Genomic DNA, 284,533 nt, shown 5'->3' with positions numbered 1-284,533 from the left:
ATAATTGATCCCGCTTCATCTCAACGCATTCCTCATCAACGACTCCGCCATCCCTTCTTGGCCATAAACATTCGTGGTTCTCCACTTTGACGGCTCTGTACCACTCGGAAACTTGTAGGCCTCGAATGCCGGCATTATGATTGAAGAGCGTGAGAAATAGAGGAGGGAGAAAATACAGAAGAGGAGAGGGTTAAGAGACGCCGATGACAAAAGATTCACGCCAGCGTCAGTGAAGAAGACGCCGAAAAGTGGTGGGCTAATACGTGGGTTCATGTTCTTTTAATTTATTTTTACTTTTTAAATAACATCGGGAGGGGCAAAATGGAGAGTTCAATGGTAAAAATATTGAAGTTGGGTTTGAAGATAAGAACGAGGATTCTGGAAATCCTCAAATCGTGTCCGTTCATCATGCATCGTGAGATCAGAAATTATTTTAAATATTTTTATTTAAAATTAAATATGGATAGTATCTGACGAAAACTGGTTGCACAATATACGATGAACGAACACGATTTGAAGATTCCAAAGATCCTCCTGATGAAGATAAGATAGTTAGGTTTAAATAAAATTTACAGTTTCTGAGTTCAAAAATTTGACCTCAAATATAGTACCAAAAGGGTTCGTAAATACGTCATCCTATATTATCCCGTTTCAGTGTTGTCTTAAAAGAAAATTTCAGATCGTATTTGTATTCCCGAGAAGATTAACATACCACCGCGTCACCGCGGGGCCTACTTATCATCGTTCGCGCCATCTAATCTGCACAGAGGCTCTTTCACTTACCAAAACCAACCGTTCCAACCGTTGACGTCAATCACCGCCGTTCATTTCAGATGCATCCGAGTGTTGAATAATTACACTATTTGCTTGCCGGGGACGTCGTTCCTAATTATTCACCTAATCGAATTTATTAACTGTTTCTTAAATACTAAGATGTTTATATTTTAAAAATATGTTATGAAGATATGTGGAGGAGGAAGAAAAAAAAAAAATTTAACTTGTGAAAAATTATATTAATGTTTATATTTTATTTTGTGCTGAAAAATTAAATTGTCTTGTCATCTTCTTTTTGTTTAATTTAAGCCCTTTCTGCAACTTCATCAGCTCTCCTCTTCGCTTTTTTCTATAACTATTCCTCATCTCTCTCTTTCTCTAGAAATTCATCGATCAAAATCTGAAATTCGTCACAGAAATTTGAAATTTGCAAGCTACAGAAATGTCGAGGGTGACGGAATTTCCGGTGACAGCTCGCGGTCGCTTGGCCGTGCTCTCAGCCCACCTGGCAGCTGCGACCATCGAGCCCTATGAGCTCGGACCCGCTCTCGAGCCCCACTGCGCGTCCGCTCACGTCCCACCGCCCGGGAACCTCCGGGGACCTTTGACCATCGTGGACGAGAGGACCGGTAAGAGGTATCAGGTCCAGGTCTCTGAGGAAGGAACCGTCAAAGCCACTGATCTCAAGAAGGTAGAATCTTTTTAACTTATCACTCAATTTGCTAATCTGGGTTTGGTTTATTTTTCCATTTTCTTATCTGGGTATTGGATTTAAAAAAAAAAAAAAAATTTGCTGTTTGATGGTGCATTTTATGTTTGGTTGGGAAAATTGCAAATAAATAGAATGAAAGTGGAAATTTTTATGATGGGGATTCTTGTGTTTGAAATATGATTAAATTAGTGGAAGAAAATTTGGTTCTTGTGAAATATGCAGATCACAACAGGCAAAAATGACAAGGGGCTGAAGGTGTATGATCCAGGCTATCTTAATACCGCCCCTGTTCGATCCTCGATTTGTTATATCGATGGCGACGAGGGGATTCTTAGATATAGAGGCTACCCAATAGAGGAATTGGCTGAGAGTAGTACCTTTTTGGAAGTGGCCTATCTCTTGAGTAAGTACTCTCTCTTAGAAATAGTAACGCAAGGAATGGTTTGTTTTTCTTAATTATATGTATTTTAAATGAAATTTTCTTGTTCGAAAGGAAGAAATACTATTACATTGATAACTATGTGAAGAATTTATATAACTTAAAATGTTTGAGGGCATAATTAATTACTATAGAAATAAGCTGGTTCCCGAAATGTACCCCTGAATTATCAAGAATTATTCAAGATTAGCTGTAGTCTCTCCATGCGTTTCTTGCTGTGAAGTGTCTTTGTGTATCTTTAATTTCAGTTTCCCATTTTGAACTACGTTGCTTTGTCATTAACCCTTTTCTCCTCCAGTGTATGGGAATTTGCCTTCTGAAAGTCAATATGCGGATTGGGAATTTGCCGTTTCTCAGCATTCAGCTGTACCACAGGGAATTTTGGTAAATTTTCTATTTGTTATTCTTATAGAAATCCTTTGACTATCCCTTGGATCAAAATATTGGAATTTTACATGTGATTAACTACATACCATCTTTTTCTTCATATAGTAGGGAATCTAGGGATTTTTTATGTATCTTTTAAATAACCGTGTGCCAAATACATACTCTCTGGTCCTCTGGACTCATGGAGGTTCTTTTGCCCTGCAGAAATGCATGAGTATTTGTTTTGTTGTTACTTTGAGCATTTACACGATGGTGTCTTTTGTATTGTAGGACATTATACAGGCAATACCTCATGATGCACATCCAATGGGCGTACTTGTCAGTGCCATGAGTGCGCTTTCTGTTTTCCATCCTGATGCTAATCCTGCTCTCCGTGTAAGTTTATTCTTGTTGGCTCTTTAAACGACATGAATTTTGTCAGAATCTTATTTACTAAGGGGGTCCATTGTTCGAGTCATTATTTGATTGTATCATATCTGATCATATTTTATGTTAACATAGGGGCAAGAAATTTACAAATCGAAACAAGTGAGAGACAAGCAAATAGCACGCATCCTTGGGAAGGTATGTTTCATCTTGTTCTTTACTTGGGACTTGTGGCCTTAGAAAATGTGGTGTGAATGTTATCTATACTGGCATTCTTTAGGTTGTCCAACTAATGTTGCTCTGTACAAAGCATTTGCGTTGCCTTCCCTCCTCTTTCAAATTTCGATCGATACACTCCAAACATACAGCCTCAGTAACCCAGGCCACAAGGACCCCTTTTTCAGAATTTGGTAGGCCTATAAAATTAATTGGGGAACTAACCCAATCCCCAAAAGAACCAACAGAGGCTTTAACCCCCACCTATACCTCCTCAGTCTATAGCTGTTGTCTTGCTTCTACATCTCTTTATCACTTATTTGGAACCTTCTGGTTAAGGTTATATTAAATTGTTATTTCATTTTCAGGCACCAACCATTGCAGCTGCAGCTTATTTGAGATTGGCTGGAAGACCTGCAGTTCTCCCTGCTAACAACCTTTCGTATTCGGAGAACTTCTTATACATGCTAGATTCCTTGTATGTTATACTTTTACTCTTTGTGTGCATTTTACCTCATAACATTCCAAATCATCTTTGGCAATCTTTTTGCCATCACCACTGTTGTTGCTTTTACTGTGCACTTAGGTCTTCTTTTGTTTTAATATGTAGAGTGATAGTCATTGTGGAAAATATGATATTTGGTCACCCTCTAATCTGATTAAGGATTTCTCCGTGCTAATCTACAGAGGCAATAGATCTTACAAACCCAATCCTCGACTGGCTCGAGTGCTAGATGTTCTCTTCATATTGCATGCAGAACATGAGATGAATTGCTCCACAGCTGCTGCCCGGCATCTGGCATCAAGGTAGGCACATCTTGTAACCTGATTGAAATGATCCATGGCATTTTATAACGTGTCTGGCTCTTTATGTACAGCGGTGTTGATGTTTACACTGCTCTTGCTGGAGCTACTGGAGCTCTCTATGGCCCTCTTCATGGTGGAGCAAATGAGGTATTGCAATAGTTCAAGTTCACATTTTTATGTTCATTTTTCATGCATTTTTTCATGCAAACGACTCGAAGATCACTTTCAATTTGAAATGAGATTTTTATTCATTAATATTCTCGTGTTTAATTTTGTAAATAAAGTTTCTTTTTTGTTGTTGCCTGGATTATTGCAGGCTGTGCTTAAGATGCTAAATGAGATTGGCACTGTTGAGAACATTCCAAATTTCATAGAGGGTGTGAAGAACAGGTATTTAATTTCTTATATCTTAGTAGTTCACAGTCTGGTGAACATGATTCATATTAAAACAGTTATTTATCAAACTGTTTTTTTCCGGTTCTCGCTTCAGGAAGCGAAAGATGTCAGGTTTTGGGCATCGCGTGTACAAAAACTACGATCCTAGAGCAAAGGTCATAAGGAAACTGGCAGAGGAAGTATTTTCCATTGTTGGAAGGGATCCTCTGATTGAGGTGCATTTCTAATCTGCCTATTAAATGCTCCCCCTCTTCACCCAAAAAAAAAAAAAAGAAACACCCAAATATTAGGAAGGCGCGGGAGAGTAAAGCTTAATGAATAAACACAAAAATTAGGAAAGTGCAATTCTTAAGTTTGAGTGCATCTACCCTATGACATTTGCAGGTAGCTGTTGCTTTGGAGAAGGCTGCACTTTCTGACGAGTATTTTGTCAAGAGAAAGCTCTATCCAAATGTTGATTTCTACTCCGGATTAATTTATAGGTACTTCTCATTACTTTTCATTTGATGTAAGACTGATTTTTACTTTGCCAATCTTGCAACTGTGAAGATGTATTAACTTTGTATTAATCAGGGCAATGGGATTTCCAACTGAGTTCTTCCCGGTTTTGTTCGCGATCCCTCGAATGGCTGGGTGGTTGGCACACTGGCGAGAATCCCTTGATGATCCTGATACTAAGATCATGAGACCCCAACAGGTTAGTTCCTTGCTCATACCGTTTGCTTGTTTATGTGGAATTTGTGGTGTTTCTATTGGATTGAGTAAGACACAATTCCACATCTTTTGTGGTCTAGAAAATTAAAATGGTGATGTGCGTTTGGTCGTTGGTCACCCCGTTTCTTATTTTTGCTAATCTTTGTGATTAATCAGGTGTATACTGGAAACTGGCTGCGCCACTATATCCCACCGAGAGAGCGCATAGTAACAAGTGATGCAGACAAGCTCTCTCAGGTTTCTGTATCAAATGCCTCTAGGCGTCGGCTGGCTGGATCTGGAGTTTAGTCACTCGTTCAGAATTGTTTGCAACATCACTGAAAATGAAAATAAATTAAGATACTATAGGGAGAAAGAAGTATCTGTTCTGTTCGTCTTTCTTGTGCCTTCAGTAAAAGCAGAAGAGTTGCGGGGCTTTTAGGTTTCGCGTTATTTAGCGAAAATAAGAACAATAAGAACACTTTTGTTGTCGTCGAAATGTATTCTGAAATTTCCAGTCAGTCATCTGGTTTAATTTTATGTACGATCTCAGCTCAGTATTGTCTTATGTCTTGTGACAAGTATTTTTACAATTTTGCGTTTCTGTTCGTTCTTTTTCGGCTCAGCAAATGCAACGGGAAAATGTAACATGCACGTTTGGTTTCCTTACAAATTTCAGTTCTACTTCAACTCCGTGCATTGCATTCGAATTAGGCCGGGATACCAATTGTTGTGTAACTAATTAAAGTTTACCAACTACTAAATGTAATCGAGCACCACTCTATCACAAAATGCGTCGATGTTAATGAACTGCTTTTATGTTGTAGATTGTTACTTTTTGATGTTACATAATGTTGATTTTTTTTCGTTGGTTGAAAAAGCATAAGATTTTCGACGAGGGTGTCGTGGCACAAAAATTATCAACCCGCAACGAGAAACTACTCCCAACCAAATTTCGCTACTAAAACAATGCGTGGTGGTTGATCTTATTCTTTAACTTTTCTTTAAATCTACGGACCAAACACCCGTAACACTCGATTTTGCAGAGCATTAAATCCAAACGCTTCTATTTACAAGGATACTTCCTAATCAAAGCGGGAGACCGACTTCTAGAGGGCTATCACTTTTGGCAAAACCCGGTTAAAGTGGAAGCGGACTCCATTATTAACCCGAATACAATTGGATCCGGATATTAATATCAGAGAAGAGAAGCTTCGCACGCAGACACACACAGAGACGTACGTCGCACAGCCAAAAATCCATCAGCCGCTCGCTCCGTACACCTCTCTTTCTTCCACTCACCGGCGGCGAATTTCCGGTCCGGCGGCATTAGCTGAAGTCAATCACACCAGGTCCAATTTCTGATCTTTATGCTTGCAATTTTCCTCCTGTTCTCTATTGTTCCTTGTTACTTTTACTCCGATTTGGATCTACGGTGCTTAATTGTTTGATTGTGTTTGTTTGCTGAGACAAATTTGAAAAATTAAATGCAGAACCCAAATTCAAGTCTTGGATTTTGGAATTTTTGTATTGCAAGATCAGAAATTTGAATGTGATCTCAATTTGTAGCATCTGGGTACACATAGAATCAGGGGATTGTGATCAAATCATGAAGAAAGTTTGAGTTGATTGGGATTGATTGATCATAGGTTGATGGCTTTATAGTTTCTAATTCACTCTAGCCCTTCTCTTCTCTCTGATTTTTTTCTGTGATTCCCTCACTAGACACTCTGCTCGGCAAGCTACTGCCACGCATAATGAGCTCGTTGTAGTTTCAGTTAAGTGTTGAATGCTTTGGTTTTCAAGCCGTTTAGACTGATTTGTCTCCGTGTAGCCCTCGTTTGGTCGCTCTTTTGAGTTTCGAGTTACATTTTGGTGGATCTATTTCTCTGGAATGTTACTCTAGGTTTTGTTTCCTTCTTGATCTGTTAAGTTTCTTCCAGAATTAGGGGTAATGCTGTAGAAATTTGAGTGATAAGAATCTTATCATATGATACTAGCTTTCCATTCCCAGCAAGCTTTAGTTTACTGCCGTTGTATAGAGGAGGCGTTAGAAATTTGAGTGATAAGAATCTTATCATATGATACTAGCTTTCCATTCCCAGCAAGCTTTAGTTTACTGCCGTTGTATAGAGGAGGCGTTATGCCATTTTGCAATTTCGATAAATTCTTTTCTTAGAGGAGATTAAAGTTTTTCCAAGGTTTTTTTGTAAATGTATTGGAGGACGATGGGACATTGAGGTGTAGAAGTAATGCGAAGACAGTTTAAGGCAAAACCTATCAAAACAAGTCTTGGTCAATACCTTTCAGGTGTGAGGAACCCTTTGAAAGAAGAAGATGCAAGTCATTTTAACGGTTACTAGGGAAGACAAGTTGTATATTTTCCTAGTAGAGTGTGAAAGGCTTTTCGTTTTTTATATGTTTTGCTTCATCTTTTAGCAATATTAAGTTCTTCAAAATAGATTTGACGTCCAGAGATTTGTTTGTGTTGCTGTAGTTAATTCTGCCCTTATAAGCTAAGAAAGTTTGATGATAATATTCTTGTTGTGTATCCTTACGTGTTGATTTGCAAAGCTGAACTTTTTGTTTTTAAATACTAAACCCTGATTATGTATTTTCATTCTTGGTTTAGATCTTTGAAAACATGTCGGGCCAAAGCCAACGCTTGAATGTGGTTCCTACCGTTACAATGCTTGGAGTTATGAAAGCTCGCCTTGTCGGTGCGACAAGAGGTCACGCTCTCCTCAAGAAGAAGAGCGATGCTTTAACAGTGCAGTTCCGTCAGATTCTTAAAAATATTGTCGCAACCAAAGAATCCATGGGAGATGTGATGAAGAACTCCTCCTTTGCCCTTACTGAAGCCAAGTATGTTGCTGGCGAGAACATCAAGCACATTGTTCTTGAGAATGTCCACAATGCCTCTATTAAAGTTCGATCAAGGCAAGAGAATGTTGCTGGTGTAAAGCTCCCAAAGTTCGAATACTTTACTGAAGGTGAGACCAAGAACGACCTCACTGGATTGGCAAGAGGCGGACAACAGGTCCAACTCTGTCGTGCTGCTTATGTGAAAGCAATTGAGGTTCTCGTGGAGCTTGCTTCACTTCAGACATCATTTTTAACCCTTGATGAAGCAATCAAGACCACAAATCGTCGTGTCAATGCCCTAGAGAATGTTGTGAAGCCTAGGTTGGAGAACACGATAAGCTATATCAAGGGGGAGTTGGATGAGCTCGAAAGAGAGGATTTCTTCAGGTTAAAGAAGATACAGGGTTATAAGAAGAGGGAAATCGAGAGACAGATGGCAGCTGCCAGGAATTTTGCCAACGAGCAGGTTGCGGAAAAGTTATCGCTGAAGAAGGGCATTTCCCTAACTTCAGCTCAGAACTTGTTGTCTGCGGAAAAGGATGACGACATCATTTTCTGATTCGGATGCTAGTTTTATGTGCTTTAGGATGTGTGATTCTGGTCGTGCTGCTCCGTTCTGCAGCGGAATTCTATTAATATTTAGTCCGACGGTCTTATATTCTGAATAAAAGCTCCATTTTCTTCATGTATGTTTCTATTTATTGTGAATTATTTGTAACATAAATTACATCAGTTCAAGGTTTTGAAATATTTGTTGATTAGAAGATCTCTGGTTTATTCTAATTAGTACTGTTGTTATTTAATCCCTGCATCATAATTATTAAGGTTCGTTTTCTTTTATTTTTCCTGGTACAAGTCACACAATGGGCCAATCATAACTAGATATCGAACTCAACACAGGTAATATACATCATCTACATCCATGAGTCGAACATTAGACTTCTCGCATGCGGAGTAGTAGTTAGTATTAATTCATGTAGTTGGAAATGAACTGCTAATGTTGAAAAGCTTCAGAAAGGGGTGGCGACTAATCCGACCCAACCAAATTCAGACTTTGGGATAAATGTCCCCTCAACTTATGACCTTTTAAGTACTTGTTTGGTACTGATGTGCTTTTATAAAAAGTGAGCATAAAAAAAACCTGAGCTCAAAAAAGTATTTGGTAAACACTTAAAAATAGCTTATTTTCACAGTTTTGGGTAAAAAAAAAAAAACTGAAAACATGAAGCAGCAAAAATGAGTTTATTCTCACAGCACAGCAGAAACAATTTTTTTTCAAAGCACGGTAATATCAAATCAGCCCATTTGCTCCAACTGCCAAAATTCAAAATACTCGGGGTCAAAACCAAATTAAAAGTCCAGGAGAAAATCAAAATAAGGTACCAAAATAGAGTAATCCCCCCCATTCAAGGGGCATTGCTAAAAAAATTCTTTAGACAACTGAAATGGAAAAAATAAAAAAATAAAAAACGAGCAGCTTAATCTCCATCTTAAACCAGCGGTGGTGTTTGAGCTGCTACTGATATGAGAGTTGGAGATGAAAAGAATAGAAGTAAAATACACATCTTCAAGGGAAAACGAAGGCGCAATAACATTATCGGGTATCACCGATGTGAAATATTACTACAATGGATGATGATCGAAAGAAAATCGAAGAAATGAAAAACAAAAATGATTCTTATTGATTGATACAGTTGAAACGACGACAACTGAAACGCCCAAGGCTAAGGAGATTGAACCCACCATGGTTTCATAGAAGCCGTGTCATGCTTCAGGGGACAATGAGTTGCAGGACTCAACCGAGCATTCCATCTGACACCCTTGTCCTCACAGGGCAATATTCAGAACGGGAGGCGCTTTGGGGGCCTGATTTGTTTAGAACTTGAAGCTGAAGCATTCCCAGAACACGCAGCTGGCCTCTTCATGGGAGGAGCACTGTATATACGAGGTAGATGTGATCAGGGCGGGAATTGAGTCTATACATGGTTATGTAACTACAGGAAGAGAACATACAATTTATCCAAATGTTTACCTGTAACTCTTCTGAAGTGCATTTCTCTTCATAGCTGCAAGATTTTTCACCTCATTACTGCTCAAAAGAAAGGGAGGGGTAGAAAGATGTTAATATCTCGAAAGTCTATCTCAACAAGACTAATCAAGAACCCAACATTTTTGAACAAAGGCTCCGAGATGAGTATCAAACCACTTAATGATTCGCTTAATACGATATAAGAAAATTGGAACAACAAAGTAAAAGGAAAACTTGAGGGGATAATGTCACTTCACAAGCCAAAGGTGCATCCGACATGCCATACCAGGCATCATTCTAAAATACACCATTACCTTTTCAGAAAATCTAGTTTCGCTTTCTTCATCAAGTTGCTCTTTCCAGTAACATTGTAGCCAGGCCCATTGCCTACAAAGTTATCAGAAATACAACGGTTAGTTGTGCATCCTATTTAATAATGTAGAACAGAAAAATTTACCCCAGCTTCTTTTATTGCTTGATGGTGGAACCTTTGTGCAAATTTGAACTTGCCGACTTTGTCTTCCTACAAAATTTGGATGGTCAGTAAGGTTAATCACGTTGAAATGAGTATGCTGTTCCTCAGTTTGCTAGAACACGCTAAGGAGGTAAACTTACGAGCATTTGCCTCTTGATATCGACTCTTCAACTTGTCACCTATTAAATTTTCAGCCATATCAACTTCCTTCAATTTTGCCTGCATGTAATCACCCACAATTAATTGTTTATCCTTTCTGCCTTACAAGAAACAAACATAAACCAGATCCAGAAATACTGCATCAAATACCAAAAATTACGCTATACATTAAACTAATGGGATTTGACTACGGAAACTAAAAGAAAACAAATTTGGTCAGACAGCATGAGGAGAGTAGGAAACGCACCTCATACAATTGACTCCATCTGAACGCGACTTTCTTTTGCTTCATCCTTTCAATCACCTCATTCACCCTTGTAGTACCAAACTCCTTTTCGTAGAATTTCTTCCACAACTTATCAGTAATTGGAGTCAAATCTCTACCCTACAAGAATTAATTAAAAAACATTTCACAACTTGTACTAAAGGATCACAAAAAAATTCAAATAAGAACAATGTGGATCAACTTACTTTGGTACTCTTCTCTACATGCATCAACTGGTCCACCGTACAATGTGGTAGAATTCTCTTGAGCAGATGAGAATCGGTTTCACCAACATCTCCAAGGCGCCTCAAATTGTCTATTGCCGTGTTAATGCACAGATCAACCAAAGATGGTGCTACTGCTTGCCCTTCATCACTTGAATAATCCTCATCCATGTTGCCCAGTCACTTTCTAACCCGGTAGTCTCCCTAAGATCAATACATTAAGCAAAAAATCAAATTTATGTCATCGTAAATACTTGAAGTAGTTAGTATTCTGCATTGAACAAATAGAACTCAACTAAACTGAACTTCCAGGATTTCAAGCAACCCGAAAAGGGTGTTGCTCGAAATCCTGGAAATTATAAGTTAAACCCATTTTTTCTTATGGCCGATTCTATCATTTACCATCATCAAATATACAAATTCAATACAAAAGATTAGAACTTTATCATCATTATCCCGGATGATCAACGTTTAACTCATACAACTTTGACCACTAATTGGATTCAGCTGAATCCATTAATCCCTCTCAGGTTTCTCAACAATCCATAAAAAAAATAAAAAAATAAAAAATATCCGATGAATTACAGAAACAAAACAGAATCAGTCCAAGATCAAACCTTTAGCTACTAATTTAATTCAAATTGGAAAATAAAGTAAAAAAAAATAAACCAACTAACTCAAATTCATCAACGATTTGGCAATAAAAAAAAAAAAAATGATCAACGAAAATCCATAGCTCAATCCGAACATACCCAATATTTCCAAAACAAAAGAAGAAAATGAGAAATAAATTGGTTTGAGAGGGACTCACCGAGTGATCGGAGACGGAAGGAGGTCGTTTGACGGAGGCGAATTACAGGATTAATTTTAATTGAATAAAAACATATTTATTAAATTAAATTTATTTTTGTGTGTGCTAATATGCACCGGGCTTGCGTTTCTGCGTTCGTTATATGCAGGAAGAGATCCGCTTTTCCTTTTGGTGATCCTTTGTAATAAAGCGTAACTTATGCTAACGTGCGCGGCGCGTGCCAAGTTTAGCTGGCGGGACTCCACAATTTTGTCCTGGAGGTTGGAACTCACCAAATCCTCATTTTATTACGTAATAATTGTTTATTAAATGATACTACAGTCTAGTTGCATTCTTCGTTTACTTATAAATAGACGGCCTCAAACTGAACTCACTGGTCATTACCAACCGAAGGCTTATCAAAGAGCTCGTTTTAGCCCTCTAGTCCTTCAAAAAATTAATATTTTAATGAATAGTGCATGACCATATTCCTTACTATCTCCAATCGAAGGTCAAAGGGTTATAGTATAAAATATAAAGAATTAAAATAAAATAAGGTAAAATAGTATGAAATAATGAAAAATAGGTGAGAAATGGTGTAGGAAAAATTACAAATTAAAAAAAAAAAGTCCAAAAAACAGCTGATGGACATAAAAACAAAAAGTGAGCTGGGGCCATAAAAAAAAAAAAAATAAATAAAAAAAAACTAAGCCCTAAATCCTAAAGTGGGCAGGGCAATGGCAAAAAAAAAATAAAAAAGAAAATAAAAAAAAGAAATTGGGCTAGCCAACAGATTGGCTGAAAGTGATCAGCCGATTAGCCCTTTGACTCTTTCAGATTCCCTGAGGCCTACGAGCTCTCTGGCCTAATCCTCGGTTAAATACAGTTTTTGGACCTTTTTTTAACCCTCTGACACTCTGGATCCTTCAGTTCGAGATGGCCTTAGATGATGAATTCAATAGCTAATTACAGCCGGACCATGGCGCTATTTGGCAGAAATCGCCCCGCCCCTTATCTTCGTTGTACTAAATAAAACTGAAAGTACTTGTTGTAGGAGAATCACGTGGTTGACTGACCCTAGAACATTTGAGGTTAGGGAAAGTATTCGAGAATAACGGGATATTTATCAAGTTAATTCGATGAAATATACGTGTTAATCCAATCAGCCAGCCCCCATGTTGGCCTTGCAAAAGTTGCAACCTTGTTACAAGTCAGGCTCTGATCAATTCTAAATAATCGATTACATGTTTCAAAACCAACTTTCAGTTGAGCAGATCGACATCAATCCGGGGATTAGCTATGATGTGACCTCATCTGCTATCAATGGAGGAACAAAATTGCAATTCTGCAAAGTCTGCTCAAATATATGACCCACCTTAAGCAACTTTCCCTGCAAAATCGACACCGGAAAAATCCTGTATCAGCAATCAGATACCCAACTCTAAAATTCCGTATTTTTCATTAATTCGGTAACTCTCCATTCAGTGTACAGTGTCCAGTACTAATTCCTGACAGAAATCAACATGTCACAATGTAGTAGGTGGGTAGAAAGGCAATACCTCGTCAAATGCTGCACCGATCATTTGAAGACCAACAGGAAGGCCTGCAGACCCCCCTTCAACAAATCCACATGGCAAAACCAGTGCAGGTAGACCTGCCAAGTTAACATTGACCTGCATACAGAATCAAGCAGAACAGGTTAGAGGTCATTTAGTCATCTTATGAGTGGAAACTACATGACAGACGATAAAAGTTTTGAAGGAGGACAAGCACTAGTGCAACGGAGAGCTAAAGAAACAAGAACCAACAGCTTGTGCCACCAAATGCCCCCAAAATGAGATTTCAAACCACTTTAAACTTCTCACTACAACCTCTAGAAACAAGGGTGACCACATTTCACCATCTACTCTTTTTAAAGACAACAAAATTGAGAGCACAAAATGGAAATGTAGGACAGGTTGAAGTGCATGTGGCAAAAATGCGTGGATTAACTAAAGAAATAAAGGCCTTATCCTCCGCCACACCCTAATAATACAACAACATTTTTTCTTTTCTGAAACAATATCTGAACAATTTTCCCGCAGATTACAACATGGTACGTGGGCAAGTATCATTACAATGATGAATGCATATCCAACATCATTACTCAATTATCATAGAACTCCTAGTACACACATAACACACACCCCATGCATATGCATATAATGAGCAGAAATTAAGAATTTTGGGCACTCAGAGAAAGTGATAAAGTTCTTACAGTCATTATGTCACCTGCATACATTGCTAACGGATCATTTTTCTTTTCACCTGAAAAAATACAAGTAAATGGGTGACTTACTGAAAAACCATAGAACATATGATAAGTATGCATCTGTGGAAACCGGCATACCAATCTTATAAGCAGCAGATGGAGCCGCAGGTGAAATTAGGATGTCATGTTCATCTAGTGCTGCCTTGAAGCTTTTTTGAATTATAGTCCTCACCTAAAACACTAACAGAATCATTAAGGCCATCTTGAACACCCTAAATTCATAGGATTAAGCATCTCAGAACATAACATAGTGAAGTAACCAAAATATAGATAATAGTGTTGGATTTTCCCACCTCCATGATGAGTTGTCCTAAGTCTAGTTGGAATTATGTTCTTAGAGAATTAAATTGCTTTCACAATTTAAGTTGTTTTCCCAATTGCAGTGGTTTGCCCAATTGGAGTGGTTTTCCCGTTAGAATTCTCAATCGGAGAAGGATCCATAACTACATTCCAATTAGGATTAGTATTTCTTACTGAAGAATTATGTCTATATAAAGGGGCTATTGCACTAGTTTTGAAATGGAGCAAAACAATAAGTTGTATACTACTCAAGGAGTTAGAGTGAAAGAATATTGTAAGGTAAAATTATGTGCGAGAGAAAAGAAAAGAGACAAGATTGTATTTCTTGTTCTTGTTCTTAAGGTTTTTCGTCAAGTCCTAATCCAAGAGGCTTGGCAAGATTATTCGTTGTACTAATTATTGATATTGTGAAAGTTTGTTGTTGCTACCCCGTGGACTTAGGCACATAGCCGAACCATGTAAATTCTTGGTGTTATTTATCTTGATTATTTTGTTTTCGGTTTCCGAGTTTTGTTCGTTGTTCCCATTCTTAAACGCGATATTCACAACATATAGGATAAACTCCTGCCACCAAAAGTCCACCTTTTAAATTAACACCAACATCATGGTACCTGCTGGGCACGCTTATAATATGCATCATAATAACCAGCTGAAAGGGCATACGTTCCCGTTAGAATTCTCCTTTTGACCTGCAAGAAAAAGGAAAAGCATTAAATGAAGTTACCAACTATTATAAGTCTGTAAAACAAAAATAAAAAACTAGACCAAGAGTACTGCAGTTCCAACTAATAGAAACTTCATAAAAGTTGTAAGTTTCAACCAGCCACCTATACATAGTGTACCTCAGAACCAAAACCCTTGGCTCGGGAATCTTTATATTGTGAGTTCAACTCATCAGCAGGAACTTGGTTTCCATACCTGGATATGGATGAAAAACAAATAATAACGAATGTGAGCATATTCGTCATTCTGATATACCATCTGGAGAGAGTTTTAAGAATACATTTAATAACTTCTTATCTTTATTCATAGTGGATCTAAACAAGCTTCACCCCACTCATTTCTCTTCTCCCATTTAAATATACAAATGAAAAAACTTACTTATATATCAGAAAAAACTTCTGGGTTAATTACCTGACACCATCATAACGTGATAAGTTTGAAGACGACTCAGATGAAGCAAGAATGTAATAGGCTGGCAACCCAAGTGAAAAAGATGGTAATGAGACCTGCAAGTTAATGTTTCAAGAATATATGAATCAAGACCTAAGACGGGGTACACATGACATAATGAGGGAAGGAACAGATACGAGCAATTAAAGGAAAAAATATTGATAGAAGGTAGACCTCGGTTACGGAGCATCCTAATTCTTCAAGATGCAAAGCGGCATTACGAACTGCAGAAGTTACTCCAGTATCAACACCATCATCCAGAGTTTCCCGGATCAGACCAATCCTCAATCCTTTAAGAGGTTTGGAATCTAGCGAACTTATGGAAACAAATTCAGCTTCAAGGTTGGGAACCTCCTGAAAGGAGAAATTTAAATGCATGTGTCTAGCAAACAATATGTGATACTAGTCGTTTTAGTCTTCACATAAAAAGACCAAAAGTTTTCAGAGTTCGCATTCAGGATACACTATGACAAGATTAGATGACTTATAAGATCAAGATGTAGAAAATTTTCTTACACGCTTGCTGCTAGTTGCATCAAGTCTATCATGCCCAGAAATTGCATGGAGAAGAATCCCAGCATCAACCACAGACATACCAAAGCAGCCGATGACATCAAGTGACGATGCATACGCCATAAGTCCAAATCTTGAGACACGCCCATATGTAGGCTTCAATCCAACAACACCACAAAACGAAGCTGGCTGCCTCACACTTCCACCAGTATCACTCCCCAATGACACCATACACTGCCTAGCAGACACAGCTGCTGCCGAGCCTCCCGATGACCCTCCTGGCACCCGAGACACGTCCCACGGGTTTGCAGTCACCTAATGAATGAACAGATGCACCGCCTGAGTAAACCAACCCCAGTTACGCGTGCGAAACATAAAAAAACGAATTTCGACAACCTCACTCCCTTTGACTCTTACAAATACCAACAACCAAGTTGCTTCACTATCCACAATCAAAAGGTAACTCACATTCTAAAAATTCCATGAAACACTAGAATTAACTTCCTTAATATCCAACTAAAATTTCACTCCCATCAAAAGTTACAAACTTTTTATGAATTCCCACAAAATTTAATGACAATAATGAAAAATGCACAGAATCCACGAAGTAGATTGATCAAAAGGAACCCAGAGAGAAAAACCTGAAACGCTGAGCCTTCAGTGGTGCTACCCATGCCAAACTCATCCAAATTGGTTTTCCCCACCACAATCCCACCCAGCTCTTTTATCTTCCTGACGGCAGTGGCATCATACGGCGGCGTATAGCCCTCCAAAACACGAGACCCAGCCGTGGAGGGCATCTCAGCCGTGCAGATATTGTCCTTGACGGCGACAAGGACCCCAGCCAAGGGCCCCAACTCCTCATTCCTCTGAATCTTCTCGTCAAGCTCGCGTGCTTGGGCGAGAACGGAGTCGGAGACGTGGAGGAAGGAGCGGAGGTGGGGCTCGGTGAGGCGGAGGCGGGCGAGGAAGGAGTCGGCGAGCTGGGTGGCGGTGAGGTGGCGGGAGAGGAGGGAGTGGCGGGTGGAGAGGATTTGGGAGTGGGGGAGTGGGTTTGGGGATTGGGGTTGGTCTGTGATGGTGGAGTGGATGACGGGCTGTGAGGATAAGGAAGATAAGGGTTTAAGGGAGGTGTAGCGGAGGAGGAGGGTGGGGTTTGTGCGGAAGTGGGAGAGCGAGCGCGGTGGTTGGAGTGTTGATAGCATCGTTTTATGGAATGGATTTTCTCTGCAACTGTGATTTGTGAGATGAATGGCTGAAATAGTGGAGTTATGAACTTATGAGATGATCAACTGTTTATCTGTTACTTTTGTTTGAAATGTTTACCCAAATAAGAGAGTAAAAAACCCGTTGAATTGTTACCACTTTTGGAAATCTGGTATATTGTGAAGAATTTTGCCTGGCCAAAAATGTTGGGTAGGTGGCGGCAGCGGCGATAATGGTGGGGAACGGTGGTGGAGGAGGGGAGGTGAGGAAGTGGAGGCAGCAATGGTGGTGGTGAAGTGGCATAGGCGGTCATGGTGGAGAAGCTAGTGGTAAGAAAGTGGCGGCAGCAATGGCGGTGATGGTTGGGTACAACGTTGGTGGGGACGAGTACAATTTTAGGGTATCATAAGATCATACATAGCCTGATAATGACCATACATTTGTAGGGTCGGATTTGGCAGAATAGCCAATTACAACCCAAACGCGAATATCAAGAAACAAAACATGAATCGTCTCACGAGCCGGTATATACTGAGATGGAGACATGCACTAAAGAACTTCAACTTCAATAACTCTTTTGATTCGATTGCAATTCAAATCTTCAACATAAACAACGCACTTTTTTCTTGATGGCATCAAATGGAAAGAACTATTCTTTTATCACCATTCACCACCGAGTACACGAGAAAATTGGTGCGGCGAGGGGGCGGGGGTAAACACATTACATGAAGCGATACACAAGGTATACAAAACTAAAACCACCATGATTTGCAGTTTATTTTGTCCTAGGATTGTACAGAAATATTACCAATTGCTGTCACATGAAATATACAAACAACATTTCCAATTACACAGACTCTTTCTGCCTATGGTGATTGGTGACAGATTACAAATACTCCGATAAATCTGCTTGGTTCTCCATATCCCACACAACAACTTTTCCATCCAATCCTGTAATGTCAAGGTCTTAGAGCTTGAGGTTGTAGATTACGGCAGGAAATAGGAAATCTTACAACAAGTGATTGAAAATGAAATTTAACATTGACTTGCTAACCTGATGTGCTAAAGCGCGTTACTTTAGAACTCCCTGGTTCTCCAAGCGGCACAATACAACTAGAGTTGCCAGCAAAGTTTGTCATGAACTTAACTCCAACCATATATAAAACATATAAAAACAGGCCCAAATTTGCTCTCAGTTATGTGTTATTTAAATTGGAATTGGGGCTATTAGCCAAGGAATGACGAAAGAGAAGCAACAGTGACGTACTTAATGCAGTTCTCATGGACGCCTCCTCGTGATCTTGAATGTTCATTTGTATCATTGTTCAATCCATGTTTTTGTTGGCCGTATAGCTTTCCAAATGCTTCAGAAAACTGTAGGGGCAAAAAAAAATTAAGTAAGAAAACTCCATTCCAGCTGACATGAAGCAACTCTTTAACGCAAGATCCATTGCCATCCCATTCGGCACGTTTACCACCATAGAATGATAGCACTGGCAGGTTCATAAACACATACATATACAGCACGTAGAAAACCAGGTACTTACCTGTGAACCATATTTTGGACCTGAAGATGTTGTCTTTCTTTCCCCAAGAAATTTGATAAAATGCCTGCAGAGAAAAGAACAAAGCTATTATTTCGCATTCCCTTTTCAAAGGATAAAGCCATCAGGAAATGGAATTTACCATATTCCATGTAAATCTGCCGCAAAAACCATTGGATTGCAATCAAATCCCACACCTATAAGTAATCTTTCAGAAAGAAATAACACCTGAAAAGATAGTAATAAGTTAGTTGATTATATGTAGAGTAGATATTCAGAGTCTCAAAAAGTTAACAAGAGTGGATGCTGACCCACATCACGGAGAGGCAAATCACGGAATGCAACATTCTGAGCCAAAGGAGAAGGTCCAACATCATCAACGAAGTAAATCATAGAATTATGGCCTGCATAATGCCACAACCCGGAAACCAATTAGTGGAGAATGATACTGCCAACCTGGCAATTTGAAATACTGCCCATCAGCTATAAACATATGCTATGCCAAAAACTTCTTATCTTTGTAAAGAACATGCGGAAGGGAAATTTGTCTGACCTACATATGCTAAGGTACTGCCACTCGGTGACCACCTCACGCCAAATGACCAGGAAAATGAGAGATCAAGCTGAAGAATTTGCTGTTTCACCAGAAAGAAAACCAAGTAAGGTTTGCTTCCACCCGAAAGGGAAAAACAATATGAAAATAGTGTGAATGGATACCACTCGGTAACCTCTGCAAACCAGAGTCTGATTATGGGTACTTAAAAAATTTACCACAAGGTATGAATTAGAACACTATTACAATGTTTATAATGGGAAATGAAGCTGAAGGAAAGCGAAAAACAGAAATATATTTTTTTATAGGTCAGTGGCTACTTTTTTTATTCTATATTTAGAACATTACTTCGTTTCTACATTTACCATTATGAACAACTATATAAAAGGAAAAACAAATCAAGTATGGGAAGATATTTTTTTTATATATTTATATAGTCGAATATAAATGGACACATTCAAGAAACTCAATTTCTATATGGGAAGATATTGCACCTCTCCAAATTTTGAATCAGCAAATGGGCCTGTTCTTGATTCCCTGGGCAATTTTCATGAGCAATTATGATTATAATATAGGACAACTAACATAAGAATTAAATTAAATACAAATGACAGTTCTAAAATTACACGTAACATACTTTGCGTCGACGACCTTAATAAAAGTGGAAAATATACGGCATTTTCCATCTGTAGATGCTGTTGCAAGAAGAACCTGTAACAAATGAGCACAATGTGAACACTTAATCACGGTAAATGGATAATTACTCAGCATCAAAACCAACCGTTGACAATGAAACGGTTGCCAACAGTAAAGCAGAAAGCAGGTGTAAAGGCAAAGTTTACTCACATAAAGGAAAAGTGAGCAAGATAAATTGATTAAGCAGATAATCAAATTAAATACATCAATATGAGAAAACCATAATTAAAGTAGTTGAATTCTCAAAATACAGTTGAGTTTTTCAAACCTAACTCCTAGCTTAGGAGAAGACATTCAACTTCAGCAAATATCCAAGAATAAATAAACTAACATCCTCAAAACAACTCATTGACAATTATGAAACTGTGAACTCCCTCCTTTTTGGGTGGAGGAGGGCAACCCCAGGTGCACACAGATGCCCCAAACTCCAATGCACCGGGAAGTGGGAACCAGTATTTTAGAAAATAATAAATTTCATGGAGAACATGGTGGCCGGGTCAAACCCAAAGCATATGCATGAAATTGCTTTGAAAGCGAATAAAAATCAGATACAAAATGTGATACTGGAAAAATACGCACATTATTGGGATGCCAAGCAACACTTGTCACAGAAGAGTCATGCCTTTTTCTGATAAGTTTGCTGACCCACCTGGAAAACAAAAATGTAAATATCAACCATTAACCAGAAAAACAGCAATTTGTATTACAAGGTAAATCTACTCATTAAAATGTACTCAACAGATTGAGTCAAGCACTACAGTTTGAACAAAACCCAACAGAGAACTGCAAGTAACAGGCTAATTACCAGTTATTTTCTTGCTCATAGTAGCATATACAAACAGTTTTTGCCCCACTTCCAACAGCAAATTTATTTTCTGGTTCAGAGAAAGGCATACACATTAGATTTGCTTAACAATTTAAGTTTTAACACTGAAGGATATTCTACTTTTACATTAGCAATCAGGAAAAGAAGCACTTCATACCTCTTGGACTCCACTTAACACAAAGTGCAGCACGATTTAGCCGAAGGATAACAAGGGTTGGTACCCACTCCGACCCTTCTAGATTCCAGACATAGCTAGAGAGATTTGATAGTCCAGGAAACAGAATTAATCCGTCAATATGTGACACAAAACTAAAAAATATATCAAACCACAAAGGTACTCACGAATTCCGATCATGAGATGCAGTAACTATTTTGTTTGACCTAGCGCTCCAGTCTATCCCAGATACAATTTGGTCATGCTGGGACATGATGAAAAACAATAAAAAGTTTTATTATTTGCATGCATTCTCTTTGTTAGAAAGCTAAGCATGAATAAGCAATAATAAAATGAATCAACCACCAGTGCATCAACTGCATGACTGCAAAATTAATGAAGGGAAATATATCAATCAATGAAAAGTGGTAGTTAGTAGACCATAAATCCTTCCAACAAAGCTAAGAAAGCAAACATCAACAAAAAAGTTAAAAATACGAAAAAGGTCAGCAATTACCAAATAGGCACAATGCTTCCACTAAGGACCCAAATAACTTCCTCTATGCCAAGAACCATGTCCTTACAAACATAACCTTGGATGAACAAAACAGACCACACATCCGAATTGAAAGAACAATTTTAAAGAGAAATGGAAAGGGAATCCATGTATCAATTCCCACAAATGTATACCTTTTTTTCGTTTCCCCCAATGCTTTTCTACCTTTTAATTCCTTTGAATAACACTAGAAAACTCAGGGACCCAAAAGTTGCAAGTTCTACTTTCTCAGGAAGTTATCTTTCCTCAAATTCACATCATAGTTTCAGTGAAACATAATAGTACAATTTGATTTAGACTTTTAAGTTTGCAATCTCATGAGTCTGAACAAGTACCTTCTGAAGAACATGCAGCTTCTCCCACTTGCCTTGCAACAGTGCATAGATGTGAACTTCATTGTTGTTCGGACAAAATGCCAGCACTGCAAGAAAATCGGAATTATCAAATTACAACACTGCAAATACAGAAATACATTGATCACAGCTAAAACCTATGCTCACAACCATCATAGTCTGAAGCACCATCAATATTTCCCCTTTTTCACAGCCCAGAAACTAGACAATAATACCCATTGGGTCATTGATTACCAAAGTTCTTTAAAACATACCTTTTCAGAAGCAAGATATATGTACATGTACGTGTATATATACATATATAGCATAAGAAGAAAAGATAGAAGCTTCACAGCACAATAAGCAACCCCAATCCTCTGTTTGTCCAAGTGCAAATAGTAAAATGGAACCAAAATATTCAGCCCAAAATCTTCACATTAGCTCAAGAACTATATTGTTTCCAAGCTCTAAGCTTTCCAGTTTCCCAGCACGGACCCACAAACATAAAAGCATTAAAATACATAATTGCAGAAAGAAAAAAAAAAACAATTTGAAGAAACTAAATGCTTGTTTTCCTATTGTCTACCCCATATTTTCCGAGCAACCAAACAGAATAAGAAGGATAAGAAAGAGTGGGAAAAATTACTGGAGCGATCACGGCTCCAAGCATGGCAAGTAATGCATCTAGCGAACTTGTGAACTTCCACCGCCGCCATTTCTTTGATTCTACCTCAGTGGCAGAGAGAAAAAATCGAAGCTTTTTCTCCAAACTCCAAATCCGCAGCTGAAAATTCAATCTGGGTTCCAATCAATTTTTATCCAAGATTTGTGAATCGTACGGAAACAAAGAGGAATGTGATTGTTTGAGTGTGAACTTGGATAGAGATCTGAAAGCTTTGGAATCAGATCCAGGGCTTTATTCCTCTCTTCTTTCTCGCTCTTGTTGGAATTGGCGATGGGGATTACAGGCACGTGCTCGGCACGTGTTTGATAAACATAAATTGAGTTAAAACTCTCACGTAAATAGAAAAGCAATTTTCTCACCCTTGTTTTCGTTTATTGATTTTGCTTTAATTTATGGAATCCTAAGGTTAGAGAAAATAGTTTCAGAGAAGAAAATGAGAGTTTGAAAATTATTTAGAGACATATTTAGTATTTAGATTCAATATGTCATTCATTGTGTTTTTTCAGTTTATCACGTGATGATGAATTATTAAACTAAAATACTGGCATATTAAAGTCCCAAATATAAATAAGGTGTTTTTCGTAGTGTCACCAAAAAATTAATAAATGAATAAAAGAATGGACCATGATTGCTTTGCTTATAATGAAAGATGTGTGAATCAAGTGATGATGGAATTGATAAACTATAATATTTTCTTGGTGTAACATATTATGATGTTTACACAGCTAATAATTTAATTTGATATAAAGCAATTGATGTTTATTTGTATTTAAAATTTACGTTAACAATTTAAAAACATAACAGATATCACGTTAAAAAAAAAAAAACATCAATTTGTGTTGAATGCATGTAGCAAAATACTTCCATCAGCCATGTGTATGTGAACTGAATGGTAAGTACTTCAGAGTTAAATGTGAAATCACTAGTAAAAATAGATATGTGGCCTTATCTATTCTATATATATATATATATATATATATATATATATATATATATATATCTACTAATTAATTTTACTCATTCTTTATTAGGGTTGGGCATGGGCCGGGCCGGGCCCATATTTGGAGGAACTAAACCCTACCCGTTTTAAAATATAATGGGTCGGGACGGGCCGGGTAAAAAGTTTCAGAGTTTTAGAACCGAACCTAACCCGACTCGTTTCAAACGGGTCGGTTTAGGGCAAGTCCACGGTTCCTATTACATTTTTTTTCCGTCAACACAGAAGAGGACGACGTCGTTCAAGTCGTCTTCCTCAGTTGTTGAACCTGTTTCCTCCGCGACAACCCAGATGCAGCTCAAACCGTTAAAGCCGTCTTCCTTAGTCGTTTGGGAGAGAGGAAAAGATGACAAATCAGAACCATAAAAAAAAACCCAACCAACACAAAATCAAAACCATAAAAATAAAAAAAAACCTATAAAAGAAGATCAAGGAGAAAGGAAAAGATGAGTCAGGGAGAGGAAGAGTGGCCTGCTCCATAAGAAACCCATATGCGCAACGCCGACGGACTAGTCATCGGCCATGGAAGCCTATCCCAATCCTGGATCGTGGCGATGAGGTAGTTGATCGAGTTAAGAATGCGCGGAATCGGCCGAGTTGGACCATATTGGGTGGGGAACGGCCGAGATCTAACAGTCCAGGGACTTAAGCAAGAGCTCAAGGCCAGCGCAATCATGGTGGTCATGAGGCGGTGATGGTCTGGGTAACTGCTATCGAGAACTTGACTCAAGCTCAACTGCTCAATTGTGAATGAATGGAAAATGGGAGATTGATGAAAGTCTCTAAGATCAAGGGATAAAAATGTTGGCAAGTTGGATTTAATTAAATCATATAAAAATGCTCTGAGACCTTGTGAAGTTATATTGGTTCCAGAGACCTTCTTGAGGGCCTTCCAAATCTGGTCCAATTTGGTGGGCGACCTTGTAAGTCGAGGCCCATGGCGTGGCTTTAATCTAATCCATTATCCAATGCTACAAATGGGTCAGGCTAGGGGCCCTTTCCTCCTTATTTTTGGACCCGCCCTTCCCCGCTAATTTCTTAGACCCGCCCCCGCCCCACCCCGTTTTGTGTTTTCAATTTTTGGACCCGTCCCGTACCTGCCTCGACTCTCGGGTCCAGGACCTGTTTGCCCACCCATGTTCCCTATCACTTTCTTCCTCTCTCCTTCTATTTCAAAGACAAAAATAAAAAATTTTCTCATACACTTCGTGTGTGCCCGTATGCTAGTATATTATATATTATTAAAAGGGCTTGTCAACATTTTGCCCCTTTTTTCTAATTTTTCCCTCACTTTTGAATACACAAATTTGACACGAGGAGGGCAAAATAGTAAGTTTGTACCTTTTGACAAAATGACAATTATATCCCCATTTTTCCTATTTTGCCCTCACTTTTGATACACAATATTTACATAAGAATGACAAAATGGTAATGTCGAAGATCAAAATATTTACATAAGATAAAAATATGCACTTATTAAGAGAAATTGTCCCACCATCATTTTTTCATACAGGCAAGTGAAATCATGATGTTTTTTGGATAGTTTGAATGAACTGAAGCGATCGAACTTGAGGAGAATGTGGGCGGTTGTTCACACACACACAAAGTGTGTACTCTCTACTAGGATTATTTAAATGGAGTCAATGATCCAACTTTCAAGAGATTTGCTCCCTCTTTTGCTTCAATGCATGAACTAGAGGTATCAGTTTTCGAGCTGTTGGTTGACATGCACTGAGCACAACTTGGATATATTGCCTACAGTGATTTTCGATGGCCCTGAACATGGAATTGACGATTGAAAACCCAGGATCCGATAGCCAGTCTTGAACCTTCGAGCATGCTCACTACTTGGGTCATTGTAGGCCTAAGAATGGGCAATGCATTGGTGCACAAGAGAGCAACACTTAGCATTACCATTTTCTCTTCCGATGAGTATTCTGAATCCAAGATTGGATTAACCAACTAGAACACATTCACTTTCTCTTGCAGGCAGGCACATAGGCCTAAAGAGAAGCACGAAATTAAGACAGTAAGCGTCACTCACGGTGCCAATTAATAGCTTGGCTTTTCGCAAGACATTCATTCACATATCGCTCTTGTATATTGTTCAGTAACTATTCTTCGTTTATATTTATATAGGTTAAAATTTGATATGTTCGGACTAAAAATATGTCAAGATATATTCATTGTAACGACATTTCAATGATAGAATGAATATGATTTTGGCCCAAGCTAAAACACGCATGTAACTTTATTTTATATCTAATGTCGTGCACGAATCTAAGGTCTATGACTATGTGCCCGCTTTAAACCTACATTTAATCCTTTATACTGTTGTCAACTAATCCCTTTAATGTTCGATTTAACTCTATGTTAGAACATTTTTGTGAATGCTATTCTGATCTAAGTGGTCTTATTCTATGTCTTGTGCTCATCTAGATAGTTCATTCACCCAAATGATCAAGTCTAGGTCTTGTCTAACATACATGATTAAATGGATTCTCGTGACATTTCTTGTTCAATAATGCATTGTCATTGACTTTTATTGAAGTTTTTCTTTACCTGACAATGTAACATTAGACTGAGATGCCACGTGACGGTGTATCCGTTTTATATAAGAAATCCTAATCAATTAACCTGATCATTGCAACAATTACCAAAGATTTAAAAACATATTAGTGTTACAATTAACATCGAACCACTTTTATTATATATGAAAATGCAAAGTAATTAATCAATATTTATTTTAATTTCGAATGAGCTCAGTGTACAGCAGCTGGTTCCATGTGTCAGGAACTCCAGGGAGGCACCAATGGCTACAGTCCATGCCAAGGTGTGCTCCATTGCCATATATAGATGGGTGACCGTCTTTCCTTAGCTGTGATAGCCCTGTCACGTTAAGCAAAGCCACTGGCTTCGACATGTCACTAAGCACTTTTTCCACAATCACTTCTGCTAGGTGTTTGCTTCTTGGGTATGCTACTACTAGTGGCTTTCTTTCTGCTGTGCAGTTCCTCCCCTCTGGGTACTCCCAATGACTTGCACTAATGTTAATCACAAAATTAATACCATTCATTTTAATTAGGAACAAGTTGATTAACACAAGTACACAAGGTATCAAATTTTCATACAAGTATATTCGCCAAACGATGTATTTATATAAGTTAACATTTTACTTGTTAAAAATATTAATTAAGATTAAGAGCGAACCTAGATTTGAGAAAATGATAGGTTGTCACAATGTTTGATGTACAATGAATAATGTAACACTGGTGTGTGGAGCATTACTCTGTATATCAACCCGTCAATTATTTTTAATTTTGAAGGGGACTTTAATTTTAATATATCGTAAACAAAAGAGAATTGATATGCTTTTGATAGGAGGGAAGGTTTCCACCTTGTATAACTCAAAACTTAAACAGTTTTAAACTTACTTCCAATGACTCGGTGAAATACTCTGGAAGAAGACTTTGGTTTTCTTAGTATCAACATTTTTGTCCACCCAACGAGCCCAAGTTTTCAAAGCTTTCTCATAAGCAACAAGACGATTCATATCTCGATGTAAAGTCTTTCCATCTTGAATAAAATCCCACCTGCATGCCATGCAAACAAAGATTACACAACCATATGCTTTTATGCATACTCTAGCCCTAATATCCCTCGCTTATATACTGTAAATAAAGTGCTCTACCGCTAAAGTTATACGTCATCGATTCAAAAATATAACGCAAGATATCATGAATGCATGAATTTAAACCACCAAAACTGTGATTGTATCTTACGGTTGTTTCCTTCTAGCGTGGAGCCACCAATGCCAAGTGTTGAAGATCAAAACATCATATTCTTTCCATAATTTCCCATCCTTAGGGTCGATAGAGTCGAGTTTCAAAACCCTACCATATCTATGTTGATCAATGCGAACCAGAAATGCGTTGCGTGCTAGCATCAAAGAAACATTGTGATTCTGCAAAATCATATATAATTAATCAATTATTTAATTTAGCTACGAATTACTCCAAATTAAATGACTAAATTAAAGATTATTACCTTCGATGTGAACGTAGAGCTTCCGCCTATCCTCTTGATGGTATAACCGGACTGAGGTCAAGTTGCATGAATCATGCACGTGAGCGATCGCCATTGGTTCAAACTTAACGAGTCTCCAACGAACATGATGCGTTTATCTCTAAATCTCTCCAAGAAATCTTCACCATCAAACCTAATCCAATTCAAAACTAATTTAATCATATGCATTTAGATATAGTTGATGAAAAGAAATCAAATGTAACGAGCACTTAACCCTACACCGAGAATCATAATTCGAAACTTTCTTTCTCCTTTATCTTACGTACGTTGGTAAATTACATGAATAGGGTTGCCATCGATATTTGAGATAGAGTTCGTCGGCTCGACCATTTTTCTGGCAATCGAAAGCATGATCTAAGAAGGGGCAAAGACTAGAATCGTAAAGAGGGTAAGAATTAGGGTCATAAACCCATCCTCCTTGGTAAATATCACACTTCTTCAACCAGTAAATGATTTGCTTCCCGCATACAATTTGGTTTTCTAAAATTGTTGGTAGTACTAGAAGTGCAATGGCAATGCCAAATGCACCCATATGGAATTCAAGAATTGCTTTAAAAAAAAATTAAATAAATTTTAGAATTAATGGAGGATTGGGAGAACCAGAAGACCGATTGAATTATTTGGATTTTTTTTAGGCAGTGTGATGTGGATTTAAATAGATAAATAAGAAATAATGGTAAAGAAAAAGATTGGTGGGTTTATTAATTTAAAGATGTAGTTGATGGGAGAGTTTCTGTGTTTTAAATTATGGAAAATAATTGAAAATTAAATAATTTAATTTTAATTTGAGTTTTCTTAATGAATGATTGGACTCGAAATCAATGGAGGTTTTGGGACCAAAACGTGTAGAGAGTGGTGGGGGGAGTTATAAAACTGTCACTGCCTTCCACAATTTTCTTAAGAGATATATTTAAGCTTAATTAATGAGGGTTAATAAATTGATGAAGCCATAACAAAGAGCGTCAAGTCATGGATTCATGGCTAATGTGATAGCTGGCTCGACGTGGTTTGCATGTTGTGCATTAGTATCTGTGTTATCCTTTCTCTGGCTGAATTTTGATTTTGGGAAAAGATTTGAAGAGAGGTGTCTGACCGCGTCATTTGTAAGAAACTTTTCACGAAAATATATGGCTACATATTTTAGTATTGACCCGATCTCGCACTGATTCTATTTAGAGTAAGAGTTGCTCTAGTCGGTCAATCAGATCATACCAGAAATTTGAGATTAGATATTCAAAGTTCTTTATGTGTGTGACCTACTCAAATTTCTTTCAGAAATTTTTTTCTTTATGGCACATTTTCTAAAAGATCCCAGTCCTGGATCGTGGTGATGAGGTAGTTGATTGAGTTAAGAATGCGCGAAATCGGCCGACTCGGACCATATTAGGTGGTCAACAGCCAAGATCTGATGGTCCAGGGACTTCAGCAAGAGCTCGAGGGCAACGCATTCGTGGTGGTCATGAGGCGGTAATGGTTTGGATAATTGATGTCGAGAACTCGACTCAAGCTCAGCTGCTCGTAGGAGATTGATGGAAGTCTCTGAGATGAAGGGATAAAAATGTTGGAGAATTGGATTTAATTAAATCATATAAAAATGCTCTGAGACCTTGTAAAGTTATATTGGTTCCCGAGACCTACTTGAGGGCCTCCCAAATCTTGTCCAATTAGGTGGGTGACCTTGTAAGTCGAGGTCCACGGCATGGCTTTAATCCAATCCATTATCCCATGCTACAAGCGGGCTGGGCCAGGGGCTCGTTCCTCCTTATTTTTGGACCCATCCCGCCCCGCTAATTTCGTAGACAAGCCCTGCCCCACCCCGTTTTGTGTTTTGAATTTTTGGACCCGCCCCGACCCATAGGTCCAAGACTTGTTTGCCCACCCCTATTCTCTATCACTCTCTTCCTCTCTCCTTCTATTTCAAAGACAAAAATAAAAAAATTTCTCATACACTTTGTGTGTGCCCATATGCTAGTATATTATATATTATTAAGAGGGCTTGTCAACTTTTTGCCCCCTTTTTTTCCTAAATTTGCCCTCACTTTTGAATACACAATGTTGACACGAGGGGAGAAAAATAGTAATTTTGTACCTTTTGACAAAATGACAATTATATCCCCATTTTTCCTATTTTGCCCTCACTTTTGATACACAATATTACATAAGAAAGGCAAAATGGTAATTTTGTATCAAAATATTTACATAACGTAAAAAAATGCACTTATTAAGAGAAATTGTCCCACCATCATTTTTCATACATGTAAGTGAAATCATGACGTTTTTTTTGGATAGTTTGAATGAACTGAAGCGGTTGAGCTTGGGGTGAATATGGGAGGAAGTGGGCGGTTGTTCACACACACAAAGTGTGTGCTCTCTGCTAGGATTATTTAAATGAAGTCAATGATCCAACTCTCAAGACATTTGCTATCTCTCTCCTGCTTCAATGCGTGAACTAAAGGTATCAATTTTCAAGCCGTTGGTTGACATGCTCTGAGCCTAACTTGGATATATTGCCTGAAGTGATTTCCAATGGCCCTAAACTTGGAATTGACGGCTGAAACCCGGGATTTGAAAGCCGGTCTTGAACCTTCGAGCATGCTCACTACTTTGGTCATTGTAGGCCTAAGAGTGGAAGATGCATTGGTGCACAAAAGAGCAACGTTTAGCATCACCATTGTCTCTTCCGAAGAGTATTCTGAACCCAAGACTGGATTAACCAATTACAATACACTCCCTCTCTCTTGCAGCACATAGGCCTAAAGAGAAGCACGAAATTGAGACAGTAAGCGTTACTCACGATGCCAATTAATAGCTTGGCTTTTCACAAGACATTCATTCACATATCGCTCTTGTATATTGTTTGGTAACTATTCTTCGTTTATATTTACATAGGTTAAAGTTTGATATGTTTGGACTAAAAATATGTCAAGATATATTCGTTGTAACGCCATTTCAATGATAGAATGAATATGATTTTGGCCCAAGCTAAAACACGCATGTAACTTTATTTTATAGCTAATGTCGTGCACGAATCTAAGGTCTATGACTATGTGCCCGCTTTAAACCTACGTTTAATCCTTTTTACTGTTGTCAACTAATCTCTTTAATGTTCGATTTAACTCTATGTTAGAACATTTTTGTGAATGCTATTCTGATCTAAGTGGTCTTATTCTATGTCTTGTGCTCATCTAGATAGTTCATTCACCCAAATGATCAAGTCTAGGTCTTGTCTAACTTACATGATTAAACGGATTCTCGTGACATTTCTTGTTCAATAATGCATTGTCATTGACTTTTATTGAAGTTTTTCTTCACCTGACAATGTAACATCAGACTGAGACGTCATGTGACGGTGGATACATTTTATATAAGAAATCCTAATCAATTAACTTGATCATTGCAACAATTACCAAGGATTTAAAAACACATTAATATTACAATTAGCATCAAACCACTTTTATTATATATGAAAATACAAAGTAATTAATCAATATTTATTTTAATTTCGAATGAGCTCAGTGTACAACAGCTGGTTCCATGTGTCAGGAACTCCAGGGAGGCACCAATGGGTGCAGTCCATGCCAAGGTGTGCTCCATTGCCATATATAGATGGGTGACCGTCTTTCCTCAGCTGTGATAGCCCTGTCACGTTAAGCAAAACCACTGGCTTCGACATGTCACTAAGCACTTTTTCCAAAATCACTTCTGCTGGGTGTTTGCTTCTTGGGTATGCTACTACTAGTGGCTTTCTTTCTGCTGTGCAGTTCCTCCCCTCTGGGTATCCCCACTGACTTGCACTAATGTTAATCACAAAATTAATACCATTCATTTTAATTAGGAACAAATTGATTAACACAAGTACACAAGGTATCAAATTTTCATACAAGTATATTCGCCAAACGATGTATTTATATAAGTTAACATTTTACTTGTTAAAAATATTAATTAAGATTAAGAGCGAACCTAGATTTGAGAAAATGATAGGTTGTCACAATGTTTGATGTACAATGAATAATGTAACACTGGTGTGTGGAGCATTACTCTGTATATCAACCCGTCAATTATTTTTAATTTTGAAGGGGACTTTAATTTTAATATATCGTAAACAAAAGAGACTTGATATGCTTTTGATAGGAGGGAAGGTTTCCACCTTGTATAACTCAAAACATAAACAGTTTTAAACTTACTTCCAATGACTCGGTGAAATACTCTGGAAGAAGACTTTGGTTTCCTTAGTATCAACATTTTTGTCCACCCAACGAGCCCAAGTTTTCAAAGCTTTCTCATAAGCAACAAGACGATTCATATCTCGATGTAAAGTCTTTCCATCTTGAATAAAATCCCACCTGCATGCCATGCAAACAAAGATTACACAACCATATGCTTTTATGCATACTCTAGCCCTAATATTCCTCGCTTATATACTGTAAATAAAGTGCTCTACCGCTAAAGTTGTACGTCATCGATTCAAAAATATAACGCAAGATATCATGAATGCATGAATTTAAACCACCAAAACTGTGATTGTATCTTACGGTTGTTTCCTGCTAGCGTGGAGCCACCAATGCCAAGTGTCGAAGATCAAAACATCATATTCTTTCCATAATTTCCCATCCGCAGGGTCGATAGAGTCGAGTTTCAAAACCCTACCATATCTCTGTTGATCAATGCGAACCAGAAATGCGTTGCGTGATAGCATCAAAGAAACATTGTGACTCTGCAAAATCATATGTAATTAAGCAATTATTTAATTTAGCTACGAATTACTCCAAATTAAATGACTAAATTAAAGATTATTACCTTCGATGTGAACGTAGAGCTTCCGCCTATCCTCTTGATGGTATAACCGGACTGAGGTGAAGTTGCATGAATCATGCACGTGAGCGATCGCCATTGGTTCAGACTTAACGAGTCTCCAACGAACAGGATGCGTTTATCTCTAAATCTCTCCAAGAAATCTTCACCATCAAACCTAATCCAATTCAAAACTAATTTAATCATATGCATATAGATATAGTTGATGAAAAGAAATCAAATGTAACGAGCACTTAACCCTACACTGAGAATCATAATTCGAAACTTTCTTTCTCCTTTATCTTACGTACGTTGGTAAATTACATGAATAGGGTTGCCATCGATATTTGAGATAGAGTTCGTCGGCTCGACCATTTTTCTGGCAATCGAAAGCATGATCTAAGAAGGGGCAAAGACTAGAATCGTAAAGAGGGTAAGAATTAGGGTCATAAACCCATCCTCCTTGGTAAATATCACACTTCTTCAACCTGTAAATGATTTGCTTCCCGCATACAATTTGGTTTTCTAAAATTATTGGTAGCACTAGAAGTGCAATGGCAATGCCAAATGTACCCATATGGAATTCAAGAATTGCTTTAAAAAAATTAAATAAATTGAAGAATTAATGGAGGATTGGGAGAACCAGAAGACCGATTGAATTATTTGGATTTTTTTAGGCAGTGTGATATGGATTTAAATAGATAAATAAGAAATAATGGTAAAGAAAAAGATTGGTGGGTTTAGTAATTTAAAGATGTAGTTGATGGGAGAGTTTCTGTGTTTTAAATTATGGAAAATAATTGAAAATTAAATAATTTAATTTAATTTGAGTTTTCTTAATGACTGATTGGACTCGAAATCAATGGAGGTTTTGGGACCAAAATTTTGAAACGTGTAGAGAGTGGTGGGGGGAGTTATAAAACTGTCACTGCCTTCCACAATTTTCTTAAGAGATATACTTAAGCTTAACTAATGGAGGGTTAATAAATTGATGAAGCCATAACAAAGAGCGTCAAGTCATGGATTCATGGCTAATGTGATAGCTGGCTCGACGTGGTTTGCATGTTGTGCATTAGTATCTGTGTTATCCTTTCTCTGGCTGAATTTTGATTTTGGGAAAAGGTTTGAAGAGAGGTGTCTGACCGCGTCATTTGTAAGAAACTTTTCACGAAAATATATGGCTACATATTTTAGTATTGACCCGATCTCGCACTGATTCTATTTAAAGTAAGAGTTGCTCTAGTCGGTCAATCAGATCATACCAGAAATTTAAAATTAGATATTCAAAGTTCTTTATGTGTGTGACCTACTCAAATTTCTTTCAGAAATTTTTTTCTTTATGGCACTTTTTTTAAAAGATCCCAGTCCTGGATCGTGGTGATGAGGTTGTTGATCGAGTTAAGAATGCGTGAAATCGGCCGAGCCGAACCATATTAGGTGGTCAACGGCCAAGATCTGATGGTCCCGGGACTTCAGTAAGAGCTCGAGGGCAACGCAGTCGTGGTGTTCATGAGGCGGTGATGGTTTGGATAATTGATGTCGAGAACTCGACTCAAGCTCAACTGCTCAAGTGTGAATGAATGAAAAATAGGAGATTGATGAAAGTCTCTGAGATGAAGGAATAAAAATGTTGGAGAATTGGATTTAATTAAATCATATAAAAATGCTCTGAGACCTTGTAAAGTTATATTGGTTCCAGAGACCTACTTGAGGGCCTCCCAAATATTGTCCAATTTGGTGGGTGACCTTGTAAGTCGAGGTCCACGGCATGGCTTTAATCCAATCCATTATCCCATGCTACAAGCGGGCCGGGCCAAGGTCCCGTTCCTCCTTATTTTTGGACCCGTCCTGCCCCGCTAATTTCATAGACCCACCCTGCCCCACCCCGTTTTGTGTTTCGAATTTTTGGACCCGCCCCCACCCATAGGTCCAAGACCTGTTTGCCCACCCCTATTCTCTATCACTCTCTTCCTCTCTCCTTCTATTTCAAAGACAAAAATAAAAAAATTTCTCATACACTTTGTGTGTGCTCATATGCTAGTATATTATATATTATTAAGATAGCTTGTCAACTTTTTGCCCCCCTTTTTTTTTTTTCTAATTTTGCCCTCACTTTTGAATACACAATGTTGACACGAGGAGAGAAAAATAGTAATTTTGTACCTTTTGACAAAATGACAATCATATCCCCATTTTTCTTATTTTGCCCTCACTTTTGATACACAATATTACATAAGAAGGGCAAAATGGTAATTTTGTATCAAAATATTTACATAAGATAAAAATATGCACTTATTAAGAGAAATTGTCCCACCATCATTTTTTCATACAGGTAAGTGAAATCATGATGTTTTTTTGGATAGTTTAAATGAACTGAAGCGGTTGAGCTTGGGGTGAATATGGGAGGAAGTGGGCGGTTGTTCACACACACAAAGTGTGTGCTCTCTGCTAGGATTATTTAAATGAAGTCAATGATCCAACTCTCAAGACATTTGCTCTCTCTCTTCTGCTTCAATGCGTGAGCTAGAGGTATCAGTTTTCAAGCCGTTGGTTGACATGCTCTGAGCCCAACTTGGATATATTGCCTGAAGTGATTTCCAATGGCCCTAAACTTGAAATTGACGGCTGAAACCCGTGATCTAAAAGTCGATCTTGAACCTTTGAGCATGCTCACTACTTTGGTCATTGTAGGCCTAAGAGTGGAAGATGCATTGGTGCACAAAAGAGCAACGTTTAGCATCACCATTGTCTCTTCCGATGAGTATTCTGAACCCAAGACTGGATTAACCAACTACAATACACTCCCTCTCTCTTGCAGCACATAGGCCTGAAGAGAAGCACGAAATTAAGACAGTAAGCGTTACTCACGATGCCAATTAATAGCTTGGCTTTTCACAAGACATTCATTCACATATCGCTCTTGTATATTGTTTGGTAACTATTCTTCGTTTATATTTATATAGGTTAAAGTTTGATATGTTTGGACTAAAAATATGTCAAGATATATTCGTTGTAACGCCATTTCAATGATAGAATGAATATGATTTTGGCCCAAGCTAAAACACCCATGTAACTTTATTTTATAGCTAATGTCGTGCACGAATCTAAGGTCTATGACTATGTGCCTGCTTTAAACCTACGTTTAATCCTTTTTACTGTTGTCAACTAATCTCTTTAATGTTCGATTTAACTCTATGTTAGAACATTTTTGTGAATGCTATTCTGATCTAAGTGGTCTTATTCTATGTCCTATGCTTATCTAGATAGTTCATTCACCCAAATGATCAAGTCTAGGTCTTGTTTAACTTACATGATTAAACGGATTCTCGTGACATTTCTTGTTCAATAATGCATTGTCATTGACTTTTATTGAAGTTTTTCTTCACCTGACAATGTAACATTAGACTGAGACGCCACGTGACGGTGGATCCGTTTTATATAAGAAATCCTAATCAACTAACTTGATCATTGCAACAATTACCAAAGATTTAAAAACATATTAGGGTTACAATTAGCATAAAACCCTTTTTATTATATATGAAAATACAAAGTAATTAATCAATATTTATTTTAATTTCGAATGAGTTCAGTGTACAGCAGCTGGTTCCATGTGTCAGGAACTCCAGGGAGGCACCAATGGCTGCAGTCCATGCCAAGGTGTGCTCCATTGCCATATATAGATGGGTGACCGTCTTTCCTCAGCTGTGATAGCCCTGTCACGTTAAGCAAAACCACTGGTTTCGACATGTCACTAAGCACTTTTTCCACAATCACTTCTGCTGGGTGTTTGCTTCTTGCGTATGCTACTACTAGTGGCTTTCTTTCTGCTGTGCAGTTCCTCCCCTCTGGGTACCCCCCATGACTTGCGCTAATGTCAATCACAAAATTAATACCATTCATTTTAATTAGGAACAAGTCGATTAACACAAGTACACAAGGTATCAAATTTTCATACCAGTATATTCGCCAAACGATGTATTTATATATGTTAACATTTTACTTGTAAACTTGTATAACTCAAAACCTAACAGTTTTAAACTTACTTCCAATGACTCGGTGAAATACCCTGGAAGAAGACTTTGGTTTTCTTAGTATCAACATTTTTGTCCACCCAACGAGCCCAAGTTTTCAAGGCTTTCTCATAAGCAACAAGATGATTCATATCTCGATGTAAAGTCTTTCCATCTTGAATAAAATCCCACCTGCATGCCATGCAAACAAAGAATACACAACCATATGCTTTTATGCATACTCTAGCCCTGATATTCCTCGCTTATATACTGTAAATAAAGTGCTCTACCGCTAAAGTTATACGTCATCGATTCAAAAATATAACGCAAGATATCATGAATGCATGAATTTAAACCACCAAAGTGTGATTGTATCTTACGGTTGTTTCCTTCTAGCGTGGAGCCACCAATGCCAAGTGTTGAAGATCAAAACATCATATTCTTTCCATGATTTCCCATCCTTAAGGTCGATAGAGTGGAGTTTCAAAACCCTACCATATCTCTGTTGATCAATGCGCCCAGAAATGCGTTGCGTGCTAGCATCAAAGAAACATTGTGATTGTGCAAAATCATATATAATTAATCAATTATTCAATTTAGCTACTAATTACTCCAAATTAAATGACTAAATTAAAGGTTATTACCTTCGATGTGAACGTAGAGCTTCCGCCTATCCTCTTGATGGTATAATCGGACTGAGGTGAAGTTGCATGAATCATGCACGTGAGCGATTGCCATTGGTTCAAACTTAACGAGTCTCCAACGAACATGATGCGTTTATCTCTAAATCTCTCCAAGAAATCTTCACCATCAAACCTAATCCAATTCAAAACTAATTTAATCATATGCATATAGATATAGTTGATGAAAAAAAAATCAAATGTAACGAGCACTTAACCCTACACCGAGAATCATAATTCGAAACTTTCTTTCTCCTTTATCTTACGTACATTGGTAAATTACATGAATAGGGTTGCCATCGATATTTGAGATAGAGTTCATCGGCTCGGCCATTTTTCTGGCAATCGAAGGCATGATCTAAGAAGTGGCAAAGACTTGAATCGTAAAGAGGGTAAGAATTAGGGTAATAAACCCATCTTCCTTGGTAAATATCACACTTCTTAAACCTGTAAATGATTTGCTTCCCGCATACAATTTGGTTTTCTAAAATTATTAGTAACACTAGAAGTGCAATGGCAATGCCAAATGCACCCATATGGAATTCAAGAATTGCTTTAAAAAAAATTAAATAAATTGAAGAATTAATGGAGGATTGGGAGAGCCAGAAGACCGATTGAATTTTTTGGATTTTTTTAAGGCAGTGTGATGTGGATTTAAATAGATAAATAAGAAATAATGGTAAAGAAAAAGATTGGTGGGTTTATTAATTTAAAGATGTAGTTGATGGGAGAGTTTCTGTGTTTTAAATTATGGAAAATAATTGAAAATTAAATAATTTAATTTTAATTTGAGTTTTCTTAATGAATGATTGGACTCGAAATCAATGGAGGTTTTGGGACCAAAATTTTGAAACGTGTAGAGAGTGGTGGGGGGAGTTATAAAACTGTCACTGCCTTCCACAATTTTCTTAAGAGATATATTTAAGCTTAATTAATGGAGGGTTAATAAATTGATGAAGCCATAACAAAGAGCGTCAAGTCATGGATTCATGGCTAATGTGATAGCTGGCTTGACGTGGCTTGCATGTTATGCATTAGTATGTGTTATCCTTTTTTCTGGCTCAATTTTGATTTTGGGAAAAGATTTGGAGAGAGGTGTCCGACCGCGTCATTTGTAAGAAATTTTTCACGAAAATATGTGGCTACATATTTTAGTATTGATCCGATCTCGCATTGATTCTATCTAAAGTAAGAGTTGCTCTAGTCAGTCAATTGGATCATACCAGAAATTTGAGATTAGATATTCAAAGTTCTTTGTGTGTGTGACCTACTCAATTTTCTTTCAGAAATTCTTTTCTTTGTGGCGCATTTTTTAAAAGATCAAGTTTTTTTTAACCAAAAAAAAGAAAAAGAAAAGTTGTCATCAAGAAGGAAATTTGAACTTAGGTGAGAGAAAAATAAACTGCTTTAATTAACTTAATTACGCCCATAGTTTAGTTTTCAAACTCTCAACTCTATTAATTATACTCATGAGTTTAAAGTTTTCTTTATAAGGGATGATTCGACTCTTGCTAATGAGCAGCACGCTAGTCTTCTTGCATCTAAATTCAAATTATTTTTTTCATAAATTTGAGTAATTTAAAATATTTATTTGTCAATAACGAAATATCTTTGAAAGAAGATAAATTTGACAGAAACTAATTCGGAGAGGACACAAAAGAGAAAATTAAACAGAGATGGATGGAAAACCTAACATCAAGGAAACTTTTGACAAAGTCAAACGAGTCATTTTGTCCAAAGATAAAGTGCAAAGCAAATGTTACAGCTGAATCCTCATGCTTCTGAAAAGAATCAAACTGCTCTTTTATACAAAGCTGAACAAGTTTCCATACTTTTGATGCTCTGGGAGATCATATGGATTTTCCATTGCACGATCAACAACAACAAAGCCTTATCCCGTTAAGTAGTTTGAGGATTCGTGGAACAGTAGCTTCCTGTATATCTCGTAGCTCCTTTTCGCACATACAATCGCAGACACTACGTAGATCGTTACATGCTAGGCCACCACTCCAACGGTTAGTTTAATTACCATCTGCAACGAATCAACAGATAATTGAGAACAGATACGTTAATCGAATATCCAGTCAATAATGTAATTGATGTGTTATTGAATCGAAACTAGGAAAAGCAGATACGGTTATAGAAAAAGCGCTCAGCATGTCTTTTTAACAGTGTACTTTCACATATACCGGCTGATATCGCTTGTGTGCGCTACGTATTCAGTAAAGTAAAAAATACGATAAAAAAGGCAAGGCTTGATATGACCACAATCGAAACTCGATGGGTCATGTGCAGGTTGTGTTAATTTCGACCAAATGTGGCTTCAATTGTGTGCCAGAAATTAGGAGCATGGCACAAATTAAACCAAAGAAGATCCGTATGTTTGTTTAGGCCAGTGTATGCCCCTTCATATGAAGATGACTTGCCACGCGTAAGAACACTCGAAAAAAATGTAATAACTAAATAAGTTTCTTGTGACTCACCATCTGAAGGATCGACGTGTACAAAAAAACTGGCGGCAACTATGAGATAGCACAGAATAAGCATCAAGCCTTTAAAGTAGTTTGACGTCCCTTCCTACAAAGATAAAGGCAATGAATCTCATATCGAGCAAAGTTGAAAGTAAAACAGGAAAAGGCAACTAAGAAACACGGTCATATTGTACAATTGAAAAGAAACAAAATAAAAGGAATGAAAGTAAGAAAGCACAATTCATCTTGAATTATGTAATAGGAAGACTCGACGGGGACCAAATAAGTTAATAGTTAAGATTAGAGATACTCTTAATGGTTCGAAGTAAGACAAACGAGGGAAAGATCACAAACCTGCAACATAAATGCCACGACTAACACTGTAATAAAAAGTGTGGCAGTCTCAAACAGTTGAAAATTCAAGTCCATTGGCTGTCCCATGATCCACCCAACAACTACGCAGAAGGGTATCTACAATTGTCAAGAACACAAAAATTATTAGCCTATTTTCCATTCTGAAATGTAATCAACTCAAGAGAAACTATAACAAGCAAGTCCAACAGAGGTTTGCAATGGTTCATAGACATTGTATCACATGCCAAAGTTCTGCAGCGAGTACTCATTAGCTAGCTGTTCAAGTCCTTACCACAAACATGGATATTTGTGTAGATGATCCAATTGCAACTCCAAGTGTGATATCCTAAAGAAAAGTTAATTCCGTCAATAACATAAAACGGAGTCTGTAAATTGACATTCAGAAATCTTCAATTCAAAGGCACTCACAAGCTTGTCCTTCATGGCAAACATGATAGCACTTGCATGCTCTGCAGCATTTCCTACAATTGGTAGTAGTATAACACTGATAAATGCCACAGGCATGTTGAATGAGTCAGACGCTCCCTGGAGAAACAGTAAACACATTAACTTATCAAATAGTTACACAAAACCGAGACCAATTACCAGTAAAACAAGAATGAAAAATGTGCTTCACAATCAGACACAGAAAACAGAAGTGCAAAAGATCAGCACAATATCAGCTCAGAAACTATGCACCCGGAGCACAGTGGGCTAGTATATGAAGCAAGTGTTACCTGGATAGCATCCACAAGGTATCCAGACAAAACGGACACCCAGACAGTTAAAACAGCCAGCCAGCCAATTGCTTCCCAATGAGTTATCTCAGGAGCCTCTTCCTCATCAGATTCATCTTCACCCCCGACTCCTTCCTGAAACAATTTCCAAAGAGAAATTAAACAACTAAATGGAGTAGGGTCAGATAATGTTCCCAAGAGCCATTCCATGTATTAGCTTTATATTTTCAATAGAAAGCTGAAGGAACTAGTAAACACTCTTCTTATGGAAAAAAAAAATCATACCAAAATTAACAAGATAATTCCCTTAAATATGAATTGTTTTAACATAAAAAAACTGAAGCTCATTCAAGATTTAAAAAATGCAAAGAATTCATCATTTTTGATAAACTTAAACTTCAGCAGCTAACACAGAAATGGACAATGTTCAAAATAGAAAAACAATGACATTCTAGATCTTTTGAAAAATTAAGCAAAATTGACTGACCTCCTCAATGGGATTATAAAGATTACGATGACTTCTAAGTTGAAAGAAAAGGTAGCTCGCATATGCCACTAGCATTACACAGCTGCTAAATCTTGAAAGAGATAACTCTGACTTCCCAAAGTGGATCTCTGAGCGCGTAAAATGAAGCACAGCCGGAAACATTAACCCCATGACAGCCATCAACAGCAATCCTGAATTCACGAGGGCTGCAGACTGTTGCAAAAGTAACCACATTTGGATGTAAATGTCATGACTGACACCAAGATGAACGAATGTCAAGGAGACCACAAAGCAGAAAATTTCAGGGTTCAAAAACAAGATTTGAAGATGTATGATTCTACCTTGTTGAAAACCTGAATTTTTTGGTAATGAATGATTCCACCAGTGAAGAAGGCACATCCGAGCACTAAGAGCATGTTGGACAAGATTGATCCTAACAAAGATTGCTGAACAACCCTTATCATTCCGTTCTTTAATGCATATATTGATATAATCATTTCCGTGGCATTTCCAAATGTGGCATTTAATAGACCCCCAACTGCAATCCAACAACAAGCTCACTTGAGACATAACCAAAAACAGATGCACAAAGGTACAAGATTTTTTGAATCAGTAAGTAGGTTACCAACATTCTTAATATGAAAACAAGAGGAAATACCTATCCATTTTCATAACCAACAAAAAAAAAAGTGCATCAAGTGAAACTAAAAAGAACGGGTAATCCGACACTGGGAATCTGTGATAAATTTTAAAGATTATCTGAATCACTATTTATAACAACTAAAACATCTTTCAGGATATCCAGTAAACACTCTAGTAAGCAAACATTGTAATTACCAAAACTTCTTTAGACTAATTGACATGATCAAAGTACCGTACAAAAACAGTTTACTTTGTACAAGCCATTCAACTGGACACATGACCATAGAGGCTAACTAGTAAACAGGTACGAAGGTAAGAGAAGCAACTGATGCTGTTAGGGGATTTAAATCCCATAATGTTAAGTCGAGATCTAAACACCTTGAGAAATGCATGTTCAAGTTCCAATAACCAGCAAAAGATAGCTTGCATAGTTTACCAGGAACCAACCCTGTTAGTTCCTATACAGTCTAAGTCTAATCAATGAGATACACAATTATTCTAGGGAAGAAGTTAATCTATTGAGGATAACTAAAACAATCATAAATACTTATTGATCATGACCATCGATCAAACAATATTATGTCTATATGTATGGCCCCAGTTGACAGCCTAGCAACATTTTGTGTCAACAGAACAGTACTTTACTGCAGAAGCAGAGCCAGGAATCTAAACTACGATGGTGGTAACCTTAGAAAATTTGGTTCTTTCATCAAAAATATATATAAAGACAAAAATTCTTCGAAATCCGAAACCAGTTAGCAGTATGAATATCACTACAAATATTAATGAAAATGATACAAAAATTCAGGCTACCATCAGTTGGCAGGGTAAAAATTATACCTGTTGGTCCAGTGTAGAAAGCAAGTTGCCTGCACCACAACAATGGCAAACTCAAGAATTAGCCTTAGACAAAATTAAGACAACTTACTGCTATACAAAACTTGACAGGCTAGCACTTACTCAGTGGCATATCCTAGACGCTCTGCTAAAGGTATGATGCCCACTAAGCTGAAGAAGAATACCCATCCCTAACGTATACAAAGTAACTGTCAATGGATTAGGGGTGAAGTCAATTTAAATTATTGAAAGGATGTGCAAAAAAAAGCAACCATGTTGGAACAGCTTGCCACATAATATAAGGCTACATCACAAGGTTCTAATGTCAAGTTCCAACAGAAAATAAAGACATGGAAACCGCTAAATTTTGATTAGTTGCTGGTAGCTAAGACTATTTCTCTTCTGCACTTCCCTGCTTACTAAACTCTGCTACATTCTTCTCCTAACTAAAGGAAGGGATCACTAAAAATGAAATAAGGATATATACATACATGCTTTCCAGTAATATAATGTAGCAAAATCGCCAACGGACCAAAGGGTAGCAACATATTGATCTTTGCTTTAAATAAGACTATATAAATACTCCTTGGAACTCTTATCCACATATGTCTTGAAAACCATGAGTTTGCCAAATCTGCTCGTGACCGCAAATGAATCATCTCAAAGTCCAAGGCCTCTACTTTGCTGGTGGCTGCTGATGAGTTAAAAGGTATTTCTTCATCAGATTCAAGGTCTGTCTTCCCATTTATAGAAACCATCTGCAAGTACAAATTATCAACCAATTAAGTAGGGGGCAGAACACGGAATCACGATTACACCAAAGCAGGGCACTTTACTCACACACAAAAAAAGCTAAATTTACCCATTTTGTTAAGAAACATGGAGGACAACAACGCACACCAAGCAGTAAATGTATGGTGACCCCATTAGAGAACACTCCCAAAACCAAAAGGAAGAAACTTCATTGGTTTTCCCTAAAACTGCTGATTGTATTTTCATTTTTTTTCCACCTTTCATCTTTTCAGAGCTATGGCCTGCAATCTGAAAGAAAAATTAATGACTGCATTCAAACAGCCCAGTTTTTCCACCAAAGACTGCTTAAATGACTGCTTTCAAACAACCACTTCAATCACATACCAATTAAAGCTCAGTAAAACCAATTAGGCGGTGTTTGGAAGTTGAAACAAATGAAGAATCAGCACAGATGGCATGGAGTGCAAGACATCTACTTACAGATCAGCCACAACATCAAGTGGCACCAACCCACTTGAAAAGAAATCGTTTTTACAAACAAATACAGCAAAACAAACAGAACAGATCAATTAAAAACAACTAAAATTATAGATTCTGAGAGAAACAACTGTATTACCTCAAACCCAGAAGCCAAAATGGATTGATTTGATCAAATGGATCAACGTCTCCTCCCTCTTTGCCTCTTTCAGAGAGAGAGAGAGTTGGGTTTGTGTCGAAAGTGGAGCCCAGCACTTCGGGTCTGTGTTGAATGTTAGAAAAGAAAGAAGAGAGATTCAGTCAAGAGTGGAGGAGGAGATGGAGTTGAATGCCAGCACCCGGCAAATGATTTTAAGACAAACGGGAATTATTATTATTATACACTTAAAAGGAAAGTTCTGCGAAGTAGGGAGTCCTCATTGATTTAATTCAAGTTTGATTTCTTAATTGTTTATCCATTTTAAAATAATTTATTTCTTAATCTGACACATCCTAGAACCAAAATATTATGCGTAACATGTTGGTCCAACGTGGAATTGTGGATAACATATAAAGAATACTGGGTTAATAAATTTCGTGATTTTTAACATTTAGTATATGAAATTTTTTTCATCCAAAAGTCATATCTCAAGTCTTAATTTTGGAACAGTTCATACATCCGTTAAGTTTTCCATTAAAAATTCTATTAACTGATGATAACGTAACGTTCATGTAGACAATAACTGAACATCACGTGTCAATATGGGCCCAATTCAATATTAAAAAAATTTAAAAAAAAAATGCAAAAAAAAAGTGGGCCCATGTTGACATGTGACGCTCAATTATTGGCGACGTAGATGTCACGTCATCAGTTAACAGAATTTCTAACGAAAAACTTAACGGATGTATGAAACTGTCTCAAAATTAAGACTTGAGGTATGACTTTGCGATGAAAAAAACTTCATGTACCAAATATTGAAAACCACAAAATTTCGAAGTAATAAACAGAGATTAATCCAAAAATATTATATTTTCTTGTTTTTTCTCCCTTGAAAAATCTACTCTCAAATTTAAAAAAAAAAAAATGATTTTTACATTCTTTTTCATCAAGGAGTATGCTGAAATATAAAAGCATCTCGAATCACGATCTCTATTTTTTTCGTTAAGGCTAGAAAGCTATGAGCTCCACTAAATATTCCTACTCCAATCTCACTTTTTGATTCATTGAGTTATAATAAATATGATTTACTTTACAAATTATTAAAAAAAAGTAGTAATTAATGTAATGAGCTCCTTTGTCACTCCTTTGGTTTAGGAGCTCACAGCAGTTTGGGCTATTCTAACATGATAAGGAGTGTGATTCGAGATGAAAATTTTAAAATTTTTTAAAATTTTAATTAAGAAGTTTATTTCAGAAGCCTATTAAAAATGATTGTTTGACAATATAAGTCTAGCAACGTGATCTAGATTTATCCTTACATTTTAAGGTGGTGTTTTTTATGATGATCAAGTAGTGGCATTATTTGCCTTTTGTGATTGTATAAAAAGTGCAAATAATCTTTGTTCTTAAGTAAAACATATAAGTAAGGAACCTGCATTACAAGTGATTAAGATCATTTATTTATATTTTTGAAATGCAACGTTCGACTCCCTATGTCACATCCCAACCCTCAACTCCAGTGATATTGTCCGCTTTGGCATTCCCTGCCCGCAGACAGAGCTACCGCACGGTTTTGTTCCTGCGGACCGGTACTCAGCCGTAGCCAGCGCCTGCTCTCCCCTCAGGGAGTCCGCAAAAGGCCTCACTGAAACTTAAGGTTGGCAATGGATATATAAGGCCCAAAGACCAAGCCCTCACGGGCGATGTGGGATATTACAATCCACCCCCCCTTAGGGAGCCCGACGTCCTCGTCGGCACACCACGACCGTGAGTCTGGCTCTGATACCAAATTGTCACATCCCAACCCTCAACTCCAGTGATATTGTCCGCTTTGGCATTCCCTGCCCGCAGACAGAGCTACCGCACGGTTTTGTTCCTGCGGACCGGTACTCAGCCGTAGCCAGCGCCTGCTCTCCCCTCAGGGAGTCCGCAAAAGGCCTCACTGAAACTTAAGGTTGGCAATGGATATATAAGGCCCAAAGACCAAGCCCTCACGGGCGATGTGGGATATTACACCCTATGCCCTGCTATCGTTGTTTCACGGGAAAAAACATATAATGTCGCTCTATAAACTAAACAACTCATAGAATCCCTCGCATTACTCGATTTGTAGAAAGTTTTTGGGATTGGTACTGAGAATAGATCAAGCTTTTAAACTAATATTTTTTTTTTTCCCCATTTTCTTGGTTAATGGGTGACAATTTTGTGTAGTGTTTCTACATCTTTGATAGTGAGATTAGGCTTTTGTTTTTAAATGATCTTTTAGCTAAAGTGGTCTTTAAGATTGGCATTACTCCTCACTTTGATCCTTAAGATTTGAAATCGATAGAAGCAGTCATTGAGTTTGTTCAACATCAATTATTTTAGTCTTTCTGTACAAACTTTTGTTAAATAAAGACTAAAATGACAAAAATTGAGAGTTATTTTGTCGTTTTATCATTATTTAATAATGATTTTTTTATGGAATGATCAAAATGATTGATAGTGGACAAACCCAAAGTCTACGATTTCAAATCTCAGAAAATAAAGTGATAAGTTATGTTAATCTCAAGAACCATTTTGGTTAAAAAAATATTTTTAAATTAGAGCTATTTTTTGGAATTGACTATGTTGTTTTAGTGAAAAGTTATCATGTCACGGTTCCAATCCATCCTACTTTATTAGGCCCCTTCATAAGCTTTATCTCTTATAACATTTTCCACTGTGACGAAGTTTATACATGACAAAGAAAAATTATTATTTTTATTATTTTCATGATCATATTTTGTGTGCTATTATAAATTGTGTCATGTTTACTTACTTAAAAATAAAGAAAATCGTGAATAAAAAAAGGGTCTAATTGGATAGATGGTCTTCATGGTGATAAGATTATCGGAAGATAGCCTTCGTGGTAAAAAAAATTAGAATTTAAACCCTTATGGATCATTGCAATGGCAACTTTGCCTCTGGATCATTGCAAATTTGAACTAAAGGAGAAGCAATTCTTGGAGACGTTTGTGAAAAGTGCAACTGGATCTTCCTCCTTTACCATCGCTGACTCCCCCAACAAAATCAAAACCCAGCTAGACGAGGAAACGCAGAGAGACAAGGAAGAAGAACACGTTAAAAGTACATTTTTACCCCACATTTAACGGACAATTAACGGAAAAATCACTTGTAGACTAAATTTGCTAACGAACTACACCACAAATGTTTAAATCCTAATTTTTTTTTACCACAAGGACTATCTTCCGATAACCTTATCACCACCAGAACTATCTATCCGATTAGGCCTAAAAAAAGTCATGAATAAAAATGAGATCGACTACTCCTCTCTTAATCCTAATCAATCTAATTTTTTCAAATACCGACGGATTGTAACTTTGTAGCCCCATATTTTACAAAGACAAAAAGAAAGACAAAAGGAAAGACAAAAAGAAGCGGGTACTGCTCAATCGCTCAATCGCTCAATCACCTCTCCACGTTTTTTCATGTATAGAAAATACGTTTCGTCATAATCTTAAGATGGTACAAAACATAAAAGTAAATATTAAGAAAGCTTATTTACATCATACATTAGCGTTTTTTGAAACTTAACTTTGGTCCCACTTTGTTTTATGTAATTTAAAATGTGTTTCGAAGGATGCTAATGTATGGTGTAAATAAGACAGAATTTGTAATTTATGTATAAATATAAGTTACATAATTTATTTTATTGTGAATTCACAATTCATCATGTCCATTCCTGTTCTCACACATTTAACATAGCAAACAAAGGACTGGACTCAAGTTTATATTAATTGTTCACAACCTATTACATTCGTCAAGAGTTATGTTAACAGCCATGTCATTGCTAAATATACAAATCCAATTAAACATTATTTTATACTTTGCCAATGTTTAAAAATTTCAAATTTTGAATAAAAAAATAACCAAGCAAAAACTACTGTCACCATCATCGCCAGCTCTTCGCCAATACGAAAACCTCAGTCATCAATTTTGTTTAATTTGATATCAATTATAAAATCAAATTTGTAATATATGATTTTTACTACCTTCATAATCTACCGCCAATGGCTCAACTCCATAACAACCCGTAGCGACATCAATGTTTGTCAACGCATGTGAATTTCATCTCTATTAGATAGATGATACAAATAATGGTAAAAATAAGTAATAAGAGTAGCAAATTTTATTTCTTTGCAGAACCAAACCATTTTGATTGGTGGTGGAAGTGTCAATGTCGATTGGTTTTACGTTGCTTTTAGTGTTGCTTTGTTTTCAGTTTATGTCTTTCGTTTGTGATGCTTTTAGTCCACTTAAATTCTTTTTTATGTATTGTCCCGTATATGAAGAAGCTTGCTCGTCGTTTTGCTTTCGAAATAGCGCAGCACAAGACTAGTAGCCAAACAAACTATCAGAATGTGATCAAGCATCCATATGAAATTCCAAGCTCCTATCAAACCCATGGATCTGAGCCTTATTAGATCATGAGATCACATTATGATAGTTTGTTTGGGGGGAGGACATTAGAATTCGGTCATGTGATGTTAGTGAAAGAAATTTGAATTAGATCATGTGATGAGATGTCAATATGTAGTTTGTGCTAAAGTTTGTTGGGTTTGTCGTTCTGAAATTTAACAGTTGGTTTGGCTACGAGGATATTTTTTATTAGATCATGTGATGCCTATCTATAGTTTCCCGAAGCAGCCTAAAGATTCAAGCAAAGAGTATGTAGCTCAAGTGGTTAAGAGTATTTATCTTTGTACTCGATGTTTTAGGTTTGATTTCCTTTGTCTTAATATTGCTTGGATATGGTTACTTAATACTACGATCTAATGAAATTTCCCTTCGCTTGAAGTGAGAGGTCTTAGTTTTAATTTTCGCTAAAGGAAAATTCGAACCAAATTAACATGATTAGCCAATCGTGAGGTTTAGCCCACTCTTCTACCTTGTTTAGACCAAACGCAATGGTTTAGCTTTGTACCCTCAAAGCATCTCCAAGCATTAGGCTAAAACAAAGATTGGGGAGAAAATTTAGTTTAGGCTAGATTTCGGTCAAAAAAATGAGCCAAGGATAGGTGAGTGGCCTAGCACGTGACCCACGCACAACAGTTGGACGCGCGCCACGTTAATCGGCCACTTGTGACAAGCCCAACGACTCTTTTATTTGATCCTACGTCTGTAAAGATTGGGGTATTAGTTGATCCAATAGTCCAAATTCATTTTTTAAATCAAATTTATAGTTACATTAAATTGAAAGTCTAAGATTGAATATGAGCAAATCAAACGGTAAAAAAAAAGATCTAATAGTTCAAAATTAAATTCAATGGCTAAAACAATTAAAAAATTATTTAAAATTAAAATTCACCGAAAAACTCTATAAGTACCTATGTATTTCTTCAAACATCCGCACAAATATCAATTTCCTCGTGCAATTTTTCCATTTTTTCTTTCTACCCACTTCCAAAACTATTTCTTCATGCGTTTCATGTGTAGAAAGGATTTTCCATGTTGTTACATGACCTTCATATTCCATGTTTTTCCATGACTTTCATGGGGTAGTTTCAGTCATTTTTCGTTATTTTATGGAATTTAAATACTTTTACGTTAAGACGTTGATAAAAAATTAGGATTTTCCATGTTGTTACATGGCTTTCATATTCCATGTTTTCCCATGACTTTCATGGGGTAGTTTCAGTCATTTTTCATTATTTTATGAAATTTAAATACTTTTAGGTTAAGAAGTTCATAAAAAATTAGGATATTCTACATAAATTATATTTTAAAAAATAATTGTGCTAAAATCATTCATTAACAATCACGATATGTGTTCTTTTGCAGATAAAAAGGTTTAACCACCCCACCTCTTACAGCGGTGCGCAAATTTGGTTACACATCTCTTGTATTTGAAGTAATTCATTCACATGGGTTGTGTTTTCATTAAAAGCTTGAAGCTTTCTTTATGGATGGTAAGTGAACGGGAGAAGAGAGAGGCGACGATGACCAAGAGAAAGGTAAGGGGTTGAGGCATCTGAATGCGTTAAAATATAAATAATTCACAACTATTCGATTTTTTAGTGAACAACCAAGGCCAATTGATCTCTAGGATCCTCATAGAAAGGATCAAGAGAGGATCTTGGTACGTTGAAGTGGAGGTGGTACTAAAAGTGGGAGAGGCAGGGTTGAATTGGATAGGTTTGGTGGGGCTATGAGCTATCTATGTATGGGAATCCAAAAGTGAATACATAGGTTAGGAATATGTGTCGGGGGCATGACAATTGGAAAAGCAACCAAGTGGGAAGAGGGGATGTTGGCATGTCCACATTTGGTTACAGTTTTTCCAATGTTTTGGTACGTACCTTTATTGTCTACAAGTAAATATTGATATGATTATGTCAGTTTTGTTAAAGGGAAAATTGTACAAATACTATGTATATAAATCATTAGGATTGTGCGTAGATACCATTTATATACTTCGAATTTTACCAAAATACCACTCACACTCGTATTTTAGTGTGAATGTATCACCACCTCCATTATCATTCTTACAAAATGTAGTCAAAACATATCATCTGAAATCCATTTGAGGGGCACGTAAGGATCTCTAGATGACTTAGAGTAAGAATTCAATTCATTAAATGTCATGGACCTATCTTTTGCCTCCTCAAAGGCAAATCGTTCTCAACGAAATTCTGTTTTTGAAATATCCATTTTGTTAACTAGACTCTGGATTTGGAATGGTTGTCTTTTAGTAATAGTAGGGTTTGAAAACAATCATATGTTAGAATATGAGCATGAGTATGAATCCGTAGATTAAGTTATTTGATTCAAGTTTGGATAGGAAGTCTTATTGAGAATGGATTTGTAATCCATGTTATGCTGAAACACTATGTTGGTTGTCTATAAGGATTCTAATAGGGGAATCCTTATGGGATTTGGCGAGGATTATGTTGTGTATATATAGCGGCCTCTGCTCTCATAGTTTATACGCTCTATCATTGAACTAAGACCTATTATTAGTTAGAGCAAACTGATTACTGGAGAGAGGAGAAGGTGCACTTGGACGTGGCTGCTTCTTCGAGTTCATCTGCAGATATGATCTTCTCCGTACATTAGTTTAATGAACATTAGTTTGTGTTTTGATCACAGTAATTCATATTACTTGTTCTTGGTTTGTGTTTCTTCTAACATCATAAACATTCAACCCTTCAATTTAACCCAATTAATGGGCAAGGGTGGAGAAACATGTTGCAACTAGAATATGTTCATAGTTTGATTCCTACTAGTCATTTTGAGTAAAGGGAGCACTTATCTTTTGTGCCTCTTATTGGTAGTCGAGTATGCAAACCCTTGTTCCTCACAGCTTACTCTTAAGATCGACTGGGTAAACTTAGTCTTTCTATTCTTATTCAGAACCCACCTCAGATTAATCAACAAATGAGCATTGGTGGAGGCAGGTTCGGAATAATCCATTCAACCTTTTTCTTTTCTTTTTCTGAATTTTCCTCTTTCCTTGGAACTCCCTCTTGAAACATTTCTAGAGACTCAAGTCTTATTTCCTCGTCTTCTGGTTGCATTTCTCCTTTGAGCGGCATTTCCTCTTCTTCCTTCGTTTCGGAGGAACTTCCTCTCTAGGTTCTTTCTTGTAGCCTTATCCTTTTTTTGAATTCTTCTTCCGGATCACCTTTTGAAAAGCTGGAACGTAGGGGTCATGATGATCCAGTGGGAGGGATCTTCCTCACAAAGCCAAAGAGTAACTCTTATTTATCTCTTTGTTTTTCATTCCAAATTGAAACGGCATTGACATATAATAAATCAATAGGTTTATATTTAACTGGGAAAATGATTTTGATTGAATGATTATTCATCTATTGTATTTTCAAAAGTTCTATAAAAAAACGACGGTTTGACTCGATGTTGTTTAACGAGTTAGAATACAAAGTGTGGGCTAACTAAATCAATGGACAATCATGGTCCTTTTGAAAATAACAAAATAAAACAAAACAAATTTGATACTCAATTCTCATATTTTTTTTAAAAAAAAAAAAAAAAAAAACCCGAAAAAAGCTTTATGAGATGAATAAACCGTCATTGTAATTTCTCGTACCAATCACGGCCCCCCCACTGGCCGCCCGGCCGCCCCCATATGCAGAGAGTATTTGTGGATGTACTCGTCCTCTTAAACCCCACTTTTTCTTTCTTTCTTTTTTTTTTTTCCAACGAAACCAACTAGGATAAGGTGAATTAAAGGATCCATCATTTTCCTAGTATTCTATGATTGTAACCGTTCATCATATATCATGCAGTCAGTTTTTGATAAATATTATTTATATTAATTTTAAATTTTAAAATAATTTCTAAAATAAGATATAAGATACATGATGAACTGTCCTGATCACAAAATACCTAATATTCCCAGAAAAAGAATGCGATGAGAATCTTTAACCCAAAATAATATGCACAGTCTCACTCATAATAGTCATGTGGGTTCCACTTTTATCCATTGTATAAAGGTTTTTACCGACGCAAGACTGCAAAAGAGAGCCTACACACACAGAAAAATTGTACGGAAACACGAGAGAGAGAGAGAGAGATGATGGGGTTGCAACTTTAGGCTTTTGCCTTTTTCCATTTGGATTGGATATTGCGTGCCGCACCGCCGTAAAAACCCAAGATTCGTTCTTACACAAAATTGATACGTTATCAAAATCATCCAAACGGAAAAGCGATCCTCTCATGATTCCTTCTACCTAATCTTTCTCATCAAACAATTCAAATCTTTAAAATTTAATTTAACGGCCAAAGTTATTATAAATTTAGAGTGAAACTCTGTTTGTAGCCGTTGGATCAAATTTTAAAAACCCGAATTATTTGATGAGGTGGATTAGGTGAAAGGGATCCGAAGCGGATCCCTTTCCACGAAAAGGTATCAGAATTGTAACCCAATTAGGAAAATAAGCACTTTTTGAGGAAAATTGGACCATCAAAGGCTTGACTTACACTTAAATAAAAATCACCAAAACTATACCCAAAATGTGAATTCAGTATTATCCCAAACAGAAAATGTTACGCATGCAAAAATTATCAAAATGCTGCACAAGCAAATGAGTAACCTAATCAAACAGCACCAAATAAAAAAAAATCGAATTATGGAAACGTAAAAGTACGAAGAATTGCAAGTGTTGGATTGCCCCGTTATGACCTCACAAACCAGTGTCCTCCATTATTAACATGTCCTTCCATACAAAGACAAGCACCTAATTCATAAATCCAAAGCTTTTCTTGTTTTAAACCTACCACCTAATCTTTTGCTCAACTAGCTGGTAAAGGGCTCATCAATTATCAATTCAAGTGTAATACTCCATAACAGTTCAGGAGAATGCAAACAACTCAAACTTACATGCCACCAGGTGGCGTTACTCCAAATCTATCACGCGTCGCCATGAATTTAACTTTTATAGATGGCATCACGTGACTGATTTGTGGCACCACCTTGGTGTCCTTGTTGCATGAAAGTTCTTCTCCATGCTCACACACACGCACACACCCATTCATACTACCAAAATCAAAGGCACTGAGGAAAAGATAAAGCAGCCCTACGAAAATACAGTTCCAGACAGAAAGAGAAAAAGGGGAAAAGAAAAGGTAAAAACTGCAGCTTCCCATTTCCATGTAATCTCTCCTCTATGAGACTCTGATGATAGACAGAGAGAGATTTGTGTTCATGGATATTATCTAGGCAAAATCTAATCCAACCCTAAAAGATTCACAATTTTTCTCTACCAAAAAACAAAGAAATGATTTTTCCCAGGAATACCCAACAAAAGGATTTAACCAAAAATGGGAAAAATCTTGCAGAAGCCAAAATCCAATGCCCAATGAGATATAATCACACCAATCAATCACATAATAGCTAAAAGGAGTCTAATCACTCAGAACTTGGAGTTCCCGGATGCCAAATTTTGCCATTTCTGGTAACCAAACTACTCACATTACAATCCATGACAGATTTGATTGGCAGAGTTGAGGTGATAGATTTTGATTTAGATTGCTTAAACAAAACTAGGAAGTAAAATTTGAAAACAAAGGCAACCCATTTCCCCAATGTCTCCCAATCCAGCAGAAAAAAGACACAAAATCATCATATGGTCATTATCATTATCATGGAAAAAGAAAGAAACCAACAGCAGAGAGTAATTGGGCAGCGAAAACAAAGGAAGAAGAAAGTAGAAAGTACACTATTTGAGCTAAGATGAAAGAGGCCTCGGTGGCGGCAGCAGATGGCGAAGATTCTGATGAGGCTGCCGGGCCTGACCGCCACCATTGCCGGAGATAAACGGGTGCTGCAACAAGTGCGCCGCCGACAGTCTCTTCGAAGGCTCTTTCTGCAGGCAGCAAGAAATGAAATGCCTGAACTCACTTGAAGCAGTGGCCGGAGCTTCAGGCGGATCAGACATACAAATAGCCCACATTAAGGTCGCCCAATCACCTTGCCGCCCCACCGAGAACGGAAACCGGCCCATGTAAAATTCCAATATGCTGACCCCAAGGCTCCATATATCGCCGGCGTAGCCGTCGTACTGGCCGTGATTGAGATCGGTGTTGATCCTCTCCGGACTCATGTAAGCGATGGTCCCGACTGAGGAATTGCAGGGGTCCATGGTCTGAGCCAGAACTCGACTCACTCCGAAATCGGCGATCTTGACCTGGTTCCTCGCGTTGATCAGAAGATTCGAGGGTTTGATATCGCGATGCACGATCTTCCGCCGGTGGAGGTAGGCGAGGCCGCTGAGGATTTGCCTGGCCAAATCGGAAAGGACCTTCTCGTTCCCGATGTGCTTGCCCTCCAGCGACCCGCCGTCCATGTACTCGAGCAGGACCTGGATCTCGCCGTTGTGGTCGAACATGTCGTGGCACTTGACGACGTTGGGGTTATCGACGTCACGCAGGATTTCGATCTCGCGGCAGATCTGGCGGAGGGTTTCGATCTCGTGGTTGCCGTAAATCACCTTGAGCGCGTAAAGACGGCCCGTGGGGCGGTGGATGACCTTGTAGACGGTGCCTCCAGCTCCGCTCCCGATGCGGTTGGAGCGCTCGAGCTCGGAGAAGTTGATGAGCTGCTGGGCCGCGCTGTGGGCCGAGGAGGACTGGGCCGAGCTGGGGCCGGGCGGAGGGAGAGGGAGCGGCACAGCAAGCGATGTGTCCCGCTGAGGGAGGGGTAGGGTTAGGTCGTGACGACGTCGTCTCTGGTTGGTTACTTGTCTCGGTGGTGCTGCTTCTGCTGCTGGGTTCGTTCCGGGCGGCGGTTGAATCGGCCTCATGATCGGATGACGACAGCGACGACTCGTTTGAAACGACGCCGTTGCCGGTTAGGAGTTGAAATCGCGATTTCTTTTTGGGGGGTGGGGGGGGGGGGGTGGTCCGAGGAATTGGAGGGAGGGAGGGAGTGAGGGAGGGAGAGGCGATTGGTTTAATGAGGAGGACGATGATGATGAAGGTCGTGAGGATCACGAGTCATCGTTTGTTTCGTTGATTGGTTGAGTGATTGATTGATTGATGTCGTTTTTTATTTTATTTTATTTTTTTTCTATTTATTAATTTTATTTTATTTTTTGTTCCGAGAATAAAAAAGGAGGAAACTGCGAGAAAATGTAAAAGAAGTCACAATCCGGAGCTTTCTTTTCTCTTTGGTTTTATTTATTTTTATATAAAAAATTATTTACAAATAAAGTTAAAACCATATATAACTTAAAAAACAAAGAGGCTATGCAATGGAGAGATTTTTTTTTTTGAAACTACATAGTGGAGGAAATTTTTTCAAGTATTTCTCTAATTATGTAATGATATGTAGTATATGTTTCCGATTTTTGAAATTTAGCGAACAAATTTATAAGTTTGAATTCTCAATACAATGGAACAAGAACAAGATCCTTTGTTTCAACAACAAATTTAGGGTAATGCAAGGGAGATCAAAATTTTAAATTCAATTTACAAACTAAATGATGTGTCACCAATAAGACATAATCACATTAGTAATAATCTAATCATTAACAACCACAACATTTAATTTGCAAATTTAATTAAAAAAATTTAATTTTCATAGCATTGCCCACAAATTTTAATGTGTTCATCATTCACTTTTTCTTTTGTCAAAAATGTGTTCAGTATTCTTGATATGCTAAAAAATGTTTTTAGAGAAAGGTAGCATTCAAAAGAGAGAATCGAGAATAATGTTCCTCTTGATTTGTAAATAAGAGATTTTAGGTTAGATTCTCGTCAAAAGTGAATTTAAACCACGTTATTGTTAGCTCATTGTAAAGTTAAGCCTAACCCTCTTCCTTTAACGCACACAACATCGATTGTTCAAAAAAAAAAAAAAAAGAATCGAGAATTTAAAGGCCACGCGCTGATGGAGAGAGTGGCGTCAAGGACCAATCAGATATTCGAGGCGTCTGTGGTGGTGGGACCGGCCAGCATTTTTGGGTTTAGTATTTATTTTTAAATTAGAAAATATTTAAAAGTAAAATGTATATTTTAGCGCTTAAACGGTCCGCGCGTGATTTTCCCGGCATCGGTTATCTCATGGAAAATTAAGACAAACGATTTAGGCAGCTATAATCGCCTGCGGTGAGGCCCATTGATATTTGCCTTTATAGTTGTGTACAATAGTACCTATTATACCCTTCGGCCCTGGAAGCGTACAACATTTACCAGCGAGTATAGGAGGGGGGAAAAAATTAAAATACAATTAAAAGGTATATTCTAATCTTTGGATTACCAGCCGGCGGTCAAGTAAGGTTAATTGGTTTCGAGCTAGGAAGAAAGGGTTGGTTGTTTGGGTGGGTTGGGCCCCACATCGTTGGCGATAATAATTCAATAACCAACTTTTATGTTATTTAGTTTACAAAATTTAGTCTGCTTAGCATTACTCATTAAGAATTATTCTTAATCATTAATCAATTATTTTTTTCGTTCTACTATTTCACATTGGGCTTGTATATTTGGAAGAAAAAAAAGCCCAGCCCAAATACGAGCTTGTCCTGATCCAACTAAACCCAATTTCATACCTCACAATGAAAATTCTCTCCTGTACATTTTTTATAATCACTGAACGATTGAGAGTTAACTAAATGAGCGTTAAATCTAAATTGATGTGCAGGTGAGCAGCTCTAATTAATTAAGCAAGGAGAGCGTCGACCGTATTGACCTAAAACAAAAGTCAAGCTTTGCTTGTGCTCTCTTACTTCATTCCTCCACATGGCTTCCAAAAATCAAAGCTCAAAAGTCGCGTGTCCCCTCACAAAACTGAGATGTGGGCATTGTTCTACATGACACATCTAATATTTCTAGAAAGAAATTGAAATAAATTTTTTGCCCTCACATTAAGTCTACGCAAACACGCAAAAACTTTATTGTGCCTCGAAGCGTGTTTGACAAAATACCTAATTAATAAAAATCTCAGAATATAAAATACTTCGAATCACAACAAAGAAATCTACAAATATGCTGTTAACGAAAAAGATGTATGCATGGTTTGGAAAAATAGAGACAAAGACAGCCATTTGACAATTGTATTTGCAAGTTTGTGTCCGGATGTGACAAAAGCAGTGGACATTTTATTGGTTTGTTAGATTTTTCTTTGCTTTCTCCAACTTTAAACCCTTCTTTTCGCCTTTGAGTTCCAGCAAGTCAGCCTTGTTCCCCCCTGCCTACCATTATTTTTGGGGTGTTTCCTGGCAATTTGATGAGAGAGATTTTTTTTTTATTTTTTTATTTTTTTTTACTGACAACAAGGCTCAATATGCCTGTTTGGTGAGTTAGATGAGATTAGATTAGCATAGATTCATTAGACTTTGTAAAACATGACTTGCACCTAATGTATAAGGAAAACACATTCTATTATGGATTCATAACGTATTATGTCCAGCTCATAGTTTGACACAACAAACAATGGACTCTACTCAAGTTCATTTTAATTAATCACAAACTAGCACAACCAGCCCACCAAATATGCCAAATATCGTAATACAAGTGGTTGGATATTTGAAAGAAAAAAAAATTCAATCAATTGTATTATAACACTTGTGGTACTAGGTCGTTTTTCAGGAACCTAAAAATTTTCTCAGTTGTTGGGTGCTTTCGTTCCATCGAAATATCAAAGATTCTGCATTTCCTAGCATCTTCTTGTTCCTAATGCTTATAAAAGTTCAAGCAAGCCAAGCTAGAAAACAGCCCTCCAGCCTCCAGCACGATTGCAAATAATTGTGTGTCGTTCACATGGTTGCGGCGATTATCCTAATCTTTTTTTATTAGAAGCTAATCCTAGTCGTAATCCGAAGTTAAGTCCAATCTGTATTATATTAATGGATAAAGGAGATATCCATATAGCAATTGATAATATATGCAGTCAACGAAAAGAAAAATTATTAGATGTGGAGGTCGCAATGTCACTTGATGTTTTTAATTCAAGTGTTACGTTATAAGTGAATGATATCGATGATATATTATCAAACTAAAAATATTAAATCATATTTTTCAACCATATTGTAACTTGTAGTTTAGTAACATAAAGTGTGACAATCATACTAAAAGATTACACCTCATAATAAATATGTACTAAAATATAAGTAAATTGATAACACGGCATTGTCACGTCACGCCAAAGAAATTTTTGGAACGAAAAGATGGAAAGTAGAATGCATGGCTTGGATTGATACATATGTTTCTGTGTGTGGATCTGAATTAAATGCAATGGTATTTATTGGGTTGGTCTATTTGTAGAAGCTGAGATTTTGACATTTTTGTGCTAATCAATTCCAGCATTAAATTCCTCAACAAATGAACCAGTCCGATACCCTCAAGACAGGATGAGGTTCCCATCCGGATCGAAATGATAGGGATCCTAGGAATTATAACTGTTTATCATATATTGTACGGTTAGTAATTATTTAAATTTTATTACTTAAAATTAAACACAAATAGTACCTAATAAAAATTGATCATACTAAGATATGAGGATCCCTAAAATCCCCACCATATGCATCTGGATGGGATTCTCATCCTTCAAGACAAGACAAAAAAGTCAAATAAAAGCTAAATTTTTCTTTTTAAAAAATAAAGTATATTACGAGTAATACTAGAGAGATCAATTTTTTTTTAAATTAAATTTACAAATCAAATAATATGGTTGTAGATGTTTAAATTATTAATTAAGTGTTAATTAACGTTTTTGTTTCTTATAGATGACACATGAATTTGGTTCAAAAATTGGTCTTCTTAGTATTATCCTTAACAAAATAACCAAAGTCTACACATTAAGTTGACCAACTATGTATAATTAAAAATGAGTTTCGAGTTTTTTTCTTCAACCTACGGTTTTCTAGGTCCAAACATTTCTTTTTCATCTTAATGTAGTTTCGTGTATGAATATTGCTTGTATTAAAAAATTGATATATTCTCTGTTCGTTCGGCTAAAATAACTTACAAAATTGATAGAAATAACATTTGAATAAGATTTTGGAATCAAATTAAGTAGTAGATTTTTTAGGTTTGCAACACCAAACCTTAAGCATCTCCTAGAAAAGCTGTAACACCACTAAAGCTCTATTTTAAGGAGCCTAATCTAAGAAACTCTTCAAGAAGAGAATATATAATAGCAAAGTGAACAGTTATTCTTTAAATTTATAAAATCATTGTTCATTTGCTATGCAGAGATGACATGAAAGTTGATCGTACTGTCACAAGTTCACGCGCAATTTTCTTCGCTAAAGAATTTTGCGGAGCATTACGTGGTGAAGTATGAAGTGGAGGAAATGGATGGTGACGTGCAAGACATGAGCGATGATTTTGTTAGTAAGCTCCATGAAAAATGTGAAATTAATGAGTGAAACGAATTTAATGATGTTTGAGAGCATAGAACTTGGAATAATTTAGCGAAGTTTTTTTCGAACTATTTTTGTACTTTGTTAAGGATTAAAGTAAAAGTATATGTGACCTGACATTCTCTATGTAATGGCTTCATACGTACGATGCAGTTACAGAAGTGGATCCCTTGAGGATCTCGTGTTTCATTAGAAACCTGATTATTGATGCAGGGCATGAAATAAGATCATCGGAAGATTCAATACATTTGGCTTTTGAAATTTAGCCGATATAAATGGAATACAAGGGTTCTGAAGTAATGAATTTTATGTAATAATTCAATCTTTATTTAATGTAATAAATATATGTTAGTGGGGTAGATTAAGTGGGGTTAATATTAATGGGTTCATTAACGTATCAGTAATTATTAAGAGGGGGTTTAAGCACCTATAAATACTTGTATTTGTAAAGAATAAGAGAGAAGTTGTTTGAATTATAATATTGATATTTGAGTTGTAAACCCGTTTTTTATGTGCCTTTTTCTTGTTTAAGAGTTTGCATCTTTATTCTTTCTAGCGTCTACTTTGTAGGCTGGTACTAGAACCAAAGTTCTTAGGGTTTTCAGGCCTCTTCTTGCACTAAGAGATAGTGGACCCTATCTATCAATCATATCTGTCATTTTATTTCGTTTATATCCACTGCGCCCTGCATCAATTATGCATTACATGGTGCGAAGAGATAGATGGAACAGACATTTCAAGTTGTCGATAGGCTGTTGAGTTTTTATCAAGCGTTTCAAGTTTGAAACTTTTCGTTTCTTAAATCATTATAATAATTAACCGCCTTGAGTGGTGGTAAGTCCAGACACCACATCCGGAAAAGAAGGGAATTCAACTTTAGATGGCATGATATTCTATGAGAATGCTTTGTCCAAAAAAAAAAAAGATATTCTATGAGAATGCGGAAAGGCAAGTTATGTTTGTTAGCTATGACAACGGAAAGCTGTCCATGTTTTCCATGAGAATACTGTCGTAGCCGACATCAGCGGCATAATGAGGGCGCACTTCCAAGTGAAATGCCAGGTCCAAACAAAGGAAGTTGTTTTAAAAAAAACAAAAAACAAAAAAAAACAAAAGTTGTTGTTCGAGTTCTTTGTTTTGGAATTTTAGTTGTGTGTAACTTGAGAGAAGTGAGAGATTTTTCAGTATGATTGTGACACAAGACGATACATCACATGTTTATATATAAATAGTGTGATACGTGTGTTAAAAAGTTAATAACTTAAAAATTAAAATTTTTCACCACTTACATAAAAACATGTGATGTACCATTCGTGTTTCCATCACAACTAAAAATTTCTCGAGAGAAGTGGCGTTCTCCCATTTTTCTAAGAGCCTCGTGAAACAATAGTTTTATCATAAAATTAATTAATTATATGAGGAGTAGCTCAAAACTATATAAGTCAATAGCAAAGCTAGTCCTATTGGATAAATATCAACAATCAATAATAAATTTATATGTATGCTAATAAATCATAAATGCGAATGAATAATTTAACAGAGTATGGACAAAACGAAATAATATTAAACAGACAAACTGAAGATCAAGACTTGTGTACCGCAATTTGAAACAGAAATTTCGTCTCTACTCTATGCCTGTAGTTCTACAGATGTTTGCTTCACTAGGATTCAACGATCTAAATCAACATTCAGCACCGAAAAACTAGACCTCTGACGTATTTCTTTGTGATTCTCTAAGTAAGAAGATTTGGGATTGTAGAAGATGAATTTGATTTTTCTGTGTTCTAAATGCCATGCAGATGGATGTGTATATATAGGTTTATGACTATTTGCAACAGGTATAAGAATGAGATGCGTCTGCTAGGAGACATCTTCTCAGAGTGGTGCTTTGCTCTCTGGCGTTCTTTCATCACTTCAAACTTAATTTGAAAAGATGAGTCGATTAATATAAAAATAATTAATTCAATCCGAAATTAGTTAAAAATAAATAATTAAAAATTTAATTATTAGAGCCCGAGTCCCAAGGCCCAATGCCCATCTTTTGATAATTAATTATATATTAATTATCAATTAAATAGCACACCTCAAAACCTACGGTTTGAGCCCAATGTTACTCTCCAAGGTCTAATACTTCGATCACTTTCTAATATAGACAAAGCCTTATAAAGTGAGAGAATCTTTTGGTGGTGACAAATGTGGGACAATGAAGAATGAAGATTTCTACTCAAAATTTCCAACAAGTCCCTCATTGATGTGGGACAAACTGTTTTTCACATTTCAACTCTCAACATGCCCCTACACATGTGGCCGATTTTCAAGCCTACACGTAGACAAGTAGACAACAAGTGGTGACACGTGAGTACGTGTGGCTCTTGAACTTTCAAACGAGGGACAATCTACTCTGATACCATGATGAAATTGGGTTTCATCATAAAATCAATTGGCTATATGGGGAGTAACCCAAGACCATATAAGTCACTAGCACTACAAGAAAACATGGCTTAGGTGGCGACATACAATTCGTCACATTTGATTATATTTGACGAAATTCTAGCGTCACTTATACAAGGTCACCAATAGTCCATGTGACGAATTTTATTTTCCACATTTTTACAGTATATGTGACACAACGTTCGTCACTTAACAACAATATGTGTGACGAATTATATGTCACTTAATAACAATATGTGTGACGAATTATACATCACAAAATACAAAATTTTGTGACCTATTTTTTAGTCTCTTATCAGGTTTATAAGTGATGATTTTGTAATCACCCAATATGAAACTAGATTACACTAAGTGACGCTGAACAGGTCACATATTCCTTTGATATGTGACACAACTTACATCACATATGTTTAAATCAAATATCTTTTTAGAAATAATAACGACGAACTAATTGTTTTTCTTGTTTCGTGATTTAGAATTGCAGTTTATAACAAATATAAGGTAATACTTCACATTTTCATTAATCAACAATTAAAACACATAAGTCGAATGCATTCACTAAATGTACATCCCAAAAATTAAAGTCACGGTGACCTATCTCAAATGATAAGTCTAAAACAACTTGAGGTGCCTAACAAAAGACAGCTTGAGATGCCTAACAAATGACATCTTGAGGTACCAACAAAACAGAAGTCTAAGCTAGAATAATCAAGAGTAGTAACACCTATATATAGACATATTGGGTACTAACAAATGACAAGTCCAAGGCACATTTAGGTGCTAACAAAAGAGGTGTACTATGTGCATACTTGAAACTAACCACAAAAGACACAATATGGACATGATTCCTCTTCCAAATCATGTTCTTCCAGCTCAGGATAAGTATTTTCACCCTCTGAAATATCACCATCAGGTTCTGTAGAGTTGTTGGTCTTCTGCCAACTTGCAGCAAAAAAATGCCTTGATTTTTGTGAACAGATTTTCATCATCATTACGAAATCCAATCGAGCTCTCAATTATTCATTCTTTTGTTGCAATTTGAGGAAACCATCTGACAAAAGCTTGATTTGAGATCTCATATCAGTTAACTCGGAACTTGATGCCATAGAAGAAATGCAACTAGAGGTATCCGTATGAGTAAAAACGCCTACACCATTAACAAATTTTCCTTCCTCCCAAGGTTTTCAGCCATGATTCCAAACTCATCATCCAATGGCACATGTATGAAATCTGATGGTGTACCTTCAAGTGCTTCTTGGATCAGCCTCTCCTTCATTTCATCCTTCATTTTCTTCATGTTATCTTTTCATAATTAAATAGAAACAATACAACTTGACCTCTTGTATGCAGTGTTCTAAAAATCGGCCTAGGCGGCGCTTAGGAGCTGGGTGGTGACCAACTGCCGGGATTAATGCAAATCAAGAGCAAAATCGAGATAGGGATTAGGCAGGCGCCGAGGCGGTTTAGGAATTTCAATTTTTTCTGTGTTCAAACTTGAGAAAGGATGAAAGCAGATTAGTTGTGTTCTAGTTTTTTTGGACTTCTTGAGTTTCTGGTTCGTGTTTTTGCGAAGAGGAAGAAGATGAGAGAAAATTAGCTTCTCTCTCTTCCTTCCACACCCACGTGATCATTTTCAAACTATTTAATTTTTTTTTTCTTCCATTCATTCAAGTTTGGACAGGTAGCGTCTTGACTTTTTTGAAAGAAAAAAGGTTGTCAGTCCATCCATAACATCAAGTGCTATTAATTTTTTTCTCATTAAAAAAACATAGCTTGTCAGGCTGTTAGTTTATAGCATCAAGTGCTATTGATTTTTTGGACTTGTTAGATACGCATTTTATTATTCTTTTACTATTTTATTCAGGGATTTCAGACAATTATAATTTTTTGTAAGTATCAGTATACACTTATTTATAAGATATACAAGAAATTTACCTAAATTCGCCTAGACCGCCTAGGCACCTGCCTAGCTGCCTAGGCGCTAGACGCCAGCCCGCCGTCCAATTAGCGCCTAGCGTTTTTTAGAACCTTGCTTGTATGTTATCTTTATCTGATGCAGAAGCAAATCACCATGCAAAACATGCATGTAAACATGATTTGTAGTTTCTATTTGACTATGGATTACTAGGCACATACAATGTTTTTCTCAACAAGAATAGAAGCAAAGTTAGCATAAGATATATTGGTGGGACAAACAAGTAGTATCGTGTCAATTTTGGATATTCACTTCAACTGTGTTTCTTAAGTTGTATCATGTCAATTGTAAAATTTTAATCTTTAGTGCATTTGAAATGACAAAAAATGAGTGACCCATGAATGACTTACATATTTGTCTCGAGCAACATCATTGATCCAATGACCATTCTTGTCTTTGTGAAAAGCACCCCAATTATCAATCACTGATAATGAATCTCCTTTCTGCTTAATAATGAAAATACTAACGTGAGAGTGCATAATGACAACTCCTTCCTTGTGGTGATACTTTTGTTTCATCCTATTATTAGCATTTGCTTTGAAAGCTCCTACAGTACACAAGTGGTACATGACAAGCAAAAGAAGAGTTAGTATTGTAAAGGTGTACAATTTGGGAAGCTCCTAACTCCAAGACTTGTACATATTCATATATTTGAGTTGTACATATTTGTTCAAATGCAATAGAATACCACTATCTAACATATTCTCCAATCAATTAGAATCTAATTTTTGTAAACACTATATCCAATTATTTTTGCTCTCGTTCTCTTGTAGCCGTTCTCAAATTTCACCAACCTGAAATGTAGAACTAAAAGCAATGAATAGCCTAGTAAATGTAAACAAGCTCTGCATTCGATTATGCCTAATACCAATAAAATACATGTAAAAGCTTGTGAAGAAGCAGAGCTTATTAATCAATATAATACAAGTACAAGCTCTTCATATATATATATATATATATATATATATATGTACATATATATTAAAAAAAGCTTATCAATGAAGAAGCATAGCTTATTAATCAATATAATACATGTACAAGCTCTTCATATATATATATATATATATATGTACATATATATTAAATAAGCTTATCAATGAAGAAGCAGAGCTTATTCATCACAAGCTCTGCATTCAATTATTCATCACAAGTTTATATATATTAATACCAATCACAAGCTTATGTATATTAATACCAACAAATGCATGTAAAAGTTAATATATGCTTATATATTAACTTTTAATAATAAAAAATGCACTGCTCTATGCCTATTTCATTTATTACAAAATCAACTTGTGATAAAAAAAATTGTTCTTCAACTATATAAGAAAAAGTTGGCATCTAACTTGGACATATATTAGAAAAGGATGTATAGAATGCGTACCAAAAAGTGGGTGGTAGCGTAAACATTATCGCATAGTCAATCCCAGTGACTCTTAGGTCTCCCATTCCACATCCGATCATTTGGGAGATTAGCTCTTCCTCTTGTAGGTGTTCCACATCTACCACAAATAATACCTATTATCAAGCATAAATATATAAAAGTGAGTGCTTGAAATTATTATGAATAAACTAAACTAAAATCAAACTCACAAGCAGCTTATTCCGCAGTGTCATCTTCTGAAGGTGGGACCTTCATCCATTTCTTGTAGCAAACTGGTGAGTGAGCCCAAACAATATTCCTTATCTCAGTAGTGAAAAAACCTGATACTACTAGATCACTTGGAACTTGAAGTTTGAAATAAAAAATGACTGGCATATTCTTCCCATTATTTGCCTCCAAAATATCATGGAGGCGTTTCCCACATGACTTTCCACGTGTCATCTTTTTGGCATTAAAGTTAAAATTTGTCTCTAAAAATTAAAAGAGAACATATGTGTTTGATTAATTTTATAACTTATTTAAAACAGCATTAAAAGATTAACTCCTAAAAAAAACGTTGAAATAATTGTAAGTAGCTTTTCTCAAATACCAAAGTTTATGTCTGCTAGCTCTTCTGGTGAAGAAGCAGATGGTGGTGGTGAAGGTGGTAGTGGCGGAGGTGGCGGAGGAGGTGGTGGTGCTGGAGGCGGAGGTGGCGCATTCCTCATCCATTTCACCCTCTTTCCTCATTGAGTAGGAGTTGTCATCTAATAAATTAAAAAAAAAAAAAAAAGTAACAGACTATCATAAATAATTATCATTATAACCATATAACTAATAAACATTAATTTATTATAAATAATATGACTATTAATAAAAATATAAACAAATATACTATTGGAGAATATAAATATTGATTTATAATGTACAGATCTTATTGTAATACCTTGAAAATTTTACAAAATTATTTGGATATTCATGTTATTGTTAGGTGGAGGAAATCAGAAATAGATCGATTTATGGTTATGAAATTCGAATGGGGAAAATGTGAAATCCTGCTTTCGGATTAAAAATTAATTATGTCGTATAATTTTTCGTTAAGTGGGGAATGACGAAAAATGCCCTATTTGGTTAGCGTAATTATACAAAGATGTATTTTATCCTCATATATTTTATAGTAATTCTTGATATATTTGAATAGAGGACAACCCTACGAGCATGTAGGTGCAAACGGATCTTAATTCGAGTTAGAACAAAGAAGTTACGAGCCTTAGAAGTAGTGAGTCCTTTTAGACACGTGGACTTACTATTAGTAGTAATTCTCTATAATTAGACAGCCAAAATTAGGAAGTTTCCAGAAAGAGGAAAACTGACCCAAAAGCCCCATAAACCCCAACCTAATTCGCAACCTAGTTGACTCCCGCAACATCCTATTTTCTGACGCCAATTCCGGCCAACTCCGATGGAGTTTTTCGACGCCACCACCACCACCACCTTAAAGCTCTCACTCCCTTCTACAAAATCCAACCAAGAACCACCTTGATTAGCGTGGCGGTGTGAGGCCATAAAAACCGATGAAAACCAATGGTGCTCCAGCCATCCTTTTCATTTTTCCAGTGAATCGGCAAAGCAATGGCCGATGCCACCACTTGAGTTTTGTAGCCCATCATCCCAGGAGTAAATCCCGGCCAGCTTTGATCCCGTTGGACTACCGTGGGAGACGAATCGACACCGGGACGCTTTAGGCACCAACCAGTTTTATCAGCAGAATTGACCTTCTTCCATCCATTTTTGGACTTTGTGGCAGGTATAAAACTTGTTCCTCCTATTGAGCTTTATCTTCCTGTAAATTTTGGTAGAATTTGGAGTTAGACGAAAACGTGGGTTTCCAGTCGCAAGAAACCACCACGCGGCAGCGCGTGTGGCGGCGCATAGGGGAGAATCTGTTTGCATGGATTTTGGTCAGTGGGACATCCTTGATGTCTTGAGCCCATACCCAAAGTCCGTTTGTTGAAATTTGATGCAATGATTCGAATATTCAAAATTTTGGATAATTGTACCGTCGTACGATTTTTTCGTAATTGACGACCATTCAATAGTTGATCGTCACCAAACTTGTTGACCGCCACTCAAATGTTGTGATTGGCGGAGATTCAACCATTGGATCGAAATGAAATTTTAGTATGTTGTTCTAAAAGCGTAATGTGAACTACAAATGGCTTGATCCTTTAGTAAGGTACGTTAATGAGAAGGTTAGACGTAGCCATAATAAAATACTTGAGATTAATCTTTTAGTGAAATTTGCTAAGAAAATGAATAGTAATTAGCTTCCGGATTAGAAATTTCGGGTCGTTACACTTACCATAATCATTAATCTATATCACAAGTTGCAACCTCTTCCTCCTCATTCTCTTCCTCATCTTCCTCATTCTAATTCAATATTAACTTCATCATCGTCGTTCGAGATTGGTCTCATGAAAATTTCATTTTCATCTACATAATCATCATCGTCTTCATCATTATCATGGTCCTCACTATCTTCATCTTTCTCAGGGACATCCCAAACATGCCTATGTTGAATCTTCTGCACAACTTTCCAATGATGGCCCAACTTTAAGTCATCAATGTAAAATACTTGATGTGCTTGTCTAGCTAGCACATATGGTTCACTATCGTACCACCGATTATTTACATTGACTGATGTAAGATGATAATCCCGAATAATTTTTTTCCTCTGGTAACTGTATTGTACCAATGACATTTGAAAATAATCACCTTCTAACCTCTTATAAATTGTACTTTAATAACTTTAATTAATCTGCCATAGAAGTTACACGATTCACCATTATGCGACCCTGGCATCATTACCCCACTGTTCTATGTTGTACGATTTTGATCAACTTGTGCGACCAAATAGTGAATGCCATTCACATTACAACTTGTGTATTGGACAATACGTCGATCCATACCTTAGGCTAATGAAAGAATTTCTTCACTCACTAATCTAGTTTCTTGATAATACAATGACATGGACCGTTGCCTAAACCAGAGTACATTTGGTCAAATTCTTTCTATATGATAGAATCTGCTGGATCTCTCATTATGTTTGGATCATTAACTCTTTTATCCTTGTGCCACCTCATGTCTTCACTCGTATGTCTCGACATGAACAACCTTTGTAGCTTGGGTTTAAGTGGAAAATATCGTCACACTTTTCTTGGAACCTTTTTTTTTTTTTTTTGCTCATAATGACTATCTTTATACTTTGGCACATTACAAACTGGACATCTATCTTTCTTTTCATATTCTCACACCCCAATCCAAGACTTTTCAATATCTTCTTGTACTCACGGAATGATTCGGGAACACTGTTTGGTTTAGGACACATCTTCTTCATCATTGCTAGCATCTTATCAATGGCCTTGTTTGTCATGTGATTATCAACTTTGTTGTGAATTAACTCCACAACATAAGACAAAACTGTATATTGATTTCATCCAAGGTATAGTTCCTTTTGAGTTTCACGAAGCAACATATTATAAGTTTCAACATCTACCCTAAGAGCATTGGTCATATCTCCGCCCCCACATGGTATCTTATAATTCTGGTTCACATGGTGACAAGCATCGTCAATGAATGATTGGACCCCTTCTCTATATTCGGAACTTAGGGGATTCTGACAATGAATCCATTATCTATCCATGACGTCAGATCACTTCAATACTAGTATTGGGCGCAAACTTTGATATATTCTAATAGGTTGCCATAACAAATTTTTAAAAATTTGTTAAGATAGGCATATAATATAGTAAAGATGAATGTCAATAAAACAAAGAAAGCAAAAATAGGCATACAATATAGCAAAAATGAATTTCATATAACTGAAAATTCAAGATCAGCAAGATGCTAAAACAAAGAATGCAGGCCATTAAGCATTCGCACCCATCTAACTACAATTTTTTTTTAAAGCATGCCATTTACGTATTCACACCCACATTGTAAACCCTAATTTAGAAATGTATATATCAAAATCATCCTAAAATTTAATTAAACAACAAATAGAAAAATCTTCTACCACAATAACACGAGTGGGATTTCTACTGCTGAGTTTCTCTGTATCTTGAAAACTCAATACAAAAAATAAGAAAAATTTCAAATTTTCACAGTTAAGACAAATTTACAAGAGAGAGATAAAGAAAAGTGCAGTAATTTCAAGAGACAGAGAGAGATTTGAGTACCTTTTGAGAAGAAATTGGGAGAAAAGATAGTTGAGAAACTAGGTCTTCTTAAATTAAAGAGAGTAGAGTATGAGAGCAAACAACTGAGGTTTGAGGAAGATAAAAGAGTGATGCAGTCATGGCCACCAATAATCCGTCGTCGGCAAAGTGGGGTGGGAGTAGAACAGATGAGTTCTAATAGGGGCTTTTCATTTTAATTGTTTTTATGTTTTTTTTTTTTTTAAATTTTTTTCCCTATGCCTTCAGGAAAACAAATGGTGATGAATTGACTTTTCTCACATACCTAGGTGGCTTAATCTTAGCTTCTGTGAAGAACCCAATCTTTTCGTCACCGAGTGAAAATAATTGGGTAGCAAAATTTGGCGCCTAAAATATTGTGAGGAAGTTAGGATTGCTATGTGGCGAACAACATTTCAAAAATGTTTCGTATCCCACACTAGTATGTGTGTAACGCTTTTTTTAAATTCCTCACTTATTATACTAAATTGTGATGAATTTATAAGCGTAATATAAAATGTTGTCACCAATTCTATGTTTTTTTTTTTGTAGCGTAGCAAGCCTGATATAGAACAAATGGTTCCTCACATTTCAATTCCCAACAGAGCCCATTCTTCCACTGATGCCGTTGCACCCCAAGAGATGGCGCCCAACCTCCTCGGTATATATTTCTTTATTTTTCATTTATTTTTGGTGATGTAATTTGTTAATTCGTTAGTTGTAAGTGGGCTCGTTTTAGTTGGTGGGCCAGGAAATTGGCCTATTATCTCCCTTAGCCCATTTCCCTTTTGTTCTTTCAGGTTTTACATATGGAAAACAAGATGACGCTTGATGGGAATGCAAATGCAGGGAGTGTATCGTAGCGATCAACATGAGGATTTCATGTACGAGGATCAAGATGCGCATGGCTTCCCCGTGATGAGAATATGTAAGGGCTCGCGGGTGGCAATATCGAAATTATACACACCGGACTGCTGATTGACCTAAAGGAAGAAACGACGAGAGTGGTTTCTAAAATTGTTTGATGGTCTAGGTAAAGCTAGATTTCCGAAAAGCTCATGATATGCTGCTCGAAAAAAACTTGCCAAGCATCGTTTCTTGATGATAACATACAAGCGGTTAAAGTACACCTTCAAGATCGGAAGAGCAATGGAAACAGGCGACGGGGATCCCCAAGACCAGCAAGAAACACAGCAGTACCTCGCGGATTCGGAAAGAAGAAAATAATACGCAAGTTGGTTGCGAGTTTGTGATGACCAATGTCTAGCCATACACTGAGAATGCAGAAAGGCGAGTTGCTTTTGTTAGCTATGACATTGAGGAAAAAGCTCTCGCTGTTTTCTGTCAAAATAATGAGCTTATGCCTTGCCAATTGTCAATGAATACGAGAAAACTTACCAATTATCATCTCAGACAGAGAGGGTAAAAGATGCATGAATGCTCTCTCAAATTCGGTAGGTTGGCTTTACATTTTTTCAGCCAAAATCTCCATCTGACGCAAAAGACTAGAGACATTTACAACAATTGGAGGTCAGAATCTTCGCGCTTTTGCTGCTTTTTCGATGGCTATCAAAGGAATTCATTCCTTCTGATAAGCTCCTAGAAATGCTGACCAATCATGAACATTTAGCACACCCTTTCTAGACTGTATAGCTCACTTCTAATCTTGTAAGTTTGTTCTAAACAATGACAAGTGCTTGTGTTCATAAGATCATTCTGCATAACTCTGCAAGAGTCCCGAGCAGATTTGGAATCCATTCTTTGTCATGTGCCAACATAAGGTCCACGGTTAGGGACAAGAGGGGCGGACGAGTATCTCCATTGTCTACAAGCTAAACATCTATCTGGCTTGACTCTGTTGTCCGGGATACAAAATTTGCAAGACCAAATTTTAAACTTCACATCCTCTTTTAACGTCCCGCAGGCTGAACAGCTCAATGTCAATGGCTGCAATAACTTCAACGCATTAGAACGCAGGTTGATGACCGCATATACTCTACAACATACAAGCGAGCACACACAAAGACAGAGAGAGAGAGAGTTTCATATTCAATTTTTTTACAAAAACTATGCATAGAATAACATTACCTTTTAGCCAAAATGGTCCTTAAGATTTTCATAACACATAACTTTGATTCTTAAGATTTAAAATCATTAGAAGTTATCCTTGAGATTGTTCACGATCCATAATTTTGGTCATTCCATTAAAAAACTCCGTTAAGTGGTCCCTGAGCATTTTAACGAAATAACGAAAATAATGGATGGTGGACAATCTCAAGAACTAAAGTTATGTGTTATGCAAATTTCAAATACCAAAATTATGTGTTTTGCAAATCTCAGGAACAAAGTTATGTGTTATACCATCAACTTAACGGAGTTTTTTAACGGAATGATCAAAATAATGGATCAGTGAACAATCTCAGGGACCACTTCTATTGATTTTAAATCTCATGGACCAAGTTATGTGTTATGCAAATCTCAGAGATCATTTTAGCTAAAAAGCCTTACCTTATTTAATAAAGCGCACATACTGCAGTTCAGTGCTTGATCATCAATTTCTTCCCGACCTGGCTTCGGTTTAACAGAAGTCTGGGTAGAGATTCCATCAGTAAATGTGAATGGTTCTGCCCTTTGAGAAGTTCCAACATTCCCCTGTACTTCAATGTCACCCTCCCAAGACTTGGACCCACACCATGAATCATCATGCAATCTCCATTCTGCAAACGTAGCAACAGCTTGTACTGGGCTCAAAGCCTCCTTAATGTTGCTATCCCCACCTAAACGCTTAGGCCCTGTTGGTAACAAATCTCCAAGCCGTCCTCAGATTTCCCAGCAGCCAGGGCAGTCTTGTGAATAGATGACAGAGGGGCTTGACGGGAGAAACCACCCAAACGTCTACAAGTTAGACACCAACATAAAAACCTTTAATAGTAGTAGGATTTGACGAAAACCTTTTGTCCAGGGATAAATCTGCAGCAAATTGCTTGAGCCTTCTAGGGCTTATATTATACAACAAACACACACATTGATATACAAATGCACTGCAGGTATGTAGGTCCCGTGAATGTATATGTGCATTAGTAGTTGTTGGAGAACAATTTAGAAACAAAAAATAACAGAAATACAGAAGTTGAAATACTTATACTTTATTATTCAAAGGCACTTGCAATACATAATGAAATTACACAATAAATACAAAAATTAAAATGATACTAACTTGAATGAATCAAAGGTAGATGCTAGTGCAAAAGTTTGTGCTTGTGGTTCTACAACGTCTACTTGCCCAGGATACAACAACCTAATTCTACAACCCGCACTAGATTATAAAATTCTAGCAAATTGCTTTGTGTGTTTACTCTCTTGAATGTTTGTACGGAAGATGAGGAAAGGAAAAAAATGATATTCGATGGAACTGAGGACTCTAGTTATATAGGCTGTTTCATACCTCTTCAAATACCTTTTGGATGTATCTGAAGCTATACAACTCTTTGGAAAGAGTTGTGTCTATTAATCAAAACGTTTTTAATTAATTTAATTAACAACTTAATTCGAAATTAAAAGTAATTGATGAGATTAATTTTAATTCCTTAGCCCCAAGGCCCAAGGTCCTTGTCTTGATTAATTAATATTAATTTATATTAATATTATGGTATAATCATCAAGCCTAATTCACATAATTAGTGACCCAAACCTCAATCCTCATTCCAAATAGTCCAATACCTAATCACTAATAAAAAGGACTTGACCTATATAAAGGCCTTTGACAAATTGTCTTTTCCCGATGTGGGTCAATGGGAGCTCAAAACTCCATCAGTAGTAGGGGTGGAAAAAATTCCCGAAAATCCCGAACCGAACCGAAAAAATCCCGATCCCAAACCAAAAATTTCCCAAACCAAAATTCCCGAAATTTTCGGGATGCTATCCCAAACCAATCCCAAAATTTCGGTATGGGATTCGGGATTGGCTTCTTGATATTTCGGGAATCCCATACCAAACCAAAAATATATATAATATTAATTATTATTTTATATATATATATATATTTATACATATATATATTATTCTTTTATAATTGATGCTAGTAGTTTCTATTTCATACTCGGCAACCTGGAATGCCCTACACTTTGCATATTTTTCATATTCTGTTTGATATTCATGTGGATTTTATTATTGCTGCTACTAGGGCTGATAATTTCAGAATGCTTGATTCTTTTGTCTTTCAACAGATTGCAAAAAGGGTTTAATTAATTTGAATTTTGACTATGATAAAAATAGTCAAGCATGCCAGTGTTCAATTAAATGGTAGTGTGAATGAAATGAAATTCCTAGTTCATGAATGTGTTCTTGAATTATATATTTGAAGAACAATTCATAATTTCATATTTCAATTTGGGATTCCCGATTTGTCCCAAAATCCTGAAAATATTTCGGGATTCCCGAAATTTGGGATTCTCGAAAATTTGGTTTGGGATTGGTCTTCAAATTCCCGTCCCGAAAATTTTCGGTTTGGGATTCGAGATACTAGTTTCGGTATGGTATCCCATACCGAACCACCCCTAATCAGTAGTATGACCATTTAACAAGGCTTCATAGGACATTCCGAAAAGTGAGTGCTTTTGAGTTGCAATAATTTGCTCTAGAACTTAGGTGGTTCACTTTAGATCAATGCAATTAGTAAAGTATTATAGACAATAATGTGCTATACGAAGTGCTGCTAGTCACAATAGTGATTCAGAAAAAAGGCACATATTATAGACAAAAATGCGTAGTTTTGTTAACACCACATCTAATCCTTAAGATTAAGATGAATTCTCTTATACAAGTAAAAACCTTAATAAGAAAATTCTATATGTGTATGACATCGCAAACTATAGAATTCCCATCAGTTAGGACGACCTTCAAATAAAATAAGAACCAATTTCAGTCAGATGTAAGCTTTGAATTCATGTATAAACCATACTCCAGACCAGTGGCCAAGCTAAATAGGGGCAAGGAGTGGCGACCGCCCCTCCCCTTGCCAGAAATGAAGCCTAGGAGTAAGTATCCGCCCTTCCTCTCATCGAAAATGAACCCCTGTTTTCTGCTGCTGTTGCGCAGGCGCTTCACGCAGTAGTTCAGTTTTCTAAAAACCCCAAGTCAAACGACGTCGTGTTGGACGTAGAAAAAAAAAAACCCCCTTAAGTAGAACAGTGTCGTTTGTATTCATTGAAAAACATAAATAAATAAGACTGACATATGGGGACCACTCGTCCAAATTAACCTTATTGGAGCCTCCATGAACTAACTCGAGAAGATAAGTCAACCTTTAAGCCACTGCCCAGATTCCCTCTTCACGCCTTCGCCGTTCCCCTCCAAGTTCCAACCTTCAAGCCAAGCCACTGCCCAGCTTCAAAGGCTTTCATAGCTTACTTGAATTCCTCTCCAAAACTTAACAACAACAATATATAAGCTTATAGCTTACCTGAATTCCTCCAAGCTGGCTCTTTCATCTTGATTGAACCTCCAAATGACATGATTGAAGTCAAGAACACTTGAAACGTGAGATTAAAGTCTAGTTTGTATAAAATCCTGAATTAAAAAAATAAAATTCCAAACCTAATTGCATGTCCAAATCCTTTACCTAAACTTGTTTGGCTCGACTCACTAAATCCATAGGCGAAAACCTTTTTTTCAAATCGATGAGCAAAAAGAAAGTTACGAATTTTCAATGATTTTTTATAGGGAAAACAGAGGGAAGCTAAGCTTTCCGAAGAAACCGAGATTGATAAGAATATGAAGAACCAGATAGCATTCTGGTTTAAAATTAAACCCACATGCCTGACTAAACTTGTATCTTTTGGGACTTTGTAATGTGGTGAAACTAGATTTCACCTCATAAGAAATTATGAAGATGCATATTACTTTTTCATCATTAAAAAAAATACTGATATTTTTGGTGAATTTCGAGAGTTGTGAAAACTATAAGTTAGTGTACAAGCTTTTTACATTGGTTTTGGTGTTACCGGTTGCAACTGCTTCAGTGGAAAGAGCATTTTCTACTATAACGGTTGTGAAAACACCATTGCATAACAAAATAGGAGATCAATGGTTGAAGGATAGCATAGTTGTTAAATTGAGAGATATATTTTTGCTTTTATTGATAATGAGTCTATTATGCGACGTTTTCACAATATGAAATGTTGCCAATAACAATTGTAATTTGTTTATATTGATAAATTATTATCGACATTAATATTGTCTACTATATATCTAAAAGGATTTAGTTGTCTACATTTTTGCACCCTCTTACCTTTTTATATTTTGCCCCTCCTTCCAAATATTCCTAGCTTCGCTACTGCTCCAGATAGTTCTTAACCAATCTAACGGCATATAAGTAGATACTGTACACGACACAAGGTTCAATTGGGTTTGAAAGTGCGATGACTGCTTTGCTTCGAGACGACGTCGTTTTGATCGGCGGACTCCACCGAGTTGCAACTACAATTGAATTTCGTGTTTAACGGCGGAGATCCAACTAGGCATTTACCCCATCGACCCACACAATTACGATCTTACCCCTGTATTTCATGAGAAATCGGATCCTCGTAAATTCAACGGCTAGTGATTGAGTAATGCAGATGGGCTTCTATTACTCACGGACGCATGGGATTGACGCATTTTGCCGCTAAATAACGATCTTCCAACTGAATGTTAAATCAAGAAGGCACTGTCTTCCCTCCCCCTCTCCCTTTCTCTCTTCTCAAAGAAACACTGAGAAAATTCTCTCTCCTCCAGGAAACGCCGGGAAAATCATAACGATGGGGAGGCCCATATCGTTCTGTCTTCTTCTGCACTCGGCGTTCTTGTTCGTGTTTCTCAACGCCATTGTCGCCGACGCCCGGACGCGCAGCTCGCACCGCCCTCATCAGGGTAACTGAGATTCGCTGCGCTCTCTCCGTTTTCTTTTGATTCGTACCGAATTTCTTCGTTCTTTTTGGTTTTATTTTCTGAATGCATGCGAGGAGTTAACTCTCCTCTGTTTTTTGTAGATAGCTATAAGTTTGATTTCCATGTCGCATGCTTTCAATTCTTGGAAATTTGTCTTTTCAGTGAGTTTTCTGGGTTACCAAACAGGATAATTCTTCTCTGTTTTTTACAAAGCCAAGTTACTGAAATTCTGTTTGTTTGCTATGAGTTTTCTTGGTAAACAAACAGAGGGTAATTTCTGTTCCATATGTGTTTGCTTTAATGCCTCTTTGAACCAATCGGAGTCTGATTCTTTTTTGTTCTATCTGCAGAGCCTAGTTACCTCAAATTTGTTATCAACGCCACCGATTTTCCAACAGAAGATTATTACGACTACATTATTGTAGGAGGTGGCACTGCAGGATGCCCCTTGGCTGCGACATTATCATCTAGATTCCGAGTGCTCCTGCTCGAGCGGGGTGGGGTTGCTTATGGAAATCGAAACTTGATGACCAGAGAGGGTTTCTTGGCCACACTCATGGATGTCAACTCCTTTGACTCGCCTACTCAAGCCTTCACATCCGAAGAAGGGGTCGCAAATGTCCGAGGCCGCATTCTTGGAGGCAGTAGTGCCATAAATGCTGGTTTCTACAGCCGTGCAGATCAGGACTTTTACACCAAAACCAGTGTCGATTGGGATCTCCGAATGGTGAATGAGTCGTACGAGTGGGTTGAAAGGGCAATTGTGTTTAGGCCAGAGCTGAGGACTTGGCAATCGGCAGTTCGAGATGGGTTATTGGAAGCTGGTGTTGAACCCTACAACGGGTTCGATTTGGAACATGCGATGGGGACCAAGATTGGTGGTTCGACATTTGACACTTTGGGAAGGAGGACACAGTGCCGCAGATCTTCTCAAGTATGCAAATCCACTTAACATCAAAGTTGTGACTCATGCCAGTGTGGAGAGGATTCTGTTGGCTTCAACTATGCCGTCTCCAGCATCAAGGCAGTCTGCAGTGGGTGTTGTTTTTCGTGACAGAGTTGGGAGTATCACCACGCTGTATTACGTGAACATGGTGAGGTTATTCTATCAGCTGGTGCCATCGGAAGTCCACAGCTGCTTCTGCTGAGTGGTTTTGGCCCAAGGCCTTATCTTTCGTCATGGGGGATTCCAGTGGCTCATCATCTTCCTTATGTTGGGCAATATCTCTATGACAACCCAAGAAATGGCATCTCAATTGTGCCACCATTTCCACTGGAGCACTCACTGATACAAGTTGTGGGAATTACTGAATCAGGAGCTTACATTGAAGCAGCCTCCAATGTTATCCCTTTTGCATCACCTGCAATGTCTGTGTTCATTCGGACACCATCCGCACCTCTCTACCTCACTGTGGCAACCCTCATGGAGAAGACCATTGGGCCAGCCTCAGCTGGTTCTCTGAGGTTGGATTCCACAGATGTCAGGGTGAACCCAATTGTTCGATTCAACTACTTCAGCAACCCGGTGGATGTGCACAGGTGTGTGAATGGGACTGCGCAAGATTGGTGATATACTCAAGACCAGGTCTATGGAGGATTTCAAGTTCCAGGGCTGGTTTGGGAGAAAAGACTTTAGGTTTGTGGGACCTGCATTGCCTGTAGACCAATCGAACTATGAGCTGATGGCAGATTTCTGTCGCCACACTGTTAGCACCATATGGCATTACCATGGGGGCTGCATTTTGGGGAAGGTGGTTGATGGTGATTTCCGGGTCATTGGTACTGATGCTCTCAGAGTTGTCGATGGTTCAACATTCGGTATATCACCAGGGACAAATCCTCAGGCTACTCTTATGATGCTTGGGAGGTAAGTGTATCCACAAAGCACTGCTAACAATGTCATTGCATTTGTAATTCTGCACAATTAAATGTTTTCGAAAACTGACTACTTTCTTTGATCCAATTTTGGCAGATATGTCGGGCTGAGGATAATGAAAGACCGAAAGGAATATAAGATGATCGACTGATCATCTATTATATTTTGACATACTTAGCGCTGATCATCTATTACATTGTTTAGCAGCTGCGGTGTCATTTCTTGTGGATGAAGAATAGATGGTGCTTTCGGGTCCGAAGAGTTAGTATGTTGGTTCATTCTTTCGTATAAAACTGTGAACTGGAAGAGCGAATTGTACAGTTTTCTGTTCGAAATATTGTACTTGAAATTTCAACCTCTGGGATTAATTAGGGTTCTTGCAAAGCTAAATTGTTTGGGAGTTTAATCCTGTTTTTGAAATTTCACAAGGAATGAGCACTTCAAAATACACGAGGAATTAAGACCAAGTCTGTTGGGCTTGCAACTTTGGGCCAGAATGCATCTCTTGGTTCCTTTGGGCTTTTATTTATGATACAAATCAAAGTATATATGAAAGGCTTATTTTTATCTACGCTTTTTGGAACTCTATTTTGATCTCACTTTGCCTCTTATAACTCAAAAGTCACAACTTTAATCCATGAAACTCAATATTTGTTTCACTTTGACTTGTGAACTCTCTCTTCTCCTTGGAATTTATAGATCGCCTCCTAAAACATATGTGGGACAAAACATCTAATAAGATTATGCCAAATATGCAATAAAGTTGACCATAAATCTCTAGTATGTGTTAACATTCAACAATATCAAGTTTTAGCGCAAAATGGGATCAAAATCGAGTTCCAAGGGGCAAAGTGAAGCCAATGTTGAGTTTCAGGGAGTAAAGTGACAACTTTTAAGTTATAGAGAGCAAAGTGAGATTAAAACCGAATTCCAGGAGATGTAGCTAAAAATAAACTTCCATAAAATCAAACAAATACAACAATTACTTCTACTTTGACAAGTATAAATCCATGCATGTCACGGTTTGTCTGTGTCTCTCTCCTTATATACGATACACTTGCATTTCACTATTTCATATCTTTCTCACTCTTTATTTCATTTACTCATAAATCATAATCATTTTGGTGAAGTTTTGTTTCAAGTGATTTAAAAACAAAACCAGGATTGTGGAATTAAAAAGCAAATACAACGTTGGCTATTTCTTGCAGTAGGTGTACCTACTCTCTCTTTAATAATTTGTTTATGCAACTTTGTAACAAGAAAGATGCATGCACTTGCTCAAGTTCACGGGCAGATTCACATTCAAGCCCAGCTCATGACTCATAATTTGTCTTCCAAGACTATAGGTATCTTAGTCTAGCTTCTAAATTAATTAATTATATTTGGTCAGAGAAATAAACACTTTAAAATAAGAACAATAATAATTAATTGAAAATTATAATCGCACAAAGTGAGAGAGAAACTTAAAAATAAGAACAATAATAACATTTTATATAAGAACAATAAACAACGTTTACTGTCAAGTGATGTCACAATCAATAATGCAATGTCGCATGGAGATGAATTTGTTCATATTATTGTATCAAAAACATCTAATAATGCTCTATGATGTGAGTTTTTATCATAAAAGGTCAAGGAAGCTTTAACCACATCCAAGTTTCTTAGAGGCAGGGGCAGATGGAAATAGAGACCAAGGAGGTCACAGGACCACCAAGTCCGAAAAATATACATGTTAAGGTTTTCTAAGAACCCTCCAAATGCTTGGCACGGAGCTTTTCATGCTTACTAAATGTGTGATGTAATGCATGCTAGGTATATCTCAATGTGTTGCGTCAACAACACTCGACAAATTCTCTCATCACTCATCAGATTGCTTTGTCATATGCTGATATATGTTGTCATGTGCATAACAAGCCCAACAAGCCCACCAAGTCAATAAACTGATTTTTTTTTTTTTTTGCACACTTCACGCTTTATTACTATTAAAAAAATTTGTTTTTAACACTAGAATTCCCAAGGTTCAAATTATGGATTCCCCACTACTTAAAGGTTTCCAAAATAATTAATTGATGCTAAACCCACAAGTACTTTTTTAGTCTTAGTAAAAGTTGATTGGATCCAAATTTTTTTTTCTCAGTGGATGAGCATGTGTAATGTTCATATTTAAATGTCAAATGTTAATGATTTATAGATCGTGTTCCCAAACCCAACCGATAATTATTCTCTATGAGCACTCATCCATCACCACCAACCCTAGCGAATAAAATTTTAGATTCTATATACATGTACAAAGTTACAACCCTGTTGTAAAAAATCTTATAGATAAATAGACAATATACGCTAAAATAAATGAGAAAATTTACATGTAATTAACAGTATTATGATGAGTCCTCCACTTTCTCTCCAAAGTTTAGAACATATCATAAATGGTGTATGAATGAATTCTTTGAACGCAAACTCGTGGTTCATTTCTCTCATGCTAACTTAGTTTTTTAATCATATAATTGTCTAATGCGTTATGTGTCTCAATTTAGTCATTTTGTCACACTTTTGTCCACTTGACGTATATTAAAGCGGTAAAATGATCATTTCATGCAGCATTTACATGACAAAACAAGTTGAAAAGCTGACATATTGATAAGAATGGAATAGGGGAAGAAATTGGATTACCATAAAATTAAAATGAAAGCAAAACAAATGTATACATGGACCACTATTGTAATTTAGACTATATATACGCATTTTTTAGGTGTTTGAATCGGAGAAAACAGTAAGTTGTACAAATAAAGAAAAAAAGTAGATCACATGTCTATTAACGAGATAATTTAGATATGATTTATAAAATATAATCTCTCTAATATTTTTTTTTTTCCGAATATGATCTCTCCAATTAAAAGTTGAAGTAAACTTAAACTTTAGGAGATAGGAAAGGACCCATGAAGGGACAAAGTTGAATGATTGGGTGCCTAACGAAAAAGAGGTTCCAAGTGGTCTTATTCATCACTGATGAGAGAGATATTGTAGTGGGATTGAAATGATTATATTTTGAGTTGATATGTTAGTTACACTACCAACTAATCAATAATAACTGGTGTGCTTTTTTAGTGTAATTTTGATTGCATTGACTGTATACACAAATAATGATTTGTAATTAGTTTACTGAAAAATGAGGCAGGGTGCCCCCTAGGAAGGGGTACACCCCGAGGCCCCCATCAAACGAAAAATGGTTGGTTAATGTTATAGTGGAAATCAAGCACTCTTGTGACCCTTTTATAGGAAGTTCGAGGCTCCCTCACCTCATTTTCCCCTTTCCCCTCTCAGAACACCACCAAACCATAGATAAAAAAAAATTTACTGAAGAATGATGAACTCGTCAATCTAATGACTACAACTGCATTTACACACAATGAGAATTCACATAGAAGCAAAACTACCATAGATTTTGCTAGAATATGTTGCAAACATCGAAATTTCGATGAAATAAATATTCACAAATGCATTAAAGTTTCAACATGTCAGGGCATACATGGTACCCGCTATGTGCCTCATAAATCTTACACATGGAGTGACTCATCAAAATCACATGGGTATTCAAGAAGGACATGTGTCAACATTTGGTTGAAATGAATTATTTGATTTTAATTTAATCAAATCAAATGTTAATTGATTGAGTCAAATCACGAATCGGCCCACAAATCAAGTTCTGGTTCTTTCGTCAATTAATCAAACCCACAATCAAATCCAAATTCATCCGTAGGCAAGGCTTGGAAAGTCTAGACAAAGAAAATGGTTCAGAAAATTATTTACGTCCAGATGACAGTTTTGAAACTCTGAAGCTCTTAAGCTCTCAAATCCCCAAACATTGAAGAGGACTTGGAAAACCCTTCGCGTTCTTCGTCAAACTCGTGAAGAACCACCAAGCACCCCTACATGTGCCGGTTTCTCCATTGCCTACAGCCAAAACCTTGCGGCATCCGTTCATCCAAGATCAAGTCATTGCGACCCTTGGATTAACAACACTACACACCTGACACTTCGGAGATCGAATCAAAGGAAACTTTGTAAACAGAGATTGTAATCCTACATTCAGATTAATACAATACAATTATTTTGTACACATATTCTCTTGTTATTTCCTACAGAATTTTCGTGTTTACATATGTACAATCAAATCTCAAACAAATGTTACTTTTTCATAGAGTTTTTTATTACTTGAAAAAGTAGTGACTTGTGATTGAAAAAAATAATAATAAAAAAGGTACTTGTCCATTTAGCCAACCAATCACGGGACCCGTAATCGCCTAAATGGAAAGGGATCATCTTCGAATCCTTTTCCACCAAATCTACCAAATTCAGGTTTCGGACCATTGAAATTTGATCCAACGGCTACAAACAGGAGGCCCTTTTAAAAGTTATAATAATTGTAGCCACTGAATTAAATTTCAACGATCCGGATTCTGAACTTGATGGATTTGGTGGAAAGGGATCCACTCGGATCCCTTTCCCACCCAAATCATCTTTTGGTAGAGAAAGAAAAGAAGCCTTGTACAATTGATTTGTTAATTTTGTACCTATAATTTCCGAAAATATAGAAATAGAGACGATTATTCGGAAGAGGGAAGAGGGATCTGTTGACTAAAACATCTGCCTACCTTGAGTTGGAAAATAATATTGGGTAATCTTCATAGCGTCTACATCTCTCCTTGTATCGTGACGATGCCATAATAAATAATGATCTTGTGCATTTGTCACAAATCTATTCAATGAGGCTAGAGGGGTTATTTCCACGACCAAATATGAGAGCAGGGAGTAACAGAACCTTGTTATATAGTAAAACAATCTCCTTATTAGCATACAAGTATTATTGAAGTCAATCTCTGCAATTCTTAATCCATAAGAGACGTTAAATACGTGTGCAGCTTTAATATAATCTTACAAGCTTACCTTCATATCTCATGGGCGAGAGTATAATACTGGACTTGCAGAATATAAGGGAAAAAATTTACTTTTACATGTTGCCCTCTAAGGGCAGTTTGGAATTGGTGTGTTTTTTTTTCTTCTTTTTTTTTTTTTATAATTTTTTTAAAAGAGAATTGTTATTAGCACTTCAAATATCTCATTCTACACTCTAAACTTTCTATATTAGGAAAGAAAAATACGCTTGTGAGGAGTGTAGAAAGAGATTTTTGGAGTGCTAATAACACTTCCCAAAAAAAAAACTGCTTATGCTGTGCTTTTTAAAAAAAAAAAAAACTGCTTCTACTATGCTTTAAGAATAATCAGCTGCAAAATAAAGTAGTTGAGCGTTTGATAAATTGTATTTTTTTTTTGTATGAAAAGTAATGTAAAAGCATTTGGTCAATTTTAAAGTAAAAGTGGTATAATGTATATAATAACAAAAATAGACATGATAAGGTGGGTGGTGATGACGACAACAGTGGTGAGGGCAATGGTAAGGGTAGCGACAACAGCGATAGTGACAGTTGTGGTTTTGGTGGCAATGATGGAGGTTGTGTTTATGGTGGTGGTGGTGACAGAAACGATGGTAGTGGCAATTGCGGTTGTGGTGGTTCTAGTAGTGCGTTTGGTTGTCGTGGTGGTTGCTGTGGAGGGTTTAGGGTTTGTAGTGGTAGGTGGTGTTGCTCACTTTGTTCTCCAATAATAAAATGTGTATAGAATAATAAATAATGTTATTTTTTAAATTAAGGGTAATGCTAGGGAGATTAAATTTGTAGACAAAATTTACAAACTAAATGATATGTCACCAATAAGAATGGACACGTTTATCAACTCTTAAATCATAATCTAATTTTCATTTTTCATGTTATTTAGTTTACGATATTTTGTCTATAAATTTAGTCTCTCTAACATTACTCTAAAATTAATGATCGCATTATATGAATTATAAATATTTATTAAAGACTCAGCTGCGCTTTTATTAAAGTGGTTTTCAAAAGCAACTTACATGCTACTTTTAAAATTGTTGTTTGGAAGCCATTCCTTTTAAAATAAGCAGAATATTTTATTTTTTATATTTTTTACTGCTTAATTTTAAAGTGAAATAGATTTTGGTGGAAAAAAAAAAGAAAATGTCACGCTCCAATCCCGACATACATCCAGAATTGACACATGACGTCACCAAAAATCCGTATCTATCATATTCACCTACGAGATATGGGCAAGCACAACTCAATAATCGAATCACATAGTTATTTTTCGTATGCTTTATGGCTGCATCTAACCTCCTCGTTAGACTGCCTACGTACTCTAAACAGGGATCAAGCCATTCGTAGTTCGTCATGCACAATAATTGACATATAACACAGTCCGATTAAGTCAAAAGGTATAAGATTTCTCATTCAATCAATAGAACTTGACAAGCATGAAAATGCTAGACACAAGGTTACATAACAACCCATCTGGAAATCATGATTTCCCCTCCATCAATATATAGGCCATTAGGTCACAACATGATACCGCAATTCACAACATATATCATTTCAAAGAACCAACGATGTACAATACCATTCTCGAGCCACGTTTATCAACAAGTCTAATTATAACAATAACAAAGATATCCAACATAACAATCCCACATGACGATTAACATTTCCACTTCATCCATCAAATAAATCATCACGTTCCCACATAAATTCGCGTTTCATAGCGTGTAACATATTTAAGAATCAACAAAGTACATATTATTCTTTAGAAATATTAATCAACTAAAATACTCATGATAACTCCACTCATATCCAATGTCATTCCATAATCACAACAATCAATAACACATACCACAAGTCGAAGTGCAAGGCTAGAGCAACACAATTCAGTTGAAGACTACATTTTTGGAAAAGGGGATTTTGGACCACCCACCGAACCAAGGCTCCAAAGGGGATTCCGGACCATCACTCAACGAAATCCAAACAGAACTCAGTTCCAATCCACCTAAATTGAACAGAAGTCCAAGAAACATAACAACGGCTCGAAGGAACAAGACATGATTCAAGTTACCCAATTCACGAAACTCAACGAAACGAAGCAATATTGAGTAAAATCCACATCACAATGGGTCATCGGTCATTTACTAGACCTCACATCTCCCAAGCAATTCAATATGCGTTTCAATCACATGTCACAACCATTTTCAATACACAAGTCAAATCACATTTCACTTCATCATGCTAATCACTATACTTCCAACATTATATTTCAATATATAGCTTATAACATATCAAGGAATCACAAAGTACAATATTAACATTTAATTACGTTAATCAATCAGTGATATAACATATCATTTCACGAATTAATTAAAGAACTCTACATAATTCCCAATTTGGGTTAAGAATAATAACATGGTAATTCTAATTTATTTTCACAATATCTATTGTGGGTAATTCCCATCTACTCGAATTTAGGATTCTAAGATCACCTTACAGAATGAACAAGGGCAAGGATTCCGGACCACTCAACGGAATCCAACAACATTGAGTTCCGGACCACTCAACGGAACCAAAATATCAAGCGGTTTCTCATAATCTACCCAGACCTGTCATATGTAAAGTCAATGCCAATATTATGGAATTGGTGCACTGGCAATTCAGGCACTCAGATAAACTAAGAGGCTCGGGTGAGGGACAATAAAATAAGCAAGTGATACAATAATAAACCCAGCCATCAATCATAATTTATAAACCTTGAATATAAATCTTTCATAGGAAATCAATACCAAACTTTTGAAAACTCCGAGGGAGGCACCCAGACATCCAAAAGTTCATTTCAAACGACCATAACATCTCACACCTATATTCACATACACACAATGAAAGTAGAATTAGGCGACACTGTTCATCCAAAGCCTACACTTTGCAACCATCTCAAACTAAACTCCATGAACTAAGGTGGATACAATCCCGGACCATCACTCAACGGGATCGCGGAGTAAGAGGGATTTCGGACCATCACTCAACGGAACCCAAACCAAGATACGATTCCGGACCGTCACTCAACAGAATCGCGGAATGAAGTAGGAAGGATTCCGGACCATCACTCAACGGAATCCAAACCAGGATACGATTCCGGACCATCACTCAACGGAATCGCGGAGTAGAATGTGTAACACCACTCGATAAAACAAGACATGGATGAAGTTACTCAAGATACAAAGACTCAATGAAACGAGAATGAATAATGACACGAGGGTTGAAACATGTTTCGAAGCAACGAACCCCATAACAATGGATTAATGGTCCACTACTAGCTCTCGCATTTCATCACATCAATCCAATGATACAATACAAACCATAATTCCAATCCACAAGTCAAATCATACTTACTGAAATTAGATCACTGGCCAGAAATAAAATAACACTTCAATAGAATTCATATTTAATTAACATGGGTCTATGGCGTATGTATACATACTTCACATTTCAATATGCAATTCGAATCACTTTCCCACAAATATTACCCATCCATAATCAAACCACATTTAATAAAAATAGATCGATGGCCAATTATAAAATAATCACATTTTAATAGCTTAGTTTGGTTAGTTATGTGTGCTACTTGTATTTATACTCTTGGTTGTACTTTTGTGTTCCGATTAGGCTCTTCAAAGGAACAAAATTAATATTATCTAAAGAAAGTACACTGATTATGGAATCTACCACTCAAATAATATCACTCAATTAGTAGTAAAGAAGATTAGAAAGGAATCTGGAAAAGAAAATAGGTGTGGCGAAAAAAGTACTCTACTTCTCCACACAATCTGCAGAAAACAGCACTATTAGACCAAGTTTAGGTTCCCTTTGGAACATTCCAAACTAAACCAAATCATGTGATATTATATGGGTTTTGAAGCTTGTGTTCTGTACTTTAAAAGCATACAAAGTTTGTAGAAAACGGAGCTCTAAATTGGAAGTTATGCCAAAAGGAAAAACGGAGTCTTGAAACTGGAAACCCAATTTTCTGCTGCTGTTTGGCAGCCCGCGACCCAAACTTAAAGAAGGTTTTGATCAACCAAAACTCAACGAAATTGAGTGAAAACAATTGGGTTACGATCATGAGCATATGTACTTTCAACACACTAAAAATTTTCTCCAAAGGAGCATATAAAGGCCTAGAAATTAAGAGCCAAAGAAGGCTACTCGAAACTTGAGTTTTCTTTGCAAAGAAGTCAATTTTCTGTAACTTACGTAACAACCCACTTCCAATTCATATAACAAATCCCAAAATACTTCCAGATAGTCCAGAAGTCATGTACACAACATCCAAAACTAACATGACTCAAAATTAACAAGAAATTGACCTTTTGAACCAAACCCTTGATCAAGAAATTTGATCTACACACCCAACAATTGAATCTTTGGAAACCAAGTTAGACATAGGTTCACATGGTCACTAGAAGGTATTTAAAACCTAGACAACACTCGTGAACGATCCCACGCACCGCCACACGCGGTGGAAGTCAAGATGGAGGGTTTACAAACCCCGAATTTCAACATTAACTAGAGGAGCTCAAATTTATGTGGTAGCTAGAGCTCAACAAGGGAAACACTTTTCACAACTAGGCCGACGATAAATTCTAACCGAAAATCGTCCAATTTCACCGGAGAAAACCGGATTTCTAGGTGTTCTAAACATCCAACTCTAAAACGAATACGAAAGCACAAACTAAGCATACCCACTTGAAGATTACGAAGAGTAGATGAAGTTTCATACCTCACTCAAAGGAAATCGTTGCTGGAATCGCCGGAAAAAATGATAAAACCGCCGGAACAGTCGTGGACTTTGCGACCTTGAGCTGCAAAGATGGAAAAGAAATGGGGAAATCTAAAATCACAGAAATATAGGGCTCGTCAAGAGCTTTCCATGGACACCAAGATCATCCAAAACGGAGCTCGGATGAAAAAGATACAATCGGGTCAAGTTTGGTGGGTTTATTGATCAATTTCCCCTAAAAACGGGTTAGGCAGCTCTTCCCCCCCTTTTTCCGAAAAACTCTCTCCCTTTTCCTGGAGGTTTCCCTCCCACTTAAATTATAGCAATTTGGTAATATTACCAAAATGCCATCAACTTTAAACGACTCTAATTTCTCCGTTCGGGCTCGGAAATAAGATCTGTTTACTCCTACGCGCTCATGGAATCGAACTCTACCTAACCAATTTAAGAGTTGACCGAAAAGGTCGAGAGAAATTAGAAATGACTAAAGTACCCCTCACTTCGTTTTCTTAAATTTGAAGAAATAAAGAACTAATTCCAATCAAATCTTCGAAATACGTCAACAATAAAATAAAATAATAATTTTGGGGACGGGATATCACAGAAAAAAACCCCAAACTAGACGTAAATATAGTCGTGCAACTGCAACCCATGATTTAGAGGACAAAAACTGCAGTGGCTGTAATTAAAAGTAACAAATTTTACTCTCCAAAACATACCTATTCTTAGTAGTTTTTTTTTTTTTTTGGATGAATATCAATTCTTAGTTACCTAAGTAAAAAAGTTAAAAGTTAAAAAATTACCCCAAATTAGGTTAATTAAAAACTCTGCTTTAAGATCCCAGAAACTTTTAAAGACACCTACCCACCACAATCACACACTTTCCAAGAAAAAAAAAAAAAAAAAACACAAAAAAACCTTCCAGCTTCCATGGCTTCCTCCTCCATCAAGGCCATCTCCTCCTCCGCCTTCACCGCCTCCCCTACGCCGTCTCAAACCAAACCAACACCGTCCATACCCTACCTTCTTTCCTTCCTCCGCGCCACCTCCCGCCCCATCTGCTTAAAACTCTCCCGTTCTCGTTCCCATAATTCGCATTTCCATTCTTTTCTCATAACCAACGTTCTAAAAAAAGCCGAGTCATCTTCCGACACATATATTTCCAAGTCCTTCCAGCTTCCCAATCCAAGGTCCTCAGATTCAACTCCGACCGTCCTGGTCACCGAAAAACTCGGAGAAGCCGGTCTTGAAGTCCTACGTGGCTTTGGCAACTTGGAGTGCGCGTACAACCTCTCCCCTGAGGAGCTCTGCGCCAAGATCTCGACATGCGACGCTTTGATTGTTCGGAGCGGCACGAAGGTGACCAGGCAGGTGTTTGAGGCCGCCAAAGGGAGGTTGAAGGTGGTGGGAAGAGCTGGTGTGGGGATAGACAATGTGGATCTGCAGGCGGCTACGGAGTTTGGATGCTTGGTCGTTAATGCGCCCACGGCAAACACCGTGGCCGCAGCAGAGCACGGGATTGCTCTGCTCACTGCCATGTCACGAAATGTTGCACAAGCTGATGCTTCCATCAAAGCTGGTAATTAACACATTTAATTTTTGTTGTTATATGACTTTTTTTTTTTTTTTTTTGTCAAGTATCTGCAAATTACACGTATTAGGCAAGCACAGATTTTGGTAGGCCAACTATTTGGGTTCATTATTGGATTTGAGAAGTGAAAAGAAAATCACTTATCCGTGAATTTTTAGCAACAAGGAAAATTCTAAATTTGTAGATTTAACTTTCAATTAACATAGATCAAGAGTTTTTGTGTTAGGGATATTTTATTAGAAGATATTCATAATTTGTCTATGTATTGTCACTTGAAGATAGGTTCTCTTGTCGTAATTTGTCTATATATTGTCACTTAAAGATAAGTTCTCTTGTCGTAATTTTTCTATGTATTGTTATTCGAGGATAGGTTCCTTTCAGGATCAAAAATCTAAGCTAAAAGATAGACTTGATGGGTTTATTTTCTCACATGAGGAAAATAATTTGTGAAAAGTAAACATTGTTGGCTTAAAGTTCTGCTGATTTGATGTCACATGACATGCCGGGGTCGGGTTTCCGCTTTCGTACTTTTTCAAACTCTTTGTATTTAGTGGGTGTGCATTGAATTTATACGCCATCCGTCGCTTTCTGGGTAGAAATATGATTGTCCTACTCAACAAGTGAACAAACACGACTCTGTATATCTATATATTTGCATATACATAATTTGAATGGGTGTTCAAAAAAAAAAAAAAATTTGAATGGATGATGTTCAACCGACACATTCCAGAGGTAGGTGCACGTGCTTCACATGTGAGCATGGCATGCAGGAACAATTTTATTCCAAAGTAGAACAGGAATCAAATTCTATCAGGTATAGTTTTCTCTGCTAATAGCTAGGAATGAAGGGACCCCTTTTGATTATCAAAGACATAGATGACTGGTTGAGGTTCTGAGGAAATCTAGCACTGTTAATGTACCCTGACAGAATTTGATCGGGATTCTAATTGAGAAATGATTTCCGCACTCCCGTTTTAATTTCCATGCGCTCTTTAGTTTCTTCTGATTTTGGACTGAATAAATCAAAGGAGAATTACAGGTTGGAAACAGGAGGATAAATGTAGAAGTAAAAATGTTTGAGTATGATTGTTTCCGGACTAAACATATTGAATGATGAAAAAGCCTTAATTCCAATTACCATAATTTGTCAGATCATTAAATTTCGCTAATTTTGTTCGTTAAATCGATCGTAGAGAATTTTAGTTGACACATATTGTTTTAGTTTTGAGCCTTTCAAGAACACGTTGACACACTTCCTTTGCGCAAGTGTTTGGATGGACTGCATATTTCCTTTGAAGTTTTACTGCTATATCCTGCAGATAATGCTAAATTTAGTGCCGGATTTTTGCAGGAAAGTGGCAACGAAACAAGTACGTTGGCGTCTCTCTGGTTGGGAAGACATTGGCAGTAATGGGATTTGGAAAAGTTGGATCCGAAGTTGCTAGACGTGCGAAAGGCTTGGGAATGCACGTTATTTCGCATGATCCTTATGCCCCGGCTGACAGAGCACGCGCTGTTGGTGTGGAATTGGTCTCTTTTGAGCAGGCAATTGGCACTGCAGATTTCATCTCACTGCATATGCCTCTGACTCCTACTACATCAAAGGTGTTGAACGACAACACATTCGCGCAGATGAAGAAGGGAGTCCGTATCATTAATGTTGCCCGGGGTGGAGTCATTGATGAAGATGCACTAGTGAGAGCTCTTGATAATGGAATTGTTGCTCAGGTATGATCCTCTAATTTATGTCAAAGCTGACCATGTTGAACATAGACTGTATAAGCATGTTTTCGAGGCACAAAGTAATTTTTGCACACCACTTTTCTCCTTCTTCATTATTCTATTGAGGGAGAAACAACATTAGTATTGTTTTCATGCATGCTAAACTAGTGGTTATGTTTGTTACATTGTTTCGAACAGGCTGCCCTTGATGTGTTCGCAGAGGAGCCTCCATCCAAAGATAGCAAGCTAGTGCAACACGAGAATGTCACAGTCACACCTCATCTAGGAGCTAGCACAAAGGAAGCACAGGCACGTTTAATTTCTCTGATACTGATCAAAACTTTATCGAATGATATATCTTACATCCTTTAACTCATCGAATTCTGCACGAAATGTAATATTTTCAGGAAGGTGTTGCCATTGAAATAGCCGAGGCTGTAGTTGGAGCATTGAAAGGTGAACTTTCTGCAACTGCTGTCAACGCTCCGATGGTCCCTCCTGAGGTATGTTTGTTTATTAATAGAAGAGGAATAGCAAGATTCGCATAAGATTAGTTAAGCTCACAAATTTTTCATGTTCTCAGGTTCTGGCTGAGTTGTCTCCTTATGTTGTGCTAGCCGAGAAGCTAGGGAAGTTGGCTGTACAATTAGTAGCAGGAGGGAGTGGGATCACATCTGTGAGGGTGGTTTACAAAACAGCTCGCGACCCTGATGACTTGGATACCAGGCTTCTCAGGGCCATGATCACTAAAGGCATCATCGAACCAATATCTGCCTCGTTTATCAATCTAGTCAATGCAGATTTCGTTGCAAAGGATAAAGGTTTACGCATAACCGAGGAAAGGGTAGCTATAGACTCATCCCCTGAGTTCCCCGTCGCTTCAATCCAGGTACACATTACCAATGTGGAGTCCAAATTCGCAAGTTGTGTTTCCAAAAATGGAAACATAAGCATTGAGGGGAAAGTAAAATATGGAAAGCCCCATCTGACATTGTTGGGATCGTTTGGCGTGGACGTGAGCCTCGAGGGCAATCTCATTCTGTGCCGGCAGGTGGATCAGCCAGGCATGATTGGGCAGGTGGGGAACATACTTGGGACTGAGAATGTGAATGTGAACTTTATGAGTGTGGGAAGAACTATTCAGAAGAAGGCCATAATGGCGATTGGAGTGGATGAGGAACCGAAAGAGGAGTTGCTAAATAAAATTGGAAAGGTGCCTGATATCGAAGAGTTTGTGTTCCTTAAGCTATAGTGAAAAACTAACGAGAAGGCTTCTGGTGCAGAAAAAAAAATCACTGTTGGCTTAAGTTGTGTTCTTCAGCAGTAAACAAAGAGGCCGGCCAGCTCTGCGTGTCCCTGGCTGCGCCGTGAATTTAGTTTAGATGGTAATGTATTCCGCGCCAGCATATATGATATGCCAGAAGCCGGGGTATCAGAATTGTTGTTTTAGTTAGTTTTCGCAATTCTTTACCCGCATTCTGCGAATCTTATCGCTGTTGTTGTTGTTGGATTATTGTCAGTGCTGGTGTAGTAGCAAAAGTAATTCTTCTGCTAGTATGTGAACTTATTTGTTTGTGTTGAAAAATTGACGATATGTGTGCAGTGGAATAAATGAAATAAGACACAATATTTACGAGGTTGTGTGACTGAAGTATGCCTTCGGGGCAACTATGATGCTTTCATTTATAATTTGTAATAATAGGAGTACAAAGATAACTCTATCTATTCTCTTATCTTTTCTTCCTCTCTTTCTTTCCTCTTCCTTCCATATGTTGTTTTTCTTTCTTCATTTGCTCCTTTGCTTTATAGGCAAAGCTTAAGTGTTACAACTCTCCCCCTTGGATGGCTATAAATCTTCGATTAACTCGTTAAAATTTTGATTTGTTTTGGATGATCTCCTAATGAGTATCTCCCCCTGATTTCAAATTTTTTAGGCTATGCGTGTCAATGCAATATTTGAACTTTTGTGGGCTCATCGTTGATCATTCTGCTTTAGTCTCTTGTATAGCAGAAGTGGTGTGCAACTTTTGTCTTTGAATGATCCTTCAAAACATTGCTTCTCCGCGACTCATCCATGCTTGGTAGCTTCAGTGTAAAGAGCCAACATCATATCAATTGTTCTGAGGTATTGCTGAGGAAATCTAAGACCTAACAACAGTTAAAGATGACTACTCAAGAGTAATGCACAGGTTTGTGGCTTTATTCCAAGGACACCAATTGTCTTCGCCTTCTGGAGTTTTACCAAGTACTGAGGCTCCAAATAATCAACCTTCAGTGCCTTTTCTTTTTGGAGTTTTGCCAAATACTAAGGCTCCACATGATTTGTCTCTAGTGCCTCCTCCTTCTGCGGTTTTGCCAAGTACTTGAGGTTTCACATGATCTGTCTCTAGTATCTCCTCCTTATGGGGTTCTACCAAGTAATGTATAAAAATCTCCTCCATTATGCCTGAAAACTTTTATTCCATCTTGTTAGATATAGAAACCCATGAAAATTTCTGGTTCCATAATCAATAAATAAATAAGGAAATGATGAAATATTATAGTTCTAAGAATATAAATCAATGAACCTTTTAATGGATAACAATAATGTTGTGCTAAATACAATAAAGCATATACTTCATTAAAAAGTGGTATTTCTGGATCAAATATCAATTCATCTTTACCCTCATGAAGATAAATGATCATTCTTAGTGTCTAAATATTGGTTAATCATTTGAGGATTCAACTCATAATCTTCAATCCATATGGTTCTTTAATATCATAAACATCATGGATAAGATTTGTATTGACATATTGTTTGATTTGCAGCTCAAGACAATATTCATTTCAACACTTTATAATCTTTCTAGACTTTTCAGGAGTTTCAATCTAATATCATCAACTCTTGCAAGAGATTTTTGTATGTTGCAACAATATCATAATGAAAGTACTCACTAAGGCAATTTATACCATTCATTGGTATTGAGTACATAATTTATGTTTTACCCTTCCAAGACTTTCTTCAAGCAATTTAAATCCTTCAAAGACTTTTTACACTTCATGACCAATTATCCTTTGAAATTTATACATAGCAACTTTCTCCCATGTATACTTAAGGGAATTTACTAACGGAGATATGATCTGGGCAACTCACAATCCTTCGTATATAATGCATGAGACATCAAAATTCTCATGTTCATGGATTGTCTTTCTGGGATGTGTATCTATGCGGCGATTGTTATGCTTTGGAAATGCAATAGTTTAGTACTGTCATATTCTTTTTCTTTCGAAGGATTGAATCTTTTGAGTTTGAGGGTCTGTCACGCTTCATGTGTGCAACAGATAAATCATTTGTTGCCACATTATTTTGTCCAACAGGGACATCAATTCTTGCAGGCACATTTGCAGCTAGTATATGTGATTTTATCACTTCGTTGCATCATTAAATGCATCTAGCATTTGATTGACAATACTTTGAAGATGAACAATTATTCTCACTTCATTTTCACATTGATTGCTTTGTGAATAAAAATAAGACAAAGTAGGTACATCCCAAGACAATTCTTGTCATTCTTCTGGAACGGTATGTTCTCCTCCAAACAGCGGGAAAACTGTCTTATAAAAATGACAGTCTGCAAACCGCGTGGTAAACATATCCCCAGTCAAGGGTTCTAAATATTAAATGATAGATGGTGAATCAAATCCAACAAAAATTCTCAGTTTGTGTTGAGGCCTCATTTTAGTACGTTGCGGCAGTGCAATAAGCATATAGAAAACACAACAAAAAACTCGTAAATGTCTAATGTTTGGCTGATGCCCAAATACTAGTTGTACTGAGAAGTATTAATGGTTAGTAACAGGTCTCAATCGAACTAATTATGCATCATGTAAAATGGTATGTCCCCATGTAGAAACTAACAATTTCGTTTTCATGAGTAAAGCGCAAGTAATCAATTTTATCTGCTTAATAAATGCCTCTGCCAAATTATTTTGAGTATAAACATAAGGAACATGGTGTTCAACATCAATGCCCAGTGACATGCAATAATCATAAAAAATTTGAGATGTAAACTCTCCAGCAAATATACATGGATTATATCAGTATTTACATGAATCAAGGAACTTCTGGTCCTTATTTAATAGTCTGTGGACTGAGAGTCTTATGACCTTTATTATAATTAAGTTGTGGCACTGTGGCACTACGGCACTTCAACTTACTGTACTCATCAAGGAACTCAATGTTCGATCTTGAGGATCAAAGAACTTCATGCCTAGTCTTTTTATATAATGATGATCAAGGAAGTTTAGGTCCAATCTTTTTACATGATAGAACTTCGGGTTCAATCATTTTATATGATGAGGATTAAGAAACTGCAAGCTGTGATCTAATCAAGGAACTTCGAGTCTTGTATATACTCGTCATAACAAAAAAAGTATAACAAATAAATTAAAGCAATAAGCGGTAATTCTAGTCACGGTAAATAAATTGCTTTAAATAATAAAGCTAGTGACAATGACTTTTTTTATTTCTTTTTTTTTTTTTTTTAGAAACAAGAAAATATATTAAAGAGAAAACCCTCGAGTACAATTGTTCCTTACAAAATCACACTGAAAAGCATGAAAAGCAAATGAAGGAATACAATGGTCCCAAATATGATAATCAGTAATAAGAAGGGCTTGGCGAGCGAAGGCATTCGCCACAAAATTAGCCTCTCTAAAAATATGTTTCTAGTCAATGCAATCAAAACTGGTCGCCGTCCACTTGATATCTTCAATAATAGGAACCAGATTCCATGGCGTTGCACCTCGGTCCAACACTGACTAAATGACCAACTGAAGTCACCTTCAACCATAATCTTAGTATAGCCCTTCCTTTGAGCAAAAAGAAGGCCCTCTTTGAGAGCCCTATTCTCCACTTTAGAAGTAGTAGCACCATCCAGATTCAAGATGCCACCTCTAATAAACTGCCCATTATAATTCCTTAAGATAAATCTCGCCGCCGCCTTGTCCCCAGCCACTGAACTGTCAAAATTTAACTTAACAAAACTCTTATTCAGCGGATGCTATTTAACAATTGTGGAAATATCATCACTATTTCTTCTCAAACCTTTACCATTGGCTTTAAGATATCGCTCACCCATAGATATAGCCAATAACTTAGATCTTGCATGGATGGGCAAAACATTTCTGAACACCATATTATTACGATCATTCCAAATTTGCGAACAAAGAAGCAAACACAAGCTCAAATCACTAGGAACTTCCTTATCAACATACTTTAAAGAATTTAGCCAATCGAACAAAGGTCCCAAATCAATTTAGTGACAGCACAATTAAAAAAGAAATGCATTTGGTCCTCATCTACGGAATTACAAAAATGACACATCTTATCACTATTACTTACAATATGACTTAATCGTTTTCTAGTTTGAAGTCTATTACGAATGAACAACCATGCAAACATCTTAACTTTAGAAGGAATATTAAGTTTCCACATCTTATTATCTTATTAATTAACTTATACTTTGTACATTTAGGCAATGTCCCTTTTTTTTTTTTATCCAAGTGGTTGATTTAACAAAGAACTTACCATTTGTATTTGGACCCCAAACAAGCATATCTTTGGAATCCTGCAAGGGAATTGTAATATTACAAATTTTCCTCACAATTTCATTGCTAACCACTTGTGAAAGCTTTCTCTTATCCCAACAATAGTTATCAATAAATTCACTAACTTTTAAGTCCCAATTAATGTTTTGGTTGTCAATATTGGGTAAAAAAAATGGAACAACGGGTAAGGAAAAACCTAATTATGGGATCAGAATAAAATGTCCTTACCATTACCCACTCTCCATCTCATACCCTTAAGAATAACATCCATACTTTTCAAGATACATTTCCAAGCAAAAGAATGATTCTATCTAATTTTATTATCTAGAAATCTTTCTTTTCTAAGATACTTACTCTTTACTGACTTAACCCACCAGTTATCCTCCTTGGTCATTACCTTCCAGCCCAATTTAGCGAGACAAGCATTATTGAAATGATCCAATCTTCTAACTTCCAAACCTCCCATTTTCTTAGGAGCACAGATCGTATCCCAAGCCACTGGAAAGATTTTCTTGTCACTACCCCTAAAAAAATCCCTACACTCTTTATTAAGCTTATTGACAATCTTATCAGGACACTTAAAACAAGACATGACATGATTAGGCATACCTGTTAGATTAGAGTTAATTAAAGTAAGCCTCCCCGCTCTCGAAATAGTGTTTGCTTTCCAACCGGCTAGTTTTTGCTTAACCCTCTTAAGTAACTCATTGCCATTAACTTGGTCTTTCCAAAAAACAATATTATGAATTCCTAGATACTTACCAATAGTAGTTTTATGTTGAATATGTAAAATATTAACAGTATCAATTCTAGTTGGAGAAGTTGTATTCTTGGAAAAATACAAGGACGACTTATGAAAATTTATTTGTTGGCCCGCCGCTTTAGAAAACATATTAAGGATTTGAAGAATATTCCTCACATCCCTCCTTGTGGCCTTAGCAACCAGGAGACAGTCATCAGCAACACACAAGATTTGAGATTTTAAATTCTCTAGGTGAGGATAAAATGCCAATATGAGACTTCGGATTATTTGTTAGGGTATTGAGGTGTCTAATTAATGGTTCCATATAAATAATGAAAATAAAAGGGGACAATGGGTTCCCTTGTCTAATTCCTTACTTTGGATAAAAATAACCATAAGGTCGCCCATTTATAAGCATAGAGAATGAAGGAGAAGTAATACATTCCATAATTAAATCAACCCAACGACTATCAAAACCAAATCTAAGCAGAACATACCGAATGTAATCCCAGTTTAAGTAATCATAAGCCTTTTCCATATCCAGCTTTAGTTCTCCCTTTCATCCTATTAAAACCAGCAAACATTTCGTGAGCAATAAGAATATTATCCTGAATGGCTCTACCTGAAGCAAAAGTACCTTGATTTTGAGAGATGCAAAGATCTAACAAAGGTTTTAGTCTCTTAACGATGATTTTTGTGATAATTTTATAACTAACATTATACAAACTAATAGGTCTATAGTTATTAACAATTTCCGGATTATCTATTTTAGGAACTAAAGCAATGTTAGTATGATTAATGAGTCTTAAGCTAGAACCATTAGGAAAAATTCTTTGACCAAGCAGGAAATAGAGTCCCTAATTTGGTCCTAACAACCCTAAAAAAAGGCCGCACTCAAACAATTAGGACCTGGAGCTTTAAGAGCTCCAATACTACTCACCGCATCCCAAATTTCCTCATCTGTAACAAGAGATAACAAACTTTCATTATGATGATTAGCAATACATGGTTGAATGATATCTGCAAAATTACATAGTTCATCACCCGATGGAGGACTGTCATAGGAAAATCGTTTTTTAAAATCGTGCACAAAAAATGTTCGAGGCCTTGACCTACATACCACCAAAAACCATTTTCATCTTTGACTTTTGTAATTTCATTCATTTTCTTACGAATAGTAGCCACCGTTTGAAAAAATTTAGTATTTTTATCCCCAAGTTGCAGCCAATTAGTTTTAGCTCTCTGAGCCCACATGATTTCTTCACAAGGTAACACATGATTCAATTCATCTCGAAGAGATTTTTCCATCATCAAATCAATAGAGTTGTTACTCATAATTTTCTTTTGAAGCTCATCAATTTCATTTAACAATTCTTTCTTTTTCTCCTTTAAATTGCCAAAAGTGTCCTTGTTCCATTTACAAACTAGAAATTTAAACTTACCATCACACTCTAGATTTATCTTTAGGATTATAATAGGGTCACAATGCCAAGATTTTGCACAAACATTTTAAACTGAGGATAACTAAGCCACATAGCCTCAAATTTAAACGAGAAGTAGTTATTCGTCTCCTCACTAGAACGTAGAGATAATAAGATAGGACAATGATCATAACCAAAAATAGGATAGTTATGCAAATGATAAGTAGGGAACATATTTAACCATAAAGGGTTGGCCACCATCCTATCCAATCTCTCGAAAACAACCTTATGATTTGTATGACAATTAGTCCAAGTAAAAGGAACTCTAGACACATTTAAAGACAAAAGCTTGCCACGATTAAGAAAATTGATTAAATTGTTCATGTCTGTGGTATGGCTTTGATTACCTCCAACCTTCTCTGAAAGATCAATAATATTGTTAAAATCTCCAACTAAGCACCAAGGACTATTAATTAGATCTAACTTGAGGACCTCCTCCTATAGGTCACACTGCATATGTTTTTTGGAGAAAGCCATAAATGAAAATAACTAATTGCTCTAAATTAGTAACTAAGTCCTTCATAGAACAATGGATATATCTCAAAGAGGAAGAAATTATACTAACAAAAACCTTTGTGCTATTCCAACATAAGCAGAGGCCCATAGATCGGCCAATTAGATCACAGCAAAAAATATTGTCAAAATACTTGGAATAAAAGTTCCTAGGGACCTTATGAACAACCACCTTAATCTCTATCAAGCAAAAAAGGTCCAACTTAGCTAAACTACAAATAAAATTAAAATTACCTAGGAAATTCCTTTCTCCACCCCTATAGTTCCACGCAAGCCACTTCATCAATCTAATTCTTCAATATAACTAAACTCTTCCATACTTGCAATTTCCTCACGGATTCTCTTTCTCGGACTCATCATCATAACAGTGGCACGAGGGGCGCCACCACTAGGCCTAGGTTTAACAGCATCCTCCTCATAAACTCTTTTTTTGGACTCATCATTCCTATTTCGGGTCTCGCACTCACAGAGCCAACCTCTGCATTAAGAAAAGCAGAAACCATAATTCTAGTGTTCTCCCTAGTTTCAGCCTCCTCACTTTTCATATTTGACATATCAACAACTAGGTATAAAGCAAGATCATTCATAACATCAAAGAAATCAAAATTCACACTTTTATAATCACAAACAAGATTATTCTCACATGGCAAGATAAATAACTCATCATCATAAAACATAGAGTTAATAAAATCAATACTAGAAATAACTATCCATCCTCATTTTGTCTAAAGATAAAAAGATTAGAGATGGAGTTTATGAACCCAGAGTAGCTACAATTCACAGAGTTTACCCTAAGTTCATGTACCAGATTCCTCACCATTACCTTAAACATCCCATGAAAATTGAATCTTATTTTCATAATGTCAGGTTCTTGCATCAAACCTTCAAGGCTGCAAACATCTACTGTTGCAATCTTGGTCATGGATCTCACCACAGCAACCTAGATTAAAATCTTTCAGGAGCTTGTCCCATCTACAGGTAAAGACTTTGCGACAAAAGTTGCCATAATGGAAAGAGACACTGGACAAAAACTTCCCAATATGATGACAGTGACCTTGCAGGGAGCTCTCAGTGTACCAACAACTATTGCCTTCACCTAAGAAATCAAACCCATAATCAAAGTAACAACAAAGGAAGGAGAAGACCCAATCAAAATAAGAGAAGGCCCCGAACAAAAACTTGAACACAAGCCCCACAAATGAAATATAAAACTCAGTCAACTACCCTTAATCACTACACCAACAAAAGAAGCCTAAAACCTATAAACCCCAAAAGCCATGAAAATGGAAATGAAGGCAAAGAAACTATAGGCAAAAAGCATAAAAGCAAAAACCAAAGTACTCCCAAAAACCACAACCACAAACGACAGAAAACCAATAAGCTCTAAGACCCCCCAAGACATAGAAATAGCTCGGGAAAAAGAGGAATTGCAGATAAAAAACATAAGCAGCAGGGGGAGAACCGATGACCGAAGGTAGTGAGAAGAAAGGTCAAGGAATGTTTAAGGGAGCACTTACATGCCCATTATTGTCAAAAATCACAAGAAGACTTTGAAGAATAATTAGCTTCTTTCCATCTTGCCAACGTATAATTACGAAATGCCAATTCTTTGAGCAAAATTTAGATTGGTTCTTAAGCCACCACTCCCTGATTGCACAACTTTTTACCCTACAAAAATTAGTTTTTCCCAAATTACCTTCTACCACATACTCCTCGCATCTAATTAACATCAAACCAAGTAATAATCCCAAAAATTTGCAAGAGATTAAGCAACTAAGCTCAAGAAACTCAATTAAGAGTGAAAATAAGCCTCTAAAATTAACAAACCAGAACTTACCCATCCCATCAATTTTCTTATGAACATTATCATTCACTCCTTGACTAGAAGCAAGAACGGAAAATTTGGTCAAACCATAAAAAATCGCCTCAATTTTGCGCCGATGACGCCTCCACCCCCAAAGAGAAAACCCTAGCATCCCTCTTTTTTAGCTACTTTTAAGTCTTTTAGTTAACCAAGAAGTGATAGTAGCAATAAGTCTCAAATTGTGTTCTTCCTCCGGTGAGTTTCGAAAGAGTCGAAACGGTTCCCATAAGTTTTGAAGTCAAGAGTAGTGCCTGCAACTTATAAGAAGATCAAACTATTAGATTTAGCTCAAATTTTAATATGATATGGATAAGAGGATACCAAACAACTTTCATGAAGAAACAGTTTCGATTTGAGCTACTGAAAAAGGAGTTTCGGTACTCATAAGATGGCTGTCCAGTTTTCTACTGAATTGGAAACTGGGTTGGTGTTTTAGACATATGCGATGATCATACCGTTGGAATTTTCTGAAAATTTTATATGCTATAGGAACTGGGTGGACGAACAACTTTCAAGAAGAAAGTATTTCAATCCGAGGTCAACAAGTTGGAGTTCAGAGGCTGTTTACATGGCTGTCAAGTTTTCTACGGATTTTGAGTCTGTACCCTTTTGCTTTATGCAAAAGATGATATACAGTCATACAACAAGATATATAGTTGCTTCAAGAAAATCAATAGTACAGAGATTTTGAAGATGAAATGAAAAGATTTTCTTATCTATGAGATTCCAGGTCACAGAGGTAAAAGGTAGGTAATGCTTCACTAGATTTGTGGCGTTGTACTTTCCACTGGCACAAGAGCTTCTCGTACTGATAACGTGTTGTAAAATTAGCAATATGTGTGTAGTGGAATAAATGAAATAAGCCACAATATTTACGAGTTTCCTCTACAGTCAGTGTGACTGAAGTATGTCCTCGGGGCAACAGTTGTGCTTTCATTTATAATCTGAAATAATAGGAGTATAAAAGTAACTCTCTCTCTCTCCTCCTATCTCTTCCTCCTCTCTTCTTTCTCTCTTTCCATTCCTCCATAATTTCATCTCTTTCTTTCCTCTTCCTTTTGTATGTTGTTTTTCTTTCTTCATTTGCTCCTTTAGTTTATAGGCAAAGCTTGAATGTTAGACAAAGTTTAATGGGATGAGTTTGTCTAACGGGATGAGTTGTAGTGTGGTAGTGGAATGAGTTGTAGAGTGGTAGTGGGATGAGTGACCATCCACATTAAATGACTTTTAATAGTATGGTAATTTTATTGAAGTTTTTCAATTTTCTTTTGGTACATGCAGACAGTAATGCTCGAGGTTTAATAATTAGCACCAGTTTCAATAATTAGATAGTAATTAGCATATAATTATGATTAATTAAGTTCACTAGTAAAATTCTTTTAAGCTTGGTATCCATTGGGTAATGTCTTGGGGGGCGGGTAGGGAAGTAAGCTATATGCTGAATTAAGTTGGGCTTCCAGGCTTTAGTCGTGGCAAAATCTTGAGGAATTGGTGCTACTACAATATATTTACCTTGCCAAATTGTGCATAATATGATCAATCGTGCGTAACATTATCATTCACTCCTTGACTAGAAGCAAGAACGGAAAATTTGGTCAAACCATAAAAAATCGCCTCAATTTTGCGCCGATGACGCCTCCACCCCCAAAGAGAAAACCCTAGCATCCCTCTTTTTTAGCTACTTTTAAGTCTTTTAGTTAACCAAGAAGTGATAGTAGCAATAAGTCTCAAATTGTGTTCTTCCTCCGGTGAGTTTCGAAAGAGTCGAAACGGTTCCCATAAGTTTTGAAGTCAAGAGTAGTGCCTGCAACTTATAAGAAGATCAAACTATTAGATTTAGCTCAAATTTTAATATGATATGGATAAGAGGATACCAAACAACTTTCATGAAGAAACAGTTTCGATTTGAGCTACTGAAAAAGGAGTTTCGGTACTCATAAGATGGCTGTCCAGTTTTCTACTGAATTGGAAACTGGGTTGGTGTTTTAGACATATGCGATGATCATACCGTTGGAATTTTCTGAAAATTTTATATGCTATAGGAACTGGGTGGACGAACAACTTTCAAGAAGAAAGTATTTCAATCCGAGGTCAACAAGTTGGAGTTCAGAGGCTGTTTACATGGCTGTCAAGTTTTCTACGGATTTTGAGTCTGTACCCTTTTGCTTTATGCAAAGGATGATATACAGTCATACAACAAGACATATAGTTGCTTCAAGAAAATCAATAGTACAGAGATTTTGAAGATGAAATGAAAAGATTTTCTTATCTATGAGATTCCAGGTCACAGAGGTAAAAGGTAGGTAATGCTTCACTAGATTTGTGGCGTTGTACTTTCCACTGGCACAAGAGCTTCTCGTACTGATAACGTGTTGTAAAATTAGCAATATGTGTGTAGTGGAATAAATGAAATAAGCCACAATATTTACGAGTTTCCTCTACAGTCAGTGTGACTGAAGTATGTCCTCGGGGCAACAGTGGTGCTTTCATTTATAATCTGAAATAATAGGAGTATAAAAGTAACTCTCTCTCTCTCCTCCTATCTCTTCCTCCTCTCTTCTTTCTCTCTTTCCATTCCTCCATAATTTCATCTCTTTCTTTCCTTTTCCTTTTGTATGTTGTTTTTCTTTCTTCATTTGCTCCTTTAGTTTATAGGCAAAGCTTGAATGTTAGACAAAGTTTAATGGGATGAGTTTGTCTAACGGGATGAGTTGTAGTGTGGTAGTGGAATGAGTTGTAGAGTGGTAGTGGGATGAGTGACCATCCACATTAAATGACTTTTAATAGTATGGTAATTTTATTGAAGTTTTTCAATTTTCTTTTGGTACATGCAGACAGTAATGCTCGAGGTTTAATAATTAGCACCAGTTTCAATAATTAGATAGTAATTAGCATATAATTATGATTAATTAAGTTCACTAGTAAAATAAGCTTGGTATCCATTGGGTAATGTCTTGTTTTGGTTTGTGTTGGGGGGGGGGGGCGGGTAGGGAAGTAAGCTATATGCTGAATTAAGTTGGGCTTCTAGGCTTTAGTCGTGGCAAAATCTTGAGGAATTGGTGCTACTACAATATATTTACCTTGCCAAATTGTGCATAATATGATCAATCGTGCGTAACATTATCATTCACTGCTTGACTAGAAGCAAGAACGGAAAATTTGGTCAAACCATAAAAAATCGCCTCAATTTTGCGCCAATGACGCCTCCACCCCCAAAGAGAAAACCCTAGCATCCCTCTTTTTTAGCTACTTTTAAGTCTTTTAGTTAACCAAGAAGTGATAGTAGCAATAAGTCTCAAATTGTGTTCTTCCTCCGGTGAGTTTCAAAAGAGTCGAAACGGTTCCCATAAGTTTTGAAGTCAAGAGTAGTGCCTGCAACTTATAAGAAGATCAAACCATTAGATTTAGCTCAAATTTTAATATGATATGGATAAGAGGATACCAAACAACTTTCATGAAGAAACAGTTTCGATTTGAGCTACTGAAAAAGGAGTTTCGGTACTCATAAGATGGCTGTCCAGTTTTCTAGTAAGTTGGAAACTGGGTTGGTGTTTTAGACATATGCGATGATCATACCGTTGGAATTTTCTGAAAATTTTATATGCTATAGGAACTGGGTGGACGAACAACTTTCAAGAAGAAAGTATTTCAATCCGAGGTCAACAAGTTGGAGTTCAGAGGCTGTTTACATGGCTGTCAAGTTTTCTACGGATTTTGAGTCTGTACCCTTTTGCTTTATGCAAAGGATGATATACAGTCATACAACAAGATATATAGTTGCTTCAAGAAAATCAATAGTACAGAGATTTTGAAGATGAAATGAAAAGATTTTCTTATCTATGAGATTCCAGGTCACAGAGGTAAAAGGTAGGTAGTGCTTCACTAGATTTGTGGCGTTGTACTTTCCACTGGCACAAGAGCTTCTCGTACTGATAACGTGTTGTAAAATTAGCAATATGTGTGTAGTGGAATAAATGAAATAAGCCACAATATTTACGAGTTTCCTCTACAGTCAGTGTGACTGAAGTATGTCCTCGGGGCAACAGTTGTGCTTTCATTTATAATCTGAAATAATAGGAGTATAAAAGTAACTCTCTCTCTCCTCCTATCTCTTCCTCCTCTCTTCTTTCTCTCTTTCCATTCCTCCATAATTTCATCTCTTTCTTTCCTCTTCCTTTTGTATGTTGTTTTTCTTTCTTCATTTGCTCCTTTATTTTATAGGCAAAGCTTGAATGTTAGACAAAGTTTAATGGGATGAGTTTGTCTAACGGGATGAGTTGTAGTGTGGTAGTGGAATGAGTTGTAGAGTGGTAGTGGGATGAGTGACCATCCACATTAAATGACTTTTAATAGTATGGTAATTTTATTGAAGTTTTTCAATTTTCTTTTGGTACATGCAGACAGTAATGCTCGAGGTTTAATAATTAGCACCAGTTTCAATAATTAGATAGTAATTAGCATATAATTATGATTAATTAAGTTCACCAGTAAAATTCTTTTAAGCTTGGTATCCATTGGGTAATGTCTTGGGGGGCGGGTAGGGAAGTAAGCTATATGCTGAATTAAGTTGGGCTTCCAGGCTTTTCGTGGCAAAATCTTGAGGAATTGGTGCTACTACAATATATTTACCTTGCCAAATTGTGCATAATATGATCAATCGTGCGTAACATGACGACTAGTCTTAATGATACGATTATTAACACAGTGATTGGTCTTGCATTGAAGATTTACCTTCAAAATATATTTCCATGAGCAACTTGATATACTTTTAGTGGTTGTAGGCTTGATCAAGTTAGAGATTAGCCAACCTTGTAATGCAAAGATCATTTTTTTTTTTTGGGTCAAATAATGCAAGGATCAATTTATCGTAATTGAATTGTAATTCTCTTTTCAAGATGATGAGAAGTTTTTTTAGTGTGATACATATCGTACTATATCTAAAAGTTAAGAGAAATTAATTAAGTTTTATTTTAGCCACGTGTCAACAGACATTCAACGATTAGGCAAGTGAAGCCGAGGCTCCGCATCCTAAATAGTTTTAGTTTCCCGCAAATCCCAAATCGGCAAATTCCCAATCGCTCGCGGCAACATCCCATCCAAACTCTCGTCGTTTACCACCGAAAAATCTCAACTTTCTCCCTCCCTCACCCCCCCCCCCCCCTTTTTCTCTCTCTCTCTCTAGGGTTTTTGGGTACAATTCGACATGGCCGGCGCTGGGATCCACCCACACCACCAGCAATGGCCTCCCGCAGCTGCCGCTCCTCATCCGCCTCCTCCGGCTGTCGGCTCCATCGCTCCTCCTCCTCACCACCTCGTCGACAACCCAAACCGAGCCGTTACCGAAGAGGTCCGCACCATATTCATCACTGGTCTTCCAGAGGATGTGAAGGAGAGAGAGATACAGAACCTCCTGAGATGGCTGCCGGGATACGAGGCCTCGCAGGTCAACAACAAAGGCGAGAAGCCTATGAGTTTCGCTCTCTTTTCCACTGCTCAGGAAGCCATTGCTGCCAAAGACGCCCTTCAGGTTAGCTTTGAATAATTTCTTACTGTTTAATTTTGATTTTTAAGTTTTATGTTGAAATTTTGAGCTTTTGTTGGAATTTGGGGTTTAGGGTATGATTTTCGATTCGGAGTCGAAGGCGGTGCTGCACACGGAGTTGGCGAAGAAGAATCTTTTTGTTAAAAGAGGTGAGGATGGTGATCAAATTTGTTTTTGTTTTGAATTTGAATCGAGAGTTTTAGTGTTTTCGGTATGTTCGTAGAGTATTACCTACATTGTGGAGAAATCAGTGTCTTTGGTTTAAAGTTTCAATTTCGTTAGCGGGATACGAGGAAATTTCTTGTTTTCGGGAATGTGCAAATATCGGCTCTGTTGCTTATGTTTGTCATACCACACTACGTTGGTTTGAATTGTAATATCAATGTTTTTTGGTTAGCTAGAGAGTTTGATTGAATATTTTGTGACTCACTAATATGAGTTGGAAACTGTAGGAATTGTAGCTGATACATGGTGCTTATGATCAAAGTAAACGATTGCGAACTTGTGGTGACTACTCACAGGCTGGTTATAGTAGTCCATCTCCTTTTCATCCTCCTCCTCCACCTGTTTGGGGGCCACATGGGTAATCAAACTTTGCTCATCTAATTTCGAAATAAAATTTAGTTGTTTCTGCTGTTCAGTAGAGCATATGTTTCCCCTTCTGTATATATCACTTTTTCTCATGTGAGTGTTGCTTGTGTGGCCCAGGTATATGGCTCCACCACCTCCTACGTATGATCCATATGGTGGTTATCCTGTTCCTCCAATACCAATGCACCCTCCTCCTGTACCAGCACCAGCACCAAGTAGTTATGTACCTGTTCTGGTAATCCACTATGCTTCCTGTGCGTAAAATGTTGGGTAAAAAGTTTGCATTTGCTAATTGATGAGTTCGCATGAACCTTTAGACTGATTCACAAATTTCCTTTTTTCCTTGGATTGGGATGTGTGTGTGTGGGGTGGGGAGTTGAGATACTGATATTCATCAAGAGATATAGCTTGTCTAGCTATTACTTCGTCAAACAACCCCCGTGCCCCTTCTTCTCTTGTTTAGATAAATGAAGACATCATATATTGAAGAAAAAAACCATAAGTGTAGCTGTAAAATGATACCAAACTAAATAAGCAGATTACCTTGGTTATTCATTTTTACTTATTCTGCTCACAGTTCAAAGAATTTTTTCTTCCGTGGATGTAGCTTTTTTGTTTGTGTTCCCCACTATCTTTCTTCCTGTTTGTTGTACATTTGTTGTTTCGTAGTGCCCAAATTCTATGTAAATGTTGGTTGTTCATGATGCAGGAAGCCTATAATTTGTTCTTTTTTACAATGGTTCTTGTTTCCTGCAGAACACTAAAGATAACCCACCATGCAATACCTTATTTATTGGAAATCTGGGAGAGAGCATTAATGAGGAAGAATTGAGGGGCCTTTTCAGCTCGTATGAATGTCTCTCATCCCTTATCTTAGGATTTGTTTCTTCTCTATGTTTCATAAGAAAGATGTCATGCTAAACATGAATTTTTGGTAATGCAGACAACCTGGATTTAAGCAAATGAAGGTCCTAAGACAAGAAAGGCATACTGTTTGTTTCATTGAGTTTGAAGTAAGTAATATTTATTTCGTAGTTATGCGCTGCTCATTGACGTTTTCATGTTGGGATGCCCTTTTCTCTATTTTCTAAATGGATTTTCTGTATAATCCATGCAGGATGTGAACAGTGCCACCAATGTACACCAGGCTTTGCAGGGTGCTGTTATCCCCAGTTCTGGTTCTGTAGGCATGAGAATACAATATCCTTTTGGAATTTTTCTGTATGGCTGATATTTAGTTTGTTGTTTATACAACTTAATATTATTGAACCATAAATAATCATAGGTTAAAATTTGTGCTAAATAACTTTTAAATATATATTCTGAATTTTTAATCCACCTCACCACAATTATATACGTCGCTTGTGACTTGTTTATGTTTCTTTTGTGATTGGCAATATATGTTTTTCCTTGACTATAAATACATATTCGAAGAACCCATTTGGGAGAAGGAAGGATGGAAACCACCCTGGTGCTGTCCCTACTGCTAATGGAGCTCCGCCGGCTATGACATACCAGTAGCTTGAAAGGGGATGTACTCTGTTCCTTATGCTACAGAAACACAACCACATGATAGGATGCATCTTGCAGCTGTTGCATGCATCCATTTCATAGTCACGTCATCAGCATTAGCATCTCTCCTCCTGTGAATGAATGCACATAGTGGCATCATGAACATACCATTTGGCCATGTTAGAACGTGTTTGTGACATGCATTTTCAGCAGTATGTGTTAATGCCTGGATATTAGGGGCTCAAATATTGTTATCATCTTATACCGTATTTGTGACATGCATATTTCAGCAGTATATCTGTTAATGCAATATTAGGGGCAGTAATATGGTTATCATCTGTAGGGTGGTGCATGGGGCTGCAGATTTGTTAGATTGGAGTGTTTTTTTGCTTTATATTAAATTGTTGCACGTTGAAATTAGGAAGGTGTCCACATAGACATCTAGCCACTTTTACATCTTTTTTGTTTACATAGGTTTTGAGATTCAATTATCTTAACCAATCATCTGAAGGTGTTCCTCAGTTCTGTTTCATGGCATAACTTTCATTCGGATGTGGATACTTAGGAAAACATGCCATTAATTGTCATGTTTTCCTTTCCATCACCTTTGTCATTTCCATTCCCACGACATTCTAATAACTTAGACTAACCATAAGTCATCGTTTAAGCGAGGAGTTAGACATGCAGTTTTACCATTCAAGATGTTCGAAGCATGGCTTTTCAGTAAGACGTTGGGTATTATATATGCTGTGTGGTTTATATACAGGATTTTCCAATACAAAATGAGAATGCACTATACATTTGAGGAGGTCTGGTGTCTGCAGCTGCTCGTTTGTTTCAGGTAATGTTCACTTCACTAGGCAAAGGTTACTGTCGGTCACCACTTATTGAGGTTTTTAACATCCAGCATGAAGTTTTCTTGTGCCTCGGGTTAAGCTGTCTTGAGATTAGTAGGTATCTTGACATTTATCGATGAGGGGAAACACATTTTGCACATTACAAGTTTGAAGCAAATATGATCGAACTATGCGTTGGTCCTTGAGTGCCATTGATTACTTATAAGTGAAATGAGTTATAAGTTGTGAAGACTTGATGGAAATTTCCATTGAGAGGAAAAGAAGAAAGAATATTCTTTTGCTCCCAATTTTAGAATGGATTGACCGAAAGCATGGACCGAGGGACAAGGATTGTCTGCCCTCCCATGCCCTCTTGTTTGTGTGGTCACGGTTAAGCCATGTCAACATTTTATATTACTATTCATTTTTGTCTTAGTATCTTTATAAAAAATACAATATAAAATGTTGACGTGGTTTAACCGTGACCACACAAAACAGTAGGGCACGGGAGGGCACTGGAAGTAGGAGAGCAGACAATCCTTGTCCCCGACGGAGATCTATAGCCGTCAGAGTTTTAACTAAGAATCTAGTGACTAAAGATTTAACGGTCTTGGATCCTGGTCCATGCTATCGGCTGGTCCTGCATGTGTTTGTTAGATGTGCACAAGAAAGAGTAGATGCCTTTATTTTAAGTGACTTTTTTCTTTTGGAAAAATCAAAGTTGAATTGATCGGTTCGTATTGCTTTTTCTCAGTCCAAAATTTTTTCCCGACCAAGAAGGGAGATTACGAATATTTAATGGGAAAACAAACATTTTATCATTGAAGACTTGGGTATCAACGTCGATAAAACTCTAATTAGAAATTGCTTTGACTGTAAAACTGGGTCGCATTCCGTGCGATACAACTTTGCCCCATTTGCTTTCATAGAAATCTCGTAGAAAGTTGGAACACCTAATTTCATTTCACCATTTGTCGGTTTGTAGTGAGCATTACCATCGCATCAACTGCTTTTGAATGAGTGTGATTTAATCTGTTATACAAATCTTGAAATATAGTCATCCAACGACAATTTATGCGGTGATAATGCTTACCATTCTTGATGCAGCGGGGACCAAATATTTTCCCTATTCCAACAAGGACGAAAACGATATTGTTCCAAAATCATATGAGGGAAGAATTCATCACATGCTTTATTGGTACGCCCTTCTTTCTATTTGTCCTATTATGTATCACAATGAAAAGTTTCAACTTTTCTTCTTTTATTTATTTTTCATATAAGACCTGAATAACATCATAATTCATAAATAAAAAAACATTATAAACTCAATATATAAGAAGAAAAACCAAACCCAAACTATTTAGTAACAAATGAATTTCCCAAACTCAGAATTAAGAGCATGACGAGTGGACAAATAAAGGCCTGATCTCCCATTAAAGTTTTAAACTCTTCAAGTGTTTTTTCTGTAAAATTTATCATTAACAAGGTGTTTTTTTTCCTTCTAGTTTACTATTTATTATTTTAAAATGCTATTTTTATCATTTATTTGTACTATCTAATATAGATGGAATTCACATGTGTTGACGAGATATGCTTTATTAGAGAAGTAGTACAGATAATGGTCCAAATAAACGATAAATGTTGCTGATTCTTTACTATTTCATTGCCAAAATGCCGAATTACCAACCCACACACCAGCTTTTACACTTATTTACAGGGAACTTTAACGAAAAGTTTCCAGTACAATTTATTTTAACAAAAAATTATATTTTTATACTAAAAAATTAATCTTGATACTATTTATTTTACTCTTTATTTTATCGTTATCGTTAAAATTCAAAGTTTTCAAATTTTTTTCATTAGTTTTTTTTTTTATCTATATTTTTGACAAATAAAATGTATTTATTTTGGAGAAAGTCAGAAGTCACAGGTTGACAAAAAGGGGAAGGGGTAGATGTCACAGAATTGAGTGGTAAGTAAGTAGGGCCTCCCTCCCTTCCTGTCGTTGTTTCACAGTATTGACGTGGCTGTGTGCTCTCAGTTAATATAAATATGAACTCCACGCGTGGACACGACGGGGTCCACTTCCAGTCGCAACTTCCATGCCTTCTATTCACATTGCGTAATGTCATCTCTGGATTCTCTGCTTAAAGATTGCCCTTTGCAAAAAAAAAAAAAAAAAAAAAAAAAAAGAGTATTTTCAAAGAAGACGTAAAAATCTTTGATGAAATGTTATTGTGTATATTTGACGTATGAAAAATCTATTCAATTGAAGTGTTATTTGCTGACTTGAATTTGAAGACTTTATAATTTAGAGTTAAAATTGACATCAGTATCAAATTTATTTTTAATTTTCATTGTAATGGTAAGTCATTTGTTCGACTAACATTTCGATAAATAAAAATTTTGTGTCAATATTTTTTTAGTAATTACAATCATTTCAAGTTTTATTTAAATAATAAAATAACATTTGACAAATTTGTCATCAATTGTAATTTGACTCTTATAATTTGACATTTTTTTTAGAGCTAGTCTAACGTTAAATTGTCATTTGACACCTTAGTTATTTTTTTTGTCGATTTTTACTATTTGAAATTATCAAATTACCTCTCACTATTGGATCGGATTTGATAAAATTTCATTCACCTTACGTCAGTACTGGCACAATTTTATCCACAAGAGTGAATCACGTGCTGATCACGTACTATTATTTAATTGCAAAGTGGATGGAGCTTGATCGAATCTGATGGTGGGGAGTAAATTAGCTAATTTTAAATAGTTCAAGGTAATTACTAGGACAATAGTTTAAGGGGTCGAATGACAGTTTATTCAGTAAAGAAGTGATTAAATATGTCATATACAACACATTAATATTAGACTGTATATGATACACTGTAATCGTATTTTGTTCTATTATGTGTAAATTTTTAACGTATATAAATGACAATTAATTTAAGAATTATAATGAAAAGAGTTTTTTTTTATTAATTTTATCTTTTATTATTTTCAATTTCAATGTTGACTTCTGTCCTTATGATTAAATATTTTTGTTAAGTGTCTTTCGATGAATTAAAAACTAATAAAGTCTTTTTTATTATTTAACGAGGACATAACCAATTATCAAATCACAAAATTGTAAAATTGTGTGCTTACATCCAAGGCATGCGAATGTCGTGTTGTCAATGTTTATTCCTCTGCCTTGTAACAACAGGGAACGGGGAATTGAGACATGGTTGGTAAAATATTAAAAAAAAAAAAAATTGTCAATTCTCAGTTTCAACCAACTTTAAATAGAATAAAAACTCATATATTTAGCAATTTTCTTCAATAGTAGGTAATGGACGACTAACATCGAACGCTAAGTAATTAAAGTAATTCTTTTTCGGGACTGTTATTAGTATTTCAAAATTTCATTTTGCATTCTAAATTTTTTATAATTAGAAAATAAAAATACACTTGTGAGGAGTGTAGAATGAGATTTTTAGAGTACTAATAACAATTCTCTTAAAAGTTGTGGTCAAAAAGTGGAAGCCATTCTTCCTCGCAGGTATGGTGTGTGTGAAAACACCCACTGATTTCATCACATAATTTCCACTTTAGAGTATCTATCTTTATGTTTTGTTCACACCCAGAAACACACAATTTGAATTTTTTTATGACTTTTTTGGTTGTTAAATAACACACACATAAACACAAGAAAGAGTCTTTATCTTTTATCGGTTCTGTCTTCTGTTAGAGTATGAAACATGACTCAAAGTCCACAGAATGTCTTCAAAACGTGGATCTGACCAGATGACAGAGTCATATCAACTCTGGTATTATTATTATTATTTTTGGAAACCATCAACTCTGTTATTTAAACGTCAACCGACATACCAAATAGCCAACACAATCCTTTCTCTCCTCTGTTTCTCTCTTAACAATTTTCTACTTAGTTTCCAACTCATTTCAAACTTATTCAAAAGGCCAATTGAGTCTACTTATCTACATGCTGCTGGGTTTTCCTGTGCAAGCTTAAACCAGCTAGCTTACCACCAAAGTCCCAACACAATTCTCTCTCTCTCTCTCTCTCTCTCTCTCTCTCTCTCTCTCTCTCTCTTCAAACCACTCAGTTTCCAACTCATTCAAATGCAAAGGAAAGCTGAATCTGCATGCAGTAGCTAAAGCTCAAATCTTTACCAAGTAATTTTCTTTTTCTTCAACTAATTATATACCAAAGTATGAAGCTTTACCCTTTCAATTTCTTCTTCTTCTTCTTCTTGTTATTCTGCTTCTCTGTGCCCATACCTATTGTATCTAGTTTGAGCTCTGATGGGGTGGCGCTGTTGTCCCTCCTCAAGTACTGGACTGTAATCCCATCCCCCATATCCTCCACCTGGAATGCCTCTGATTCCAATCCATGCCAATGGGTTGGAATCCAATGTGATAAATCCGACAATGTGGTTGCCTTAAACCTCACTGGGTTTGGAATTTCTGGCCAACTGGGCCTCAAGTTGGCAGCTTTAGGTATCTGCAGACTCTTGCTCTGGGTTCCAATAGTTTTTCTGGCAAAATCCCAGTTGGGTTGGCCAACTGTAGTTTACTTGAGTACTTGGACTTATCAGAAAATCGATTTTCTGGTGAAATCCCTGAACCCTTGTTTTCGATTTCCAGCTTGGTTTATATATATCTGTATAGGAATAGTTTGAATGGTTCCATCCCTGCAAATGTTGGGAATTTGAGTAAATTGGAGGAGTTGTATTTGGATGACAACCATTTGAGTGGAGCCCTGCCTAAGAGTCTGAACAATCTTGGGAACCTAGTGTATCTTCAAGTTAGTGGTAATCGTCTCGACGGTAGGATTGATTTGGGTTCTGGGGATTGCAAGAATTTGATTTTCTTGGATTTGTCACGCAATCAGTTTAGTGGAGGTCTTCCATCAAGTCTGGGAAATTGTAGTAATTTAACAGAGTTTGGTGCTGTGAATAGCAACTTAACGGGGACTATCCCGTCTTCCTTTGGCCAACTAGAGAAGCTTGAACTTCTGCGCCTTCCTGAGAACCGTTTGTCTGGGAAAATACCTCCCGAACTTGGTAAATGCAAGTCCTTAACAGGACTACATTTGTATACAAACCAACTTGAGGGAGAAATTCCTAGTGAATTGGGGACGCTGAAATTGCAGGATCTTGAATTGTTTGAGAACAGGTTAACTGGTGAAATCCCAGTTAGCATTTGGAAGATTCAGAGTCTTCAGCAAATCCTTGTGTACAATAATAACCTCACCGGGGAGCTGCCTGTAGAGATGACTGAGCTGAAGCAACTGCAGAATATTTCGTTGTTTAACAACCTCTTTTCTGGAGTTATACCTCAAGGTCTGGGGATTAACAGCAGTTTAGTGCAGTTAGATTTTCTGAATAATAACTTCACTGGTACAATCCCTCCAAATCTTTGCCATGGAAAGAGGTTAAGGGTGTTGACTTTGGCGTCCAATCGACTTCAAGGTTCCATACCTTCTGATGTTGGAAACTGCTCTACACTTTGGAGGTTGAAGCTTGAACAGAATAACCTGACCGGAGCTCTCCCGGAATTTGCAAAAAATCCAAACCTCAATTATATGGACATCAGCAGCAATGAGATAAGTGGAGCAATTCCATCAAGCTTGCAAAACTGTGGCAACCTCACAACCATCAATTTGTCCATGAATAGGTTAACTGGACCTATACCGCAGGAGCTGGGGAAGCTTGCAGAGCTACGTACTTTGGTTCTTTTCCAGAACAATTTGATTGGTTCTCTGCCTCCTCAACTATCGAATTGTACCAAAATGGATAAGTTCGATGTGCGGTCCAATTTGTTGAATGGCTCCATTCCGTCAAGTCTGAGAAGTTGGACAGTTTTATCAACACTGATTTTAAGCGACAACAGCTTTACTGGCGGCATCCCAACTTTCTTGTCAGAGTTCGAAAAGCTTTCAGAGCTACAACTTGGTGGAAATCTATTCGGAGGTGTGATTCCATCAGCAATTGGAACATTGCAGAGTATGTTTTATGCATTAAATCTTAGCAACAATGCATTGACAGGTCTGATTCCTTCAGAGCTAGGGAAACTGATAAGGCTCCAACGACTAGATCTTTCTCGTAACAATTTGACAGGGACTTTAAAAGTTCTCGGCGATATGAGTTCACTAACTGAGGTTAACGTTTCAGACAACAACTTCACAGGTCCAGTACCAGAGACATTGATGAACCTGTTGAGCTCATCCCCAGTGTCATTTTTGGGCAATCCCTACATATGTGTCAATTACCTTCCATCATGTGGCTCAATGTGCGCAGGAAAGAACAGTTTTAAATCTTGCAACAGTCCACCAAGCAACCAGAAAGGCCTTAGTAAAGTGCAAATTGCATTTATAGCTCTAGGATCTTCGATGTTTGTTGTTTTTGTGCTTTATGGGCTGATTTATCTGTTCCTCTTGCGCAAAAAGACCAAGCATGACTTTGAGATCTCTGCTCTAGGGGGGCCATCTGCCTTGCTCAACACGGTACTCGAGGCTACAGAAAACCTAAATGATCACTATATCATTGGGAGAGGAGCCCATGGAACAGTCTATAAGGCCTCTTTGGCTCCAGACAAAGATTATGCAGTCAAGAAGCTTCAATTTGCAGGGCACGAAGGAAGGCGTTTGAGCATGATTAGAGAAATTCAAACACTTGGGTTGATTAGGCACCGGAATCTGGTTAGATTGGAAGACTTCTGGTTAGGAAAAGACCACGGTTTGATATTGTATCGGTACATGCAAAATGGGAGCCTTTATGATGTTTTACATGAAATCAAACCCCCGCCAACTCTCAAGTGGAGTGTCCGCTATAGGATAGCGCTTGGAACTGCATATGGGTTGGAATATCTCCATTATGATTGTGATCCCCCTATAGTGCATCGAGACATCAAACCAATGAACATCCTCTTGGACTCTGACATGGAGCCCCATATCGGTGATTTTGGTATTGCGAAACTTTTGGATCATCAGTCTTCTGCAGCAACATCCATCGCAGTTGTGGTACAACCGGATATATTGCACCAGGTAATTCTTCTGGTTTATTTTCGATTCAGAAATGTTTGTACATTCATGCACTTAATGAACTAAAGTATTTTCCGTGGTTTGTTACAGAAAATGCATTTCGAACAGCAAAGAGCGTGGAATCTGATGTGTACAGTTATGGGGTTGTTTTACTTGAGCTGATAACAAGAAAGAAGGCATTGGATCCATCATTTATGGAGCAAACTGACATTGTAGAATGGGCTAGGTCAGTGTGGAGCAGCACGGAACAAATTGATCAGATCGTCGATTCAAGCCTTAAGGAGGAACTTCTGGATTCAAACATCATGGATCAAGTTATTGACGCTCTTATGGTGGCTTTCAGATGTACTGAGAAAGATCCGAAAAGAAGACCCACAATGAGAGATGTGATCAAGCAATTGTTAGATGCAGATTCCAAAGTGAGAAGCATAAAGGGCTAGCTTTTTAACTTTCCCAGATCGATTATTGTAGCCTGTATATTTAATCTGCTTTATACCGGGTGTAATCTTAGTGGATAGTGATGCATCTGTAAACATGTGCAATGTAGGTTAGATTTATGGAATTCACTTCAAGTACTCTCTCTCTCTCTCTCTCTCTCTCTCTCCCTCCCCCTCTCCCTCACCCTCTCTGGCAACTTATATGGAATGGGTTCATTGCCACTTGACATCCTGGTCCAATAATATTGTGTTGTATTGGATGGGATGTCACGATAACGGTGAACCTGTTCCATATAATGACCGAGGCAGAGTGAGGAGAAGAACTTATTTGAGACTATTGAGTCGCAAAAGTAGGACATGAGTGAACAAAATCTTTTCAAGCTTTTCTGAAGTGTGGACGTCAAATTGGGCAGATTTAAAAGAGCCCGGGATCTTCACAGAAAGCGCATATTAGTGTGATCGTCACACCGGTGATCGAAATGAATGATATTTCATGGACGTAGAGTATTAGTAACGAATTCTCTCGGATGTTGCTAATTCTAAAAGGAATGCAGTATACCGTACGGCATATTATGCACATTGGAATGTCATATTTTCTCAATGAAAAGAAAGTACACTCGAACAAAGAAACAGATCTTCCATGAGAACGACTGCCCATGGCTCCATCAAACAAAACATTATTCACATGAATTCGGGGTTTCGACGACATCAATACAGATTCTGGGAATCCACCCGACCTTGTCTAAGAATAATACAAATTTTGTATTCCGATCAAACAATTGCAATCAACAACTTTACAAACTCAAATCATTCAAAAGAATTCCTAGCCTTGTGACACGAAATGTCATCCCTACAGAAAAAAAGCAAGGAAAAAGGATGACGGAAACTAAAAATGGTAAACAAAAATTATTATATTGGAGGGGAAAAAGAATTCTAAAGGATACAAGGATAGTTCTCTATCTAATTTACAGAGAGATGAAACTTGATGCGCCTCAGGAACTCCCGTGAGATCTAACAGATGAGATTGACTGTGCCGAAACAGAGGCGGTTGGGCTACTAAGATCCCGATCACCGTTCACAGCTTTTGGTTTTCCACTTAATCTTTCAATTGCGTCTTGACAGACTTCATTGAACCATTCATCTTCCGGAAGCACACTGAAACAAAATTTAAAACTCAGTATAAGTTATATCAACGGCTCAAAAGCAGTACAATACGTCGTGCAATCACAGCAAAATTAGAATTACTTATAAGGATAAAAGTGTCCAGCACAAATAGATGGGTGTCGTACTGGAAGGTTTTACACAACTTCTTTACGACAGGTGTTTTACGTTTATACACCTACATGTATGCATGTATATTATCGTTGATGAAAAATGAGCAACCTAAATGAAGTAACATACCTATTGGGATCCATGCCAGTTGCAGAAAATGCTGCCATGGCTTTAGATATGATTTCGTTAATAGCTCGATTCAAATTTCGAGATAGGTAACGACTTTGAGAAGCAAAGAGTATGACAAACTTCATATCCAGATAGAACTGCACACAGATGAAACAAGTTAATATACAAGTGGGTGTTCAATGAGGAGACTCCCCAAAATTAAGACGGGAGAAGACAGCTATCATGTATAGAGTATGAGTTCTTGTTAGGACCCTTTTAATGTTCTTTAGTATCTGGTCACCATTTCCTGTAATCTGCATTATTTCCTCACAATTGCTTTAGATTCAATAACGATATTAAGGTTACGTTTCTATTTAGGATCAATATCATCACAATGTTGTAGGCACCAAATGTTAGGTTGTATAAATTATCAGTTAGTAAAACTGGGCATCCGCATATCATCACGAAAGGCCAGGCTACAAAATACTTAGTATCCTGATATAAGGGTAAGTCATTTTCATGTTTGATAGGTTGGAGATATAGTTGCAGCACGGAAAGAGAGTTACGTAAACAACTAGAGCTATCACAGTTGCAGGCCCGACTCTCCCTCCCTCACAAAATATACCAATCCAAGATTTTTCCTTCCATCCTCTTTTCTTTGTTTCTACATGTGAGATCTTTGATTACTTTCTTTCTTTCTTGTATGATATAGTTCCTTCTTACGTTGCAAAAGTAGGAATATCCCTTCACATGATTATGACTATGTGTTTCTTATTGCTTGTAGGTGTAAGCTTTGGGTTGTTATATTGGATTCACAACGACGGATGATCAAAAGAAACACAACAAAAGACAGTAAATTAGATGGTGTGACCGGAAATTACGTACTTGTTGTAAGCCAAGAGGACCTAAAGGTGGCCCATCCTCAATATCATCCCAAAAGCTCTGGTCTTCCGAAAGCCACAGTATGACAGTTTCTGTTAGTCTCATTAGAAGCAATGTAGCAAACCTTTCCCTGCCTACAAACATTTCTGCGGCTATACTGGCCATTCTGTTTAGTTTTACAAAAAGTTCCTGAATTCGGAAAAGTTAACAAAAGAAAATTAGGACTTGAAAAAGACAATAAATAAAGCACGTAAATAGTTTAAAATACTCAGGATCTTATACTCCACAAAAAAGTTGAATATGCATATACATTATACACATATAAAAGCGGAAATATCATATGACCCTCAGAACTTTTTGGTCAATTCTCATGTTCTCGCTTACAAATTGAACAATAATGAACAAGAAGTATAAGTATGAATCACGTAAAGACGGCATGCCACACCTGATAATCTTCATGTGACCATATCACTTAAGGTAATTAGTCCAATTTCAAGGTATCATGCAAGGAGACATGAATATAAAAATCTACAGTGTTCAGAAATATTTTTCTAATACGTTTTTTTTTGTGTTGAAATATTTTAAAAATAAGTTTAATTGCCATACATGTGTAGCCTATATATGTAGAATCTCTCTAATGAGTAATAATAGAATGGCACTTAAAGCACAGGCAACGATTGACAGTATTTTTGGTAAGAGAACTTTCAAGTCATGGTATGGGGAAAAAGGATAAACTTAAAATAACAAAAATATATTAATGTATACATGAATACCGATGTTAGTTATACAAGACATAAAATATATATATATATATATATTACACACACACACACACACACACACACATATATATATATATATATATATTAATAGACAACACTCATTATATATCAGACATTTGTTTTATAACAACTTTGACATCCTCCAACAAGAAGTTCAGCAACACAAGTCACAAGGGGAGGTCCTATTAAATTTCCTTAACCCTTTCTTAACCATAGAGGACATCAACGAGGGAATTAAACATGCAAAGCAAACTAGCAGAGGAACATTTAGAACTGAGTAGCACCAACTGTGAATAGCATGATGTCTAAAAAGAAGGAAAAGAAATGAGTCCAAGCAGAAATTATGCCGGACAAAATCATTATTCAGCATACCTGGAATATTAAGGATGGGAACCAATCAACCTCTTCCACATTCGCGTCCATGTTTATGTACATATCAGCAGTAAGATGGCTATCACCATCCTCTGTAAAAATGAGATCTAGAGCATGCTGACGACAGAAACTATCTTTTAATCTATCAACCGAGCTGACAAGCCGCCTCTTCCACTCCCTTTGCTCAGGATGCCGGTTTTGCCTATCTGATGATCTTCTACGTAGATCATCCCTGTAAGCAACCTGATTCAGTGGAGACAGCTTCATGGCTGCGCGTGGAAGCAGTTCCTCTGCTAATAAGGATGCATTTGCCAGCAAAGCAATCTGTTGGGCTTCATTCTCAGCTACACTGACAATTTTATTCCCAGAACCTTCAAAGTTTGCTTCTTCCTCCATTGAACCCGGTAATGCTTTTATAAGCATGTTCACATATGAATTAAATACTTGGAACAAACCCTCCAATGTCTGACCGCCCAACTGCATACTGAGCAATGGTCCTACATCCTCAAAGAAATCCTGCAAGATCAGGTAATCTATGAGGCCACAATAAAATAAGGGATCGCATACAACTACACAGAAAATTGATTAATTGATTTTATGCGGTAGAAAAATGATTTACCTGGACCATGAAATTGAACCGATGTGCACTACTTGTAAGCTTATGTTGGAACGCTGTCATATTACCGAGGGATGAAGGCCTGCCAGGTTGCCGTGTAGCAGTTGGAGCATATGTAAGTACCCAGTCATCAGCAGCAGCTAAGGCAGCAGTGCTTTCCTCGATTCTTTTTAAATTAGCGTCTAGTGCTTGTTCAACACTAGGCCTAAAGAGTTTCAAAAGTACAGGACAAAGTGCCAAACCACGAGCTTCCAACAAGGAACAATGCCCTAATGCTATTTGAACACACTCTGCAGCAGCTCGTAACCCCCCAGCAGCAGCTGATGAAGCTAATGCATGTCTTTTAGTAAGAGAGGCAAAAGCCTCGGTTTGGTTTATTGCCCACATCACAAGCTCAGAAGTATAATTTGGTTCCTTGCCAAATATCGCTGACGAATCACTGGCAGCTTGAGCAATAGCAGAGAACACCAACTGTGAGAGTGCAGCAGTATAAGCTCCTCCATAAGAGGTGCTTGATGGACGAAGGCTTTGCATATTATACTGATATCTTTGGAAATGTGCATTGAGCAGCAAACTGTGTGCACGAGGGCCATCCCCAAGCCTTTTCAGTGCTGAGATAGCTGCACGAAGTTCACCACCGCGCGTAGAAGGCTGGCAAGCAGCCTCAGCAAGCTGATCAGCTAACCTTTGCCTGCGTTCAACAATGGAAGTCTGCAGAGACATGAGCAAAGCTTGATCCAACATCTTCAGTTGTTTTGCTTCAGCAGCCACACGTTCACCTTCATCTAGGGCATCTAAAGCTTCATCCACTCTCCTTTCCGCTAATAGAACATCCAAGAGATCAGGAAATTCTATTAACCATTTCTCCAGGTCTGTAGGATCTCTATCTTCAAAACTTAATACACCATTTTCACTAGTACCTTCAGGAACAGATTTAGATAGGGAATCGATGTTTACTCCCTCAGCTAGACCATGAATCAAAGCAGCTTGAGTGGATAGCAGGTTTCTGATAGAGGATAGCTCCCCCTCCAAATCTGATATCTCTTTGGAGGTGCTGTGAGTAAGAAATACAATTTACGTAAAATCCAAATAGCACTCGATGAATAATTTTTATCAAATGGAATGACTCAAACTGACGATTAACTGGCTTAACCTTCCAATAGAATTTGAAAATTGCATTCAAGTAAACAGAGTTGACCAGACCAAGAGGTAGACAAGAACGGAAATTTCTAATAACAAAGCAAAAAAATGAAAAAATAAGTCCTAGTTTAAGGACATAAACAATCACATTGACTGACTGTTTTGGCACCAAACAACCGTGGGTATCATATTTTATCAATTGGATCATCTAAAGAAACAAGAACAGAAATTCTAATAACAAAAACGGAAACATAAAAAAAATAAATGAAAGTTTAAGGAGATATACAATCACCTTGACTGTGACTACATTGGCACTAAAACTACCATGAATACCAATTTTTAACAATTGTATAAAGCAACAATAAACAAACACATACAAATCCAAAACGTTTTAACTCATAAAAGAAAAAAAATTACAATTACTATAATCTGCACCACATACAAGTAACATTTTGTATCTCAAGTTTAATTAGTCTAAACTCCGAAGAGTTAAAAAATACGTCGGTAAGCTGGAATACTATGACATAAACACAGCAGCAAAATCCAAACTACCAAGAGAATGGCCATGCAACCACTTGAAACAGGTGAAATTTTATATTTTGTGAACTTGGTCTAAACTCTAAATAGCCAAACGAGATTTTCTTTTACTTTTTAGTTAGAGCTGGAAGTGGTGGGATATTGTACAAAGTACATTTTAAAACTAAAGAATCGCACTATCCAAATCATGCGTAAATCAAATGTATCAAGCTAGGCAACCCAAATCCCCAAACATATACTAAGCATTACCAACAAGCGAAGGGAGTGCTGTTATTGCGAAGCACCTCAGAATATAAACCGGTAAAGTTGCATATACACTATGAACTCATCAATTTGTCACATTAACCATCTAAAGAAAACTCACCGTATGAATGCTGAATAGTTAGCATAGACACTTCTACGCATTTCCTCTGCGGAAGCTCTTTTCAAGTCCAAAAGATATGAACATAATTGTCTTATATCCTGCAAAAGATATGAACATAATTGTCTTATATTTAACTTGTATCCCTTACGATTCCGCAATTTTGAAAATTCGAACTTCATAGCATCTCTCGGAATTGTTTCAAGAAACCAAATTCTACAATTAAACAAAGATAGAATTCCATTCCATCATCAATTCAAGAATCCTGAAAGTTCGTTCTTTCACTTTCCCATGGTTTCTCAGCAACCAAACAGCATAAAATATACAACATCGAGCACAAAAAACAGGCATACATACACCAACATATATGTGTGTATGTAATGTATATATGTATATGAATAGAAGAAAGTGACCTTCTCGTTGAGGGAGCATCGTGACTGGACGTAGCTCTGGGAATCGAACTTGTCAGACTTGAAGACATTGAGGCCTTCCTCAAGCTTGACGCCGTTCTCTTTAACCGGCGTGCCTCTCGACCGGGCCATCTTCGCCGAAGCCATGAATCGCCGGACAGATCAGATCAATCAGCTGAACCAGCAGCTCCGAAATTAGGGATGCGGGGAGCAAACGGGCGACCGATCCGGCGAGGGCAAAAAGGGAATTGCAAAACTATTCGCCGGTGGAAATTAGGCCATGGAAGTTGAGCTTCCGAACCAAGCGAAGAGAGAGAGAGAGAGAAGTGCTCACGAAGCGTGTTCTGGTGAAGAGAGAGAGAGGAAACGGGAATGTGATGGAGGGACGGTTTGGTTTACTGGCTCCAGTTGTGCACTTACTACATCTTTGTATAGTTTTTTTGGGATTTTTTTTACCTAAAAACAAAAGGATAGTTCTTGATTTACTTCAATCGACACCATTATTACAATCTACAGTTTAATGCTATCTATTTAAGTAAGCAAAAAGTTTTAAGTTTAGTTCTCGTTAAATCTTGTTTGATTTAGGACTACCGTTATTACAAATACGTAATTATTGTGTGACGTATTTTTCTACATTTGTATTATGTAGAGTTTTCACACAAATATTCATAAAATTGAGTACATGTCCAGCTAAACCAATGATGGAAGAAATGACTAACTTCGGCTTTAAAACATTTAAAACATGATTATTCTTCTTGGTCAAACACTTTAATCATTTCTTAGTTCAATTAGGTTTGTCAACCAGCTGTTAAATACAAATGATATTGTCACTTAGTACTACGATTTAGGAGTATTTCTCTTCACTTATATTTGAGAAGTCATATATTCAATTCTTGCAAAAGACGAAAGTGAACTATATTATTGCTAGTCATTGTGAGACTTAACTCACTTTCTCACCCCTTAATATAGATAATATTTGTTCAAAAACAAAAATTACACGCGATATTACTAGTTCTAATCTACACTAAGACAAGGATAATGGTTTGAACTACAAAAACAGAGCCGCTTGAACAAAAAAACTCTAATCACCGAGCCAATCTGCAATACACAAATTTTTTATATAAAAATATACTAAATATCTATAAAAAAAATAAATAAATAAATCATCACTGGAGAAAGGCTAGCTGTCTCAACCAACAACAGCGCTCAGGCTTTTTTTTTTTTATTTATTATTATTTTTTTTTTTTTTTTGGAAATAATGGAATATTGTATTGCAAAATCCTTATCCAAAATAAAATAAAGAGGGAACAACTATGTTGCATGCCAAGTGCTACCCTACTGTATTATACAGGCTGTGGCTGTGCTGCTGCTGCCGTGGTTAGATTCCCCCTCCATCTCCATGCATTTCTTTTTCTTTTTTCTCTTTTTTCTTAATTTTTATTTATTTATTTATTATGTTTGAGTAATTAAAGTTGTATATTTTTTTATGTTTGGTAGAAAGTAGTTTGGTACTTTACTAGTTTATTCCCGTTCGATGCATCACCACCACCATAGTGGTTGGGGAAGCATATGCCTTTGTTGGTCCACACCTATCTCAAAATTTTACTTTCGAATATATATACATCAGAGTATCATAAATTTTATTTCTTTTTTCAAGTTATGAAATATTATGCTTCGGTAAAAGAAGAGATAATATTACAATAATCTACAGCGTTACATAAGCTCGTGTCAACTTCTGTCAAAATTAAATTATAAGTCTTCTAGGGAAAAAATAAATGCAAAATAATTTATGAAAGGTTATTATCGTAACCGCAACCAGTGAGGGATGTATGATGGGGCCAATGTCCGTCCTAGGGCCATTCGAAGCCTGGAAAAATATAGATGTGAAGGTCTTTTAAAGACTCTCAATGTTTGGTATTCATCTATTTTATGCCCACCAAATGTTGGATGTAATGACTATTAGGCATATTATGATAGCACTCAAGAGGCTGAGTCAAGAGCACTTGTCAAATTCCCTCAACAACAACAAACTCACCAAGCGTTTGATGAAATGCTACAATGAATAAATAAACTGAATTTTTTATGTTCACGTCACGCTCTATTTCTATTTAAAAACTCACTGACCATACCCGCAAACTCAGAGCAGACCAACAGCCGCCAGCTAACTACTCTTATCAACTTTTGGACAAAATATCATACTCGGAATAATCATCATATTAAATTGTGAAATATTAACTTATTTTGATTATTTGTAAATTATTGACATAAAAGTTCATATCTTATGTGTTATTGATTTGTGTACAACTCCTCTGAGATAGCCGAAGAAGAGGGGAAAGCTATGATATGGTAAGTCAAGAGAAATTAATTAATTCCAAGAGGGTACTTGTGGTGATGATTATTGGTGCTAAATTGCTAATTAAGCTGATCATCTAGGCATTCCTTCTTACCTTAGGACTAATGACTCCAATTATGATGGCTCATCCTCAGTTATGCCGTCGCCAAACTGTAGCGAGTGTGAGTAGATATGTCGCGTTATACAGATTTAGTAAAGTGCGTTTGTCACATTGGTGGCTGAATCGGAGTTTAATCTATGGTTGGTTGCGCGTTATACTCTCCAAATCTTATGTTGAGATAGGCCGTTTGGATTGCTTATGCATGTGCAAGTATAGACAACCGCACAGGATCATCTGGGATGAGGATGTATCAGTACTACGTATGTTCTTCAAAATTTACGGACCGATGTAAATATCGCCCGCAAAGTGATACATTCGGATCTTCGATTTGTTCGGAAAAGAAACGAGGGACGAGAAAACAACTAATTTCAAAACGCACCTGTTTTTCGAAACAACGGAGTACAGCTTGTATCCTTTGGCCGATGCGAGAAATGCAATTTGACATTTGGTCACATACATTACGCTACAGAATAACCAAGCACTTCATCAGTGTCGATTACATTATTATAGCAGAAAGATCATGCAGAAACACAGATCACATCTATCAATTGACAACAAAAACAAAAAAAAAAGCATCTGTGTAACGCAAGCGCATGAGCAATTCTTCATCTCCCTCAACTCATGCTTCGGGTGTATCCGTACGAACAGCTGTTGAGAAAACACAAAACACCCATGAGAATACTGGCTTGGCGGGATAAAAATTCGGTTTACAAAGTTCAAAAATCAAATTTCCATGCAAATGTATACGTATTTATCAAATACAAATACGAACAATTACATTCACGTTGTTAAAATTCTAACCCATCAGAAATTACAAAAATTTAAACAAAAGGATTATTAACAATCCTTCTGAATATCTATAATTTCAAAAGAAAATTGTATTTTCTTCATTCGATGACAAATCAAGAAAAAATCGACCCTCATAAATTAGGATGACTTTGAGAAAACACACAGCATGAACAAATAAAATCTAAATCCAAAATTTCATATTTCAGCACACCAACAATCCACAGTGGACATTTGATTTGATAACATACAACATAACGATAACAAGCATACCAAGTCACAACTTTAACATGTAAAAAACCCACAACAGAAATCCCAGAATACAAGATATTAGAGCCTGGCAAGAAAGCCTTGTTTCAAGCACATTCCATGTAACATAAGAAGCCCTCCTTTGAGCATAATAAGGCAGATTGTGCCTAAATAGTGTTTCGGAATCCTTACATGTTATAAAAGAATATACATAGGCATGCTATAAGCCTATAAGAAACAATATTATGCGGACGAGTTCCTTCCAATCATGAGTTGTAGCCCAATGGGACCCAACTTCTGCCCTCCCTCTTCTGAGGGATTTGTTCTCGGTTTAATTCCTTATATGTTGGCAGGCAGGTGAACCCAAAGAGGAGTTCCTCAGGCACAACTAACCTAAAGCAACACAGCTAAACTGAAAATATAGAAGGATTGCAATTTATTGTCCAACATAAGCTGAGATGACAAACTACACAAGGTATACTGTTCTACTATCCAACACTCCGACGCTTAGGGGTTTAGGAGTGTCCGTGCAACATCAACGATAATCCCCCGCAAGTGCAGTCCTCATATTACCTTAATGGTATCATAAGGAAAATACAAACATTTGCAGCTGCTAGAAAGGGTCCAAATTGTTTTTAAAACTGAACAAATGGAGATACATTCCCACGGAAGCTAGTCATACGGTGCAAAGTTCAGAGATACATTCTCAGTTCACAAACCTCAACTCTGAAACTTACTAACACAAAGCAAGCGATCACAACAGGTTTTCTTCGACGCAGGCGCTTTTAGTCGTGACAAAATCCAGATTCATCTAAAAGTTAACACCTTTGACAATTTCAAAAAATCTTAAACTGGAAGAAAACTCATGAACCTAAATAATCTTCATTCAACCAAATGCATTTTCACCACTACTCGCTACACCAAAACAACAAAACTTTCATCTGAGCCACTCATTTCCATCACACCAATTACACAACCCAACATTGCAAATTGAATTCCATCAGCCCATCACAAAATTAAATCTCATTTAACCAGACAACCCCAAAATTTCACTCCATCAGAGAAAAACCCCGAATCCTAACCGCACAGATTGAAATCAACGACTAACAACGATCAAAATATGAGATTTTTAACATCAAAATCAACAAGAAATCACAGAAATGAAGATCGGAAATCCGAAATATAAATGAGGGGATGAGCTTACTGGGCTTCTCAGGCTTGCCTTCCGCCCACTTGGAGACGGCGAAGTGGACCCTCTCGCGGGAAATGGCTTCGGTCTTGTAAGGCTCCTTGAGGCAATTACGAACCAGATTCGCACAGATGTTGGAGTAGGTGATGTAGGTCATACCGGCTGCGCGCCAAAACGGTGCCGCTGCGTTCGACGCCATTGTCTTTCTCTGGTTTCGCTCTCTCTGTGTGTCAGTCAAAGTGACCTAGACGAAGCTCCCCTTTAATTTGCAGTGGTGGTTAAATCCCAAATGGGCTTTGTTTATGGGCCTTATCGAGTTTTATGTTAATGTGAGGCCATTAGAGAAGGCCCAATTATATGAATAAATCTCTGTTAATTCTAGTAAGGCTATCTTCAACCTAAAGGTGGAAAAATTCCAAATCTTAGCCCTGTGTTTTAAGCTATTCATCTATATGCATGAGGTTAGACAAGTTTTTCCTCCAACGGTAAGGGATCTATAATTTCCACCCCTAACTTTATAATTTTAGCCCCGTATTTACCATAACATTCAAAACTAACCGTTGGATTCCAATGGTCAAAAAATCCGAGTCACAGAATAAAGATTTGTTGGAATGGATTGTAGTTGGGGCGCCACACTTATCACAACCCAAGAACGCGCCTCAACTACTAGATCTCAACTGTAAGACAATCTCAGCTGTAGAAAGTGTGGAATCTGTGCGCTCACCCGTAGCTGATCTGTCCACACTGAGGAAGCAGAAGCACGAGGCCCACCTCTGTCTAGTGAGTTATGTGATGCTGCTGCAATGGGGGTCCCATGATCCACTTGCTTTCTTATCTATTTGAGGTGGATAGTGTCAGTGCAAATTTCCGCGGTCTTCGGTTTTGACGAAAATACACCTGCAAGACAATTAACATCTTTGATCAAGGACCTAAGCCTGACGCGCCCACTAGGTGGGGGGGGGGGGGTTAGGCCGATGGATCTCCGATGCCTAAGTCAGTTTCTCTGAGGATAATAAAGTGTTTATGGCTTTTTAGGGTTGCAAAAGCTTACCGAAATTTAGTAGAATGTAGGGTATTTATAGGGATAGGGCCGGCCATAGTGATAGGGTTTATGGAGAAATATTCTCAAGATATTACATAGGAAATAATATCTTGAGATAATAGAGTAATTATCCCTAATTGATTTAAATAGGAATTACTTTGATTGGAGTTAATCTTCAATTGGGAATGTATTAAAGATAGAATTTGGGTAATTAATCCTTATCTTTAATGCTTTGACTTTTCTTTGCCAAGGGCAGGTGAGCTGTGGGCAGTCATATTTAGCTGCTGGGACCTTCAGAAGTGTGAGCTGCACGTGAGAGCATCTGAGAAGCCTGCTCATTTATTAAGGGCAATCCTATCTTTCTTGGGCAAACGTCTATGTGTTGCCTTTATAATTTTTGGGATTATTTAAGGCTCCACAAATGCCCTCATACATGTTTGGTTGCACGTTGGAAAAAGGGCATTAGATGTAGTAATCCCAAGCTGCATAGGCTTGTAGAGTTGTTTTCTAATTTGAACTTGATCTTCTTTCTTTATTTAGAGATAGACTTCTTCTAGGAAAAAGAAATCAATTGTCCCCAATACCTATTTAATTCTACTTTAATCAGGGGATTAAATAAATTTGGAGAGCAATCATCATTCCAACAAGAAAGAGAAGCCAGAGGAAATTTTTCTTCCCCCTCCCCTAGCTTTCTTCTTCTCTTACCCTTGCAAAGAGTCGTCTCTCGTTGTAGTTCTTCTTCTCCGTGCCACACCAAGGTAAGAAAAGTTTGAATTTTCTTCTTCTTGAATTTTTTGGAAGTCTTGAGACTTGAAAAATTAGCTCAGCAGGGGCCGAGGTCATGTGGAACACGCGGCAAGGGTGCCACAGTGCTGTTGATGGTGCGAAGAAGAGAAACCAGCATGGGCCAGGTCTCTTCTGCTGACAGATTAGGCCGAATGGCCTTGGGCTTTATTGAAGAGCAGAGGAAAGTGAGAAAGGCATGAGGCACTCTCCCTTCTTCACTGGTGGATCGGGCTGCAAGCCTTTGAGTTGGCTTGGAGCGCTGGTATGGGACCATGTAAGCGTGAAGTGAGAGAGAGAGGAGAGATTGGCTCGGGCCAACTCTTGGGTCTTGGTGGCTTAGGCCGAGAAGCCTGGGCCTATCTTGGAGTGCTGAGCATGCGAAAGAGGAAGGGAAGAGGGAGGCGTGGGCCTCCTTCCACTTTGGGCTGGAACGGCTCGGACTGCGTGTTAGAGAAAGAGTGAAGGCTGGGCCTTTTTGTGGCCTGGGCATGTGGATGAGCTGGGCCATGGGGCTTGGCGCTAGGCTTTTCGATCATTCTTTAATTTAATTTTTTTTTTCTTCTTGCAAGTTGCCTTCTAAATATTTTTCTTCATACTTTTTGCAGGGACTTTGAGATGTCTTCCTCTGATCGTAAAAGTGATGAGTATCTTCCACCTTGGTACAGTCAAGGTGGTTCTTTCGTCAAGATGGGCTATTTCAAGGCTGCACATGTCAATATCAATTCCGATGAGCTATTTCAGGCTTTTCTTAAGGCGTACAAGCATGTGATTCTGTCTGAGGTTTACGTCAAGCGGGTGAAGGATAATAGCAACCATGAACCGTGTAGACGTTTTTCCTGGAATGTCCTGAGTGCTCGTCGGAGTGTAGAGCCAACCTCGAATGCACACTGACTCATAAGCCGAGTTAGGAATGAACATTTCTCTAGGCATCTAGAAGGGATAAGACATTTTCCCAGGGACCCAAATGAGAGTGGACACTACTCGAATGCACGGTTCGTAATGGGCTGAGTTGCTCTTTTCTGGGATGTCACTTGAATGAGTCACGTTCTTCCGCCCTTGTCATGTTTCGAGACACCTTATCTGGGGCGCCCTGCATCTCGATAAGCTCAAGGAGTTGGTTCACCAAGGTGGTCTACTGGGTGAGGGTGCTTGTCAAATTGGTTACCTAGAAGGGAAGGTGGTGCTCGCCATTCGGATTGGAAGAGTCTAGACAAATGGCTTCTCCATTTATGGTGGAAGTGTAGTGGACTGCAGGTACAAAACTTGAGCCCAAAGCAAGCATTCATTCAGAAAAGTAGGGTGAAAATAACCATGAATCGATTGCTGGACCGGTGGTAGAAATCTGGATCGTCGGAGATAGGCCTCGGATTGGATTGAGCCACGGGTCGGGTCACCGAAGTGGGTTGTGGGGCGAGCCAACCCGGTTATGAGGTCGGCACGTGTGTGGGGGCGTTAGGCTGGGGCTAACTCCTCACGGGCTTGGGCTTGGTTGATAGCTGGCTAGGCTCGACTGGCAGCTGGCTGGGCTTAAACCGTCTATCCGTAGGCCACTTCTACTGGTTGGGCTAGCTCTGCTGGGTTTTCGTAGGCATAGGCCTAGGCTTGGAGCAACTGAGCTCACTGGTTAGTAGTTGGGGGCTGCTGCAGTGGGTTGGGCCTCCTACCTTGGGTCTGTTATGGCAGCTGCCAAACCTTGGGCCTTCTACCCGTGGACTACCGTTTAGACCTAGGCCTCTAGCCCAGGGTTTTAAGGGTTGCGACGCTGCGAGAATAGCGATGGTGGAACTTGGGCCGTGGCTGCTGGGTCACGGTGGTGGTGATGGCGCAGATTCACAGCGGTGAAGCTTTTCCTGCTGTCGTGTTGAGCCTTGAGGATCTCCATCATGGGGCTATGTCTTCATCTACACTCTCCTGTCTAAATCCTTGTACGTATGGAGTAACCGTTCATTGTGGTTTCTAAATTTCCTACCATTGTATCATTTCCCCATGGATTGATCAATAAACTTTCTAGGAAAAATTAATTGATACGACGTGTGGGAAATTCAATGTAACATAAAATTCAAGAAACCAAATGCAAGAGGTTTCTTCGAGTATTTGAATCAGCTCTCAATGAAAACACCAATTTGTCAATGCAAATTTCCGTCGTCTTCGGTCTTGACAAAAATGCACCTGCAAAACAATTAACACCTTTAATCAAGAACTAAGCCTTATGCGCCCATTAGGTGGGGGTGGGTTAGGCCGATGGATCTCCGAGGCCTAAGTTAGTTTCTCTGAGGAGAATAAAGTGTTTAGGGATTTTTAGGGTTGCAAAATCTTACCAAAATTTGGTAGAATATGGGGTATTTATAGGGATAGACCGGCCACAATGTTAGGGTTTATGGAGAAATATTCTGAAAATATTAAATAGGAAACAATATATTGAGATAATAGAGTAATTATCCCTCATTGATTTAAATTAGGATTAATTATTTGATTGGAGTCAATCTTCAATTAGGAATGTATTAAAGATAGGATTTGGATAATTAATCCTTATTTTTAATGTTTTGACTTTTCCTTGCCAAGGGCAGGTGAGCTGTGGACAGTCGTATTCAGCTGCCGGGACCTTCAGGGGTGTAAGCTGCGCTTGGAAGCATCTGAGAAGTCTGCTCATTTATTGAGGGCAATCATGTATTTCTTAGGTAAAAGTCCACGTATCGCCTCTAGAATTTTTAGGATTATTTTAGGCTCCACTGACAACAACCCCAAATTCCCACCCCAAAATATATGCCTTGGAGAGGCTTTGAGCCCAAATTTGGTTTTTTATATTTTCCACCCTTCCCTTGGTTCGATTTAGTCCCCAAACTAGTAGCAAATATGAACCAAAACAATCGGTTTAATGATCACTTTGGTTTGCTTATTTCATTTCATGTAATCAAGCAAAGATTATTATCGCCACTTAATACTATGGTTTAGTGGTATTCATCTTCATATGTAAGTTAGAGGTTTTAGATTCGATTCTCTTCCAAAAATGAATTTCAACCACATTATTGCTACCCTATTGTGAGGCTAAGCTAATCCCCTCCCTTTTAATATAAATAATATCGTTTGTTAAAATAAAAATAAAAATAAAGATTATTATCAAATGGGATTTTGCACCATAAATGAACAATAGTTGCAAAAATTGCTTAACATTGAAGACGGAGAAATCGAGAGAGAGATATGACGTTATATTAATAATTACGTTTTGTTTATTTTATTTTATTTTATTTTATTTTGTATTAAATGATTGATGTCAATGCAAGAAGTAATAACCATTCAGAGAATTTCATTCATGGAGATAAATAAGATTTCCTCCTTATTAGTGTTGATTTGCTACCAGTAATACTGCATTAAGAAGATCCCAATGATCCGAATAAAGTGGCAGGCTGGCAGCTGGCATTGGGTGGGATATGTAGGTGAACAATTTATATGAAATGTGTTTACTGTTTCGGTAGTATTTCAATATAATAATTATCATGTAAAAACTCCATTATATAAAATGTGTTCACCATTTTTGTTGAAATGCAAAAAAGAAAAAGAAAAAAGGTTTCTCAAAAGGCATCTCGATTGTCATCTTGTCAATTTAATGGTTGTTCTCTTTTCCTTTATGATGGATGACTGAATAATGCGGCATGTCTATTTATATTACATCAAATTTGTAGCCATCTTGCAAGACTGTTTAGATGCGAAGGTCAAATTAGTGAATTTAATTTATTTTTTACCCGAAAAAACCTAGCTCTTTAAAGAAAAATCCTAGTCGCGGACTCCTTGTTTTGATCTTACAGTTGCGGAAATCCTTCCAGATCTCTTGCCTCTATTTTTCTTTGTTTTTAGTCATGGTTGCTTTCTCGCTCTATCGAGGAGAGTCTTTTTTTGTTGTGGTCGCTCTCTTTACTTGTCAAGGGGAGTTTCATGGTTGTGGTCATGGTCTTGACTTTGGCATTTGTTGTTCATACATGAGGTGATGATTTTTGTGGGTTGTGTGCTCGCAAAGGACTATGAGGAGACTTGTTAGAAGTTACTTATAGCAACGCTTCTTTGTCGACGATTGCAAGATAATCATGTTGCCTTTAGTTATTCAACTTGTAATGTTTAATTCTTGTGACTAGGGTTTTGGGTTCATGATTAGCGGACCTATGTGGTCGAGGAGTTGTATTCTATTTTTTATAAGTTTGTAATTGTGGAATTGTGGTGTTTTGACATGTGTGGGCGCGTTTTGAATTGTTCTAAGGACTACTTTTTTTTTCTTTATAAATTGTTCTAAGAACCACATTGGACATGCCTTTTTTATGTACGTTTTTAACTATTTTTTTTTTATAAAAGTTCTTTTGATCTACATTAAAAACGAATTTTCTTAAGGGAACTTTATGGGTAAATAATAGGTAATCATGGTGATCCTCTTGGTTCACTACTAAATCATTTGATTAAATATGATATTATGTGCTCTTAATTGCAGATTTGTTACCAATAACATCATGAAATTAAGAAACCAATTTAGTAACTTTATGTAATTATTCTTAGATTAAGATTTGACTTATTTGATAATAAGATCCATGGAAATCTAGCTACTTTATAATGCTGTTTTAATCCTTTCCAGTAGCCTTTCTACTTTGTTGCACTTGGTTTTAAACGATGAGACTCCCAACTGGTTTTGGCATACAATAACACCCACTTCGTAGTTCTAACAAACACAAAAATATCCGATCACAGTCAGGTAAATATGTTTTATTAATTAAACAATTGGGAACTCGTAAAACTCAATTATTCATAAAGTTGTGAAAATTAAAGTAGCTAGGGTTTTTCCAGCTCTTCTCATCTCATATTCGACAGAAACACATGTTTATTCCACCTTCATTAACTTTGCAATATCCACCATATAAACGGTTTTCATGACCCAGGCGTACCATTGGTTGCAGTCAGGCTTAAAAATTTCGCACGACCCCACGGCAAGTTCTACCCATCCAGCAGGTGCTTTTGCAGGGACGTCTGCAACTTGGAAACCACTAATAAATCTCAACCTTCTTCACATATAACGATCGTAAATGTGAATGTGTACGACACAGCGTTTGTTAGATGACCTTATAGTACATACCTGAGCTCACACGAAGTGAGGCGATGCAAATAAACACCATGAAAAGGCCTCTTGTTAGAACATCAAAGTTGGTGGAATTCATACTGTCGAAGATGTAAAGTTTTAGTAGTTGTTGTTTTTCTCTCTTTTGCTGTATCGCGATGGATGATCGAATCATGTGGTGAGAGCATTTGTATTTATTTTACAATTTGCATTGAATTCATATCTTTGCAACTCTTTTTAGAAATGCAATCTTTGGATGAGCGATAAACGGAAAATTTATGGATGTGCATGATCCTCTCTTAAACATTGCTGATTTGTTGCCAAAAAGTGCTTTCTTTTTTAGTTTGCGCAAGTGGTGGATAGGATTGGTGAATAGGCCTGCTTCTTCAACCCCAGTTCAAACTCTTCCTCCTTCTCGGTGAATAAGGACCTAGTCTTGTTTATTTATTTATTTATTTTTAACAAATGATATTATTTACAATAAGGGGTAGGGGACTGGACTAAGCCTCACAATGGGCTAGCAATAATGTGGTTCAAATTCGCCTTTGCGAGAATTGAACATAAGACCTCTCACTTACAAATGAAGAGGAATACAACTAAATCGTTGTACTAAGTGACAATCTTGTTTAGAGTTTAATAGTTTATTCGGTAATGAAAGAAACACTATCCATCTTTGCTTACCGGTCCCTAAACCCTAAACCCTAAACCCTAAACCCTAAACTATTAGGGTGTGTTTGGGCTCACTAAGTGGGACTGGACTACATACTAATGTAGTCCCACGTTTGGTCATGCTGGGACTTGCTAGGACTAACTTAAATGAGACTAAAGGAGCTTCCTTGGACTAGAGACCTCGCTAGACGTTCTTAACGAGACCCTCCCCATACATGGGATTCGCTAAGGCCATCTCTGGTTTTCTGCTTCACTTCCGCTTCGCCCTTCCATTAGGCCCTCGCATCTGCTTCTTCTTCCCCACTTCCACATCCATTTTCAAAATTGGCTTCTTCCTTTTCCCTGCTTCGCCCCTCTACGAGTTCTGGGCTTCGTTATTTTTGAATGTCAGATGGGATTCGCATCGGATCTGCATATCGTTGGGAGGAAACAGGCATTGTAGCGACTATTTGCTTCGATCGTCGTCGTGATCACCATGGATGCCAAGCTCTTGCAAGCTTCAATTCCCAACGCTTCAACCCACAACGCATCAAGGCCTCCAATACCCACTCCCAATTTGGTCTCCCCCACCATTTTTAACATGCCTGAACAATTTTTTTCCAATCAAATTTGTCAAGAAAACTTCTCTATCCTTTCCAAATTTCTTCTTCTTCTGCAACCTCTCCCATCACTTTTTGTTTTTTGTTTTTTTTTTTTTTTATGGGATGTAGCACTGTCTGTGCATTTTTTTTATTTTTTTGGTGCAATTCAACTCTTTGATGGGAAAGATAGAAAATTCAAGATTTTGATTCTTTGGTATAAAATCTAATTTTTGGCTTTGTTTTTATTTATAGTGTATTCTAGTTTTGTAGGCAAGAAAGTGGAAGTTTTTATAAGGGAATTGTTATTAGCACTCCAAAAATCTCATTCTACACTCCAAACTTTCTATATTGGGAAAGAAAAATACATATGTGAGGATTGTAGAATGAGATTTTTGAAGTGCCAAAAACACTTCCCTTTTATAATTAAAAATAAAAAATAAAAATTTAGTCCTAGCTAGTCCAGCATTACATTAAATGTTTCACAATACTAGTACTATTTAGTCCATGCCAAGCCAGTCCAGCTTAGTCTATGATGCTAATCCAATTCGAGATAGTCCGTTGCAACAAATACACTCTTAATTTCTTTTAGTGATGGGATACACTAGAGAAACTGAAAAATGTAGGCTATTTTCTAGAATTTGTACTACAACCTTATTCCCACAATATTTTTTTGGTATAATAAGTACAAGAAAATCTTGCCTACACCCTCTGAGCTCAGGTACTAAGTATACTAAAGTCTTGCATACAAAAGAGCGCCATGAAAAGGCCTCTTGCAAGAACAACAAAGTTGATGGAAGCCATATTCTCAAGTATATTGATTAGCATTTGCAACAATTTTGCTAGTTTAGTGGGTGAACAGTGTCAGAAAACTACATTAGCTAGTTTGTTTAATTTTTCAGCTCCAATTACACTCTATTTTAACAAACTTTGGATATTGGGTGAAAACCCAACACCCTATCCGCTAAGATATTTGACTAAATACTTTTAACATTTAACAAATGAACAGTGATTCTATAAATTTAAAGAGCAACCATTCACTTTACTATTGTATGGTATCCCTCATAGAGTTCTTGGAGATGAATTTTTAAGATTTAACTCGTTAACATAGAATTTTTGTAGTTTTACAGATTTTCTTGGACATGCTGGTCATAGTTGTTCCTTTTCTCCCTTGATGTATGTGATGGACGATTGGTGTGTGGTAGGAGCATGCCTATTTGTATTACATTGAAATTCTATAGTGCAAGACTACTTTTAGAAATGGTATAATCTTTATACCAAATCAAGCTTTAACCCTGGCAAGATTATAGTTGGAAAGTTATTAGAGCAGATACATGCATGAATGATCCTCAAAAAAGCAAATCTATCTGCCGCGCCATATGGTATTAAAACTACTATTACAACAAATCCTTATATGAGTAAGAATATGGAAATAAACATGATATATCTCGATAAGGAAATCCACATTTTCGTACTATTATATTGGTGTACTATACCAAAGATGGGGATTATCTCTCTTCTATTTTCTCCTCCTCTTCATCCCCTCCTATTTGAATGTTTAAGATTAAATCATACTGTCATCTTGTTTTATCTTTTCTGTAGAGAGTAAAAGAAAAGAGAAAAGGAATGAGAGAATTCAACTTCTTGTTTGATATATAACAATCACATCACACAGTTCACTAATACAATCTAAACAAGCGGTCTATCTATTATTACTTACAAATAATATTGGTCGAGGGGTAGATCGAATAATATAAAGAATATTCACTGACAATGTTGACCAAACATTGACCATCCGTGTAAAATTTGGACGTCAAACACCCAATAGCAACATACTTTCACTCAAATGGTTACAGCCTTCAACTACACTGCAAATGTCTTAGTGTTTGTGTTAAAGTATGAATTTAAAGCTTCATTTTCTCTCAATTGAGTAAAAAAAATGTACTTACAACGAGCCGCGACTCGTCAGTCGAGTGGTGATTGTAAGTTGTCACCACTTGGTTGGAGAGATTCAACTCATATAAATGCAAGCATGATAAATATATTTATAAAAATGAGTATGATAAAGCGATAAAACCAACAATATTAGTGGCGTAATTTGGTCATAAAATATATTGGGTAAAGTACAAAAACCTACCTCAACTATGAGTCGAACAACACTATCATACCTCATTTTTTAAAATGACAATGTCATACCTTATCTTACGAATTTATGACAATATCATACCTTTCATCAGTTTGTCTGTCAATTACTCCGTTAAATAGTGACGTGGCTTAAAAAAATTAATTAAGTATTAAAAAAATAATTAAATATTAAAAACTAAATTATAAAATCATTTAAACAATTTTTTTGGGTAAAGTACAAAAAACTACCTCAACTATTGGGGTCACGACAGTTTCATACCTCATCTTTTAAAATTGACAATGTCATACTGCATCTTACGAATTTGTGACAATGTCATACCTCCGTCAATTTTTCTGTTAAGTGCTGACGTGGCAAGAGACTGGGACCACTTTCTATTAAATAATTATAAAATATTATTAAAAACAAAAAAAAATATTTAATATTTTTAAATATTAAAATAATAAATAAAAGTAAAATTAAAAAAAAATTGAAATCCCAACCCCACCCGCCCCCTAGGAGAAGGAGGAAGAACCGAAGAAGAAGAAGAAGGAAGAGGAAGAAGAGGAGGAGGAAAAAAAAAAATTGAAAACCTAACCCCCCCAGGAGAAGGAGGAAGAACCGAAGAAGAAGAAGGAGGAAGAAGAGGATGAGGAAAAAAAAAAATGGAAACTGCAACCCAGAAAAAAAAAAAAGAAAAAAAAACCCAGAAGAAGGAAGAAGAAGAAGGAGGAGGAGGAGAAGAAGAATGAGCAAGAGGAGGAGGAGGAGGAGGAGAAGAAGAAGAAGAAGAATGAGCAAGAGGAGGAGGAGGAGGAGGAGGAGGAGGAGAAGAAGGAGGAGGAGAAGAAGAAGAAGAAGAAGAAGAAGGAGAGGGGAAAGGGTCCCCTTACCCCTAGGAAATTTTTTTGTTTTGTTTTTTTATTCTTAATTTTTTAATATTTAATTATTAAAAATATATTTAATTATTTTTTAATCCAGTTGGATTAGTGAGTGGTCCCTGTCTCTTGCCACGTCAGCACTTAATAGAAAAACTAACAGAAAAATTGACGGAGGTATGATATTGTCACAAATTCATAAGATGCGGTATGACATTGTCAATTTTAAAAGATAAGGTATGAAACTGTCGTGACCCTAATAGTTGAGGTAGTTTTTTGTACTTTACCCTTTTTTTTTACATGAGGACCCACCCCTTATCCCTTTCACCTTTCTTCCCTCCTCCGTCTTCCCCTACCCCAAACCCAGATCCCACCCGTTTCCATCTTCCCCTAACCCACCCCCCAAACTCATCACCATCAACCTTCTTCCCTACCTGTCTCCTCTGAACTCATCACCTTCACCCTTCTTCCCCATTTCAGTCCCCAATTTTTAATTTTCTCAAAAAATTCAAATCCCAATTGGAATTTCGCAAATTGGGTGTGCTCTGTTGTTACCCCTTTGACACCTCTGCCTCGTGCATCCATCCTTTTCTTTCTCCCCTGTTCAAATCCAAATTGGAATTTTGCAAACTGCGTGTGCGCCGTGACGGCGTGCTCCTGCGTCCATGGATCGCTGCACAGCAGTAGAGGAATTACAGCGAGAAAGACGTCGGACTCGCCAATCAAGGCATGATTATCAACCCTCGCTAAAAGCCTGAGCTTGGCCGCTGCAGATTACTTCAAGGCAAACGACAGCGATTGGAAGCCGTCGACCCAGATCTTGATCGTCGGCTGAAGATCCTCTGGCGAAATGCTCTCGATGATCTTGGTCGAGATGTTCTCCATCTGCAAAAACCCCTGGCATGGCTCCAGTTTTAGCACAGCCTCGGATAATTCAGAGGTCGGTGCGTTTTCCAGGGGCGGCAAGCTTGCGAGCCATTTTAATTCTCTTGATATGTCGTTGCTGCAGGCAGAGAAATCATTGAAGGTTTGGGATAACTAGAGGTACTCCTTGTCGGAAGACTCAAATTTGCTGGCACAGCTATGGGTGCGAAGGGCGAGCTCGCTGAGGCTCATGTCAACGATCGAATCGGTTAGCTTCTCGGAGACAAAAGGCTCTCTGCGTGGGTGCAGAAAATGAGGTTCGCGAAGTCTAGGACTTGGAGCTTGCGGATGATGGCGGAGCCGACAAGGCTGCTGTTGCAGCGTGAAAGGGAGAAAGGGAGAGAGAATACGGGAGGAAAGGGAAAGAGAGGGGAGGGATGGTGGTTCTGGGCATGGCGAGGGAGAGCGAAGTGGGGAAATTAGGGTGGGGACTGAAATGGGGAAGGAAGGTAATGGTGATGAGTTTGGGGGAGACAGGTGGGGAAGAAGGTTGAGGGTGATGAGTTTAGGGGGTAGGTTAGGGGAAGACGGAATGAGAGAAGAAATGTGAGGGGGATAAAGGGTGGGTCCCCACTTTAAAAAAAAAATTGTTAAATGATTTTATAATTTTAGTTTTTAATATTTAATTAATTTTTTTTAATTTTTTAATATTTTATTAATTTTTTTAAGTCACATCACTATTTAACGGAATAATTAACAGACAAACTGACAGAAGGTATGACATTGTCACAAATTCATAAGATGAGGTATGACATTGTCATTTTAAAAAGATGAGGTATGATAGTGTCGTTCGACCTATAGTTGCGGTAGTTTTTTGTACTTTACCCAAATATCTTTGTAAACATCTTATCACTTGTTGCAATCATCAAAATGAAAAGTTGAGATTATAGTCTTTTTATTTTATTTTATTTTATTTTATTTTTTCCCCTTTAGCAACATCAAGAACATCAATACAATTTAGAAACGAAAATAAACCTACTAGTACCAGTTATACTTAACCATTGTATTTTCATTTTCTAATCACATTAGGAGAGAGACAAAAAAAAAAAAAGTATGCACATGTGCACTCGAACATAGTCATCCAATACAAGCTGAGACTTAAGATGAAAATGCAATTCGGTCTTCTTAATTTAGTATATTAATATAATTTTTCTATCAAACTAGTGAAATCAGAAAATATTTAGATCCAGTATACTAACCATCTCTACAATATAATGATTTGAGACGCATTAGATTATATTTTGGAGAGATTTTTTTCCTTCTCTTTCTTCGAGAATATATACGATATATAATAATTTTTTGGGTAAATTACAAAAAATTACCTCAACTATTGGTCTCATGACACTATCATACCTCACCTTTTAAAATTGACAATGTCATACCTCATCTTTAGAATTTGGTCCAATTTTATACCTTCCGTTAGATTGGCCGTCAATTTCTCAGTTAAATGCTGACGTGGCTTAATTCGGGGCCCATTTTCTATTAAAAAATCAATAAAATATTAAAAATAATAATTTACCCTTAAAAAAAAAAAAAAAAAAAACCGAACACCTATCTTCCCATCCCTTCTCCTTCCCCTTCCCTGCAACCCATATCCATTCCCTTTCCCCTTCCCTGCAACCCCCGACCCCTTCCCCACCCACGCCAACATCTCCCCCCCCAGACCCACCTCTCCCTGCCCTTTGGAATCCCACAACTAAAATTGTTCCCAGATAAATCAACATATGTGATATCAGTGAGACTGTTGAATTTCAATGGAATCTCACCTGAAAACATGTTATCTTCGAGTCAAAGACGAACCAGAGACGAACAGTTTGACAGAGAAGTGGAGAGGCCGCCGTTGAAGTTGTTCGAAAACATCATTAGCTTAAAGAGCTGGCCATTTCCACAAATATCCGGTGGAACGCTGCTGTTGAGGTTGTTTGTGGAGACATCCACCCACCCGAGCATTGAGTTTCTCCCCGGAGCTCCCCAAGCTCCGGGGAAGGTTGCCGAAGAAGAAATTGTTCCACAAAAGCAGCATCTCCAGCGATGGAAGCTCTGCAATTCTGTCGGGAACTTCGCCGGCCATCTCATTGTAAAAAAGGCTAAGGAGTTTAAGGTTTTTCAGCTCCGAAAAGGTTTCTGAGGTCAACCCAGAAATCAGATTGTCGTAAAGATCCAAGCTTTGAAGAGCTCTAATGTTGCTGAGCTCCGTCGGAATCGACCCAAAAAACTGGTTTCTGAAAAGGAAGAGGGATTTGAGATTGTTGAGATCCCCAAGGGATTTTGGGATGCCGTCGAAGAGATTTGCATAGGCAATGTTGAGATACTGGAGTTCCGTCATGTTCCCCAATTGCCATGGAATGTTTCCGTGGTAATAATTGTAGCTGATTTCCATGTGCGTCACTGTTTTGAGCTTCCCCAGTTCCGGTGGAATGCTTCCAGTGATCAAATTACCAGCGAGATGAATAAACTCGAGGAGGCAGAAAGCACCGTATTCCGACGAGATCGGTCCCCGGAAGTAGCTTCCAACTAAATTGAGGATTTTGAGGTTCTGAAGCTTTGAAATTTTGGTGGGGAGCGACCCGAAAAAGCTGTTGCCATATGCATCGAGAACAATGAGGTTTTGAAGGGTAAAGACTCCGACGGGGAAGTGACCGGAGAAGTTGTTTCTGTTGATGTCTAATGTTGTGAGGTTGAAAATTTCGGCGGGGAGGTGGCCAGAGAACGAGTTGTAACTGAGGTTGAGTGAGACAAGGTCGGTGAAGATGGCAATAGGAAGACGGGTGTTTGGGTTTGTTTTTTTTTTTTTTCCTTGAGGTAAATTATTATTTTCAATATTTTATTAATTTTTTAATAAAAAGTGGGTCCCGAATCAAGTCGCGTCAGCATTTAATTGCGAAATTCATGGCCAAGCTAACGGAAGGTATAACATTGGACCAAATTCTAAAGATGAGGTATGACATTGTTAATTTTAAAAGATGAGGTATGATAGTGTCGTGAGACAAATAATTGAGGTAGTTTTTTGTCCTTTACCCTTTTTTTTTTTTTGGAGGAAAAATTGAGGAAGAGTTTAAGATATATGTATTTTAAAGCCATCTCCAACCAAAAGGTCCAAAGGGCCAGATGGCCAAAAATAGCACGAAAACAGTCTCCAATCGAGGGCCAGGCCAAAGGGCCAACTGGCCCCGGGCTGAGCCACATGCAGATGTCATATTTGATTTTTCTTTTTTCTTTTTTTTTACTATTTTTTTAATTATAAAATTTAAAAATTCTATTTTTTTCCCTATAATTTCCTAAGTCATTAAACGACATTAAATAACATTAAGTAACATTAAAGAACATTAAAAAAAAAAAATTTAACAACATGAAACTTAAACAACATTTTAAAAAACATTTAACAACATGAAAATTATTGACAATCCATAACATAAAATTATCACTATTCTAAAAATCCCCGCCTAGGCGCTAGGCGGTTGGTCACCGTCCCGATTAATGCCTAGGCATTTGAAAATTAAGAAAGAGCCCATAGAGCTACTGAGGCGCCCGCCTAGACCGCCTAGGCACCCGCCTAGACCGCCTAGGCACCCGCCTAGACCTGCCTAGGCATCGACTCCTTAGGCAGAAAATAGATAACTTTCATTTTGCATTTTATTTTTTTTCAATAAATTGTAAGAGACTTGTCAAATACTTAAATGAGGACATATTATATGCTTGTTTCCCATGTTTTCATTATGTTCCAATACTTCATAATATATGTGTCATTCTATTTTGTAGTTTATGATGAAATTATATATATTTTAAGTATAAACATACACTTATTTACATGAAATATAATGGATTTAGTCAAATCCGCCTAGTCCGCCTAGGCGCCCACCTAGCCGCCTAGGAGCGAGGCCTCAGCTCGCCGCCCGACTAGTGCCTAGCATCTTTTAGAACCTTGAAAATTATTGAGGTAATTTCATTTAAGTAACTATAGTAGTTCAGTTAAAATAATAAATTATGTTTGGCCCTTTCGCTCTTGGTTGGAGATGATATTTTTTTTTTTCACAAGGCTATGTTTAGCCTATGGTCCTTTGGCTCTTCGATTGGAGATGATAAGAAATATGACCCTACACTGTTCATTAAAATATTAATTTCTTGGAGGACCAGATGATTAAAACGAGCCATCTGGCCAGCCTTTGGTTGGAGATGACCTAAGAGTATGAAAACATAGTTCAAAGTGAGACTCAAAAACGCATCCCTTATTAACTTAGGAAAACTAATGAAAATGACTTGAAAATTTTAAGTTTTAACGATAAAGACAAAATAAAGGGTAAAATAAATAGTATTATAATTGACTTTTTAGTGTAAAAATTTAATTTTTCGTTAAAACTATGAGCTTGGCTGTAACCCGTTTTGACTCAAAACATGTATGTTATTTGCTTAGAAAGAATCCTAATCTCCTACAACTGCTAGACGCAGTCAATGTTCATGATTGTGATTTCTGAACATGATCTGATATAATATATAACTATCTAATTTATACATGAACAAATGATTTTGTATAAAAGGCTTTTTCTTTCATTTTTTTTAAGACGACCGACATAGTGTGTGCGTGTGCGTCTGAGAGAGCAGACAGATAAAGAGTGTGTGTGGGTCATCAACAAATTTAGGTTAGTTTAAAGACAAGGAAGGAGGGCAAATATAAAACTTGGGATCTGCATTGTCTGTGGTCATTCCTCTCTATCCATTTTCTTGTATTTTTTTAATCATATTACTCTGGTAAGTTATGATTATTTTAATCAAAGGGCTCATCTTCCCCATTTTCTGCACTCTAATACAAAAGCACAAATTCCAAACACCAATGCCAACAAAGTGCTTTCTTTCTTTAACAAAAAGATTCAAAGTATTGGGAATTTCTATCAAGAATAATACTAGAGATATTGAATTTGTAGATAAAATTTTATATATTAAATAACATAAAAGAAGATTAAATTATATGTAAATGTTAATAAACGTGCTTATTTCTTATAGTGATAAATTATTTAATTTACAAATTATCTACTTAACATTATTCTTTTCTATTATAATTCGAAATATTGTATACTGTTTTAATTGTTAAATTATTAATTTAAGATACAATAATTAGGATTTAACAATTAAAAATTTTACAATATATAATATTTTAGAACAGGAGAGAATTTTCATGAAGTCTTACTTTTCATTCTCACACGATCAGCTACTACATCTTAGTAAGGGATTAGCGGGTCTTTTTTCTTTTCATAAACCAATATTCTTAAATATCCTAATGCACTATAAAAGAGATTCAAATGCAGTCGAGCTGAATACACTGCTTTGATCAACTGTCTTAACACGTAGTTTCTGGAGAATTTAGTTAATCACTTTATTTATTCATATAATTTTCTATATCATTGTCTGATGTTTAGAATCTATTTAATTCCAATCCGGTAATGGTAATATGTGGAAGGGCAGCATGGGGTCTCTGTTTTGTTTCTAAACTGGGTTAATCAAGCTACTATTAAATACTTATGCCCCCACATGGATTAAACGTTCAAGAAATGCTGAAAAAACATTTCCCTACAAAGGTAAGTAGCCATTTCTGGTAGCCCTCAGCTTCTGGAGCTTTATGTTAGTGTTCAAAGAGAAACCACTGCCACACACTCTCTCACTCCTCTCTCTCTCTCTCTCTCTCTCTCTCGCTCTCTCTCTCTCTCTGCCTTTGTACTCTGCGGCATTTGGTTTGAACTAGTTTGTCAAGTTGTTGCAGTGTTGGATCTGATTCCTTTTTACCAGTCCCCAAATGGGTTTGTGAGTTTTGTCACTTTTGGTTTCTGGGTTTGAATATTTAGTGCCAAATTTTCAGTCTTTAGTGTTGTTGGTTCTGCTTTATGTCCTCGGTTCTGAAATGGGTTTTTGAGATTTTCAATGTTGTGATCTGGTTGCTGTAGATTCACTTCATAGTTGGATTTGAACTGTAATTTTTTACTACTTCAGAACAGTAAAAGCTTGAAGCTTGGGAGCAAAATAATGGCACCAAGCCTAGATTTTCCAAGGTGATGGGGAAAGGAGAGTACAAGTAGGGGAAATCTAGTGGTGGTAACCATGGAGAACCCTAATTACTCAGTGCTGGAGATAAACGGTCCAGATGAAGTTTTCAGGCCGGTTAATAAGGACAGAGGCAAAAATGCTAAGCAATTTTCCTGGGTTTTGCTTCTCAAGGCCCATAAAGCAGTTGGCTTTGTTTCTTGGATTGGAAACATTGTTTGGTCATTGTTTGTTTCAATAAAAAAAAGATTGATTTTTGGGACTGTGGAGACTGAGAAATCTGGGAAAGGGAGGATTTTGTATAGGGTTATTATGGTGTTCTTAGTGATGGCTTTAGCTTTTCTGGCTTTTGAATTGATGGCTCACTTGAAAGGATGGCATTTGCATATCCCACAAACTTTGGAGATTAGAGGATGGCTTCATTCGGTTTACTTTTCGTGGTTGGAGTTCCGGGCCGGCTACATTGCTCCTGCAATTCAGGGTTTGACTAACTTCTGTGTTGCTCTCTTCTTAATCCAGTCCGCCGACCGGATGTTGCTGTGTTTAGGTTGCTTCTGGATCAAGTTTAAGAAGATTAAGCCAAAATTGAAAGAGGTTCCATTGAAGTCAGATGATTTGGAAGGTCCAGGATGCAATTATCCGAAGTTCTTGTTCAAATTCCTATGTGCAATGAGAGAGAGGTAACAATCTCAATGCCTTTTCGGATTAATGTTCTACAAAATTACTAATTTGGTTTGATCCTTTTAGTTCAAATTAAGTAACTTTATAATTGGAAAGGTTGCTAACTAATACTATATATGTGTATAACTGTGGAAATTTATGTTTTAGGCACTGTTTTAGTAGTTTTCAATATATCATTCATTCCATTGGTGACAATGACTGTAACATAAAAATGTATTTAGGTTTATGAACAATCTATTTCAGCAGTCTGCCAACTTGATTGGCCGAAAGAACAGTTGCTGATTCAAGTTCTAGATGACTCTGATGATGAGAGCATACAGTGGTTGATTAAGGGGGAGGTTGCTAACTGGAACCAAAGGGGTGTCAATATTATCTACCGGCATCGTTTGGTTAGAACCGGTTACAAAGCTGGAAATCTCAAGTCTGCTATGAATTGCGATTATGTGAAGGACTATGAGTTTGTTGCAATCTTTGATGCCGATTTCCAGCCAAACCCCGACTACCTCAAGCTAACAGTTCCCCATTTTAAGGTGGCTATATCTCATTTAGTTCTTTCTCTGCAGTTTCTAGCTATTTCTACTTTAGGTGACTGATTTTGGTTTGTAATTTTAACTTGTGTGGTAGGACAATCCTGAGCTCGGGTTGGTTCAGGCGAGGTGGTGTTTTGTTAACACGGACTGAGAACTTGTTGACACGCCTCCAGAACATCAATTTGTGCTTCCACTTTGAGGTTGAGCAGCAGGTTAATGGGGTTTTCCTCAATTTCTTTGGTTTCAATGGTACTGCTGGAGTTTGGAGAATCAAAGCACTTGAAGAATCTGGAGGCTGGCTGGAGCGTACAACAGTAGAAGACATGGATATAGCAGTTCGTGCCCATCTTTGTGGTTGGAAATTCATATTCCTCAATGATGTCAAGGTAACTTAATCAATTCAAACCCCAATCCAACTTTACCTGATCCTTCGTTTAGTTTCCGACAATTTGGAATCTTCGTAAATTAGCGTGTATCTAATGGGAAGCTATTTTCCATGTTGCACATGATAAATTCGAATGATGTCTCAAGCTTAAGAAACTGATTTTTCAGGTTCTTTGTGAGCTTCCGGAGTCTTATGAAGCTTACAAAAAGCAACAACATCGTTGGCATTCTGGTCCGATGCATCTTTTCCGTTTGTGCCTTCCAGCAATCATTCGTTCTAAGGTATTGTTGCAATTTAATTCTTCCTTTTGATCAATTTATTGTCCTGAATCGTACCATTCTGACAAAAACTCTGCTAAATGCCGTATTGCAGATGAAGTTCTGGAAGAAAGCAAATTTGATACTACTATTCTTTCTTCTTAGGAAGTTAATTCTCCCATTTTATTCTTTCACATTGTTCTGCATAATTCTTCCCCTGACAATGTTTGTCCCGGAAGCTGAGCTTTCCATGTGGGTTATCTGCTATGTGCCCGTATTTATGTCATTCATGAACATTCTTCCTTCCCTTAGATCTTTCCCCTTCATTGTCCCTTACCTCCTGTTTGAAAACACCATGTCCGTGACCAAATTCAACGCTATGGTTTCCGGTTTGTTCAAGTTGGGAAGCTCCTACGAATGGGTTGTTACCAAAAAGGCAGGTCGGTCATCAGAGCCCGACCTGCTAGAACTAGAGGAGAGGGAAACAAAGGCCATGATTCACCCACAACTGTACCGAGGAACATCCGATAGCGGTCTCTCTGAGCTCAGCAAATTAAAAGAGCAACAAGAAGCTGCTCCCAAACCTCCTCCTGTGAAGAAATTAAACAAGATATACAAGAAAGAGCTAGCACTGGCATTTTTACTGCTCACTGCTGCAGTCAGGAGCCTCCTATCAGCACAAGGAGTACACTTTTACTTCCTACTATTCCAAGGTGTGTCATTTTTACTGGTGGGTCTTGATCTAATAGGTGAGCAGATGAGCTAAAAATTTGAGGTAAAAAAAATCATGGTAAAAGTTAAAAAATAAAGGGTAAATAAGAGAATGCTTGGTGTCCAAAATTGGAAGAGGCAGATGCCAAAATAGCTCCTTCTCATTAAAATTGCCCTTATGGATTATTTTTCTAGATTTCTCATTAAAATTGCCCTTATGGATTATTTTTCTAGATTTTTTTTTCTTGTCCTTGTATTGTTGCAATCATTTGTTTTCTTGATTTTTAATTACATATAAGAATTTAGGACTTTATATTACACTACTGGTCCCAAGTCCGGATAAAGGAGGAGGGGGAGGGCGTCAGGTGGGTGTCAGGTAGTCGACAACCGGCACTCCAGTCTCACATCGAATCCTTATGATAACGAGCATAGTGTTGTTTTAGAATTCATATAGTCGACCCCACTTAGTGAGATAAGGCTTTGTTGTTGTTGTTGTATAAGAATTTAGGACTTATCCAATTCAAGCCTTTGTATTGCTGCTTCTGTGTGGAGTGTTGGTGCCAATATTGTATTCCAACACCAGATAGGTTTGTTAATTATTTGAATTTTCAGATTTTACACATGTAAAACTCTCTGTATAGTGCATTATTATTATATTTTAAATGTGTACGTTGCATTAGTTGAATTGATACCATATTCTCTCCACTTCTCTTCTTTTTATTTATTTATTTTTTTTTTTCTTCTGGCAAAGTGATTAATATTCTACATTGCTCTAATTTAAGTGAAAAAAAAAAATCGAACTCTGTGAGTGGGGAGCACAGTATTTTATTTGTCTCGGAAAATAAGAGAGCAAAAAAAAAAAAAAAAGTGTCGGCAGGCAATGGGGGTGCCCTAAACTATGACCTGCAGTGGACATTGAACCCCACATAAATCTATACTAATTATCTTGCCTAGTAATAATAAGGGGTTTGTGGTTGTGGGTGTGTGACAATTGTTGTTCCAATAAAGGAATGCATGATGGTGGTACTAGATGCACCAAAGAAAAAGAAACACTACCTCATTGATTTGAACACTTTTGATGCATGTTGGTGTATATTATGTATGGGAACGTTTGACCATTAAATCTTTGTTATTGTATTTTTAAGTGGTTAAATTTTCGAAACATATAAGATACAACGAAGCATATTAAAAAATTTCCGCTTTGAATCCAACTTTTGCATTTGATTGCCTTAACTCTGGTACAAATTTGATTGACGTTTTGATTTGATAAAATGACCAAAATACCTCTCTCATCGTAAATAGATAGCGGGTTTACAACTGCCCAAGGTTTGTGTTATATGATGGGTGTCTTGGAGATCCTAAAGCAAATGCATGGAAAGATCCTCAAATAAATGCATATGTGTAGTAGGTCGATGCGTTGTCATGCTTATCTTTTGAATCCTTTCTATGCTAAGAGGGAGATTATAAGGAAAGGGGGGGTTCTAATTCTATTGTTCATCAGTTAAAGAAAGAGTTCAGATTTGAATTTGTAAAAATCTTGAATTTTTTTGTCACATTGAAGAGAACCGAATCCTGAACCTTGAATATTCCTTGTCACTTGGGCTAACTCGAAGACTTAAAACCTTCCTTTGTTTATGTTCAAACAAATACCTAAATCTAATCTATAGATTTCGGCGTCCTTTTATAAATTTCGCACAAGACCCTTGAAATCTCAAAGACGACCCTAATATGGATCTACCTTTTTACTTTCATCCTCACAAACTTTAAATTTTAAGATCGAAAGCATCAAAAGCAATAAGACAGGAAAATGCTAGCACTAGTTGTGTACGCGTCCAAACTAATTTTAGCCGTTCATTGTTGCGTGCACTCTCATTACAAGGAGGATGGTGGTCAGCTTCCCTCCCAAATTATTGTGTAGAGACAAAGCTAGGGGACCTGCAAAACAAGCTACCTAACAATCTGAGGATTTAGATTGAATTGTAAGTTGTAGAATAATGGGTCCGTTAATTAACTCTTGTCAATAATACATAGCAGAACATTGTAAAGTTTCCACAAAAAGTGACAAATTCACGTTCAATAACCATTTGGTTTACTGTTTTCAATCTTTTCACTCTTTTAAAACTAAAAACCAAAGGCTTAAAGTTGCTTTTTTGAATTTTTAAAATATGACTTTCAATTTCCAAGTTTTGGTTTTCAATTTTCTAGAAAACAGTTAAAAAAAAATTAAAAAGAAAATACAGATCGAGCGATCAAATACATGGAGCCGATGAAGAAGATTGTCTTGTAACATGCATGAATAGATGAAGGAGAGAACCAAGTGAGGCCTACTGGCTTGGAAGATTCTGGCCTACTAGCACGCTCCATGTTTCTTGCTGTTTTACTCGATCCATATGCGTTCCATGTAGATCGAGAGAAGTTGACAACCCATTTGGTCTATTTGCATACTTATCTCAAACATCAACACAAATTATTGCAACACATATTTTGTAATTTTTTAAAAATAAAAACGAATATATATGGTTTCTCTTACATGGATGATATTAGAAAATGAGAGATTCAAATTCGGAACCTCAAGTGTAAGGGTAAATACTCTTACCAACTGAACTATGACCATTACAAAAACGAATATATATGTGAGGCAAAAAAGTGACACATTTTTGACGTGTTTCTATTTATGGACAGTCAATAAATGTAAACATATGTGTAATTCTTCTAAGGTAGTGTCACATCCTTTCATCTTTCATCTAATTCTCGCACCCTTTCATGAATTCTCTTTGCCAAAACTCACTTTCAATTTGTGTGTAAATCCCTTTCATCAAAGGCCTCTCTAGTCATGAGTTACTTTCAGCTGGTGTGGTACTTGGGGCAAATAATGAACTTCCGTGCAACCGAGTACGTGAAATGATGAAATAAACTTACATTGTAACTGAGCGTAGCAAATTTAACTATACGCTGAATTGCATGTAAGTTAAGTTTCTCTCGTTCTTTGCTGTAACTCAGTGTAGCTTGTAAATTTTGGTATACACTGAGTTACATATGAGTTTTTCTTGTCCCTTCGTGCACCAAATTTTTTGTCTCTTTTTTCATGTACCCTATCGCTCTTGCTCTCGTGATTGTTGATTTGAAGATGAACATAATCACATGCTCCTTGATGTTGAGCTAGCTAGCTACTTGCTACAAAGAAAATTTATAACTCAAGGCATCATCCTTGAATGAAAGTCCATTATTGTAGCCCTCGTGTTCTTTAATACCACCTTTGCAATTAGACCATAAGACATCGATCATTCCTCTAAGTTGGTGTTGTATTCAGTTTAGTGGAAAGTTTTCATGTGCTGCATGTCCTCTAATTAATGTCCTGTCCAAACATATACACATACAATCACGAGATATTTTAGTATGCTCCGAGGAATTCTATACATCAGAGTTTTTGACCGTTAGATATTTAACCAAAGATTCAGTGACCAAGATCTAACAGCCAACAATCCTGGTGGACTTGATACACCGTAACGTTGTAAAATTTACGGATAATCACACTAATTTGACAGGTTTGGAATATGCTGAACTAAATGTTCCCAGTTGATTCTTCCAACACACTTTCGTTTCTATATCCACCCTGCACCAACCATTTTTAACGTTGTAACATTTACCTTAATTAAATCATTGAATCATTTTATCTTGGAGCAACAGAAAGGCGTCGTATACATGAATTTATCGAAAATAAATCCAGTAATGTACGAAAACAAACGCTATAGAAACTCTACTTGTAAATGAAAGTTCTAGGATGATACTAGTTTAGCCTAAGGGGGGTGAATAGGTTCCAATTTAAAATTATCCAATTCAATTTTCAATTTAATTTTCAGTTCTCAAATTAATTCCACATTCACATCACATGTCAAACTATCTTACACATATGCAGTAAAAAATAAAAAGTGTATAAGGATGTAGGATTTAACGAGGCAAAACCCATCACTGGGAGTATCCTCGGGCTCCCAAGCTAGGACAAACACTAAGAGAAATGAGTATAGAAAGACTTACAAAACTCATCAACTAGACACGCATACTAATAGGTAGTTTTGTCTCTGTGCTTTGCTACTCGATCTCTCTTCTGCCTTCGAGTGAAAGTGGCATGACACTAACGCCTCGAACTTTGCAAGATACTAATGCGATCATGCAAAACATATGAAATGAAATGATTTTTGAAAATCAACCAATTATGAAAATCACAAAGCACATTTTCATAATTGATTTCGAGTAAAGCACAATGAAACAATCAGTGAACAAAACTAAATTTTTCTTTAAAAGAGAAACACGTGGATACAAACTGATTTTTCTACCATAAACCTCACGGGAAAAATATGATTTTTCTTTTAAAAACACAGGCTGCTGACCAACATGGAAAACAAACTTTCTGTTGTATGAATGACGATGCTTTCAGTGCATGGTGCTGCATCAAATGCAAACTACAATACATACCTTCAGAGCATGCAGCAATATATATATATATATATATATATATATATAATAATAATAATAATATATATGTATTCTAAAACATGCAGCAAGTAACGGATCTATATAATGCATGTAGTTGTTGTAGACTATTATATATATATGACTTAAACAATGAAAGTGCAGCAGCAATCCTAGACTAAAAAAACTTAGTCAGCATCCTTCACACTTTCACGAAAACGCAATGGCAGCAACCACAACTCCTTTTTAACCTAGACCCCTATATGAATAACATGCGGCAACAGCAGGCGAAACCCTAATGTAAGCTGCGGTAGGAGACTTCAATATAAGTTAGAACTCTAAATAGATTAGATGAAAATAAAAACAAAAACATTTGAAGGTGTTGAGATAGGGCATAAAACTAAATTATCAAGTGACTAATCCGGATGCATATGCTAAGGTTTTGTTAACACTAGTCATGGGCTTTGATTAAAACCTAGCTATCATGTAAATAAACCCAAGTATACTCTTTTCTCTGTAGACGTATCACCGTAACAATAATGAGGCCAAATTGATTGATCTAATGTATTTTAGTTAAAGCCTAACTACACGAATGCATATGCATGACAAACTTACCTGAATGGATGTCTCTGAAACGCTTGTTATTTTAGTAATCGAGAGCACGAGAGACAAACTTAGACTAAAATAATTACAACGGAAAACATGTACTAGTCTAAGACATTACAGACTTCGGCGTTTTATTTAGGAATTGCCAATTTTACTCTAACAGTAAATTTCAAATCAATGTGAATCACTTACTGTTGGCTTTGAGAAACAGGAATTGTTCGTTCTCCTAATCCCTACCCTCTCTTTCCTTGCTGTGCTTGTTTTCTCAACACCTTACAACATGAGATCCCGAGGTAAAATTGATGACAGCGTAACCTTTCTCCTGACTTCACCAGAAGTATTACTGATTTTCTCTAAGAGCAGAATAATCTTTCACCCTCAAAATATCGGAGCATAACTTTTGTGGTACCTGTTGTAATTTCTTTCCTTCTTGCCATGCTTGCCCAACCGAAACACCTGGCCCCAAACGGCGAACGTACACAACCACCTGATCGTTGAAAGGATATGGATGTTTGACTGAAAAAAGCAAAACGAAAACATTACAAAATTATACAGTTGTATATAGTTTAACTACTGTTATTAATGTTTGTAATACAGATATAGTTTAACTACTGTTATCATATGGAAAATACAATTGAGCTTGGGTTATCAATGGTCCTACTTCTAGGCTTGAGCAAGCAGGAAACTTAATGGCAAATAGCCGGTACCAAACCTAATCCCCTTAATGGCCTGCTGTAGTGGGGGGCGAGGTCAACCGTAAGTGGACGAGAACCAGTAGATAATTCCACAACATCAGTTCATTTGCAGTTGCTACGACCAGGCAGTTTCGTTACTAGCTAAAAGGAAGTAGAGATGATACAAGAACTGGAAGTGAGATTCTGAGAATGTGATGGGAACCGAAATCATAAATAATGTACTAATAATATATTCAACGTATCGGTTAGAACGGTTAGTCTATTCGTAAAAAATAAAAGGTTAGAATGGTCAGGTATATACAACGTGTCTGTTGTGTATACACATATGTAAAATCGTATATGCACCCGAATCCTCGGTCTTCAGTGGTTAAAACGAAGCTCTCTTCCGCATATAATTTTTCGGGAGATAATATTTTAGACTTTTAGTTGCTCGATGTGTTCACCAAAAAATCCAATTACTCTACAAATCTTTTAAAGACATCATTGAGATGATCTTTCCTGTCCAAATTTGTCATTTGCTTATTTATATGCTAGGATTTATAGACCAAAACATCCCTTCTTTTCTCTTGTATTTCTTAGCTTTACCACGGGAAAAAAAAAAATGGGGGTAATTTCAGTGAAACGATTAAAATCCAAAAGCAAAACAAGTAAAGAATGACCAATACTAAAAATACCACATTGCATTGGATATATGAGAAAATATGTACCTGGTCTTGGAAAACCTTCTGGGTATTCTTGTAGGTCAGGTCAAACAGTCCATCCCCAAACACATATGCTAGACCACTAGGTTGTTCAGTTGGCATTACTTCCTTAAGCTGTCTCACCGTGAAGCACAATGGACTAAAGGAATTCGCGAGTCCGGCTAAAAATGATCCACCTGATTCATTACGATAATTGTTAAGAGTTATATCGACAGACTTGATAAGTTGTAGCAAATCAACATTTAGTCTTGGTACTGCAGACCATGCAATGACAGAATACATTGAAACCGTACCATAATAAACAAACACACAGTCTAGAACTTACAGCTCAAATATGAAATTTTGGGGATTCAAAGAAAGCTCAAGGAACATGTTAAATTGCAGTAGTTTCATAGTTCTATTTGGGTTCCTACCTAAAAATAAAATATGGAAACAAAGATATACGACAGTAGTAATTGGATTCTTCCCTGAGATTTGGATTCACATTTCTCTAGTTGAAACCACTGCCTTACACGGAACCAGAGCAGTTCACTCCCTCTGCGATGCCTCCTAATCAATCTCTTAGGTTGCTATATCTTCTCCCATTACAGAGGATGATGGACAATCCTTGCAAATTTAGTTATCCATTGAAATTTCCCCTTTGTCACATGATAATCTTCCTTGGCAACCCCCCACCGTCCATCCACACTTGCCAGGAATTTCCTCTAGGTCCTAAAGAAATTATCTTGCACTGTTCCTTAGCAAATTCAACATAAGCTTCAATTTAATTTAACTTTCAATAGGTGTAGAATAGAATAATAAATTGAATAATGAATAAAAAATCTCATGGAGGATAAAGAACTAACCAATAAATCGTCCTTAAATATTCCCGTCTGTGCTAGAAAATATTACCTGAGATTTGAATAACGTTCAATTACGCTGTCCCAACAGTACATGCATATACAAATAGGTAGAAGAAAGGGACAATCAATAGAAATAGAGGAGTTACCTTCTGGAAAGAGTTTATCCAAGAAATGGGCATTGGTCCTATTAAACAAACCAGTGCCAAACTTTTTACAAGGTAACATAAGATTCAGATTAAATGGGAGGGGGCACACAGTATATATTTCTCCACAGGTTATTGCTAAATCACGAAGAGGTGGCATTGCAGCAACTACAGCCCAGCTCATATTCGAAAAGAACCGGTTAAAATATGCAATCAGAAGTTTGAGAAATGCCTTTTTCAACAGAAATAATCATTCAAATGTGACCAGAAATGGGCTGTTTCGTATTTCCAACTAAAAGAGGACACTTTCGCTCATATAAATCAACAGGTAGATTTTTGTTGTCATATAATAAGAAGATTTCATGTTTTTAACATCCTTATTTTGATAAAGAGTAAACTAATAAACTACTCCACCGAACCAATTACAGTCATTTTCAGAAAGCATTAGAACTTCCAGTATAAATTGATTTATGTGATCCACCTCCACTTGTTCGGTAATGATAATATTCCAGAGATGTTACGCCATGGTCATTAGTACACAACAATTTAGATGCACTTCTCTTGGTTAAGTTGGAATACGCATATCGTGTGCCAGCTATCTCCCAAGCACTTGATATGAGCCTGCATTACAATTTTCTAAACATCAATGAATCTAAATTCTACCTATTAAAATCATATAGAAAGATGCTATGCAACATAAAGATACATGCATAGTGCTTACTTTCTAATTTTCTACGTAACTTAGCAGGGCTGCTATAGTAAGCTGATACTTAATGAACATCATTACCTTGGTTCTAGCAAGCGCAGAAGTCGATAACGCGTTTCTGGGGAAATATCATCGATTTTTTTCCTAACACCACCAGAGTATCCAATTGGAAATAGTATCAACTAAACATCAATTAGAATCCGGGATAAATTATGTTTTACCAACCACTCAACCAGTTACTAGTCAAATTCAAAATTGATAAACCAACTTGAACCCGACCCTTCTAGAGGAATTTCTATATATCAGCTAGAAATTCCGCTAGGCTAGTGGCGCTGAAACAATGAAGAATTTCTTATCTTTCGCTGTCAATGAATGAAACTAACATACAACAGAGCTTATATAATGAGCTGAAAACACCTTGGCTAATCAAACAGAATCTAACTAATCAAACATGTCCCGATAACAGTTCTAACAATCCCAACTAATTTGACCACTGTTGACTCTGTTGACTTGCAGGCTAGGATCCACTCTGTGATGACTAGAATGCTTTGACCCTGGGACTTTCTCTTCAGGATATATGTCAAGTTTTAAGCTTTCCACAGACATAGGTTCAACAACTTTCAAACTGAATCCACTTGCATGATTCTCGAGCCAAATAAAAAACCTATGCATGACAAGACTAGTAAATGTACATAATGTCAGACTAACACGATAAAAAAGTAACACAATGGACTTTCTTGTCACTCACAATCTGCACAGACTTAAAAGACTGTTACTGTATTCTATAGTTGTAATCATCACTACTAAATAAACGCTCGTATCTGCGGATTCATGCAGTTAAAAGGAAACAAATGTTATATCATATCCAAGTCAAATGATCCACAGCCTGTTCTGCAACTCAAAGAAGTTAAGTTCAGCCAAATTAGTCTGATCTTACTTAGTTCCTCAATTACATTGTTTTTCGTTTTACAGGGTAGTACTCTTAGTTCCTCAATTACATTGTTTTTCGTTTTACAGGATAGTACTATATCACATATACACACAAGTCTAATTCCAAGTTTTTAATTGTATGTCAGTAACCCTTTAACTGTGTGATGAAGTAAACTTGATCAACGGTGTAGTTGGAGCGAAATTTCCTACATGAAAAAATGCCTCCACAGATTCGTTGACTATAATCTGCACATTCACTAAATCGCTCGCCGGAGGCTTCCTCGAATAGTCCTTCTCCGAAGATTCATTTAGGTGGGGATACCTGCAAAAGGTATTGGCCCATGAGTCAAAGCCAGATTTTATTCTCCCACAGTGCCCCCTTTTTCTCCTTTTTACTGGTGCGTAAAATAGGGGATAACTGAGCTTTCGATTGCATGAGGCCCATGAAATAATATTCTCTAAGCCAAACTAAAACTTAAAGCCACTTTTGCTAAAGCCAAATTTGCTAAGGCCAAATTTGCAAAGGCCACTTTTTCTAAAGCCAAATTTACCAAAGCCACCTAACCCTTTCATTTTTTCTTCACTTGCAAAAGCCGACACCCTTTTCTTACCTTTGCCTTGATAGATTGTAACATTTGCTTAGTGTAAAACAGAATGGTTAGGGTTATTATGATTAGTTGAGGTAGAGTGTTAGTTACAAATGTAAAGGATGGTATAAGCTATAAATACCATAAGGATGTATTTATTATAGTGTAAAAGAAAGTAATAAGAAAGTGAAGTATTTCAGATATTTGCTTTGAAGCTTTCTCTCTATATTTTAGCTTCTTGATTCTTCATTGTTAACATGGTATCTTCGCCGGTCATGCTTGCCACCATTGATTGTTCATCATTTTGCTTCTGCTCACCTTTCTGATTCGTGTTGTTGCGGTCGTGTTGCTATTTGCTCGTCAATCGGTGTGGTTGCGATTCGAGTTGTAGTCGGTGTGCAAACCCTAAAGATTTGGGGCTTTTTGAAGTTGGTGTTCCCCGTCGTTGCTGTTGATTGTCGTCGGTGCGCAAACCCTAAGATTTGGGGTTTTTTGAAGTCGGTGTTCCCTGTCATTACGGTTGATTGTCTATTGGACAATTGTGAGGTGTTCTTCCTATAACACTCTTTCTGTTGTTGTGATTTGATTTCGATTTCTCGATTTCAAATTCTTGAATTGTTGCTATGATTGTCAAGATTTACTATATTTTGGAGTTCAGCAGTTGAATTGTTTTCGAAGTGTTTGATTGAATTTGTTGAGATTACTTAGTGTTGAAGTAATTACTCTCTACATAATGGTCACTGTAAACACGAATTTTCCTGAAACAAGAACACGTGTACAAAATAATATTTTGTATTAATGATTTTAGGGTTACAATCTCTTTTACAATTTGATCCTCTGATTCTATCTTCGTAAGATGTAGATTTGTGAATGAGTTGTTGATCCAAAGGGCCGTCGAGGCTTGATCTAGGGATGAACAGTTGTGTGGATTTGTTGATGTTGTTGATCTAAAGAGCCGTTAGGGCTTGATTTTAGGATGAACGCATGATGAACATGAACACTTTCTTCAAGGGCAGTTGAGGCTTGATCTTGAAGGTTGAGGGGAAGTTTCTTCAAGGGCTGTCAGGGCTTGATCTTGAAAGAAGATTTGACGACGAACGAATAGGGCTTGTTTGATCCTTCGGGATTTGCTTGAGAGCTTTTAGAGTTTCAAAGCTTCAAGATTTTGGTGTGATGTGAATTGCTCTTTTTTCCTCCCTTTTATCCCTTGATGGAAAATCCTATTTATAGGCTTTAAGAGTGAATGACCACTATCCATTTTTTTTTGGTGAGGTGAGTGGATGTTGTAGGTGAAATGACTGGAGTTTGGAGGTGAAGTAAGTGGAAGTTGTAGGTAAAATGAGTGGAGTTTGTAGGTGAAATGAGTAAAGGTTGTAATTTTAATGCATTGATCAACATTTATTTCACTGAAATTTCAATGTCTACAATCACCTCTATTCAGTTAGCTCTTACACAGTCACTGATTTTGTCTCTAATTCCAAGCGTGGGGAATACTGTCACTGTTAAACTAGATGATTCCAATTATGTAACTTGGAATTTTCAAATCAATCTTCTTTTGGAGGGAAATGGTATAGTTAGATTTGTTAATGGTACGGTTCCATGTCCTGCCAAGTTTGATGCTTTGGATTCTGTGGAAGGTGATGTTAATGAGACTGCGTCCTTTTCTGATGCTTATAAAATCTGGAAGATTCATGATAAGGCCCTAATGACACTCATTGCTGCTACATTATCTCCATCTACATTATCATGCATAATTGGATGTCAAAGTTCGAAGGAAATGTGGAATAATCTTCGTGAAAGGTTTGCTAGTGTTACTAGGACTACCATTGTTCAAATGAAGATAGATCTGCAAAATATTAAGAAGGGGCCTGGATCTATAGATAAATATCTTCAACGAATTAAGGACTCTAGAGATCAATTGGCTGTTGTGGGAGTATCTATCTCAGATGAAGATATTGCTATACTTGCTCTCAGAGGCTTACCATCAGAGTACAACACTATCAAAGCAGTGATTGGTGGTAAAGAAAACTTGGTGTCCTTGAAAAAACTTTGATCACAATTGAAAGCTGAAGAATCCACTCTGAATGAGGTTAATAAGCAAATTCCATTCATGGCAGCAATGTATGCTCAGGGTAATGAAAATGTATATGACCAAGGGTCATCATTTGGTATAGCATCCATAGCTGGAATGCATGGTTCAGGCAATACTTCTGGATTTCAACCCATGAATATGCCAGGTTTTTCACCAATGCAGCCAGGGTTTTCCCTAATGTAAATGCTAAGCTTTCAGAATCCAATGCCATATATGCCAAATATGTCTCCTGCACCTTTGGCATTTCCTTCACAGTATGCATCTGGTTCATTCAACAACTTTCGAGGCAATAATTTCAAGCCTAAAGGCAAGGGCAAGAAATTTTATTCTAGTTCTCAGTCCTCTCAGAATACACAACAGTTTGGGAGTAACAATTCACAAAGTTTTTCAAGTAGACAAATAAGCACTGGACAAGGATATAATCCTTTTCAAATCCGTCAAATTTGTGATAGGAAAGGTCCCTTTACCCTAAACTGTTTTCAGAATGGATGCCAAATTTGTCACAGGAAAGGGCACACTGCTGCCACCTGCTTTGACAGAAACAATTATAATACTTCACAGTTTCTAGTGAATGGTTCTCCACAGTTTCATCAATCATCTGGTAGTTCAGTTGTGTACCATGCTTCTGGCAATCCATTTCATACTCCTCAAGTCATGTCTTAACCAATGGCTATGCAAGCAAGGACTAATGGGTCACCAAATGCACCTCAACAAAAGTATTGGTTGGTTGATTTAGGTGCTACCAATCACATGACTTCAGATATTACTAGTTCCATGTTGCAACTCCCTATCCTTCTACTAAGATAGTCACTAGTGCTGGTGGTGAAGGTTTAAGTATTGCTCATATTGGCAAAACTTTAATTCTAACTAAATTTCATACTTTTCAACTCAATTTTGTATTACATGTGCCTGAGTTGTCTTAAGATTTGTTGTCAATGTATCAATTATGTAAAGATAATGCATGTCGATGTATTATTGATGAATTCTCTATTTGTATACAGGACAAGGTCATAGGGAAAATGTTATACCACAGACTGAGTAATAATGTTGTCTACCCAATTCCAGTTTTCAAGTCATCCAGATCATATGTGTCCTCACCAATTGCTTTTCTTGGTTAAAATGTGTCTTCTAAACTATGGCATTGTAGACTAGGGCATCATGCCAATCATATTACTACTGCAGCACTGAGGAATTCTTCTATTTCTGTTTCATGTAATAAGGATTCCACCACTTGTATTGCTTGCTTGCAAGGCAAGTTTTCCAAATTACCATTCCCTAGTGTTGCTTCAAAATCTGTTATTCCTTTTGAAGTAATGCATTCAAATGTATGGGGCCCTGTTTCTGTTAGTTCCTTAGAAGGGTTTAGGTATTATGTGTCATTAGTTAATGAGTGTTCAAGGTACACTTGGATATTTCTAATCATGAATAAAGCTGCAATTTTAAATATCTTTGCTTAGTTTCTTGCTTATGTTAAAACTCAGTTTGCCATTTCTATTAAAACTTTCCAAAGTGATGGTGGGGGAGAATATGTCAATATAGCTTTCACAAACTTTCTCAAGGATAAAGGTATTGTTCATCAAATTTCCTACCTTTATACCCTTGAACAAAATGGGTTGGCAGAGAGGAAAAATAAGCATTTGCTAAAAACTGCCATTACCCTTTTTCAAAAAGCATCATTGTTGTCACATCCCAGCCCGGGCCCTTACTACATCCCTGACTCGACTCCACCGTAGCACGATATTGTCCGCTTGGGACCTCGACCACGCCCTCACGGTTTTGTTTATGGGAACTCACACAAGAACTTCCCAGTGGGTCACCCATTATGGGATTGCTCTCACGCGCTACTCACTTAACTTTGGAGTTCCAATGAATTCCGAAACTAGTAAGCTCCCAAAAGGCCTCGTGGTAGGTAGAGATGGGAATATAGATATAAGGCTTACAAGATCCACTCCCCTAGGCGATGTGGGATGTCACAATTGTCTTCCTAGTTTTGGTTTCATGCTTGTGCTACTGCTTCATACTTGATCAATAGGATACCAACACCTGTTCTTCATATGAAATCACTCTTTGAACTTCTTTTTCATGCTTTACCTCGTCTTGATCACATAAAGGTATTTGGTTGTGCTTGTTATCCCTCAATGAAACCTTATAGACATAACAGATTAGATCCCAAAACCACATAATGTATTTTTTTGGGGGCATGCCTCACAATACAAAGGTTACATTTGTTTTTGACTTAACGCACATAAACTCATTGTCTTTAGACATGTTCTTTTTGATGAGCAAATGTTTGCTAGTAGTTTTTCTGGTTCTTATTCCCAGTTAATTAGTACCCCATCATCCTCTGGTACAACTTTTGAATATTCTGTGGTACATCCAAACACTTTTTCACATCCTAAAGTTGTTCCCATTCCTTTTCCACACGTGTTTTCTTCTTCTACTTCTGGGAATGTCACATGTCCTGTTTTACTCAGTCCAACCCTGAAACAACAAATAACACTAGTGACCTTGTCTCTTTTCAAGCATCTACCAGTTCTCCATCAACTGAGCAACCATCTCATTATCTAGAGTTGAATCCAGATACAAGCACATCTTAGGTTGACAATCTTCAATCTGTTCATGTGTCTACTCTCAACTATCATCCAATGTAAACCAGATCCAAGTCTAGTATTGTAAAGAAAAAGACGGTCTTCATAGTTCAAGTTCATATTGAATCACATTCTCTTCAAGAACCACAAACTTTTTCTTCTACATCTAAGTCTCCTCAATGGCAGCATGCCATGCAAGAAGAAATGTCAGCCTTAATTCAACAACACACATGGAAACTTGTTCCTTTTCTTCCAAATAAGAATCTGGTCGGGTGTAAGTGGATCTATAAGATTAAAAAGAACTTTGATGGGTCTGTGGCAAGGTATAAAGCTAGATTGGTAGCTAAGGGGTTTTCTAAGGAGGCTGGCCTTGATTACTATGAGACATTTAGTCCAGTGGTTAAACCAACCACTGTTAGACTAGTTCTGTCTTTAGCTGCTACTAATGTTTGGAAACTCAAACAATTAGATGTCAAGAATGCCTTTCTACAAGGCTTTCTTGAAGAAGAAGTCTACATGTCTCAACCTTAGGGTTTTGTGGATGTAAACCACCCTGATTATGTTTGCAAACTAGAGAGATCACTCTATGGTCTTAAATAAGCTCCTCGAGCTTGGAATGAGAGATTTACCAAGTTCTTACTTTCCTTGGGTTTCAAGTCATCTTATGCAGACTCTTTTCTTTTTATGAAACATACTAATAGTGATGTTATTGTGCTTTTACTTTATGTAGATGATATCATACTCACTGGGGGTAATGATGGTGTGGTACAAACTGTGATATCTCAACTTACTCAATTTGATATGAATGATCTGGGAATTCTGCATTTTTTTCTCGGGTTATAGATTCAATACGACTCTTAAGGATTGTTTGTTCATCAAACAAAGTATATTAAGGAGCTCCTACAGAAAGCAAATATGGTTAACTGTAAGCCTTGTTATACTCCCTGCCATCCTAAACAAAAGCTCTTGAATCATGGTAATCTTCCTGTCACAAATCCTAGTTATTACAGAAGTTTAGTTAGGGCATTAAAGTACTTAACCTTCACCCAACCTGATATAGCATTCTCTGTTAATCAGGTATGCCAATTTATGCATCAACTTCTTGAACCTCACTTTGCTGCAGTTAAGAGAATCATGAGGTATCTCAAAGGTACTTCTGGTTTGGGTTTGTGCTTTAGCCCTAGTTCTATGTCTTTAAAAGCTTATACAGATACTAATTGGGTTGGTGACCCTAATGATAGAAGGTCTACCACTGGCTTTGTTATTTTTCTAGGATCTAATCCCCTATCTTGGAGTTATAAAAAGCAGCATACTATTAGTAGATCATCTACTGAGGCTGAGTATAGAGGAATGGCCACTACAATAGCTGAAGTAGTATGGATACAACAGCTTCTGCGAGATTTACATGTGTCTTGTTCTGATGCTCCATTACTACATTGTGATAACATCTCAGACCACTTAGGAGCCATTAGTTTCCTAAGGCCTAATGCTGATAGGAGCATATTTATGCGCTTTAGTTTGCTTGTTTTCGTGCATTTACGTTGTGTTTCTTTAGTTATTTTAGTACTTTAAGCTATTTTCGTGTGTTTGTAGGTCCAAAGGGCTAAAGGAGCAAGAAAATGCATTTTGGTGCTATTTGGAGCATTTTTGGGCATGGATTGGATAGCTTAATCATGGAGCAAAGAGGATGGACGAAATTGAAGCCTTGTATGCTCTTTGGGACATAAAACAAAGGGCCTAGCCCAATCAAACAAATCCTTTGAGCCATGGAAAACCTCTAGCCCAATCAAATAATCCATCAAAGCCATGCAAAACCACCAACACATGCACTCACATGCATTCACATGCATTTCAAGCACCAAACATTCTTCTTTGCCGTGCCTTCCCCTTAGATTTCCAACCCACATGCAACTCTTCATCATTGCACCACAAATCAGCCACTCACATGCATTCACACACACTTCACACAATTCCACAAGCCTTGCCACACATTCACCCACATGCACATTCAACCCATCACCCATTCACCTTGTGCCGTGCACATTCCCTAACATTTCCAGCTTTTCTTCATCATTATTCCCCCTACCTTCCACCTAATCCACATGTTTTCCCAACAATATAATCAAAGCACATGCACATTCACCCATCACCTAACACACCATCATTGGCATGCATTCCATCCATATTTTAGCCATTCACCAAAACAATCACCCTTGTGCCGTGTATCCCATCCCATTTCCAGCCACTCCACATGCATTTCCAGGTTGTCCACTTCATCATTTCAGCCACATATTCACCCACATGCACTTTAATCATTCAACCATGCAACCACACATTCATTCTCCAACCTTGCCGTGCATTCCCTTGCCTTTCCAGCTCCCTTTTGCATTTCCAGCACCAACACATGCACTCACATGCATTTCCAGCACCAAAACAGCATTCACATGCATTTCCACACACCTTGCCGTGCATTCCCTTGCCTTTCCACCAACAACCTAGCTGTTTTTCCACTTTCTCCCATTCTTTAAATCAGCCACATGCACATTCACCCCTTTTTCTCCCTATAAAACCATGCAATGCATTCATACAATTCATTCAATTCATCCCACACCTCATTTCATACACAACACACCACAAACACACCATTTCATCCCTTTGCCGTGGCCTTCTTTGCATTTCCAGCATCATTCTCTTCATTTCCACCACTCCCCATCCATCCAAAACACTTCCCAACCATTCCTCCATACAAACACCAAACCAACAACATCCCTTAGACCTTATGCTACAACGAAGAGGAGGAGAAGAGTGCCTAAATGTTCATACAATTCAAGTTTGAGTTGTTGGAATTTTTAGGTGTTGCTTTTCCTCGATTCCAATGTTTAATTTCAATTCTCTTTGTCTTGTACGTATGAGGAACTAAACCCCCCTTGGCTAGGGGGGGATTCGAAATATATGTTTATGCTTGCAATATGATTTGATTACTTCTAATTGCGTTTCATAAGTTGTGAATTCAATTTGTTTAACTATTTGATTGATAACCTATTTATGTATGTTTATTGAGAGTGCACGCTTAATTTTCATGCATGAATATGACGCTAGAATATAAGTGAGTTTCACCTAATAGTTATGAACTTATATTCACAAGTAGTGGAGGTTGCTTATAAACAATCGCGTTAAATAAATTCTTGGCATAAGTTTCATGCAATCATAGTAACGAATGCCTCGTCAACACTTATAGTTTTCAAAGAACTTAATGATTCTTGCTTGTATCTCTATTATGCAATTCATGTAGGGAACTTGTGGGGAATGCTTTGGGTTGTCGTATGCAATCATCCAATTCATTAACTTAAGGAAAACTTGACGGTTAATTTAAGCGGGCCTAATTAACCCGGGGTGTTGAGAATTCATGGTTTATTGAAAAGCAATTAGAAATCGTTTTGTATGCAAGTATAACATGTGTGGAGATGAACCCCTTAGCTAGTTTCCCATCCATTCATTTCCGTCAAATCCGTATTTACAATTTGTTTTCTTTGCAATCTATCCATTTTAGTTTAATCTCGTCCAAACCTAAATCCCCCCCCCCCCCCATATTTTGTTTAAGTCTTAGTCTTAATCTTTCTTATTTTTAGTTTTGCATTCTTCGCATCAAATAGTGTTTTAAACTTGTTTTTACGTTTTTGAAGTCAAATCCAAGTGATTAACAATCCCTCCTAATCCCCGGTCCAGAACGATCCCTACTTACATACTTACTACAATTGACAAAAAGAGGGTTTAATTTGTGTGCGTATAATTCTCGCATCAAATGCTCATTCATTCATTGCAAGGCAGGCAAAAGATGGGTTTTCTTCTTTCACTACGAAGAGGTAGAGAATCGTGCTAGAAAAGCATAAGGGATTTATGACTCCTTTACTCCACCTCATAATCCATTTCATACTATTCTTCACAAACATTCACCCTATGCAGTTGAAACCGAACTCTTAGAATACCTTGTTTGAAATCAGCATGTATGCCATTTGCGTGAGCAGTGGACACCACATGATCGACAACCATCAATTCTCCTCTGAGGCATTTCACCTGGTGTTCAGCATACTGCAAGTATCCCTTTAGAATTTCACGTTCGTCCAATAATAGGGAGTAGTCAAAGCACCGATGCCAAAACAGATGGCAAAAGGGAGGTGTGGGAGGACCCACTTCACCTCTAGTTAATGCGTAAAGATCCAAAGAATGAGCGATTGAGTCAGGAGCTCGAGTTGCATAACTCTTCCTTAGAAAGACCTTTCCATCAGTTAAGTCAAGAGCCCGAGTTGCATAATTTCTCATTAGAGAGATCTTTCCATCAATGGAGTCAATAGGCCGATTTGCATTAGCCGACCTTAATCGAGACTGATACGTGGATTCACGAAAGGTGTTAGGAACTTCACAAGAGTGAAAAGCCCTTTCTGGCAAACGAGAAGAAAAACTGGAACATAATTCGATGACATTCTTAGAGCCCTTGGAACCTTCCGTTTGGGAGAGCTCTTTTTTTTGGGAACATCAGCACAGAGCCGAAAATGGAGTTTCATTCTTCGCTTGTTAGCCATGAGACTCAGGTACTACCTACATACCTTTAACATCTCTTTATATAACGACGTCTCAAGGTTAATAGAAGCAAGAATTTAAAATCTAAAGTGATCGCACTTTATTGGAATAAGTTAGACCCTCGTTTAAAAAATCAAATTCAAGGATAAAATATATTGCTCTCATTTATTCAAACGAGAAAAACCGAAACAAACGGCGAGAAAAGGCTGGGCAATGGAAGGGCTAAGGCCCAACTCGCGAGCGAGAATTATATTATAACAACAGATAAAATAAGCGAAAAGTACAGCTGACATAGGTTCAAACACAACAGAAGTATAGACAGGGTTTTTAGCTGGGGAAAGGGAATAAGTGACCACGTCAGCTATTGTGCGCCAAAGTAGAGACCAGACTGAAAGCCTCCAAAGCTTGAACCCAAAATGATGGGCCCAGTGTTAGTGACAAACCCGTTGCCTAGGATAGGATCAGAAAAAGCAAGGTCTTCGAAGGCCCTTTGATCTATCCCCTTGTACCATTTATATCCGCTAGGCCGAATCCTTATATAGCTATCGTACATATCAAGGTCAGCCACAAATCGATGTTTCGGACACTAATGGCTTTGCACCTAACCGAATCTAAAACTAAAAGCCATCTCCTTACGTGTCTATTTCATGTTTCTCTCGCGCTCAATGGTCCTTACAAGTTTGACATGGGAGAACTCTTCCTTTACACGGTGCTCTTCTAATGTCGTAACATTGGGGGCTTTCTTTAAATCCGAGATCTCTTCCTTAGTTCCTTATAACTGTGAAGTTTAGTTTTCCATCCCCTGACTTATTGTTGATTAAAGTTGAGGAACTCAACCTGGCAACTAGTCTATCTAATTTTTCCTTATAAAGTGCAGCAATCTGAAAAAACAACGATAGGGTTAAAGCTTATGGGAATTGTGAGATATGCCGAGAATGGGATAATACCTTCAGAAGACAATGAGACTTATAGGAATCGAGGTCGTCGTCAAGCATGGCCTCAAAACGACTAACGTTATTATAATGAGTCAAACTAGCTCACCACAACAGTAGCAATTTTTGCATTGTCCTATAGATCATTGCCAAGAATGACGAAACTCCTGTTTCTTTTTGTGAACTCAGGCCTCCAAGCTTGAGAGGAATCATTGGAACTATTATCACTAGCTGAGCTGAAAGTGTAAGGGGCCGACTGCCATTACATGGGTGTAGGGGTCATGACGATATTCAGTGAATCTCTGTGACGCTCATATATATCCCTTATGCTTTTGGTCCTAAACCTGGTATATGAATTTACTTTCGCTATCAGTCTTTCCATGAATATGTAAACATAATTGACCATGAGCTTCTTTCATAGCTTTATTGGATGGCCCAGTATAAATCAACCCGAAAGGCCAAAAAATGTTGGTTAAAGAGGTTTGTGATGAGGAAGGTATGGAGCTCTAAAGAAGTTGCTGATACTTTTACTCAGATCGCCTATCTTCGTGACTCTATCATCTACTTCCCGTACCATTTGGTCGATCAATTGTTGTTCCTTGATGCCCTACTTAAATCTCTCATGGCTCTTGATATTGAGCTTTGGTTCAACACATACTTTTCCCTTCTTAGTACGAACTCCTGAACAGAGGGCTCACAAAAAGAAGATGAAAGATAAAAAGACGAAGAGGCAGAGCAAATGGAAGCGGACTTCGACACGAATTATTCTTCCAATATGACTACACCGCCTTCTGACATTCCCACGTCCAACCGTGTTGCATCACCTCCTCGTGACTTAGCAGTGCCCAGATTTATAAGCAGAGCAGATAAACGACCTTTGGTGGATGGATCCAAAAAGTTTAGGCGTGATTTGCCAAATATCTTCAGTACGATCCCTGCACCCATGTAATGGTAGTTGACATTTCACCTTCAGCTCGACTAGTGGCAATACTTCCAATGATTCCTCTTAAGCTTAGAGGCTTGAGTTCACAAAAAGAGACGGGATTTTCATCATTCTTGGCGATGATCTATGGGATAATGCAAGCGTTACTATTGCTATGGTGAGAGGTTTGACTCATCCTAATAACACTGGTCACTTTGAGGCCATGCTTGATGACGACCTCGATTCATATGAGTCTCATTGTCTTTTAAATGTATTCTCTCATTCTTGACATATCTCACCATTCTCGTAAGCTTTGACCTATTATTGTTTTTCAGATGGCTACACTCCAAAAGGAAAAATCAGATAGACTAGTTACCAGGTTGGAGTCTCTTAGCTTTAATTAGTAGCAAGTAAGGGAATGCAAAGCTAAACTTCACGAGTATAAAGAAGAGATCCCGAATTCAAAAAAAGCCCTATAAACTGTGATATCTGAAGTGCATTGTGCGAATGAAGAGTTGGCCCAGGTCAAACTTATGAGGACCCCTGAGTGCGAGAGCAACATTAAACATATGGGGATTTGTGACCGATCTTGATATGTATGATAACCATATGGGGATTTAGCCTAATGGATATGAGTGGTACGAGGAGATGAATCTTAAGGATCCAAGGCCCTCGGATGACCTTGATTCTTCCGATCTTATCCCATGCAACGGGTTTGTCACTAACACTGCACCCATTTCAGGTTTAGACTTTGAAGGCTTTCAGTCTGGTCCTCACTGTGGCGCTTAATAGCTGAGTGGTCATTTATTCCCTTTCCATGGGCTAAAAACCCTGTATGCACTTCTGTTGTGTTTTTACTTTTGTCATCTTTACTTTTCACTTATTTTATTTGTTGTATTTCAGTATAATTCTCGCTCGTGAGTTGGGCCTTCGCCCATACGTTGCCCAGGCCATTTCTAGTCGTTCCTTTCAGTTTCTTCATTTGAATAAATGAGAGCATCTTTTATCCTCAAATTTAAGTTTCCAACGAGGTTTTAACTTATCTCGATAAGATGCAATCACCTCCAATTTTAAACTCTTGCTTCTAGTAACCACGAGACGTCTTTATGTAAAGAGATGTTGAGGGTAAGTAGGTAGTACTTAAGTTTCATGGTTAACAATCGAATAGTGAAACTCCAACTTCGGCTTTGTGCTAATGTTCCAAAAAATGGAGCTTTCTTACATGGAGGGGTTCCAATGGCTTTAAGAATGTCATTGAATTATGTTCCAGTCTTCTTCTCGTTCACTAGGGATGGCTTCTCACTTTTTTGAAGTTCTTAACGCCTTTCGTGAATCCAAGAATCGATCTCGAGCAAGGTCGGGTGATGCAAATCAAGCTCCTGACTCCGTTGTTGATGGAAGGATCTGTCCGATGATGAATTATACAACTCGGACTCTTGACTTTGTTGCTGATGGAAGGGTTTCTCCGAGGAGGAGTTATGCAACTTGGACTCTTAACTCTATCTCACATTCTTCAGCCCCTTATGCAATAACAAGAGATGAAATGGGTCATTCTCACACACCTCCCCCCTTGCCACCCGCATTACCCCTGATGCTTTGTTAATATTGGATGAACGTGAAATTCTAAAGGGATACTAGCAGCGTGTCAAACACCAGTTGGATTGCCTAAGAGAAGTTGTTATTTTCTCATTTATATTTTAGTGTGTAGTCACAATCTAGGTCATTTCGACAGGAGTGAAAGAAGAAAACGACATCTGCTTGCTCTGGAGCACATGTTCCATTGAAGAAGCGCATGTGATGGAGCATAGTCAAATATGTGTGTAGAGGTTTAACAAAAGAACGACACGTTATGTGTATTTAGGTTTTCAAGTTCGAAAACGGATGTGTATGTGCATATATATATATATATATATATAGGCATGCATGTGTGCAGAGATATATAATGTATAAATGTATGGATGAGGTGTGTGCAAATATATATGTGTGTGTGTGCGAGCGCGCATAAGGTCCCCTAGGGCAACTCACTATTGAATCCTCCCAGTGAACAATAATTGTCTTTAATGAACAATAACATCCTTTTGCATTAAATAAGAAATTACAACCCAAAGTATTGAGAAAATATAAAATTGTGGTGTAAGGTGGAAGATAATGATAAGATATTTACAGAAAAATTAAATCTTTTTTTTTATTTTAAAATTTTTTCAGATTTTTTATTAATTGTTTACATTTTTTTAATTTTTTATTAATTTTTTTATTGCTTTTTTACATTTATTATTATTTTTTTATTAATTTTATAATGTGGATGACGTCAGCCTTACATCATATGGCCTCATGCTCTCGGGCCACCAATTCGAGCCAGACCTCTCGCTCAGGCCTCCCCCGAGCCTCATTGCCAACATGGCCTGGAGCAGATTGTTGAGGCTATTGGGTTATTTCTGTCGTTGGTCCATCGGGCTCAAGACACCGATGAAGTTGCTCTAAGAATATGTGTGTGGAGGATGGCACACATATCTATATATGTTGACACATGTAGGTTTGACAAGGACAATACATGTATATTAAATATATATATATATATATATATATAATATAGTAAGTAAGTGGATAAAAATAATAATAAGTAAATAATTGAGGGAAGTGTTAGGAAGCAAGCTCAGGGAATTGAAAATGTGATCAAGAAATGGGGAAATGTTTGGTTTTAGTAGAGTAATGTTGTTTAAATAAAGCCTTTCGATGCAATTTGTCTACTTAAAAAAAAAAAAAAAAAAGATGTGTCATTTCGTTTTCGTAAGTTATGCAAAGGGTGTTAGTCAGCTTTCGTAAGTTAGGCGAAGAGTGTCAGTTAGCTTTCATAAGTAGGCGAAGAGTATCAGTTGGCTTTCGTAAGTTAGGCAAAGAGTGTTAGTTGGCCTTCGTAAGTTAGGTGTTAGTCAGCTTTTGTAAGTTAGGCAAAGAGTACCAGTCGGCATTCGTAAGTTAGGCAAAGGTAAGAAAAGGGTGTCGGCTTTTGCAAGTGAAAAAAAAAAAAAAACAAAAGGGTTAGGTGGCTTTGGTAAATTTAGCTTAGGTAAATTTGGCATTAGAAAAAGTGGCCTTCCCAAATTTGGCTTTAGCAAGTGGTTTGGCTTTAACAAAAGTGGCTTTAAGTTTTAGCTTGGCTTAGAAAATATTATTTCATGGGCCTCATGCGATCGAAAGCTCAATTTTCCCCAATTTTATATACCAATAAAAAAGGGGAAAATGGGGCATTATGGGAAGATAGAATCTGGTTTCGACTCATGGGCCAATACCATTCATCGAAACAGATGGTGTTGCATAAGACAAGCCTATGATGGGTAGACTAAAGAGAAAATCCCACAAGAAACATGCTAACCCTGCATGTGCCATGACTCCTTACTCGTGCATGGGAAGGAAAACATGCATGTCGTTGCAAGAAGAGCCCAGAAAAAGGTAGAAGAAGGCAGATAACTACCTCCATTGCGAATGACCACTAAGGAAGAGGGAGCGAGGGACATGCCATGGTACTTGTTCTTAAAGCGTTAGAATTCTATAAATAAGGAGATGAATCTAAAAACAAGGTACACAATCGAAACCCCTGACTAGAGAGCACAAATTCAATTGACTGACTTAAGCATCGGAGTACCTTTTGCAGGTACCCCACCTAAACAAAGCTTCGGAGAACAAGGGATTCAATAGCATGCGGATTACGGTCAACGAATCTGTGGAGGCATCGTATGAGAAATTTCACTGTAACAGATGTGCATAGTCATCATAGTCATGCAAGTGAAAGTGACACACCCTATACATGTGTGTCTATATATACAACACTTGTTCTTTTCCCCGGCAATTTCACAACGAAAGTGAATAACTCGAAATTAGCATTGAAACGCTACATATCCAAAAAAAAAAAAAAAAAAAAGTCAATCGAGTGACCCGGAAAATAACTCAAACTGAGTTTCCAAAAAAATTGGTCATGACAATTTAGTACTAACCAAAGATATGCAGCTGGATTACACGAAGCCGAGACTTGAGGATCAAGAAACGTGACAACGTCTTGCTCGTCCAAGTAAGCTTTTTTCCCAGTTGGAAGATATTCATATGGTTTCTCCCACCTTCATTAACAGCACAAATCACACCACAAGTATAGCGCAAAGACCCATTTCCGTATAATCGAAAACCTACAAACCCAATTAAAGACCATAATGACATATCAGATTATCCATATATATACATACAATCTTTGCACAACTAGATACCAGCAAGGAAAAAGCTTGAAGAGCATAATTTGAGCATCACATAGCTGTTTGGTTTCCGAGAAAATGCCAGAAAACAAAAAGAAAATTGAAAATTTGTGCTTCATAATTGCTATTACTTCGGACGTACTGGAACTGAAAAAACTGAAACTTTAGCTAAACCGAACAAGGAGCTGGTTGTTCACTGAGTTAGCATTTCATTGAAGTTCTGGGTCATCCACTTACAGCGCTAACGTATCTCCGCAACCAAACAGGAGGGAAAGAACTTGAATTTGTTTGGGGAAATTGAGTTGTGGAGTTTAGGTTACGAGTGAGAAAAGAACTCACCTTTGGCGGAATTGTATCGAAGAAGCGGTGACCGTTGATGGGGAAGTTGATTTGGCGGGAAATGGGTGATGCGAAGGGGCGAAGGGGATTGTTGAAGGTCGCTGCCGCCATTTGCTTCTCATTAAAGTGGAAAAGTTTTTAGTTTTGGAGGGGAAAATAAAATAAAAGTTTACCTTATAAGCCATTTTATTTTTGCTTATTTCTGAACATGTCCCAAATTATACCTTAAGTATCACTTTTACCCTGCTTTTGAAACTGAACCAGTTTACTCTCTTTTTAATTAGAGGATATCTGGTACGTGATCAATATGTCGTTTACATTATTGTTTGTATATTGATGTTGTGGATCAAAAGTTAACAGTTACTATGTATTTAACCAAGTAATGTGAGATACTAAGTCTTTGTTACGTAATTATGGTATGCAGAATGAATATGAATTCAGGTAGCTTGTGACGCGCTTAATGCAATTTTACACGTCAAATAGTAGTGAACATATTTCAAAATACCAATACTCAATTTAGGCTTCACCACGAATTCATCACTATGATACCCCATTTTGTTACAAACACGTACAGTTACAATTTCATGTCACTTTTCAAAAAACCTGAAGGGTATGAAACGTGGTTAGTAAGGGAAAACAAGCAAAGCAAAAATACCTTTAGGCCCTATTGTGTCTATGATACAACCGCAGACACTTGATTTCTCCCTTTCCCTGCTTATCATCATCACCACCTCCACCACCTCCAACTGTTTGTACAAACTGTCACTTTTCTTCCGTCTGCAGCCCCCTCCACCCCATTGACCGCCGCAACACTTCCACACACATTTCTCTCCACTCCTCACCAATCAAAAACCCAATTGAATCAACAAACCCTAAACCCCAATTTTTCCCTCCAATGCTTCTCCATGTTGGATACCTAATTGGACTTGACTAACTTTATAAGTATATATAAAACTATCTTTCTTTTAATCATCATCTGCTGCAATTGCAGCAGAGTTTTATTCATAGATTACTACACACGCATGCAAATAAACAAAACAACTGGAAGTTGCATCCTTGCTGTCTATGAATCATCAGTCAGTATACACATGCAGTGGCCTTGCTGTCCACTATGCATAATCATTACATCCTTAACGTGGGAACCATATTCCAATCTGTAAAGCACAGTGCACTGCATGTGGAGCATCAAATCATCGAGTGGATGAAACGGCAGATTGACTTGGGTTAACACAACAACTGCAGTAACTGATTTCCACGATAGATGGAAATCAGATGAAATCTGTGTATATATATAATCCAATTCCCTACTTGTGAAGTATCGTTCTGAGATTAAGGGTTCTATCACCTTTGGAACATAAAGTCTTAAACAAGTAGAAGAATTGCATTTCAACAAAGGAGGATGACTGCTCCAGGTATCATATATAAATTGCATGATTGTAATCTGGGATACTTGTTATACATTAAGTTTATATTTATATTAGTTTCTAACATTTGGTATCAGAGCCAAATAACAAGTCCCATATTCGTTTTACTGCTTTATTATTATGATAAATGTATGATGATATATTTGAAATGTATTTTATATATCTCTCGAGTAGTGCAGTACTTGATGTTCTTCTGATATTCATCAAAGTGAATATTGTTATTGTATTCCGTGGCTATTAAGGGGTCTTAAAAGATTCATAGCATGTTCATATATTTCTCAAAAGGGAAATATATATAAATTGCATGAAGGTTAATAAATTGTATGAATCATTCCCTATAAAAGTTTGTAATTGTCTAGTCCAAAGACTTGATGTATCATTGCGATTGTGGAATATTATGGCCAATATATGCAATATGGAAGGCAGTTTATGATTTTCACTCAAAAATGCGATGTAAACTTGCAGCAGTAACTGCATACTCTCATTTGTAACTAACATTTCTATGACTGCTCCAGCGAATTCGTCTGCTCTCAGTCTCTCATCTGTCGAACCATTAAGTGGTGGCAATTTCAAGAAATGGAAGCAAGATATAGAGATCTTGCTGGGACTAATGGATCTCGATCTTGCACTTCGTGAGGATGAACCTGCTGCACTGACAAATGCCTCAACTGCTGAAGAAAGGCACAAGCATGAGAAATGGGAGAAGGCTAACAGGATGTCACTAATGGTTATGAAAAGAACCATGAGCGATACTGTTAGAGGTGGTGTTACTGGATGTGATAAGGCGAGAGATTTTCTTGATGCCATTGGAGCAAAATTCAAGGAATCTGAGAAGGCTGAAATGGGGGAATTGATGACAACACTTACATCTCTAAAGTTTGATGAAGGAAAGGGTGTTTGAGAGCATATTCTGAAGTTGGTGAATACTGCAGCCAAATTGAAGGACTTGGATGTTCCAGTTGATGAGGCTTTTGTGGTCCACATGGCACTGACTTCTCTGCCTTCGTGTTATGATCAGTTGAAGGTTACTTACAGTACTCAGAAAGAGAAATGGTCCATGGATGAACTGATTTCAATTGCTGCTCAAGAAGAATGCAGGCTTAGGCGCAATGTCAATCGTGCTGCAGTAAACTTTGTGCATGCTGACAAAGGGAAGAAACCATTTTTCCATTCTGGTAAGGCTCCTAAACTGACCTCCAATAATAGTGCTGTCATAACTGCATCCTCCTCCAAAGGACCTGAGAATTATAAGGATATAATGGACAACATAAGGTGCTATTTTTGCAAACGAACTGGTCACATGAAAAGGGATTGTGAGAAACTCAAAGATCTGAAAACTAAGAAAGGTATTTTAGTCAAAATTTTTGTGTGTTTTGAATCTAATCTTGTTGAAGTCCCTTCAAATTCTTGGTGGTTTGACACTGGTTGTTCGGTTCATATCACCAATTCGTTGCAGGGTTTCACAAGAAGAGGTTCAACAACAAGAAATGAAGTATTTCAAGTCTATGTTGGCAATGGGAATAAAGTGGCTGTGGAAGCAATAGGCGACCTCAAGCTCAAGTTGTCTAGTGGCTTTGTTTTAGATTTAGTTGGTGTTTTATTTGTACCTTCACTTAGAAGGAATTTACTTTCAGTTTCGAAACTTGTAAAAACTGGCTTTGCTTTCGATGGAGACAATGAAAGTGTCAGGATTTACATGAAGAATAATCCAAGAGTTGTACTTGGAGTCTGTTTTCTAGTTAATGAATTATGGCAAATGCTTTGTTCGGTTTGCAATGAAAGTATTTGTTTTAATACTGAATCATTTACATCAACTAAAAGACTTGTTTTGAATGAAAAATCTTCCATGCTTTGGCATAGGAGATTAAGGCACATATCCAAAGCACGAATGGATCGCATGATTAAGGATAAAATTTTGCCTGCTTTGGATTTCTCAAATTTCGAAAACTGCATTAAGTGTTTTAAGGGGAAGATGACTAAAACTACGAAAAAAACTTCAGTTTGAAGTCAAAAACTATTAGAGATTACCCACTCTGATGTTTGTGGACCTTTTCCAACTAAAACAATCTATGGAAACATTTATTTCGTGACTTTTATTGATGATTATTCAAGGTTTTCATACCTGTATTTGATCTCAGAAAAATCTTCAGTGTTGAATTGTTTCAAATTATTTAAAACTGAAGTAGAAAAACAGTTGGAGTTGTCCATTAAAATTCTAAGGTCCGATAGGGGAGGTGAATACTATGGCAGGTACACTGAGGCAGGTCAATCTAAGGGGCCTTTGGCTCTATACTTGGAGGAGTGTGGTATTCAAGCACAGTACACTACCCCAGGCACGCCACAACAAAATGGCGTGGCTGAACGGAGAAATAGAACTCTGATTGAAATGGTAAGAAGCATGATGAGTTGTTCAACACTTCCACAGTTTCTATGGGGAGAAGCCGTGAAAATGTCGAACTACATACTGAACAGAGTTCCAAGCAAATCAGTTTGCAAAACTCCTTTTGAATTATGGGCAGGGAGAAAGCCAAGTTTGAATCACATGCATGTTTGGGGTTGTAATGCGGAAGCTAGGATGTATAACCCTACTGAGAAGAAATTGGATTCAAGGACAGTTTCATGTCACTTCGTGGGGTTTCCTGATAAATCAAAGGGGTATAGATTTTATGCGTCAAATCTCCCAAACAGAATTTTTGAAACTAATGCTGCCAAGTTTATTGAAGAAACGGAAGCATCGAGTAATTTTCAGGCAGCAACAGTTTTGGAATTTGAAGAGCAAGGTGATATATGTGAGGGCAAAAGCTACGGGGAGTTTATTGTTTCACAGCCATCTGTGGTGGAGTTTCAAGTTGAAGATTTTAATTTGCAAAGTAGTATACCCATTGCAAATGTTGACTCATCCATTACAAATGTTAATGCAACCTCAACTCCATCGCATGCATCAACTAGTCAACCAATGCAAGTATCTGTGAATCAAAGAAGGGTGATGCCGCAAAGAGTTAGGAGGTCAGTGATACCTAATGATTACTTTGTGTACCTTGAAGAAGTGGAACTAAATGAAGGCATATCAGATGAACCTGTTACTTATCAAGAAGCTATGAGTAGTTTGCAATCTGAATTGTGGCAGGAAGCAATGAGTGATGAACTGAAATCCATGCAAACAAACAACGTTTGGACTTTAGTTCATGCACCAGATGATATCAAGGTAGTGGGGTGTAAATGGGTGTTTAAAACTAAAAAGGATTCGAATGGAAGAATTGAAAGGCACAAAGCCAGGCTGGTGGCTAAGGGCTATACACAAACTGAGGGAGTAGACTACTCAGAAACGTTTTCTCCAGTATCAACTAAAGATTCACTTCGGATTGTGTTGGCTCTTGTGGCTCATTACAACCTTGAACTGCACCAGATGGATGTAAAGGCAGCCTTCTTGAATGGTGATTTGGAGGAAGAGATTTATATGGAACAACCTGTTGGTTTCATTAAAGAAGGCGAGGAGAACATGGTTTGTAAGTTGAACAAATCGTTGTACGGTCTAAAACAAGCCTCGAGACAATGGTTCTTGAAATTTGATGAAAAGGTAACTTCTTTTGGGTTTTGTGAGAATAAGATTGATGATTGTATTTATCTCAAGGTCATTGGATCAAGATTCATTTTGCTTGTGCTTTATGTAGATGATATTCTCTTGGCAAGCAATGATCTTAATCTTGTGCTTGAAACTAAGAGATTATTGTCTAAGACCTTTGAGATGAAGGATACGGGAAATGCATCATATGTGCTTGGTATAGAGATCAAAAGAGATAGGGCTCGAGGTTTGTTGGGACTTTCACAAAAGTCGTACATTGAAAAAGTGTTGCACAGATTCAATATGCAAACTTGTGCTAATGGAGAAGTACCAATGGGAAAGGGAGACAGGTTGAATAAGTCTCAATGTTCGAGGAATGAGATTGAGAGACAAAGCATGGTCAATAAGCCTTATGCGTCTCTAGTAGGTAGCTTGATGTATGCACAGGTCTGTACTAGACCTGATTTGGCATTTGCCATCAGTGTGTTGGGAAGATATCAGTCGAACCCCGGTGAACAACATTGGGTTGCAGCCAAGAAAGTGTTAAGATACTTGCAAAGGACAAAATCCTTTATGTTGGTTTACAAGAAAGTAGTGAACTTGGAACTAGTTGGCTACACTGATGCTGACTTTGCAGGTTGTGTGGATGACAGGAGATCCACGAGTGGCTACTTGTTTTTCTTGGCAGGAGCAGCTGTATCATGGAAAAGTGCTAAACAAAAGGCGTTAGCCACATCAACTATGGAGGCCGAGTTCATAGCATGTTTTGAAGCTACCAAGAGAGGTTTGTGGTTAAGAAATTTAATCAGCTGCATGGCTATTGTTGATTCAATTTCGAGACCACTAACCATATACTGCGATAACAAAGCTGCAGTATTTTTCTCTAAGAATAACAAAAGGTCTGAGGCAACAAGGTTGATGGACATCAAATATCTATCAGTGAAAGAACATGTGAGAAAGGGTGAAATCACGATTGAGCATATTGAAACAAATTCAATGATAGCTGACCCTTTGACTAAGCCATTGGCAGTAGGAGTATTCAAGGATCATGTCTCTAAGATGGGAGTGCTTGAATCTCTAGAATCTGCTGAAGTGTGGGAGTGAGAAAAACTTGATGTAAGTCACATGTATATTTCAAATATGTCTTCGAATGTTATTTATGTTGTTCACTATCAAGACCTACTGAATCATATGCGCTTGTTGAGCCAATTGGTTGTCTGAGTTGCTGACTGTATGCATGTATATGTCTATTCTAGTGTCTTGATGATTGGACATGAATAATTCGAGGGATGCAATTCGATGAATGCATCAGGATCTTCCAAAGTTGATCCATGAAATGACTGTTTTGAATGAATGAAGGAATTTAAATTCATTGAAAAGTCTGAAGTTTCTTTCTACATATTAGTTTTAAGTATTTGTGGTTTCAGGGTGCTTGTGTTGTCTATAAACACATGATTTTCTAGAATTCAAATATTTAAATTAATTATAGTAGTTGAAAGGAAGTTAGTATGCGTGAAACTTGATGTGATCACATGAGGTATCAGTGTTGTGAAAGGCATGACTTTGATTATAATGTTTAGTCTGTGTCCATGTGGGAGAATGTTGGATACCTAATTGGACTTGACTAACATTATAAGTATATATAAAACTATCTTTCTTTTAATCATCATCTGCTGCAATTGCAGCGGAGTTTTATTCATAGATTACTACACACCCATGCAAATAAACAAAACAACTGGAAGTTGCATCCTTGCTGTCTATGAATCATCAGTCAGTATACACATGCAGTGGCCTTGCTGTCCACTATGCATAATCATTACATCCTTAACGTGGGAACCATATTCCAATCTGTAAAGCACAGTGCACTGCATGTGGAGCATCAAATCATCGAGTGGATGAAACGGCAGATTGACTTGGGTTAACACCAACAACTGCAGTAACTGATTTCCACGATAGATGGAAATCAGATGAAATCTGTGTATATATATAATCCAATTCCCTACTTGTGAAGTATCGTTCTGAGATTAAGGGTTCTATCACCTTTGGAACATAAAGTCTTAAATAAGTAGAAGAATTGCATTTCAACAAAGGAGGATGACTGCTCCAGGTATCATATATAAATTGCATGATTGTAATCTGGGATACTTGTTATACATCAAGTTTATATTTATATTAGTTTCTAACACTCCAAACTCAATCTCTCACAACCCATTTGTCCCTTCCATTCCCTCCCTCAAAACCCACGCCCAAAATCCAATCTTTCAATCACGTAAAACCGAACCCATTTCGCAGAACTCTATTTAGAACCCTAAGATGCTCGCTTTCGGCGGTTTCGGAGCCGACCCAGGTGGAAACGAAGACGCACAGCCACAGGCCGGTTCCGGCTGAGGTTTCTAGGACAATTATGGAGTTGGTGTCTGTGGGCACGCTTTCTACTCTGACCCAAGAGGGTTGGCCCTTGGGCATTGGCGTCCGGTTCGCCGTCGACCCAGAAGGGACTCCGGTGTTGTGCTTGAATGCCTCTAATCGGCAGTTTTCTATTGACAGGAGGTCTAGCTTCCATGTCCAGGTGCTTTAATGGGGTCTTATTTTTTAAAAATTTGGATGATTGGTTGTAAAGTTTAAGGTGATTTTTGAGGTTTTTAAGGCGTTTTTGCTGTCGGTTTTGGTGTGCAGTTAGAGCAAAGCGGGCTGCGAACACCTCAGTGCACGATTTTAGGCAGCATTGACAAACCGGAAGACAGGGCAATGTTGAAGGTAAATCGATTTTGTTCATGAAGAATAGGTTACTGGAAAGTGGTTTGTTACTTATGGCTTTACCAAATGTGTTATAATATGGGTCAGCTCAGTGTTTGCGTGTTGCTTGAGTTGTAAGGAAGCACGTAGAAAGCATAATAAGGGATGCAGAATTAGAAAAGGAACATAGATGCGTCGTATTTGTCATACTTGTCTAGCCTTCAACTAGCTATACCTAGTCCATTTCAGACTGCCATGGTTTTTGTCAAGTAAATGTTAGAGCTATCACTTAAATGTCTGCCTTGCGTAATCTTTAAGCAGTTTGATTTATGATTGGCCATTTGTCTTATCGTGGTTTTGGGGTGCAATATAGGGTTTTGGATGTTGTATGCTTGACGTGTGTTGGATTAACGTTCGTGTGTGATGTTAGAACTTGGGTTTCCATTCAGTTTTTGCACAGACATGAGTTCCAGCATATGTGGCTGGATTTATTTACTGGACTCAGTCCTCCGACAAAGCATACACAGGCCCACGTAGGTATTAAGTGTAGTGGCCTTTTGATTCGATCCATTCTTAAAAGAAAAAAGGAAAACCTTATGAACCATTTAAAGCTCATAAAAAGCATTATGTATGATCTGTCTTAGTTTATGCTATTATGTATTTGTGAGGTGAGAATGTATGTCTTTTTAATCAGTATTTCATCTGGATTTCAATGCTGTTTCTTTCAGTACCTTCGTTCGGTATGGAAAAAGAGGTTTGGAGAAGAAGTTGATGAAGAGCTCATATATGATGAAGAGCTCCTGACTCCGTTGTTGATGGAAGGATCTGTCCGATGATGAATTATACAATTCAGGCTCTTGACTCTATTGCTGATGGAAGGGTTTCTCCGAGGATGAGTTATGCAACTTGGACTCTTGGCTCTATCTCACATTCTTCAGGCCCTTATGCAATAACAAGAGGTGAAACAGGTCATTCTCACACACCTCCCCCTTCGCCACCCGCGTTACCCCTGATGCTTTGTTAATATTGGATGAACATGAAATTCTGAAAGGATACTAGCAGCGTGTCGAACACCAGTTGGATTGCCTAAGAGAAGTTGTTATTTTCTCATATATATTTTAGTGTGTAGTTATAATCTAGGTCATTTCGACAGAAGCGAAAGAAAAAAGCGACATCTGCTTGCTCTAGAGCACATGTTCCATTTAAGAAGCACATGTGATGGCAGAATTTAACTATGCGAGAAATTATGAAAAATGCTGACTTGAGCCCGAGGTAATGATATATAAACATATGACATGCATAGTCAAATATGTGTGTAGAGGTTTAACAAAAGAACGACATGTTATGTGTATGCAGGTTTTCAAGCTCGAAAACGGATGTGCATGTCAATATATATATATATATATATAGGCATGCATGTGTGCAGAGATATATAATGTATAAATGTACGGATGAGGTGCGTGCAAATATATATATATATGTGTGTGTGCGCGCGTGTGCGCGCACGCATATGGTCTCTTAGGGCAACTCACTATTGAATCTTTCCAATGAACAGTAATTGCCTTTAATGAATAGTAACTGCCTTTTGCATCTCCACTCCTAAACTGAATAGCTATGACAATAGGCAATAAAATATTAGTATTTTTTATTTTATAAAATAATAAAAAATAATTTTAATTCAAATTTCAAATATGATTTTTAATCGGTCTCGTTATACCACGTTTCATTAAATAAGAAATTACAACCCAAAGTATTGAGAAAATATAAAATTGTGGTCTAAGGTGGAAGATAATGATAAGATATTTAGAGAAAAATTAAAATTTTTTTGGATTTTTTTATTAATTGTTTACATTTTTTATAATTTTTTATTAATTTTTTTATTGCTTTTTTACATTTATTATTTTTTTTATTAATTTTATAATGTGGCTGACGTCAGCCTTGCATCATGTGGTCTCAGGCTCTCAGGCCACCAATTCGAGCCTGACCTCTCACTCGGGCCTCCCCCGAGCCCCATTGCCAGCATGGGCTGGAGCAGATTGTTGAGGCTATTGGGTTATTTTTGTCGCTGGTCCATCAGGCTCAAGACACCGATGGAGTTACTCTAAGGATATGTGTGTGGATGACGGCACACATATCTATATATGTTGACACGTGCAGGTTTGACAAGGACAATACATGTATATTAAATATATATATATATATATATATATATAATATAGTAAGTAAGTGGATAAAAATAATAATAAATAAATAATTGAGGGTAGTGTTAGGAAGCAAATTGAAAATGTGATCAAGAAATGGGGAAATATTTAGTTTTAGTAGAGTAATGTTGTTTAAATAAAGTCTTTTGATGCAATTTGTCTACTTAAAAAAAAAAAAGGATGTGTCATTTCATTTTCGTAAGTTATGCAAAGAGTGTTAATCGGCTTTTGTAAGTTAGGCAAAGAGTGTCAGTTAGCTTTCTTAAGTAGGCGAAGAGTATCAGTTGGCTTTCGTAAGTTAGGCAAAGAGTGTTAGTTGGCCTTCGTAAGTTAGGCGTTAGTCGGCATTCGTAAGTTAGGCAAAGAGTACTAGTTGGCATTCGTAAGTTAGGCAAAGGTAAGAAAAGGGTGTCGGCTTTTGCAAGTGAAAAAATAAAAACAAAAGGGTTAGGTGGCTTTGGTAAATTTAGCTTAGGTAACTTTGGCATTAGAAAAAGTGGCCTTCACAAATTTGGCTTTAGCAAGTGGTTTGGCTTTAACAAAAGTGGCTTTAAGTTTTAGCTTGGCTTAGAGAATATTATTTCATGGGCCTCATGCAATCGAAAGCTCAATTTTCCCCAATTTTACACACCAATAAAAAGGGGGAAAATGGGGCATTATGGGAGGATAGAATCTGGTTTCGACTCATGGGCCAATACCATTCATCGAAACAGATGGTGTTGTGTAAGACAAGCCTATGATGGGTAGACTAAAGAGAAAATCCCACAAGAAACATACCAACCCTGCATGTGCCATGACTCCTCACTCGTGCATGGGAAGGAAAACATGCATGTCGTTGCAAGAAGAGCTCAGAAAAAGGCAGAAGGAGGCAAATAACTACCTCCACTGAGAATGACCACTAAGGAAGAAGGAGTGAGGGATATGTCATGGTACTTGTTCTTCAAGCGTTGGAATTCTATAAATAGGGAGAGGAATCTAAAAACAAGGTAGGCAATCGAAATCCCTGACTAGAGAGCACGAATTCAATTGACTGACTTAAGCGTCGGAGTACCTTTTGTAGGTACCCCACCTAAACAAAGCTTCGGAGAACGAGGGATTCGGCTAACATGCGGATTATGGTCAACGAATCTGTGGAGGCATCGTATGGGAAATTTCACTGTAACAGGTGTGCATAGTCATCATATGCTGAGTCATGCAAGTGAAAGTGACACACCCTATACATGTGTGTCTATATATACAACACTTGTTCTTTTCCTCGGCAATTTCACAACGAAAGTGAATAACTCGAAATTAGCATTGAAACGCTACATATCAAAAAATAAAAAGTCAATCGAGTGACCCAGAAAATAACTCAAACTGAGTTTCCAAAAAAATTGGTCATAACAATTGAATACTAACCACGGATATGCAGCTGGATTACACGAAGCCGAGACTTGAGGATCAAGAAACGTGACAACGTCTTGCTCGTCCAAGTAAGCTTTTTTTCCCAGTTGGAAGATATTCATATGGTTTCTCCCACCTTCATTGACAGCACAAATCACACCACAAGTTTAGCGCAAAGACCCATTTCCGTATAATCGAAAACCTACAAACCCAATTAAAGACCATAATCACATATCAGATTATCCATATATGTACATACAATCTTTGCACATCTAGATACCAACAAGGAAAAAGCTTGAAGAGCATAATTTGAGCATCACATAACTGTTTGGTTTCCGAGAAAAAGCCAGAAAACAAAAAGAAAATTGAAAATTTGTGCTTCATAATTGCTATTACTTCGGACGCACTGGAAGTGAAAAAACTGAAACTTTAGCTAAACCGAACAAGGAACTGGTTGTTCACTGAGTTAGCATTTCATTGAAGTTCTGGGTCATCCACTGACAGCGCTAACGTATCTCCGCAACCAAACAGGAGGGAAAGAACTTTCCATTTTTTGAATTTGTTTGGGGAAATTGAGTTGTGGAGTTTGGGTAACGAGTGAGAAAAGAACTCACCTTTGGCGGAATTGTATCGAAGAAGCGGTGACCGTTGATGGGGAAATTGATTTGGCGGGAAATGGGTAATGCGAAGGGGCAAAGGGGGCTGTTGAAGGTCGCTGCCGCCATTTGGTTCTCATTAAAGTTGAAAAGTTTTAGTTTTGGAGGGGAAAATAAAATAAAAGAAGTTTACCTTATAAGCCATTTCATTTTTGCTTATTTCTGAACATGTCCCTGAATTATACCTGAAGTATCACTTTTACCCTGCTTTTGAAACTGAACCAGTTTACTCTCTTTTTAATTAGAGGATATCTGGTATGTGATCAATATATCATTACATTATTGTTTGTATATCGATGTTGTGGATCAAAAGGTAACAGTTACCATGTACTTAACCAAGTAATGTGAGACACTAAACCTTTGCTATGTAGTTATGGTATACAGAATGAATATAAATTCAAATAGCTTAAGACGTGTTCAATGCGATTTTACACATCAAATAATAGTGAACCGATTTCAAAATACCAATACTCAATTTAGGCTTCACCACGAATTCATCACTATGACACCCCATTTAGTTACAAACACGTACAGTTAAATAGTACTTGCGTAATTTCATGTCACTTTTCAAAAAACCTGAAAGGCATGAAACGTCGTCCACCCCCAACTGTTTTCATGTCACTTTTCCGTAATTTCATGTCAATTTTCAAGCAAAGCAAAAACGCCTTTAGGCCCTATTGTGTCTATCATACAACTGCACACACTTGATTTCTCCCTTTCCCTGCTTATCATCATCATCACCTCCTCCACCCCCAACTGTTTGTACAAACTGTCACTTTTCTTCTGTCTGCAGCCCCCTCCACCCCACTGACCGCCACAACATTTCCACACACATTTCTCTCCACTCCTCACCAATCAAAAACCCAATTGAATCAATAAACCCTAAACCCCAATTTTTCCCTCCAATGCTTCTCCAAACTCAATCTCTCACAATCCATTTGTCCCTTCCATTCCCTCCCTCAAAACCCACCCCCAAAATCCAATATTTCAATCACGTAAAACCGAACCCATTTCGCAGAACTCTATTTAGAACCCTAAGATGCTCGCTTTCGGCGGTTTCGGAGCCGACCCAGGTGGAAACGAAGGCGCACAGCCACAGGCCGGTTCCTGCTGAGGTTTCTAGGACAATTATGGAGTTGGTGTCTGTGGGCACGCTTTCTACTCTGACCCAAGAGGGTTGGCCTTTGGGCATTGGCGTCCGGTTCGCGGTCGACTCAGAAGGGACTCCGGTGTTGTGCTTGAATGCCTCTAATCGGCAGTTTTCTATTGACAGGAGGTCTAGCTTCCATGTCCAGGTGCTTTAATGGGGTCTTATTTTTTAAAAATTTGGATGATTAGTTGTATAGTTTAAGGTGATTTTTGAGGTTTTTAAGGCGTTTTTGCTGTCGGTTTTGGTGCGCAGTTAGAGCAAAGCGGGCTGCGAACACCTCAGTGCACGATTTTAGGCAGCATTGACAAACCGGAAGACAGGGCAATGTTGAAGGTAAATCGATTTTGTTCATGAAGAATAGGTTACTGGAAAGTGGTTTGTTACTTGTGGCTTTACCAAGTGTGTTATAATATGGGTCAGCTCAGTGTTTGCGTGTTGCTTGAGTTGTAAGGAAGCACGTAGAAAGCATAATAAGGGATGCAGAATTAGAAAAGGAACATAGATGCGTCGTATTTGTCAAACTTGTCTAGCCTTCAACTACCTATACCTAGTCCATTTCAGATTGCCATGGTTTTTGTCAAGTAAATGTTACAGCTATCACTTAAATGTCTGCCTTGCATAACCTTTAAGCAGTTTGATTTATGATTGGCCATGTGTCATATCGTGGTTTTGGGGTGCAATATAGGGTTTTGGATGTTGTATGCTTGACGTGGGTTGGATTAATGTTCGTGTGTGATGTTAGAACTTGGATTTCCATTCAGTTTTTGCACAGACATGAGTTTCAGCATATGTGGCTGGATTTATTTACTGGACTCAGTCCTCCGACGAAGCATACACAGGCCCGTGTAGGTATTAAGTGTAGTGGCCTTTTGATTCGATCCATTCTTAAAAAGAAAAAAGGAAAACCTTATGATCCATTTAAAGCTCATAAAAAACGTTATGTATGATCTGTTTTAGTTTATGCTAGTATGTATTTGTGAGGTGAGAATGTATGTCTTTCTAATCAGTATTTCATCTGGATTTCAATGCCGTTTCTTTCAGTACCTTCGTTCAGTATGGAAAAAGAGGTTTGGAGAAGAAGTTGACGAAGATCTCATATATGTTGTTTCTGTGGAACGGGTACTTCAGTTGGAGGACTTTAAAGAGGTATTGTGGCATTTTCTTTGCTCCTGTGCTGGACTAGTAGACATACACAATAGTTATTTGCTATACTGGTAGTCTGGTAAGACTGGTGTGGGTAAATCCTGCCAAGTTTTACCCCTAGTTCTTAAGTCAGCACTTACTTGAGATGGATTATGCAAAAGCGGTTCTGTTTTCTAACTCTTCTGATATTCTCACAGGTTGGTATGTGGGTTAAATCTTCAGATTATAAAAATTCACAACCTGATCCTCTTAGGGACTTTGCGGAAAAGCTGGTAAATGAGATAAACACCAACAACATTGAAGATATTAATCGTTTTTGCAACATCTATGCTGATTTGAACTTCCAGGTTCGTGCCAACCCACTTATTGTGATTGTAAGTTGTATTGGATATTGCATGTTGACACCTTGCTAAGCTGGTACTGGAAACAGTGAACTATATACAGAATTCTTAACCGTTAGACAACACCATTCATAGTTGGAAGGGAAAAACTACAGTTGACCAGTAAATGTTTTTCTTCACCAAAAATGAAAATAAGAAACCAGCAACCCATGATTGAGCTTTCATGTCCGGGGTTCATGCAATATGATGAAAAAAAATCATCCTAGACTAATGGCATTCCCAACTAAACTGCCATGTTACTTTTCAATCACGCAAACCATAATTTGGACACTTGCATGTTCAACTGTACGGATCTGTCTGCAAAATTTCAGCACCGTTCATTTTTTTCTACAGGATTTCCATAAACCAAATAATCATTCTACAAGAAGCTTAAATACATTTTAGTCCAAATTATTGAATCCTTTATCGACATTTCATGAGGACTTGTTTATACATCACTTATATCAGTGATTCTGCGATGGTCATGGTAGTTTCCTTGTGCAGGTTTCTGAAGCAAAATTGGTTTGGGTTGATCGGTTAGGCTTTGACCTGCGCCTTTGGTCTCCTCAGGAAAGTATATTTGAGGTTCGCATTCCCTTCCCCAGGGATGTGACGGATGAGAAGGGTGCGAAGTCAATGTTTAACTGCATGTCTCAATTAGCTTGGGAGGTGGAAAAGAATTTCCATGCCCCAGATGTCGAAAGGGTGAAACAAGTTAAGCAGATAGCCTAAAAGAGTAAACGTTGTGCATGCCGTCTCTAACTTCTTTAGATGCACACAGGGAAACTTGGTTGAACTTTGTTATGTTCCGAGGTTATGACGGCCAACTATCCCCCCAAATTGAGCTTGTCGATTATGTACATGGCTTCCATATGCCATTGTTGCTAACTCCCAAGATGTCTAAAATTCAAAATTTTGAGATTGAATTTGAGTTCAATATAATTCAAGAAATTTTTTTTTTCTTCTTCATACTATTGCCAAGGTTAACTCTTTTCTTCCTAAAAGTATTTCTCAGTTACACTCAGAATAAAAAAAATCAATCCACCAATTAAGTTATCATCTATTTTCGTGAACATCCTTTTCATTTATTAAGGGGGCTCTTTAAATCCATTTTCTATGGCCATATCATTGAGGATATGAAGGGCTGGTTTGGTATTGCTGTGCTTTGAAAAAAAGCTGCTTCTGCTGTGCTGTGAGAATAAACAGCTGTGAAATAAAGCAGCAAAGTGTTTGGTAAACTTTTTTGTAAAAGTGCTTTTGAAAAGAAAAAAAAAAGCAGTATTAGAGTGTTTGGTAAACTTTTATGTAAAACAGATGTGAAAAAAAGCCGGTTTTTCAAAGCTGGGTTTTGCAGCTTCTTGTTTTTGGCTTTTTTTCACCCAAAACTGTGAAAAAAAACTAAAGCTGAGTGTTTAGCAAACACAAAAACAGCTCCCAGCTTTTTTTTATAGCAATTTTTTTCAGAATCACCTCAGTACCAAACTAGGTTGAAGCCAGAGCCGTTTCGGATCACTTCCATCAATTGTAGTGATCAGAAAACCAAGGTGAAAATTTGTGCTAATCTCATAAACCATTTTAGATAAAACAAACACAATTGGACAACGCTGCTAACAAAACGAGGACTAAAATGTATAAAAATACTACAAAGAAGAAAGTGAAAGTACAAGTAAAAGACAGGGACTAGTATTGTAATTTACCCAAAAGAACACGTCGCGGCAAAACATAAAGAAAAATGAAACGAAAATAAAAGAAATCTCCACTCAGTGTCCATCCATCTCGTCATAGAAAGGTAATAAACCCTAGACCCTTTTTCTACCATTGAAGGAAGGTGAAGCTCTTATTAGGGTTTTTATAAATATCCTTTGTATTTAAATTAGGTTTTTTGTTATACGGGATCCTCTAATACCCTCGATTGATTGGTGGCACCTTGCTGGCAATTGGCGTTCGGTGCAGTGCTTATCTCTGAATTCGCAGCCCTAGCAAGAAAACCCAGATATCTGAAATGGGTTACGCGCAGCTGGTTATTGGCCCTGCCGGCAGCGGCAAGGTAAATTTCACCACCCACATTTACTGTAACACTCACTTGCATCACAGTCACCTGGGCAATCAGCAAAATTTAATATTTTTTGATGTTTTTGTGTACCCATTATTATTTTTTATGAGTGAGTTTGCTTTGCGGTCCATTTTTGCTCCAATTTGCACCAACTGTTTGAATGTGGGATTCTTGATGAGCACATGGGAATTAGGTGCTTGTAATTTTTTATGTTACTATGTACTTTTTTCTAGTTTTGATGAGTTTGCTTTGCTTTTCGGAACCATTTGGATTATTGATGTAATTGGGGCAGCATTGTTTGTATATGAGATACATCATAATCACATGGGCAATTACTATGATTAACATTTCTTGATGTTTATGTGATCCCATTACTATCTTCTCAAAAAAAAAAAAAAAAAAATTGTGTTCCCATTACCTCGTTTTGATGAGTTTGTTTTACTTTGTGTGACTGTCAGTTTATTGCCCCAACAGTTTTTGAATGAGGAATACATTATAATCACATCAGGACCGCTATGACTGTGTTTTTTGATGTTTTTTATGTACCCATTACTAGTTTTAATAAGTTCGTTTACTTCTTGGAACCAGTCGACTTATTGCTCTAGCTTGCACGAACACTGTACGACTATTGGGAGGAATATCAATATTGTTAATCTGGATCCTGCTGCTGAAAATTTTGACTACCCTGTGGCCATGGGTAAGTAGTCAGTTCATTTATTTGCTCACTTATTTAGTTTCATGAACTGCACTTGACTTGTTTGTCATTATTTTCCCTCTTGCAGATATTAGGGAGCTTGTTTCCTTGGAGGATGTTATGGAGGAACTTGGTTTGGGCCCCAATGGTGGACTTTTATACTGCATGGAGTATCCTTTTTCCAAATTGTTCTCTAATTTACTTCTGTTCTTTTCGTTCTTTTACTTGGAATGCTTGCCATTCTTTTGAAGGGCACAGACATGGAATGTTTGCATGCGATTATAGCAGTGAATCATTTTGTACCACTTCTGGGTGTACTCCTCTCTCTAAATCTTATAATTTCTTTGGTGAATGTCCTTAATCTTGATTTCTAGACACCTGGAAGACAATCTGGATGAATGGCTCACAGAGGAATTAGACAATTACACGGATGATGACTACTTGGTTTTTGACTGCCCAGGTATCCATACTAATCCACATGTTTTGTTGTCATTATATCTGGTCATGCATTGCTGTTGAGATCTGTTGATGGAAAAATGGACTACAACAAGGTTAAAGTTTTTCATGAATGACATTATTATTACATTACGAGGAAGAAATAATAGTACTAGCTAGGTCACGTGTTTTCTGAGTTGACAGTAGGTATTCTACTATTAAAAGCAAAATTATTTCAAGGCTCTTAGTTCTCTGTGCGTGGGTGTTTGGAGGAATTTTTGTGAAACATAATAATTTGAGGCTTCCACTTGTGTTATAGGCCAGATAGAACTTTTCTCGCATGTGCCTGTGCTTCGGAACTTCGTGGAGCATCTGCAGCGTAAAAATTTCAAAGTCTGCGTCGTGTACTTGCTTGATTCTCAGGTCTGCGATAAGTGTTTGTAGTTCTATCATGTAATCTTTTCTCAAACATTTTCTCTTCCTTCTTGGAAGTACTCTTAATTCTGTTTGTTCCCCCAAATAAATATATTTATTCTTTTATTGAAACAGTTCATTACGGATGTGACAAAGTTTATTAGTGGGTGCATGGCATCTCTTTCTGCCATGATTCAACTTGAATTACCACATGTTAATATTCTCTCCAAAATGGACCTTGCACCGAGAAAAAAGGATATTGAAGAGTGAGTTACTCTATCCTCTACTACTTCTATTAACCCATCTGTATTGATCTTTTTAACTTATTAAATAGCTCAATTTTGTTTTGTATCTTTTATGTTTCAGCTTCTTGTATCCAGAGCCTCAAGTTTTATTGTCAGAGTTGAATCAACGCATGGCTCCTCAGTTTGCAAAGCTAAATAAATCTTTGATTGAACTAGTGAGTTATAGTGTGCATCTTTCTTATATAAATTGTCTCCATTTGAGTTTGTGAATTGGAGATAGCTGTTTAGCAAAGCATACTTCCTTCCGGATGAGATTTTCTTTATGGTTGTTCTGTAATTTTCTTTTCTTTTTTTTTTTTTTTCTTTCCCAAATTGTTCTGTATGGTTTGATTGGTCCCTTGGTTGTATTATCTTTATCAGTTATCCTGTCAGTTGAGGAGCCATGTAACCTTCACTTGACTTCAGCTGTGGGTTACATGGTAGAGGGTATATATAATGTAGGGTTGTACCATGTCCTGTACTGACTAGCGTCAAGTTTTGTGGTCATGGTTATGACTTGTGGTAGTTATAGGCGTTTTGTGAAACAAATTACTCATAATCTTACTGGCCATAGTCAGTGCATTAAGGAGTAACTATCTTATTGGATTGTCAGGTCGATGATTATAGCATGGTGAGTTTTGTGCCACTAGACTTGAGGAAGTCAAGCAGGTATGCACTCTCTCTATGCACATTTCTCTGTATCTATCTGTGCACGTTTTCCTGTATGTCTTTTCTTGTTTGTGTGACTTTAATATTATCTGGTGATCGCTGTTTTGCTCATCAGGCTGAGTTATGTTGGTCCTGTGAGATTTATCACTTTTAAATAAAGATGTTTGGCATTTAAAGTTTTGGTGTTGGAAATCTTTGGATGATGACTTTCTGTTTAGAGCTCTTGGTCGTTATATGCTCATTGCTCACAATAATAGGTTTCTTAGGTTGAACTAGGAAGGACCTTGTTATTTGGGTCTGAAGCAGCAATGTTCTGATCCAAAGTTGAATGGCACTTTTCTTTTCTTTTTTGTGTTGGGCCACCGGAGGGAACGTCACCTGTGTAGCGTTAGCGCAAAGCTGTGTCATATATGTCTGTTCCTTCTTGGGTGGTTTGACTATACAGTCTTCTGTCGTTTTGTTTGCCTTTGGACGAAAATCATCAACTACTATGAAGCAAATTATCTTAGATACTAATACTTGGATTGAAACACTCCTGGACTGAATCAAGTGTTGACATAGTGGATGACAACCAGAGAACATGGCTTGGGATTGATTTGATAAAAGCTTGATGGGGTGGTAGAAAGTCAGGATTTGGCATTGCTTTATCATTTTTTTTCTCTATTTGCATCATATATTTCTATTTTTTTTGTGTTTTCATTTCTTGGTATTGACTGTTTGATTAACGGGCAGGTATGATCTTCACTTCAGTTGCTTTTTCATTTTTGATTTATATCTACAATCAGAGAGTAATGCTGGGGTTTTCCTTTTACAAATATCTTTTTGGCAGCATGAGCTATGTCTTGGCTCAGATCGATACCTGCATTCAGTTCGGAGAAGATGCCGATGTGAAGGTTAAGGAATTTGATCAGGAAGATGACTGAGCTTATTAAACTTTTTACCTCTTGATGTTGAAATTACCGTTGCAGCCCCTGGTGTAGGCGTTTTGAACTGTGAGGAGTGAAAGAGATGACTCAGGGTAGTATTGTCAATATACAATACCAAATTATTAACTTTTAACTTTTGAATTGTCAGAATTATATGTAAGATGATAGCATGATGGAATAATGTAATTGTTTTTGCCTCTGGATGATGGAATAATGTCTGTTATTTAAGAGAATTTGTTGTATTTTATGAGGGCAAAAAACTATATGAGACTACATTTTGTTCAGAAATACGACAACGTGCTGATGTGCTTCGATACCAAACGTATTTTTGTGTGTATAGATTGATCTCGTATCATCCAACAGTTGAGATTTGTTTATGCATGCTGGTGGAGAATTGAATTATCCGTTTACGCGAGTGAGTGTTGAATGCAAAACTTAGATCAATTGGGGAAAAAAGTCATATCAAGGTCAAAGAAACTTGTGAAATTAGGCAAATGATCAAAAATTAAATTTCAATTATTGAATAAAATATCGACTATCATTTTGGCCAATTTCACAAGAAATTTTAGAATTTTATTTCCTTTTGGTTGGCATTGGCAATGAGGGATTTGATCAGTTCATCCAATTTCTTATCCGACGATCCACCTTTCTCCACGGCACGCCTCGCCGTCCTCCCCAATACTCTTGCCCTTTCCCTAGCCCTCCTCCCTTTCTCACCTCCCATCAACTCCCTCACTCCTTCACAAATCACATGGCGATCAACGGTCTTCATCTTCTCCCGTTTAACCATCAACCCTGCCTTCAATCCCACTGCAACATACTTGGCATTCAGTGGCTGCTCTGCTCCCATTGGCCAAGCCAATAATGGGACCCCCATTGACAAGCTCTCCATCACTGAGTTCCACCCACAGTGGCTCAAAAACCCACCCACCGTTGGATGTGCTAGGATGCTCCGCTGGTCCACCCAATCACGTACAACAAACCCTCTCCCTTCCACCCTCGTCTCCCACCCTTCATCCGCCCTCCACGTCTTCGATCGAACGGCCCATATAAACCGATACCCCGCCATCTCCAACCCGTAAGCGATCTCGTTCATCTGATCATCCGACAATCGCACTTGTGTACCAAACGACACGTAGATCGCCACACCGGATCCATCCTGCTCGTCGAGCCACTTGATGTACGGACACGATACGCTCTCATTGCGGGACCCATCGTCCTCTTCATAGAGTAGAACCGGCCCCACACACCATGCTTTGGCATGCTTGTACAAACCTTCCAATGCAGCAACGTACTCACATTCAAGCTCTTGGAAGCTGTTGACAATCACACCCCAACTATTCTTATCCACCTCTTCGACCTCTGAGATGACGCGTTCAAATGCGTCATTCAGATCAGAGAATCGAGGAGGTAAGTCGGATATATCCAACGTGAAGGGAAGTGCCAAATTTGGCAATAAATCTGTTGACTCCAAATCTAAGGTCTTCTGGCGTTGACGTTGGTATTGGCATTGGACGTGCACGGAAGCGGTTTTAAGAACAAGCATAGGCAGTACACCCATTCCATGTGACACAACACGTGGAATGTCGAATGATCGACACGTGTCCAACGTCCAACCGAGGAAGAAGTCTGAGATTACACAAAGTGGCCGGGAACCACCAGTCGACCATATCATGCAGAAGGGTTTCGAATTGTGGCTTCATTTGTTTGGTGGCAGTGACGAAGGGAACCCACGAGTCCATTGAAGGAAGGTCGGCGGTATTCTCACAGCCCTCCGGAAGGTCCGGGACATATGGAAACGGCACAACGGAGACGGTGATGGACGTGTGGTTTGAGAGTTTGGAGTGGATGAACGGTGCGTTTAGTGGGGTGGTGACGATGGTGACTTTTAGGCCACGGTTTGAGAGTTCCTTGGATATGTCTAGCAATGGAATCGTGTGGCCTTGAGCCATGAAGGGGAATATAACTACGTGCGGTGGTGGTGGAGGCGGCGGCGAGGGTGAGGGTGAGGAAGTAGCCATGATCTCACTACAACTATCAGAATTCGAGTGAGTGGGAAAATATTTTGAGTTGGTTTTTTTTTTTTATAGAGTTTAAATGTGTTCATTGTTCATAGAATTTTGTAGAGTTTAATAGGTTTTCCAAAATACATAGATTTTGTGAGGCGCCTCCTTTTTATTCAATGTATTTACAATTAATCTGTGATTATATATTCAATTCTTTGTATTTTGCCCTATCTTTGCCCAGTGAGTAGATTTTCTTTGCAAATGTGATTGGAAGGACGACTGAATACACATGATTAAGTGCACCAGAAGATAATGAAACAAGAAGGAAATATGACAAATACGGAGGATTTTAACGACTGATGGAATTTTCATAGATTTGAACTTGAATTCTTTATAACCAAGTACAGGAAATACATCTAAATTGATAGTTAATTTATATCATGTATGGCTCGTTAATAAAATTTAAAAAGGAGCGTAAAAATATGAGGATTCTCCGTCTTCTATTGAGTAATTTTTTTTATAAAACATGATCACGTAACATTACAAATTTCACTTAAATCATAACATGTATTTTTTGTTGTTGATACATATGTGAGAAGTGAGACATATGCATCAATGTCATTCACCCTTATTACAATGCGTTGAATGCTACGTCATATGAGTTGTGTTCTTTGTATACACGTAAACATTGCTTTTATTTTGTGTTTGTTGTTTCATTACTTCTAAACTCTGGTATCGAAACCTTTTCTAACAGCACTTAGGTATCTCAAGTAAGTCCCTTTCTCTTATACCTCAACAACAAACAACATCAACAACAAAAATCTTATTTCATTAAGTGGGGTTGGCTATATGAATCATAGAACACCACTGCACGCGGTTTTGCACCAGGTATTTTGCTAGCTCTAAGTACTCCATGTCTTTTCTTAGAGTATCTTTTCAAGTCTTCCTTCACATGCCCAAATCACCTTAATCGATTTTCTCTTATTTTATCTTCAATTGTGACCACTCTTACTTTACCTTGGATATCTTCGTTCTTAATCCTATCATTCTCATGTGCCCACACATCCAATGAAGCACTCTTCTCCGCTACACTCATCTTTTCCATTACAAGCTAGTAGTGGAGGAGGACAATTTGGGAGTTCTCACGCAGTGCTTTGCGGGTGACTTGTTTTAGCTCATCGGAGCGGACTTGAATCGGTTGAACCCTTAGATTAGTCGTTAACTTGATCATAACTGCATGTATCCTAAACTCATAAGTTGTTGCAGCTGGTTGTATGTTATTTGATATGAGTTTGGATGAAGAACTTAAGGAATTCTGCAGAGATATTCCAGCTTGCTCTATGAGTGGTAAAATGATGATAACGTTCTCCACGTAGCTCAGAATTGCGTTCTGCAAAATTTTACATAAATTTGACATCCATATCTTTGCGATGGTTTCGAGCAGATACAGTTTAACTTGGAAAGTTGGCACTGTTATTGTGACGTGCTAGTTGAGGGGAGTCTTATGGGGCTCAGAGCCTGCTTCTAGAAGCGACGTCTACTTGGATAAGCGATGTCTGTTAGAGTTAGAGCAGCGATTGATACGATCATTTCCCCTTCAAAGGTTATGATGCTTATGTAACCGAAAACGGAAATCTCAGTTTGAGGTGTAGTCCAGCTCGAATTCTCCAAGTTCTTCATTTGATTTTCGATGTCCACGAAGTTGTAGTGGCTCTCAGCTCGAGCATCCATTTGGTTTTTTTTTTGCAGCATTGTCAATAGAGGTGTTAATATTCATTAAGGTATCCCAAATCTCATCCATGGAAAGAGGGGGCCTGTTGATCGGACCTTTATTGTTTCCAGGCGTGGTTGTCGTCTCCCGTGGGCTGTTAATTACCTGCTCTAGAAGTGGTGGAGGTGTAAGTAGCGGGTTATCCACCTTTGGGATAACGGATGCATCAAAAAATAGGTTCTCCCATGGTGGGATTAACATTGGAGTTAACAGAGCTTCCTTCAGCAGTCATGCTTGTGGTGGTGGCAATGCACCAATTCTTCAGCAATCATACTCTCAATGAAAACACTAATTGCGTTGAAACCAAATTCGTGCACCGCCGTTAGTGGTGGAGATGCACAAATCTGAGTAACATGTGAAGAAGCAAGCAACTGCGAGCAAGCCTAAGACGGGGAAAGGTGTGGCAGCCAAAAGCTCTCCGACAATCAAGTTAGTAAGCAAATATAAGACTTAAGTGGTGGGCAAGAGAATTAGAGTGCATAAATTGCTTTACCAAAAACAAACCCTAGATTGGTGTATTTCTACCAACCAAGAGAGAGACCTTTTTGGGATAAAATCAATGTCCTAAATCGGGAGAATCCTGGAGGAGATCTAGAAGTAGAAACTGCACCCTCTTAGGAGTTGTGGTTACTTGTGGTGCATGCCAATTCCGAGATTGTAGGAACTCCAAGACTTATAAAGGATCTAGCTGATTCCACAACCAAATCAGGTCCCGTGTCTTGTGGAACAAGCATGGTCATACCAACAAAGTGGTGGTGGCACCATTACTCCATTTGTTCAGGTCTTATTGCCCCGGAACAGAGTGATGGTGGCACCGCTGTTCCGTTTTATCCAGCTCTACTAAGAGATGTTGAGTCCCTGACTTGACTTTTGAGGTATCTATATTCCAATCAACCTTACTTTGTCTCTAGAAAATAATGGTCCCATAATGGGTGCTTCTTGAAATGGCCTTTTGGAGGCGATCTATTAACATAAGTTAGTTTAGATAGTAGTTTTGTGGTGTCTCCCATAGCTATGGTAGTTGTTGCATTACAGTGCTATGATGCTACATTCTTCATAATTCACTTGAAAACAATGATGGGTAGTTACAACGTAGACAACATTCCATGGACATAGATAGACAAAAAGCGATGTTCTTATTATTATTTTGCTTTTTTTTTTTACTAACTTCAACTAAAGAAATTTTGCTGACAAAGTTGTGTTATATTCCAAGGGTGTTATTGAAGCGGTTCTAAAATATTTCCACTCTCCACATAGACATTGTTGTACACACATTTATTGCAATAATAGAAAAAATAACTCTGGGTTACTTCTTTGAAGTAACTTTTGGAAAGCGGCTAGAGGATATGATGTTGTGACTTTTATAGAGGAGAAGGAAGAAATAAAGAAACTTGATGGTAATATATTCTATCAATTTTTAATATCTCTATTAATTAATGAAACTCTTTTTGTTAATCAAAAGATGATAAAAATATTACTTAGTCTTCTATTACACAAAAAAATGATGGGCAATGATGTAATTTCACAGGTCCAAATTTTACTGTTTTTTATGAAAGCCTTATCTACATGTGATGTTAAAATACCTCCAATATTTAAAAATAATAATAATTATTATATATAAAAAAAAACCAAAAACCTCACACTCCGCCCCCCCCCCCCAAAAAAAATTTCTCTCTCTCCTTCTCATTTCTAAAAAAATGTGTTTATACACACAAAGTGTGTAGACAACTAGTATTAATTACTGAAATAATGACTCATTTATTTTAAGAAAAAAACAGGAGAAGGACTAGATCTTTTTCTATAAAATGGATTTAGTTCACGTTTCTAAAAAAGAAAAAATTCAAGTCCTGGAAAACAATTCACATTAATTTATGGACTCTAGATCTCAGCTTTAATCATGATACAACTTTTATTTTGTTTAAATTTATATAAAATATTGAGTCGGAAATTAAGAAAAGAACATGGTTTAATTTAGAGCGTTTTAATAAAAAATTAAAAACCAACCAATATTTAATTAAAAAATGTAGAATTTGAGGGGTTGAATCTAATTACCTCTTCATTTATATATATTAAATGTGCAGGTCATGCAGCAGAAAGAACGTTTAGTTTTGGTGGGACTATACATATAGTCATTGCGCACTGTTCCCCAACCGCAACGAAATATTGGGGGCAGTTGCAAGGTTGCACCCAGATGCCTGAATAAGTTGAGGTGTGCTAGTTATATCAGATGGTACAACAAACCACAACTTAACATAGCATACGACTCTGTGAACATATATGTTATTTTTTTTCACATCTATGTAAGTCCAACTTGAGACATCTTTTATCAAGTATCGTTAGGCCAATTAATCAAGGTGTCTATTTGTACTTATTTCATACGAGAATTAATCTGACAATTACTAGATATAATCCTGCATATTTCATCAAATGTTTGATTACAGGAAAACAATTTAAAATAGGTTTTTTAACCAAAATGGTTCTTGAGATTTGCATAACACATCATTTTGATCCTTGAGATTGAAAATTAATAGAAATGATCATTGAGATTGTCCATCATTCATTATTTTGGTCATTTCTAAAGTTATAAAATTGGTTGATTTGGACCCAACTTTATAACTTTAGAGAGATTTTACTGTATTATTTGAGTAAAATGAGAAAAAAAAATAAGTTGAATTGCAAATTTGCTAAATTTTCTAGAAATGAAAAATGCAAATGACTGTGATCCTATTTTCTCAATGTCATATTATTGTATTGAGAAAAAATAACTTTTACGATTAGCAACAAATCAACAATTAAAAGAAACTTATTTTATTGATTTCTATTTCAATTTGGTGCTACGATTTAGCACCCAACTAAGCATATTTAGGTGATCTATAAAAGTAACAAATCAGCAATTCCTTGTGTCATTCCAATTTTATCGGATGTCCCCGAAGGGACAACAAACAGCAATTAAAAGAAACATATTTTATTGATTTCTATTTCAATTTGATGCTAGGATTCGGTAGCGAACTAAGCAGATGTAGGACACACATAATTTCCATTTATTCCTATAAGTGTAAATATAAATACATACATTCTCTAGGGTGATTCATCATTTCATATACCATCGAGAATTTTCTGGTTCTGCCCCTTACAGTATGGCTTCCATCAACTTTGGATGTCTTTTTTGCATTGCTTTAATTCTTCTAAGCTCATCAGGTATGTATATATTGACCATATCAATTTTTTGTTAATTACCCACCCACCCCCCCACCCCCAGCTTCATTCTAATTACTGTAATGTCCTACACATTGATTTGATGCTCATGTTGGTCATCTTCGTAATGAGCATTATTTGGGTATTATCTACAGGTTGCTATGGACGGAATGTAGTTGAAGAGCACCAGGTTGCACCACCAGGACCAAGCCATCCACAAACAACATGTCGTATCGGGTGATAAACGTCTTCTGCACAAACAACACCCCTTATCGGGCGATAAACGTCTTTTGCATTATCCCAACGTAGAATTGGATTTTTCTCTTATACTGACACCAGGAGGACCAAACCCTATACATCACGAGCGTTAGGGTGACGGTAATGTGGTGGGGGAGTTTAAATATAATTGCAATAAGTTCAGAGGCGTTTGATCCCCCGCAATGTGACAAAAATAAAATAAAGTACTCCATCAGGTGTAGGTGTAATTGCTACCTCGTATAATATCTTTAAAACATTTCAATATCATACATTAATTATCATTTCATTTCAATTTCATGCGAACATTAAAAATTCTGTTAAGTTAGCAGTTACGACGACGTGGTAACAATGAGTTCCACATTTGTACTGATAATTTGTGCCACTAACAATTAATATTTTATTTAAAAATAAATAAAAAATCTGAGGGCAGGTTTCGTAGATGTGCATCTGCAGCATATCGGAGAAGTTGTAGATCGGCTACTGAGGGAATACTCGGAACATTGATGGGCCAGGGCGTCGGCCAAGAAGGTGGCGGTATCTGGGGGTGAAATTGAGCACAACCCCACCCCACCCAAATCGCAGCCCCTTCCCGATTCTCCATGAATTTGACCCATGTGGGACAGGGAGCCAAATGGGACTGGGACGAGTTGGAATTGCAGGTTTAAGGGAGACGGAGAAGACCCAGATGGGCAATCTAATTCACCATGGGAGAGAGCACCTGATATGGGTATTTAAGCGGTGAAGAGCTCAGATCCTCTCACAATCGAGCTATGGCAGAAGAAGGCTTGAGGTTTGGGCTTGCAAGCGGCGGCGTCGCAGAGCGTCCACATGTTCTGGCAAAGGCTGGGACCTCGGAGAGAATCAGGAGGGAGAGATGGCGAATGTGCCGTGCGAGGCGGTGGCCGATGGAAAGGATGTCATTGGGGAGGGAGACGAAGTAATGGAGAAGATCGTGAGAAAGTAGGCGACGCTTTAATCGAGGACAGAGTTCTTGAATAAGGTGTTACGGAGGGAGAATCCGGTGGTGGGGTCCGAGAGAATGGCGCAAGTGGAGAGGACGACGGCGGGGGTGTCCTGGGCGAGAACAGAGGGCGTGGAACTGGAGAGGTTTTAGGGATTTTTTTAATTTTTTCTTTCTATTTTTCAAGTTTTTAATTATACAAAAAAATTATTTTTTATTAGTTAAATATTTTTTTAGTTGTCTGCCACATGGCAGAAGTTGTCAGCCACATAAGAAAAAATGTGGGACTCATTGTTATCACATCATCATTTAACTGTTAATTTAATAGAATTTTTAACGATTGTATGAAATTAAAATGAAATAATAACTAATGTATGAAATTAAAATGAAATAATAACTAATGTATGAAATTAAAATGTTTTAAAAATATTGTACGAGGTTGTAACTTACCTTAAAATAAATTTATGCGAATTTGCATGTTGCGGAAACAAAACAACACTTACTGATTACCACTAAGAAATATCTATCTGGTTAGGGAATCAATGACTATTATACTGTTTCTATTTTCCCTCGCCAAATTCAAAGTAGCGGGCTAAATCCATTTTATACTTCTAAGTTTGGGGTGATTTTCAAAATGGCCCATGAAGTTTTAATTTTCTTATTTTGCATTTCAAGGTATCGCAATTGTATCAATGTATGTTTTTGGTCAAATTGATTATTTAATCTATCAATAAATTGATGACATGATGAGCTTGAAATCATTATATGGGCTATGTGTAAGCCACATTTACCTCATATTGACGCAGACAACTCATCAATTTAATAGAAGTTTAGATCTTCAAAGAGATAAAATGTGTAAAATGGCATAATTTCAAAACCTCATGGTGCAATGTGAGAAAATTAGAACCTTTTAGACTAGTTTGAAAATCATCACAAACCTAAATGGTATAAAACGTAGTTAGCCCGAAAGGAAATGTGTACGAAGGGAGAAAGTAATTAAGAAAATCAAGTTTAATTCTTGAGTTAACTTTTTCCTTGTTCACTGAATTAGAGGTGTCGACAAGAAGGTTCAATTCTGCAACAAGATTGTAGAACTATGCATATGCATCCTGATGTGGTTTTATGGAGTTTTGTCTTTTAATGAGTTGGGTTGAGGGATAACAAGCTGGGATGGAGACGTGCTTGGGGAATTTTTCGGTATGGTTATCGGGGTAGGGCCGTAATGGTACTTTAATTTTCGACCTGAACTCGTCCAATTTGGAGTGTATAATAATTTTTTTAAAATAATAATTCAGTATAGTGAAGATAACGTCACTATGAACCTATAAAACCAAAACACTAAAGGAAAAAAATGTTTTGACGTTTCAAAATGTTGGGAATGCTTGTATAACAGAACATTTTAACGAAAAACTTAAGTCACTGTTTATTTTAATGAAAAATCATATTTTTATTGTAAAAAAATTAACCTTTATGAAATCAAGCACATTCATTAGTTTTCTGGTATAATATGCTTCAGTGGCTCCTTCTTACTCGAGTGGTATATGGGCTGTCAAAACTATTGATCAGAGAGAGCGAGAGCGATCCTAACCGAACTACGACAATCTCCGATGGATATTTTCTCGGCGAACCCTAAGACCTTCAAGCTCCACAGGAAATCGCCTTTCGCTCGGAAGCTCAAATCCTCCATTGCCGTCAAGCTTCCTCAATTTCTCTCCGAGTACACAGACGACGTCCTCGCTGTAATTTTTCTCATCCCTTCCAGTTCCTGCGATTTCTGATTTTCCTTTGTTTATTTCCATTTTTCGAGTCTAATTAACGATAGGAATTGATTTTTTTGGGAAAATGTACTAGCGATTCTCTTTCGTAACTAGTTGTTTGGATGCTGAGAAAATGTAGGCAGAGAAATTAACGCTTACGCTATGTTTCGTGATGCTTTTGCTTTCGGTGGAATGAGAGTGAAAGTTTCATATGCTGCCTAATCAACATAATAATAACTGTATGTTTGGTTGCTGAGAAAATGTTGGCAATGAAATTAACAATCCATGCTACATTTCGCGATGATTTCGTTGTTTGCTTGCTAATTAATGCACAATTTTTTAACATATAGTCTCAGAGTTGCATGCGCGTCTCTATAGACGTTATCAGTGTGTAATATCAGATAGAGCAAGAGGCTAGAGCTTACTTAACATCTTCTATAATCGAAAGCATTTGAGTGGACAACAAGAAATGAGTGGTCTTATATTGCGAACTGATGTACGAAAAGTAGAAGAAAGATTCGTCAATTTCATTAATTATTGACAAGTTGCTTTTAACTTCTTTTTTTGTTTCTTTTTATTGTTAATCTTGTGTTTGAAATTTTACATTGAACGCACATGCGTGATTTGCCCTGTTCTCATTAACAAGTTTTCACTGCTTCATGGTTAAATTTACTCCAAATTTTACTGAGAGTAATATGTTCATTACTTTAGGAATATATAACAGTGCTGGTTTGTAATGGAAAGCATCAATATCAGGCAAAAGAGGATTTAGAAGCGTTTCTTGGCGACGTGACTGTAGATTTTGTATCCTGGTACCCTGACTATCAAACTCTCCTGATTAGCTACAATTTTCTTCTTTACATGCTGACTCAGTTTTGAATAGTCGATGCTAATCCCTTTGCTCTGCCAATGTAGGTTATGGAATCTTATGTTGGAATATGCTGGTCAATCTTCTGCAGACACCGGCTTATTGAATGCAGATGAAGTTGCTACTGTTAGTTACCAAGAGAGTAAGAGATGCAAGGGTGCAAGCACCGACAGATGTGCAGAATTCCAGAATCATTCTACTAGACATGCCGATGAACTTTTGGTAATATGAGTTATCCGAATTTATTTCTTTATGTATAATAGAGCGTTAGGAGGAGTTTGTAATATAACTTTCCCATGGCAGATGAAAGATGACAAGTCCTACCATATGTCAACATGTGATCCTGTTTCTTGTGAAGATGTGAAACTTGCCAAAGGTTTTCAATCTGTCCCTTTCAGTGAGGTGAATACCAAGAAAACATTGTCACGGGCATGCAGAAATGAAATTCTAAAAGGACCTATTGCAACTGATAATACCAATTGTGAGCTAGTTAGAAGAACTCGGTGTATAAATAAAATTAACCAGGTTGGCCTATTAAACAGTTTAATACAGCTGACAGTGATTTTTAAACGCATTTTTCTTTTTGTAAGTTCAGAATTATCTTATTGTAGAGCAGATTCTCAAGCATGAATCAAGTGAGTTGCCTAAGGAGCTCTTACATTTGCCGAAAAGAGAGGCAGAGTCTAAGGTATACGCAATATGTCATATCAGGTACCATGTTCGATTACCTCAATGCATGTTTGAGAAAATTGTAAATGTAAATATATAATTACGTGCCTGTATGTGATTGTGTGAAACTGATTTGTTTTAGCTGCCTTTCTACAGACGTACAAATTTAGTTTGCTCATGGGTCAATAATGAGGACTCTTTTTATGCTTTCTTCCTGCAGGACGTGCTTATCCTAAAGAGATCTGTGGCAGTAACCCATTAGAAAGCAGACTGTCACCAAGATTAATAGGTACAGGGTTTGTGCATAGTAAAAAACCTCGGGGTAGTGTTTGGGATAGATTGGGCAAGCCATGTGAGGACATATTTGTAGGGCACAAGAATGTTAATTTCTATGGTGTTGGCCATAAGACACAAGATGGAGGAGTCCATAACCAGCCCCCATTAATGCCTCTGAAGAGTAATCCTGAAGTTCCTGCTCGTGGGACGAGGTCTTATAGGCACCCTGTTGAGACTAGGAAACTGGACCATGGTGGTAGTGCAATGGGTGAACCTCAGTAGTGCAAACAATATTGGACGTAAGAGGCTCTTTGGTGAAATCAGGGCAGGCCTTGGCACTGGTTCAGCTTCTTTGGTGCATGAGAGAAACATGGATCCTCAGTACAAAGATATCTCACAGGATTTCAAGAAGTCAAAGTTGACCAAAAATGGTTCGAGGACTACTCAGAAACTGGCATCAGTATGTCCTTTAAGATTGACTTTAACCTCAAGTCTGGTAATTTTAAGAATCAACTTAGTTTTCCCTCCTTCACTGATTTTCTCCTAGGAAGTGCTTGAAGTAAAAGAAAGATTGCATCAAATTGAAATGGAAATGTCAAAGCTTCAATCAAAGCAGGTGGTGAAAGTCAATCGTTTGTCAAAATTTGGTAAAGCCTCTAGATAACTTGGACCAATTTTCTGAAGTATGAAATTTGTTTCAACTTATAAATGCTTTGAATTTTGAACTAGAAACAAATGTCTGTGCACAAATGTAGAGGGTGGGGGAAGGTGGTTTTGGGTGGATGTGTTCTAATGCATGCATTTACAGATATACTAAAGGATTCGGAGAACAACACTGAGATTGAGTCAAGGACTGTATTGGTGACAAATGTAAGATCTTTCTGTATAATATTCCTTCTTTTATTCACTCTATTAGTGAAATATTAAAGTTCACAGTAGTGTGATGAGAAGTGGCTGACTTTGCGAACACGAAATCACTAAGGGAAAGTATTCAGTGGATTGAAATTCTAGGTAAACAGTTGATAATAAATAGATGGAAACCAGAGGGGTGTGCCTCTGTGGAAATCCTTTGAGATGGTTATAGAAACAGACTCTTGTTGAGAGCGTAGACTGTAGAGCTTCTGTTCTACCAGATGATAACAATTAGCTGTAGTAATACATAATGATATTTCTTAAAGTTATTTTTAATTACACACATTGTTAGGTCATCTTTGCGAATGTTGTTACAAATTTCAAGTCTGTATTTTAACTGACATTGGTATTTGGAGGCAGTATTCTTTCACATCTAGTAATTTAGGCTCGCTTTCTGTTCACCTCTTAGTTAAGCTAACTAGTACTTGAGGATTGCAACTTGTACGCACATTTGTTTAAATAAAGTGCAAATTGTGTGTGGTTAATTTCCATGGAGATTGCTACTATTCCTCCTTATTTTTATTAATTTAATTGTTGTATCTGCAATTCTGCATTTATGTAAAATATCTCATAAGCATACCATATACTGTTTGAAAAAAAAAAAAAAAAAACAGGTACATTTTTCAGCTACTAGAGAAGCTTTGTCATCGTTCTTTGCCAAGTGTGGAGGGGTTTTCAATGTGGTGATTCTGACAGACATAGTAACTGCTAAACCACAAGGGTAACGCTTATTTCGTCATCTGCTCTATTATGATCTAAGGAGTACAATTTCTGTTTGTATGTTTCATCTTAGGTCCGGGACCGGTTTCTGACATTTCTGTTCTTAGGTCTGCTTATGTTACCTTTGATAGCAAGGAATCTGTTAACAAAGCCTTGGCATTGAGTGGGACAATGTTTTATTCAAGAATAGTGAAGGTGAGCAAACAATAAGTGTGAAACAAAAAACAAACAAAAAAAATAAAAAATGAAGGCCGTATGGAGATTGACTTGGTTGAGTGTAATAAACCTGATACTCTACTGTTATATCTTTTACCATGTTCATTAGGCAGTGGATTCACGTTGAAAATGCTACATAATTGCCCTTATTTTCCTTCCATGACTGAAGACGAACCAAGTTGGGAAAAATATTATAAATTGAATGGTTTGATACTATTGAGCTTGTTGGGCTGCACAAGTTTCTATGTGCGTCTCTTATATTTCACAAATGCACACAAGGATCGTAAATTTGAGATTCACCTTTGGAGACTGACATATTCTAGGGACTATAATTTAAATTTGGCCTTTGTTTTCCAACTTTTGACTTGTGTACATTTTGTATAGGTTCTAAGGATACGAGAAGCAGCTTCTGCGGCATCAGCCCCAAACCAGATTTCTGCAGAGACTTTCCACGCACATGTACCAGATGGCAACAAAAACACTATCCCCAAAACTCCACGTTTTGGGAGCTCTAGTCTACAGTGGCGGAGAGAGCCTAGCACTGATCCATCAGAACCATCAGCAGCAGCCAAGGGAATGCTTCATCAACAGAGCCCACTGCAACTGCAGGCACTTAATTCTTAGAATCAGCATTGAAATGGCGTATAGTTGACGGAACTAAATAAATCCTATCTAACACCGTACTGGGGATCCGCGAGTTATGAGGATGTTAGGTTGATCTATGAAATCTACTTCTAAACTGTTGAAGGCTGTTTTCTATTTTGTTTTCTGGCGGAATCAGCTGGGTAACCTCCGTTCTAATTCCACGTATAGCATCCGTGTTGTTCCTCTGGAAGATCATAGAATCTCATTTAGGATGTATATAGTTTTCGCAGCAGCATAGCCTGAAAGTGCACTTGTGTTGGTTTGTAAAGAGTGATTTGACAGTTTCACTTCCGCAATCACTTCGCAGGTAAAATTACGGAATATCAGATTGGCGGTTTTGCTACGAGAATGTAAACTTCTGTTCATAGCATTGACAGAATTTAGCTGTAATTGCAGGTGCTCGTCGTACTTCGGAATTATTGGGTTGAGGTCAGCTTAGAATGTGATGTCAAAGGGTTCGTCACCATTTCTAATGTTACGGTTTGGACTTTGGACTGGTAATTCAGTAACAAACATAAGCGGCACAAGCCTTTTTTTTTAACTTGACGAAAACATGTAGCTACAAGGAGAAGTTTCCGAATCAAGAACATCAATACGAATGAAGAAGTTGATAGGAAATCCGAGAATAATAATTTAAACCAATACATGTTAATTAATTTTACGTGTAGATCTGTACAAGGAAATTACTAAAACTCTAGAAATGTGGTCCTTTAGCAGTAGCCTATGAACTCACATAGCCTTACGCGTAACACGAAAGTGATTGGTGACGAAGCTTTTCAGCTTGCCGATAAAGCGAATATGTTTGGTACCGCAGGTATTTGCTAAGCTGGGGCTGGAACAGTGAGCTCAGCATCTTCTCCAAGCTTTGTGTTGTGTGTTTGACATACTTCCTAGCACTTGCATCTTGTTGCACCAAAACTCCATACTTCTGCATGTAACTTTTGTAAACAGGTACAACTGCCTGCACCAAAAGTTGGCATACCTTCTGCCTCAAGCAATCGTCCGAAATGATCCAATTCGAGTGCTTCTTGTATCTCTCGTCGAATGCCTCGTTGAATGCCTTGAGCCTTTTCTTATTGTCGGAGCCCTGATGATAATCCGTTGCTCCCCCGACAGGAGGCGAAATCCAACCCTTTTGGGTTAGGAGAATCAGAAGCTTTCCCCAACTCTCTCTCAAGTAGAGAGCTGCGTAGTAGTCCTTGTATTGCTCATGTGCTCCTAACCAAGAGTTTCCCATTATTTCCCCAAGCTTTGTGCCCTTCAGTTGGCTGAAATGGCAGTGATTGTTCATCATGAAAAGGTAGGACAGGGAGATGTCTTCGTAGGTCTTCGACCACGCATCCAAATTTAGCCCGATTTCCTTCATCGTGCTAAAAATTTGTTTCAAAAGAAGATCATCATCTTTGCCTTTGTGTATATCGGCTTTCCAACTTTGATGGATCTGCAAGACCCGGATCAAGATTGGCTTGTAGTCTTCCCCTAGAAGTTGATTGCAGAAACTAGTTATAAAGGTTACTAGCCCGGGAATGCCACCATCCGATGGAGGAGAAAACCGCCTTTGCAACTCCACTTGACTAGGAAGTTCCCAGAAAATCTCACAAGCCCCATTGACAACCTTCTTGATCAGATCCCTTGTGAGGTTCTGAATCTCACCGCAGGCCTCCCCTCCGAAAAGCCGGTTAAAATTGACCCTTAGATTTTCTAAAACTGCGAATACATCTAGTAGCTTCAAGAGCTTGACCGGGCCCTTCTTTATCTTGGTGACACTCCTGCCAAATTGGAGGAAAGAAACAAGCCTAAACTCTTCAGCGAATCTCGCAATGCAGCGCTTCCAAGCATCTGATTCTGTCTTCTCAAAGACACTGTTGCAGAGTTTGTACTCAAACTCGAGAAACTGCTTCACAACCAACTCCAAATGCTCGCCCCATTGCTCAATGTAAGAGCCGATGCTCTGCATATCATCAAACTCAGAGACTTGTATCTCAAGGTAGTCGAGATCGAGAGCCTGCAAGCTTCTTCTAGCATTCAAACTCCGCACGCCAGTGTACAGCAATACGCACTTTTCAAGCCGATCAGCAGCATTGAGTATCTCAACAATGGCTTGAAGCTTTTGAATTACCGGCACTGGTAATGGCGATGAAGCAATGCAGGCTGTAGCATTGTTCTCCATTAATAAGCTTACAAATTCGGTTTCCAGCTTGTTGAATGCAGCATTGAGAACCCCTCCATCAAGGCGAGTAACAACCCTCGATTGCGCGCAACACCTGTAGAATTCTCAGAGCTTTCTTCACATTCAAGAGGCTTTGATCATTGGCAAACGCGTCGCCTTCCAAAAACTCAACAATGTCATGCAGCCACTGAATGGCCAGCCCACAGCTGCCAGTAAGAAACCTCAATGCCTCTTCGAGCCTTTTCATGATCGAAAGATAAGCGTGGAGATCAGAACATGATTCGAAAGACAGCGAATTCTCTAGCTCCCGAACGACATCATACACTTTGAGAACAGCAGCAGCAGGGCCAATGGCACCATTGATTTGGTCCCTCATTGCAAAATATCCACACTTTCGCGTCCCAACGGGCCTAATTGCCGCTTCCAAAGATGGCAACCTCTCCTTCATGCGTTCCACCTTCAACCCGGCTTCATTAATCGCTGACGAAAGAGCTGAAGATTGCTCCATACTAGCCTTCAACAATTTCCGGGCAGCTTTTAGATTCTCAAAACTTTCATCATCAGCCATTTTCCGAAAAAAACACTTTCCAATCTCAGAATCCCCAACCTATTTGACTGAACCAAAACTTGTGTGGCATTTTTATAGTGCACCAAGAGCTTTCATAAGAGTGCAGTAAAAAATAGAGTCGTGGTTTCTTCCACACTACTCGAAAAAAGAAAAAAAATAAAATAACTTTCCACCAAACAGTACCAAATGAAACAAAGGAGAGTAACCAGGTTCAAACCAACCTTGTACCTGCAAGGATAAACAGCCCACAAGAAGCCTCACCTACCATGGCATGAATTTCGTTTATTTTTCACACTTGCAAACAAACAAACATAAACATGTTAGGCCCCCAAACCACCTACTTATAACTTACATACATACATATATATATTTTTTTATACATGCGCACACAAACATATACTACTCTTGTCACACGCTTACGCGTGTGACAATTGACCTTTGTATGTTAAATTAAGTTATTTTTAAGATTTTAAAAATTTTAGAAAATTAAGTTATTTTGATTTCTATATTTTTGTTTATATAAAAAAAAATAGAAGTCAACCATAAACCACCTGGGGGTTTTATTTTTGTTATTTTGTTTATAAAGTTTTAAACCTATTCTCATACGTGTAGATAATATCGTTTGCTAAAAAAAAAAGTTTTAATTTAAAGTATTTAAAATTAAAATGTTTTGAATTACAATTTTAATTTCATTTAATGTAACTTTTGGAGTTTTTAAAGACAATTTATGGTATTTTGAATGTTTCACCACGTTAGGATGCTCTCTTTATATATATATATATATATAAAAGTGTTAAAAACAGCCACTTAATACTAATGTTTATTAGTATTCCTCTTTACTTCTAAGTGAGAGGTTTTATGTTCGATTCTTACGCAAAGGTACATATAAAGTTAACAACAGCCACTTAGTACTAAAGTTTAATGGTATTCCTCTTCACTTGTAAGTGAAAGGACATAAGTTCGCTTCTCATGCAAAATTGAATTTCAATCACATTACTGCTAGCTCATTGTGAGGCTAAGCCGACTTCCTCCTCCTTTGCATAAATAATATAGTTAACACACAAAAAATTAATCAGATTTTGACCGGCTACTAAATTCTGTTGAATTAAATTTGTTTGCCCACAAATAAAATTTTTTAAAATTCTCTAAAATTTGTTAGAACACTAACAAAGTAAGGATATTTAAGGTGATCAAGTTAGTTATAGCAACGTAGTCTCTAAACTCGTGCACTCAAAGTTTGAATCCCACTAGGAATGGGCAACGGTTATGGCGGGCGGGTAACCGCGGTTAGTTACGTATAACCGTTTATGCTTATGCCCGTATAACCGTTTACCCGTTGGGTAATTGCTTAAATGGTTATACCCATACCCATAACCGTTTATAAACAGTTAACCATACCCATAACCGCATACCCAACCGTAACCGTTTAATACCTGTTTACCCATTTACTCTTTTTAACCCGTTTATCTTCTTCTTCTTCTTCTTTTTTTTTTTTTTTTTTTTTTTTACCATTATCCCTTTTTCACCCGTCTACATGTTTTTTAACAACTTGAAAATTAAAAAAAAAAATTGTCAAAATTTTCTTTTTTTTTGACAATTAAATACCGATATAGATACATTCATCATACATTTCCGTATTTTAATTTTTTAAGTCATTATACCATTCCAATAATTAAAATAATAGTTTACAGACAATATTTTTAACTGTTACCAATGAAGGTAAATATAATATTTTCTAATTATTATTGGGTTACAAAAATTGTTTAGAAGACATATCTGTCAAAGCATTTTTGTCAATTTCACGGTTACCTGCAAGGAATTTAAATTAATTTGGCGAATTCCTTGATGATGAGAATCATCATTCCTGTAGTAGTGTTATTGAGAGAATGACCGATGAATTCCTTGCTAATTAATTGGGTGCTAAGTATTATTGGATCGAAAACATGGTTTGTTTTAATTTTACATATATAAAATAAATGGGTAAACGGTTTCCCGTTTATAACCGCGGTTAATACCAATAATTACCCATTTAAATTTCGCGGATAAACGGTTATGCCCATAACCGTTTATTTATCTAAACGGTTACCCATAACCGTAACCGTTTAATTTAAATGAGCAGGTAACCGCGATTACTCATAACCAATGGGTATTTGTCCAACCCTAAATCCCACCCTCCACGGAATGTAGATGAATTAAGTATAATATCATATATCGTTTGTAAAATAAAATTAACAGTAAGGTTTATGGAAAGTTTATTTACTATTATTTTTGTTTTTCGGTTTATACGTTTCTTGGAGTAAATTGCTTCTTTTGCGTAACCAGAATGCTGGCTGTTGCCTAATTTGCTTGCTTTTAAGACACCATAAGATGTCAATTTCTGGGATTAAGCTGGATCGAATTACTCCAACTTCCTAATAGCATTACCTTGTTTACAAGAGTAAATCACTTATAAGAACCGGACTCGAAAAACTTACATGGCATGTAACGTCACTGTGAGTGCCATAGAGGTCATCCTTGATGAGAAGGGAGTGAATGTGCACCAGTACTAAACTACTCCCAGCACCGAAATATCGACTGGTGCAAATACTAGAAGAGCGTAGTCAAACTTGAATTTGAGAGGATTTTAAAAGACTTTAAAATCTTAGTGTAGTCAATTAAAAGATTTTAAAGGATTTTAAAATCCATCCAAATCTAAGCGTATTCAAAAAATTAAGATTTTGGAGGATTTCAGTAAGTTATGGATTTTGAGGGATTTGAGGGCCAAAAGTATATATAACCAATACTAAAAAGAATTTTGTAGGAGTCTGTAATCCTCTTAAATCCTATCTAATATATCACTTTTAAAATCCTTTAAAATCTTAGTTTGACTACACCCCGTAAAGCAAAACGGGTCAATAAACTTGGACGTGAAATGAATAACGCAACGAGCGAAAAATGCTGGCACAAAAACTGGTGGACTGATAGCAACAGCTATTACAAAGTTAAAACATGAAACATTACATTTGACAATAGAAATGTGTAAGGTGGACATCACTACAAATTTACTTTGAATATATTGTGGATAGTAAAATATGTCCTATCTATCCACTTACTGGGAAAGGCATTGATCAAAAGAATTGAGCTAGACTGTAACATCCATGGCAATGACATAAGAAACCGAAAAATTCCTATAACAAACTTGATCCTAAGGAAAAACATGGATGTCAGAGCACGACGAATAGAGGTAGGCCTCGGGCTGCAATAAGCAGACTCGTACTCACAAGGTTGAAGAAGGTAGAACAGCTGCAAAATTAGGGTTAATGTTCGATCAAGGGCCGCCTTTCTGTTTCAAGGTGATTTTGTCCCCAAGACTGAGGGCAATGCCTTGAGTCTTGCTTCTGATTCTGATGTATCCACTTAGCTTACCATCTGCTTGTTTCTCAACACTCACATTCACCAAAGCATCCTCCCCGAAAACACTCTTTGCATACAAATTAGCAGCAAGGACTCCACACTCTCCTTCCAGTGCCGATCTAATGCCCAATTAGTAAGGGATGATCAGGAATTAATGAACCATCAATTATCCACCAAGAATGCATAAGAAACTAGAGGAATTGTTCCTACTCTTGGACGCTTGTTACATGCATGTGTATCACACTTGAAAAATGACCAATAACTAAAGTAGCCAACTTCAACTTCTTAAACGATTGTTGTGTAATTATATATGCATATGTTAAGCTTCGTATGCTTGCATAAGACCATAGCTATGTATGATTGTGTGTATCTATTTAAGTAATAATTTCATATGTAACAATCTAACAGAGTAACCAACATAGTTGATAGTGTAAAACTTACAGTGGAGTCAGGCACTTCATGTTAGTCGCTTTTGCAACATGGTTCAGAAATTCCTTCTCGTCTTGAATAACAGTATTTACAGCAACCTGGGAAACACAAGTGTGTTAATGCATAGTAGAATCCAAGTGCATCTATCAAGGAACAAAACTAAATAAGGACATATAAGATGCACATTGCTTTTTGATGTGAGAATGAAAAAGAAATCCATGAGAACTATCATTCATAAAACGAGCAACACATTTATGAAAAGATGATTCATGACCCAACAATGATTCAGAAGCACAATCTAAATGTCCAACAGTGAATATATAACAACAAAGAAATGAATAAATTTGCATCATTTGTAGTGCAACAGCCACACAACATAAAATAGAATATGTATTTTACTAGAACGAGAAAAGTTATTCTGAGGCTAGATGGCTGTTGTATAGAGATTTTAACTCAGACCAGCTGCCCACAATGCATGGGTTTGAGATAATACTACTACCATTAAAAAAAAAAGCATAACTAAAACAGTGCTAGCACATATTGCAGTAATCATCACCAATGCTGACCACCCATAAACTATCAAATGATTGTTTAAAAAAAATCAGATGCTTAAGAGCCATTGTGAAACCATTTCTCGAAGAAGCACCCAATGATCATATCAATGAAGCACAGAAAATAATGCAAAAACATATCAAATCAGTGTACCTTGTTCTCCCACTCAAACTCAGCCCACATTGCCCTAAATGCTACATCAGCACATGATGCAGGAGAGATGTAATCCATTATATCGATATGGATGTCATTGAGGACAATAACCGTTCTCTCAAGCACATTTGAAGAAGTCTCGTATACAATGTTACCAAATATGACTCCTGTTTCAGTTGAAGAGACCTTAATGTTTGCCTTTATCTGTTTGCTTGATTCCGGAGCTAGAGTGTAGTTTTGCGGACGCTCAACAAGTTTGAGATCACCCATAGTGGCCAACTCCAAGCACAAATTCTGAAGGGTTTCCTTTGTTCGATTGATGACAGTAACATCAAGAACAATGTCATAATGATTAACTGTAACATATGCCTCAGCATAAACAGGATCACTGAATCCTGTGAGCTGAAGAATGCGGTTGAGCTTGTTTGCATCATCATTATCCTTTGTGAACTCTCCAGTAGCACGTTTGAGATCATCTTGGACCTCATCCTCCAACTCAAGCTGGCTCATGCCCTGAAAAATATATGCATATAAGAAAAACATCCAAAAGCATGTGATACAAATGATCGTTTTGGTGGTCAATCTGAATTCAACATTATAAACTGTATTGCAATTGCACTAGGTTGTTTGTACCACAATTTTATAAACTGCTAAATTACCATTAAATAGTCAAGAAAAATGTTATGCTTCAATATCTAAAGCAAGTCGGAACATGAAAAAATAGTCATAAAGAAACAATATCAATTACTTGATTGGGTATTTACTTCAATGAGTGCAAAAGGCGAGAAACATAATTCTGCCTTACCTTTCTGCTCTTGAGATGGTAGAAATCAATAAGGTCATTGGGTTGTGCATTCAATATCTGGGTCTTAGCTTTACTTTCCTCTGTTTCCCGGAGCTGCTTATCGGCAAGCATTTTTACAAAGCTCTGTCTACATGACTCTAGCCATATCTTCCTTACTTCTTCACCTTTATGGCATAGTAATCGGATGCAAAGGACAATTCTATCTTGAGAGTCGTTATCAATTGGATGTGGAAGGACTGAGGATTGACCCAGTTGCAGCATAGAGACCATGATCAACAATGCCAGTGTGGTTGCCTTGTTCACTTCAACTTTTGAAGGCTGAATCTCTTCCAATCTTAAAACAAGCTTTGTTAATGTGCAAGCCACAACTGAATCAAGGAAAAAATCACCCGAGAGAACCAATGATCTCAAGTTCCCCACAGAAGTCAGAGATCCTTGAAGAAGGACAGGTGCAGACATAGCAGTTTCCAGTGCAGCAGATTGGGTCGCATAGGTCCCGTCTGCAAGGATCACAGGCCTCCTAGAAGACACGGTGCTCGAGCTTACCACCTGAGAGTTCTTTGAAGCATCTTGTGCCTCCTTTTCCTCAGAAGCAGTGTAGAATGGAAGCTCCCCAAGACACTGCTTAATGGTTGCAATCCCACTCTCAACCTCCGAAAGTGAGAGAGCATACTCGCCGATAATCCATAGAGCATGAGTACACACCCTGGAATTGCGGATCTGGTAGAAAGTATCCAGCAGCCTCGTTATTATAGAAACACGCAGCTTGGGGTTGGTTTCAATTATCTCACGCACAAAAACTGCCACGTCCAGCGCTGAAGCCACATTAGAATCGCCCAAGAAATCCATCAAAGGATGCACAACTGTGCTCGCCACCTCAGGAAACTTAACAGCACACGCGTAAATCGCTTGCACCAACATCTGCCTATACTCCCCATTCTTCTCAAGTTCCCCACCCTGAGTCTTCACGACCTCCTTCTTCAACATCATCACAACCTCATCAACATTCGCGGGGGTAATCAAATCAAGCACAATGTCAAGAGTCTTCCTCCTAATATCAACATTCGGACTTGACAGTGCCCTGAGCACATCCATAACCAACTCAACCATAATCTCCCTGTGTGAAGCCTTAAGCTCGCTAACCCTATCCAGCACAATCAACTTCACATTGTTATCACTCTGCGACAACAACAACTGGCAATACGTATTGGCAGCTGCCCGAATTGCAGTAGGTGCGGAGGACAGAGACACAAGGGTTCCGGCACACTCATAAACAACGGCACTAGACGGGGCATTAAGCAACGAGATTATAACCTTAATGTACTTCCCTTTCTCACCTTTATTAACCCTACAGACCTTCTTAATCAATTCCAACACAACCATCTGTAACTGTTCCCCCCAATCAATAATCCTATCGATATGTGTAAATAAGTAATTCACAGCCCTATCCTGCGCGCAATTAAACAGCATAAGGAAAGCGTTTCGCTTACTCGACGGGTCCTGCTCCGACGCCAAGAACCGATCTATGATCTCCGGCGCGCTGTCCAGCAACGTCTCCCCCTGCGGCAGCCGGTACACGGACATGATCGCCAGGACCGCATTCCGGCGCACGAACGGATTGCGGTGCTCCAAATTGGTGAGAATCGAGGGGATCAGCGGCTCGATGATCTCGGACTCGTTCAGGCGACACAGGAACCGGAGCGTGACGCCGCGGATGTACTCGTTGGGGGACTGGAGGTTGTTGCGGAGGTTCTGGCAGATGAGAATCATCTCCGGCAGGACCTTGCCTTTGGAGTCGGTCTTGTCGATGATCTCGAGGTAGAGGAGGAGGAGCTTCTGGATGGTGTGGTCCTCGGAGGGGAGGACGTAGCGGATGATGGTGATGAAGAGGTGGGGTATGGTGTCGCCGTTGAGGAGGAGCATGATGGCCTTCTTCAGGGCTTCGATCTTCAATTCAACGTCGTTTCCTTCGAGGGCTTCCTTGATCTCGTTGGCGAGGGCGGGGGTGCCCTTGTCGAAGTGGACCAGGAGAGTGCAGGACTTCTCCATCATTAGGAAAGCTCCGAAACTGGGATTGGATCTCGGCGGATCCGAAACGGGCTACGTCGGATCTAAATCGGAGAAATGCGGAGGAGGAGATCTGGGTGTCTGTTCAGATGGAGGGGGTTTGGTGTTGGTGGACTAGAGAGAGTGCGGTGGGGGCGGGAGTGAGACGAACAGTTGGATCGGGCCGAAGGAGATTGGGTTGGGTTGGGTCAAGGAAAATTAGGTTGGATTGGGTTGGTTTTGGTTGAGTTGGATAATTTTAGTTGGGTTGCAAACCTTACCAAGCTAATAAGTTGGATCATTTCGGACTAAATGAAAAAGCGCGTGTTAAGTTTTCAATTTGGAGTTTTGGAGTTTTGGATTTTTGAAATGTTACTCTCACTAATTACAATTTTTTTCAATGTATACACAAAGCATTTTTAAAGCATATTGCCCATGTTGGATCAAAATAGTAGTGGATTTGAATGTTTTTGAAATACTCTTATTGTTTTTAGGCATGCACTAAGAATTTAAATGATTACGAACTTATCCAAAAAACTCTACTGGGCATTCTATGCTCACCCGTTTTTTTTTTTTTTTTTAAATGTATTTTCAGATGATATAGGAAAGGCTAGCTGAGTTTGAGTTGCAACTCTTTAGGTGACTAGTAGATAGGGGTTCAAACGTACGCATCTCATTGCTAGTTGTTGAAGTATTTTGTATAGTTGGTCTCCATCTGTAGATGATCATTTTGCTGCGTTGTAAATTAAGGAGACATTTGACATAGGACACATAAGGTTAGTGTCTCTAGTTACCTGGGAAAAGAACCATGTAACATCTGATCACTTGTCTTTTGTCTTGTATAAATTTTCGCTCATGTGTAATTTTCATAAAATGATCTGAATATATTTTTGTAAGAAGCTCGAGGTTTCTTTTGTGAACTTGTTATATTTTTGGGGCTGGATGTGTTGTGTTTTGAGAACCATTACGAAGATTGGTTATACTCAAATTTGTGGCTGTTTATCTACTACTTAGTTTGCATTTTGCATTTTAGATTTTGACACTTTAGAACGTAATCGACTTTATATTTAAATTTATTTTATTATATTTTTTTCTTCTTCAGAAAAACAGCATCTTGCTTGTTTTAGACTTCAATTTTCTCATAGTTTCCGAACTCGAAAACCCACGAATTTTTTACACAAGTTACTCCCTTATGTCTACCTTGAATTTGAAGTTTTTCACTCTTTAGTTAAACGAGTGTTTTTGGTGAATTTTATGTTACAGGTCATTTTCTGCAGTTTGTAATACAACAAGAAGCCCTTTATTTTATTTGTTAAAGTTCCACTGATAGTTTTGGTTACTATATTTGTTGAGTTTAAATTTTACTGTGTCAAACTCTTTGGCTAATGACTTATTTACACTATGAAACTATCATCTTGTTCTCTTTATTTCTTTTAATCTCACATGTCACATCACGGCTCAGGATCCACCACATTTCGGGCTCGCTCCAACACTGTAGCACGATATTGTCCGCTTTGGGTCCCGACCATGCTCTCACGGTTTTGTTATTGAAAACTCACACGAGAATTTCCTAGTGGGTCACCCATCATGGGAGTGCCCTCGCGCATTACTCGCTTAACTTCGGAGTTCTTATAGAACCTGAAGCCAGTGAGCTTCCAAAAAGTCTCGTGCTAGATAGGGATGATAATATACATATAAGGATCACTCCCTGAACGATGTGAGATCTTACATCACACCTCAAGTTTTGGGGTGTGACAATATCTCCTTTCATCATATTTATCGGAAAACAAATTTTATAGCCAATGCGTTAGCTAAAATTGATCATTTATCTCATGGGTCATGAGTGTCGGGTTTGGTGATACACTCTTCCGTTTTAGTTCCTGCCCGAGGGGCCTCTCTTTGTCAGTTCTTTATATAACTCTTTATCATCTCTAACTACAAATTCGTTTTTTAGGGTAAGTTTTATCCCATAAGTTATGACAATTAATTTCTGTTTTTGGTACAAAGATGGTAGGACTTTGCACAATTTATCACGATTGTTCATATCATATTTAATGAATATCGTTAGTTTAAGAGATGTGATCAACAATCGAATCAATAAACATGCTCTTATGTAGCTTAAAGATTAGTTGAGCAATCCTGCTCTTGTTCATTCAAACCAAGCTTTCCCTTAATTAATTAAAAAACTGAAAACAATTGCCCATCTAATTAAACCAAAAAAGCCACTTGAAATAACTTATAAGTTCATTAACGTCATGAAGAATAAGTATCTCAAATTTAATTAGAGCAGACCGTACCACCTTAATCATTTGATTAATTAATTTCAACGCCACAATTTGTAAAATAATATAGCAGCAGTTCCCCACAAAAAAAAACTTTAGTCTAAGCATGACTTATATATGAACGTTCAAGTGCTAAACAGTTAGTAAATTAATACAAGACCGATTAAATGTAAAAACAAAATATGAATACTAGTACATAATTATACTTTTTCGGAAAATTAAATGCATGATGATAATTTAGTCTAATAACACCTAGTCTTTCAGTTCAAATCTCATGAACTTCAATTGTTTGTTTGTTTGTTTGTTTTTGTTTTTTTTTAATAAACGATATTCTCCTTACAATAAACTAGTAATAATAAAGTTTAAATTCGTATTTTTCAATTGTTAATTAAAAATAATAATATACTTGAATCTTATACTATGTCATTCATAGCTATTTTCGGCAATCGAACTCTTAACCTATCGATTTTCTGAATTCATTGCATCCTCCCCACCTTAAGAGTTAAGTTTTTTTATGGCATATAGTATGCGATTTTTAGAAGACACTTTATTTTGATCATATACCTAGTGATCAAGTGATATCAGTTTGAATACAGGAGATATTACACCACAGATTAATGACATATTAATCCCTTTTCTATACAGTTTCGGTACCACATAAAGAGACATGATATTTTCTACTCCTGAAATGAAAAATGGTATCGATTTGAATAACATGAATGAATTCGACATAGAAGGTAACACTACAATATTGATCCAAAATTGTGCTAGTAACAATGTTTGTTAACTTTTCTTAAAGAGGAATCCCTCTTTGTATAGGAAGACTTATGCATCTAACTTAAGTATCTAACAAAAAAGAAAAGTAAAAAAAAAGCATCTAACTTAAATAAGTAGATCTCGGATCCAGTACTCTGCCAAAACAAACACAATTAGACACTGATTTTATTTTATTTTTCTTAGAAGATCTTAGATTAATTAAAAAATAATAATATTGGCATTAAGATGTTGAAGTTTTAATTTAATAAATATTTTTTCTAATATTATAAATATATTATATAATCCCCGCAAACACGCGAGCCAAATTTGATGGACGTGTTTGTCCTTGGTTGACTCAGACTCCCGCTGTCTGAGGCGGATGATTGCCGTTTGAGACGGTTCCTTACCAATTTTGGCCACTTCTACTTTTTCATTAATATTATTAGTCTAAAGCTCAATTGCAAAAGTCTAACTTACTACAATCGGTTAGTTATAAATGATGTGATCATAACTATAATATTTGACATTAAGAGTAGGAAGAATTTGTAGTTCAGCTAGTTAAATGTGTGTGTGTGTGTCTTTACGTACAAATTCATATGTTCGATTCCTCTTTCTAATTATCGCTTGTATGTATTTAGAAAATGACTAAAAATGAAGAAATGTTAAGATGTTGTCATATTTGTTACAAGGAAATTAATAGACATTTACACCACGGTACTGCAATAAAAATATATTATGTCAGTGACGCTAGCAACAATTAGGTGAACTCATCATAAGTTAATATATATCATTTCGTCCAATAATGTCTATCGAATTTGAAGATTTTTCTAACAAAATAGAGAAAAATATCATTAAAACTAAAACTAGTAAAACAGTTTTTCCATATTATAAATAATAAACATAAATACACATTACAAAGTTTGTATGTAAAATATATATAAACACTAAAATTCTACTTACTTACAAAATGATTTAACTAGTCTAGCTAGCAAGAGACTTGTAGTTCAATCGATTTTTCGCATTTGAAGTTCTCAATTTGATTTCCCGTCTCTTTTGTCCAAAAGAAAAAATTAGTTTGGCAAACGTTGGATCAGCCATATCATCATTGACTAAGACAGCAAGGTTTTTTTTTTCTTTCTTTTTCTTTAAAAAGTATACGGAATTATTAATAATGCCACTCCACCCACTTATTATTTTTTTTAAAACACACACACACGGTCAAGGATAAGTGTTATGGTCAATAAAAGATTAAAGAATTGAAAGCAGTAGTTTAACACTCAATTTATGTTACAACTACATTTTTGTAATTTTAATTTCAATAAATATTTTTTTATCAAAATTTCCTCACAACATTTCCCTTACCAAGAAATAATATGGGACTCCCATAAAAGTTAAACTCTCTATATACTCTCTGTCACTTTATAATTTACCATCAATTTCAATGCCAACATTATAAAATATTGTGCAAAAAACATAAAAGGATAAAGAGTCCATGAAGAGTTTCGCTTTTAAAAGAATCTTATTGATATTTCTCAAACCACTAAGGTTCTAACAACATGTCACTTTAGTATATTGCTTTACCTTCTCTTAATTTGCATCCCTCATTTCATTTTTTTTTTATTTTTAACAAATGATTTATTTACACTAAAGAGGTATGAGAGAGAGCTAAGCCTCAAATCTCAATTCACATCTTTGAAAGAAAAGTTATTTTCCCACTTTATAATTACTTTTTCTTTTCCAATCAATCCATGAAAATACAAAAATACAAAAGAAAAGAAGAAAAATAAAATATTAAAAATTAAAAAGAAAATGAGGGAAGGTGTAAGGTTTGGGCAAGGTGTCATTATCCCAAAGGAGAGTGTCGGTGCTGTAAGAAGGAAGACTTACAATTACACAACGCATTTCTCGTAATGTATGATCTGATTCATTTCCTGCTTTCCTTTAAAGTTTTCCATTTTTGATTGAAATCACTCTACACAAGTTCTTTGCTTGATTTTCAAGTGCTCCAATCCATCATTACTCACTAGGGTTTCAGCATTCTTCATCTCTCTCCTCTCTCTCTCTCTCTCTCTCTCTCCCCCTTCAGCAGAGTTAGCGAGAGAGTGTTTTGCAGTGAGTAGGATCTGTGACTGTGAGTGGGAAAGGAGAGTTCTTTTGTTTTTTTTAGTAGAGAGAAAGAGAGAGAGAGATGGGTGTGGATTTGAGGCAGGTAGTGGCAGGAATACTGACACTGGCAATGTTTGTGATGCTTGGGAACATGATTAAGAGAGACCATTTTGATTCTGTTGAAGTAAGTTCACAAAACCCACCACTAATCTCTCTCCACACTGCTAAGCTTATAACCTTACTGTTTTTTGTTTGATTTTTAATTGCAGAATAATCAAATTTTATGTCATTGTGCAACAGCATTTTATCTGCTTCTCGGTCTTTTGTTTCATTTGATTTGTTATCTTTGATGGGGTTTCATTGATTTGTTGTAATTGAAGTTTAATCACTGCAAGTTTCAATCTTTGGTTTCGGGTCACAGTAGATTTGTTGATATAGATGTAGCCCATTTTGTTAGAAATTGAGAAGCAAAATGGATTCAAAACTTGAGCTTTGTAATAGTTGAAGAAAGATTTCTTGTCAGTGACATTTATGGGATTCCAAAATAGGCAAAACATTTCTGATTGTTGAAAATTTTGATTTGTTATCCAAAAGATCTCTTTTGTTTCCCCTCTCAACCATCTGGCACACTTCAGTTTTCGGCGTTTTCGCTCTAGAAGAGTTGTGTAGTGTTCAAGTCTCATGCATATTTTTATGCAGTTCACATTGTTTATTTTCAGCAAATAGATATAAGCATTGATTTACAGGGATATTGTGTGATTTTCTGCTCTTTTGCGTTATATAGGAGAAGTTTCCTGGAGGAGGAGGAAGAGATACCTTAGAAACTTCCAAGTATTCAAAGGAGGGCCTCGTTAGCTTTGCTAAAAAGAATGGCGGGCCTTGGAAAGATGATGGCGAGGAGCTAAAACAGTGTTGGTCTAAGCCATCTGGTAAGTTTTCCTTGCCATTTGAAATCATTGGTAGTTTCATATACTGTTTATTGCAATGATGAGTTGCCTAATTATTTTCATAAATTCTTATCTTCTTACTTGGGTTAGCAGATGATGTAGAGCAGACGGAGGGGTACGTCCTGTTCTCATTAACAAATGGCCCTGAATACCATGTTTCACAGGTATTTAATGAACAGTTGATTTCGTTGATAGAGTTATTTATTTGGGTCCCTGAAACTGATATAACATTTCCTAAATATAAACTCTCAAAATTTCTATAAATCCAGTCATTTCATCCTTTTAACAATTGTTAGACTGTGCTACGTTGTATGTTCATCTCTGTTCTATATTATGTCTATTTACCGGAAATCTTTAGTATTGATTCTTTAACATTCTCTGCGTAGAGTGTTCATAACTTCATTTACATCAGACTTATGATCAGAGTTGTGTATTGCTACTTTATGGAATGATGAAAATCTTGGGTCTTTTTTTTAAAGATTTTCTGGTGTACATTCTTAAATTAGCCATTTGATCTGTAAACCAATTCACTATTCTCTCATTAATCTGTACCTTGGCACTCTTCAGGTCGCAGATGCCGTTGTTGTGGCAAGGTATCTTGGGGCAACTCTTGTACTTCCTGATATTAGAGGGACCAACCCAGGGGATGAGAGGTCAGTCGCTAATGCTCTATTAAAAGCATGTTTTCTTCGATTGTTTATAGTTGAAGAATAAGTATTACTCCTTGCCGTGTTGCTGCTGTGTTACTCTATCTGCACTTTGCTGATATCTTCTCTACTAATACCATAAACGAATTCTTTGGTTCGATTTAGATAAAAGATTTTGGCAGCCAACTAATTTAACTGAAATTCCAGGAACTTTGATGAGATTTATGATGCCGAGAAGTTTATAAGTAGCCTGGATGGTGTGGTCAGAGTAGTAAAAGAACGACCTGGTAAATTATCCACAAGGAATATTGCCGCTGTTAAGGTTCCCAATAGGGTTACAGAAGATTACATTGTTGAACATGTGGAACCAATTTATAGATCGAAGGGCAACATAAGGCTGGCTACTTACTTTCCTTCAGTTAATATGAAGAAGACAGAAGGAAAGAGTTCTAGCGATTCAGTTGCATGTTTGGGGATGTTCGGAACATTAGAATTGCAACAAGAGATTAGTGAAGTGGTCGAATCAATGGTTGAGCGTCTGAAAACTTTGAGCCGCAAGTCAGATGGCCAATTTGTAGCAGTGGACTTGAGGGTTGACATATTGGAGAAGAAAGGCTGCCAAGGAGGAGATGAAACCGGAACAAAAAGTTGCTATAACGCACAAGAGATTGCTTTATTCCTGAGGAAACTTGGATTCGCAAAGGATACCACAATCTATCTGACCGAATCAAAATGGGACAGCAGTCTTGATGCTCTTAAAGACATCTTCCCGAAAACTTATATAAAGGTGCATGCTTCTTCTGTCATGCCTTATATTTTACTTTGTTTCAGTTACTCCCGAAACCCATACCATTGCTATTCCAGATGTAGATTTTGTACTTAAATGAGTCCGGAATTCATTGCAGGATGGCATTATCCCAGCAGACAAGAAGTCAAAGTACCTGGATTCCAAGGGGTCTGAATTCGAGAAGATCATTGACTTCTACGTGTGCGCGCAAAGTGATGTATTTGTACCAGCCATTTCAGGCTTGTTCTATGCAAATGTGGCAGGTAAGAGAATTGCTTCCAGTAAAACTCAAATACTTGTCCCAGCTGACATCCCCGACGCCTCTGCATCTGCCTCCAAATTCATCACACATTATGTCTCGAAGAAGAACCATTTGGCGTATTCATGCTACTGTTAATGTCCCTCCGTGAGAAGAAACCCGGGAAGAAGAAAGGCGGGGCGGATGCATCGAAGCCTTCAAAGAGGGTGTTAGCTCAATCGAGATTTATATGGTTACGCAGATTGGACAGGCTAGTTTGTATAATAATGTATACTTAATCTGGGTTACAAGAAACCTTAAACAGAAATTTGTCCGTTAAAAATGATGTTTTGAAGGCACTGTTTGATAGGGCAGGAAGTTTTGAACCTTTAAATGGTTCATAACATGTGTTGTTTGATTATATTCCATAACATTTTTCCTATATTCATTGTAATATTGTTATCACATCGTATACAATTTTGTGTTTCTCTCATCACGTGTTTGTGATACCTAAGAATCTCACTTTTAAAATCTGGATATTTATACAATTTGGACTTGTAAAAGATTAATTAGGGAAACGATTTCCACACTGCTTTTTCCGTCTATTGTTGACAGTTGATCATTCGTTCAATCCAAAAGCCGTAACCAAAGAAGAGAGTGGGAAAGGAAAACAAAAGACTGCGGAAATCATTTTCTGTTAATTAAACCAATATTCATGTAAGGTCAACAAATAAAGCAAATTTCACATGGGTTTGGATCTTAGAACAAAAAGAAAATAAGAATAAGAAAATGGAGAGTTGGATCAACATCCAAGGTAGTTTTGTCCATAGAGGACCATACTAAATCTGACTTGATTCAGATGATAAAAGTATAATATAATCACGTAATTACAGGTCCTTGAAAAGAAAAAAAATGGAACAAGAGTTAAATGTGTATAAAATGGAAAATGGTAGGAAACCATTTTTAAAATCACATTTTGGGATCACATGCATGATGCCCTAAAGTAAGGCTTTGTGATTTAAAGAATTAAAAAAAAAAAAAAAGATTAACCATTTTCGGCAAGACTTATATTGAGGTTTTTTTTTTCTTTTTTTTTTTTTTTTTTGAAAAAGATACGATAGCAATTTTATTCATAATATTAATGAAGCATAAAATGTGACATCCCACATCGCCTAGGGGAGTGATCCTTATATGTATATTCTCATCCCTACCTAGCATGAGGCCTTTTGGGAGCTCACTGGCTTCGGGTTCTGAAGGAACTCCGAAGTTAAGCGAGAAGGGGGCTAGAGCAATCCCATGATGGGTGACCCACTGGGAAGTTGCTCATGAGTTCCCAAAAACAAAACCGTGAGGGAATGGTAAGCCCAAAGCGGACAATATCGTGCTACGGTGGTAAAGCAGGCCCGGGAAGTGATATGTCCCAGACCGGGATGTGACAATTTGGTATCAGAGCCTAACCCTGGTCGCGTGTGTGCCGACGAGGACGTCGACCCCCTAAGGGGGGTGGATTGTGACATCCCACATCGCCCAGGGGAGTGATCCTTATATGTATATTTTCATCCCTACCTAGCACGAGGCCTTTTGAGAGCTCACTGGCTTCGGATTCCGAAGGAACTCCGAAGTTAAGCGAGAAGGGGGCTAGAGCAATCCTATGTTGGGTGACCCACTGGGAAGTTGCTCATGAGTTCCCAAAAACAAAACCGTGAGGGAATGGTAAGTCCAAGGCGGACAATATCGTGCTACGGTGGTAGAGCAGACCCGGAAAGTGATCTGTCCCAGGCCGGGATGTGACATACAATCATGTAGCATGGCATCCTGGATAGTAACCGGAGGCACCTCAAACCAAGACTAGGAACAGTAGAACTTAAGGCCAATTTAGCCATACTGTGCGCCACAACATTGGCAAATCTACATATATGATTTACTTTCACTGTAGCAAAACTCTGCAATCTGGCTTTCACATCCTCAATTAATAAACCAATAGTAGAAACGCCACAATGGGGACTATGCAATGCTTGGACCACTTGTAAGGCATTACTCTCCAGAATAACTAGCCTCCAATGCAATCGTGCAGCTTGGTGCAAGCCTGCACGAGCTGCTAGAATCTCCACAGTATAGGGGTCGATCACATGAGGAATTTTACAAATGAAACCTCCACCATAGGTAAAGGCTTCGTCACGAAAAACCACACCGATACCCCCACACTTCGAATTTGAACAAAAGGAAGCATTGACATTAATCTTAATCTAGTTTGGCAGTGGTGGAGACCACTGAGAAGGAGAAAGCAGGGGGCAAGGAGCAGTTTGGAGTTGTGAAGACACAAAATCCGATAGGAAAAGGCCCGCCAATCTACTCACCATAATAGGGTTCTCCTGCTTATCATCCCAAAGAAGGGAATTCCTAGCACGCCAAATAGAATGGAGAAGGGCAAGAAGAAGATGAAATTGACCATGCTTGAGGACAGCAACACGACAACTAAGCCACTCCAAGAAGCAAGAGAAAGAAGAGCGGAGTGGTCCAAGCTCAATGTTGGTAGACGAACAAACGACTCTTGCAAATGGACATTCAGCAAACACATGTAGCGCCGACTCCGAAGAGAAACTACATAAAACACAAATGTCATCCACCGCAATGCCTTTATTGAGGTCCACTGTTTGCATTTTATTTTAACAATGTATTTCCTTCTTCATTAATGAATATCGTACTTGAACTATAAAAAAAAAATAACCGTCAACAATAAATTATGTGGTTTACAAATTTCGGTTTTAAAAGATTTTCTAGTTAACATTATACGTATAAATATATTAAAATTTAATAATGTGTAACGTATTATCTTCCACTTAGTCTTTGTCTTTGACAGAATGGTATACCCTACTCCCACGAGCTCCTTCTGAAACTTGTCTACCATTTTAGATGTAAATTCCAAACCTTAAAATACCAAAAAAAAAACCTCCCAAACCAATTGGATTGTAGAAAATGAAATGTCATCTTGTTGGGAAGTGGTCATTCTAATCAAGATTTCAGATGAAAATGATTTTTGCATGGTTATGTTTATTTCTGACAATTAATTTTTTTTTCTTCAAACGATAGATTTTGTTAAATTAGATGTTAGATTAATCATCGACGTTATTTGAACCCATGTTGTCTTATAAGAGTTAAACTCATTTCCACCACTATAATAAAAGGCCACTTCATTCAATTTCTTTTATTTTTATATATGCTCTGAAATCACTTTTCTTTTCAAGTTTATCCATTCCACAAAAGAAAACGAATGACAAAATGGTTAGATATAATACTAAGAGATAAATAAATGAAATGAATGATATAATCATGTGAGCCGTCTTAGCTCAGCTGGTAGAGCGCGTGGCTTTTAACCACGTGGTCGTGGGTTCGATTCCCACAGACGGCGATAAGTATTTATTTTTGTATGAGTTGGGGTCCATAATTAAGAGTACATTCCACATTAACTTCTTTCCTTTTCTTTTTTTTATTTTTATTTTATTATTATTTTATTTAAAGAACCAGCAAGTAACTTCACCACAGTAATTCATTTTTTCGGGAGTTGAGAACTATATTACTTTACTGTTCATAAATTTATTTTGTGATAGAATGTTTTCTTTTCATTATCTTTTAGTCAATAAAGAGAATTTTATTAATATGTAATTTATATTTTAACAAAGCATTTTTCCACTTGGAGTATGTCGAGAATTTCAATAAAGATCCAAGTGTGTGAGCCAATTAGGAAATGTATTTAAAAAATAATTTTGTTTGAAGCATAAAAGTGTTTTTATTAGGACTTTGAAAATTTCAACCAATTTTTTTTCTAGAAACACTTCAAGTAATTTTATTTATTCAAAATACTTTTAAATTTTCTACTAAACATAATTGACTTTTTTATGATCTAAAAGCACTTGCAGATATATCTTATATTTAAATTTAATTATTTTTTCATTTGGACACAAAACTTACTGTAGTAATGAGTAAATCTGAGTTTAATTATTTTTGGATTGTCCTTACCATAATATGAATTCTTTCTTCTGATTCCAGAGGAAGGAACAAATACATTTTGCATCACATCTTTGTTGTCGGGGCTTATAAAATTGGAGGAATGCGTCGGGTTTTTTTTTCTGATCGAAGGGTTTCTCGGTGAAGGGAGTGGTGGGAAGAGGGATTTGCAGAGGTTGAAAGTTGTGACCAAGACTGAACAAAGGGGAATTTGTGATCAAAGACCTTGGAAAAACTCGATATTGCCTAAATCTGGAGATTGTACAATGCTTAAAGTACTGTCATGTTTCGAACCCGGGTTGGCGGAAAATTTGAAACTAGATCTGGCGCGTGAATAAAACTAAAAATAAATACAAAAAAACAAATTTCTCTTATACAAATAACTCCAAAATCCTTACAGGGTGTACATAATAAATTAAAATCCTTAAAAGTCTTAAATCCCTCATCAAACACAACCTCAGCTCGTCTATCACATTTCTTGCCACATAACTTATCTGTGAAATAAAAGGTGAGGGGTGAGCAACAACCATTGTCGCCCAGTGAGTGGAATATGTAATATGTTAGTCAAGCGATGTCCTTTTTTCACACGCTAGAAGTATGACAATAATATCAAAACTTTAGCCACGTAATTCCATATCACATCATCTCCTTATGTGTTCATTAGATCCTTCCTCAAATTTCACTCACCACGTGACCCCTAATATCCATTCCACCTTAATATCCCCGTGTGAAGTTTACATTTATCCCTTGGATTAATGCAACACTAAAGTTCTCATGCTCCATGAACATCTCAAACAATTCCACCTAGAATGTATCTATATCACATTGTAAACATTTCAACAAATCAAACATGCTTGATTTAAAATAGATGGATATTTGTAAATAGATGAAAACCCACGATAGCTCGTGCGTTTCGTTTATAAAAAAATAAGAATATTTTGAAACACATTATATAAACTCCTCACCTCGATCGATAGCTAGAACCTCGGCAAGACAAGTCCACTAACAATCTCCACACAACCAACTCCCTGACCCTAAACTTTCTTTCTTCTCTCTCTCTCTCTCTCTCTCTCTAAATATAAATACACACACACACACACACATATATATATATGGGATAATATTTTAACAAACATTTTTACACTTCTTTGTAACCTTTAGATTTAATAAAATTCAACGGTCTAGACTAAGAGTGATGTGATTAATTGACTTGAATGATCATGTGGATAATAATTAATAAGGAAAATGCTAATCTCAATTAACAAAAAATATCTAATAGAATAAAATTGAAGGAAAAAAAAAACCATTTGAACCCTAAACTAAAAAACATGAAATCTCTCCTTTGCCGATGAGGTCTGCAGTGCTTCTCTTCTTTCATTTTATAAAAATAATCCTAATAATAACAAAAAAAACACGATTTAAGAGTAAAAATCATGATTCATATGAACTCATAAAACTTAGTTTTATCACCTTGCATATATGAACAATAATATAGAATTTAGAGACGTTTCATTTTGCTTACGTAACGAAGATTCAAGGCATGGAAGTTGCAAACCTGGGGGAGATGGAGGTTGCAAACCTCCTTTCTTATTTTCACGATTATAGCTAGGGTTTCTTCCCCTTTTAATTTTAGTTTTACTTTTTTTCCAGATTTTAAGTTTTTTCAATTTTATTTTTATTTTTAATATTAGTTAAAATACACATAAGTATCAAAGTTATTTAATGAATAAATAAGAATCCTTGAATGTTAAAAAATCTAAAGGTTACAAAGAAGTGTAAAAATGTTTGTAAAAATATTTGTCCCTTGATCCTATCCTTATATATATATATATATATATGTATGTATGTATGTATGTATGTATGTATGTATGTATATACAGGTTCTTTAACAAGAGGGATCCCCATTTAAAAAAAAAAAATGAGAACATCCTCTTGACCGTTGGATTGACTTTAATTAAATTGTGTGGTTGAGATTAAATCACAGGCCACATAATTTCATTAAAATCAAATCCAACGGTCAAGAGGATGTCCTCATTTTTTTAGAAAAATGTGAATCCCTCTTGTTAAAGGATTCCTATATAAATATATATATATATATATATCTATTCTTCAAATAGTGAAAAACAAAAGTCACTGTTCATTCAGCTTTTGTAAAAGTAAGCAACGTGATTCCACAGTAAAGGCATCATCAACAGTAAAAAACAAAAGGGTCACTATTCATTCAGCTTTTATAAAAGTAATAACGTGACTCCACAGTAAAGGATCATCAATCAGCCAGCTTTGCCAGTTTTCTTCTCATACCAACGGGATTCCCGGATGAAAATGGCACTATTTCAATCATTCTCCTCCCTCTATAAAAGAGGAATTCATCTTCACAAAAAGGACACGAGTTTTAAAACTCAATAGCTCAGTTCAATATCATCTCTCTGCTTATCCACAAAGGACAAAGATTATTTTCCAAACACTTGTAATACCTATATTATTCAGGATGTCTGCGAGCTCCACCTTGTTTACTTGTTTCATCTGCCATTAGGCAACATCTGTTTGTAATCTGCATTGCAGTAAGTTTTCAATAAAACTTATTTTCAAAACATATTTGCATCATTACATTTAATTCATTATTTTCATGGAATTATCTTCTATGATTAATTTAATCCTTTCTTTTCATGTTATCATCAGTCATCCATGGATGTTTCTTTTCAATCAACCTGAGTTTTTTTTTAAATCAATATATTGATATGCTACTCTGTTTCTATATGTTTTACTTCCGCACTCTAAATTCTATGGACGGTTTTGCCGCCTGCTGTTGTTAGTTCCGCCCCATTTGACTATATATATATATATATATATACATATATATATATATATACATATATATATATATATATATATACATATATATATATATATATGCAACGTAGATAAAAGAAGGATAAAGGTCGAGGAAATGTAAATGAAATGGAGAAGTGGCAGAAGTTATTTATATAAGACAGACAGGAGTCGACAAGTATAGCAGGAGGTGTCCAATATCATTGGATAATAAGGTATGAGAGATTGACACTTGTTAGGGTAGTAGTTTTGGCTGCCAAGTGGATAAATAGGCGTCACTTAAAGAGGATGAATGGTACACACGGAGCAACCTCAAGCTCCAATGTAATGACAATGCAAATAAGATTGGATTGAATGATTGGATGGTTACTATGGTGGTGCACCTAAGAAGTGGACATCTGGGTGAACAACCACAAACAACATTGATCTCGATCACCACGTCTTGTATGCAGGAGGAGGTGTGCTAACCTAATGCATGGAACAAAAGATATCTATACTACTATGGTTTATTATATACACACATACAGGGCATACATACGTATACAATACATAGAAAATAACAAACATGAAACAAAAGATATTTTAAAATATCATATATATTTTTTTAATACAGGTCTCACAAGTACTCCTACGGTTGTCTAAATGCTAAATGCAAAATGAGACCCTCTTCATCCTAAAGACAATGATAAAGAGGTTTTGGAGCCTGGAGTTACATATTTGAGTGCAATTGGTGCTTTTTTGTACTTAGCTCAATGCACTAGACCTGATATCTCCTTCGTCGTTAATCTATTGGCAAGATATAGCAACGTGCCAACACGCTGACACTGTAATGGTGTTAATGACATCCTTCGTTGCCTTAAAGTTACTACAAATGTGGGCTTATTTTGTCCCTATTCATCTCAAAATAGATCATACCCCATTAGTCTTCAGAATGATATTTGCCTTGTTGGTTATGTTGGCATAGGTTATTTATCTACTCCACAAAAGATACATTCTCAAATCGGTTACATCTTTACTGCTAGAGACACCTCAATATCTTGGAAATCAACTATATACACCTTAGTTGCACATACTTCAAACCATACTGAAATTCTCGACCTTCATGAAGCCACGTGCAAATGCTTTTGGATCACAGACGTTATTGAGCATATTCGAAGAACTTGTTGACTTTATTCTGTCATTGATGTCTCTTTTAGGTTGTCATACTACAACAGTCTTGATAACGAACTACGAAGACAACACTGTCTGTATCGACCATATCAAGAATGACTTGTCAAAGGACATCAAGCATATTGTGCCGAAGTTTTTCTTCTCACATTAGCAACAAGAACATCAGAAGATTGAAGTCAAGAGGATCTAATCCCAAAACAACATTGTCGACCTCTTCACAAAATCATGGTCAACGCCTACTTTTAAAAAGCTTGTTCAAGGAATTGGATGCGTAAATTGTCTGATTTACAATGTGTGTAGTTCTCATTGAGTTTTGTCAACTCATGGGGAGTATCCTGAGGTATACTTATTTGACCTTAGTCTACTATTTTCCTACGATCATAATCTTTTTATCCCATTGAGTTTTTGTTGCCTAACAAGGTTTTGATGAGGCACAAACTCTGGGTTGGTCATACCCTTGTGTGTGTTTTACTTATGTCCTAAAGATGTTAGTTTTGACTTGTTGTTTTTACTCACTTTTCTCCTTAGCCTATGAGTTTTGTCCCAACTTAGATTTACCATAGGCAGATTTTGTGAAGTTTATCCTAATATACATTCTTCCTTATTTTGAAACTCGCATTCGCTACTTGGGCCGACTAGACGAGTAGACTTCATCAATTGCTTCTACATCATCCGTGAAGATCTGATGCGCCATTCACATGAGTATTTACACACCTAAAGTGGAGTGTTGTAGTTAGAATTATATAGCACGTGTTATTGTGTAAATCCTAGTGTATTGTATTCAGATTCTTATGTAATTCTAAAAGATCTTAGGCTTTCTTACTTGTAGCTTAAGTAAACCCATTATGTTCTCTATAAATGAAGGTACAAAGTAGGAGGAAAGGGCACACCCAGAATTTCCCTACACCTATCTTTTCTCTCTCTTTGTCACCACACCGTTTCTATCTCCTTCAATTTAATTTAGGTCCCAAACTTTCCTATTCTATAAGGCGTTAGATTATCCCTTTTCTAATTGGGATTTGTTGGGTTAGTAAATTATGACAAATTTGACACTATCGACAGAAAATAGGTGAGTTAAAAGTCTCGTTTTATTGGTCACCTAGTGACTAAGGATATATGGTTGAAATCAAACGGTGGGTGACTATGCATTCCTTGATTACTAGGTGACTATGAGAACATTTTTGGATAAATTAATAAGCTCAATTGTAGCAATATCTTTAGATTATAGCCCAAGTGCATTTTTGCCTTATTGATGCAATGGTATTGGGCGTGGAATTTGCGGTTAACCACTCAATAGTCCAGCTAAAACTAGGTATCGACACTGCCATTTGTAAAGTTGACCTTGAAATTTTCACTTAAATATTAAGACATCGCTAAATTATAGTACTAGTGGCAAGTTACGATTTCAGCTTTAGAGTCTTCTGTTAAGGGTAGATTGTTAGCGGTCACCCACCCCTGAATTTGATATTAGGGTTGAAATATAACATAGTCGTCCTCAAACTAGGACACTCTTTAAACTACTGGTCCCTTCCTTTGGTACCGTCAAACCTTTTGTTTTTTTTTTTTTTTTTTTTTTGAACAAATGATATTATCTCCACTAAGAGGAAGGATATGCTTAACCTCACAATGAGCTAGCAATAAGATGGTTTAAATTCACTTTTGGCAAAATCGAACTTAAGATCTCTCACTTACAAGTGAAGAAGAATACCACTAGACCGTAGTACTAAGTGGCAAACCTTTTGTTAAATGTAGTGGAGAAATTATGGGTATTTAATCAAGTCAATGTTGTAATTGGGCTGTTTGTAAAACACCAAAATTAGATAAAAGTATAATAAAAATGGATAATAATAGCCAAAATTAGATATAGCAAGCCCCATGTCGAACTAACATGTCATTTGGTGAAAATTTAAACGTACCGAACTGATATTAACCACCCCAAAAAATAACATCCCTTTGATTTTGATACTACGAGAGGCCGTTGTACATTTAGATTTGCTCGTTCAACGATAATTTACCAAAAACTGGATAACTGCAAGCACATTATATGTGCATATTTGAGTAGCAACAATGCGTAAGGGCCTGGAAACAAACATCACCCTTTCACAGACGAAGGACTGACAATTAAACGTAGCATGCTGTGACTCCGCCGAGATTCCATTATACTAACACCCTCCATACTCGGCCAAAAATGCAAAGCGGAACTGCGACACCAGTTGAATTATCAAGACGCCGAAGAAACATGAAATAAACAGGGTAATGAATAGAGCATAGTAACATAACATTTGTACCTGAAAAAAGAGAATGAAGCATAGTACCATACCATCTTGTGGATTAATCAATCATCCAGGTAATAATAGGACCCAGCTGCTTTTTGTTCCCTATCTTTCGTCGACTCCAATTTGTTGATTCTTGGGCGATAGTTAGTCGGGTCACGCCTAAATGTGATATCAAGATGCTGCATGCATGCATCATTTTGAAAAAAAAAAATCAATGAAAAGAGCAAAATTAAATTCTTATCATCACACAATAAAATAGTCGCAGTCCAAAACAATCGAGTGGAATGAAGAAGTTGCAAGACTTACAGATAAGAAGAGATTCATCCCAGTCAACAATGACTGCGGAGCATTTGCAGTACAATCAATTGATGCCTGCCCCTCATAGACAATAACCCTATCGGCCAAGTAAGTAGCCATGATAAAGTCGTGTTCAACGATGAATGCTGTTTTCTTAGCATGTAGGATAAACCTCTTTATGACTTTAGATGCAACAATACGCTGCTCAGAATCAAGATATGCACTCGGTTCATCTATAAGATATATATCTGCAGGCTGCATTAAGTAAATAGAGATGTGGATTAGAATGAGTCCGTGACAGGTGATTCGCATGCATCTTCACCAGCCAGAACAACGGAAAAACTATAATTCATGGCCTTCCCAGTGCCAAACGATAAAAAGATTAAAAAGAGTGAAACTGTTATTGTGAACATGTAATCACTAGATACAATGTTACCTTTAAGGCAGAGGATAAACAAATGTATGGCAACATTGGCAAGGACAAAAAATTCTTTTAGGATTTTAGAGCACAAACCTAGGAATGACAGATGGTCATGCTATATGGCCAAACGTGTTCAAGGATGGAAAAATCTAAAGCAAGTAGAGAATTCCCTCCTACTCAAGATGCATCCACGGAAACAAATATAAGGGGTAGCATAAAGTGTTGAAAATGATTCATTTAGACACACAAAGGCCCATTTATTAATTCACATCAGAACCCTATCTCTCCCTTCCTATGAAAGGCTGATATAAGGGAAAAATAAACACAACTTCTGATTTTCAAAGCCAGTTGAACCTTGTGACCTTTCACCAAGTAATTCAACTTAACTACCAAATCATTTGTTGAAAAATCACAAATCTACGAAAATAAACAATGCTTATTGAAAACTTTAGGCTTCTAAATTTCATAACCAAGACACAAAAAAGCTTAACGCCACAATGTAACAAAGGAACCCAGCTGAGCAACATTATTCCACTAATCCAATGATTTATAAAAGATGGATAATAATAATCTACCTTCCCGAGGCACAGGCATAATGCAACCCTTTGGAGCTCTCCACCAGAGAGATTCAGAACTTCTTGATCCATTAATTGTTCAATAAGAAGAGGTTTCATCACATCTGACATGAATTGGGGGTGAGTATATGAATCACGAATTTTTGAATGTAACAAGGCTCTGACAGTGGATGGAAACTTTGGGCTGATTTTCTGGGGCTTGTAAGAAACATTGAATTCAGGTATCTCCACATCGGAATCTTCCACAGTATCAGGTTTCAATAGACCAGCCTGAAAATTGGGCATATGCTAACTCAACATCCAAAGCTGCAAAGTAATTATGACTGAAGAAAAATAAGATGAAAAATAAAGAATACCAGCATACGGATGAATGTTGTCTTCCCTGTTCCATTCTCTCCCAGCATTACAATAATCTGAGAATCAGTAAATTCGCCTTCAACCGCACGAAGCCTGAAGTTTCCCTGAGTTTTAGTCATTGATGGGTATTTATATCGTGCATATGTATCGATTTCTTCAGCACTTTCCTGTGGAGTCTCAGCAACCTGGTAAAGACAACAAAGTAAATCACAAAGCAATGATAAGTCAAAGGAGTCTTTCTGATTTTTCCAGTTGCAAGTCAAAAAAAGAGCATTTCATGGACAAATTTATAATCTTGCCTTGAAGGTCAGAGATACATCCCGGAACCTAAGATTCTCTGTGGGAACAAATCCAGCCAAGAAGATGTTGATTCCTTCTCTAACTGAGAAGGGAAGAGTTACAACTCCATATGCACCCGGTTTCCCATATAAACAGCAAATGAAGTCTGATAAGTAATCCAAGACACTAAGATCATGCTCCACAACAATTACATAGCTGAAAATATAAGAGAATATGACTATTAGTTAAATATGCAGACAATCAAGAAATGGAATCCAACAAAACCATGCAATTCAATTTTGAGGAAAGAAGAGAAAATACGAAATTAAACCTATTAGGCCTGAGCAAAGATCGGACAACTTGGGCAGCTTTAAGCCTCTGTTTGACATCAAGATAACTTGAAGGTTCGTCAAACATATATATCTCTGCATTCTGTATGGCAACGACAGCAATGGCGAATCTTTGAAGCTCCCCACCTGATAAATCCCCTACCTTACGCTCTATAACCTGGTTCAGCTCAAGATCAGCACATAATTTTTCCTTCATATCCCTCTCATCTTTCTGACTGAGCACCTCCCCAACATTCCCTTGAACTGCTTTTGGAATGTGATCAACATACTGGGGCTTTATAATGGCCTGTTAAGTAAAAAGAATATTAAGCAAATTAGCAAGAAGAACAAATATAACATGAGACAATATACTGGTTAGAGACAAGAAAAGATGGCCAAGATATACCCACAACACAACAGGCAAAATTATATTCATTTAAAAACTAAACTCATTTCCAATTTAGTACAAAAGGTTATGGACAGCAAAATTAAATGGTACCTTCAAATTATCTTCTAGGATACGGGTGAAAAAATTCTGCAACTCAGATCCTCTAAAGTAGGTCAAGATTTCCTGCCAATCTGGAGGATTCTGCAAAAATAAAAATAAAAAAAACCATCTAGATGAGATAATCGAAGAATGCACCAAACAAGTTTGAAACATAATAAACTTGTCAAAGAAGGGGAATTTGTGTAAGGAGTCTTACTTTGAAACGACCTAAATTTGGTTTCAACTTTCCACCCAAAACTTTGAGGGCAGTTGACTTCCCAATGCCGTTTGTTCCAACCAAACCAAGAACTTGACCTGGCCTAGGGACTGGTAACCTGAAATTACAAAATTTATGTCATCCCAAACCACATAAATGCTCAAACGATCACTTCCCGATAATGTGGTAAGGAGCTAACCTGTGTAGCTTGAAAGTGTTAGGCCCATAGCGATGGGTTGTATCTTTGTCTAAATCCTTTGGCAAGTTAATGATTTGGATTGCTTCAAATGGGCATTTCTGCATCATCAGATGGTATAGAGTCCAATTAATGCCTTTAAAACACAACTATTTCAGATAAAAAGACAATTGACGGTAACAGCACTTCTTACAGACCTTAACACAAATACCACATCCAATGCACAATTCTTCTGAGATGAAAGCAATCTTGGATGCAGGGGTAACCTCGATACATAGTTTACCTGTATATAGACTGATTAGTAGTGTGTATGTTTGTAGCACTACAGGACAAAAACATAATAATACTAAGTCCGGTTATAATAAAAAAGTGCTCATTCACAGAAAAGCAAACATAGTTGCCACGATAATGCATAACAGGAACTCACGAACAGAAACATTAAATGTATTCGGAGCCGTCTCATATTATGCAAGAGCTCATGCCTGTATTTTTAGTAACCTTTAATACAAGCTTTCCTTGATTTTATCAACCAATAATCTCTTTTAATGGAAAGTTTTGAGCATAATTAAAATTTCTGAGTGTTTCTCCTTGCAGGAGGCATTCCATTACCTTTATTTCCTTTCATCATAAGTAGCTTTCACGACCACATTTGAACACAAATAATATGTCTCAAGATAAATACCAAGTCACATGATTAAAAAAAAAAAAAAAAAAAAAAAGAAAGGGGTGACAAATCCAAGTAATCAAGAACAGTGCATCTTAGAAACCCTATAGAAATATAATAGCAAGATCATAATTCAAGAAACAAGAAAAGATTCTATTGTTTTCATTAAAAATAAAAAACAAAACAAACCATTATCTGAGTAATTCAATTAATCCAGATATTTAATTCCTTTATGATATCAACAGACATATACACACAAATTATTACATAAACAAAATGGAAATGATACAAGTGAGAAGAGGTAACTATAATATACCAGTGATAACAACAGGACAGCTCCTCTTGCATTCCTGGCGGCACTTCTTGGGTTTGCATCTGTCGGAGCTCACAATAGCTATACGGGTCAAACGGTCAGACATCTCCTAATCTTCTTCTATCCACAGTAAATCCACGGATCAAATGAAGCAAAGATCAAATGGACACAGCTGAGCAAGAATCAAACTAGAGGTGCTTACGGGCCGGAAACTAATCAAATTTGGGCAAAACTAAATTTAATGCAAGCTGGCTAGTATATTAATTTTGCAACCAGTCCAACCTAATTTCAGTACCCAAAGCTCAGAAGCAACCCAACATCTAAAACCAAACGCCTGAATATGTTTACAGGTATAAAAAAAATCCCCAATAGCATGAATTTCAACATTACTAAAAATCAAATCCCTAATTTCACCAAAATCCCCAACAATCACAAATTCATAAATCAAGTCCCCTTCTTTACATATAAAAAAAAACCCCAATATCACAATCAAAAGCTGATTCTTTTACACAATTCGAAGCTCAAAGGTGATTCTTTAACACAAATCTCAATCGCAAGCTAAAGAAAGTACCTTGTTTGACAAGAGGAGAAAATGGAGGACAAGCTTGAGTCGGATCAGCTGGCAGCTGCAAGCAGAGGAGTAGTAGAAATACACTGAACACTGAAGGAGAACACGAAGCCGATCAAACTGCGACGGCGACGGAGACTGAGACTGAAAAAGGAAAGCTCGAGAGAGAGAGAGAGAGAGAGAGAGAGAGAGGATAGAGGGCGAGCGACGGTTAAGTGTAGGGAGAGGCAGGTGTGGGAATGGGTTGAGAGTCGGACGGGCGCAGGGAATGGCTCTGTTCATACCCAATTATTGACTGTTCACACCCATAAGTTAAAAAAAAAAAAAAAAAAATTTACTTTTTCGTATATTTTCTAAAATCTTTGAATTTTCTTGTTTTTTTATTTTTGGTAAAAATCTCTTCTTTATATATTTTCTAGAATCTATGAATTTTCTTATTTGATTAACTTAAGACATATTCTTTGGTGTAAAATTCAAATTTTAGGTTCTAAATTTATCTTAACTTGCTCTAATAGTTGGGGCAAATATGAGGTTTAACACAAAACTTATTTCTTGGACAAATTTAATCCAAGATTCCCCTGAGTTAGTGGGGCTGATCCACCATATATGTATATTTTTTTTAAGTTTTGTATTTATAAATTTATTGAATCTAACTATTAAAATCTAATATGATCAAATCAAATGTAAAAAAATGATCTAACGGTCTAAATTTAAATTCAACGGCTAAAGTAATTAAAAAAAAAGTCTTTTATGTGTTTCAAATTATTTTCATAATGTTCCACGAGTTTCATAGTGTCAGTTTAGTGATTTTTCAATATATATCAGAATCTAAATATTTTTAGGCCAAAATGTTCATAAAATTAAATTATGATAGTCTACATAATTTTTTTTAAGTTACTTTAAGGAAAAATTATCCTAAATTCATTCTTTAATCATCTTGAGCTAAAAATTTAACCTATAAGGGTTGGAGGAGAAAAACCATTTCTCGATTAAAACCTAAATTTTCTAGGTTTTAACCCAATGATTGGAAATGATCTAAAAGAACACTAGAATTTGAATTTGAATATGGAATTTGTTATTTTTAAACTCTCACGCATAGAAATTAGAAAATGACATCTATTTACATAGAATTTAAACTTGGAGATTGAAGGTCCCAAATTCCAAGTTTTTTTTCCATGCATAAATTCTAAATTTCTATGTTTATGAATCCAAACAAGGAAATTGGTGCATGTCAATTTATAAATTAGGATGTTTGTCTAAATTTCAAGTTTATTTCCCACATCCAAACATAGTATAACACACTCATCAGTATGTCTAAACCCTTACTCCACGTATGCATGTAACAAGTCCACCTCTATACAATATTCAATCTTGATCTCCTGCACATTTTTTCTTTAATGAAACGATAGTAGATTCTCATTCATAAAGAAAAGTCATTACAAAGGCCAATTAAGGCAAGGGAAGTCATCAAAGAGGGTGTCCATAATTATACTTAGTGGGTGATCCAACCAAACACAATCATGGCAAACCGTAAAACCATACCTAGCTAAACAATGGGCAACCTCGTTGGTTTGGCGGCATGAATGGGAAGAAGAAACTTCAGTGATCGTGGAAATCAAAGCTTTGATATCCTTAATAACCTGTCCAAGTGGGGAAAGATGACGTGAGGAATCCTTCAAAGCTTGAATGATCTGAAGCGAATCAGACTCAAAAAATCATCTTGTGAAAGCCCCTAGAACACACCCAAACCAAAGTCGAACGAAATGCCAATACTTTCGCCTGAATAGGGGGGAGAAGGTATCTCTGAAATTCCCAGCTTTTGCAACCATAAAAGAACCAACAGAGTCTTTGACAACAAGACCAAAGTCCCCAAGGTTTGCAGACTTCTTCCAAGCCCTTTCAATATTCATCTTAAAGAAATTAGGTGGGGGCAGCCCACATGGGAGATGAGAGAAAATGACTAAGGAATGCGTTTGTACTGTGTTGCCCTAGTATGCACAAATTCCAAAGTGATACATTGGGTCACAACCATAATGGGATTGTCCCAAGTGTCTGACCAAAACTTTTGATTTTGAGCACCCCAAATTGCCCAGAGAATCATGAGAGCCAATTTGCAGTTCCTGGATGAGAGTTGATTAGCCATGTCAATAATCCAATCTATAAGAAGAGGGGAGTTGAGGTCTCGTAATGGAACACCCAAATTCAATGCAAGGCATACACATTTAGTGAAAGGGCAGAAGCGTGATAGATGGATAACCGATTCCTCACGGCCATTACACATTACATATGAGAGGCTAAAGGTTATATGGCGTCGAGTGAGATTTGCATGGGTTGGGACGAAGTTATTGCACAATCGTCATACACATACCTTTACCTTCGGTAAAACATGAGATTTCCAAAGCTTGTCCCAGACCATGACAGATAGGGACAAAGATCCTGATAATGAACTGGTGAGCTGAACAATAACCACCCTTGCTAGGTAGTAAACACTCCGAACCGAGAACATGCCGTTCATCTTATGATGCCAAACAAGTGTGTCCGGAGGGGATCAGATGTTGATCGGGATTAAGAAAATGAAATTGAATTCCTCTGAAGAAAAGAAAGAATTGAGTATCTCAGTTCTTCAACCCTTCATATCAGGATCAATTAGATCACAGACCTTTGAAAAACTGCAGTCCGAAGGCTTAGGGGAAAAAGGCTGGAAGGTTGACTATAAAAGGATCTATGAATCTTCCCAAATATAGATTGAGCTTCCCTCCCTAACCTGCCAGCGACAACCCCGAGAAAGGATAGTCTGACTAGTACAGATGTTTTTGTAGTAAAAGGAAGCATCACTACTAACCCGGGCATCGAGGACATAAGTGTTAGGAAAATACTTAGCCTTCAACACTTAGGGCCACTAGTGAAGTTGGGTAGGAAAGAATCCTCCACCCTTGTTTGGTAAGCATTCCTAAATTGAAAGCGTAAAGGTTGCGAAACCCAAGCCCACCCTCATTCTTTAGCGTGCACAGTTGATTCCAAGAACACTAGTGTATCTTACGTTCCCCTTCATCCCCATTCGATCAGTATGACACAATGAGTTTTTTTAAATCCTCACATAAGTAGTTAGACACTAGATAGCAACACATGGTAAAAACAGGGATAGCTTGGGCCACCGTTTTTACCAAGATTACTTTCCTGCTATACTAAGGAGTTTCCCCTTCCAGTTTTGAAGCCGTTTCCATAACTATTCCTTAATGTACCCAAAGCAATTGTTGCGGTTTCAGCCCACAAGGGTGGGCATGCCCAAATATTTCTCATGTTGGGAGACACATCGAACACCTAGGATTAGATTCAACCAATTCTTCATAGGAGGTTTAACATTCTTGCTGAAGCACACCTTACTCTTGCTCAAGTTTATTTTCTTCCTAGATGCTACTTCATAAGCACGGAGGGCGTTCGTAACATGGATACACTCAGATGCATTGGCCGGACAAAAGAACCAGGCATTATCAGCAAATAGGAGGTGACTAGAGGTGGAGCTCCAGAGCAAATAGGCACGCCCTTGATTAAACCATCAACTTCAAGTTTTGCAATTTGGGTAGAGTGGCCCTCCTCACATAGAAGAAATAGGTAAGGGGAGAGATGATCGACTTGGTGAAAACCCCTAGATGGATGAAGATAGCCCATCTGGCAGCCATTAATAATGAATGAATATAACAAGGATGAGACACAAACCATCATCAGCTCTACCCATTTATGAGAAAAATCGAGTTTCATAAGAATTCCCCGAAGGTAACCTCAGTCAATCTTGTCATAGGCCTTGCATATATCTAATTTTAAAGACATAAGGACGTTGTTGGCTCACCGTCGTTTGAAGATGTGGTTGGAAACTTCGGCAACCAAGATTATATTGTCAGAGATATTTCGTTCGAGGATGAAGGCGCTCTGGTAAGGGGAGATAATGTTGGGTAGTATGACCTTGAGCCTATTAGCCAAGACTTTGGAGGCAATGTTGAACTGGGCATTGCAGAGGTTGATAGGCCTCAAGTGTGTCATGTTTTCAGGGTTTTTTTGCTTGGGTATAAGTGAGACCGGAGTAAAATTAATCTACTTTAACAACTTGCCCGAGAAAGGAATCCTAAAACAACATTCGAGACGCCATTTCCCACCACATGCCAAAATTGTTGGTAGAAGAAAGTCGTCCCGTCCGGGCTTGGTGTTGTAGAAGGGTCCATTTGGAACAGTGCAATCTTCACTACCTTTTCACAAAAAGTTTTGATCAAGGGATTGATTCATTTGAGCCATGACCCTGGGCTCAAGGGTATTGAGAATTGGGTCGCAGTTGATTGGTCCAGCAGAAAAGAATAAATTCTCAAAGTAATTAAGAACGTTCTTTCAACGTTCCTGTCGCCATAAACTCATACTCCGTTGTCACTTTTGAGTCGGTTGATGTGATTTTTAGCTCACCTGTAGTTAGCCCAACAATGGAAGAAGGTCGTGTTTCTATCCCCGTCATGAATCCAAAGCACTGAGATTTTTGGCGCCAACAGGCTTCTTCTTGGCCCAATCTTCTGCACCTTATTTTAAAAGAAAGAACGGATGAGAATTAACTAGAATATTTAATTAAATCTTAATTTTTTAGTTGTGAATAAAAACATGCGGGAAAATTTCCAATATTCAAAACTACTTTCTCTATTTGGAGGTTGGCTTCCTCCGAGGATATGGCGATGGCGGCGATCTAGTTTATGTTGCTTGAGATTAGGGTTTTTTTTGTTTGTTTTTTCAGCCTTCGGGCCTAAGCTTATGTGGGCCTTCCGTTGTATCTTGGGTTACGGCTCTCATTTTGCTTGGACCTAATTTTACTTTATCTGTTGTTGTTTACTGACTCTTTTTTAGCCTTGTACTAGTTTTTAATATAATGGAAGTTCTCTTCTTGATAAAAAATTATAAAAAAAAATTATACATTGGCTAATTTTGATGATCCTATATGTTGTGTCCCTTATGAGTTTAGTTTATGCAAGCACCATATTTTGCATCTATGGTTTGATTTATTGGAACTTATTCATAACTTTTGTGCTCATTATGTGAACAAGATAAATGCAAGCACTTTGGATGAGAGGTTAGGATCGAGGTAATTTCAGGGTGGATTGGATTGGAAACAACGTTTCTGAATTCCAATTTAAAATTTCAAAATTGAATTGGATTAGATCAGAATTTTCAATTCCTCTTTTAGTGATTATTCATCTACAAGGCTTCTACATACCATAAGTGACACCTAGCAATATGTCATGGCTACCCAAGCTAATCAGAAGAGGTTGGAGAACCTATTCAGTTTGGGATTACAATGCAATACAGACTTTCTCTAAGCCAATACTCTTCATCACATTGTTTGGTTGATAGTTAATTCATGTTTACCATCCAATGTGATTCTCTTGTATATATGATTACCTTGAATATGATTTGGAATGACTTCCTAAATCCCACTCATACTCTGACCAGAGATTCTTAATCATATCATAAAGTATTTCCCCTCAGCAGTTTAAAGGTTAGATATTCGTTGTTGTACATTCATATACCCACATGACAAAGTAGCTTCACCCCAACGATATCGTAGACATCCTCAAAGGGAATGTCTTTAACATAGTCAAAGACTAAGGACCTAACCGCAAGACAATTACGATATCTCTAGTCAAATGACTACTTTGCAGTATCCTAAATATGAGTTCTCATGTGACATAAGTATGAGCACTCCTTGTTGATCACGTTCAGTTGACTCACTCTTTTTTAAGTACCTACATACTTGTCTTGGTGTCATTCACACCAATGAATCAAGACCAGTTACTCTCCTGAAAGAGAAGACATAACATATACTAATCTATTTGATGTCTAATTGGCAATCCTATGAACATGAACGTTTACAATATGTATATGAAAGAGAAATGTCTCATGAATCTAACTTCTTTATATCACATTCTCTTAATTTTATATTCTTTGGACTTATCATTTAAGTGTATAACAATTAATGAGACAGCTTTAAATAATAATTTTTGCCCTTGCATTAAACTAGATTAGTTTAATATGTGAAATATTCATAATGTATCATCTCATGATTGGCTTTAGGGGCACATTTTCAACATGTACCAGATTCAAAAAAGTAAACATAAAAATCGAAATAGTTTCCACAATTATCAACATTGGAACATTTCATTTGTACTCCAATCGTGCCTCTTGAGCGTGTTCACTGTAAAGCATTAAGTTGAATCGAAGTAGACAATCTTGTTACAGTTTAAATATTGAGGCTAATTGTCACTTAGTACTACAGTCAAATAGTATTTCTCTTCACTTGTAAGTGAGAGGTCTTAGGTTCGATTCTCGCCAAAAGGCGAATTTGAACCACATTATTGCTAGACCATTGTGAGACTTAACTCACTTTCCCACCCCCTTAGTTTAGCTCACTCCCCCACCCTGTTAGTGTAAATATATATCTTGAGGCCAATTAATTGGTCATGCATGATTTTTCATTACAAATTCATTGAAATAGTTTAGCACAAGAGTTATGCATCTAGGATGATTGGAATTTTGTTTTGTTATTAAATTATTTACTTGCTCAAACTATGAATAAGCCGGAATAATCAAGGAAATTTTGGTTGCTCAAACTATGATTAAGCCGGAATAATCAAGGAAAATTTGGTAGGGCAGTCACGCCACTCTCATAAATGGTGAGATTTTGTACATTGAGAGATTATTTCAGTAAAGTCTGTTCTGCCTAACTATTTAGTTGGTCATGCTATCATACTCAAGTTTCTCTCTTTGGTATGGACATTGGGCATGCATCATCATTTGCTAAAAACCAGTGAGAAATTAATCAGATACATAGTGGGTTTATAAGCTAGAATAATCAAGGAAATTTTGGTAGGGCGGTTACGCCACTCTCATAAATGGTGAGACTTTGTACATTGAGAGATTATTTCAGTAAAGTCTGTTCTGCCTAACTATTTAGTTGGTCATGCTGTCATACTTAAGTTTCTCTTCTTGGTCTGGACATTTGGCACACATCATCATTTGCTAAAAACCTAGTGAGAAGTTAATTAGATACAGAGTGGGTTTGTAGTTCTAGTAAGACATCTAACCCTAGATTCAAGATATTGTGTTGATTCTCCTTCTCCAATATCACTTCTACAGAAAAGCACAATAGCCTGAATCTAATAGAAATAAGTTGTAGAGTGATAAAGGTTACGAAAAAAAAAAAAACCCTAAACTTTTGGGAAAAATTAATCGTAAATTAGATAAACACCGTAACACCCTAACAATTCATATGGAAAATCTTCAAAATTAATTTAAGTAATTTATGCCTTCCATTGCCTTCAATCAAATCTTTCCTCAAATTTTTGAAACTTTGACAAAAGAAAGTAGCCGTTATATTGTTTCCAACATTAGACAAATTTACCACCGTAAGCATTCGTGATTGAATTGAAAATATTCAAACGGATCTATGAACACCTAATATATATATATATATATATATATATATATATATATATATATAAACAAAATCTTTGACAAATATTACAAAATCCCTCAGAAAATTTCGATTTCCTCGAAATTTTGAGAAGCAAAATCTTTTGTTTAGATTCTAAACAATCGCTTTGTGGAAATCTAAGGACCTCTAATCCAACGAGATGTGCAGCTTGCAGATTTTTGCGAAGAAGATGCCCTCAAGATTCTGTTTTGGCACCCTATTTTCCCTCCTCCAATCCTGAGAGATTTTCTTGTGTCCATAGGATCTTTGGTGCCAGCAACATTACCAAAATGCTAGAGGTAATAACCAATTAAATAAGATAATGGTTGCCGTTGATTAAGTAGCTTTATTTATACAAGCGATACTCTAATTTGCACATATTTTTTCTAGCCAATGTCGCTACACTCACATCGAGTGCATTTGTTTAATCTTGAGTTAGTTGTCTCAACTATTATTAATCATTTGTGTAAGGTGAAATTAAATCCAAACACAATTTTTTTTGGTCAATTAATCCAAACACAATTTGGAAGCACTACAAATTGTTCAGCATACCAGTTGTATACAACCGTCTTCTTTTTTTTTTCAATGAGTGGAAGAAGAGAAATTCGAACTTGGGACCTTTATGAACATGTTTACAAGTAATGTCTATGTGTTTACCTTAATCCCAATTCAAAGGTTGAGCCATAAAGGGACCAGGATGGTTTCAGGCACATTTGGACATTTTTTTCACAAAAAAAAGTTTAATGTAATGTTTATGATTTTTCAAGGTTTTTCGTAGGCTCAGGGCCCAATCCGATGTTTTTTACTTTAATTTTTTTCATCGGGTTTGATTTGAGGTTGGTGACTCCTATGAAGTTTAGGCAATCTGTTGCTTGTGAGCTTTGAGGAGTTCATCTGGGGAGCACTGGAGGGAGAGAGGAAGAAAATCAAAGAGGCTTGGAGTTTAGGTTTAAGGAGAGGATGATGAAGATGACATGACACCAAACCAAACTCAAATGACATTGGTCGTTTGCTCCACTCATAGGCTAAAATTCTAGCTACGCCATTGCCCCAATTAGTCGAAAATATGAGAAATAATTGAAAACCTTGTTTCTTATTTTTCAGATATACGAGTATAGAATGTGTTACTAATCTTAATTAATCGTCTAATTGTATCGTAAATGCAGCAACTTCCAGTCCATTTAAGAGAAGCAGCAGCAGACTCCATGTTCTACGGGGCGTCGTTACGTGTTGACGATCCGATTTACGGATGTGTTAGAATCATTTCTCAGCTGCAACACCATATATTGGAGGCTCAATCTGAGTTACTCAAGACCAACGGTCAAATAGCATCCAACATTGCACAACACCAACTGCACCAGCAGCAGCAGCAGCAAAATGCTGTTCATGGTGTTAGTTACCTACCAAGACCAGCAGATCAGTGAACCTTCGGGGCTCAGCTCGGACATGCAAGCTTTCGCAAATGACTGTTACCTTCACCCGTAGAGATGTGCAAGTTTTCAGACGCAAGCTATGCCAGTTAGCTATAGCAATGTGCTGACCTCTTGCATTTAAGTTCTAATTCTTCTGCCCAAAGATTAGAATAGCATAGAATACCATCTTTGCACAAACATAAGGGCTTAATTTGTTAAGTCCAATGGTTTAATTTGAATTCTTCATTTGATTGATAAAATTGCTCAAGAAAATTTGAAAATTGTTGAGAGCAGCGTTCTATGTACACTTGGCTAAAAAATTACATGGCAAATTTGCCAATTGGATATACAAATCTGCGCCGACCCAACTCTTAGAAAAGCCATAGAAAATAGTGCAAGGGCATGCCATACTATAACCATCCCCATACGCCGGATTGAAGCCTTTCCGGCAAAAAAAATGAGAGATCTCTATTCTCGCGTGCCCTGAGAGACGAGGGGGAAAAGCCCGGAAGGGCATTTCCGTGGAGAAGGATGTAATCCGTCTTGGCCAAATGCCAATCCTCCTAGTTTGAAAGATCAAATGAGTTGAGTTTTGAGAAGGATAACCATTGATTTTCCTCATTTATTTCTCGTAGTAAGAAGAAACTCGGATGCCTAGCGTGATCCTTGCAAGTTTCGAAGATATGGAGACTGATGGTTTGATAGCATGTGTACAGAACACAACTAGGGAGATGAGCATTAGGTATTACGATTACGAGAATTTCTGCACCGCTGAATAGGCCGACTGAAGTACTGGGAGAACGGAGTCCTTGGGACCGGAATTAGTTTTCCAATAATAGCAAGAGGCCAACTGTCGGAACATAAAGTCAGTTAAGTACCGCGATTAGGCAAATATAAATTGCAAAACAGAATGACTCGCATATTTTATGAAACTGATTTCGTTACTTCCACTTGTGGTTCTTAAGCTTTAGCCAAACTTCATCCAGTTAGAAAAAAAACATAAGGAATCATCAAGTTAACGTACCTGACAATGGCAATTCCCAAGCATATGAGCCATTGCTGCCATGATAGTCTAACCGTTTTTGTAAATTTTCCGAGGAACATGACGATGATTATCTGAAAATAGAGTTATACTCAGTAATTATATATGGTAAGAACCCGAAACCAAAAATATAAACGCAGAAGCCTCTCACCTGAAGTACAAATGTAATTCCTATTATTCCCATGAAGAGGTAGTTTTTGGTCACTCCAGTGAAGACATTTATTTCTTCAGGCTTTCGAGCATTGAACTCGTTGAAAATCTGTAAGAAGTAAACATAAGCGTTGGAACAAATTACTAAACCAGCTTAACTAAACAATTGAAACGCAACTCCTAATCGTAATTCACATAGCTATTTTCAAGTCCTATACTTACTTGACAAAAGACGAATGCATTGAATATGACAGTATTCTTCACACCAACGGCATGCTTTGGGACATCCTGCTGCAGACCAAGAATGCTATTTCCCAAAAAGTTGAGGACAAGGAGGACGGTAACTTGATACATTGCCTGTGCCAAGTAAAAATGATGAAATTAGACAACAGAGTGATACAATGTTAATTTATGCTTCTTCAACTGCGATGTTAGTAACAGTGCCAATGATAATCGAAAGAGAGGAGATACCTGAATGAGTAGGTTCCTCCACATGATGTTCGTTATAAGAGGTGCCCTGAGAAACAAATATCAGATTATTACTTCACCTCATCGAAATCTAGCATACAACAAGAATTTGACTTTGAATAGTATCAAAGTATATCATTGCTCGCTAATCACACGATTTCACACCTTCGGCCAACTGGTGTTCTATGCATAAGGTTGTCTGTAGGTGGTTCGGTAGCCAACGCAAGTGCTCCTAGAGTATCCATGATCAAGTTAACCCACAGAAGCTGGACAAGGAACATGAAATAAATTATTAGAAGAAAGATGACAGAGAAAAGTAATGAGCCTAAACTGCAGAGGATTCTTTCACTCATCTTTGTTCTGGCTTCATATTCCAGATTGTGCAAAATATGCAGTGTAACCCCAAGCCATGACAAATATATATATATATATAGGGGAGGAGGGGAAGAGAGAGAGAGAGAGAGAGATACCTGTACTGCATTTAAAGGAACACGACCAGAAGAGATTGCGGCCACAACATTAATTACAAGAGCGGCAACATTAACAGTAAGTTGGAATTGGATAAATTTCTGAATATTTGCATACACAGAACGTCCCCAGCGAACAACCTACATAAAGTACAAAGAGAAACACTCAGAAGAGACAAAATCACGACTCCAACCCTATTATTGTTTTACATTAAGTATACTTTCTTACCTTTACAACAGACGCAAAATTATCATCCAAGATAACGATATCCGAACTTTCCTTAGCAACTTCAGTTCCTTGAATGCCCATAGAAAGACCAATATCCGCCTAAAATACAAAATGGTAAGGATCTGATCAGCTATAACTAGGAAAAAAGCATGACACTAGGAGAAGGGATGTTGTCAAGGGGAGAATTTTGCCTAGAAAGACGGGTTATCAGGATGTTTAATCTAAATGGCATGAAATGCCAACCACGTGAACATATTAAATTCACAAAGGTGACAAACCTCATGAAGTGCCGGAGCATCATTAGTGCCATCCCCTGTTACCGCAACAACTTCACCCCCCTTACGCAATGCTTGCACGAGCAACAACTTGTCATTGGGAGAAGATCTGCCCATTACCTAAGCAACTAACACGTGACAAAAAGTTCATTACCGTTAGGTACAATCAGAGATATGCAATCTAGAAATAACAGAATTGGCGAGGGTAACAGACTGAAGATCAAAAGCTAATACAAATTATAAGAATTGCCATAATGTAGGAACCGTACTGTTATTTTCTTGGCGAGTTGTTCCCTTTCCCTTTCAGACAATTCACGGAATACTTTTCCTTCAATGATAGTGGGCTCAGTAGCATCTTCAAGTGAAAGTAGTATTCCACACTCTAACGCGATGGCTTTTGCTGTTTGAAGATTGTCTCCAGTGACCATGCGTACCTATAGGTTCACAAAAATGCGATTCATATGGTCATTTTCCAGACGCGAGAACCACCATATAAAATATTTTATAATGTAAATAAGTATACATCATTATGTTTGCAGAAGTGTAACATAAATCAAGATGTTAAAGAACCAATGAGAAAAGTTACCTTGACACCAGCTTCTGTGCATTGTTTCACTGCATCTCTGACACCAGGACGACAAGGATCCTACTCATCGACATACATATTAGCTCAAAGTGAAGTTTGATAATACTTTATATTAAAAGCATGGCCTAAGAATATGGTGCTGTCTATGCCCTAGGCTATCAAAAAGAGATGCTATAAATAACTGCAATGGTTGAGAATTTACTTTGTGGATATGCGTACCTTTATACCAACAATAGCAAGCAGGACAAGGTTATCTTCTGGTAATGCCCATTGACTTAATTGCTCTTCATCGGTAGGAATTTTGTCCAATCCATATGGTCTATATGCAATGGCAACACACCGCAAACTGCTCTCTGCCATGTCACTAATAGCTGTCATGAAAAATTCCTGCAAAGGGATATAACAAGACATCATACACAAATTTCACAGGACAATTTCAAGAGATTAAAGAATATTTCTCATCTTTCTAATAGAAACCTAATTATCAAATGATAGTAAGGGCCCATTTGGATTGAACGAAAATCATATGGGTGTTCATTTTTACGCCCAAGGAGGTAACATGTGGATTTTCTGAACATAAGAGCAATATTTATCAAATTACAACTAAGCAATTTACATTCAAATTTGGATCTTCCATCCAAATGGACCCTAAGAGTTTTGCGCGTATTAATTCTCATCATTACCAGAGTAGAAGTGTCAAATATAGCGCTTATATATATAAATGTCATAATAGATTCTTCATCCATAACTTCCTGGTAGTACGTTCATTTAAGTCAATGAGAAATTCCATTTGTTCCTAGATTTTAATTTCTCAAAAACCGTTCAGAGTATGTGTTTTTTTCTCTATGCTAAGACTTTCTGATTATGTCTTTATGGCTCGTGTTCCCACCTTGTCATCTTTAATATTATGCGAGCAACCATCTGAGTCAAGGTACTCTGTGCACGAGGCTAAAAGTATCTCCGCTGCTCCTTTCCAATGTATATGAACTTTAGAGTCAGCCTGTCACGAAAAGAAAGAAAGTGAAGAAATAACATTAGCATGGGCTTAATCAGGCAAACGAGAGAGAAGCTGTGCACAGAAAAGGTTTAAGGTAGCTCTATTGCTTGTGTGCTTTTATCTTTGGAGGTATTATCATGTATTTATCACTATGTAAGTATATTAATATTGCATTCAAAACATGCATAAAGTGATATTTTCCAGATGAAAAATGCAGAGGGTTAAGGTTATGTAAGGTATCCACAATGCAGTATAATTGACAGGAACTATACGTTTTTGGTCTTATTCCGCATGATAAGTTGATTAAGCATGTATTTGACGAGATGATATACCATCGAGAAAGAAATGATAAGCTAATGGAGTATATATTCAACGATATGGCATAACTTCTGAGTCACTTTAACTAGTTTCGGAAATAAGAATGGCTCACTAAGTTGGGTTGAGAAGTTCTTTACAGTGATTTTGTCCCTGGAACAACTTGATTATGTTAGGTGAACAAGAAACAGTCGCTGTACTTCAAACTTATCAATAATGTTATGCACCACGTGAGGCTTTCCGGATGAACTAAAAGACATCTCACTATGCAAATCCTACTGGGTCTTAATTGATTCTGAAATTGAAAATTTACACCTTTAATTAATCAATTACCTGCTTTACTGCAACACCACCTCGCTTTTTCTCTGAGTTGAAAGGGAAGACATGAAGGACACTAGACTCCGATCTGATAACACCAAACTTCATCCCCAACTGCGATGCAGAATTTGACAACTAAGAAAATCTTCAAATATTGGAGAAACAAGAGTACCAGAATACACTAAAGCACACTTAAAACAAACCTTGAATGCCCAAGAAAGTATAGCCTTTTCCGTAGGAGATCCAGAAATCTCTACTTCACCACCCTGCTAAATAAAATGAATTTTTGTGTTTAAATATTAACATTTAGAATTTGAGAATACCATCAAAGCTTAACAGCTAAGGGAAACAATGTCATCCCCCCCCTTGATAATGCCATGACAACTGAAGAGAAATATTACCATTGGCTCAAATACATTGCCAGTGGTATTCTGCGCAATGCCCTCACTTAACAGACTGGAAACCAGTGGATGCAGCTGTGAGGAATCATCTGGTGGATTTATCTTCTTTCTCCCAACATATGCCTCAACCACAGTCATCTGCCATATCATATATTTTTGTCACTATTTCTATTTTACCAATACATTTTTCAGATCGAAACAACTACATGATACTCAAGTTTCACATGCTGCCCAGTACCCTGCGTTTATAAATTGATGAAAAACAATATTCAGTTTTGAACTTTTGATCATAGAACACACCTGATTTAAAGTCAATGTACCAGTTTTATCACTGCAAATCGTTGTTGCTGACCCCATAGTTTCACAGGCTGACAGTCTACGCACCTGCACATATTTTACTGTTATAAACTAGTTTCACGAGATTTTTACAAACACATTTCCTATTAGAAGCGAAAATATCACAAAAATGAAAACAGAATGATGGTCGACCAGTGAAAGCCAAAGGGCGAAAAGACAAGAAAAATACTTTTTTACATTTAAGAAACCGAAGACACTTACCAATGCCTTATCTGCCATCATTTTCTTCATTGAGTATGCTAGCCTGTCACAGAATTGAAGACAGATGCAAAGTTGATAACAAAAATGAGAACTATATTCGTACATTAAACTTAGATTCCTGTAACTGCAACCCGAAGTAAAAGTGGTGGATGCTACTTACGTCAAGGTAACGGCCAAAGGTAGCCCCTCAGGGACTGCAACAACCACAATGGTTACCTGCACGGTTCTATAGTTTGTCAAAGAAAGGCCTACATATAACCTTAAACCCAATTGATCCGGAAGCTTCACTTACAGCAATCGTGAAAATTTTTACTGCTCCATCAAAAGCTTTGCCAATTCTAGTCTGACCAGCTATAAACTGGACTTTTCCATCTAGATCTCTTGTATTTCCAGTAAAGTATCTAAAATTTTAAATAAAAGCAAGGCTAATAAGATGATAAACAACTCATGTAATATAAAATTTTAATTATTCAATGATCACAATGTTACCTGCCCCAAAGGACGGCAAGCACCAAAACAGCTACTGAAAGCCCAACTATGCCTATAAAAGTTGCAACTCCATTCAAACGCACCTATCACAGAGCACCAAAGATATCGTTGAGCTGTAAATAATGGATTTTCTATAGATTAAACAACCATACTTGTGGAAAAATGAAAAGACCTGTAAAGGAGTTTCTTCACCAGTATCCTCTGAGATGCTTGCCATCAACAATCCCCATTCAGTATTGATCCCAACACCAGTTACCTACAGATAGCCAAAAAGGTGAAGCAACCTGGTGGTGCACATCTTGCGTTTCGAAAAAAGGAGACTAGAAACATGGGATTATAGGGAAAATTCCAGCATCAAAATACAGAGATACGAAACGTATGATTGTTTCAGTCAAGTTATGAAAAGTGAAGTACAATAAATTAATTAAAATTATTTACCAGCATAGTACCCACTCCATCAGCCACTTTACAACCTGACATTAAGAAAGGTGCTTTCTGATCCTTGTGAACCTGAAAGAGATGGCGCTTAAAAATTGTATTGGTAATAGTGATAATTAAATTACTGTATGGTACTGTATAAGCACTCACAATCTTGCTTTCACCAGTCATGCTAGATTCATCGATAGCAAGTGAATGACCAGTGATTAAGATTCCATCAGCAGGGATCTAAGTACGAACAAAATAATTTGGTTACGCACTATCAAATTAATATCCAGTAAAACAAATAAAACATTAAGTACACTCACTTGATCACCTATTCCGAGTGGTACAACATCACCAACCACAATATCAAATATTGAGATCTTTACTGATCTACCGCCTCTCAGTACCTGTAGAAATTTTCATATATAGTCAATTTAGCATCCAGAGAATGAATGGTAACATTCCAAATGTGTAAGAGTGCGCACCTCCAGTTGTATATTTTGCTTTTCCGAGTTAAGATTTTGGAACTGAAGAGATTGCCGATAATCACTAACAGCTGGCAAACAAACAAAAAATGGGACGAGGGGAAAATTAGTCTCATGCTTACAAGATGAGTCTAATTGAAACAAGATCAAATCACAACTACAATATCAATTCCAATACCTGTAACAATTATAACAAGAAACACAGCAAAGAAAATGCTTCCTCCATCATACCATCCTTCCTCCAGACCCTATGAGGATATCAAAATTAAAAATGTAGACGAAACTGTTTTAAAAAAAAAAAAACCATAGAAACAAAAAGAATAGAAATCCAAAACCACGCCCAGATACTTAGACAAACAGGCACCATTTGGTTATAGATAAATGCAAGAATAGAGGGGATGCAAATGATCAAGAATACCTCAGTTTTTATTCCGAGTCCCAATGACACCACTGCAGCTATGATCAAGATTATAAGAGTTAAGTCTTGCCAAGCTTCCCAAAGGAACCTCTGCAGGACAAAGCATAGGAATGAATTCAGTTATTGCAACATGTTCTAACTAAAACCAGAAAATAACAAAAAAGTAACATCTTGTAATTAGATAATATACCAAGAAACTCCGCCCTTTTTTCCGAGGATATGTATTTGATCCAAACACTTCCTTTCGTTTTACTACATCTGTTTCAACCCCATCAATTCCCTTCTCCGCATTCGATTTTAGCAATGCTGATATGCCTTTAACCTAATGAAATGATGATTGTCATATGTATGTAGAGCACACAAAACATTACAAAAACAAGGAGAAACACATGTTCAGTTGCTTTACCCCTCCATATTGCTGTAAAGCGGTAACATTGTTCTCCCTGGTCAATGTAACAAGTTCATCTAGTGCAATTCCATAATCACCACTGGGAGTTGGGGGCGCAACTGTTGTGCCAATCCCTATATCATCCGGGACAAAAGTAAATCATGAAAATAAAACTAAAATGGAATCTTCTGGACAATAATGAAAATACAGCTAGAATTATGTTTAAAGAACTTCTCAACTGTCCAACAATATAACACAAGTTACAGATCCAACGTATATCAAGCCTGACAGAACACAACATGCAATAATGCTTCCCCTTCACAATAGCCCTACCTAATAACTTAAAACCCGAACATGAGCCTATGGGAAAAACTAACGAAAGTACAGATATAAGGTAAGTTATCAGCATCATTCAGAAAGCGGACCAGTATAAAACGTGAGTTTGAGTACTTAAGTGACCATAAAATGCAAAAGCTTCAGTTTCAATAAAGAAGCCCAATAATGTCTATGAAGTCTAACACAACAAATATTGACAAACTAAACTGTGCAAAACCATTTCAACTTTGACAACAAATTAAGACTAATGCTGCAACGAAAGACATTATGGAAATGGTGAAAACTGCTAAATGACATGAAAAATTTGAATAAAACTTAAGAAGAATGCTAAGCAAACCAATAATACGTGGATGAAACACGTAAGCTTCATAAAATAGCATTGTAAATATAAACAACTGGAGGCTAGAGTGAACATTTACCAAGTTCCCGTTCTCCTGCCAATCTGAAAAGCAATGCTGCCTAATATGACAAGTAATCATCAGTCGAACGGATAAAAATAGTTCCAATTACTGAAAAGTTGATTATTGTTTGAAACATTACTCTTATGACTTGTGCATGGGATCTAATCATCCGCCTGCTATTTTCTTTTTCTTCTTCCGCTTTCAAGTCCATAGTGTACCTGAACCGTCTGGAAGCATTTAACACTAGCGCCGCTTGCTGCCAAGAAAGTGATCATAACCAAGCGCAATTGGTAAAATAATCACAATAAGATTATCCACCAAAAAAAAAAAATATGCGTCCCATTTCGACACCGGACACCTTGTTACTGTTCATTTTAACGAAAAACCATATTTTTACACTAAAAAGTCAATCCTGGTACTGTTCATTTTACCCTTTATTTTGTCCTTATCATTCAAACTCAAAATTTTCAAACTATTTTCATTAATTTTCCTAAATTTTTATCGGTTACATTGGAGGGAATCGAGCCTGAAGCTATAGTACCACTTGGGCTAACCCGAAGGGGTTTGTACATTGTTAACATATATTTTTTTTTTGTATGAACGCTTGTGTAATGTGCCCCATTACATTCAACCAATGGCATTTGGCATTATTTTCTTGCATTGAAAAAATTGACTCGATTCGATTCCAATCCAAAATCCAATACGAAATGGACAATGCCGATTCGTGTCCACTTTCAATCAACCAAAAACAATGCTAGCAAGCATCACATTGCAATATTATACAAAAAATTTATGTTGCTGAATACACAAAAGCGACTTTGCTATTTGCAGTGCAAGCAGTGCAATGTGGTTGAAATGTATAATACGTACCCTCCATCTCCTGAGCGTCGCGGGAGGCGCGTTCTTGGTGTGGGCAATGTCGAAGGGATCGGACGGCGCGGCAGCGTCGTCGTCGTCGAACTCGGTCTCCAGTCCCACCCTTTCCCCTCCTCCCCCTCCCCCGGCCTCCATGTCGTGGTGGTTCCGCTCCGACAACGATGTCGGCAACAACCCGTTCGTGGAAGACGACGAACCACGTGACGCGGCCATCTGTCAATCGTCGTACGCTACGAACAAAGAGTTCGATCTCTCTCTCTCTCCCCGCCGTTTTGGCTCGGCCCCGGAGCGTTTCAAACTTGTGCTGGGGCCCACCCACCTACTTTGCCAAAAACCACACCAAACAAAATGTTAAAAAAAAAGAAAAAAAAGGAAGCAAAACTCCCATATAAAAAGAACACAGAAACCAAAGCTGGTTTGCAACACGGCAACAACAACCGTACAGCAGAAGAATTAATGTTCTGTTTTTTTTTCTCGTTTTCAGCGGCGACGCTACTGTTTCTGTTTTCGTGGGTTTTATTTACTAAAAATCGGGGTTTTTTTTTTTCCGGCAAAAAACTATATAAATTTGTCCGCGAATTTAGGAGGATAAATCGGAAACGAGATCTTACGTGTACACGACGCGTACGCCGCATTGCAGGTTGAAGGATAATGAGAGCCAGAGAAGGAGAGCCTTCTCATTTATTCGTTTTGGCTCTCAAACACCGAAAGCACATTTAAATAAAATGTTTTAGAGCCAAACTTTAATAAAAATATAAGTTAATTTTTCAAAAAACACTTTTAAGTGTTTTTAGCAAAGAAGCATTTAACATTGCGCTTTTTCAAAATCCACTACGCTATGGTTGGTGACGATTATTAAGCTCGTAATCAAATTGAGGGGAATTGAATTGAGGGAGAATTGACAATAATGATGTTGAGTCCATATAAGTTGTTTACTAATTCATTTCAATGGAATGATAACTAAGTTGATGACTAAATTGCCCTTATATAAATAAATTATTTTCATGCTAATTAATTAAATTAAATTCTTAATTAAATTTATATAATAAAAATATCTATATAAAAATATATAAATAGGTTATTTATTTATTTATTAAAAATGACATAATGAGTGTCAAATGAATGATAATGTTGGGATAATAAGAAACAAGTGAGAGCATAATAGGAATAAAAGATGCATTCCCGATTCCCTTACCTTCAGGGAATTCAAATACCTCACAAAACTAGGGAATCCCGTTCCTCCAATTTCTGGAATTGGATTCCTTGTTTTGTGTGAGTTCCACCACTTTTTTTATTCCTTAATATTTCGTAAACACTGGAATACTTCATAATTGGAATTCAACTTCCTTTTCTTATTCTGATTACACTTACGTAAACGTGTCATTAAAGAAAACCGTGTGAGAAAAAGAACAAATAATACAAAGCTTTTGGCCATTAGTACTACATGTAGTGATATTTTTTTTTTTCCATGAGCGATAAGTTTTAAGTTCAACCTTCATATTTGATATCAAATTAATATTTATTTATTTTATGGCTTAACTAAATCGCCTGCTCAATATTTTTGTACAAAAAAGAAAGCAGGTAAAATTAGCAGAATACTTTATTGTTATTTTGAATGAAAAATTTGTGCACACTTCCATTTATTTTTGTCGCTTATAATTAGCCCCTTGATTGAATGTGGAAAATATTTTCCAGCTAAATACAGCCCAAAAAGTACGTCTTGCAAATCGGTCCAATCGCACCGACGAAAAGTATGTGGAGCAACCGTTCTTTTTTATATATAGTAGTACGTCTTGCAAATCGGTCCAATCGCACCGACGAAAAGTATGTGGAGCAACCGTTCTTTTTTATATATAGTAGTACGTCTTGCAAATCGGTCCAATCGCACCGACGAAAAGTTTGTGGAGCAACCGTTCTTTTTTATATATAGTGGTATGTCTTGCAATCGGTCCAATCGCACCGAACAAAAGTACCTGTTGCAACCGTTCTTTTTTATAGATAGTGATATGGGTACAAGATTTTCCAATGAGAAACAAAATATGCAAAACATTGACTGAGGTTCACCCAAAAAAAAAAACATTGACTGAGATTCACCGAAAAGAAAAAAACATTGACTGAGATGTCTCATAATCTTAAGTCCAATATATTATATATTACTACATTAAAGCCGCATAATGCGATGACAAACAAGTCATTTTAGAGCAACTCCACTTTTAAAAATGCGTTAGCATCCAATCTATTTAATACACTGAAATAAATAGGGATTGACTTCAATGAATAGTAATTGGTGAAATGCAACTCCACTCTTAAAAAATGCGCCGGCATAAATGCATCTTCACCCCTAAAAAATGCGTTAGCACCCAGCCCATTTAAAATATTATTAATTTTTTTATAAAATAATTAAAAAAAATTAGTTATAATTTTGGATAGGATTTTTAGCCAATCTTGTCACGCCACGTATTATTTTCTGAAAGTGTTGAAAATATTGAAATGTGGTGTAAGGTGGAAGATGATGGTTAGGTATTTATAGGAAAAAATATTTTTCTATATTTTAAACAATTTTTAATTTTTTTTTATTAATTTTTAATAAGTTAATTAATCTGAACAGTTGAATTTGAAAAAGATTCAAATCCAACAGCCCAGATGTGGACACGTGGCAAATGGTCATAATTCTGACCATTTTGTACTTTTTTTTTCGTTTTTTGGGCGAAAATCGTGGATCGTTGATCTTGGGATCAAACGGCCCAGAATGCGCCACGTTACTAGTTGTTGGGATTGAATTTCAAATTTTTTCGACCTGTTGGAAATTCAACGGCCCAAAACGAGCCATGTGGCTTCTTCTCGGTCCAAGTTAGTGCACTAATATGGTGGACCCTACCAGTGCTTTTCCTATCGCCAACGTGCGCCCACTTGCACGTGTATCCCACGCGCCTGAGGCAAAAAAATCAATGGGCATATACGACGTCATGCTGACGCCAGTGTGACGTTACATAGGTCAGGGCCTTTGCTTAGCATGTTTTGGGCTGGCCTAGAAGTTGGCTTAGGCTGGGTGCCAGCCTATAGGCTCGGTTGGAGTGATTTTGGGGGGTGCCGGCCTCTTTTTTGGACTTTAGGCCAGCCTAACAAATTGGGATGGATTTGCTCTTAAGTTCTTGCATGAAAATTGGACAGGAGAGTGAGGAGAACATGTCAAGAGTCTTTTAATTTTTAATTTATTAAATTTTGTTATTTATTACTATACTCATGGTTTTTTAAAACACATTTTAGAAAATGTGAGGAATTCAGTTTGATTAATACTTGCATTCTTTCTTTGGAGGAGTGAGCTCATTCTCTACTTACAGATAACGCATCTTTATTATAAAAATGTTATAATCAGAACTGTTCAATGTCGTAATCTTTATTTGAAAAATATTTCTTCACAAAATCATTTGAAACAGTGATTGTTTAGGTATTCAAATATATCAACAGTACGTAGGTACCAAGTAACATATTAATGATAAACTATCTAGTTATTTGATACTTTTGGATGATTTTTTTTAAGAATAATCTTAAAATAAAAATTAAGAGATTGAATGATTCCTAAAAATTTTAGGTTAAAATACGTTATTTGTTAGTGAATGAATGAGCTTATCCTGAAAAGAAAATGCTAGTATTATTTATTAAGTTTTGTGACGATTTCAATTTAATGAAAGTTTGATGGAATTCATGTGATCCACATGCCAGTAGTTGTCTCGACAAGTCTTTTTCTTTCTTTTCATTTTTTGTATGGGACACAGACGAATCTTTTTCTAAAGGGATTCACGATTAAGTAGATTCATTTTAACAATAGCTCTTTTATTTATTTGTAAAGAGTGACAAAAGCAAATAAGAAGATAATTTTCTATGTTATTGAAACATAGCCCGGTGGCCCGGTATACCGAGCCGTGTTTCAAATATAATAAAAAGTCTCTCTTGTAAGTTGTGAGATGAACAAAATGGATATTTAGGTACTTGAGTATGTGCCTTATATACTCACTCTTTGATTTTGGTCTAATAATATTTTAATATATATTTTATAATTTAATGAAAAAATACATGTTGATTAATTTTTCTAGGGCTTTTTTTTTTTTGAGAAAGATTTTTCTTGGGCTTTACAAAACAAGGAACAAGTGACAACTTAGTATTATTCTTTAATGATATTTTTCTTAACTTGTAAATGAGAGGTTTTATTCAATTATTGCCAAAAGTAAATTCGAACCAAATTATTATGGCTAGCCTAATGTGAGGCTTAACTCATTCCTTCACCCCTTAGTGTAGATAATATCTTATATATTCAAAAAAAAAAAAAACAAGAAACAAGAAACACGAGGTATTTTTGGATTAGGCCAAATTAAACAGTGAGTATATAATGTACTCATTAGTAACTACATGCAACCTATGGGATGTTAGGTAAACTAAATTTTCAAATTAAATGATGTATTACTAACAAGAAATAAGCACGTTAATCAGCATTTAAGTAATAATTCAATCGTTAACTTCTATATCATTTATTTCACAAAATTTAGTCTAAACCTTTAATCTGCCTAGCATTACCGGTAACCTAAATATTATCCCATCAAAATATGAATGTTTGCTGAGTGGGTGGAAGACAGTGGTACACGTGGCAATTAAGATAGTGTACGAGGGTTAAGATTCTTAAGAAGAAGAAAAAACTGAGCTAATATAAGTTCAGATGTATAGGGCAATACTTGAATATCGACCGGTTAGCCAGTGCCCAATTATATAGACATAGCAGAAAGAGAAATTAAACTCTTTTTAACTTTTCAGAAAGAGATTTTGTTGACTGGTAAAATCTTTGGATAGTATGCAAAATCTTTTGAATAAATGCTATGCAACTACTTGTGAAAATATGTAAATTGTATCTCTTTATCATAATTAAAAAGTATTTTAAATGTTTTTTATTTAAAGTTAAATGTAAACAATACTTGGTCAAAACTTAATGGAAAATGTAACACAATTTACAAATCTTTGCAATCCTCGTAAAGCGAATCAAGATAGAATCTACTTGCTTGTGTTCTGCAAGAAAAAAGCCCCGTACCAAGTGTCAATGTCGATTAGTCTTGGTCCCCTCCTTTTTCCAAAAAGAATTAATTAAATAACAAAGTCTTGGTTTTTTCCAAAAAAAGAATTAATTAAATAACAAAGTCCTGGTTTTTTCCAAAAAAAGAATTAATTAAGGGATGTGATATACACACATTTATTTTTACTTCTCTCATATATTTTTTAATTTTTAGCCGTCTGATCAGATGAATAGAAGAAGATCAACAGACAAAAATTAATTAGAAATGTGAGAAAAGTAAAAAAGAGTGTGTGGATAGCATATCCTTAATTAAATAACAAAGTCATGGTCTTTTGCTTTGCATACGTCAAACGACATACTGGCCATGAATCATTCTTTTTTAATAATTTTTTATGGTATTCCACGGAATAGTCCGAAAAAATTAATAGTTAAGACATGTGGGATGCTTTTATTATATCGAACTATTTCGGATTGGATTAGTTTTAGGGACTAAGCTAGACTAGCTTAGACTAAACTAAACTAGATTGATTTAGTGAAACGTTTGGAACAATGTCGGACTAAGAAGTAGAATAATAAAAATAAAAATAAAAGGAAAAAACAACCGGTGATATGTAAAAAAATTTCCATGTTATTTGCTTCAACTTCAATTTCAACCAACATCAAAGTTTCAACCAAAATTTCCAGTTCCCAAATTCCACCAACTTCAACTTCAATTTCAACCAACATCAAAGTTCAACTTCAAAACCCAACCGACATGCAATATCCATCGAAAGTTTTCAATGTAAATTCTCCAACTTATCCAATCAAATAAATTTGATCTGATAATCAAGGTGGTGAGCCCTAAGCTTGTTAGTTTGAGCCACCAGTGTGGATAAGGTAGCTTGTGGACAACAGCCATAGGTGCGACTAACGTGTAGAAGCATCAACTAATACCATAAAGTATCTACATGGTTCACAAGGTGGTTGAATTAGTCCACAAATGTCCCCTTGAATCATTGTAGAAAAGATAGAGGGTGCTAAGGCATGGTACGCTTCTAGGTATGATGTCTTGACTTCTAGTAAGAGGATGCCTAAAATGGCGCATCACAGATCATCCTAGACATCCCAAACATACATCCACAACGAAAATTCATTTGGAATCTCAGGCTTCTGGTTGGCCACATTGTGGGCCTGAATGAGTGTAATCCACTTGTTAAGCGTTCCATCTTCTCTAGAATACGTTTCTAGCTATATTTGTAGGAAGTGCAATATGGTAATATGCGAAAGAATTTTACTCCATTTTCTACATTGGTTCAATATGGTAATAATGCTCTCAAATATCCTTAAAGCTCAAAAAAGCGTTCTTCCGGAACGAAGTGAGTATAAGGTTTCCCTTTATGGTAATATTGGTGCCATTGGACAATATAGGGCAGTGCCATGCCCCCACAATCAGGTTGAATAAGCCTGAAAGGTTGTCAGGGGGTGATTAGATATGAAGTTAGCATAGAACCAGACAACTAACTTCCCCACAAAACATACCTAAACATGAGTTAATTGTAGTCACATATGGTAATTTTCATTAATTAACTCTTATTCGAGAATAATAGTGACATCTGAACACCAATATTAAATCCAAGAACAAAATAAATTGTTCACAAAGTAAACCAAATAGATGGCCAATGCGGTATTCCATGTCAAATTTTGCTCGCCAAATGTGTTAGGTGGAGCAAAATTAGTCTCATAGAGTGGCTACTAGAATGGTACTCCTCAACAACATTGGTAAAGGCACAGACAAGTTCAGAACCAATGATTTATTTCAGCAAAACGGAATTAGATTATGCAAGGTTGAGATTTGGGAATACTATCCCATATTCTTGAAGTTTTTAGGTCTTAGGTGCCAAGATCATGTTTTGAGCATGATACCATCTCTTGGTAGGCCTAAATTCTATTATAGGTTGTAAAACAAACTCGAAATTAGATTGTGAGAAAGAGACAGACCCAGACTTGGGTTCAGTAGGCTCCAACCGAAGCTGGAGGGGTTTGTTTTGTAGGCCTTTGTCGAAGCAGAACAGTACTGTTCGGTGCACCTCTGTTGAAGCAAAGCATGCCCTTTGGTGCATCCCTGCCGAAATAGGACACCACCATTTGGTAAACTCTAGTAGAAATTGGGTCTATACCGTTCGATAGCTCCCAGTTGAATTGCTGGGGTACCATGTTCTCACAAGTGTGGTAGTAATCAGATCCGAGAATTTGGTAAACTTTGGTCTCTATATTGCTGCTTCGGGAGCAATTTAGTTATAGAATGACGAGAAAGATTTTCTTCCAGTCAAAATTCAATCGGATATAAACTTCAGATTATACTTATTCATGGGCATAAAAGTTTCAATCATGTTTTTCTTGGTGCAAGAATTCATCTTTGCATGATTTGAAATGGTAGTGAGGTACTTTCATTTGATATACTTTAGGCATAAGTCTTCGAATGCAGATCATGACAAAGGCTTATTCAACTCTTCCATACCATAACTGGCTAAAAGGATTTCGCAACTAGTCGTAGTCAAGTAGGGTGTCACATCTTGTATCCACATAACGTAGTTTCTTATTCGAAACTTCCAAATCAGTGAAATTGAACTTGTTACGGTTCGACAATACATTGAATGGCAGAAACAAGAATATGATTGGTGTTTTAGGAAATAAAATTTCCATAAAAATCAAAATTAGAACATTTAGGTTCTAAGACATGATTTGGTTTAACATAAGTGTTGCGCATTAATAAACTTCAGGTTTCTATGGTACTTTTCAAAACTTTGGGTTTGGAAGTATGAACTTCAACTTCATAATACCTGCAAACAAACACAATATATACAAGACAAAAATATATAAAGCAAAAAAAAAAAAAATATATATATATTAATAGTGGGTAGCTTCGGAACCCTTTGTTGTCAAGACCTGGCCCAAAGAACTGAGGGCCTAAAAAGAATGGGAACCAAGCCCTAGGCCCAAGATGTGGGCTAGGATTGTAGTGGGCTGAGCACAGACGTGGAGGCCCAATGCCTCGGGTCGGTGTGCTGCTATTGACGACACAAGGCACACGCTGCAGGCGGCGGGCGATTTCCGAGCAGATGCTATCGGGGTTTCGTCGGGATGGTGTTCCAAACCATTTTGGAGGGCTTAAAACTTTAAATTCCATTGAGAATTCGAAGAAACCTTGAAGCCTTAATCTCGGGGAGGAGATCGGACAACATCTAGTCGTCGGCTTTCACCACTGTGATGACTTCAGGTCATCGGGAAATCTTGGGTCTCACCTGGAAACGACTGCAGGTCGTCTATTTTGTCGGAGATCATACATCTCGACGGAAAATCGCACAAAGGCAATGAGGTGGACGGAGAAACGACATGAACGACAAGTCGTTTTGACCCTTGTGTCTGGCTTAGCGTGAGCTTCGGCTCAGCGGCCCCAGCGCGAGCTGCATGCTCAAGCTGGGGATTGTAGATTAGGCCCAGTATAAAATAGACTAGGATATCTAAGCCCATTAAGAGTTCTAGGGTTTCAACATCCCTTTTTCCTTTTTTTTTTTTCTTCTTCTTTATTCACACATATTTAATTCATATAATAGCAATATTATGATTATAATGCATATACAATTTATGTAGAATCTAAAAATCGTAAAACGTAAAATTGGGTCATGCATTATGGTGAAGGTTCATGCAATCAAGGCTGCAAAAATATCGAGATAAAAACTGTTGTTTTGGGAGAACCTAGATTGCGAGATGAATATTGTGAATAGGTTTTGTCTTCAATTTCGGCTTTCCATCTCCAAAGCTTGCATCACGTTCAACACAAAAAAATTTAAATGGAATCAATAAAAGTATATGAAGTCAATAAAATCAAAATTTAATGAATTAAAAATAATTGAAACGTAGTAATCTCCTGATTGAAGATGAATAAATTCTCTTTAGCGTAGTGGGAGCATGCTGATAACGTGTTGTGGCCTATATTTAACTGAGGGATGTGGCATGGAGAGAAAGAGAATGGAGAATAAGTTTGAGGAATTCTGTGTTAATTCCCCAATTCTTATGCCTTTATTTATAGTAATAAGGGGGAGAAAAACTTCCTCTCCAAGTAATAAAATGTCTATTAGGAAAGATCTTTTAGATCCTAAAGGATTTCATATCTATTTCTACTTAGGATTTACACAACAACAATATGGTATTTAGAACATATATATGTCACAAAAATTTGTTAAAAAAAAATTGTAATTTGTCTTTCATGGTATATTACTCTTAATTAATTTAAAAAATCAACGATTAAATCTTTCATATAAATTCCAATGAGTTTTTACAATGGTTATTCTTTGCATAAAATTCGAATGAGTATAATTAACTGCCTGTTAATATGACAGAAAAGCAACTATATAGAGAGAGAAATGAATCATCTCCAGACCCCTTCCTCCTAATCCATCAAATTAGGGAATTCGTGCTATTGAAAGTTGATCCAACGACTGAAGTTATTATAACTTTTAAAATGAGCCCCTGTTTGTAGTCGTTTGATCAAATTTCAACGATACAGATTTTTTGATTTGATGAATTAGGAGGAAGAAATTCAGGAAGAATTCCTTTCCTATATAGAGAGACAAAAGCAATTTTTTATCAGCAGACATGCATGTTATTTAGGTCAAATGATAAAGCATTTGCATGCATGCATATGTGCATGAACGGCGGCGGCTGCACCTGCATGCATCACGTTGTGTATCTTTCTCCGGTAATTAGCACATTTCGCAGTTGAGCTCCATTACTGTTTCAATGGTGGCGCGCGCAATTGATGATGATGACACGATACGTACGATTTTCTAGTCATATCTATAGGCCGGGACAGAATTTGATAGCTCTGCAGGTCGGCAAGTGTACCTGTCATCTATAAAAATTTCTCCTTACGCTGCTTCTCAAGCATTGCAAGAGAATGGGATTCCATCCGTTTCCTGAAAATTTTAGAAATTTTTACATTCTAATCATTTATCGTACATTGTACGGTTATAAATTATTTTAAATTTTTTTTATTTAAAATGAAACACAAATAGTACCTAACAAAAACTGACTGTACGATGTACGATAAACGATCATAATATAAGGATCTTAATGATTCTCACAAAATGAATCTGAAGAGAATTCTTATCTGCAAGAGCCATGCATTCCATAAATATATAATATAAATTCGTATGCACGGTCCAAAGTAAGAGCTGATCAACTCAATATATAGAGCATTTAGAAAGATTTTTTTTATATATTTCAAACGAGTGAGGATTCTCGCCATATTATACTTGTGAGGATTTCAGAAATCTTCAGTATCGTGTTGTCAGAAATTATTGTAAATTTTTTTATTTAAAATTAAATATAAACTGTACCTAACGAAAATTGATCACACGATGTACGATGCATGTATGTGATTGAAAGATTTCCGAAATCCTCACAAAGATAATCCGACAAGAATCTTCTCTTATTTTTCCTTTTAAATTGAATTGAAAAATGAAATTTAAACTAAAAAAAAACTATGCTCACGGGTGCAGTTTGCTTCTAAACATACTGTAGAATTGTTAGATTAAATATTAGATTAGTGAGTTGACAGTATTTAAACTCATTTCGTAATATAAAAATAATATTTATCTCTACTACTGTAGGAGAAGGCAACTTATCCGCACGAGATGCAGTTGGTTTTGCCAATTCCATGCACACCCGCCGGCCTTTTGTTAACTTTAGATAGAGAAACTGTATAACTTTTCAGAAAGAGATTGTGTAGGGCTAACCAAATCTTTGGATAGTACACAAAAATGTTCATTGAAATTTCAAATTAAGGAGATTATCAGTGTTGACTGTTGACAACTACTTGCACGTTTTCTGTCCAAAAAGTGTCAATGCCAATTAGTCCTGTAACCTTGATCCCCTTCTTTGTCCAAAAAAAAAAAAAAAAAAAAAATCAAATAAACAAAGTCTTGGTCTTTTGCATATGTCCAACGACTTAGATATTGACCATGATAGTTCATTTTTAATAGTTTTTATGGTATATACCATTGAATAATCCGGAAAATTTAATAGTTAAATCTCGTTAATAAGGATTTAATAGATCTTTGTAACGGTTAAATCTTGTATAAAATCCTTAACACTAAATAATAGAACCATTGTAGTCAAACGGAAAAAACAAACTAATGCACTTACACCTTGGAGACTGCGTAATTTCTTAGGGTATTTTCATTTGGGTTTGACACGCAAAACTTTATATATTGTCGGTGCACTCTCCAAAAAGACAAGTTTTTACATATAATTATAGATTCCGTCTTCATTAGATATTGTGTCATTGAGTACACAAATTTTAGGCCTATGGTCAAAATAAATTTAGGCTTTTGGCTTTAGCCCCTTGGCCAGAAACTGTTTTTACTTCAATAGCATGGCCTAAATTTTAGGCCAAAAATTTGTTAAAATGTTGTTTTAGTAAACTTTTTTGTTTCCGTTAACTTAAAAAATAATAACTATTTGTTTAGATTAAAACAGCTTAATTTTATAAATATTTTAATATAAAAATATTTACATTCTCAAAAAATATGAAATATCACATGGTGGGGTTAATTCATTTAAAAAAAAAATATTTTAGCGGTTGAGTTTTAATTTTGGGCATTGAGTAATTTTTGACTATTAAATTTGATCTCTTTTTCATCACATAGGTTCAATTATAAGTAAATAAAAACATTTTGAAATTTGACCATTGAATGAAAGGAAAACTAATGAAAATAATTTGAAAACTTTAAGTTTTAATGATAATGACAAAATAAAGGGTAAGGTAAATAGTATTGAGATTGACTTTTTAGTGTAAAAATATGATTTTTCGTTAAGATAAATAGTACCGTGGATTTTTCGTTAAAATTCTCTTGAATCAACCATTGGTGATTTGATTTTGAAGGAGACTTTTCTCTTTTCTTAATCTCTCTCTTCTTTCCTTTTTTTTGAACGGTTATGATTTGGTCACGTCAATATCTTATATTGATTTTTTTTATAAAGATAATAAAAAAAAATAATATTTGAGAAGAAAAAAAAAATAAAATAAGAATAGGAGGGGAGAAAATCTTGTTTCTTTAATTTCAGTCGCACGATTTGAAAAGTTGGCGGTCCCTGTCACGTCTTGCACGTCGTCGTGTCAGCATTTGGTCTTCGTCGCGTAATCCACACGCAGAGGTGGTTGCCGCTCGTTTCGCAGGGCCAAAACCATGGCTTAAATCTTGCTTTTTCATTTTTTCTTTTGCTTGGGTCAATCTTTCGGCCAGCATTAGAAGCCCAAGGTCAAAAGGCTAAAGCCTAAAATTATTGGCCTTTGCCGGGTTGGAGTTAGTCTAATCCATGTTCAAAGGAACCTGTAAAAGTAACTGCCAAATTAAACTGTCTATTATGTGATTTAACTGAACTTTTTTTTTTTCTAATGTAAAAATATTGATGCATAAAAAAAAAAAAAAAGTAACTGCCAAATGGCCACTTAGTACTTTAGTAGTATTCTCCGTCACTTATAAGTAAGAGATCTTAAGTTCGATTCTTGTCTAAGGTAAATTTGAACCATATTATTATTAGCCAGTTTGGGGTTAAGCCCACTCTCTCCCACTTAATGTAGATAATGTCATTTGTTACAAAAAAAAAAAAAAAGGAGTGACTACCAAATGCTTTTCTAAGATGCACTTTCATATTTTTTTAGGAAACAATTATGAAAAAAGGTAGCTGAGAGAAATAATCACAAATGAGATCTAACAATCTTATATAATTGAGTAAATTATAACAATGGTCCCTTAACTAAAAAGTCCTTACCATTGGTCCCTGAACTCATCAAAATGTGCAGCTATGGTCCTTTCATCAACTCCTTTGGAACTTCCGTCAAAATGAGTCACATGCCATGCACGTGAGGCTAAATCAAAGGGCAAATATGGAAAATCAAATAAAAAAAATGTATTAATGGTCCCTCAACTTTAATCCAATTAGAGCATTGATCCCTTAACTTTAACCCAATTATAGCAATGGTCATTCCAACATAACTCATTTTGACGGAGTTGACAAAAAGGTCCATAGCTATACGTGATAAGTTGAAGGATAAATGATAATGGATTTTTAGTTAATGAACCATTGCTATAATTTATTATATATATATTTAGATTTTCGAGTAGGCTTGAACAAGATCAGCAGAATTAAACTTAACAAAAGTCCTGATCTATGCTGCATGGGCCTAAATGCATTTCCATGCAGTCTTTGATCCAAGCTGAGGCATGGGTTACAACTGACAAAACTAAAAGCTTAATGTTCATGGCCCATCTGAATTTCTTTTAAAGTGCACATTTAAATTATCCATTTGAATTTTGTTAATATATATATATATATATATAAAATATTATATATATATATATGTATGTATATTTCGCATTTGGTACGCGCAGGGAATGGGACGAAAAAAATTAAATAACCCATGTATTTAAGTTCCATCTGTTGTTTTGTACAATGTTTATTGGAAGGAACGAGATGATTTTTTTAATTGTTCATATTTGAACACATAATGCTTATTCATGATATATTTGTCACACTAACACTTATTGAAATTAATACTTATTTAAAAACGCAATAGGTAATGAACATTTTTGATATATTAATTGCAAAACGTATGGTGCTTGAAATTGATATATTCTTGTGACCTAAAAAAAGACATTCTAGAACTTAAAGTGTGGAAATAAGAGAAGATGCAATTGGACAAAAAAGAGAAAATGAAATATCTAAACTTGAATACTTGTCCTGACTTATTAAAAAAAAAGATATTGTCTTGCTAAAACAATAATGAAAGGATCGTATATTAATACAGTTCATCCTACTTAAAGCAAACCCCAAATCGTCAGAGGTCATCCATAAACATCTTAATAAATTTTTTGTGTGAGTCGTCCAAGGTACACCAAATACGCAATAGATCAGTATCTTTCACTAACTTTATTGTAACTCGTAATATCTGCTCGTATGGGAGACCCACAACCTGAAGCTTAGAAGATAACCGAACCGAAAGTAACCTACATCCATAATAGATACAAGATCTGCATCGCCATCATTCCTCTTCTTCCTTTTCCTTTTCCTAATAGGTTCGTTCAAATGAAGTGGATGCACCAACAAAAAGAGGTGGGGCAGCTGAAGTGTGAAACATGTCAGAGGCCTCGTAATCCTAATTTTGAAAGCCATGTTTTCGATTGCATTTGCTGTTGATTTAGCCATATTACCCGCGACTAGGTCTCTCCTAACATCATACACAATTGCGGCTACAATAGAAACGACTTATTTGGTTTGTAAGTTGCATTAGGATGTTTATAGATAAGAACCCATAAAAGCAAAGTTAATGAAGTGCAATAATAGGTAGTAATATCTTTTTTTTCTCATACTTTCAAAGCAACCAATTAGGAAAGAAAAAGAAAAATGATGTACCTTCAACCAAATTTGTAGTACCTCAAGAGTATCCATAACAACACATTTTGTCTTGTCATCCCAACCAAGCCCACTAGTATTCATCATGTCATATATCGAGGAATACTTGCCTTTTAGAATCTTCACTTGTTTTGTACATGCTTCACCTCTATATTAATACCAAGAATCTTTTCCCGCATCTTGGAGGCAATTGTTAGGAAAGTACCAACTCTAAAACTGTCGATCTCACACTTAACACCATAAGTAACTCATCGAGGATGGGAAACAATACTGTTAATGTAGAGCTAGGCCCATTTAATGGTTCAGGTCGGGAAAGAAGTCGCGAAAATTTCACGAGAGATCAAGAAGCCTAAGGGGCTTGGAAGAGGACACTCTAAGGTGCTAAAGCTGAACGCCTATGAGTTCAGCTCGACTGGGACGTGCAAAGAACTTTCTGACTGTCTAGCGAATGTGGACAGATTGACAGCTTTATGACACAAGTCTCCACGGATAGGTTTGCCCAGATTTCAATCAGGCCATATGGCGGTCCACATTCAGTGATAGAAACTTAAGATAGGTTGTAAAGGTGCTCAGAATGACGCTCGGAGGGACATGGTTGGATAATCAAAGACCGAGATCACTTTGAAAAAGCACGCCATCTCGACTGAACACATGTCACTTCCCTGTCAAATATCTAATTGATAGGTGAAAAAGTGTCAGTATGGTAGTCTACATAGATGGTGCATTATATGCCAAGTGTGGAAAACACAAGGTGGGGGGGGTTATTGAGGACCTATATAAAGGGATGAGAGCATCTTGTATTAAGGTCGGACGACTGAAAAGAGAGAGAGTTCATGTATTAGCCAAATGCTATTTTAAGTTTTGAAATCAATATAATCTAAACTATCGTTTTCCCTTTATCTCCTTTGTTGTTATCTATATCACAACAATTGTGCATTCATAAATATACACTTATATCATTATAATCCAAACACTCATAAAAACAAAGAAATGAGTCTCAAGTTCATCCATGCCTTCGTATGCAACAAAACAACTATGTATGAGTGCACGAACAATGGAGGCTAACTTCGATATTATAAGTACAAGTAAAATTCTTAAAAGGCAGAGATGTAACCAATTAAGGTCCATTGATGCAAATGATCATAAACTTTGTAGAATAAAAAGAGTAGAATATACATTACATACAAAGAACAGAGAAAGGAAGTCACTAATGAGAATTTTTATTTGAACCCATCTAACATCGTTTTACACTCAACTGACTTTCTGCACCCATATTATTTTTAAGGGTTAATCTTAGTTTACTACCTTGAAGTTTCGTGGTTTTCAACATTTGGTACATGAAGTTTTTTTCATCCACAGAGTCATACCTCAAGTCTTAATTTTGGGACAGTTTATATCCATTAAGTTTTCTGTTAGAACTTTTGTTAACTGATGACATGACGCTCAAGTGGACAATAACTGAGAGCCACACATCAATATGGACCCACTTTAATATAAAAAAATTAAAAAAAAACAATAAAAGGAAAAAAAAAAAGGCCTCGTCTGTCTTTTACCTCCCCCAACCGCTTGCAACCTTTACCCAACCCCCTCTACAACCTGTATGCATTTGCCCAATTCGTCCTTCTGGGAACTTTATCGCCGATTTGTCAAAAACACATCACCAAAAACTGATTGTTGGCGTAGTTTCGGGCATTGAAATGCCTGGTTTTCTCAAGAAAGCTCGAGTCTTGAGAAATTTTCACTGAAGAAGAAGTAGCAGAACCCAAGTGAACTTGCGAGGACAGATTTTCCTTTCTGGAAGCAACCTTTTTGGCGATGTTTCTCCACATAATTCCTAGTAAATACTGCAAACTAATCAATCAAAGTCTTGAGAAATCTTCAACTATCAAACGAAAAATCTTCAACCATCTACATGGCAGTTGGCTATCCATGTTGGAGGAACATTAGACAAGCTAGGATTTCTTCGTAAATTCGGATCAAAGCCCTACCACAATTTCTTCCCCATTCCCCTCTCTCTCTCTAAAATCCGTCTCTACAAACTGCAATCTGCCATTCCTCTAACACACTCAAATTATAATTTGTAAAACCCTAATTTCTACTCATTTCTTTCTTTCTTTCTTTGCTGCTTTAGGAAAAAAAAAAAAACCTAATTTCCATTGGCGAAGGGACGAGAAAAATTGGGGTTGTGGAGGAATCGAAGATCGAAGTTGGGGAGGCATAGATGCATGTCGCATGAGTGAAGGAAAAAATGTGGGGTTCCTGCACTTCATATTGTAGGTTGCGCAGAGAGAGAGAGGGTGGTGAAGGAAGGTGAAGGGGCTTCATGATAGGGGTTTTGGTATTCTGCTTCTTGTTGCGGGGGTCGTCGACAATAGAAACGACGGCGCAGAAGACGGAATGGAGTTGCAGGGGGCTGGGGAAGGTAGAAGACATGTTTGAGGTTTTTTTTTAATTTTTTTTAATATTGAAATGGGCCCATATTAACATGTGGCGCTCAGTTATTGTCTACATGGGCACCACATCATCAGTTAACAGAAATTTTAACGGAAAACTTAATGGATGTATGAAACTGTCCTAAATTAAGACTTGAGGTATGACTCTGGGATGAAAAAAACTTCATATACCAAATGTTGAAATCCATGAAACTTCAGGGTAGTAAACTAAGATTGACCTTATTTTTAATTAAAGAATTAATATCTTTTTAAACCCAAATTTATTACCTAAATTACCCTACCAAACCCAATTAAAAAATATATTTATATTTACACCCATTATAAAATAAAATCTCAAAGAAACTCGAAAGTTAAAAGTCTTCTGAGTCCTTTGTCTCCCCTCCCACCTTGAGCTCTTTAGAAACAGAGCTTTTTGTTTTTCAAATTTCTCTCTGCAATCCATCTTATGAAATTATATTTCCTAAAAGAGTAGTTGTTTTACAATGTCAAGTCCTCAAAAATACATTTTGGGACTTTAGTAAGTAATTTGCAATCACTTGTACATTCTCCCCACATTTAAGGTGTTTGTAGGAATGTCTGTAACCTCTTCAAACCTTAGAAATCATTTATGATAAGATATATCTCTTTTATCGTGCAAATTACTCTTTTCAATTTAGACATTGTTCTTTGCCTTCTTCGATAAAAAATCACGTTATGTGGATTGAACCATATCTTTTAAAAAAAATATTTTTCATATGTCATTGCATATATATCCACCTATGTACTTTGACTTCACATTATAAAAAAATCAATTATCTAGCATCTTGAATCATTCACGTACATGTGGATATACTTTGCGTATCGTAAATTACACTCCATGATAATGTGCCTTAAGTACCTTAAAACCATGGCTAACATGTCAAAATAGCCAAACTTAATTTTGCCTACTAAATAAGCCATATCTGATCTAGTGCACTTTATAAGAAACCTCCACATTTTCAATGTCTTATCTCACTTTTTTGGCTTTTCTAAAGACAACATTAGTTTCTGTTATGTCTCTAATCTAAAATCGTTGATTTTCTTGGGTTTCTTATCAAGACTTGGCTTATGGCAACACTCGGTTGGTTTGTAGTAGTTGCCATCACATAACTTCATTTTAAGAAGTTATCGCCAATCTTCTAGGCTCTACCAACGTTCCATGCATCTCTGTAACTCATGGCACCATATGTATAATAAGGACCTTAGGAAGTTATGGATCAGAAAGATGTATGGATCAGAAAGATGTATGGATCTTTCATATTGAATTATTAGGGTTGTAGACCCTACCGTTGACCAAGGGTTGACTTTTGGCCCAAATGTTCTGAATCGTTTTTAAATATTGAAATTAACATTACTAGATAGGCTTATCCTAGTCAGCAAGCCATCCTGTGGGATGCGTACGTTAGTTTGCATGCAAGTGACACTTTTGGAAATTAACGTGATTAGTAAACTTTAAGATGATCTAAATGATATGTTGAAGGCTAGTCGAGCCTGCTCTCCCTTTAAAGCTTATTTTTAGAGTCTTCCTTTAGATTTGAATAGTTAGAATGGGCTTATTCTTTATCTTTTTTTTTTTTTTTGTTATCTTTTCTAACCCACCATGCTCTAAGGTACACCCGAGTACCTTTTGGTGATGCGATGGTTTGATCATCACTTGAAGCCTTCAAACAAAGAAAAGGTCACAATTCACCTAACATGATCATCGGGGGTGAACAATAATTGGGGCTCCCCCGGAGGACAGAATATCACTATTTAATAACTAGGGGCGGAGATCCTATTGCGCGTTATTTTTATTTGACCGACCTATGATTACTAGTATGAAGTGATAATCCAAGTACCATATTAGAATTATTCTGTATCAGTTGTACGTTAGTGTGATTAGATATTTGTTAGCCATGTGGGATGATAATGTATGTATGCTTATAGTGTGATTCATGTATGAGTTATGATGTGTGATGATGTGATTGCACCATGTTGCAAGGGTACATGAATGGTCCTGTTTAGTTTATCTGCATTGAGGGGTCATATTATTCGATTATATGCCTATGATCATGCCTGGTTAATCCGCATTAGAAGACCACACTATTAAACACATGCCTATGATCTTGCATGGTTAATCTGCATTAGGAGACTATACGCCTTATAAGGGCAGCTCTGCTTGGTTAATTCGTATTGAGGGGTCACGACCTGCTTGGATACACTACTTCCATAGGTGGTATTGCTTGGTATATCTGCATTAAGGGGCCACATTATTGAGCACATGCCTATGGTCTCGTTTGATTAATTCGCGTTGAGGGACCATGCGCATTATAGGGGTGGCTCTGCTTCGTTATTTCTCATTGGGGGGTCACTACCTACTTGGTTACACTACTTCCATAGGTGGTCTTATTTGGTATATCCAAATTGAAGGACAACACTATTGGATACTTACCTATGATCCTGCCCGGTTAATCCACATTTTGGGACCCTACGCATTCTAGGGGTGACTTTACTTGGCATATTCGCATTATGGGGAGGGGGGTCACTTCCTACTTGGTTATATGATGCTTATAGGTGGTCTTACTTGGTATATCCGCATTACGAAATCACACCATTTGATGATACCTATGGTCCTGTTTGGTTAATTCGTATTGGGGGACCATACGCATTATAGGGATGACTCTGGTTGGTTAAACCGCAGTTACTGCCTATTCGGTTACCTTGTTCCCATAGGTGATCGTACTTGGTTAATCTTTATTAGGGGACTACACTATTGAATGCTTGCCTTTGGTTCTGCCTGGTTAATCTGCATTAAGGGGACCATACAAATTCCAATGATGAATTCCGTTAAATGGTTTGAGATCCCTTTCCCTATTCGGTTCCGCTGAGTGGTCCAAAACCCTTGTTGGATTCGGTAGAGTAGACGAAATCCTTTTCCCTATTTGGTTTTGTTGACTAGTATGGAACCCTAGATTCTTGTGCATAGAAGTTGCTTTTGTTATGCTTAATTTTGTAACATAGGGTTATAGTGCTGGATTTGGATTCCAAGTAGGGAAATACGACAAACCTTATGGAGGATGGTTTTATTAAATTTAGTAAAGTAATATATGATTTTAATGGTTGATTAACATAGTTAAATGTTAATACTGTGTGTCCTTGATTTATTGAAGCTAATATTCATTGTAATTGTGGAATTGTGGTTGCAAAGCAATGTGATATATGTGACTGATGAAATGACAATCTTGGCAGCTTTATGGTCTCATTAAATAGTCTGGAACCTAGTGAATCATGCTTGTTGAGTTCTAGAAATTTAATGATTATGAAACTCTATATTTTTCTGCTAGAAAGTGCCTTAAGGGATGTCGGAATTTATCAAATGGTGAGCTATGAATGACTTAATCATCTTTTAGGGTTCGTAGATAGTTTAACACAGAGGTACGATGTAGCCATGATATAAAAAGGAAAGTTACTGCGTTGTTAAACCTTTGCTTTGTGTTTTGTAGATGTCTCAGAGGCAAGGCATGAAAGATGAATAGGTATGTGGTGGCATCACGTGTTGATTCTAAGCTTATCTTGGGATCGGGCCATGACAAATTACTTTCGCATCAACCCCTTAAGATGAATTTACCCTTATAATTAATTACACAAAATTAAAAACCTTATAAATCAATAGAAAATCAGGAAAAATTAAAAAGCCGACTATCTTGGGCCCCCGATTTAGAAGGGCCAACCTTGAGGGTAGTCAGAAGAGGTATGTTAGGGAAACCGTTTGAACCACTACGGGTGTGCGTTAAGCTTATTGAATTAATTTTTTTTTTAATTTTCAAATTCTTATCACTAAAGCATATGCCGTCCTTTTTTTTTTCTTTTTCTTTTCCACTTTCTACTTCAATAAAACATTTTTTTTGTCAAAATTTACTAAAACAATTTACAAAAATAAAAATCAAACCACAAGGTTTCCCTTCTCATTTTCCAAACCCTTTGGTCTCTCCTTTTCTGGGTCTTTGACTCCCATACTTGAGCGTTTGACAACAATAATTTTTTTGTGTTTTTTAAATTCTCCATATCTCTCTGTTCTATTGGAGGTCGGAATTAGTTTACATAAGGTTTTGAAGATAGCAATGAGGTAATCTAATCGAAGCTACGAATTTCTAATTTTTTTTTTTTTAATAATTCTATGACCAAGATTTTTGTTAGATCGAAAGGTTTAGCTATGAAATAATAAAGATTGGTAAAAAATCTTGATAATATGAATTTAATTAATACTTTTATGGCTAAAATCGCAAAATTGTTGTGACATATTGTTCTGGCAAAGATTTCTCTGGAGAAGGCCTATGGACCTCAGCACATCTTCCCAAGGGAATGGCATTTTGATGTTTGGTAGTCAAGCTCTTGCTTGTTGTTGTGTTGCAATAAGAGCTTGAAGTTAGTTCTAAAAGGTGCCTTTGTGGGACCTTAGGTGTAGGCCTTAAGGCTCGCAATCAAAACTAAAAATGTGCTTGGTGTGCCACTGCTATCTCAGTATAGTAGATGTAGAACAAGTGTGTTTTAAGTCGATTACTTGCGCCCCAAGTTACCTAAACTTCTTGTTATCAAAGGATTGTTGCAGATGAGTTACGTTTGCCTAAAGTTCTTTTTCTTGCCTTGTGAACAAGGACTTTTAGTTCATAGTCTTGTATGTCCAGAAATGAAGGAGTTCAGGTCCTTTTAAACCATGCTTTTGGTCCCAGGTTCTTCTTAATATAAACAAATTTGTTAAGTTAACTAGGTCTGGGTGCAAATAATACTTATAAACAGCAAAAAATTTGGAAATAACTTGAATTCATGCTAAAAAGTACAAGAAGCGACATATCTACTAATTTAAAGGATGAACCCTTTTTCAAAGATAGAAGGGAGATTTCTCCTTTGTACTTTCATATTCACCTCGAACCTTCTTTCTTGGATCTGCGCTCCAGAGGCCAGCTGTGCCATCTCATTGGCAATTAAATTTCATTCCCTAGGAATATAATTGACTAAAATCTCAGTGTCCCAATAACTTAACAGTTGAGTGGCTGCCAAGTAATAACCAGCCATAGTAATGTGTTTACACTTGTAGTCTCCATTTAGCTAATTAATCACCAACTCTGAGTCACCAAACACCTCAATTTCAGTTGCTCCCAACTCTATCAAGATTTCCAGGCCAATTATTAGAGCATCATACTCTGCTCGATTATTAGTAGTATCTTGATAATCTAGAAGGAATGAAAAACTGTGTTCACACCTTTGGGATTAATAATAACAATATCTACCCTAGCAGCATGTTAAGTGCAAGATCCATCAAAATACAACCTCTAAGAAGTGATCCAGAGGTTGGTTATTCTCTTTACTTCTTGCTGAATCCATTCCCACCTTGCTTGAGTGAGCGTTGCTTGGTGGGATCCAAATGCTGGCCACCTCTAGAGTTCCTGGTGAAGGAAATATTTGTAAAAACTAAGTTCATTTGAGCAACATCTATGCATGCACTTTTTCATCTTCGTAGAGAGAAAGTAGAGAGAGGGAGAGAAAAAAAAAAAGCCTATGAGATGAAGGGAGGGAGGGGAAAGAATCCCCATCCATAAAGGTTTCATCTAATTGAATTATTAGTCAACGATTCAATTTAATCCAATTATATAGTTTCATGCGAGCCCTTTCATTTAGAGTTAAAAGTGATATATTAAGTAAGTATTTGAAAGAATTCAACTCAATCATAATTCGCCAAGGTCTTATAATTTGAAGTGCTATTATCGTAATTAAAGGCATGATCATTGTATCCTGTGAAACAGCCCGATTAATTATGAACACCGTAATGGGGCGCAAATTATCTTAAAGAGAAAGAACCAAGTTCTTAACTTGATTGTATGTTCAAAATTAACTTCATGTGCATTCTTTTTCGGTCGAACTTCATGTGCATTTTAAAATTTAGTTTGCCTAAGAGTATGTATTGAATTATGGCTATTATTTTTTGATTGTCGGTGTGATTAAATATACCATTGATACCAAATACTTCATCATCATTTTGGGAAATTTTTACCTTACCAATTGCCTTCATTACCTAGGTAAAATTCGTATTTGTTGACAATATGAATATGTTCACAATACGAGACGAAGACTTCAATATAAAGCCTAACCAAAACGACGCCATTATATAAAAAGTTACTCTTATTATTATTATTTTTTTAAATATTGCCTGACCAAAATGACGTCATTTTAGGTCAAGTTATTTTAGTAAAAGGATGAAATATTTGCTCACTAAACCCTAGATGAAGCCAGCATTTGGCGAGGGAAAGAGGGAAGAAACATAGTATGAAAGTGATATTTTGAGAAACAAAGGAGTGAAAAAGGCAAAGGTGAGGGACAATGGAGGCCCCCTTAAGGCAGTGAAACATGCATACGTGCATATATAGTTAAAATAAAGATGGGAAACAGAGGGATAGGTGAAGACTAAGGAGAGTGGGGACGATTGATACACTAGTATTGCTAGTTTCTAATGCAATTATTGAGAGGTTAATTATTAGTCGTCGTAAAATGGGGCCTTCTTTGTAGGTTAGGTTTTGAAATGATGAACTCTCACTTACTAATGAATAGGAATACCGCTAGATCATGATATTAGAATTTTAAGTTTTTTACATTATTTATATTTTGAAACTTAGGGTCAAAACATATTTACTCGAAATTTATTCTCGATATCCACATTATTAGAGCATTTAGGTTCATAATTTTGGAATTTATGTCATACTTACTATGTACATAGATTAAGAAATTTATGATCCTCATTTACATG

At 37.0% G+C, this 284,533-nt stretch overlaps 25 protein-coding genes, 1 long non-coding RNA gene, 1 other non-coding gene and 5 pseudogenes across 41 annotated transcripts; 14 read left to right on the top strand and 18 right to left on the bottom strand.

Moving 5' to 3' along the window:
• The first annotated feature begins 1,183 nt into the window (after positions 1-1,183).
• LOC103931748 (citrate synthase, glyoxysomal) lies at positions 1,184-5,347 on the top strand. Its single transcript, XM_009341268.3, has 13 exons — positions 1,184-1,465; positions 1,709-1,889; positions 2,224-2,309; positions 2,583-2,687; positions 2,814-2,876; positions 3,263-3,372; positions 3,582-3,701; positions 3,773-3,848; positions 4,018-4,091; positions 4,192-4,312; positions 4,482-4,579; positions 4,671-4,794; positions 4,968-5,347. Exons 1-13 carry the CDS (start codon positions 1,217-1,219, stop codon positions 5,097-5,099), a joined length of 1,539 nt encoding a protein of 512 aa, XP_009339543.2. The 5' UTR covers positions 1,184-1,216; the 3' UTR covers positions 5,100-5,347.
• Positions 5,348-5,867: 520 nt separating this feature from the next.
• On the top strand, positions 5,868-8,419 carry LOC103931747 (V-type proton ATPase subunit D). Its single transcript, XM_009341266.3, has 2 exons — positions 5,868-6,142; positions 7,423-8,419. The coding sequence occupies exon 2, from the start codon at positions 7,435-7,437 to the stop codon at positions 8,212-8,214; it is 780 nt and encodes a 259-aa protein (XP_009339541.1). The 5' UTR covers positions 5,868-6,142; positions 7,423-7,434; the 3' UTR covers positions 8,215-8,419.
• A 783-nt stretch (positions 8,420-9,202) lies between these two features.
• On the bottom strand, positions 9,203-11,782 carry LOC103931746. The gene is made up of 8 exons (XM_009341265.3): positions 11,619-11,782; positions 10,790-11,011; positions 10,566-10,703; positions 10,300-10,378; positions 10,142-10,207; positions 9,999-10,071; positions 9,688-9,744; positions 9,203-9,590 (listed from the first exon to the last, which is right to left on the bottom strand). Exons 2-8 carry the CDS (start codon positions 10,976-10,978, stop codon positions 9,497-9,499), a joined length of 696 nt encoding a protein of 231 aa, XP_009339540.1. The 5' UTR covers positions 10,979-11,011; positions 11,619-11,782; the 3' UTR covers positions 9,203-9,496.
• A 917-nt stretch (positions 11,783-12,699) lies between these two features.
• Positions 12,700-17,099, bottom strand: LOC103931745 (glutamyl-tRNA(Gln) amidotransferase subunit A, chloroplastic/mitochondrial-like). Its single transcript, XM_009341264.3, has 10 exons — positions 16,536-17,099; positions 15,898-16,209; positions 15,556-15,735; positions 15,343-15,437; positions 15,051-15,126; positions 14,820-14,897; positions 13,987-14,080; positions 13,855-13,904; positions 13,157-13,270; positions 12,700-12,987 (listed from the first exon to the last, which is right to left on the bottom strand). Exons 1-10 carry the CDS (start codon positions 17,097-17,099, stop codon positions 12,895-12,897), a joined length of 1,656 nt encoding a protein of 551 aa, XP_009339539.1. The 3' UTR covers positions 12,700-12,894.
• Positions 17,100-17,658: 559 nt separating this feature from the next.
• LOC103931743 (actin-related protein 2/3 complex subunit 1A) lies at positions 17,659-22,679 on the bottom strand. Of its 3 annotated transcripts, XM_009341263.3 has the most exons (15): positions 22,408-22,677; positions 21,765-21,850; positions 21,062-21,138; positions 20,877-20,971; positions 20,699-20,768; positions 20,473-20,542; positions 19,835-19,908; positions 19,692-19,734; positions 19,198-19,279; positions 18,960-19,048; positions 18,787-18,872; positions 18,648-18,711; positions 18,368-18,474; positions 18,155-18,213; positions 17,659-18,051 (listed from the first exon to the last, which is right to left on the bottom strand). In XM_009341263.3, exons 1-15 carry the CDS (start codon positions 22,475-22,477, stop codon positions 17,987-17,989), a joined length of 1,137 nt encoding a protein of 378 aa, XP_009339538.1. In that variant the 5' UTR covers positions 22,478-22,677; the 3' UTR covers positions 17,659-17,986. The 3 variants fall into 3 exon arrangements, with proteins under 3 accessions (XP_009339538.1, XP_048448065.1, XP_048448064.1); XM_048592108.1 differs by lacking the exon at positions 22,408-22,677 and having other exon boundaries at positions 21,062-21,258; positions 21,765-21,835; XM_048592107.1 differs by lacking the exon at positions 17,659-18,051 and having other exon boundaries at positions 18,163-18,242; positions 22,408-22,679.
• Positions 22,680-26,132: 3,453 nt separating this feature from the next.
• Positions 26,133-28,131, bottom strand: LOC103931758 (annotated as a pseudogene).
• A 2,829-nt stretch (positions 28,132-30,960) lies between these two features.
• LOC103931757 (protein trichome birefringence-like 43) lies at positions 30,961-32,981 on the bottom strand. The gene is made up of 5 exons (XM_009341284.2): positions 32,632-32,981; positions 32,327-32,498; positions 32,062-32,243; positions 31,714-31,872; positions 30,961-31,323 (listed from the first exon to the last, which is right to left on the bottom strand). Exons 1-5 carry the CDS (start codon positions 32,895-32,897, stop codon positions 31,026-31,028), a joined length of 1,077 nt encoding a protein of 358 aa, XP_009339559.2. The 5' UTR covers positions 32,898-32,981; the 3' UTR covers positions 30,961-31,025.
• A 2,756-nt stretch (positions 32,982-35,737) lies between these two features.
• Positions 35,738-37,619, bottom strand: LOC103931756 (annotated as a pseudogene).
• Positions 37,620-38,676: 1,057 nt separating this feature from the next.
• Positions 38,677-44,148, bottom strand: LOC103931742 (vacuolar cation/proton exchanger 2). 2 transcript variants are annotated; one of them, XM_048563960.1, is made up of 13 exons: positions 43,908-44,148; positions 43,401-43,579; positions 43,030-43,296; positions 42,662-42,729; positions 42,542-42,570; positions 41,401-41,597; positions 41,060-41,272; positions 40,573-40,707; positions 40,265-40,381; positions 40,128-40,181; positions 39,836-39,952; positions 39,494-39,587; positions 38,677-39,042 (listed from the first exon to the last, which is right to left on the bottom strand). In XM_048563960.1, the coding sequence occupies exons 3-13, from the start codon at positions 43,294-43,296 to the stop codon at positions 39,032-39,034; spliced, it is 1,302 nt and encodes a 433-aa protein (XP_048419917.1). In that variant the 5' UTR covers positions 43,401-43,579; positions 43,908-44,148; the 3' UTR covers positions 38,677-39,031. The 2 variants fall into 2 exon arrangements, with proteins under 2 accessions (XP_048419917.1, XP_009339537.1); XM_009341262.3 differs by lacking the exon at positions 43,401-43,579 and having other exon boundaries at positions 43,908-44,147.
• Positions 44,149-54,018: 9,870 nt separating this feature from the next.
• Positions 54,019-55,318, bottom strand: LOC103931740 (mitogen-activated protein kinase kinase 5-like). The gene has a single exon (XM_009341260.2). The coding sequence runs from the start codon at positions 55,208-55,210 to the stop codon at positions 54,137-54,139; it is 1,074 nt and encodes a 357-aa protein (XP_009339535.2). The 5' UTR covers positions 55,211-55,318; the 3' UTR covers positions 54,019-54,136.
• A 21,188-nt stretch (positions 55,319-76,506) lies between these two features.
• LOC103931741 ((R)-mandelonitrile lyase-like) lies at positions 76,507-79,088 on the top strand. The gene is given in 6 exon segments (XM_009341261.3): positions 76,507-76,703; positions 77,072-77,631; positions 77,633-77,783; positions 77,786-78,276; positions 78,278-78,588; positions 78,694-79,088. Coding segments are annotated over 6 exon segments (1,680 nt in total). The 5' UTR covers positions 76,507-76,591; the 3' UTR covers positions 78,749-79,088.
• A 5,983-nt stretch (positions 79,089-85,071) lies between these two features.
• LOC125480882 lies at positions 85,072-88,814 on the bottom strand. The gene is made up of 2 exons (XR_007261157.1): positions 88,324-88,814; positions 85,072-85,545 (listed from the first exon to the last, which is right to left on the bottom strand). It is a non-coding gene; the product is annotated as an uncharacterized LOC125480882 (long non-coding RNA).
• A 361-nt stretch (positions 88,815-89,175) lies between these two features.
• Positions 89,176-93,272, top strand: LOC103931738 (D-3-phosphoglycerate dehydrogenase 2, chloroplastic). The gene is made up of 5 exons (XM_009341258.3): positions 89,176-89,902; positions 91,266-91,642; positions 91,835-91,945; positions 92,044-92,139; positions 92,220-93,272. The coding sequence occupies exons 1-5, from the start codon at positions 89,254-89,256 to the stop codon at positions 92,886-92,888; spliced, it is 1,902 nt and encodes a 633-aa protein (XP_009339533.2). The 5' UTR covers positions 89,176-89,253; the 3' UTR covers positions 92,889-93,272.
• Positions 93,273-106,889: 13,617 nt separating this feature from the next.
• LOC103931737 (U1 small nuclear ribonucleoprotein A-like) lies at positions 106,890-110,614 on the top strand. The gene is given in 9 exon segments (XM_009341257.3): positions 106,890-107,352; positions 107,441-107,516; positions 107,820-107,836; positions 107,838-107,950; positions 108,076-108,193; positions 108,715-108,806; positions 108,902-108,971; positions 109,076-109,158; positions 109,383-110,614. Coding segments are annotated over 9 exon segments (990 nt in total). The 5' UTR covers positions 106,890-107,028; the 3' UTR covers positions 109,480-110,614.
• A 3,731-nt stretch (positions 110,615-114,345) lies between these two features.
• LOC103931736 (receptor-like protein kinase) lies at positions 114,346-117,930 on the top strand. Its single transcript, XM_009341256.3, is given in 4 exon segments — positions 114,346-114,785; positions 114,788-117,331; positions 117,334-117,360; positions 117,448-117,930. Coding segments are annotated over 4 exon segments (3,180 nt in total). The 5' UTR covers positions 114,346-114,526; the 3' UTR covers positions 117,798-117,930.
• A 488-nt stretch (positions 117,931-118,418) lies between these two features.
• On the bottom strand, positions 118,419-124,721 carry LOC103931735 (exocyst complex component EXO84B-like). Of its 2 annotated transcripts, XM_048563911.1 has the most exons (8): positions 124,278-124,721; positions 123,868-123,965; positions 122,747-122,880; positions 121,830-122,647; positions 121,211-121,726; positions 120,060-120,245; positions 119,196-119,332; positions 118,419-118,949 (listed from the first exon to the last, which is right to left on the bottom strand). In XM_048563911.1, the coding sequence occupies exons 1-8, from the start codon at positions 124,419-124,421 to the stop codon at positions 118,787-118,789; spliced, it is 2,196 nt and encodes a 731-aa protein (XP_048419868.1). In that variant the 5' UTR covers positions 124,422-124,721; the 3' UTR covers positions 118,419-118,786. The 2 variants fall into 2 exon arrangements, with proteins under 2 accessions (XP_048419868.1, XP_009339529.1); XM_009341254.3 differs by having other exon boundaries at positions 121,830-122,880; positions 124,278-124,720.
• Positions 124,722-127,150: 2,429 nt separating this feature from the next.
• Positions 127,151-129,213, bottom strand: LOC103931734 (ATP synthase subunit epsilon, mitochondrial-like). Its single transcript, XM_009341253.3, has 2 exons — positions 128,967-129,213; positions 127,151-127,375 (listed from the first exon to the last, which is right to left on the bottom strand). The coding sequence occupies exons 1-2, from the start codon at positions 129,148-129,150 to the stop codon at positions 127,347-127,349; spliced, it is 213 nt and encodes a 70-aa protein (XP_009339528.1). The 5' UTR covers positions 129,151-129,213; the 3' UTR covers positions 127,151-127,346.
• Positions 129,214-140,535: 11,322 nt separating this feature from the next.
• Positions 140,536-144,634, bottom strand: LOC125480915 (leucine-rich repeat receptor-like protein kinase TDR). Its single transcript, XM_048592150.1, has 5 exons — positions 144,627-144,634; positions 142,975-143,762; positions 142,712-142,808; positions 140,897-141,121; positions 140,536-140,791 (listed from the first exon to the last, which is right to left on the bottom strand). Exons 1-5 carry the CDS (start codon positions 144,632-144,634, stop codon positions 140,536-140,538), a joined length of 1,374 nt encoding a protein of 457 aa, XP_048448107.1.
• A 1,630-nt stretch (positions 144,635-146,264) lies between these two features.
• Positions 146,265-150,325, top strand: LOC103931733 (annotated as a pseudogene).
• Positions 150,326-154,777: 4,452 nt separating this feature from the next.
• On the bottom strand, positions 154,778-175,119 carry LOC125480914 (annotated as a pseudogene).
• Positions 175,120-176,934: 1,815 nt separating this feature from the next.
• LOC125480913 lies at positions 176,935-177,333 on the top strand. Its single transcript, XM_048592149.1, has one exon. The coding sequence runs from the start codon at positions 176,935-176,937 to the stop codon at positions 177,331-177,333; it is 399 nt and encodes a 132-aa protein (XP_048448106.1).
• A 4,852-nt stretch (positions 177,334-182,185) lies between these two features.
• LOC125480912 (glutamyl-tRNA reductase-binding protein, chloroplastic-like) lies at positions 182,186-183,566 on the top strand. The gene is made up of 4 exons (XM_048592148.1): positions 182,186-182,563; positions 182,671-182,751; positions 183,180-183,263; positions 183,459-183,566. Exons 1-4 carry the CDS (start codon positions 182,399-182,401, stop codon positions 183,564-183,566), a joined length of 438 nt encoding a protein of 145 aa, XP_048448105.1. The 5' UTR covers positions 182,186-182,398.
• Positions 183,567-187,715: 4,149 nt separating this feature from the next.
• Positions 187,716-190,611, top strand: LOC125480870 (glutamyl-tRNA reductase-binding protein, chloroplastic-like). The gene is made up of 5 exons (XM_048592100.1): positions 187,716-188,265; positions 188,373-188,453; positions 189,162-189,266; positions 189,461-189,610; positions 190,148-190,611. Exons 1-5 carry the CDS (start codon positions 187,876-187,878, stop codon positions 190,373-190,375), a joined length of 954 nt encoding a protein of 317 aa, XP_048448057.1. The 5' UTR covers positions 187,716-187,875; the 3' UTR covers positions 190,376-190,611.
• Positions 190,612-191,311: 700 nt separating this feature from the next.
• Positions 191,312-195,360, top strand: LOC103941178 (GPN-loop GTPase 3). 3 transcript variants are annotated; one of them, XM_048592076.1, is made up of 10 exons: positions 191,312-191,432; positions 191,597-191,690; positions 192,285-192,393; positions 192,479-192,560; positions 192,765-192,850; positions 193,145-193,248; positions 193,375-193,505; positions 193,606-193,699; positions 194,137-194,192; positions 195,022-195,360. In XM_048592076.1, exons 2-10 carry the CDS (start codon positions 191,646-191,648, stop codon positions 195,113-195,115), a joined length of 801 nt encoding a protein of 266 aa, XP_048448033.1. In that variant the 5' UTR covers positions 191,312-191,432; positions 191,597-191,645; the 3' UTR covers positions 195,116-195,360. The 3 variants fall into 3 exon arrangements, with proteins under 3 accessions (XP_048448033.1, XP_048448032.1, XP_048448034.1); XM_048592075.1 differs by having other exon boundaries at positions 191,331-191,432; positions 191,521-191,690; XM_048592077.1 differs by having other exon boundaries at positions 191,428-191,471.
• A 323-nt stretch (positions 195,361-195,683) lies between these two features.
• Positions 195,684-197,199, bottom strand: LOC103941180 (UDP-glycosyltransferase 90A1-like). Its single transcript, XM_048592147.1, has 2 exons — positions 196,717-197,199; positions 195,684-196,673 (listed from the first exon to the last, which is right to left on the bottom strand). Exons 1-2 carry the CDS (start codon positions 197,137-197,139, stop codon positions 195,684-195,686), a joined length of 1,413 nt encoding a protein of 470 aa, XP_048448104.1. The 5' UTR covers positions 197,140-197,199.
• Positions 197,200-204,787: 7,588 nt separating this feature from the next.
• Positions 204,788-209,721, top strand: LOC103941172 (embryonic polyadenylate-binding protein 2). 5 transcript variants are annotated; one of them, XM_048564010.1, is made up of 7 exons: positions 204,789-205,048; positions 205,778-205,878; positions 205,982-206,156; positions 206,238-206,336; positions 206,546-206,645; positions 206,824-207,526; positions 207,688-208,402. In XM_048564010.1, exons 1-6 carry the CDS (start codon positions 204,917-204,919, stop codon positions 207,159-207,161), a joined length of 945 nt encoding a protein of 314 aa, XP_048419967.1. In that variant the 5' UTR covers positions 204,789-204,916; the 3' UTR covers positions 207,162-207,526; positions 207,688-208,402. The 5 variants fall into 5 exon arrangements, with proteins under 5 accessions (XP_048419970.1, XP_048419967.1, XP_048419966.1 ...); XM_048564009.1 differs by having other exon boundaries at positions 206,238-206,459; XM_048564013.1 differs by lacking the exon at positions 207,688-208,402 and having other exon boundaries at positions 204,788-205,048; positions 206,551-206,645; positions 206,824-206,971.
• A 258-nt stretch (positions 209,722-209,979) lies between these two features.
• LOC103941173 lies at positions 209,980-212,420 on the bottom strand (annotated as a pseudogene).
• Positions 212,421-215,045: 2,625 nt separating this feature from the next.
• On the bottom strand, positions 215,046-219,609 carry LOC103941174 (coatomer subunit beta-1-like). Its single transcript, XM_009351366.3, has 4 exons — positions 217,443-219,609; positions 216,638-217,150; positions 215,945-216,030; positions 215,046-215,622 (listed from the first exon to the last, which is right to left on the bottom strand). The coding sequence occupies exons 1-4, from the start codon at positions 219,492-219,494 to the stop codon at positions 215,418-215,420; spliced, it is 2,856 nt and encodes a 951-aa protein (XP_009349641.2). The 5' UTR covers positions 219,495-219,609; the 3' UTR covers positions 215,046-215,417.
• Positions 219,610-224,378: 4,769 nt separating this feature from the next.
• Positions 224,379-227,744, top strand: LOC103941175 (protein MANNAN SYNTHESIS-RELATED 1-like). Its single transcript, XM_009351367.3, has 6 exons — positions 224,379-224,816; positions 225,417-225,561; positions 225,673-225,743; positions 226,147-226,232; positions 226,434-227,013; positions 227,132-227,744. Exons 1-6 carry the CDS (start codon positions 224,715-224,717, stop codon positions 227,408-227,410), a joined length of 1,263 nt encoding a protein of 420 aa, XP_009349642.2. The 5' UTR covers positions 224,379-224,714; the 3' UTR covers positions 227,411-227,744.
• A 2,843-nt stretch (positions 227,745-230,587) lies between these two features.
• TRNAK-UUU lies at positions 230,588-230,660 on the top strand. Its single transcript has one exon. It is a non-coding gene; the product is annotated as a tRNA-Lys (tRNA).
• Positions 230,661-237,131: 6,471 nt separating this feature from the next.
• On the bottom strand, positions 237,132-242,506 carry LOC103941176 (ABC transporter E family member 2). Of its 4 annotated transcripts, none has more exons than XM_048563953.1 (13): positions 242,238-242,506; positions 241,670-241,838; positions 240,887-240,972; positions 240,693-240,790; positions 240,494-240,611; positions 240,289-240,378; positions 239,792-240,096; positions 239,481-239,676; positions 239,181-239,366; positions 238,825-239,094; positions 237,838-238,083; positions 237,576-237,710; positions 237,132-237,456 (listed from the first exon to the last, which is right to left on the bottom strand). In XM_048563953.1, the coding sequence occupies exons 2-12, from the start codon at positions 241,770-241,772 to the stop codon at positions 237,591-237,593; spliced, it is 1,818 nt and encodes a 605-aa protein (XP_048419910.1). In that variant the 5' UTR covers positions 241,773-241,838; positions 242,238-242,506; the 3' UTR covers positions 237,132-237,456; positions 237,576-237,590. The 4 variants fall into 4 exon arrangements, with proteins under 4 accessions (XP_048419910.1, XP_048419909.1, XP_009349643.1 ...); XM_048563952.1 differs by having other exon boundaries at positions 237,544-237,710; positions 241,670-241,786; XM_009351368.3 differs by having other exon boundaries at positions 241,670-241,786.
• An 8,869-nt stretch (positions 242,507-251,375) lies between these two features.
• LOC103941177 (calcium-transporting ATPase 9, plasma membrane-type) lies at positions 251,376-261,317 on the bottom strand. 2 transcript variants are annotated; one of them, XM_048563970.1, is made up of 33 exons: positions 260,764-261,317; positions 260,033-260,149; positions 259,912-259,951; positions 259,175-259,290; positions 258,959-259,090; positions 258,769-258,858; positions 258,529-258,598; positions 258,351-258,421; positions 258,189-258,272; positions 258,031-258,108; positions 257,881-257,952; positions 257,615-257,698; positions 257,443-257,525; positions 257,246-257,354; positions 257,114-257,169; positions 256,954-256,996; positions 256,696-256,779; positions 256,396-256,533; positions 256,198-256,263; positions 256,010-256,108; positions 255,254-255,364; positions 254,584-254,751; positions 254,365-254,424; positions 254,048-254,212; positions 253,782-253,898; positions 253,504-253,602; positions 253,278-253,415; positions 252,973-253,073; positions 252,811-252,856; positions 252,562-252,696; positions 252,341-252,448; positions 252,172-252,263; positions 251,376-251,997 (listed from the first exon to the last, which is right to left on the bottom strand). In XM_048563970.1, exons 1-33 carry the CDS (start codon positions 260,980-260,982, stop codon positions 251,886-251,888), a joined length of 3,303 nt encoding a protein of 1,100 aa, XP_048419927.1. In that variant the 5' UTR covers positions 260,983-261,317; the 3' UTR covers positions 251,376-251,885. The 2 variants fall into 2 exon arrangements, with proteins under 2 accessions (XP_048419927.1, XP_009349647.2); XM_009351372.3 differs by having other exon boundaries at positions 256,198-256,260.
• Between the last annotated feature and the right edge of the window lie 23,216 nt (positions 261,318-284,533).

Source organism: the organism of the source record quoted next, unplaced genomic scaffold (genome assembly GCF_019419815.1).
Source record: "Pyrus x bretschneideri cultivar Hongxiangsu unplaced genomic scaffold, Pyrus_bretschneideri_v1 Contig37, whole genome shotgun sequence".
NCBI lineage: Eukaryota > Viridiplantae > Streptophyta > Magnoliopsida > Rosales > Rosaceae > Pyrus > Pyrus x bretschneideri.
This window is presented reverse-complemented; position numbering and strand designations above follow the sequence as displayed.

Excerpts from the sequence above, each read along its gene's own strand:
- LOC103931748 (XM_009341268.3), top strand. The coding sequence starts at position 1,217 with ATGTCGAGGGTGACGGAATTTCCGGTGACAGCTCGCGGTCGCTTGGCC. Across the intron at positions 2,877-3,262 it reads TAGCACGCATCCTTGGGAAG|GCACCAACCATTGCAGCTGC; the intron begins GTATGTTTCATC and ends TTTCATTTTCAG. Across the intron at positions 4,580-4,670 it reads TACTCCGGATTAATTTATAG|GGCAATGGGATTTCCAACTG; the intron begins GTACTTCTCATT and ends TGTATTAATCAG.
- LOC103931747 (XM_009341266.3), top strand. The coding sequence starts at position 7,435 with ATGTCGGGCCAAAGCCAACGCTTGAATGTGGTTCCTACCGTTACAATG.
- LOC103931746 (XM_009341265.3), bottom strand. The coding sequence starts at position 10,978 with ATGGATGAGGATTATTCAAGTGATGAAGGGCAAGCAGTAGCACCATCT. Across the intron at positions 10,704-10,789 it reads ATGTAGAGAAGAGTACCAAA|GGTAGAGATTTGACTCCAAT; the intron begins GTAAGTTGATCC and ends TAATTCTTGTAG. Across the intron at positions 10,072-10,141 it reads AAGCAATAAAAGAAGCTGGG|GCAATGGGCCTGGCTACAAT; the intron begins GTAAATTTTTCT and ends ATAACTTTGTAG.
- LOC103931745 (XM_009341264.3), bottom strand. The coding sequence starts at position 17,099 with ATGCTATCAACACTCCAACCACCGCGCTCGCTCTCCCACTTCCGCACA. Across the intron at positions 15,736-15,897 it reads ATGCAACTAGCAGCAAGCGT|GAGGTTCCCAACCTTGAAGC; the intron begins GTAAGAAAATTT and ends TTCTCCTTTCAG. Across the intron at positions 15,127-15,342 it reads TCACGTTATGATGGTGTCAG|GTATGGAAACCAAGTTCCTG; the intron begins GTAATTAACCCA and ends ATCCATATCCAG.
- LOC103931743 (XM_009341263.3), bottom strand. The coding sequence starts at position 22,477 with ATGGCGGCGGTGGAAGTTCACAAGTTCGCTAGATGCATTACTTGCCAT. Across the intron at positions 19,909-20,472 it reads TTGCTTGGCATCCCAATAAT|GTTCTTCTTGCAACAGCATC; the intron begins GTGCGTATTTTT and ends CATTTGTTACAG. Across the intron at positions 18,214-18,367 it reads GTCCATGAGAACTGCATTAA|TTGTATTGTGCCGCTTGGAG; the intron begins GTACGTCACTGT and ends TGGCAACTCTAG.
- LOC103931757 (XM_009341284.2), bottom strand. The coding sequence starts at position 32,897 with ATGGGTACATTTGGCATTGCCATTGCACTTCTAGTGCTACCAATAATT. Across the intron at positions 32,244-32,326 it reads GCTCTACGTTCACATCGAAG|AGTCACAATGTTTCTTTGAT; the intron begins GTAATAATCTTT and ends ATGATTTTGCAG. Across the intron at positions 31,873-32,061 it reads CACGCTAGCAGGAAACAACC|GTGGGATTTTATTCAAGATG; the intron begins GTAAGATACAAT and ends CATGGCATGCAG.
- LOC103931742 (XM_048563960.1), bottom strand. The coding sequence starts at position 43,296 with ATGGTTTCTATAAATGGGAAGACAGACCTTGAATCTGATGAAGAAATA. Across the intron at positions 42,730-43,029 it reads ATTATATTACTGGAAAGCAT|GGATGGGTATTCTTCTTCAG; the intron begins GTATGTATATAT and ends TGTATACGTTAG. Across the intron at positions 40,708-41,059 it reads TTTATAATCCCATTGAGGAG|GAAGGAGTCGGGGGTGAAGA; the intron begins GTCAGTCAATTT and ends AAATTGTTTCAG.
- LOC103931740 (XM_009341260.2), bottom strand. The coding sequence starts at position 55,210 with ATGAGGCCGATTCAACCGCCGCCCGGAACGAACCCAGCAGCAGAAGCA.
- LOC103931738 (XM_009341258.3), top strand. The coding sequence starts at position 89,254 with ATGGCTTCCTCCTCCATCAAGGCCATCTCCTCCTCCGCCTTCACCGCC. Across the intron at positions 89,903-91,265 it reads TGATGCTTCCATCAAAGCTG|GAAAGTGGCAACGAAACAAG; the intron begins GTAATTAACACA and ends GGATTTTTGCAG. Across the intron at positions 91,946-92,043 it reads CTAGCACAAAGGAAGCACAG|GAAGGTGTTGCCATTGAAAT; the intron begins GCACGTTTAATT and ends TAATATTTTCAG.
- LOC103931735 (XM_009341254.3), bottom strand. The coding sequence starts at position 124,421 with ATGGCTTCGGCGAAGATGGCCCGGTCGAGAGGCACGCCGGTTAAAGAG. Across the intron at positions 121,727-121,829 it reads GGTTCAATTTCATGGTCCAG|GATTTCTTTGAGGATGTAGG; the intron begins GTAAATCATTTT and ends CTGATCTTGCAG. Across the intron at positions 118,950-119,195 it reads ACTGGCATGGATCCCAATAG|TGTGCTTCCGGAAGATGAAT; the intron begins GTATGTTACTTC and ends ATTTTGTTTCAG.
- LOC103931734 (XM_009341253.3), bottom strand. The coding sequence starts at position 129,150 with ATGGCGTCGAACGCAGCGGCACCGTTTTGGCGCGCAGCCGGTATGACC. Across the intron at positions 127,376-128,966 it reads AGGCAAGCCTGAGAAGCCCA|CTGTTCGTACGGATACACCC; the intron begins GTAAGCTCATCC and ends TTTTCTCAACAG.
- LOC125480915 (XM_048592150.1), bottom strand. Across the intron at positions 141,122-142,711 it reads ATTCCAAAGGGCAGGGAGAG|CAACGACATATCAAGAGAAT; the intron begins GTGGGTCTGGGG and ends CTCTGCCTGCAG. Across the intron at positions 140,792-140,896 it reads TCGCTGTCGTTTGCCTTGAA|CGATCCATGGACGCAGGAGC; the intron begins GTAATCTGCAGC and ends ACTGCTGTGCAG.
- LOC125480913 (XM_048592149.1), top strand. The coding sequence starts at position 176,935 with ATGACTGCTCCAGCGAATTCGTCTGCTCTCAGTCTCTCATCTGTCGAA.
- LOC125480912 (XM_048592148.1), top strand. The coding sequence starts at position 182,399 with ATGGAGTTGGTGTCTGTGGGCACGCTTTCTACTCTGACCCAAGAGGGT. Across the intron at positions 182,564-182,670 it reads GGTCTAGCTTCCATGTCCAG|TTAGAGCAAAGCGGGCTGCG; the intron begins GTGCTTTAATGG and ends TTTGGTGTGCAG. Across the intron at positions 183,264-183,458 it reads CAAAGCATACACAGGCCCAC|TACCTTCGTTCGGTATGGAA; the intron begins GTAGGTATTAAG and ends TGTTTCTTTCAG.
- LOC125480870 (XM_048592100.1), top strand. The coding sequence starts at position 187,876 with ATGCTTCTCCAAACTCAATCTCTCACAATCCATTTGTCCCTTCCATTC. Across the intron at positions 188,266-188,372 it reads GGTCTAGCTTCCATGTCCAG|TTAGAGCAAAGCGGGCTGCG; the intron begins GTGCTTTAATGG and ends TTTGGTGCGCAG. Across the intron at positions 188,454-189,161 it reads AAGACAGGGCAATGTTGAAG|TACCTTCGTTCAGTATGGAA; the intron begins GTAAATCGATTT and ends CGTTTCTTTCAG.
- LOC103941178 (XM_048592076.1), top strand. The coding sequence starts at position 191,646 with ATGGGTTACGCGCAGCTGGTTATTGGCCCTGCCGGCAGCGGCAAG. Across the intron at positions 192,394-192,478 it reads TGACTACCCTGTGGCCATGG|ATATTAGGGAGCTTGTTTCC; the intron begins GTAAGTAGTCAG and ends TCCCTCTTGCAG. Across the intron at positions 192,851-193,144 it reads CTTGGTTTTTGACTGCCCAG|GCCAGATAGAACTTTTCTCG; the intron begins GTATCCATACTA and ends CTTGTGTTATAG.
- LOC103941180 (XM_048592147.1), bottom strand. The coding sequence starts at position 197,139 with ATGGCTACTTCCTCACCCTCACCCTCGCCGCCGCCTCCACCACCACCG. Across the intron at positions 196,674-196,716 it reads GGTTGGACGTTGGACACGTG|GTACTGCCTATGCTTGTTCT; the intron begins TCGATCATTCGA and ends CATGGAATGGGT.
- LOC103941172 (XM_048564009.1), top strand. The coding sequence starts at position 204,917 with ATGGATATTTTCTCGGCGAACCCTAAGACCTTCAAGCTCCACAGGAAA. Across the intron at positions 206,460-206,545 it reads GTATAAATAAAATTAACCAG|AGCAGATTCTCAAGCATGAA; the intron begins GTTGGCCTATTA and ends ATCTTATTGTAG. Across the intron at positions 206,646-206,823 it reads TACGCAATATGTCATATCAG|GACGTGCTTATCCTAAAGAG; the intron begins GTACCATGTTCG and ends TTCTTCCTGCAG.
- LOC103941174 (XM_009351366.3), bottom strand. The coding sequence starts at position 219,494 with ATGATGGAGAAGTCCTGCACTCTCCTGGTCCACTTCGACAAGGGCACC. Across the intron at positions 217,151-217,442 it reads ACCATCTCAAGAGCAGAAAG|GGCATGAGCCAGCTTGAGTT; the intron begins GTAAGGCAGAAT and ends TATATTTTTCAG. Across the intron at positions 215,623-215,944 it reads ATGAAGTGCCTGACTCCACT|ATCGGCACTGGAAGGAGAGT; the intron begins GTAAGTTTTACA and ends ATTGGGCATTAG.
- LOC103941175 (XM_009351367.3), top strand. The coding sequence starts at position 224,715 with ATGGGTGTGGATTTGAGGCAGGTAGTGGCAGGAATACTGACACTGGCA. Across the intron at positions 224,817-225,416 it reads ACCATTTTGATTCTGTTGAA|GAGAAGTTTCCTGGAGGAGG; the intron begins GTAAGTTCACAA and ends TGCGTTATATAG. Across the intron at positions 225,562-225,672 it reads GTGTTGGTCTAAGCCATCTG|ATGATGTAGAGCAGACGGAG; the intron begins GTAAGTTTTCCT and ends TTGGGTTAGCAG.
- LOC103941176 (XM_048563953.1), bottom strand. The coding sequence starts at position 241,772 with ATGTCTGACCGTTTGACCCGTATAGCTATTGTGAGCTCCGACAGATGC. Across the intron at positions 239,677-239,791 it reads TCTTTGCTCAGGCCTAATAG|CTATGTAATTGTTGTGGAGC; the intron begins GTTTAATTTCGT and ends TTATATTTTCAG. Across the intron at positions 237,711-237,837 it reads GGATGAATCTCTTCTTATCT|CATCTTGATATCACATTTAG; the intron begins GTAAGTCTTGCA and ends GCATGCATGCAG.
- LOC103941177 (XM_048563970.1), bottom strand. The coding sequence starts at position 260,982 with ATGGCCGCGTCACGTGGTTCGTCGTCTTCCACGAACGGGTTGTTGCCG. Across the intron at positions 260,150-260,763 it reads CGACGCTCAGGAGATGGAGG|CAAGCGGCGCTAGTGTTAAA; the intron begins GTACGTATTATA and ends CTTTCTTGGCAG. Across the intron at positions 258,422-258,528 it reads TCTTGTTATAATTGTTACAG|CTGTTAGTGATTATCGGCAA; the intron begins GTATTGGAATTG and ends TTTGTTTGCCAG.